The following is a 288,358-nucleotide window of genomic DNA, read 5'->3' on the forward strand; positions in this document are numbered from 1 at the left end:
TTCCTTGTTCTCTCCCAGATGGAATTCATTTTTCTCATTTAAAGTCTGATATGGTTTGTCTTTGCATCCCCACCCAAATTCCATCTTGAATTGTAATCCTCAGGTGTTGAGGGAGAGACCTGGTGGGAGGTGATTGATTCATGGGGGCAGATTTCTCCCATGCTGTTCTCATGATAGTGAGTGAGTTCTCACGAGATCTGATGGCTTTATAAGGGGCTCTTTTCCCTTCGCTCTCCCTCACTTCCCTCCTGCCATCTTGTGAAGAAGGTGCCTGGTTCCTCTTTGCCTTCTGCCATGACTGTAAGTTTCCTAAGGCCTCCCAAAGCCATGCAGAACTCTGAGTTAATTAAACCTCTTTCCCTTAGAAATTACCCAGTCTCGGGTATTTCTTTATTGCAGTATGATAACAGACTAATACATAGTCCCAGGGTCTTAGTATATATATTTTTATATACACTATATATATATTTATTATATTTATATTATATACACTATATATAGCGTAAGTATATATAGTGTATATAGTATAAATATATACGCTATATATACACACTACATATATATACACACTATATATATATTTTTTTCTTTTTTTTAAGATGGAGTTTCGCCCTTGTTGCCCAGTCTGAAGTGCAATTGCTTGATCTCGGCTCACCACAACCTCTGCCTCCTGGGTTCAAGCAATTCTCCTGCCTCAGCCTCCCGAGTAGCTGGGATTACAGGCATGGGCCACCGTGCCCTGCTAAGTTTTTTGTATTTTTAGTAGAGACGGGGTTTCTCCGTGTTGGTCAGGCTGGTCTCAAACTCCTGACCTCAGGTGATCCGTCCACCTCGGCCTCCCAAAGTGCTGGGATTACAGGCGTGAGCCACCGTGCCCAGCCGGGTCTTAGTATTTATTATAATAAATTGTATTATATTCATTTCTGAGGCCAGGGACTCTGTTTTCTTTATCTTAGCGCTTATGGCAGAAAGACTGGCAAATATTAATAATAGGTGCTCAGAAAGTGTGTTTTAAATGGAATTTTGAGAAAGGGGCCTGAATAACAACAATAAAGAGAATCATGGGCTTTTTCATGAGCTTCCCCAGATTTGCCAGACTGGATTCTGAGCTGCTTGCAGAATGGACAGCTCTGATGGTGCACACCTTCTCCTGTGGAGTGACTACCTCAGGCATGGCCTCCATTGCGCCCACACAGTGAGAGCTGTAGGAGAACTGGTTCTCAAGTCAGTCCAAGCAGACTGTGGAGTCTTTGGCACCTCCCCTGACTTCCAGATGCAGAGATAGCACTGTGCCTCGGGATGTGGCTTCCCCATTGGCTGCCTGGAGAGGTCTTTGGTTACACAGCCTGAGAGTGCTAGAGAGTTATCACTCTGTGAGGTCTACTTGGACCAAAGAGAGACAGGAGGTGCAAAGGAGCCCACACATGAAGTCATCCCCCTCACTCCTTGGTGGACCACTCTGTGCACCATAATTCCATACAGCCCAACCAAGCAACCCACTGTGTGATCCCATGAAGCTGTAGCCCGCTTCCTGATGCCCCACTTTGCACTTGCTTTTTCTCCATCCCCGACTGACTTCCTTTTTACTAACTCTTGCTGCCCTGGAATTGTACTCCCTTCCTTCTAATACAATATTAGGCCAGGTGTGGTGGTTCACCACAGCATTTTGGGAGGCCAAAGTAGGACGATTGCTTGAGGTGAGGAGTTCAAAATCAGCCTGATCAACATAGCGAGACCCTGTCTCTACAAAAGAAAAACAAACAAAAAATTAGTTGGGCATAATGGTATGTGCCTGTAGACCCAAATACTTGGGAAGCTGAGGCAGGAGGATTGCTTGAGCCCAGGAGTTTGAGGCTACAGTAAGCCATGATTGCACCACTGAACTCTGGCCTGAGCGACAGAGTGAGACCCTATCTCAAATAATAATAATAATAATAAACTATTTGTATATGCCCTTGCCTCCATCTTTGTTTTCTAGGCTAAGACAAAGAGTTACAGCTATGACTCAGAATCCATTTTCTTGTTGTATATTTGTGGATATGACTTCAGTTTAAATTCTCTTTTTTTTTGAGACAGAGTCTCGCTCTGTCGCCCAGGCTGGAGTACAGTGGCGCCATCTCGGCTCACTGCAACCTCTGCCTCCCAGGTTCAAGCGATTCTCCTGCCTCAGCCTCCCGAGTAGCTGGGATTACAGGTGCCTGCTACTACGCCCGGCTAATTTTTGTATTTTTTGTAGAGACGGGGTTTCACCATATTAGTCAAGCTGATCTTGAACTCCTGACCTCAGGTGATCCACTGGCCTTGGCCTCCCAAAGTGCTGGGATTACAGGCATGAGCCACCACACCCGGCCTAAATTCTCTTTTAAACATAGGTAACCAGGGATGCCAAAACAGCGCAGGATTTCTAAACATTCTATTTGTTTAAGGAAACCATTATCCATGGGGGCATTTTGTAAAAAATCAATCTGTTCATTTTAAAAATAATCTTAGAAGAGGTGAAGTGAGGTCTCAAGGGCAGCAAATTAACTCCTAGATAAGCAAACATTTAATTGTCCTTGATTTTAAACATTATCAGTTTGAGCTTGATCATGATTCCTTTAAAGTGGCTTTATTTCTCAACACATCAAGCCTGTGTTGACAAGTTTCTTGAAAGAGAGTTGGAAGAATAATTGAAAGATACGTAATTATTCTTTGCTTGATGTCTGGCTATCTTAATGCCATCTAATGTAAATAAAAGTTACAGCAAATGATAAGAGTATCTGAGTTATTTTCTTTTGACAGATGTGAAACACTACATTACTTTTAAGCATTATTATTATGTTTGTCACAGATATCTTTCGATACAGTTAAATTTGTTTTATATTAAATACATGTAGGAGTTAAATATAATTAATAGAAATATCCTTAGGGGAAAAAATGAGGTTTGAATCTCAGTGGCAGCATAATCAGCTTGGATGTGTGGATGCCTCTGCCTGTAGGGGTCTGGAATCATTAACCCAAATAAATGAAAAGCATAAATTACTGTAGAGATATTAACCTACTTAATCTTATCTGACATAAGAAACAAAGTTAAAAAAAAAATGTTAGTGTATTGCTAAACCACCCAGAACAGAAACACATATACAAACTGAAAAAGAAAAAAGAATAACTATTGGGTCTGGAAAGGACCCACAGGGGAATTGTACAAGTTGAGAACCTACCAAGATAAAAATGGAGTACAACAAACCTGGCAAAGATGACAATCTTGATAATTTGAATCTCAAATGATTTGATCATACTTTCCTGAGAAATACCCCATATGAGATTGGGAAATAATAGCATTCATTCTGAAATATGTACGTATTAAATGCAGCCAGCTCTCAACCATCCCGCTAATTGATGAGAGTACAGTGGGGCCGGGCAAGGCGGCTCACACCTGTAATCCCAGCACTTTGGGAGGTCAGAGCAGGAGGGTCGCTTGAAGCCAGGAGTTTGAGACCAGCCTAGGCAGCATAGCGAGACCCCATCTCTACACAAAAACTAAAACATTAGCTGGGTCTGGTGGCATGAGCCTGTACTCCTAGCTACTTGGGAGGCTGAGGTGGGAGGATCACTTGAGCCCAGGAGTTTGAGGCTGCAGTGAGCTGTTATTATGCTACTGCATTCTCACCTGGGCAACAGAGTGAGAGTTATGTCTAAAACAAAACTAAATAAATAAATAAATAAGAAATTAGAGTATAGTGGGCCCAAAATCAACAGCAAATTTGTTAAATGCTAACTATGAGGATTAAAAAGGAGACTTTTGCCAAAAAAAAAAAAAAAAATCACTGCCTGGGTTCCTCCAGCTGTGCTCCCTGATCAAACTGGAAATTGCCAACGCCATTTACAACCTGCTTTATGATTGAGCTTGCCTACTCACCAGGCCCTCTGAAAAAGGAAAGATAATAAGAAGTAGGGAGGGAATGGTAAGGGGGTAGGATGGTTCAGGGAGCAGAATTTCAAGAAGGCAATGGCCAGTGACCCAAGTGTTGTTCTAAAACAAGAGGAATAAAGAAATCCTTTGGTTACTTAGAAACAGTCAATGATGTTCTTCAAAAGGGTAGTTTCAGATACTCCAACTTCTGGCCATGATGAAGTAGCTGGAACTGGAATTCACCATGAATAACTAGAAAAACAGACAAAATATGTGAAACAGCTGTTTCCAGACTTTGGACAATAGGTAATATGGGACTGTGATCCCTGAGAATAAGGTGGCCTTAAGATCCCCTGGGCTTTCTGCCTGAAGACACATGTCTGGCGATGGAGTGGGGAAGGGCACCCGTGTAAGACACAATGGTCTTATTGAGTTGAGGAGACCAAGAACAGAATTCAGGAGGGTTGAAGTAGCTGGAAATTATAGGGCAGAATTGCAGAGTTTCTCTCTCAGAAAGAGAGTTCCAGAAATCTGCATGATATCATTTTGCACCTTTGCTGAATATGGTGAAACTCCATTGAGCGAAGAGAGATTGCGAACTGAACAGCAGTTCCTGAGCTTACAAAGGGCTGGGAATTGCTCAAGCGCTGACCAGCCAGAGGGAAGTGTCCTCACTGATCACTAGGAGCATTCAGTGAAAGCACTAGAAGGGCCATGCCTTGGAAATGTTACTAAACTGTTCCTAGGATAAAAGCTACTTTAGGTCTGCCCTAACAAAGCTTGAAAACAAACCCCAAAAGGGCCAAACTAAACCAAAAGTACCTTTCTGCCTGCCACTACAAAACACAACGGTCTTTGAAGGAAGATGTAAGATCTAGACACTCAATAATATAAAACTGACAATGTTCAGCATCCAGTAAAAAATGACTAAACAAGTCAAGAAGCAGAAATATGTGACCCATAACCAGAAAAAACAGTCACTCAAAGGAAACAGACACAGAAATGACAGAGATAGAATAAGCAGAGAAGAATGTTAAAACACCTATTGTAACTATTTTTAACTATTTAAATGAAAACATGAACAAAGTGAGGAAAGAAATTGATGACATTAAAAAAAGAGAGAGAGAAGTTTCAGAATGACACCATACTGAAAAAAGAAAGGAGTGAAGAAGCCAAAATTAAGGTAGAGAACAGAGACCATTTATTCAAGAAGTATAGCTGGAAAGACAGAAAGGGGTAGCAAGGCAAAGGCTAGGCTGCTGTTGGTTGGTTTTCTTAGAAAAAAAAGAGAGAGAAGCAAACAAGAAAAGCAAAAGAGGAGGAAGTTGGGAAAGAAAGCTTTAATTGTTAGTGGAAATTGTGTGAGGTTAATGGTTCTAGGAAGCTTTAGGAGAGAAAACTTATCTCTAAAGAGAAGAGGAATGATTTTATCCTGAGATAATTGAAAGAGATAAACATAAAATAGAGACAGAAAGTTCAAGGGAATTAAACAAGGCCAGGGTAACTAAGGGAGTTTCAGTAAACAGGAAGCAAAATCCTTCACTAAGAGGTGACAGGATTGGGAAGAGCAATGTGTGAAAAAAAAAAAAAAAAAAAAAAAAATGAGAAGAGAGAGCCTGAACCAGAGACTGTGGGAAACAAGCCTCAGAGAAAATGTAAGAGATGAATAATGAAATCCCAGCACTTTGGGAGGCCAAGGTAGGCCGATCGCTTGAGCCCTGGAATTCAAGACCAGCCTAGGCAACATAGTGAGACCCCCATCTCCACTAAAAATAAAAATGAGCTGGGCATGGTGGCGCATGCCTGTAGTCCCAACTACTGAGGTGGGAGGATCATTTGACCCTGGGAGATTGAGGCTGCAGTGTGCTGTGATCGTGCCACTGCCCTTCAGCCTGGGGGCAGAGAAAGACCCTGTCTCAAAAATGAAAATGAAAATGAAAATATAAAAAGAGATGAATAAAAGGATTGCAAAGGTATAACACCATTTTCCCAACACTGTCAATTAATTAGATGCCAGAATTAATAGAAGGAAATCATTAAATGCAAAGGAAGAGTGATTTGAGTTTAAGTGTTAAAAAGAAAACCATTGTCCTTTTTATTTTTGTGTGCTAAATCCTAGTGAACTTTCTGGAGGAATAATAATGCTGAAGGAGGAGAATTGTGAAGAAAGAATGGCCTAGGAAAGAAGGAAAATAAGCGGGAAAAATGTTGGATCCATCAGACAAGAATAGAATGACTTGGTGCTGGGAAAATTGGCTAGCCATAAGTAGAAAGCTGAAACTGGATCCTTTCCTTACTCCTTATACGAAAATTAATTCAAGATGGATTAGAGACTTAAATGTTAGACCTAATACCATAAAAATCCTAGAGGAAAACCTAGGTAGTACCATTCAGGACATAGACATGGGCAAAGACTTCATGTCTAAAACACCAAAAGCAATGGCAGCAAAAGCCAAAATTGACAAATGGGATCTAATTAAACTAAAGAGCTTCTGCACAGCAAAAGAAACTACCATCAGAGTGAACAGGCAACCTACAGAGTGGGAGAAAATTTTTGCAATCTACTCATCTGACAAAGGGCTAATATCCAGAACCTACAAAGAACTCAAACAAATTTACAAGAAAAAAACAAACAACCCCATCAAAAAGTGGGCAAAGGATATGGACAGACATTTCTCAAAAGAAGACATTCATACAGCCAACAGACACATGAAAAAATGCTCATCATCACTGGCCATCAGAGAAATGCAAATCAAAACCACAATGAGATACCATCTCACACCAGTTAGAATGGCGATCATTAAAAAGTCAGGAAACAACAGGTGCTGGAGAGGATGTGGAGAAATAGGAACACTTTTACACTGTTGGTGGGATCATAAACTAGTTCAACCATTATGGAAAACAGTATGGCGATTCCTCAAGGATCTAGAACTAGATGTACCATATGACCCAGCCATCCCATTACTGGGTATATACCCAAAGGATTATAAATTATGCTGCTATAAAGACACATGCACACGTATGTTTATTGCAGCACTATTCAAAATAGCAAAGACTTGGAATCAACCCAAATGTCCATCAGTGACAGATTGGATTAAGAAAATGTGGCACATATACACCATGTAATACTATGCAGCCATAAAAAAGGATGAGTTTGTGTCCTTTGTAGGGACATGGATGCAGCTGGAAACCATCATTCTTAGCAAACTATCACAAGAAGAGAAAACCAAACACCGCATGTTCTCACTTATAGGTGGGAACTGAACAATGAGATCACTTGGACTCGGGAAGGGGAACATCACACACTGGGGCCTATCATAGGGAGGGGAGAGAGGGGAGGGGGGAGGGATTGCATTGGGAGTTATACTTGATGTAAATGACGAGTTGATGGGTGCTGACGAGTTGATGGGTGCAGCACAGCAATATGGCACAAGCATACATATGTAACAAACCTGCATGTTATGCACATGTACCCTAAAACTTAAAGTATAATAATAATAATAATATATATATATTTAAAAAAAAAGAATAGAATGACTAATCTTCAGACTACTAAAATTTTATTTTTATAAAATTATGTTTGTGAACTTGGATAATAAATCTGTGTATAACTGACAATTGGTTGTAATAAAAATGACAAAGTCAGTTACATTTCTGTGTTGTATAGTAAGGTGAATCGGGTCAGGACCCAGACGACCTAATGTTGTGTGTGACTTCTGACCCTGGCCATCTTTATGGGCTAATCATTCAATCTCTCTGAGTTTGTATCTACATGTGCAAAATGGGCAAAATGCTAGTTATGCCTACTCCATATGAATTTGCACAAATCAAATGAGAGTATAAATGAAAACACTTTGCATGCTGCTAAATGCTATAAAACAAGATATGTCTAGACCTTTTTGGGCTATCTATCCAGCTTGCAGTGACTCTTCTTTCTCTGAGTGTTGGCTTTCCAGCCAGTGGGACGCCTCTGCCTCTAGATAGACAGAGGATTTACTCTATCACTCCATCCCCCTACCCACAATTAACTACACCAGGATTAAACATCTGATCCTAGATGAGTCCATCAGATTCTCCCTCCTGAGAACTTAGAATTGAGGCCAAGACTATTCAATTTGGACTGATTGCTTGAACAGAAATGTAAACTTTGGAGCAATGAGTTGGTCATCTGCTGCTGGCCAAGGGCATGGCGCCACAGAGAAAGCCAGCTGCAGAAAGAATGAAGCCGACAGGCACAGGGAGGCTCTGATAAGAGGAAGAGAGGGAACAGAGCCATCTGACGGCCGTGCACTTTCCGGGTCTTCCTCCTGAGGCCTGATAGCTTTACTGACCTGAGAGTCTGTAAACCACTCCTGTGTCCTATGAATAAAATCTCTTATTTTAATAATCTGGCTCACATGTTTTTCTGTAATTTTCAACAGAAGATTTCCACTAAGGCAGTGTAGTGGGTTGAATAGCGCCCCTCCAGACTTATGTCTCCCAGAACCTCAGAGTGTGACTTTATTTGGAAATAGAGTCTGCAGATATAATTAGTTACGTTAAAATGAGGTAAGACTGGATTAGAGTGGGCTTGAATCCAATGACTGGTGTCCTTATAAGAAAAAAAGAAGACAGAAATACACACAGAGAAGAAGCCCATATGAAGACACAGGATGCAGAAACTGGCTTTCTGCTGCCACAGGCCAGAGAATGCCTGGGGCCACCAGAAGTTTGAAGAAGCAGAGAAGGATTCTCCCCTACAGATTTCAGAGGGAGCAGAGCCTGCTGATAACTGTAGACCTCCAGCCTCCAGAACTGTGAGAGGATACATTTCTGTTATTTTAAGCCACCCAGTTTGTGGTCCTTAGTTACGGCAGCCCTAGGGAAGTAATAATAGAAGCACTAGAATAGGAGGGTTGACCTCAAAACTGCTCTTTTCAAACTAGACTCTACAATGAGAAGAACGCTTTGCTGTTCTTAGGTGCCTGCTAGGCCCACAGCCTGCTTCTTAGAAACAGGCTGCTAGTGGTTTATTCTCTGCTGTCATATTTCTTACCGTATAAAACCAACCCTACTACCTTAGCCACATTTGTTTGGAGCCAAAGTCCCCTGGGACTGAGCTAGTCAGAAGGAGGCCAGAAAGGACTTCGGGTGTCAAACTGCTCAATAGGGACACTCAACCAGGAAATAGAAATACTAGATAAACAAAGTGTAGTTATCCCAATCCATGCTGAGCTTTTATTCCTTTTCTCCATGAGCCCGTACACATCGCTGGGAAGCTCGGAGACCAAGAATGGCTGCCCAACTAAGGAGGCAGAGGACATCCCATGCTGCCTCATGAACCCTGGCAATAAACACCCATTATTGGGATTATCTGGGTATGCTTCCTGTTTCAACCTGCTTTAGTCAACATGGGCTACCATAACAAAATACCATAGACTGGGTGGCTTAAACAACAGAAATGTCTCACATTTCTGGGGGCTGGGAAGTCCAAGATCAGGTGCCAGTCAATTCCTGTTGAGCAGTCTCTTCCCAGTTTGCAGAGGGCCACCTTCTCATTGTGTCCTCACGTGGCCTTTCCTCAGCGCGGGGCGAGAGAGAGAGAAATTGCTCTCTTCCCCTTCTTATAAGGTTGCCAATTTTCTTAGATTAGGATCTTACCCTTATGACTCTGTTTAACCTTATTTACCTCCCAAAAGCCTTATCTCCAAATACAATTATATTGGGGGTTAGGACTTCAACATATGAATTTGGGGTGGGGGGTACAATTCCGTTTATAGCAACTTGTAAAGGATCTAACTAACGTAGGCTAGGCCAAAGGTACTCGTGTATGTGTATAACTGCCACATAGGCTTAATATGTGTTTTTGAGGAGTGGGGAGGAAGCCCAGAAAACATTCCCTAAACTTTGCTCCTGCTTCCTCCTCCTCTATACCCTGGTGGTATCAGAGGAAACCCCAAGTCCTCTGAGAATGTTTGCCAGGGAGCTTGTTTCATGGGATTGGCCCAGCCCTGAAGAAGGCAAAATGTATTCCGGGTGTATGTGCACAGGGTCAAATTAATTTTTTTCCTTTAATATCTTGTTAGAATCTTTTCACCAAACACCTGGCTCATTCATAATTCTAAAGCAGGAGTCACACTGAAAGACAATCTCAGATAATTTTTGTTACCTCACAAAGACACAAAGCGCTTCTAATTATGTAAACAAGGACGTGTGTATGTGTGTGTGTGTGTGTGTGTGTTCATACTTCTTATATGCCAGGTGTTGTGCTAAGTGATTTTTATTTTTACAATATACATAAATTTGTGTACATATATATATAAATTCACTTTATCCTTACAACAGCCTCATGAAGCAGTAGTGTTATTCTCCTTTAACAGGCCAGACAATTGAGGCACAGACAGTGAAGTTAAGTAATTTGTCCAAGATCACACAGTACTAATGCTAGGAATTGACACAATATGGCTTCTGAGTCTGTGCCTTTGCTTACTCCTGTATTGCTAAGTTAATAAACCATTAGTCCCAGCTATGAGAAACTGCTAGTGTAGTGGTTGGGGCAAAGGATGAGTAAGGGGTATATAGATGGGAAGATCAAAATGTAAACAACTACAGTGCAAAATGTAAAAAGTTCTCTAATAGAGAATGTGCAAAAAGATATGGAATCAGAAAATTACCATGAGAAAGACGTCCTTTTGCATGAACCATTTCTTAGCCCATTAGTCTCTACAGACTTTGATGGTCATAGAGTAACTGACAGTCCCAAAAGCAAACATAAATTACCTTGGAATAAATCAATATAAATTCATGGCACCATGTGTTAACTTTAACTGACTCCGGACAGTGGGCAAGCTATTTGGTGTATGTGGAAAGAGATGCAAAGTCTTACTTGTCACATACCGCCTGTCCTGGGCAAAGAGCTTGTTGCTCTGAAGTTGTGTCCCCAGGGCAGAAAGGGAAGAGGATTGTGTTTCTTCCCATTGCTCTTGCTAATCAAGTGGCCCTGTGTGCTCCAACAAGAGGTTCTTCTTAGTTGGATGAATGGATGTGTAGAGAGGCAAGAGGCCAGGACTTATGGGCTTAAGAATGTGTAAGATTTATTGGAGCTGCTGGTTAGAACACTGCTGTTTTCGTGAACTGGACCAAAATGCTCTCACACCAACCTTTCACCAGTAAAATAAATAGCCTCAGGTGTCCATCGACCTAAGGGGACCTGCTAGTAGTTGATATAATTGCCAAACCACTCACTGGGAACTTGACAGATGAGTCCTTTAGCTTTCAAACCAGGGTGAGACTTTGCACCGAAAAAGGAGACTAATGCTCTTTACAGAGAAATAGAAATTCCCATTTTCTTAATCTTTCAGATATTCGACAAATATTTATTGAGTGCCTACTATGTAACAGACACTGTTCCTGGAGATTGCAATATATCAATGAGCAAAAGAAAGATGTATACCCTCATCGACCTTATACTCTAGTGTAAGGAGATCGGTGATTAATGATAGACCTACTAACTAGGTAAATAATGTATATGCTAGGAGGCTATAAAGTGTTATGGAAAAAGAAAAAAGTAGAGCAGAATAAGGGGAATTGAAAGCATGAAGAACTCGTTGCAGAATTATCGGGGTAGGACTTATTGAGAAGATGATTTTTGAGCAAAACCTTGAAGGTGTTGAGAGGATTACCCGGGTGTTCATATGGGGTAAGAGTATACCAGACAAAAGAAACAGCAAGACAGGACTATGCCTTGTATGTTAAGGCTACTAAGGTGGCTAGAGCAGAGGGAGGTAGGGGAGACCAGGAAGATGGAAGAAATAAGAAGGACCTGATCCTTTGTGGGCTTGCAGGCCATTGTAGGGACTTCTACTTTTTACATTGTAGGACCTTTACTCTTAATGAGATGGGACTGTATTAACGAGTTTTGAGCAGAGGAGTGACATGTTTTGTCTTATATTATAAGCAGATCGCTATGACTCCTGTGTTGTGAGTTGACTTTACTCTTGCTAACACAAGAGTGGAAATAGGAAAACCAGATAGGATGCAATTGCAGTGATCAAGACGAGAGATGATGCTGGCTTGGACCAGGTTACAAATAGCAGAAGTGGTGAGAAGTAGTTAGATTTTGAGAGTAGAAGTAGGTGGAGTTGCTATGGATTGGATGTAGTGTGTGAGAAAAACAATTTAAAAGGATGATTCAGATGACTATGTATACCACGATGGAGAAGGCTACAGGTGAGGCAGGTTGTTGGATCTACAAGTCTGGAAGTCAGGGAGAAAGTCTGGATGGAAATATAAACATGAGAGTTGTTGGTATACAGATGGTATTTAAAGCTAAAGGCTGGATGAGATTGCCAGGAAAGTGAGTGTGGATAGAGAAGGACTCAGACCAAGGACTGAGCCTCTGAGTTTTCCAACATTAAGGAGTTGGGAAAAGAGGAATCAGCAGAGGAGACTAAGATGGAGTGGTCAGTGAGGTAGGAAGAACACTTAAATGCTAAATTCTGGAAACCAAGTGAAGAAAGTATACCACGGAGGAGGTAGAAATCGATAGTGTCAAATGCCGCTGAGAAGTAAAAACAGTTGAGGACTGAGGATTGACCATTGGATTTAGCAACATGGAGATCATTGGTGATTTTGCCAACAAAAGTTTTGTTGGAGTGGTGGGGGAATATCCAGATTGAAATAGATTTACAAGTGAATGGGCGCATTTTATTATACATATATATCATACCTCAACTAAGTTGATTTAAAAACACAAAAGATGGGAGGGTTGACATAGGATAACCCAAACCTGGAAATAACACAAATGTCCATCAGCATTGGAATGGACTTTAGAAGTCATGGCATATTCATTCCATGGAGTATTACAGACTAAGCAGGAGTCAGCAAACTAGAGTCTGAGAGTCCAATCCAACACTGGAACAGTTTTCATAAAGCTTTACTGGCACTCAGCCATGACCATTTGTTGAAGTATTGTCTTTGGGTGCTTTCATGGGCTACAGCAGCAGAATTGAGTAGTTGTGATAGACTTTATGGCCTACAAAGCCTAAAGTATTTGTTTTCTGGTCTTTACAGAAAAAGTTTGCCAATCCTGATCCAGAGCAATCAGAATGAGTGAACCATTGCTATTTATAGCAACATAGATTAATTTCCCAAATATAATGTTGAGGGGACAAAGCAAGATACAAGAGTACACAGTGTATGATTTTATGCGTATGAAGTTCAAAAACAGGAAAACTCAACTATAACAGGAAAAGTATTCTAGCATTCTAGGTGCTAGAAGTTAAAATAGTGGTTACTTTGGGATGAGTGACTGGGAGGGTTTAGGAGGTGAGCTTTTGGGGTGCTGATAAGATTCTATTTCTTGATATGGGTGCTGGTTGGCAGGAGTGTTCAGTTTGTGAAGATTAACTGAGTGCTTAGGATTATGTGCACATGTCTAAAATAAAGTTTACTAAAAATTAAAAATAGTAAGAGAAGAACTGGGTTATAGAAATTCTTTCAGGAAGTTTTGCTGTAAAGCGGAGGAAAAAATGAAGCGTAGTTCACAGGGGAGGCAGGGTTTTTTTAAAGCTATAAAAGGTTTTTTTTTTTTCTTTTTTGAGGTGGAGTCTCGCTTTGTCGCCCAGGCTGGAGTGCAGTGGCGCCATCTTGGCTCACTGCAAGCTCTGCCTCCCGGGGTTCACGCCATTCTCCTGTCTCAGCCTCCTGAGTAGCTGGGACTACAGGCGCCCGCCACAATGCCCGGGTAATTTTTTGTATTTTTAGTAGAGACGGGGTTTCACCATGTTAGCCAGGAGGGTCTCAATCTCATGACCTCGTGATTCTCCCGCCTCGGCCTCCCGAAGTGCTAGGATTACAGGTGTGAGCCACCACGCCCGGTCAAAAGGTTTTTTTAAGCTGGGAAAAATAATAGCATGTTTATATGTCGATGGGAGGAGGAAATTGAAGGTTTAGAAAAGGAAGGGGAGAGTGCTGGAGTGATGTCCTTGAGCAGGTGAGAGGGGATGCATTCTGGTGCACAGGGGGAGGGACTGACTTTGGACAGGAGTGCAGGAAGTTCATCTATGCTACCAGCACATTTTGGTTAAGTGAAGGCACCTACAATCTGGTGCCTACCTTTATGCCTTGTAAAAAATAATTCTGGGTTACCAAGTAACCCCTTTATGATCTCCCCAAAGCATTTCCCTATTTGCCACTTCATGAATAATAATTTCACTAATAGTGAACACTTTACAGGTGCGTTCACAGAGATCTCACTCAATACTTGTCTTCTAATGAATGCAACACATTTTCTGTCTCTTTAGTGAGATGGCACAGAGCAGCTCAGAGTACGTAAAGCGATAGTCTACAGTCTCTGTAACCAATCCAGGGCTGTGACCAAGCTCTCTGTATTAGTTTGCCAGGACTGACATAATAAAGTGGCGTAAACAACAGAAATGTGTTGTCTTACAGTTCTGGAAGGTAGAGTCTTGAGATCAAGGTGCTGGCAGAATTGGTGCTTCCTGAGGGCTGTGAGGGAGAATCTCTTCTGTGCTCCTCTCCTGATATCTGCTGGTTTGCTGGCAATATTTGGTGCTCCTTGCTTCGTAGGTGCATCACTCCGATCTCTCTTTTCATATTCACGTGGTGTTCTCCCTGTGCCCAGGACTGTTTGTGTCCAAATTTCCCCTCTTTATAAAGACACTTGCCTTATTGAAATAACGGCCCGTCCTATTCTAGTATGACCTCATCTTAACTAATCACATCTGCAAACTCATCACGTCTATTTTCAAATACAGTCACACTCTGAGGGACTTGGAGTTAAGATTTCAACATGTTAATTGGGGTGGGGTAGGGAAGGACACAATTCAACCCACAAAAGTATCCTAATGCCACATTTAGTGTCAGGCTTAATGACAGTAGATTAGGCAACTGCAGACCAGGTAGAGTTTGAGGATCAATGGCATCGAAAAGGTCTTTCTTATGCATCACTCTGCTTGGCAGTCCTATCATTTGAACATGTTTTCTTTGATGTAACTCTGATGTGACTCTTTTGATCTGGTTAAAGAAGCAGAATCTTGAAAGCCAGGCGCAGTTGCATGTGCCTGTAGTCCCTGTTACACACAGGTACAGGAGGCTGAGGCAGGAGGATTGTTTAAACTCAAGGGTTCAAGGCCAGCCTGGGCAACACAGCAAGCCCTTGTCTCTAAAAATTTTTTTTAAATAAATAATAAATACATTTCCAAAAAGAAAGCAGAACTTGAAGAATAGGAGTGAAGACAGGAAAGGCGAAGACTAAAGAGATTTGCAGGGCAAAGTGTTCCTCTCAGGAAGCCTTTCACCTTGTTTGGCCCATAATCACATGCATTGAATTCATGTTTGTCTTTTATAACATAAAAACAGCTTCCCTAGGCTTCACCCCTGAGATTCTGATTCTGCAGCCCTGGGGCCCAGGAACCTGCATTTTAGCATGCTTTCAGGTGATTCGGGTGTCACACTAACAAAGATTTCTCTAGGGAGCCAGTGGTTCATGGTGTGGGGAAATTGAAGCAATAAGACTCGGGTTAAGGCAAGACTAGGCCTTGCCATCCAGACAGAAGGGACAGAACCTATAAGGTCAGAGCTGCAAGGGCCCGCAGTGACTGTCAAGGTCACCTCCTTACTTTCCAGATGAGAAAACAGAGTCCAGAGATGGTGAAGCCAGGGCGTTGTGAACGCTGAAGAGCAGAGGAGAAAAACAGGATTTAAATATAACAAGAAGATTACAATGGATCAAATGAAAAGAGAGAAGAGATATGTGAAAAGCTATCTCTTAAGCCAGTGTCTAGACCAGATAATGTCTCTGTTCTCCTTATCAGGTCACAGACATTGCCATGCTTCAAGGGTGGACCACTTCCATGCTTATGAGGCAAGCCCAAGTTCCTGAAGCAAGTACTTGCTCACAAAGAAGCTGGTTATTTGTTGGGTTTAACTGCTTCTCAGGGTACTGCACTATCCTTAGCATGCCAAGATTAAATAAGAATCTCAAGAAAACATTTTTGGCATGCAAAGATAAAATAAGAAACCAAGAGAAACACTTTGCATGATGATCTTCAATTAACTATGATTCTTCCATAGACTTCCTGACAACATTCTTAGTATAAGCATCTGTATCTGCGCCGCTCTTTGCTTTGCTGTCACCTTTCTCACCCCATTTAGTGTGCACAGTAACCCTGTAACAGGTATTACCCTCAATGGGCGGATATTTTAAAGGTGAAAATCTGATCATGCCCTTTCCCAGCTTACAATCATTCAGTGATTCCTTACTGTTTATCCATTGGCTTGGGAAATATGTTCCAAGTTAACAAACTAAAAAGGAAAAAAAGGCAATTCGTACAACGATGTACATAGTACCTTTATTCACCGTATTATAAATTTGGGGCCGGGCACACTGGCTCACGCCTGTAATCCCAGCAGTTTGGGAGGCTAAGGCAGGTGGATCACTTGAAGTCAGGAGTTGGAGATCGGCCTGGCCAACATGGTGAAACCCCATCTCTACTAAAAATACAAAAATTAACCGGGTGTGGTGGCACGTGCCTGTAGTCCCAGCTACATGGGAGGCTGAAGCAGGAGAATTGCTTGAATCCAGGAGGCACAGGTTGCAGTGAGCTGAGATCACACCACTGCACTCCAGCCTGGGCGACAGAGTGAGACTCTGTCTCAATAAAATAAAATTTTTTAAAATTGGAAACAACACAAAACCCAATAATAGAGGGCAGGACTAAGAAAATCCTGCTCTATGAATACACTGGAATACTCTGAACCTACTTTAAATAATAAGAATCTGGTCTACACTGTCGCATGAGTGTGTGTCTAAATGTATGTCTAATGGTGGTTTAATTGTGAAATCAACCTAACCAACTGGCTAATGAACAGCCTGATTTCAACTCTGTCAAAATGGACACGCTGACAAAGACTAGATGATACCAACAGGGGGCAAAGTATTTGATATTGTATGTGAATCAGATCTTCTGTCTACACGTGACAAAAGATTTAAATGGAGAAGATAATGCCTTTGGAGTTTTCTTCTGGGGGCACTCACATAGGATTTTATACTGAGATTAAAACCGTAAGACCTTGGTACAATAAGAATGGGCTGCGGACATGATGGCAGTTTTATGTGGAGATGTCAGTGTTTAGGTCAAGTCCGAATGGAGGCATGGCGGGCGGACTACAGCTGACTTCGTGGACCCATTGCTCACATGCACGCTTGGCCTGCAGGCACCTCAGCTACTGCTACCACAGCAGTTCAAGGCTAGTAAGAAGTCACAGAGCAGGAAAAGAACTGCCCTATTAACTGCAAGAGAAAAACTGGTCAGACTTGATCAAGCAGAACATGAGTGGTGATGTCAAGCTGACCTTATGTATGGTTTCAAAGAGGCTCCAGGAACAGTTCACCCTGTTCTCTCTTTGTTGGTGTTTTTTGTGGTTCAAGTCATAAAAGCATGGTGCTGAAGGCTCACTATTAATGCACACAAATGACTGAAGTACCTGACTGCATGCAGTATCTATTCAAGTGTGTTTATTAGGTCTCTTCCAGTTCCCTTTGTAGACTTTTTCCCCCACTACATACACCTAAATCTAAGAGTATTAGCCTCTTGTCCCTTTCTGTGAACAATGTTATCATGAATCCAGTCCTCTTTAGGTTTAGTGTTTCACTGTGTGCAGTGGAGGAATAAGTTGAATGGTTAGGAAAGATGTTGCCCTTCTAGATTCTGTGGGTTTTCTGCCTTTGTAATCTGGAATCTCAACTTGGCTTATGCTGGCTTGATTAAAAAAAAAACAAAACCTGGCTCATGTATCCCAAACTCATATGAGCCTGATCCGTATGAGAAAATCAGTTTAATCATTTATTATGAGAAATGTAACAGCCAAGAGCCAAGATATTTATGTTGGCCAGTTTGTGAGTTCCCTTCCCATGAAGAAAGCCCAAAGATGAGAAGGTCGTTGCTGTGTGAGCTTATGTTATTCGTATGAGGAAGGGGTCTAAGAGATGTTTATTTACAAATTGATCTGCCTAAAATTCTCTGATTCCCTTTCAATGTCTACTCCTCTAAAGGCCCGGCTCCCAGCCACCTGATCTGCAAAACTTCTCTTACCCCTGAGCTCTTGGGAAAGAGTAATCATTAATCCTGCCAGGCTACCATAACTTTTGTACCTCTATTATAGCACCTATCACATTGTGTTCCAGTAGTTATTGATGTACCTGTCACCTGTCTCCCCTCCTATATCAGTAATTAGGGCAGAGACTCTCATTCACTTTTGTTTCTCTAATATCTAGTACATAATAAGTGCTTGGGACAGAGTTGCTAAATGAATGACTGAATGACTGAATGAATAAATGAATGAATGAAATTATATCTCTATCTACCCTAAAGGCCTTTTTTTTTTTTTTTTTTTTTTGAGACAAGGTCTCATTCCCATCACTCAGGCTGGAGCGCAATGGCACAAACACAGCTCACTGCAGCCTCAACCTCCCAAGTCTCAGGTGACCCTCCCACCTCAGCCTCCTGAGTAGCTGAAACTACAGGCACATGACACCATGCCCAGCTGATTTTTGTATTTTTAGTAGAGACAGGGGTTTGCCTTGTTGCCCAGGCTATTCTCAAACTCGTGGGCTCAAGTGATCCATGCACCTTGGCCTCCCAAAGTGCTGGGATTACAGGCATGAGCCACCGTGCCTGGCCCCTAAAGGCCTTTTATAAATCAGGTTTTATTAAATGGATGTAGATAGGTATTAAGAGTAATTGGTAGGGGGTGGGAGGGGGCAGGAGGGAAAGAGAGAAAGAGAATCCTGTCCCCTAACCGTGACAGACCTGCCTTAACATTGTACTATGGGGAACCCATAAAAGCCAGTTGTAGGTAACACCAATGCTTCACATTTTCACCCAGAATTATCTGCCTGTCTGCTTCCTCTCTATTATTCCCTAGCCTTATCTTAGGCCCTGACTTACATATGCCTTGAACTGCCTCCTTATTTTAGTGAACAATTTGATCTCCTCTTCAAGCATATTGATTTGGGTTCTTCTAACTCACCTTTTCCCCATCCTCTCTACTGTCTTCTGCTAATCCTCAGGGTGCTTTAGAGCCCTAGTTTGTAAAGGACCAACAGCATGAGCCTCCTCTCTGAACTTTTTAGAAATGTACAATTGGCCAGGTACAGTGGCTCACGCCTGTAATCCCAGCACTTTGGGAGGCCAAGGCAGTGGATCACTTGAGGTCAGGAGTATGAGACCAGCCTGGCCAACATGGTGAAACCCCATCTCTACTAAAAAAAAATACAAAAATTAGTTGAGTGTGGTGGCACGTGCCTATAGTCCCAGATACTTGGGGGCTGAAGCAGGAGAATTGCTTGAATCCGGGAGGCAGAGTTTGCAGTAAGTTGAGATGACCAGTGCACTCCAGCCTGAGTGACAGAGCGAGACTCTGTCTTAAATAAATAATTAAATAAAAAGGCCGAGCGCGGTGGATCATGCCTGTAATTGCAGCACTTTGGGAGGCCGAGGTGGGTGGATCACTTGAAGTCAAGAGTTCAAGACCAACCTGGCTGACATAGTGAAACCCCATCTCTACTAACAATACAAAAAAAAAAATTAGCCAGGTATGGTAGCACACACCTGTAGTCCCAGCTACTTGGGAGGCTGAGGCAGGAGAATTACTTGAATCTGGGAGGTAGAGGTTGTGGTGAGCCAAGATCACACCACTGCACTCCAGCCTGGGCAACAGAGCAAGAGTCCATCTCAAAAAAATAAAAAGAAAACAAAGAAAGAAAAAAGACATGTACAACGAACTAAGGGTAGGTCCCAAAACTACTGAGTCAGAATCTGCTTTCTCACAAGAACCCTAAGTGTTCTGTCTGCAAGTAAAGTGGAAGAAGCTCTGCTTTATCTTTAATGATGACCACTGCTCCTGGTTCATGATTTTCTTCTCAACCTTGTCTCCTGTTGTTCTCAAGACGTCAACATCCATTGTATTAGTTATCTATGACTACATAGCAAATCACTCCACCTTAGCAGCTTAAAACAACAAACATATATTATCTCACAGTTTCTGTGAGTCAGGAATCTGGGCAACACTTATCTGGATCCTCTGGCTCAGAGTCTCTCACAATACTGCAGTTGAGTGTTGACTGAGGTAGCCGTCATCTAAGGCTCTGCTGGGGAGGATCTGCTTCCAAGCTCACTCATGTGGCTGTTAGCAGGCTCGGGTCCTCATGGGTTGTTGGACTGAGGGCTCAGTTCCACCCTGGATGTTGGCCAGAGGCCTCCCTCAGTTCCTTGCCTGATTGGTCTCTCCACTGGGCAGTTCACGACATGGCAGCTGGCGTCATTCAAGCAAACGAAAGCAAAAGCAAAAGAAAGCAAACAAGGCGAAAGCCAGAGTATTTTTGTAACCTAATCTCAGAAGCGAGAGCCCACCATTTTTGCCACATTTTATTTGCTAGAAGTGAGCTGGTTGGGCCAGGTGGCTCACCCCTGTAATCTCAGCACTTTGGGAGGCCCAGGCAGGCAAATCACGAGGTCAGGAGTTCAAGATCAGCCTAGGCAACATGGTGAAACCCCATCTCAACTAAAAATACAAAAAATTAGCCAGGCCTGGTGGTGGGCACCTGTAATGCCAGCTACTCAGGAGGCTGAGACAGGAGAATCATCTGAACTCAGAAGGCAGAGGTTGCAGTGAGCTGAGATCACGCCACTGCACTCAAACCTGGGTGACAGTGTGAGACTCCATCTCAAAAAAAAAAAAAAAAAGAAGTGTCACTAGACCTATACTCAATGGGGTAGGTGATTACACAAGGGTGGGACTAACAGGAGGTGGGGGTCGCTAGGGGCTCTCTTACACGTTGCCTACCAAATCCATGTTGAGGAACTTGGCTGACTAGTTTCTACTTCAGTTACACACTTGCATGGCCATACCTGGGACCTCAACACCACTGGAATTTTATATTCTCCAAACTGTCACCCTCTGTGCTTGTTATATTGACCACAACTTATCACTCTCTCTACTTGTCCCACCTCTTCACTCTTATTGGACCATCCTTCAGAGCAAACATGACTATGTGCCCTTTTCGGCCTTTCTTGTTATAGTTTGTTAATGCCATTCCTGTCTTATTCAAAGCTCCACACAGACAGCTTCCTGTGGTTGGCTAGTTACGTATGGGTGTACTAAAGAACTAGAGGCGTTCACACTCCACACTCACTTATTTGATTTGTGGGGTTGTCACTTTCCCTTCTTTCACGTTAGGGAAAATCCAGCATTCTCGGGCTTTTTTCCTACTCCCAGGTTGATGGGCATGCTTGAAGAAAATCACGCCATCATGCAGGTGCGGTTCACTATCCACGTGTGCCACCATCACCACGGCACCGCCTCTCTTCAGGAATGCATCCCTACAGAATGTATCCAGTGGCATTTCCAGAGCTTTCTCACTTGCCTCAAGTCCCCAAACGCACCTTTACTTTTCTGGGTCCAGTCTTAGGTTTCCTCTTGTGGAAGGCCATTCCTCGCTTTGCTAGCTCCACTTTAAGAATGTCCTCATCTCTCCACTCATTATGGTTTGTCCCTCTGGTCTCAGAGGAAGAGGTGCTGATCGTCCTCTCTGGATCTGAATGCTCCACGTGTCCTTATGTCGTATCTTATCCCACTTCCTCTTTGACTTTGTTCCATCAGTTCCTCTCCTTCTCTCCCTGCTGCCTCTTTCTTTCAACTTGCAAATAAGCCCACAGTAAAAACAATCTCCACTAGTAACCTTTTTTTTTTTTTTTTTTTCAGAGACGGAGTCTCCCTCTGTCATCTAGACTGGAGTGCAGTGGCGCGATCTTGGCTCGCTGCAAGCTCCGCCTCCTGGGTTCCCGCCATTCTCCTGCCTCAGGCTGCTGAGTAGCTGGGACTACAGGTGCACACCACCACACCCGGCTAATTTTTTGTATTTTTAGTAGAGACGGGGTTTCACCACGTTAACCAGGATGGTCTCGATCTCCTGACCTCGTGATCCACCCACCTCGGCCTCACAAAGTGCTGGGATTACAGGTGTGAGCCACTGCAACCTATGTAAGTAACTATTTCATCACTTTCTTTCTGCCACTAAGTTTATTTGTAACTTTATTATAATCTCCAAACATATAGAAAAGTAGAATACCATAATAGATTCCAATATATATGTGCCTAGTTTTAACAATTGGTCATATTTGCTTCATCTTTCTTTTTCTGAAGCATTTTTAAATTAAATTCTAGACATCATGGTATAATGTCATGATTTATTTAGTACCCCTAAATAGAATGCATCTCTAAGAAAATCATTATCACACTAATAAAATTAATAACAATGAGGTCTTATATTTTATAACAGATCATATTAAAATTTTCCCAATGGTCTCAAAAAATGTCTTTTGCAGCTTATTTTTTTGAAGCAAGATTCAATGAAAGACCACGCATTGCACAGGTTGCCGTCTTGCTTAATTCTCCATTAATTTCAACAGTGCCCTCCCCTCTTTTTTTATGTCATTGAATTGTTGAACAGATTGTCCCATTGGCCCTATTCAGTGTGCCTTCTGGATTTGTCTGATTGTTTGTGTTTTTTGGTGTCATTTTACATGTTTGCCTAATCGCTGTATTTCCTGTACGCTGAAGGTGAGATAGAAAGGCTGATTTCAATTCAAGTTAAACATTTGGTCAGGAATATTAATAGCTGGTGCCTTCAACTTTATATTGCATACATTTTAGGCACATTACTCATGAGAAGCTAGGACCACAGGTGTATGCCACCACTCTGGGCTAATTTTTTTTATTTTTTGTAGAAATGGGGTCTCGCCATGCCTCCCAGGCTGGTCTCAAACTCCCAGGCTCAAAGAGATCCTCCCACCTTGGCATCCCGAAATGTTGGGATTACATGTGTGAGCCACCATGCCCAGCCACATTTCCCTTTTGTAAAATTAATTATGATAGTAATTACCTTGTCTTTCTGTTTGTTTTGTTTTCTGTGTACTTGTCTCAGTTGATCATTTCCTCTCCCAGAGCTGTAAAATTTCTCTGTATATTCTGTGGTTAATACATCAGGTAATCTGTCAGTTTCACAGTTTGGGTTTTTTTTCCATCTTTAAAAAACAGCCTTTTTGAGGCCTCTATTGTCCTATTCCTATCTGTGACTGGCTGCTCTTTAGGCCTGCCGCACTGCAGGCTACCTGGGACTTCTGGCCATTCCCTATTCCTCTCTCCTGCATAAGATTCTTTTGCTTGGATTCCGTGTATGCCCCATTTCTTGGTTTCTTCCATTGTTTTGATGGAACACTTTGTCCAATAGCAACCTTAGAAGGGGTGCCCCAGACCAGACGCCATGGCTCATACCTGTAATCCCAGCACTTTGGGTGGCCGAGGCGGGCAGATCATTTGAGGTCAAGAGTTTGAGACTAGCCTGGCCAACATGATGAAACCCTGTCTCTACTAAAAATACAAAAAATTAGCCAGGCATGGTGGCGGGAGCCTGTAATCCCAACTACTTAGAGGCTGAGATGGGAGAATTCCTTGAACCCAGGAGGTGGAGGTTGCAGTGAGCAGAGACCGTGCCACTGCACTGCGGCCTGTGTGACAGGGTAAGACTCTGTGTCAAAAAAAAAAAAAAAAAAAAAAAATGAGGGCACCTGGAAGTAAATGTTTTGAGACCTTGAGAGACTGCGTATCTGAAATGTCTTTAGTCTACCCTTACACATGATTGTGATTTGTGTAGAATTTGACACTAGAAATCCACTTTGATGACAATTTTAAAGTCATTGTTTTATTGTTGTCCAGGATCTAGTATTGCCATGAGAAGTTTAATGCCATTCTGTTTCTCCTTCCTGCATGGTCTTTTTTGTTTCTCTATATTACCTTAGGATTTCTGGCAATTAATTCTTGTAAATTTTCTTTAATTATTTGACTGTTGCTCTCAATTTTTCTCTATTCTCATTTTGAAATTTTGATCAGTTGGATGCTAAATTTCCTGTGTTGAGTTTCTAATCTTATTATCCTTTTCTTCCTCTTTTCCACTGTCTTAGTAGACATTTTCCAATCCTATTAAATTTTCTATCTGCTATTACATTCTTAATATTTACAATTTTTTCTAATTCTCTGAATGTTCCTTTCTGGGAGTATCTTATTAACGTTTAAGGAGTACTTACTAAAGTAAAGATGCGATACTTTTCTTATCTTTCTAAGAATGTTAGTTATAATTGTAATTTATAAGCTTTCTTCTTCTATTCCATCTACTGTTTCTATTCCTTATAAGTTCTTTTTTTTTTTTTTTTTTTTTGACGTAGTCTCACTCTGTCATCAGTCTGGAGTGCAGTGGCGCGGTCTCGGCTCACTGCAACCTCCGCCTCCCAGGTTCAAACGATTCTCCTGCCTCAGCCTCCTGAGTAGCTGGGACTACAGGTGCGTGCCACCATACCCAGCTAATATTTATTTATTTATTTATTTATTTATTTATTTATTTATTTTTAGTGGAGATGGGGTTTCACTATGTTAGCCAGGCTTGTCTCGAACTCCTGACCTCATGATCTGCCCACCTGAGCCTCCCAAAGTCCTGGGATTATAGGCCTGAGCCACCGCACCTGGCCATAAGTTCATTTTTTAAAGGTTTGCGTTTTTTTCCTATATTTTGTATTGGAATCGTTCTTCTATATGTCTTCTAATATCTGGTGACCCTTGGTGGTCTCTTGATTTAAGAATGAGGCAATAAAAAAGTCCATTGGAACCTCTGTGCATGGCAGGTTGATTAGGCAGGGCTCTTTCCCTCTTTCCCAAAATGCTTTTCTCTTGGGAAGCCAGCAGTTCCAATAACAAATATTCTCATCTCCTCGCTGAAGATGGTGTACTGTAAGACTGTCAGCCAATGTCTAGAGCCAATGGTATAAAAAGGCTGGAGACCTCATTGTTCAATATGTAGACTTTCACTGAAGGCCCATAGTTGCAGGGTCCAGAGTTGTTCTGGTTCAGTCTCTCCAGTTAGAAGCATTTTTTTTTTCTGCAAGAAAGGGTCTATCAGTCAGGTTCATGAAAGAAAACAGAAACCAATGTAGTTTTTTGTTTGTTTGTTTTTGGTTTTTTTAAGCAGAGAAAGATTTAATTCAAGTAATTAGGAATTTCCAAATTTATTGGAAGGGCTTGAGAAGAAGGCTACACCAGTTCACAGTATGCAACAGTGAACAAAACAGACCAAAACTACTCTTAGTTCACGGAGTTTACATTCTAGTGTAGAAAGAGAAGCAATAAACACAATAAAAAAGCAAAATTTGTTATACGTTACATTTTACATACTTTGCGATAAGTGCTAGAGAGGGAAATAAAGCAGAGAAGCGGGATAGGGAGTTCTGGGACAATTTAAAATAGAGCGGTAAAGGAAGGCCTCACTGAGAAGGTGACATTTGAGTAAAATCCTAAAGAAAGCAAGGAAGCAGGCCATAGAGATATTTGGTGGAAAAGCATCTTAGGTAAAGGGCTCTGAAGTGGGAGCATAAATTATGTATTTAAGAAACAGCAAGGAGGCTACTGTGGCTAAAGCTGAATGAGAAAAGTGAGGGTCATAAGAGATGAGATCTGAGCAGTAAGATGGGGAGTGTGTGTGTGTGTGTGTGCATGTGTGCAAAATGTAAGGGTGTTGTGGACCATTATAATGATTTTTTTCTCTTGGCGAGGTGATATTTTTCTATTTGAGGAAAGGAAAATTTGGACAAAGGAGTAACACAATCTGACTTTCTGTTTTAAAAGGCCCACTCTTGGGGACAAGAGCTGGAGTAAACTGAGTGTCTTTCAGAATAACTTGGACAAGAGATGATAGTGGCTTGGACTGTGATCGTGATGGAGGTGGTAAAAAGTGATTACAGATAATTAAAAGATGGCCCATGAGTAATTATGACCCAACTGAGCTTGAGTAACATTCATTGGGTAGTTATTGATTAACTTTTGTTTTCCTACGCTAGAGGAACTTTCTCAGTAATGCTTAGGAGCTGAGGCTCTGATGGAGAATGCAAAGGTGACCACCCCATTGGTGGGGATTGGTATGGCTGTAACAGTAAATGGGCAAAGATGATCATGGCTTGGGCCAAGGTGGTACTAGTAAAGGTGGTGAGAAGTTTTCAGACTCTGGATTTATTTTGAAAATAGAACCAACAAGATTTGTTGATAAATTGGGCATGGAATGCAAGCAAAAGTGAGAAATCAGGGTGACTGTAGTTTTTTGTCCCCCTTTTTTTGTTGTTGTTGGAATTTACACTAGTGATAATGACAAGACTTCAAGAAGACCGGATTTTGTGGGAAATATCAGGAGCTCATTTTGAACCTGCTGAGTTTGAGATGCCTTTGATACATCTAAATGTAGATGCCAAGTTGGCAACTGGATATATAAGCATGGAGCTCAGGAGAGTTTATAGAAAATTTTATTAGTTAACATTGCTGAGGTAACTAGCAAGCACCAAATCTCAGTGGATTACAGCAGCAAACATTCATTTCTTGCTCTTGCTACATATAGGCTACAGATTGATTACAGCTCTGCTCTAGCTTGTGGGCCAGCAATAGGTCTGATTCAAGCGCCTTCTAATCTTGAGCCTAGGCTAAAAGAACAGCCCCTGTCTGTGCTATACTCATGGCAAAGGGCAGAAGCAAGAGAGGCCAAACTAATCAATTCAATCCAATTTAAGGATTCTCCTTGCGTATGGCGTACACCACTTTATTCCATCCCACCAGCCAAAAAAAGTCACATAGCTCCGCCCTGCAATGTGGCAAAAAATGTATACTCTGCTCAGCAGAGGCATTTTAAGACAAATCCAAAGGGTGCAGATGTGTAATACTCATAGAAGGGAGAAAGCAAGTAGTTGTAAACCATAATTTAACCTACCACAAAGTGAGTGTAGATAGTGAAGAGAAGAAATCCAAAGACTGAGATATTTCGATATTGAGAGGTCAGGGAGATAAGGAGAAACCAACAAAGGAGACTGAGAAGGAAGAGATAGTAAGGTGGGGAGAAACATTGGAAGTCAAGGAAAGAAAGTGTCTCAAGAAGAAAGGAAGGAACAGCTGTGTCCCATGCTGCTAACAGGTCAAGCAAGATGTGGGCTGACGTTGACCATTACATTTAGCAATGTGGAAATATTGGGTGATAGTGACAACAGAGTTAATGGCATGGTGGGGGATGCTGTGGTTTGAACGTTTGTCCCCTCCCACACAAGTTGAAAGTTAATTGCTACTGTGACAGTATTGAAAGGTAGGATATTTAAGAGGTGATTAGGTCATGAGCACTCTACCTCATGAATGGATTAATGCCATTATCTCAGAAATAGAGTTGTTATTGTTGGAGTAGAATCTTTATAAAAGGATGAGTTCAGCTCTGTTTTGTCTCTCTCACCCTCGCTTTGCCCTTCCGCTATGGGATGCTGTCCACCATGGGATGATGCAGCAAGAAGGTCCTGGCAAGATGGACTTTTCAATCTTGGACTTCCCAACCTCCAGAAGTGTGAGCCAATAAATCTCTGTTCATTATAAAATACCCAGGTATTCTGTTATACTAACACAAAATGGACTAAGACGGGGAAAAAAAGCTGATCTATGTGGATTCAAGAGAGAATGGGAGTAGAGAAGTTAGAAATAGTAGGTATAGGCAGGCTACTCTTTAAAGGAATTTTGCTAAAAGGATAAGGTAGAAAATGGAGTAACTGAAGGGAAAAGTAAGGTGAATAGTAAGGTTTATTTTTATTTTTTCTTAAGACAGTAGAAATAAAACCATGGCTTTGTGCTGATGGGAAAGATCCAACAGAGAGAAAAAACTTGTTGATGCCAGAGATAAAGGAGAAAATTGCTTTAATGGGGTCCCTAAATCGACTAGAGAGAGGAAGATCTAGTGCGTAATAGAGAACTGGCCTTCATTAGGAGCATAGACAGTCCATTCACATTAACATGTGAGAAGGCAGAGCGTGTGAACACAAGTGCAGGTAGGTGAGGAGATGTGGCAGTGAGAACACATGAAAATTCCTTTCTGATTGCTATTATTTTTCAATAGAAATAAGATACAACTCATCAGTTGAGACTGAGGATGGGGAGAAGTTTTCAGAGGCTTGAAAGTTCGGAGAAAGTCTGAATAGTCTAGAAGAATGCGAGTCTGGACCAAGGAACAATAATGATTGGTAGGTAGCATTAAGCACTCAAGTGAGGTTAGTGATGGTTATGTGTTTTTCCCTCCAACCACATTTAGCTGTAGAGGTGCAGTGCAGATTTAAATGGAAAACTGGATCCTGGTAACAAGCAGGCAGAAAGTTAGATTTAACCAGGATTTGCAAAGTTAAAAAAAATCAATAAAAAGTAAGAGCGACAAGACAAGGGAGTTTAGGAAGCTTGCAAGGTTATAATGATTGATCACAGAATTTAGGCGGAGTAATACTGAAAATTGGCACATGACACAGGTTAAGGACAATAAATTATAGGTATAGATATATTTGAAAAATGGTTGGAGTCAAAGAATAAGCTTTAAAAACAGAAGATCTTGCCTATAATTCCAGCCACTTGGGAGGCTGAAGTGGGAGGATCACTTGAGGCCAGAAGTTCAAGACCAGGCTGGGAAAAATATCAAGACCCCATCTCTAAAAAATAAAAAATAAGGCCAGGCATGGTAGTCCATGCCTGCAACCCCAGCACTTTGGGAGGCTGATGCGGGCGGATCACTTGAGGTCAGGAGTTCAAGACCAGCCTGACCGACATCATGAAACCCCGTTTCTACTAAAAATGCAAAAAATTAGTCCAACATGGTGGTGGGCGCATGTAATCGCAGCTACTCGGGAGGCTGAGAATCGCCTGAACCTGGGAGGTGGAGGTTGCAGTGAGCCAAGATCGCACCACTGCACTGTAGCCTGAGCTACGGAGTGAGACTCTGTCTTAAAAAAAAAATAAAAATAAAAAAACAAAAAAGTTAGTGGAGTGTGGTGGCATGCACCTGTCATCCCAGCTGCTTAGGAAGCTGAGGCCAGGAGTTTAAATGGCCCTGAGATCTGTCTTCTTATTCTTTATAGTCCCATCGTTACCACCCCAGTTGAGGTCACTGTTATTCTGCCAGCTTTCACCCTGGTTGCTGCCAGGGCCTCCTAACTCTTGGTCTTCGATCCCTTATATACAGTACAGCCAGAATGACCTTGTGTAACACAAAACTGGTCATGCTACTCCCTGCATACAGCGTTCCAATGACCTTCCCATTTCCTCAAGATGTTTGGTGAGGTTTACCATTGTATCAGCTTATTTATATCTTTATCTCTTGCCATTCATCTTCCTCATCCTCAGCTCTACTCTGGCAGCCCTAAGGCTTAGCCTGTTGATCATGTCATGCCCTCCTTCCTTTCCAGATACATGTTGTTCTTCACTTCTGTCCTCACCCACTGTATCTTGGATGACTAACTGATCCATCCTGTAGGTTTCGCTAAGGTGTTACAGCCTTCAAAAAAAAAGCCTTTTGTGATCTTCCTTGAGCCCCAGAGCAGGGGCTTCTCCTAGATGATGCTGTACTCTCCTTTACTTCCCCAACCATAGCACTAATTATGCAGAACAGCCATTTCTTACTACTTTCCTACTTACTTCTCTCCTAGGTTATAAGCCATGTGAGAGAAAGTTTTGTTTCATTTCTGAGTCCTTAGCACCTCACACATAGTAGATTTCTGTAAATTTTTATTATTTTTAATTTTTATTGATACGTCATAGGCATACATATTTTGGGAGTACCTGCGATAATGTATTACATTCATATAATTTGTAAAGTTCAAACCAGTATAACTGGGATAGCCATCACCTTATATATTTGTCTTTTCTTTATGTTTGAAACATTCAAATTATTATCTTCTAGCTATTTTGAAATACACAATAGATTGTTGTTAACTATAGTCACCCTTCTGATCTATCAAACTCTAGGTCTTATTTATTCTGTTAAACTGTATATTTGTACCCATTAATCAACCTCTCTTCACCCTTGCCTTCCCCTCTACCCTACCTGGTCTCTGAAAACTACCAATCTACTCTCTATCTTCATAAAATCTACTTTTTAAGTTCTCACATATGAGTGAGAACATGTGATATTTGTCTTTCTGTGCTTGGCTTATTTCACTTCAGATAATGACCTCCAGTTCCATCTATGTTGCTTCAAATGACAGGGTTTAATTTTTATTGCCAAATAATATTCCATCTTGTATATGTACCACATTTTCTTTATCCATTCATCCATTTATGGGCACTTAGGTTGATTTTATATTTTGGCTATTGTGAATAGTGTTGCAATAAACAGGGGAGTGCAGACATATCTTTGATACATTGATTTCCTTTCTTTTGGATATATATCTAGTGGTGAAATTGGTGAATCATATGGCAGTTCTATTTTTAGTTTTTTAAGGAACTTCCTTACAGTTTTCCATAATAGCTGTACTAAGTGACATTCCCACCAACTATGTATGAGGGTTCCCCTTTCTCTGCATCCCTGCCAGCATCCATTATTCCCTGTCTTTCTGATAAAAGCCATTTTAACTGGGGTGAGATGAAATCTCATTGCGGTTTTGATTTGCGTCTCTCTGATGATTAGTGATGTTGAACTTTTTTTTTTCATATGCCTGTTGGCCATTTGTATACCTTCTTTTAAGAAATGTCATGCAGCAAGCCAACATGGCACATGTATACCTATGTAACAAACCTGCACGTTGTGCACATGTACCCTAGAACTTAAAGTATAATAATAATAATAAGAAGAAGAAATGTCTATTCAGATCTTTTGCCTATTTAAAAATTGGATTATTTGGGGTTTTTCTCCTGAATTGTTTGAGCTCCTTATATATTCTGGTTATTAATCCCTTGTCAGATGGATATGTGACTTCAATAAAAATTTATCAACTATACAGTATACACCAGACACCATGCTAAACAATGGGAATACATAAGAAAATAAGGAAGACAAGATCACCTCCCTTGCACAACTTATACTCTAGTGAAAGACACATACAACCAAACAAGTAAAACAATTACAGCTTGTATTGGGAAGAATATAAACAGTTGGCTGTGAAAGGGAATAATAGAGGGTCCTACTTAGATAAGATGACCAGGAAATTCTGCCTTGAGAAATTGACATTTTTGTTTTTGTTTTTTGAGATGAAGTTTCACTCTTATTGCCCAGGCTGGAGTGCAGTGGCGCGATCTCGGCTCACTGCAACCTCCGCCTCCTGGGTTTAAGCGATTCTCCTACCTCAGCCTCCCGAGTAGCTGGAATTATAGGCATACCCCACCACACCCAGCTAATTTTGTATTTTTAGTAGAGATGGGATTTCGCCATGTTGGTCAGGCTGGTCTCAAACTCCTGACCTCAGGTGGCCCACCCTCCTCGGCCTCCCAAAGTCCTGGGATTACAGGCATGAGCCACAGCACCCGGTGAGAAATTGACATTGAAGTTAAAAACTAAAGAATGAGAAGGGGCCAACTATTTGAAAAGCTGAAAGAAGAGCATTACAAACAGAAACAAGAACAAGTGCAAAAATCCTGAAAGAGGAAAGAGGTTAGTGTGTTCTAGGAGCATCAATTGCAGAGGACACTTTTTTTTTTTTTTTGACATTTTTTTTTGAGACAGAATCTTGCTCTGTTGCCCAGGCTGGAGTGAAGTGGTGTGATCTCGGCTCACTGCAACCTCCTGTTCCAGGGTTTAAGTGATTCTCCTGCCTCCTGAGTAGCTGGGACCAGGTGTGCACCACCACACCTGAGAAATTATTTGTATTTTTAGTAGAGATGGGGTTTCACCACATTGGCCAGGCTAATTTCAAACTCCTGGCCTTAAGTGATCCACCAATCCACCTCGGCCTCCCAAAGTGCTGGAATTACAAGCATGAGCCACCACACGCAGCCTGCAGAGGACACTTTGACTGCAGAGTTGTGACTGATGAGATAAGATACATGGTGCAAAGTTGGAGACTTCAGGCAGGTGTTCCAATCATGCGGGGGTCTTTCCCGCCATAGCCAGGCACTTGGATTTGTTCTAAAAGGCTGGAAACACATGGAAGTGTTTTAAAGAGGAGAATGGCACGCTCCAGTAACATTTCGGGAGTTTACTCTGGTTATGTTGATAATGGAATGTAAGGACGTTTCCATAGAAGTGGAGGGACCAGTCGAAAGCCATCACAGTAAACCAGGAGAGGAAGAGCAATAATTTAAACTGGCACAGTCCCAAGTGAAGATGGGGACAAGTGAATGAATTCAAGATACATTTGGGAGGTGGAACCCCATTTGGACTGGCTGGTGAACTGACAATGAAGGATAAGGGGAAGGGAAAGGATTTTAACTCCCAGACTTCTGACTTCGGTAACTGAGTGAATAACTTTGCCATTTATAAGATACAAATAATGGGGGAAATAGCTTGGAAGGGCACAGGGAAATCAAAGATTCTATTTTGACTATGCTACATTTGAAATGTGTGTGACACAACAAAGTAGAGATGTCAGATAAACAGTTTGAATACAGTAATCTGGGGCTTAGATGAAAGGTCTAGTCTCGACATATACATGTAGATGTTATCGGCATTAAAAAGTGGATAAGATCCCTAAAGAACAGAGTAAATGTGGAGAAGATAGAACAATATGCAGAAAAGATAGAGACTCTGGGAGTGCTCATCGTTACTATGGCATTGCTTTTCCGAGGCTGCCTCACTAACTGAACTAGGGAAATACATGTATGCATATACATATGTACATATATAGGTATTTTCACATATACATTTATATGCATATATGCATACATGCATCTACATCTATGTTAATTAATTTAATTAATTTTGGGGATGGAGTCTTGCTTCTTTGCCCAGGGTGGAGTACAATGGTGCAATCTCAGCTCACTGCAACCTCCACCTCCCAGATTCAAGTGATTCTCCTGCCTCAGCCTCCCGAGTAGCTGGGATTACAGGAGCGTGCCACCGTGTCCTGCTAATTTTTGTATTTTTAGTAGAGATGGGGTTTCACCATGTTGGCCAGGCTGGTCTTGAACTCCTGACCTCAAGTGTTCCGCCCACCTGGGCCTCCCAAATTGCTGAGATTACAGGTGTGAGCCACCGCGCCTGGCCCTATGTTTATTCTTTATATCTGTCTTTATATATTGAAAACCATGAGTTCACACTGATAGGTTCAATTCTAATCCATTGCCACAGGGCTTATTCTAGCTTTCCTCTTCCATGTTTGCACCTCTTTTCTCTGACAGTGAGCAACTTGACTGTCATTATCCTTAATATTCCACTAATTTGCTTAATCTCCCTGCATATTGCCAATTTCCTGACACCTTTAGGCTGCTACCTTGCTAGAACACTCTTCTGAGGCAGGCCTGGCCCCCATGAGGCTGCCTTCTGGTGAGAAAGGGAGAAAGCTCACTTTCCTTATTTAGGTTCTGCACATTAAGTATACTCTTCGGCATTTTATTTGTTTTGTTGCTATTTTGAATAAGCATTTCTTTTTCACTGTATGTTCTGTTCATTGCTTGTATTTGAAAAGACTACAATGTATAGTTTCATTTTTTCATATTTGCATATTTGAAGTGAAAAAAGTTTGTATGTCATTACTCATTGGTCATTAGTAATATTGAACATTTTCAAGTGTTGATTAGCCATTTTAATTTATGTTTCCATGAATTTTCTGAATCCTTTGTCTGTTTTTTCTCTGGAAATCTTTCATTACTTTTTTAAACAAATCAACTTTCTTGAGTTCTTTATTTTTATTATTATTATTATTTTTTGAGAAAGGGTCTTACTCTATCGCCTGGGCTGGAGTGCAGTGGTGTGATCTCGGCTCACTGCAGCCTCCACCTCCTGAGCTCAAGTGATCCTCCCAACTTAGCCTCACAAGTAGCTGAGCCTACAGGCATGCACCACCATGTCCGGCTAATTTTTAAATTTTTGTTTACAGATGGGTTTTCACCATGTTGTCCAGGCTAGTCTCAAACTCCTGAGCTCAAGCAATCTGCCTGCCTCAGCCTCCCAAAGTGCTGGGATTACAGGCATGAGCCACCAAGCCCAGCCTTGAATTCCTTATAAATTCAGGATAATTGTTTGTTGCAAATATTTTCCAAGTTGACTGTTTTAATTTTTATTTATTTTTTTAATTTGCAGAATTTTAATTTTTCATATGGTCAAATGTTTTGATACTTTTCTTTGTGATTTCTTTGTTTTGTTTTTTTTTTTCTTTTGTGACAGAGTTTCTCTCTTTTTGCCCAGGCTGGAATGCAATGGCATGATCTCGGCTCACTGCAACCTCTGCCTCCCGGGTTCAAGCGATTCTCTTGCCTCAGCCTCCCAAGTAGCTGGGATTACAGGTGCCTGCCACTACGCCCAGCTAATTTTTGTCTTGTTAGTAGATACGGGGTTTCACCATGTTGGCCAGGATGGTCTCGATCTCTTGACCTTGTGATCTGCACACCTCAGCCTCCCAAAGTGCTGGGATTACAGATGTGAGCCTCCGTGCCTGGCCACTGTGATTTCTTATACTACATTTAAGTTTCGAACTCCCTTTCCTATCCAGAGGTCATATATTCACATATGCATTACTTTAGCTAAACATTTTTAGAAAATTTAAATTTTAACATTTTATCCATCTAGAATTTATTTTATTACATTTTTAGCCAATTTGTGGATAATTCGAATACAGTAGGAATTATTAATCTTTTACCTGTCACAGTTGACACAGCTTTTCATTTGCCATTTTAACCTATATCATTTTGATTTATCCCCCTCCTTGCTTTTAAGCTTAGAATGACTTCCCCTATCCAGAGACTTAGTAAACATACACTTATGCTTTCTTTTTTCTCTTTATTTTTCCTCTCCTCTTTTTCTCCTCCTCCTTCTTTTTCTTTAGCGTGTGCCTCAAGGCCAGCTATAAGTAAAACAGAACCACTAACCTAGCCCCAAATCACTTTGATCTCTTGGGGGTCTTAGAGACCAAGAAATACATGGGATTGAGGTGGGTTTTTCTAACACACACTCCCCTCCCTTTCCCTCCTACATAAAAAGCAGTCCAGTGTTGAACTTCCCAATAAGTGTATGTATATCTGACAATTCATAAACTGCTGAAGTGAAAGGTGGCCTTTAGATATTCCGTATATAAATTTAGCCATTTATAGAGAGGGAATGAAAAAAAAAAGTGGCCTGATTCTGATCAGATGCTGCTTGTTTCTCCTTACACCACGGGGTTCTGTTCTATGTCATTTCCTTTGAAGTCAGTGGGAGCTCTGTGCAGGACGGCAACACGAACACCGGCCTCCATACATGAAGGTGAGAACTGCCATTACGATAAACTATTCAGCAGTGTGGTGGAGGGAGCATTGGTTTAACACACTTGGTGGCTACCCTGCAGATCCCACTGTCTGTGAGAGCTTTGTTCGACTGGAGCAAACAAGCACTTTTTGAATCTTGACTTACAAGGGCTCATTCAGCAGAGCATCCCCTGTTATGAGAGGAGGCACAGTGCTGGACAGACATTGCAGTTTTTAGCCAGCACACTGAGGACATTTCTCTCATTCTCTCCATCTGTAAAGAGTCTGTTTTCAAGACCCCCAAAATGGTTTTCTATAGATTAGAGAGGAGTATAAATATTTTTACATGTTTGTACCCAATTACACAAAAAGGAAGGCAAAGTGCAATTGTATAAAAGTAGGTAGGCCTTTCAAGATGGAAAGAAAGAATTCTTTGAAAATTTTAGTTGAAGGGGTTATTTGATGAAAAGCAGAGCTCATAAAAGAAACAATGAAAAAAACTTTGACATGGAGAAGGTATTGAAAATGAAGAATCATGTATATTTGCTTTCTATCTCAGGATCATTATTTTGTTCACTGGTCAACAGAGTCTTTCTCTGTCCACCCTTCGTCACAATGGCTTACATGCCATTTATCAGAAACCTAAATCAAACGATGCTTTCAAGTTATTAGTTGACAAACATCTGAATGAGTAGAAGTTAAAGAGCAAATTGCCAAAGGTGATTTTTTTCCCTACCCATCCCATCGCCGGACTTTGTAGTAGCGGTGCACCCCTCCCGATTCCTTCATCACATCATTCTGCTCCTGTCTCTAGGCCTTGACTTGAGCTGTAGCATATACTCAGCTTCAAGGCCCCTCACTTACAAGCACCCCTCCGAGGACAGTACACTAGTGTTTTGTATTTGTAATTTGTCCTATTGGATAGCAACTTACAGTTTTGAATGCTTTTTCAGGAAATGTGTATCCATCTCTGTATATAGAATACTTTTTCTTTCCACAGGCCATCAAGTGGTTAGCATATAGACGGTATTTAAATCCTTGGGACTGGATGAGATTACCAAGGGAGGAAATGTAGATGAAGGAGAAGAGAAAGGACTGAGTTCTGGAGCACTACAAATTTAAGAGATTGGGGAGAAGAGGAGAAACCCAGAAAATTGACCTTGGAGATCACTTCATAATACTACACTGGGAGCAGTATCATTCTTTGAAACAATAATTATAATGTAATATCATAGTTATAAACTATTCCAGTGTGTGAGCATGCCCTTTATTCAAACATTTCTCTACCAGTAGCTTCTTAACTGCTCTTCCTGCTCTTAGTTTATCCTTACTCCAATCCATTGTAAATACTGCTTATGTTAACCTTGGATTAATCTTAGTTATTTATGCCTGGAGGAAAAATGGAAAAATTGGACATATATTGCATTTATATAATGAAATACAATGCAGTTCGTTAAAAATCATGTTGAAAAAAGTACTCACAACGTAATGTTGAATAAATAAAACATAATCCCAGTCTACACACACACGTGCACATACACAAATATATGGCCAGAAATAAATTGCTATACATTTATCCATCAAAGTTTAACATATTTATGGATGATGGATTTCCAGGTAATTTTTATTTTTATTTTTTATTTTACTAATATTTATGTACATATGTATGTATGTATGTATGCATTTATTTATTGAGACAAATTCTCGCTCTATCACCCAGGCTGGAGTGCAGTGTGCAATCTCGGCTCACTGCAACCTCTGTGTCCCAGGTTCAAGGGATTCTCCTGCCTCAGCCTCTGAGTAGCTGGGATTATAGGTGCATGTCAATTTTTATTATATTTATGGTGGTTTTCTGTGTTTTGCAAATTTTCTTCATAAAAAAATAAAGATTTTTAGAACGCATACTTTAATCATGCTTCACAGGAAACCAAGTTTGATTCTTTATGGCCTAAAAAGATAATGTCCAAATATCTTAATTTAGTAGTCAAAGCCCTTCAGAGTAGAGGCCCAACCTACTTACTCAAAGTTTTCTCCTACTTGGCACAAACCCTTTGTTGCAGTTAAAAGGATCTGCTCAAGGTCTGCTCGATGTGCTTGGTACTTGGCTGCATCTGTACTTTTTTAGATGCTGGGATCCTTTTCATGTCCCTTCTTTTCCTATAATTTCCAAAATCCTTTAAGACATGATTTAAGTTCTATCTCTTACCTGGTCTTAAGACCATGAGTGAGGGAAGAAGTCTCCAAAAATGAATGACTCTGTTATTCATTTAGTATTTACCACAAGATCCTTAGCATTATTACGGTTCTTTTTCTATAAGCCCATAACTTGTCTCCCTAACTGGCACTTTTAAGCACTTAGAGGACTTGTTCTGTAACTTGGAGTTCTTGGTATTCCCCTGACCTCCTATGCATATTGAGTATGCAATAAACATTTGTAGAAGTTTAGATCCAGGGTTATTTCAAATAAATATAATTTTTGAAATTTGAAATAATTCTGGATCTCTCTTTATGCGTTCTATGTGCATTGAACTTGCTATAGGAATAACAGATTTTCAGCGGTTAATTTCCTATAAGGGAAAAATTTAAATAAACTTAATTATAAACTATTGCTTAAATATTTTTCCTGCACCAAAGGTCATTGGTTATTTTTACTTCAGGGAACGTTTCTTTTTACTCTCTTCTGAAATACAACTGCAATACAACGTAGCTTTACTTTTCTTCTTTGTTCCCTGGTCCCAAATATAATCTCCACATGTGCTCTATCTTTGTAGGTGAAATACTTCCTGCCTCAGTGAAATCCAGCTCCCAGTGAATTTCTGTTGGTTTAGAGAGCAACTTGAGGATTTTGCATTTGGCACCATTCAATTTCCTTGGCATCTCTCCATAGTCACCATTTAGAAAGCTCCTGGTCGGTAGGATTTCTCTCCATCATACACTCTGTAGAGATTAAAAAAGGATTGTATTACATGGGCTTGGAAATGTGATGGAAAATGAAATTTGCTTTAGCAAAAATGGAAGCTTTTGAAACTCAAGTTGTTCTAACAGGACCCTTAGACAGAAATAGTTTTTAGGGGAGCAAAATGGCAGATACGGTTTAAGTTCCTTATTTAGATTGCCACTAAGTAAATATCATGATGTGTAAAATCGCTCACTCAAATAAAGCCATTTGCAAAACAATATGATTACATTTATGTATTTAAAAATATTGGTGCAGGCCGGGCGCGGTGGCTCAAGCCTGTAATCCCAGCACTTTGGGAGGCCGAGACGGGCGGAACACAAGGTCAGGAGATCAAGACCATCCTGGCTAACACGGTGAAACCCCGTCTCTACTAAAAATGCAAAAAAATTAGCCGGGCGTGGTGGCGGGCGCCTGTGGTCCCAGCTACTCAGGAGGCTGAGGCAGGAGAGTGGCGTGAACCCAGGAGGCGGAGCTTGTAGTGAGCCGAGATCGCGCCACTGCACTCCAGCCTGGGTGACAGAGCAAGACTCCGTCTCAAAAAAAAAAAAAAAAAAATTGGTGCATACATACATATAAAGCAAGCTTGAATTAAGATCTGAAGAAAGATTGTGGCTGGGTGCAATGGCTCACGCCTGTAATCCCAGCACTTTGGGAGGTTAAGGCAGGTGGATCACCTGAGGTCAGGAGTTTGAGAACAGACTAGCCAATGTGGCGAAACCCCGTCTCTACTAAAAATACAAAACAAAACAAAACAAAACAAAACAAAACAAAAAAAAAACCCGTCTCTACTAAAAATACAAAAAAAACAAAAAAACAAAAAACAAAAAACCCCATCTCTACTAAAAATGCAAAAAAAAAAAAAAAATTAGCTGGGTGTGGTGGCAGGCACCTGTAATTCCAGCTACTCGGGAGGCTGAGGTAGGAGAATTGCTTGAACCTGGGAGGCGGAGGTTGCAGTGAACCAAGATCATGCCATTGCACTCCAGCCTGGGAGACAAGAGTGAGACTTCATCTCAAAAAAAAAAAAAAAAAAGAAAGAAAGAAAAAAGAAAAATCGTAAGCACTAAAGAGCTTATGATCCATAGTAAATAGTATTTCACTGTTTAAGAATTAAAACTATGTTAACATTAAATAGTATAAGGAAGTCCCAACAAGCTCTGATTTTTTTTTATATCTATGCATATGTAAAAACACAAATTTCTTTTTTTTTCCTTTTTTTGACATGTGTATAAGATCTTTATTATCAAAAGTTTCTCTAAGAATTTCACTTTGGTAATTTTTTTTTCATATCACATTGAAATTTTAACCACATTTTCCTCCTTCTATTTTGTGAATTACTTAATAATGATTGAAAAACACAAAATTCTTTAATTGTTGTTTTTGGTGGGGCCAGGCACAGTGGCACATGCCTGTAAGTCCAGCTACCTAGGGAGGCTGAGGCAGGAGGATTGCTTGAGCCCAGCAGTTTGAGATCAGCCCAGGCAACATTGTGAAACTCCATCTTTGGGGTACTTTAAGCACATACTTTCATGTTTCCACTGGGTTTTCTTTATATGAATATAAATGCACAAATAAATGCCTGGAAAGCAACACACCAAATCATTTATAGTGGTTACATCTGCAGAGAAGAATGGGCTGGGGAATGGGGAGCATTAGTGATGAAGAGGTACTTTTAAATTTTACTCATTTTTTTCCTAATCATCTATAATAAAAATGTAGTCATTTATTACATGCATAATGATTATAAGGAATAAAAATAGCTGGGCATGGTGGCTCATGCCTGTAGTCCCAACACTTTGGGAGGCTAACCAGGGAAGATCACTTGAGCCTAGGACCAGCCTGGGCAACATGGCAAAACTGTATCTCTACAAAAAATATAAAAATTAGCTGGGCATGGTGGGGCACGCCTGTAGTGCCAGCTACTCAGGAGGCTGAGGTGGGAGGATCGCTTGAGCTCAGATGATCAAGGCTGCAGTGATTGCGCCACTGCACATCAGCCTGGGTGACAGAGCAAGAATATGTCTCCAAAAAAAAAAGAAAAAGAAAGGATAAACAGACTGGGAAAATGAAAATGAAAATGTCTCACTTTTCCTTTTGATATCAAAGTTCAATATTAAAGAGCTTATATTTGATGAATATAAAGAGCTTATATTTGATGAATACATGGGAACCCAGAGGGCAGTGCCAATTATGCTCCAAGTTGAACGGATTGACTTACTATCCAATAACATGGCTAGACTGCTGCCCATTATTATTATTTTTTTCAGCTATTGCTGCAAGTCATCACTGCTAATGTTCACTGAGCCCTTATAGTCTGCCAGCCACCAGTTCAGAGTTCTACATGTATTAATTTGTTGAACTCTCACAAAAATCCTGTGAGGTGGGTATTATTATTATTGTAATTTTTATAGTGAAGAGATAGAGGTCGGAGATTAGCTGTCTTGTATGAGGTGGGTCACACAGCCAGCAAGGGATGAAACTGAGATGCGTCACTGGCAGTCTGACTTCAGATTCTGCATAGGAAAGAGGAGGGGAGTAGAGCTAATCTGTGGTTTAAGATTTTTACTTGATTTAATAGTTGGTATATATACTTTTGTCTAATTGGGAGGTGACTAAAGGCATCTGGGTCTGGTTGATGTGTTGGTTGAAAATTACTATTATTATGAGGATGGTTATTATAGTATTTAGTAATTATGCAGTGCTTTATACTTCAAAGAGCTATGCTGTATAATCATTTATTAGCTATGTCTCACAACATCTCTAAGATATAAAGATGCATTTATCATGCATTTTTTGCAGAAAGAGAAGCTGAGGAAAGGTAAGATGGCCAGTGTTTTGATAAAAAAAGGAGTAAGAGTGGATGGCAATGTCTTAAATTCCTGATACTACATAATTCAATGTGGACAACAGAAATTTAATTAATTTGAGCCTTTTAAAGGAAAGTGTCAGTTCCAATACTTTTTCGTGATATTTAGTTAAAAATTAAAAATTAAAAATATACCAAAGGTTGATGATCATTCCCTTTTAAGTTCTCTATTTTTGAGCTTTCTCTGCATTTGTGTCAATGTGACATTTTCGCTCAAATTCAACCTTGACATCTCCCATTTCTCCACGCAAGCACAATTTGACTAGAGATATTGGTTTTCAATGTCAATATTATATGGCTTCAAATTTCTTCCATTGTTTGTGAAACCACGTGCATAGGATTCGTTATGATAACTTTCAATAGAAACAAACTTCTTGCAAGAACTATATGGAAATTAAAAGAAGTTTTAGACATCTGGCAGTTTGTCCATTTCAAAAATGAAGATTATAAACATGTCAATATGACTTGGGGAGGGAGGGGGAAAAGGATCTATGTGGGTTTATTATAGTGACCTATAAAAGGCCTGGAAGAGATTTATGCATTCTTCTATAAATCTGGTTGTCTCTTTCAGTTGGGAGGCAGTCATGGCCATGACACATGCAAAAGGATCAATAAATATTAGTTTAGTGGTTATGAGTGTGTCTCTGGGGACAGACTGCCTGGATTCTAATCCTGACCTCATCATTTGCTAGCTACCTGAACTAGCTTTGCTTGCGTCTCCATCCAGGAAAAAATAAATTAAAAAAAAAAAAAAAAAAAGAATTATACCCTATAGGGCTGTTTGTCATCAAATCTATTTAAATAATTGCTATTTTTCGTCTTTTGTCTTTCCAAGGCTGTTGACAAATAACATTAGCTACAACTCCATTAAAACGTGGTGGAAATGATATTTATAATTTGATGTCTGCACTTGCCTTGCCTGTTTAGAAATGGTACAACGTGGCCAGGCATGGTGGCTCATACCTGTAATCCCAGCACTTTGGGAGGCTGAGGCGGGCATATCACCTGAAGTCAGGAGTTAGAAACCAGCCTGGTCCAACATGGTGAAACCTGGTCTCTACTAAAAATACAAAAATTAGCTGGGCACCTGTAATCCCAGCTACTCGGGAGACTGAGGCAAGAGAATCACTTGAACCTGGGAGGCAGAGGTTGTAGTGAGCTGAGATCATGTTGCTGCACTCCAGGTTAGGTGACAGAATGAGACTCTGTCTCAAAAAAAAAAAAAAAAAAAAAAAGGTACAATATGGTACCCCACAATTGCTATCCCAGTAAAACAATTTAAAATTACCTCAAGGCCGGGCGTGGTGGCTCACGCCTGTAATCCCAGCACTTTGGGAAGCTGAGGCGGGTGGATCACGAGGTCAGGAGATCGAGACCATCCTGGCTAACATGGTGAAACTCCGTCTCTACTAAAAATACAAAAAATTAGGCGGGCGTGGTGGCAGGCGCCTGTAGTCCCAGCTACTCAGGAGGCTGAGGCAGGAGAATGGGGTGAACTTGGGAGATGGAGCTTCCAGTGAGCCGAGATTGCACCACTGCACTCCAGCCTGGGCAACAGAGTGAGACTCCATCTCAAAAAACAAAAAACAAAAATAAAATAAAATTACCTCAAAATACATTGAATAGTTATGAGCACATGTAAAATCTATAAGGCAAAATTCCATACTTGTTTCTTTAAAACATCCATATGATCCCATATATCAGTGGTCTATCATAAAGATATCATACGTGGGTAAGGCCAACTCATTGCACTATTTGAAGAGAGATGCTACCTCTGAGCTAAAGTCACTGATGCCTTGTGGATGCATGTCAGATGTCTGCCAGAGTGTTTAAATTTTCAAGGGATGCCAGAAATTGGCATTTTTTTTTACATGACATTTCTCAATTTTAAAATTTTGACTCAATTTATTTCTTGGTACAAAACTCTCTGGACCAAACAATACATTTGTCAAATCTTTGTCATAAATATTTACACTAATACATATATACCAGTTACACTGTGCTTTTATTCAAAGCAAATGTTTTTAAGGCATGAATAAAAGATGAGGAAGACAAAATATAAAAAGGTCTTCAGAAACTCACAAGTCTAGTGGGGAGATAGGCAACAAAGTCACAGAAGAGAGTGAAAAGTGTCACAGTAGAGTATGGAACTTAGAACATAAGCTGGGTGGTTAGGATCAGGTCTGCATTAAACCAACAAAAACAAAGAACCCCATTATTTCAAAGCTTGGCAAAGGGTGGACACCCAAGTAGATGGCTCTTTTGTTTAACAAAACACCTTAATGGATTTTGGGGGTAGGAGCTATGCATAGTCAGGGCCACAGCCTTGCACAGTTCCAGGGGGCATCATTTGTGTTTGTCAGCTCTTGAGCATCATTCATGTTGTATTCTTTGTGAATAGTACCCCCTGGAATTGCACAACATGGTATTTGCGTCAGTAAAGGTGGCCTGGAGTCTGGCCTGAGATGAGGATTGAGAGTTAAATCCTTCTACATAATAAAGTAACAGGAATTTTAAGTCTTTCCTAGTGGGTAGAGGCAGGTGGGTAGAGGGATGCCTGGAATGGGCAGAAGAAAAGGGTTAGGAGAAAAGACATCTCTAAGATGAGGATGTCAAGCCTGTAATCTCAGCACTTTGGGAGGCCGAGACGGGCAGATCACGAGGTCAGGAGATGGAGACCATCCTGGCTAACACGGTGAAACCCCGTCTCTACTAAAAAATACAAAAAAACTAGCCGGGGGTGAGGTGGCGGGCGCCTGTAGTCCCAGCTACTCGGGAGGCTGAGGCAGGAGAATGGCGTAAACCCAGGAGGCGGAGCTTGCAGTGAGCTGAGATCTGGCCACTGCACTCCAGCCTGGGCGACAGAGCGAGACTCTGTCTCAAAAAAAAAAAAAAAAAAAAAAAAAAAAGATGAGGATGGGCTAGCAATTTGGCAACAACCTGGAGCCAAAAGAGCCTGGTGATTTTTACAAGAGATGCATACAATCCTCTGTCATCTTCTTTTACCTCCAGGAGACACTGGTATATGAAGTCAAACAACTTTTTCTTTGGCACTCTTCTTTATGAATCAGGAGATAATTGGGAAAGACTTCACCGTCCAGGATCACACAGCAACACTTGCCTATACATACAATGCCTTAATAACTTGCCTTTTTACTGTTTTTCTTTAAAAAGCGAGAAGTGCTTACACTTTCATTTCCTCATTTGTTCTGACATTCCAGTGTGGGTGGGGCAGATTTATGATAACATTATTTATAGATGAAGAAATCGAAATAGAGATTAAATCTCTTACTCAGTGTTGCATAGCTAGGGCAGTGGAGCCCACACTGGAATTTGGTTCTCCAGGCTCCAGCCATGAAGTGGAAAGAACATGAGTTTTGGAATTAGAGGGATCTTTGCACAATCCTGATTCTGCCCCTTAACAAGAATGTGGCCTTAAGTCAATTACTTCACTTAAGTCTCAGTTATCCTCATCTCTAAAATTAAGACCATAAAACCTCATAGCAATGTAGTGAAGATTAATTTAGAAAACGCGTGTAAAGCCTTGGCATAGAGTAATTCTCAAATAAGATTAGTTCTACCCCCAAACCAGTATTATCTGGTTAAATTTCAGCACAAATTTAAAGTAATCAAAATGAATCCTCCATTATAGTAATTTTTTTTCTAGCCTCATCTTTCACTGAGAGCAAAACATGAATAAAAATGCTTCAGTAGGTCATTTAATTCAACGGGAAGAAATTTTGCTCCAGTAAGAGTTATCCCTGTTGGAAAAAATTAGAAAAAAAGAGGAATATGTGGAAGACAAGATATTAGTTCTTAATATCTTATGCAGTGGTTCTTAAACTTGTCAGTATACCAGAATCCCCTGGAAGGCCTGTTAAAACACAGATTGCTGGGTCCCACCCCAGAGCTTCTGATTCATAAGATCTGGGGCAGGCCCAGTAATGTGCATCTGTAACAAGTTCACAGATGATGTTGAGAGGCTTAGTCCAGGGACTTCTAGGGGTGGGGCCCAGCAATCTGTTTTAACAAGCCCTTCAGGTGGTTCCGATGCACTCTCAAATTTGAGAACCACTGGGATAATGGTGAAAGGCATCTGAGAATATGGTCTGCAAATTCAAATCCAGGCAGCTCCATTTACCAGTTAGATGACCAGATTAAATGACTAACCTCTAGCACCTCTGCATGCCACACAGAGCCTGGTAATGTCTGTGATTCAGGATTCCTCTCACTATCCCTTTAGGCCTTGAGTAAAAAGAGATGTCGGTGAGTCCTGCCAACCTACGCTGTTTTTTACTTCTTCACACCCTGAGGCACAAAAGGTTGCTTGAATTTGAGTGTTACAGAAATATTTGCAAACACTTCTGCGATCACTAAAATAAAATAAATAAGACAGCCCTGTAAATAAAGCCAAGAGCAATGGCATTGTTTGCATCTTAAATTTGTAGTAATGGGTTTTCACATTTTTTCATTTCCCCTGCCTTTCATAGTAGAAAAATTTAAAAATCTCGTCCCCCCCGCCGTATCAAGAGATGTTAGTACATTTGTTTTGCAGATAGTATGCATGTTAAGAGGCTTTTTTTTTTTTCTTTCCCTGCATCCCAGATACAGAATCTGCCTCAGTTATCTGGTGCCTTTCTCATTTTGTGGCTGAGGAATCCTCCCCTCCTCCTTTCCGTCCCCTTTCCCTGTCTGATATGTAACTCTGTGGGACCTCATGCTATCTCTGCACGGCGTTTCCCAAGCACCTGCATTTTTCCCGTTGTAAAAACCTCTACTCTTTCTTATTTCCTTAACTAATCTTTTCTATTGCCTATTGCTAATGAGGTATAAGAATCGTTGACTTTTATCCAGTGCCAGACACTGAAATGTTTATCATGCATTATCATTTTGGATTCCTACAATACAGAGATGATTTTGTAACTTGCCAGGGTGAAAAAATAAAAGCAAATAAAAGGAGACAAGCGAAAAGACTCCAGGTCCCCACCCCAACCCCTCCACCCTAGCTCTAGCCTCTGTTGAACTCGCCAGTGATGACAGAATATAGGAATATAGTTTGAGTCCTGTCTTAAATAATTTAAAAATCTTGTTATAGGTAGGTGAGATTTATACACACATGAATTAAAATCAAGCAGCCAACGTTTGTGATGTTGGGTTTGGTATCTTTGACCGTTTTTCTCCCCTGCAAGATGTAGATAACAGCACCAACCCCAAGGAGTTTGGGGATGATTAAATAAGTTAATGCACCTGAAGGGACTTAATAGTGCCTACCACGTAGTAAGCGTTCAATAAGTGTTAACTATTATCATTATTTTTTAAAGGAGGCAGATTGGAGCGTAGAATACACTGAAGGGAGTCGGGAGGCCGGGTGTATGCGCTGGATTCTTGCACGTAAATTCTCAGAGCCTCGGTTTCCTTATTTGTAAAATTAGGTGGCCGGAGTAAAACAACTCGAACAGCAGTTAAAGCAAAGGGTGCAGCAGCAGCCGGGGAACCGAGGAGGCACGGGGCGGAAAGGGTTAGCTAGAGCCCAAAGGCTGATTTCTGGGCGCCGGGCGAGAGAGTCCCCGCCCCGCCTGGAGGCCCTGGCAGCTCCGGGCTGAGAGCAGTTCCGGTGCCAAAACCCTTCCCTCCCCCGCTCCCCCGGAAGTGCTTTTCCAGGATTCAGGCCGGAGAGAGGCCTTGTAGGCACAGCGGCTGAGACTCGATCTGCTCCAAGTAGGGGCTCCAGCCCGGTCGGAGTCTGGGGGTTCGCGCCCGCCGACCCGCGCTCTGCTCCCTCTCAGCACCTGGGCCGACGGTGAGTGGCTAGGGAAACGGACTGGGACGGCCGCGGGCCCGCGTCAGGCTGGCGTTTTCGTGCCCCTGCTGCCCGCTTCGGGATCCGGGCTGAGGGCTCGGCTGCCGGCGTCCGGGGAAGGGGATTGTCGACCGCCGCGGAGTTCTCCGAGCCAGCGGGACGGGAAGAAGAGGGCTGTGGGTCCATGGGGTGGGCGGGGCGGAGCCAGTAAGGGGGTTCCCAGAGCTGTTGTTGCTGTTGGGACTCGGGAGTGGGGATGGGCTGGGCCTCCGTCCGTCCGACCCCCTCATGTGTGCTCCCCCAAACCTCGCCGCTCCCCAGTTTGGTATTCTGTGTCTGGCCTGGGGTAGTAGCTGGACCTGAGGCTCAATCTTGGGCTCAAGTTCCCGACGTTTCGTCTCCTCTGGGTCTGTCCCGGGCTCAGTAATTAACCCGGGTCCCCGGGGTGTCGTCTTTTCACTCCAGGGTGGGGCGCTGCCTCTAAATGCCAGGGATCTTTTGCAGGGCTTTTCGTACAGATTTGCTTCTGGGTTGTCCGGGATCGATTTGGACTGGGCTTGGAAGCGGTTCTGGATACGTAGGTCGCTGTGGCACCAGCATGCTCTGTATCATCTTTACTCACTTGAAAGCTCACTGAAGCTGTTATTGAAGTAAACTTTAAAAAAAAAAAAAAACTTGCTTAAGGAAAATCCGTAGTTTAGACACCCCCCCCCCCGCCTTTTTTTGCAGACATATTAAAAAAAATAAAGATGCTGTTCTCTTCTCTGCACTGTTAATTCTTTTGGCTATCTGATGTCACAGTTGTATGATGAGTTCATTCAGAGGCTATACGAATTGATTGCAAAGAGTTGGACAATTATTATATCCTTTCTCCCAAAGTTTGTTTACCTTCATATTTGGAACTGTCATATTTCTTAAAGAAAAATTGTTCTTGGATTTTCTTGAGAGATTCCTTACACTGTTAAAATTGTTGCTGCAATGCAGAATTTCACACAGGTGGGCAGAGATGTTTTGTTTGTTTAAACTTATTCCGTGAAGTGTTTACTTCGGATAAACTGAGGATTTCCTAGGGGAGAAAGTGATGTAGGTACGTTTAGTGAACAGAATTTAGGTAATAAACTTTACTGCTGAAAGGTTTGTAGGAAATAACGGGTTTTCCACAATAAATGGTGATTTAAGAACTTTTTATAAGGGAATGCAGTTACTGCAGATTATTGCTATTAGCAGATGGCCACTGTTTTTGCAGCGTAAAGTATACACAAATCACCTTCTTGAAACCAGTGACACTATCTGCACCTCTTATCTTGTGTGTAGATTAGGATTTATACTGTAATTTTTTGGGTACTTATGTCATTCTCTTTCCTCCCACCCCTGAAAGGGGAGGTGGTGTCATGAATCAGGAAAAATAGACTGAAGTGACAAGTTCAGTGAGCTTTCCTATGCAAAGGAAAATTTATTTCAAGGTTGTTGATTTTGAAGAGGCAAAGGGTAGATGATTTTTAAAGTCCTTGGAAAAAATTGTGGAGAGATTAGCTGCACAACTTTTCTTTTTCCTTTTCTTTTCTTTACCTTCCTTTTCTTTTTTCTTTTTCGAGACAGCCTCATTCTGCTGCCCAGGCTGCAGCGCAATGGCACCATCATAGCTCACTGCAGCCTCCAACTCCTGGACTCAAGCAATCCTTCTGTCTCAGACTCCTGAGTGGCTAGGGGCACCAACCACCACACCTGGCTAATTTTTTTTTTTTCAGTAGAGCCGAGGTTTCACTATGTTGCCAGGCTGGTCTTGAACTCCTGGGCTCAAGTGACCCTCCCATCTCGGCCTTCCAAAGTGCTGGGGTTACTATTGTGAGCCACCATGCCCAGCCTATTTGCACAACTTTTAAATTTAGATAGAAACTGTAGATTCAACATGTGAAGTACTTAATTATTTAGAGCATAATATTGGAATTGAGAGAATCTGGAAAAATAGTTAAGTTAGGTGTAGTTACAGATTTGCAGGTACGACAGTGTGTTTTGAAGGGAAATATTTCAAGAGATTTAAGAGCAGAGAAAGGTGGGGAAAATCAGATACTGATTGTATTTTTATATTATACAAGTCAATTCAACAGATACTGAGCATTTGCTGTGCATCAAGCTAGTTAGGCAATAAAGGAGCAAATAAAGGTACAGGCATAACAGGTGAGCTTCATGTTTTGGTAATAATTTCTGAAATCATGAAGAGTTGAGTTGTATTCTTTAGGCATACTAAAAATTTTTTTTAAATTGGGACTTAACTTTGGCGATGGGTGTTGAGTGCTTAATGAAAAGTGCTATACTAGGCATTTTAGGATATAAAGATTAAATTTTTGGTTTTTAGAAATTTGAAATCTAGAAGGAGATATGAGATTTGTGTAAACATTTACAACGTAAACATTTGTAAATACTTACGTGGGTGGTTTAAGGTAAAGTTTGGAGTAAATTACACAAAAGAAGAAAGGGTTCATTTTTAGCTTGAGTAATGGAAATTTGTGGAGATAGCTCAGAAGCTACTATTTATTCAGCATTTACTGAACAGACTCAATGCTAGTTGCTGTTTACAACATTTTCTTAGCTTCACAGCAATATGTAAGTAGCTTAATGATGAGGACAGTGAGGCTGAAATATGTTAAGTTACTTGCCTGGGCTATGTGGCTAGCAGTAACAGCCCCAATTTGAATCCAAATCTGTCTGGTGCCAAAACCTGTGTGTTTCTCCTGCATCATGTTGCTTCCCAATAAACTGGTAACCTGAGTTTAATGTTACAGAGAATAAGATTTTTCTAAGACAAAGATTTATGGATTGGGAGTAGGTGGGTGAAGAAGGCCTTTCAAATAAAGAGAATGATGTGAGCAGAAGTGTGGAGGTGGGAAAGTTCGTTGTGTACTTGGAGAAAAGTTAGTGGACCAGATTACCTGGAATATACTGTTCATTTGGGGAATTAGAGATGAGGTTTGAATTTTAAGTTGGGGTGGGATTGTGGAACATGTTTAAGTGCTGCTTTTAGAAGTTTGACATTTGGGGAAAAAAGTTGGACATTTGGGAGGTAATGAGGAGTTACTAAGGTCTAATAGAGTAGTGTGCAGAATGATTTGATGTGGAAAACTGACTCTCAATATAGTATTAATACTGGGCAAGGGCAGTGGTAACAGAATTAGAGCACAGGCTCTGCCGGACTTCAATGTAGTAGGTGGGTGGCGGGGAGGAGGGGATTTTGGGAGCAGGTTTGGAGGAGATGGAAGGTGAAGATTACACTTTCGTTTTTGAGACAGAGTCTCGCTCTATTGCCAGGCTGGAGTGCAGTGGTGTGATCTCGGCTCACTGCAACCTCCGCCTCCTGGGTTCAAGTGATTCTCCTGCCTCAGCTTCCCGAATAGCTAGGACTACAGGTGCTTGCTACCACGCCCAGCTAATTTTTTGTATTTTTAGTAGAGATGGGGTTTCACCATGTTGGCCAGGATGGTCTCGATCTCTTGACCTTGTGATCCGCCCACCTCAGCCTCCCAAAGTGCTGGGATTACAGGTGTGAGCCACTGTGCGTGGCCGAAGATTGCACTTTTTAAGTGTCAGCAATGTTGATGGTGGTACTCTTACTAGAAATATGGGCAAGGAGGTACATAATGAGATCAGTTTTGGATTTGTTGACTTTTTATATACTTGCCAAATGCTGGAAATGTCCAGAGGCTTTTAGAAATGTGGATTTGTGGTTCAGGAGAGAGGTCAGCACTAAGGCATATATTAAACATGGGTTTAGTGAATAATACTAATAGGTGTATTAGTTGAATCTGTGTAAGAAGATGGAAGTGCCAAGGGAGAATGTAGAGTGGACAGAAAAAAAAACCACTTCTGTTTTAAATGGCATGTGTTTTAAACAGAAGGAAATACGCTAAATGATTTATTTTATGCAGTGGGTAAAGAATTTGGTAGTCTGTGTACTGCTTCTTCACACTTTAGGTTCATGTGGAGTAGAAAGAATCTGATCATTAAAAGTCCAATTGAGAAATACAGTTTTCTTGCCCTTGGTAGCAAGAATACTATGCTATCATTACCCTATTTCAGGGAAGACAAACTACTTCAGACTCATTTCATCCAGAGTGTCAGATTTGGTTACTTAAAAGCTATATTAGGTTGTATCTTTTGGACATTTGTTTGGCAAGTGGTATGTGAGGAGTTGGAAGCAAATCTCTGATACAGTATTTCACTTATTTATGTGTATGCCATTGATTTTAGTTTCAATATCAAGAACCTCTGAATATTCAAAGATAATATTTATATCTCATTAAGGTTGTTAATATTGTTTTTTATAGAAAATGGCATTTAATTACATATTTTTCTTCGAACTCTATTTTAGTTGAGTAGTTTTGGATTATAATGTTTGGATTATATTGGAGGGATAGAATAAGATACTTTTATCCATTATATAATAACACATATGAAAGTTACATATTTTATTTTGGAAACTGTTTAAGAAGTGTAAATTTATAGAATTTCATGTGGTTTTCTGTTTAGGTATTTAAACAGGGGGAACTTGAGTATTAATGTGTGAAAGATTGTAATAGTTTGCGGAATGAGGCTTAGAGTTGTAACTTTTTGAGGGCAAGTTTATTATTTTTAGACTGAGTTACCATGGAAGTGTTTATTTCCTTCTTGAGAATTAATACATTCCTTTTGTTTTTCAGGAATATGTTTTCCACTGTATCACAGGCACTTGGGAATGTCGAAAGAGTCCTGTCTCAGTGTTGTTGGAGGCAGGGGGTTTTGTGTGTGCTTTGTCTGGGCTGTTTGGCTTAGTTTCAGTAAGCCTGGTATTAATGAGGCAAAGGTCAGGAGTTCCATTTAGCTTCGGCCTAAATGATGGCCAGGGAGTACACCCCTCACTCCCTCCAGCTGTCTTGGAAATTCCTTGGTTGTCATTGGTCACAAAGGTGACTAGATGAGGGTGGATCATTATACCATTGGTATCATTGGAGGAATATTAGAGGAAACTTAGAATAATGGCGGGGACCTCTGACTCTAGAATTAGATAGACCCGTGTCAAAATCCTTGGTGTTCGACCTTGGGAGAGTCCCTAAACTTCTCCAAGCTTACATTTCCTCATTATTGAATAGGTTAATATTTGGTTTGGGCATTACGTATCATCACTTTCCTTTTCTAAGTGGGAGCTAGCCACTTAAGCTTGTGGCTCCCAAAATGCTGGACTGTGAAGTAGTGTCAGTTCATGACGGAGTTTTCCTTTGAGTGAAAGGAGAATGTAGTTAGCTTTCTTTAAAGCTAAATCTATTGATATTTTTTTTTTCTAAAATTGTCTTTTACCATTTTTGATGGACACTTAGTTCTTTTATGAAGTAGTGGTGATTGGTAATTGGTTTTTTAAATGTCGTTGGCAGAATAAAAGTTGGCAATCCTATGCTGGTCACCCTCTCCTTCCTTGTGCCCCTTTTTAAAGATTATGGTTCTGTGAAATCCTAAAATCTTGGCTTAAACAGAATCTGAGGGATTGGAGGAGACTTTTCATCCACATATTTATGCATATTAAAGAAGGTTTGGGGTACATTCTGCCCTTGTGTTAGCCTACAGAGGCTGTATTGTGATTCTCGCCACCATTGAATTTAATTTTGTCAAGATTCACAGTCAATACTTACAACACATTTCAAGGAGCAGTTCAGACTGTTTTCAGTTGAGTTCACACAAGTGGCTCCAAATTACTTGTTTGAGACTGTGTTTCTCAACCAGAGCCTCAGGAGAAAACTGATGAACTGTGGGCGCTGCCTGGGGGTGCTGCTTTAAGTTATTACTCTGTTGATTAGCCAACAAGATAAATAACTCGCCTTTGACATAGTGAAGCTGCAGAAATTGGCTTTCCATTTCACTTCTTCTGCAGGAAAGATAGAGCAAGAAAAGCCTTTTTATTAATATAGCAAGTAAACCTTGTACAAATATCAGTATTCAGAATGCTTTCTAGAGAAAGAATAGTGCAGCACTGTGCATAATGGGTTATGTAAGTGGAGCCACAGAAGTCTTCCTGGGGACACAAACCAATTATTAACATAAGTGCTTATTGAAATTGCATCAGTTTTCTAGATGAGAAGCTTATTGACTCCCTGGTTCACTTGGGTGGGCAGGTGGGTGGGGCATGGGGGTGGGGAACTTAAGATGCAAACCTAGCCTAGGCGACTGTTAAATTAAGGCTTAACATTTGTTTCTTTTGAGTGTTTTTGGTTGGGTAATTTTAAAAGTTGGGAATGCTATAGAAATATTTAAATTCTATTAGAATGCCTAAAGCAAAATGTTCGGATTAAGTTGAAATAGCTTGGACCCTCTGTTAATTTTAAAGAAAACTGAGTTTGCTGCTTTAGATATTAAAATGATATGGGTTTATAGAGTTATGTTGTGTATCATTGTTTCTGGTAAATAAAAAATGTTTAATTCATTTATTTTAACAGTGTTTAAATTTTTCTCTTAAAGTACTTCCAATGGCAGAAATGTGGATGAATAGTACCCTCAGAAGTCTAGGAATGCAGCCCAAAGTGTGCCTGCTGTAAATCGAAGTTTTTGAGGCCTGTAGGGTTTTATATTTTAAAATTTATATAAATGTTGCATTTTGCTATCTTACATGTGTGTAGACAGTATTTTAAAATACTCTCAACTAAAATTGATGCTTCTAAGAGAGAGTGCAGTGTTCATCCTGTGGCTTTTTATATCCCTATGACATGGCTTGTATCACTGGTTAGTAGTACTGTGATTAACTATTTAATAGTAGCCATTTATTCATTTATTTTTAAACCCTGTGTCTGATGGTTTTTGTTGGAACATAGGAGATGGTAAGCAATTTCTGATACTTTCTATGTATTTTTTACAAATAGCAAGCTGTTTTAAATACTACTAAGCAGCTGTAGTTTCATAGAAATAAAATGACTTTTAAGGGGGATTTAATCCATTAAAATTTTTTTTTCTGTGTAAGATTTTAAAATTATCAATGTATTTCTGTCATAATAAAATATGGTAGTACTGTCTAATAGAGCTTTCTGAAATGATGGAAATGTTCTATGTCTATGCTGTTCAATATGGTGGCCCATATATAGCTTCTGAGCACTTAAAATATATCTAGTGTTACAGGAGAACTGAATTTTTAATTGAATTTAATTTTAATTAATTTAAATGTGAATAGCCACATGTGGCTAGTGACTACTGTATTAGTGCAGCTCTGTAAGGTTAGGAAGACAAGAGAGAAGAGAGATCAGACATCTTCATGCCACCTCTCACCTCACATGTAGGCAGATTAGGCACTCAGTAAGTATTTGTTGAATGAAATAATTCATCTTTTTATTGTTTGAATTTTGAAGACCAGTGTTTGTGAAGTATTCTAGATTTTTGGGGAGGAGCAATAGATTTTTGAATTTTTTTCTTCTGTATTGATTTTCAGAATTTACTTTTATTCTTACAAAGACATACATCATTGTGTGTGTGTGTGTGTGTATGTAAAGAATTATATAATGAACTACCATGTATGACCAACCACTTTAAAAAACAGAACACTGCCAGCACCTTTGATGGCCCTTCATGTTTCTCACTACTTGTGATCTCTGACATACTCTTTAAGTAACCACCATCTGAATTTTATATTAATCGTTACCTTGTTTTTCTTTTTAATTTTATATGAATGTCTTTTTTTTTTAACATGTCCCTGTGTTGAAGTTTAGAAGTTAAACTCTATGTAGCTTTATTTTAGTTCTCCCTGACCTTCAACAAATGAGATATTTTTGTTTTAAACACTGTTAACTTTGATTTGCCTATACACTGTATTTACAGATGTCTGCTTATTCTCATTTGCATCTGAGACCTCTGATCTAGGACCATTTTTCTTTGTGTGAAGTACATCTTTTAGAATTTTCCCTAGGGACGGTGTGTTGGAAAACTTTTTATTTGTTGGAAAATGGCTTTTTCTTAGTCTCATTCCTGAAACTGGTTTTCCTGGATATAGATTCTAGATTAGCAGTTGTTTTTTTCTTTGCTCATTATAGATTTTATTTCATTCTCTTCTGGCTTTTATTGCTGTTGAAAAATATGCAGTGTAATTGACAGTCCTTTATAGTTAATCTGTTGTTTCTTTTTTTCTTTGTTTTGAGACTGAGTCTTGCTCTGTTGCCAGGCTGGAGTGCAGTGGCACGATCTCAGCTCCCTGCAGCCTCTGCCTTCTGGGTTCAAGCGATTCTCCTGTCTCAAGGCCTCCTGAGTAGCTGGGATGACGGGCATGTGCCATCATGCCCAGCTAATTTTTGTATTTTTAGTAGAGACGGGGTTTCACCATGTTGGCCAGGTGGTTTCCATCTCCTGACCTCATCCTCCTCCTGCCTCAGCCTCCCAGAGTGCTGGGATTACAGGTGTGAGCCACCGTGCCCAGCCTAATCTGTTGTTTCTTTATAGCTAGTTTTAGAACCACTTCTTTGTCCTTGGTGATCTGCATTTTCATTTTTATGTTTGGAAGTTGATTTCTTTGTATTTGTCATGCTTGGTATTAACTAGGTTTTGGAATCTGAAGATTAATGTCTTTCAACAATTTTGGAGAAATTTTGGCCTTTTTCTCAAATTTTGTCTTCCACATTTTCTGTCTGGAACTTGTATTTGAAGTATGTTAGATCTTCTTACTCTACTTCTGTGTCTCTTAACATGTCTTTATATTGTCCATTTCTTTATCTTTGTGTATTGTATTGTGTTCTGGATACTTTCCTTGAAGTTAGCTACTTCTCTCTTCAACTGTGTTCAACCAGTTTATTGAATTTAAAAATTTTTTGTTTTAACTATTATACCCATTTTTTTCATTAGAGTAAAATACACATAACATAGAATTTACCATTTAACCATTTTTAAGTGTACAGTTCGGTGGCATTAAGTACATTCACATCATTGTGCATCTGTCACCACTACTGATCTCCAGAACTTTTTCGTCATCATGAACCAAAATTTGTACCCATTAGACAGTAATTCCTTATTTCCTCTTTTCTCTAGCTCCTGGCAACCACTATTTGAGTTTCTGCCTCTACAGATGTGACTATTCTAAGTACTTCATATAAGTGGAATCATAAAATATTTGTCTTTTTGTGTCTGCTTTATTTTACTTAGCATGTTTTCTAGGTTAGTCTATGTTATAGCATGTTCATTGAGTTTTATAAATTTATTTATGTTAGAGATGGGGGCTTGCTATATTTCCCAGGCTGGAGTGCAGTGACTCTTCATAGGGGCGATCATAGCACACTACAACCTCAAATTTCTGAACTCAAGTCATCTTCCTGTCTCAGCTTCCCCAGTATCTGGGAGCACAGGCACGTGCCACTGCACCTGGCTGTTGAGTTTCTTAAAATTTCATTTATTATATATTTTTGTTTCTGGATATTTTATTCAGTTCCTTAAGACTATCTAATCATTTTTTTGGGTATTCTTTTTCCTTTTCTTGGTTATATTCTCAGTTTCTTTTATTTCCTAAAAATCTATTAAATATACTTACTTTACATTTTGTGCCTGATAATCCAGTATCTGAAGTCTTTGCAGACGTGATTCTGCTGTTTGTTTCTGCCGGCTGTTGCTTATGGTGCCGTGCCTTCTTGTCTTGTAATTTTTGACTGTGAAGTTCTTAAAATTTTATATTAGTTTTGCAGAGTGATTTTTAGTAGTGCTTAAAAATTTTGTTGTTTAGAGCTTATAAGTAAATGCCTGGAGAATAGTGTGCTATTTTCTTAAACTTTTTATTTTGAAATGATTTCAAACTTACAGGAAAGTTGCAAGAATAGTACAATAGACCTCTGTTATACGCTTTATCCATATTCACTAATTTTTAACATTTTGCCATATTTTTCTTTTTGCATACACACATTTATTTTTTTGTGAACCGTTGAAGAGTAGGTTGTATGCCTTTTACCTCAGGATGTATTTCCTAAGAATAAGGGTATTCTCTTAAGATAATCACAGTACCATCATGAAAGTCCAAATTCCAGAATTTTTTTTTTTTTTTTGAGATAAGGTCTCTTCCTGTTGTCCAGGCTGGAGTGCAGTGGCATAGTAACAACTCACTGCAACCTCGAACTCCTAGGCTCAAGAGATACTCATGCCTCAGCCTCCTGAGTAGCTGGAACTACAGGCACGCTCAACCATGCCCAGCTAAGTTTTTTAAAGATTTTGTAGAGATGGTGTCTCACTATGTTGACCAGGCTGGTCTCAAACTCTTGGGCTCAAGCTATCCTGTCTCGGCCTCCCAAAGTGCTGGAATTACAGGCATAAGCCACCAAACCTGGCCCAAGAATTTTAACATTGATACAGTACTTTACACTTTACATTCCCATTTTGGTAATTTGATCACGTATTGTATTTTAGTCTCCTTTAATTTGGGAAGAGTTCCTTAGCAGTTCTTTGTCTTTCATGCAATTGAAGAGTATAGGTCATTTATTTTATGGAAGATTTTTCAACTTGGGCTTGTCTGATTTGATCTGATTAGCTTTTTGATTGTAGTCAGGTTATCTTTAGTCAGAATGTTACAAAAGTGATGTTTTCCTCTCAGATTATCACATTTGGAGATACATAATGCCCACTTGCCCTGCCCCTCATTAGTGATTTTAATTTTGGTCAAGATGTTGTCTGGTTCATCTATCTATTCTATAGTTACTATTTTCCCCTTGTAACTAATAAGCAGTCTGCCTAGAGGTATCTTAGTGTTTTATGGTTTTTTTTCCCTTAATGAAAACTTAGTAATAACATACCTTATATTTGTGTAGTGCTGTCTATATATACATGTATAATGTATATGTAATTGTGTATATATAATTGTTGAGAGTTTAAGGCTTGTGTAGAAGAGGTTTTTGATACTTTGCATAACTCTAGCTAAGATTTGTCGGATCAAAAAGTCGATAGAGTTGCACATAGCAAAGAAAATTCTGAAGCATTAGGTGACAAAAATTAGGCAGATTTTTTGATACCAGATCATTTCTTTTTATTAAACAATCCTTTAAGATTTGAGTGATTAGAGGAGGTGACTTAAGGTTTTCCTAAGGTAAACTTTTACGTTGATATTATGGGAGTGTTTGTTAATATAATCCTTTGATCTGGTAAATTGGTAGAAGCTGGGCCCGTTTTCCCCTGTAACCCTCTACCTCTCATTCCCAGTTATAGCTGGAGAGACTTGGGCATTGAACCTTGGTTAAAACATGAATTCATCCATTGACTGACTGAGTCAGTAGATAGTTATTGGGAGCCTACTATATATTAGGCATTGTGTTAAAATGTTTAATTAAGACAGATGTGATTGCTGTCATGGAGCACAGTCCAGAGGTAATAAGCTTTTATATCCTTTGTGTGTATAGTCATTTATATATTTAAAGTGAATGTGTGTAAGAAAATATCGTTTATATCTGTTGAAACTGTTTTCTGGCAAGGAAGAAAGTTCCAAGGGCTCTTACTTAATAAATTACATTGTAAGTATAGGCTTTGAGGTTCAAAACTATTCAGTTAAGCATGTTCTGAAAATTGACTGATATTTTCATTTAAATTGAAGCCTTTTATTAAAACCTGACTTAAGTAAATTACATTCAATCTAAAGATGGCCATTTGCTTTCTGTGGGGTTTTGTGAATAGTTAATAGGTTAGTGCCTTGAAAGCTACATGTTACAGGGCTCATTTTACATTCCCACATCTCCCACTCTCAGGAAAGTTTAATGTTATACATGCTAGTGCATGTATTATTTTAATATTTTATTTTGAAATAGACTCACAGGAAGTTGGAAAGTAATAGTCCTGCATACCTTCACTTGGTTTTCCCAATGAAAACATCTTATATAGATGTCATTTATGAACAAAAAAATTGACATCAATACATTACTGTTAATGAGACAACATATGGTATACAGATTTCACCACTTTTCAAACCTGAAGTTCCTTGTGTGTGCATGTGTATATATAGTTCTGTATAATTTTATCCTATGTGTAATTTTATAGAAACAATACCACAATCAAGATACAAAATTGTTGCATCACCATGAAAGAACTCCTTAGCACTACCTCTTTGTAGTTACAATGCCCCGTGCCCCCCAACCACTAGTTTTGTCATTTTGAGAATGTTGCATGAAGTCATGTAGTATGTAATCTTTGGAGATTCATGTTTTAAAAAATGTAATTTGTTTTAATTCAAAAAGTGAAATCTCAGAAAGTTTACAAAAATAGAAAAAAATTCTTAATTCTATCACTAATACAGTCAATTTTGGAGTTTTTATCGCCTTTTTCATATCCATTTTATATCACAGTATATGCTCAATTTTGTTTGCTGCTTTTTACAAACTTTATATTAAGTATTTTCCATGTCACCATCATATTTGGTTTTTGCTATCATAAGAAATGTTGCAAAATATATAAAAAGAAGAAATTAAGCTTAAAAAGAGAAATATTGCAGAAAACACCTTTGAGTATATGGATTTCTTCATATTTCTAGTTATTTCCTTAAGGTAGATTGCCAGGTATGATTTTTGAGTCAAAGGATATGAGAGTTTTTTAGTCTTGAAATGTGGTTAAATTGCTTCTCAAAAGGATAGTATTACTAGTACTGTTTCACTGTATTCTTTTAGATTGGGTATTAGTGCTGCTTTCCCCTTCCCCCAACTTAGTAGGTGAGAAAGGTACTTCACTGTTGTGGTTTTAGAGTGCATTTCTTTAGGTAACAGGTTTTTCATGAAGAGTAAAATTGATTATAATGTCATAATGACATGAACTTTAAAAAATGTGATATTGCTTTTAATTAATTGGAAAAGCTTTTTTTTTTTTTTTTTTTTTTTTTTTTTGGAGACAGAGTCTCGTTCTGTCGCCCGGGCTAGAGTGCAGTGGCGCGATCTCAGCTCACTGCCAGCCCCGCCTCCCTGGTTCACACCATTCTCTTGCCTCAGCGTCCTAAGTAGCTGGGACTACAGGCGCCTGCCACCACGCCCGGCTGAGTTTTTGTATTTTTAGTAGAGATGGGGTTTCACCATGTTAACCAGGATGGTCTTGATCTCCTGACCTCATGATCCTCCCACCTTGGCCTCCCAGAGTGCTGGGATTACAGGCGTGAGCCACTGCACCCGGCCCGGAAAAGCTTTTTAATATCTGTGCCAGTATTGCACAGTTTTGAGCTAGAGGTTGAATCACCACATCCTTCTCTTTAGCTTACAGGTTTACCTACAAAACGATTGCCAGTTTCTACATTGCTTCTCCATTGCTTTTTATCATTATCTCCTAGTTACTCTCCTCAATTTGGATTCTCGACCTTTCTTCCTGTCTGCTCCCTGTTCAAAGGGCTGCTGCTTCCTCCACTGGTACCACGCCAGCGCCTCATTCATTTTTCCTATGTTGTCAGTTTCAAGTGCCTAGTCATGCTGACATGTTAATACATTACTGTAGCCTTATCTTTATAGTTAAGTATACCCCTGGGAGACTACAGTCTCCTGGAGCTCTCAAGAGTATTGGCCTTGACTTTTTTTGATGGCTGTTTAGGAATTTATATGGCTAATAATGTCTAAAGTCTGTATGTGTAACATACATGAATACAAAAATAACAAAACAATAAGAAAATTGTGCATCTTTTACTTTTCTGTATGTCTTGGGAGACAGCAGTACTGTATTGTTAGAGCAGCAGATCATTATGGTAACAACAGAAGACATTAAAACCTGCCAGGCATGGTGACTTGCACCTGTGGTCCCAGCTACTTGAGAGGCTGAGGTGGAAGGATCACTTGAACCCAGGAGTTCAACACTAGCCTGGGCAACATAGTAAGACCTCATCTTAAACACACACACACACACACACACACACACACACATACACGCAAACAACTCTTAAAGTAAAACAGAAGGTTATTTATTTATTTATTTATTTAGAGATGGAGTCTTGCTCTTGTCACCCAGGCTGGAGTGCAGTGGTGCGATCTCGGCTAACTGCAACCTCCACCTCCCAAGTTCAGGCGATTCTCCTGGCTCAGCCTCCTGAGTAGCTGGTATTACAGGTGCCCACCTTCATGCCCGGCTATTTTTTGTATTTTTAGTAGAGATGAGGTTTCACCGTGTTGGCCGGGGTGGTCTGGAGCTCCTGACCTTAGGTAATCCACCCCCCTCGGCCTCCCAAAGTGCTGGGGTTACAGGCATGAGCCACCATGCCTGACCTAAACAGGTTTTAATTGAATACTTACTAAGATTCAGACACTGTACTTAAGTGCATGTTTTCCAGTCTTCACAATAATTCTATAAATTTTGAGGTAACCACATATAAAGATCCTCTATGTGATATATTGAGTAGATACTTGAAAATGTTGGTTACAAGGAATCATAAAAAATAATATTTTTTATTTTAACTAGAATATACATTCCTTCACTTTTTCCCTATAGTGTCAAGGTTTTTGTTTGTGGATGGGTCCTTTGATTAGAGTTCTGGATTGCCTTTTTTGGCATAATCCACTGCCACGCAGCATTATCCATTAAGTATCCTAATAGATTCTCTTTTTTATGGAGAAGAGAGAACATAAGGCACTTTCAGTGTAATACAGGCGTACCTCATTTTTTTTGTGTTTTGCAGATAATTCCTTTTTTTTTTTTTAACAGATTGAAGATTTGTGGCAACCCTGTATTCAGAATTCTGTATCAGTGCCATTTTTCCAGCCAGCATGTACTTACTTCGTGTCTCTGGGTCACATTTTGGTAATTCTCACAGTATTTGAAACTTTTTATCATTATTCTATCTGTTTTGGTGATCTTTGATGTCACTATTGTAATTGTTTTGGAGCACCTCAAACCGTGCCCATATAGGATGGTGAACTTGATCAATAAACGTGTGTGTTCTCACTGCTCCACCGAATGGTTGTTTCCGCATCTCTTTCCCTCTCCTCAGGGTTCCCTATTTCCTGTCCTGAGACCCCAAATATTGAAATTAGGCCAGTTAGTCGTATGATGGCCTCTAAGTGTTCAAGTGAAAGGAGGAGTCACACATCTCTCACTTTAAATCAAAAGCTAGAAATGATTAAGGTTAGGGAGGAAGGCATGTTGAAAGAGAAGCATCTTGTGCCAGTTAGGTTGTAAATGCAAAGGCACAAGTTCTTGAAGGAAATGAAAAGTGCTACTCCAGTGAACATCCAGATGATAAGAAGGTGAAAGTCTTATTGCTGGTATGGAGAAAGTTTTAGTGGCCTGAATAGAAGATCAAACCTGCCATAACATTCCCTTAAGCCAAAGCCTCATCCAGAGCAAGGCCCTAATTCTGTTCAATTGTATGCTGAGAGAGGTGAGGAAGCTGCAGAAAAAAGGTCTGAAGCTAGAAGAGGTTGGTTCATGAGGTTTAAGGGAAGAAGCCATCTATATAACATAAAAATGCAAGGGGGAGCAGCAAATGCTGATGTAGAAGCTGCAGCAAGTTACCTAGAATAACTTATTTATTTATCATTTTTCTTAGAATTATGTTTTATTATTATATAGATGAGGGCTTGCTGTATTGCCCAGACTGGTCTCGAACTCCTGGGCTCGCCTCCTTATGCACCAGAACCACAGGCCTGAGCCAACATGCCTCCCCAGAAGAACTAATTTAGATAATTGATGAAGGTGACTACCCTGAACAACAAATTTTTAATGTAGGTGAAACAGATGCCATCTGGCTATTGCAAGATGCCATCTAGGACTTTCATAGCTGGAGAGAAATCTGTGCTTGGTTTGAAAGCTTCAAAGGACAGGCTGACTCTCTACTTAGGGGATAATGCAGCTGGGGACTTGAAGTTAACATTCACCATTCCAGAAGTCCTAGGGCCCCTTAAGAATGATGGTAAATCCAATCTGTGCTTTATAAATAGAACAACAAAGTCTAGATAACAGCACATCTCTTTACAACATGGTTTATTGAATATTTTAAGCCCACTGTTGAGACCTACTGCCCGTAAGAAAAGATTTCTTTGAAAATATTACTACTGACTGACAATGTACATGGTCACTCAAGAGCCGTGATGGGGATGTACAAGATTAATGTTTTCATGCCTACTAACACATCTGTTCTTGTAGTCCATAGATTGAGGAGTAATTTTGACTTTCAAGTCTTACTGTTTAAGAAATACTATTTTGTAACACTATAGGTGCCATAGGTAGTGATTCTTCTGATGGATCTCTGCAAAGTAAATTGAAAACCTTCTGGAAAGGATTCACTATTCCAGATGTCATTAAGAACATCTTAATGTCGACTTTGTGTTTGCCCTTGTGATTTATGGGCGGAGGTAAAAATATCAACAGTAGCAGGCGTTTGGAAGAAATTGATTCCAGCTCTCATAGATGTCTTTGAGAGATTGAAGACTTCGGTGGAGGAAGTAACAGCATATATGGTGAACATTGCAAAAGGATTTAGAATTAGAACTAGAGCTTGAGGATGTGACTGAATTGCTGCAATCTCATGGTCAAACTTTAACGGATAAGGAATTGGTTTTTAGGAATGAGCAAATAATAGTTTCTGAGATGGAATCTACTCCTGATGAAGATTTTAGGAACATTGTTAAAGTGGTAACAAAAGATTTAGAATATTATGTAAATTGAGTTGATAAAGCAGTGGCAGGGTTTGAGAGGATTGACGACTCTAATTTTGAAAGAAGTTCTATTGTGGGTAAAACGCAGTAAATTAGCACCACATGCTACAGAGAAACCTTTTGTGAAAGGAAAAGTCATTTGATGCGGCAAGTGATTGTTGCCTTAAGAAATTGCCGCAGCCACCCCAGCCTTTAGCAACCACCACTCTGATCAGTCAGCAGCTGTAACCTTGAGACAAAACCCTACACTAGCAAAAAGATGACCACTTGCTGAAGGCTCAGATGATCATTAGCATTTTTTAGTAATAAAGTATTTTAAAATTTAGGTATGTGTGTTTTTTTTAGCCATAATGCCATTGCACACTTAATGGACTATGGTACAGTGTAAACATAACTTTTGTATGCCCTGGGAAACCAAAAAATTTGTGACTTGCTTTACTGCAAAATTTGCTTTATTGCTGTGGTCTGGAACAGAACCCGCAATATCTTTGAGGTATACTTGTATATAAAATCCTTCTACGTTTGCATGCTTTTCCTCCTACTTAAAGCTGTTTTGACGTACACCTAATTCCATAATAACTTTAAAAAATACTAGCCGCTGAATCTTTTTGAACTTTTCAACATAATTTTCACAGAAACAACCTCTTTTTCCTCATAATTCAGTTCATATGATCTTACATTACATAATTACAATAACAAGTACAGTTGGTATAAACTGGTTTGGGAACGGACAGCTGGCTCTTATTAAACATTAAGTGCAGAAGGGTAGGGACATGTTAAGAAAGTGGTCTGCTTAGAAGACTACTAGGTATAGGTGATGAGCCTGTGTTGGGCATTAGGGATTGATTTATGGAGGGATTGGAGAGCTTTATTTTTGTAAGTTTGATACAGTAGAAGTCTGTTAAAGAGTTTCTACTGAATTATTATTCCTCTTTCCATTTTATAGATGAAAAAACTGAGGCTTCAGAGAGTTAAGTAACCTTCCCAAGGTCAGGCAGGTGATAATAATGGAGCCCCAGGATTTTTACCTAGATCTGTATAGGTTCAAATATAGCATGTACTCTTAACCTTCTGTGCAGGTGTTTGGTGCCTTTTAGGGAATCTGATTTACTCAGTCAATAGGTAATCTTGAGTGGTCTTCAGGTAGTGTTTGGGATAGAGTTCTGTAAGTTGTCCCACATCTTAGATACTGGCTTCATTTTGCTCCTTGGTTCTTTTTTTGCACCAACTCTGTGTAAGAAAAATGAGGGTACATTCCAGGATAAAAATTAAGCTTATAAGGCTTGGTTAGGTGGCTTCTGCCTATAATCCCAGCCCTTTTGGAGGCTGAGGTGGGAAGATTGCTTGAGCTCACGAGTTCAAGACCAGCCTGGGCAACATGGTGAAATCCCATCTCTACAGAAATACAAAAAATTACCTGGGTGTGGTGGTGTACACCTGTAATTCCAGCTACTCAGGAGGCTAAGGTGGGAGGATTGCTTGAGCCCTGGAGGTCAAGGCTGCAGTGAACCATGATCGCACCACTGGATTCCAGCCTGAGTAACCCTGTCTCAGAAAAAAAATTAAGCTTACAATTATTTGTTTTGTATTGACTATGTCTTCGTGAGAGTTATGGCTAAGACCTTTAGTTATAAACTGCTAAGGTCATTCTGAAATGAAAGAATGTAAAGGGCAAAAATGGAGTGTGGAGAGCACAGTCATAAACTTTACTCTTCATCCTGTTAGATTTCCTTAAGTTTGGGATCTGATCAGTCATCTTGATGTCATTACTTATTTCATGAGGTATCAATTGAGCCATTAGGGTTTAAAGAAAAGAAATATATATACACACACATATATAAACATGCATACACACACACACACACACACATATATTTGTAGTTCTTTGGTATCTTTCTGTCCTTCTCATCTAGCACACACAAATGTTTTTCCTGATTAAACTTAACTGTTTTGTCCGTACTTAGAGCCTGGTGTTTTTAGTTGGCGTTTTGCTTTCCTAGAACATTTGGGAAAAAAATGAAATTACTCTATTTTTCATTAATTTTCAGATGCTGGCATCCAAAAATTTTCTACAAAATAAAATACATTTATTATTATTATTATTATTATTATTGAGATGGAGTCTCGCTCTGCCAGCAGGCTGGAGTGCAGTGGCACAATCTCGACTCACTGCAACCTCTGCCTCCTGAGTTCAAGCGATTCTCCTGCCTCAGCCTCCCGAGAAGCTGGGACTACAGGTGCGTGCCACCATGCCCAGCTAATTTTTGTAGTTTTGGTAGAGACAGAGTTTCACCATGTTGGCCAGAAGAGTCTCGATCTCTTGACTTTGTGATCCACCCGCCTCGGCCTCCCAAAGTGCTGGGATTACAGGCGTGAACCACTGCGCCTGGCCAAAATATATTTATTATTTATTGGGTTTTCTGTTTTTATTAATGATGGCTGTAACCCCAACCAGAGCTGCTAATCATCATGTGATAACTGGCATTAGCACATTGAGGTTTTTTTCCCCCCCTATGGCATATCAGACTTTTATATTGTCAAGTAAAACATATTGAGTTTTATTTCCTGTCCAAAAAAGGAATTTGGTTATTTTGGTTGTGTATGAAACTATATTTCAGACAGTATATAAGGGCTGTCAGGCTATTTTTAAATCTCCAAAATAGCTTAAGGAACTACTAGTTCTAACTTAGGTGGTCCTGGACTCACTGTCTTTAAATGAGTTTAAATTTTGTTGTTGTTGTTGTTTATAGTTGTGAATCCTTGACTTTGATATGATTATAATTATCATTAGCAGTACTCATTAATCAAATGTATGAAATACCTAAGTCGCCCTTGAGCTGTAGTAGTTTACCAATAAATATAAAATTACAGTTAAAAATGAAAATTAGCCGGATGTGCTGGCTCACGCCTGTAATCCAGCACTTTGGGAGGCCGAGGCAGGCGGATCATGAGGTCAGGAGTTCGAGACCATCCTGGCCAACATGGTGAAACCCTGTCTCTATTAAAAATACAAAAATTGGCTGGGTGTGTTGGCATGTGCCTGTAGTCCCAGCTACTCAGCAGACTAAGGCAGGAGAATCACTTGAACCTGGGAGGTGGAAATTGCGGTGAGCCGAGACCACGCCATTGCACTCCAGCCTGGGTGACAGAGCAAGACTCCATCTCAAAAAAAAGAAAAGAAAAAGTTGGTGACATTCTTGTCCTTTTTCTTTGTAATTGTCAAGATATGTAAATAACCACATATTCTGAGGTGTTTTTTACATCCTGTTTTCTTAACTATACCTTTTGTGAAGTTTTTGGGTTTTTTTTTTTTTTTTTGGCTTTTTTGGGGGTCATTGGCCTAAATGTTTGAATCTGGCAAATGAATATACTGATTGTTTGATATGCTAGCTAACATCTTTTTTTTGCTGAGGTATGTTCTACACCTCAAGAGATTGTAATTGATTTTGACAACAAACCTTTGGGCTATATAGTTTGATTTTTAAAAAAATAGGTCATCAAGTCTAAAACATACTGATGTAGCAGTATGTTCAGATGGCCAAGTCATAACGTTGTTAACAAGAGACACAGTAAAAGGATTTTAACAAAAAATACACTACTCTTTATAATGTTACCGTTATGTATTTTCCCCATTTCGAGCCGAGATCGCGCCACTGCACTCCAGCCTGGGCGACAGAGCGAGACTCCGTCTCAAAAAAAAAAAAAAAAAAAAAAGAATTTGGTTTGTAGTTTTGTAATCAAACAGATTGTTTGAATCTGAGAAAGAAGAGGGGACCTGAGTAGTATTGGCTGCTATCAGATTAATAGTTCTTTATCTAATAGCAAAAATAAAAATCATATTAAATAGCAACATTTAAAAATTAGCTTGAAAAAGAGATGAAGTGTTTCTTTAAATTTCTTGAGTTTTAATGACTAATTGAGGGATTGTAGCATTCAGCTTATTTGGAATTTAAGAGCTAAAAAGAAAAATTCCAATAGAAAAGTACCTTAAAAATGTGTGGGTTTTTTTTTTTTTTTCATTTGAAACTTTTGCCCAAGTTTTTGTCCTCCTTCTCTTGTTTTTAACTGCCTTTTGGATTCAAATGATTTTAGCACTTCTTAGGTTCTTTACAAAATATTTCTGGTGTATGTAGCCATTTGAGATCTAGACCATAACCAGAAATTTCAGCCAGATAGTTTTCTCTTTTGGTGAAGCAGTTTGTAGAGTGCTAACAAAATTGTATTGTATTCAGTGTTATTTCTGTAAACAGATTGCTTAGAGTAAGATACATTCTTCGTTTATTTCTTGACTTCTTATGTTTTGTTTTGGTTGATGCGAAGTTGCCATAGTTATACTTTTCACTAAAGAAGAAATAAGTCCTTTACCTGTGGTTATTGGTAACCTCTAGTAGTCTAGATTTTCAGTCCAAATTAAAAGTGCCTAGAGATAGAAGAGTAGAACTATTTATGGATTAGAAGATCTGAGAGAATGTCCTAAATTCTTTTGCTGTTTTAAAAATTACTCATTTTAACAAAAGTTTAGTATGTGTACATGATCTGAAATTTAAAGATACAAAAGGGCTTATTGTGAAAAGCAAGTCTTTTTTCCTACCTTTCTATCTACTAGGTCCCATACCCCGAGGCAGTTGCTGTTTATAGCACTTTGTCTTCTACATTTATAACCACATTCTTTTTCTTTTTTTTTTATTTTGAGACAGGATCTCTCTTGCTCTGTCACCCTGGCTGGAGTGCAGTGGTGTAATCTTGGCTCATTGCAGCCTTGACCTCCTGGACTCAAGCGATCCTCCCACCTCAGCCCTTGAAGTAGCTGGGACCACAGGCACAAGCCACCTGCTTGGCTGATTATTTTGTATTTTTTATGAAGACGAAGTTTTGCCATGTTGCCCAGGCTGCTCTCAAATACCTGAGCTCCAGCAATCTGCCCACCTCGGCCTTTCAAAGTGCTAAGATTAATAGTCGTGAGCCACGACGCCTGGCCCATACATCGCTTTTTAATGGCTATATAGTATCCATCGAACGGAGTGTACTATAAATTCCCTTTTTGGTGGACATTAAGTTTGTTTCTTATTTTTGGTGTGTTTTGGAGATAGGTACCAGGCTAAAGTGCAGTGTCACAATCATAGCTCACCACGGTCTTGAACTCTTGGGCTCAAGCGATCATTCTGACTCAGCCTTCCAAGTACGTAGGACTACAGGTGTACAGGTACATACCTCCATTTAAAATTTTGTTGTAGAGACAGGCACTCACTGTGTTGTCCACGCTGGTCTCAAGCACCTGACCTCAAGGACTCTTATCTTCACTTTCCCAACTGCTGGGTTTACAGGTGTGAGCCACAGTGCTGGGCCTATGTTTGGCTTTTAAAATAATGATTTAATGAATATTGTATACATATTTTGCCCGTGCAAATATATATCAGTACTTTAAAATTAGAAGTAGAATTTCTGTGCCAGTGGATATACATTAGCATTTTTGATAAATATTTCTGAATTGTTCTTCGTGTATTCATTTCTAAAGATAGAATGTTAGTTTTATAAGGTACTCTGCAAAAAATATTACTAGTTTGGTTATATGCTGTTTATAATTAGATTTATTTTCTCTATTTTTATTATGTAGTTGCAAGCACTGATCACTCTTGTACAAACAACTGGCTTTCACTTGTTTACTTCATCAAAAATGTATTATTTTCATTACTAGCAGTCACTGTAATTTTACTTTATGTAGATAACCTGTATCTTGTGAATGAATTGTGTTTAAAAAAGAATTTGGCCAGAGGCTAGGGGTAGAGGAAATGGAGAGTTTAAAACAAGACAGAGAAACAAAAAAAAGTAATTTGGAATTATGAATCTGTATTTCCATTGAGTCATATAAAATGGAGTAACAGGGAAATGGGAAAATAGTTACTAGTTCCACCCAGGGGATCTTGATACCTGTGATTCAGGTGAGTTGAGATGAATCAGGTCTTGAAGGAGATGATGGAAAGGGAAGAAAAGTAGAAATGGCTGTAATTGTCAGGAAGATTTATGGAATCTGAGAAAAGGGAAATGGAATGGAAAAGAAGATTTCTAGGGATAAGACAAAGAACCATCTGTATGTTAAGCATAGTTTATTCCTTTTAAAAAAAATCTCATATTTTTTAGGGGGCAAGTGAGTGGTTACTGTTGAAGTCACTTTAAGGATTGTTTTGGGAGACAGGATAACTTGACTCCATATGGGTTTTTTTTAGGGATATTCTATTCTTCCCTGAAGTGAAAACATACACGAAAACTCTTACCTTGAAGATAACGTTCTGTTATAGCCCACTTAGTTTAGAGGTATCTAGTGCTGGTCTCACTTGGTAGCAATAATTCTCTATTTGGTTCCATGGTGGAGCAAAACAGACTTGACTGTACAGCCATTGTCCTTCAGATGTGTCTAAATTTCTCAGCCTATTTATGAGCATCAACAAACACTTTGTGCATACTTCTGCCATGGGTTGAATGAGTCTATTTTCCTTTAATTTAGTTTAAAACTAGTAATGGAATTCCTGAGGTTTTGAGAGGAATAGTGTTGGCAAATTAAGTTTTGAAACTAAAGGCATATTAAGATACCAGGCAAAACAGAGAGACTATTGCTTTAGAAAGAGATCTTAAAACTCCGCTGACATTTGCAAAGCCAGTGTCTTATATTTATAAAAGCTTTAGATAGGAACTGCTGTTTTCCTAAAATTGTTGGTTTAAAAATAATTGTTACATTTGTGCATTTTAAAAGTTGCTTCTAACACACTTTGGGTATGTTTGAGCTCAGCCTTTTCAGCAAAGTATTCAGACATTTGGGCATCAGCCCTTTTGGTCTTATTCTGTCTCAGACGATTTATGGATTGTGGATGTCAGGGATTTGATAAGCTCCCATTAAAATTTAATGTGGTTTTAAAAATTGCTTAAAATGCCCTTTGAACCTGTTAAAATGTGCTGCCATCATCTGAATTAAGAGATTTAGCGGCCGGGCACGATGGCTCACGCCTGTAATCCCAGCACTTTGGGAGGCCAACGCGGGTGGATCACCTGAGGTCAGGAGTTTGAGACCAGCCTGACCAACATAGAGAGACCATGTCTCTACTAAAAATACAAAAATTAGCTGGACATGGTGGCACATGCCTGTAATCCCAGCCACTCGGGAGGCTGAGGCAGGAGAATCACTTGAACCCAGCAGGCGGGTGTTGTGATAAGTTGAGATCACACCATTGCATTCCAGACTGGGCAACAAGAGCGAAACTCCGCCTCAAAAAAACAAAACAGAAAAGAAATTTAGCTGCATATTGCTAAAATGACAAATGATAGTACTTGTCATTTTGATGTTTGTTTGTTAAGTGTACTTTCATTCCCTTTAGAAAATACTAGCTGCATATACGTAGGATTATGTTGATTTAAAATATGCCTTTTCCCGGATTAAATATCTTTTTTTTTTTTTTTTTTTTTTTTTTTGAGATAGAGTCTCGCTTAGTCGCCCAGGCTGGAGTGCAATGGCGCGATCTCGGCTCACTGCAAGCTCCGCCTCCCGGGTTCACGCCATTCTCCTGCCTCAGCCTCCCGAGTAGCTGGGACTACAGGCGCCCGCCGCCTCGCCCGGCTAATTTTTTGCATTTTTAGTAGAGACGGGGTTTCACCGTGTTAGCCAGGATGGTCTCGATCTCCTGACCTCGTGATCCACCCGCCTCGGCCTCCCAAAGTGCTGGGATTACAGGCGTGAGCCACCGCGCCCGGCCGGATTAAATATCTTTAATACTATTTCGTCTGCATTCCATTAGTATTCAGTTGTGGCTTCAACTATTTACGTGAATTTTACTCATCAATCCATGAGTTTCTTTGTGTGCCTTCTGTGTGTTAAAACTTTCTGTATGTTTTGTTTTCTTGTTAGGCTTCTTTTCAGAATTTTTCCAGGGCAAGAATTATGTTTTCTTATGTTTGGCAATGTTGCACAATGCAATATATACCTTATTGTAATGGGTAGGTGCTTAGAATTTATTTGTCCATTTGTGGTAGAGGCTGAGGCTACAAAGTCCAATAAGGTAAGGACTCTACAAGTTCCTTAAATTTTGATAGGAGATAAAGAAAATAATTATAGTACCATAATAACTTAAAAATACATCTTTGAGAGGGCCAGAGCTCTGTCTGTGATGGAGATTTTACTCTGAAGAATGGTAACTAACTTTTGTAGAGTGTCTACTCTGTGCCTAGGGTTTCTGTCTCAGTTTTTCCTCCTAGCAGTCTTTCAGTATAAGCACGTATCCATTTTATACATGAAGAAACTGTCTCAGAGAGGTTATATAATTTGCTGTAGTTCATTTAGCTAATGAGTTGTGGAGCTGGAATTCTAACTCACTTCTTTCTTTTAAACTGGGGCTTCTAAATGTTAGCATTATTGACATTTTGAGCCAGATACTTCTTTGTTGTGGGAGACTGTCCTGTGCATTCCTGGCTCTACCTAAGGCCAGAGTGAGTCAAGGAGGCAGGTAGGACTTAAAATTTAAGGAGGCATTCACTCTCAGGATCTTGTAAGTGCTGACCATGTGTTTTATCTCACAGCACCTGAGTAAGTTCTCCTGCACTAGCCTGTTGCTTCTAGGTTTTTGTTTTGTTTTGTTTTTGAGATGGAGTTTTGCTCTTGTTGCCCAGGCTGGAGTGCAATGGTGTGCTGTCGGCTTACTGCAACCTCCACCTCCCGGGTTCAAGTGATTCCCCTGTCTCAACCTCCCAAGTAGCTGGGATTACAGACGCCCACCACCACACCCGGCTACTTTTTAAATTTTTAGTAGAGACGGAGTTTCACCATGTTGGCCGGGCTGATCTTGAACTCCTGACCTCAGAGCCACCTGCCTTGGCCTCCCAAAGTGCTCGGATTACAGGCGTGAGCCACCTCGCCTGGCTACTTCTAGGTTTTAATTCAGTATTCTCTGGTATTGATATGAGGAGTAAATCTCCTACACACTGAAATGTTTCTTGGGAGCTGAAGAACAGTGATGAACAGGAGATTTTCGGCATTTATTGTTTTCCTCATCCCAGAACACATACTTTTGGTCAAAAGTGGCTAATCAGAAATAGCATTTATAAATGCTAAATAAATACTTGCTAAGTATTATAGTGCTTAGAAACTGTAAGTGATGTGTTATGAAACAAACCTATTGCTTCAAATTATTGGAAACTTAAGAGAACAAAACTAAACTTGGAATATACTCAGCTTACTCATGCCTGGTGGGCCTTGCATTTAGCTGCTAGTTTTGGCTTATTTACCATTAGAAATTCCATTGATTGTTTTCTCATGTCTGTGCTTCAATATAATAAATATTTCCTTGTTGTAGGGATATATCCACTAATACCTTTTGATTAACTATGCTGTAGCTTGCATGATAAACACAGTCTAGATTGTTTGGGTAGTTCTCTAGAATGGAGTATTTAAAAAATGGAGACTATAATAAAAATCTAAATTTTAGGGGTATTACAGAATAATGCTTAACAGTTTGGGAGGCTGAGGCAGGAGGATAATCCAAGGCCAGGAGTTTAAGACTGGCTTGGGCAACATAGCGAGACACTGTCTCTACAAAATAGCAACAACAACCAAAACAAAAATTAGCTGACTGCGGTGGTGCACACCTGTAGTTGTAGCTACTTGGGAGGCTCATGAGGGAGGATTGCTTGAGCCTAGGAGATAGAGGCTTTGTGAACTCTGATAGTGCCATTGCACTCCAGCCTGAATGACAGCGAGACTCTCAAAAAAAGAAAAAGGAAAAAAACATAGTGCTTAATTGGAACAACGATTTTTGTAGGCAAATGATAAAGACAACTAATATCTTCTCTAACCAAAAGTTACCTTAGGCAAAAAGCTACAAAGTATAGAGTGTTTCCTACAATAGAGTCAGTGAATTCATAGTATACCAGATTTGGAGGCCAAGTAGTTTAACTTACATTTAGCTTTCTGATAAAACATTAATATTTGACTTATGATAATACTATTTTTTTTCTTTTAAGTTTTAGTGTGTTTTTTTGATAAATGGTCAAAACTCTGTTGTAAAACATATTGTCATGAATTTACACTTAAAGCTTGTAGTCTGGCCGGGCATGGGGGCTCAGGCCTGTAATCCCAGCACTGTGGGAGACTGAGGCGGGCAGATCACGAGGTCAGGAGATGGAGACCATCCTGGCTAACATGGTGAAACCCCATCTCTACTAAAAATACAAAAAATTAGCCGGGCGTGGTGGTGGGCGCCTGTAATCCCAGTTGGGAGGCTGAGGCAAGAGAATCGCTTGAACTGGTGAGGCGGAGGTTGCAGTGAGCTGAGATTGCGCCACTGCACTCCAGTCTGGCAACAGAGCGAGACTCCGTCTCAAAAAAAAAAAAAACAAAAAAACCCAAAAAACCAAAAAGCTTGTAGTCTGGTGAACAAATCCATTGCAATAGAAAGGAGCCTGTGAATGATAAAATATGTGTATCTACATATTTTTGAAGTTTCCAGCTAAAGTCAAAACAGCAACCTAGTTTGGGTTTGGTAGAGCTCTTACAGGCTTCAGATCAGATGTATAAACCAAACGTTTTCACTTACAATAATAGCGTATAACAATTCTAACTTTCGGTTATATGAGTAGTTTTACCATTATTAGGAAACACTCTATACTTTGTAGCTTTTTGCCTATGGTAACTTTTGGTTAGAGAAGATATTAGTTGTCTTTACCACTTGCCTACAAAAATCATTGTTTAGGGCATAACAAATAGGAATCATACATTTATATCTAAGAATATAATTGGATCTAAGTGGCTGAAATTAACAACAATAGGTAACAGAGGACAATTCTGTGTGCTAGATGCTACTCTAAGTTACACACACACTCTTACTCCTTACATCTCCTGCAAGGTTTAGGTGTTATTCCAAATGTATGAATGAGGAAATGAGGAAACAAAGATATAAAGATAGAATGTTCTAGAGTCAGTTAATTCAACCTAGATTCATTTCTTTATATAACAAATCTTTATTGACTATTGGGCCCTGTTGTCTGTACTGGGGACTGGGGCCATAGCAGTGAACAAAGCAAAGTTCCTGCACTCATGTAGCTTACAGACTGGTGTTTAGAAAGAGACAATAAACAGATAGTAGTAATAAGCACTATGAAGAAAGAGCTGGTGAAAGGGTTGGAATGTGGGGTGAGCTTAGTGCTCTTACCGTCTTAGTTCATTCGGGCTAATACAACAAAATACCTTAGACTGGATAGCTTATACATAACAGAGATTTATTTCTCATAGTTCTAGAGGCTGGGAAGTTCAAGATCAAGTGACCAGTAGATTCAGTGCCTGGTAAAGGCATACTCTCTGCTTCATAGATGACACCTCTTGCTGTATCCTCACATGGTAGAGGGGGCAAGACAGCTCCCTTCAACCTCTTTTATAAGGGCACCAATCCCATTCATGAGAGCAGAGCCATCTTGACTTCCTCACTTCCCCAAAGGCCCTACTGCTTAATACCGTTGTGTTGGGTATTAGGTTTTAACATTAAATTTTAGGGGGATGCCAACATTCAGACCATAGCAGATGATAAGGAAAGGGGTTTCTCCTGAGGTTGCCTGAAGAGCATGGGAGAGTGAGCCCTGTAGATATTTGGGAGAGAACATTTCACGAGAGGGAAAAGCAAGTGTAAAAGCTCTAGCTGAGCTAATTTGTTTCTTACTGTATTCAAGGAACTGCAGAGAGAACAAGGGGCCCGGCCATTGTAAATACTTTTACTTGGGTGAGATAGAAAGTCCTTGGAGAGTTTTGAGCAGAGTAGTAGTCTGATCTGGTAAGTCTGCTGTGTTCCGCTAGTAGATGTATCAAATGGTAAGGTGATTATGAGAGTTTAACTGTTATTCCAGGAAAAAGATAATTCCACCAATATCTATATCACACCTTGTTTGTTTTTTCAGATTTTTTTGATGTGTACATTAACTTTTATAGTAGATACTTGCTATCTTCTCTCATGTATTTTTATGTGAGATTTGTCAACTAAAGTGCTATTTTTCTGAATGTAGAGTAGGCCAGTAGCATTATACTATGTGTTTTTAGGATTACAGAGAAGATATAAGTTAGCCCTGATGGGAAGATTGCAGTCTAGTTGGAAAGGAAAGACTAAAATATGCAAAACAATAATTTTATGTTGTGGATCTATTCTATACAAGGAATTAATGTATCAAGGGATAAACGTCTAAGGCACAATGACTGTCCTCAGACTGCTAATAGTCTGGTAGAGGCTGAGACAGAGAATTTCGAACTCTACAAGTTTTGAGATGAGTTGAGTATTAATTCACCTGCCACAAGAGCCATGAGGTGTAGAGCAAGCTTGTCCAACCTGCAGTTCATGCAGCCCACGATGGCTTTGAATACGGCCCAACACAAATTTGTAAACTTTCTTAAACCATTATGAGGGTTTTTGGGTTTTTTTTGGTTGTTTTTAATTTTATTTTATTTTTATTTTTATTTATTTTTTTTTAGCTCATCAGCTCTTGTTAGTGTAGTTTATGTGTGGTCAGGACAGTTCTTCTTCCAGTGTGGCCCAGGGAAGCCAAAAGATTGGACACCCCTGGAAAGAATATGAGAAGCAGGGGAAGTCTGGCCTGTGCACGTTTCAGAGAGCTGGTGGAGCTTGAAGAAGTGGAGGATTGGCAGAGGTTATTCAGGGCATGGGAAGCACTGTGAGCCAAGCACATAAAGTCAGGTGTATTTGTGATAGTGGGTAAACCAGCCTTGAGCTGAGATTGTGTGTAGGATTATAAAGGAATAATAACACTATTGTTTATTGAGCTTCTATTATGTACCAGTCCCTTTATTACACACTTGATGCTTATAACAACTTTATGAGGTATTATTAGCCCCCTTTTTACAAATGCTTAGCCAAGGTATCTGGAGGTTAAATTACTTTTCTAGGATGACACAGCTGGTAAATGATGGAAATATTACTTGAGCAGTTTGATTCTAGATACTATGAAAATGCTATTATGATGGTAAAATTGGGGCTAGATAAGTGCCTAAAAGCTGGCAGAGTAGGCAACTCTTATGATTATAGGCAATAGGAAACTATTAAAGATTGTTGACTAGAAGTGCAACCTAGTGAAGACTTTTCAGGAGTATTATTCAGGCAATTGTGTGTATAATGTATTGGACAGTGACCTTTGCAAAGGTCAATTTAGAGGACAGGCGGGAGGATTTAAAGAGAGTTGAACTAGGATGCTTGAATAGGAATTGAGACATAAGTCCAGATGGGACCACTTTTTGGAATGTATTTTTTTCTTGATGATAAAAATATAGAAAACATACAAAGTTACAGGAAAATATGGAGCAGATGGAACTTACTTGTTTCTACCATGTACCATGTAGAAATGACCCCTGTTAATATTTTAGGGCATTCCTTTTCAAATCCGTCCCATCTCATACCTTCCCCTCTGCCCTCCACCCTCCAATTTTGGAGAAAGCGTCCACAAGGCTACATATCTCCTCTCATAGAGTGTGAAAGTTTTTAAGAAACAACATTCTAAAATAATGTGATTTTATTTGCATGCATGATTTTATTTGTGGAACGAATGAGCTGGTAAATTCTGGAATTCAGTGAATGGAGAGGGATATGAATCACAGGTAGCTTCTAGATGTTTAGATTGTGTGAATGGTTATATAGGAGAATTTAGCTAGGTTTTGATGGTGAGGTTGGAGTAGGGTGGGGGTGAGGGGTGACCCCAAAGAAAATGGTGTTGAATTTGATGTGCTGGTACAGTGTCCCGAGTTGGAATCTGGAGCTTAGTTGAGAATTTGGGGTCATCAAATAAGCCGGAAAATGTGGAGAAAAAATTGAGTTTAAAATGGCCACAATTCTGGTCAGAGTAGTGTTTCTGACACTTCAGTTTTTTTGGGGGGCCATTCCAAGATTCAGTTATTTCCTTAATATCTTTAAATGACTCTTTTCCTTAAATACATTTATTTAAAGAGAAATTTTATATCGGTACTGTAAATGGAAAACTAGTATCACTGGCTTTGAATAGTTGGCAATGGCAACATTAAAATAACAACAAAATAATGCTATTAACTTTTAGATAGATGCTGTTACCTGTTAAATTCTCTGAGCCTAAATCTGCCCAGAAAAAAAACCCAAAAAAACAAAACAGTAAATGACATGAAGAGACTAAGATCTTGTAATTAGAAGGCTTGAGGGATTGAAAAGCTATTAGCTTTCTTATGACATGATTGGTTATTATATACATTCTACCTAAAGTGGGTATATATCCCACGCATACTAAAGTGGGGAACACCGAGGTATGGCAGAGGAAGAGGAATTGGCAGTGGGAATAGAGAGGAATTGTTAAAATACTTTCTCAGTGTGTTAGGAAGTTTTATCTAGAATTTTTTTTTTTGGAGGTGGAGTCTCGCTGTGTTGCCCTTGCTGGAGTGCAGTGTCCGGATCTCAGCTCACTGCAAGCTCTGCCTCCCGGGTTTACGCCATTCTCCTGCCTCAGCCTCCTGAGTAGCTGGGACTACAGGTGCCCGCCACCTCGCCCGGCTAGTTTTTTGTATTTTTTTTTTTTTAGTAGAGACGGAGTTTCACTGTGTTAGCCAGGATGGTCTCGATCTCCTGACCTCGTGATCCGCCCGTCTCGGCCTCCCAAAGTGCTGAGATTACAGGCTTGAGCCACCACGCCCGGCCTTTATCTAGAATTTAAATTAGTAAATGAAAATGTGGTCAGGGCGCCTAACAATGATAAGGAAAATACATTTAGCTTTCAAATATACTGTCTATTAGAACATTCTTTTGATTATGAGTCTGGTCTTATGATTGAGTCTTAGCAGGCTTATTTAATTCAACGATAATATTTCAGTAGATAAAATTTGTAGATACAGGCTTAAACGTGAATTAGACTGTCATCTTTTTATATATGAACTGTCTATGAAAAGGAAGAATTCCACCCCTTTTTAGATCCTACTTTGAGGAAATGTGATTATATGTAATAGGTATAGGGAATAATTTTGAGGAATAGTTTTGTGAGTCATATACAAAGGTATGAACCAACACTGGTCACAAATGTGAAGTTGTTTTTACTTTTGGTGGATGGGGGAGGAATGAATATATTAATGGTTTACTTGTGTTTTTTGTTATCCTTAAAACGAATTTTGTCCCTTAATTCTGAACACATTTTTTGGAAGTTTTTTGAATTTGTGGTGATTAAATCATTCTACTTTTCTGTGGATTATGCATAATAGTACTTTGTTGTTCTCTACATTATAAAATTAATTTTAAAGAATAAGGGGAATATATGTGTTTTTCCCTGCCTTCTTTTCAATCTGAATTGAGATGGTCCCAATTTAAGATGAACTTTTTCTGTTGAAAAAAGACTTGTTTAGGAATTGCAATCCTTAAAAAAAAAAATCATTAAATTGCTACATATGATGATTACAACCTTCCCCCTCCTCCCTTGAAAGAGTGAGACAAGATATAAATAAGTACACAATGTAATTGCCAGGACACAAAGCTCTGTAATGTACCTGAAGTACAGACTGCTCATGGCACCTAACTGCCATTTGTAACAGTGATTCTGTTGGGGTAGAAAGACAGTCGGGACTCCCAACCAACCAGTGAATCATTTCGGAGTGTACCATGTTGAAGTTTGGAATAGAAGTAATTGTTTCTAGCAGAAGAGATGTGTCAAAAGAGAATTAGATATCTCGTGCTGTTACCTGCTCTTGAAAGTGCCAGAAATTGTATTTAGTAGAAGGTATAATTGTTGAAATATTTCTTTTGCATTATATTAGGACTTTTACACTTAATTTTGAGCAACATTCAGTTTAGCATAACAAACAAATTAGATGTACGTGTGATTCACTGTAGAAATATGCTCCACTGCTCATCTGGAGATTTTTCTGGTTCTCAGTTTCTTGAAGCATATCAGGATTCTTGAACTCTGGACGGTGTGGATGGTTATGTGAAAAGAGGTGATGAATTGGCTGTATCACCTGAAAGTAAATTCCCCATCTTAATCGGTTGATGTTGGGATTTCATTATCATATTGTTTATTAAAACATCATTCTATTGTTGTTGATACATTTTCCAGGTTACAAGCATTCTTTACTAGACAGCATTAGTGTAGACATCTGTGGAAGCACCTGTGAAACAACTGTGTGGAGAAACAACCTTTTTTTTTTTTTTTTTTTTGGGATGGAGCCTCCCTCTGTCACCCAGGCTGGAGTACAGTGGCACGATCTCGGCTCACGGAAACCTCCACCTCCTGGATTTAAGCAAGTCTCCTGCCTCAGCCTCCTGAGTAACTGGGTTTCATGGGCACCCGCCACCACACCTGGCTAATTTCTGTATTTTTAGTGGAGGCAGGGTTTTACCATGTTGGCCAGTCTGGTCTTGAACTCCTGACCTCAAGTGATCTGCCCACCTCGGCCTCCCAAAGTGCTGGTATTACAGGTGTGAACCACTGCACCCGGCCAACACCTATCTTTTGTATTAAAGGGACATCATTTATTAGAATGGACTTTGTTGAATGCAGCTTTTCCAGTTGATAATGAAGTTATTCTAAGAAATCTTATATATAGCACAGTTTACTGTGAATTTTTTTTTTTTTTTTAAATTATTACAGCGATGGGGTCTCACTGGTTGCCCAGGCTGGTGTCAAACTCCTAGGCTCAAGCAGTCTTCCCACCTCAACCTCCCACAGTGCTGGGATTATAGTCATGAGCCACCATACCCAGCCACTGTGATTTCTGGTTGATGGCAGCTTATCCAGCAAATATTTATTGCATGCCTATGTGCCAGACCTTTTTTAAGGTGCTAAGTATTCCACAGAGGAGACATAATCTCTGTTCTGATGGAGCTTTCACTATGATGAGCGAGACGAGCAGCAAGCAAATTAATACATACAGTCTGGTAATTATAAATATGAGGGAAATGAATGCAGTGTGTGGTTTCAAAGCTATGTACCCCATTATGGAGATCTTTATTTAGTTTCCAGGCAAATTTATAGTCTGCCTCTGGTCTTCCTGTTGGAGGTGTTGCTGAAGCTAGAAGGAAATCTACCTATTATCTCAGCAGCAGCAGCAGCAGCAGCAGCTGCCACCACCGCCGCCTACAGCCTTTCCCTCCAAGGAGTCCCTTATTAATTTTGCTACAGAACAAATTACCATAAATTCAGTGGCACCCACAGTTCTATACATCAAAAATCTGGATACAGTGTGGCTAGATTCTCTGCTCAGGATATCACAAGGCTGAAATCAAGGTGTCAGCTGGGATGATTTCTTGTCTATAGGCTCTGGCGAAGAATCCACTTCTAAGCTCATTCAGATTATTGACAGAACTCAGTTCCTTGCAGCTGTAGGACTGACGTCTTGTTTCTTTGATGGCTGTCAGCTGGGAGCCACTCTCAGCTTATAGATGTTGCCTTTATTCTTTGCCATATGCCCCCCCCTCCATTTTGAAAGCCAGCTGTGGAGAATATCCTTTTTGTCTAATCTCTCACACACCAATCTCTCTGACTTCTGTCTTCTAGACCCACCTTTGAAGGATTTTTGAGGTTAGTTCAGGATTATCCAGCTGGATAATCCCACTTTCTTAAAGTTAGCCTGATCATGAAAGTAAAATCCCATCATATTCATAGTCCTAGAGATTTTACAGGGTGTATAAATCATGGAGCAGGGATTTTGGATCTTAAAATTCTGCCTACTACTGACAGTCCCCATTGCATGGCTGCCAGTAAGTGATGCAGTCGCCTCTTGTGTGTGGTGTGTGAAGAGGAGCGTTAGCAGCTCTCTTTTATACATCTGTCTATCACCAGAGACCACAAGCTTCTACGTGATGGTAATGGAGATTCTTTTGGGCTGTTGAGAGGAGTTTGGGCAGTAGTTGGTAGGAACCGCCGAAGTTGTGGAACAGTGTTTTTGCACTTACCTCTTCAGTGCTAGGAGTAAGATGGAGAATGATGGCTTGGAGAAGAAAGCAGAGTGGAAGGGTTGGTTCTCATGCCCTACATCACCCCTGGGGTGCAGAGTTTAGTCATTTGATAGAAATGAGAACACCAGTGGTTTTATTTTTTAAATCCCAAATGAAAATTAGTATTAAATTGCTTTTACAGATTTTTAAAATTTGGCTGGGCGCAGGGGCTTATGCTTGTAATCCCAGCACTTTGGGAGGCTGAGGTGGGTGTATCAGTTGAGGTCTGTCACCTAGGGTGAAGTACAGTGGTGTGATCACAGCTTAGTGCAGCCTCAAACCCCTAGACTCAAGTGATCTTCCCACCTCAGCCTCCCTTAGTAGCAGGAACTGAGTACAGGTGCGTGCCACCATGCTAGGCTAATTTGTTTTGTATTGTATTGTATTGTATTGTATTGTATTGTATTGTATTGTATTGTATTGTATTGTATTGTATTGTATTGTATTTATTTGTATTTGTAGAGATTGAGTCTCAGTATATTGCTTTGGCTGATCTCAAACTTCTGGCCTCCAGCGATCCTCCCAACTTGGCCTCTCAAAAGGCTGGGATAACAGGTGCGAGGCAATGTATTTGGCCTCTTCTGATTTCCTGATTTCCAGTTTTTGTTTCTAAAAACTGAATATCACATGATACCTCATATTAGCAAATGAGGAAGTGGAAGCAAAGGAAGTGTGAACTTTCTTTCGTAGTAGTCAACTTTTGGCTTAATGTTTTGGAAATATAGTTCTGTGGAACATTTCTCTGCTTTTACAGTGGTGGAATAGTAGGATTCGCTGTGTAACCTTGAAATACCAATTCCATAAAATAAAGGATATACATAATAAGAATCTGTTTAGCAATAGGGTAAGTAAGCACTAAGGTGGTATTCTCATACTAGGGAAAATTTTTGCTTTAATACATCAGCAAATAATGTGTTCCACAAGTTTCGATTTATTGTTTTAGCTATATGGGTGGTCTTACATCTAAAAAAGAATACCACTTAAAAGATTTGTGGTACAGCATATAAGTTCTATTAGACACGGAACTATGTTTCTGCCAATAACTCGACATTTTGAGGACAGATAGCATCTCATTTCCAATTTGAGATTGGGTACAAAAATATCCTAGGGCTGAGAATAGGCATAGTAAATTGCACCAACACAAACCTTTTGTGCATTTGTAGTGGAGGAAAAGTCTACATTGAGTTTGCGTGGAAAAATGTCATAAAAGCTCTCTATGCTTTTAACCAGTAGATTGGACCTCATTTTGTGATGATTACTTTGTATGATTAGTTTCCAACGCAGATTCCAAGAACGTTTCTGCACATGAGTTCCTTGTCTTTTTTCTGTTATTTTCACCTTTGGTTGATTGGAATCCATCCCTGAACACCATTTCTTGTTCCAGAAGTGTTTCATTAGTTTTTCTTCTCTTATTTTTATTTTCATGTTTTCTTTAATGTTTTTATACTAACCTAAAAATTTCTCATAGTGCTTTAAAAAATTAGGAGACAGTAAAGTTGTCTTCAGATGTTTTTTATTTTTACCCAAACACTATTTGAGTTGGCTTGCAAGACATGCTTGTATTGCATAAATTTCTCTTCATGGGGAGGAGTCACTTTGAGCATTAACACTTCTGGGAATTGTTTCAAAATTTAGTTTATTGTCTTAATGTTAATAAGAGTTCCAGAAGTCTGGTTGGGTTTTTTTTTTCCCTATATCCCCAAAGACTATATTTGATTTTGTTTTAATTGGGTTCTATAACACTTAATTGGTTTGATCCTGGATCCTTCATAAACTATAATTACTTTTAGTAGTCTCTTGAATTTATCGAGTGTTTTAGAATAGTACTACAAATACAGTTACGCTGATAAATGTGGGAAGTACTGGTATGTATTCTCTTTTTTTCCTTTCCTTTTCTCATCTGACCTGATACATATTATTTAAATATATAGCAAAATCTAGAGAGAGAGAGTGCTCATTCTCCCTAATATCCCTTATCTTTTCAAATGCTTCTATAGCATTTGAAAGATTCTTTTAGACCCAGTTCGGTGTCTACTTCTTCTTTCAAGACCTCTGTTATCTTCCCCTCCTCTCAATTTATAATTTCATAGTTTAGTTCTTAGTTATTTCTCTGTTTTGTATTGTTCATGAATTGTTTTAATGTCTTAATATTGGCAGCCTGCTATGGTTTGAATGTTTGTCCCCTCCAAAACTCATGTTGAAACCTAATCCCCAATGTGGCAATATTGAGAGGAAAAGCCTTTAAGAAGTGGTTAGGTCATGAGGACTCTGCCCTCATGAATAGATTAATACATTCATGGATTAATGGATTAATGGGTTATCACGGGAGTAGGACTGGTAGCTTTATAAGAAGAGGAAGAGAGACCAGAGCTAGCACGCTCAGCGCCACCATGTGATGCCCTCTGCTGCCTCAGGACTCTGCAGAGAGACCCCACCAGCCAAGAAGGCTGTCACCAGCTGCGGCCCCTCAACCTTGGGCTTCTCTGCTTCCATAACTGTAAGAAATAAATCTCATATCTTATAAATTGCTCAGTTTTAGATATTCTGTAATAAGCAACAAAAAACACTAAGACACAGCCCTACTACAACATACTTCTTACTCCCTCTCCTCCACTAGTAAATTTCAAACTCTTTGAGTGCAGGAGTCTTGTCTTGTATGCATTTCTTTCTGTCATGTTCCCACACATAATGGGCACTCAGTGATAAATACTTGGCATTTTTTTGGGTTGCTGTATCTCTGACTCTATTTCTGTCCCGTTATATGGGTGTGCAATGTAAATAATAAGACAAATATTATTTTAATGTTTTTAAGCTTTTGTAATAGTTGTTTATTTGCAAGTTTGTTTTATAGTTCACACATGAAATCGAGCAACTCTGTGTTATAGATCAACACAGTCTATTAGTACTGCTGTGAAAGGAAACCAAGGCCTCATAGCTTTTATCTTTGTATGAAAAGAACTTCATTAATTTTTTAAAAATTTAATAGACTGTGATGTAGTTTTAATCTCATGATTTAAATCTTGTGTTTTTAAGCATTTTCCTTTTCTGGATGAGGTTCTTGGTTTTGACTGTGTAGAAGTATGTTAATTAGATTATATTTAGTTGATGAATTTGTGCCCACAAGAATGGGACTTAAAAAGTTGCGGCCGGGCGCGGTGGCTCGGGCCTGTAATCCCAGCACTTTGGGAGGCCCAGGCGGGTGGACCTCACCTGAGGTCGCAAGTTCAAGACCAGCCTGACGAACATGGAGAAACCCTGTCTCTACTAAAAGTACAAAATTAGCCAGGTGTGGTGGGGTACACCTGTAATCCCAGCTACTCAGGTGACTGAGGCAGGAGAATTGCTTGAACTCGGGAGGCGGAGGTTGTGGTGAGCCGAGATTGCGCCATTGCACTTCAGCCTGGGCAACAAGAGTGAAACCCTGTCTCAAAAAAAAAAGTTGCTGCAGTTCTTGCAGATAAGATAATAAGATTGTTTACTGTTTTCTTTTGCATATTTATTACTGTGTGTATTTTTCCGTGAGGTAGCCTTTCAGTTTGTCCATTTGTATCATTTGACATTCAGACTTAAATCAACTCTCCTATCACTGGTGTTCACAAATACTAGTCATTCAAAATGTCAAAATTTGGATTTGACCCAAGAGTTCAAATAATGTAAGCTTTTATAAAATATATCCAAATATCTATTCTTAGGGAGAAAGAAAGAAAATACGGCATTTAAGGAGTGGTTTTAAACAGGCTTTAGAATTGCTATATTCCCAAAGTATTCCTCTAGTGAATGACATATCAGTTAATGAATTGTACTACAAGAAAGGCATTTATTATGATTGGCCTCACTATTACTGGAAGTCCTAAGAGTTAACAGAAATTAATAATGATAGTTGAAAAAAATGTATACTCTGTAGACAATTTTAGATCTTTTAAACAAAATCTTCTGGTTACCTTTCTAAATTAAATTTGTATTTATTTTAAAATTAAAGTGATATTTGTACATGTGTGGTTTAAAAAGTCAAATTATATTACAAGGCTTATGAAAACAGCAGTTCCCCATCTCTCTTCACCTCCAATTACCAATCTTTACAAGGCAGTCCGTTTCAGTTCTTTTAGTTATTTGTTCTGATATTTGTCTTCATTTTTCTAAGTCAGTTATTCTGCTTTTTGTTGGGTTTTCATTTTAGGTGGTAGCTACTGACTTCCATCTAAGAAGGATGACGATTAGTTATCTTAATCTCTCTAGTGCCCACAAGCGTTTGTACATACTTCCCTTTTTCTCATCTTCTCTTTATAGGATATCAGATATTGGGGGTAGTTTAGTGTTTATTAAGACTATGCAAATATTTTTCACAACTGAGTCACAAAATTCACTGTAATTATATTTCGGTTTTCCCGATAATTATCCCAGTTTAAAAATTTTTTTCTTGTTACTATTAATTCTTTTACAATTATTTAACAAATCTGAAACAGCTCTTAAGATGGTTGGACACATTAATCTGTCATCTCCATTTTCTGCTGGGAGATAGTCTTCTGCATTCTGAGCAGAATTTCACATAATTCTCCTCTTTTTCAGTAAGGCATTTTGTCTTGCTTCAGTTGTGACTTGTGTTCCTAAGATTGGGGTCTCTCATTCACCCTCTCCAGAGGTGCATCTCCAGACTCTTACCAGGGATAGGGAGAAGATCGGTTTTCAGGAGGAGGCCACTTAACAAGAATTTTCAGCCAGTCATATGGTTTCCAGCCCCATCCTGTGTTTTGTCTTCCCTGTCCCTATGATACCTAAATCTTTCCAGCATGAGTCAACTTGCTGCTGCTTTTTTTGTTAAATTATGGTAAAATATAATAACAATATTTACTGTTACAACCATTTTAAAGTGTACAGTTCCATGGTATTAAGTACATTAGTGTGCAATAATCACCACTATTCATCTCCAGAACTTTTTCATCATCTCCAACTGAGACTCAGCACCCATTAAGCAGTAACTCCCCATTTCCCCCTCCCTAGCTCTTGGCAACCATTATTCTACTTTCTGTCTTTATCAGCTTGCTTCCTGATGGCTTCGCCCTGTCAGGTTTAGGTTTCAACTTTCTTGGTCTTTATAGGTTATTGTTTTCCTTTTCTAGCTTCCAAAATGTTGATGACTCTCATTTGCTGTTGTGTCTTTCCCAATTCTCTTCATCCTTATGGGCTTTATACTTCTAAAAACTCCTATAACTTTTTAAAGCAAGGTCTCAGGAAGAGTCAGTCAGTCATGCTTTACTAAAGATTCACCCTTCCCATCCCGGCCCTCATTCCTTTGTTATTGTTTTCAAATTTAGGTTTCTTTTATTAAGAATTTATTAGGAATTTACAGGTATGCCAAACAAAGGCAGTTTTAATAGCCATGTTAGCTATAAAATTAAGCGTGATAAATGGACTTCTTTGTCACTGGCTTCTATTGTGTTAGTAGGGGTTTGATTGTGCAGATCTGTGGCAATCTCTAGCCCCTTCTCTCCCTCCCTAGCATACCTTATGTGGTGCCAGCTGTCCTAAGCCATATTCTGTGCTTCTACTGTTGTAGCACTTTTCATGGTGATAACCTGACCCATCTGTGGAGAATAATTTTGAGAGAGAAACTTATAGCTAGAGACTTTAAAAGTCTGTTACTCAAGTTGCAATTGAACTGTTTCCTTTCTGTGCAACTTCTCTGAGTGCCCTAGGTAGAGTTAATTACTCCTTCTGTGTCTTGACACTTGTGAATAATTCTATTTTATTCTATCTCCATTACATCTGTCTCTGTACGCTAGAGATCTACTTTACAAGATCTGCTTCTTTCTTCCCTAAACTGTTTTCAAGGTTTGAAAAACACTCATATTCTGATATGGTTCTTGGCCCATGATAGATAATAAATAATTATTTACTAAATAGATAAGTAGTCCATCCAAAGTGATGGAACACCCTATTTTCTGGCAAGCATATTCTCATTGTACCCTTTATCACTAATGTCCACTGAAAGCTGTGCCAGAAACTGTATTTGCTTTTGCTTGTTACTTGGAGTCAATACTGTGTAGTGATTAGGGGTGTGGCCAGAATGTCTTGGTTCAAAGAAACAAGCAAGTTTCTTTATCTTCTGTTTCTTTGCCTGTGAAATAGAGATAATAATACCTAGCATGGAATGTGGTGAACATTAAATTAATACATCTAAAGTGCTAGCTCAATACCCTGCACGTTGTCTTATAGTGAATATGTTTTTCATCTTTATGGGATACCTGCTATAGTAACATTAGTACCCGTGAATAAAAATCAATGAAAAATGAAAAATCTAGCTAGTATGTATAATATTTAGCCCTTTGAAGCTCTTTGAAAATGTTCTGAAATTATCTCCGTGGATAGTGTGCCATTTAGATGATAAACTGGGAGAAGTAATATCTTTCATTGTTACATACCTACTAAAATACTGTATTCTTTAAATATAAGGTATCCAACTCTTTTAAACATTTGGAGATACTTTGAATGGCAGTGCCAATACTTGTGCTTTTTTCTCCCTAAGGAGGGCTTTATGCAGCCCATCGATAAATTTGATATTTGGCATCATTTGTCTTCTCATTTGGGAACCTGCTGTATTTAATTCTCCCCTCAGAGACTGTGTGCTAAGGGAAGGGAAACCTCCATCATTCATTAAGCAGTCAATGAATATTTGCTCATGTACTAGATGTTTTGGATACAAGAGAGAATAAGACAGTTGTTTTCCTAAAGGGACCATCATCTCTTCATCATTTCAGTAATAATAAAATCAAATGTTCCGGCTAAATGTAAGCGCACTCTTTGACCCAGAATTCCATTAATAATGTTTTATAAATGGAATAAACATGTATAGAAGTCTAGGTAGAAAGTGTTCATCAAAGTTAATTATAAAAGCAATAAAAATATATCAGTTTTAGTATATTCATTTTATTTCCCACAGTTTCAATTAGAAACGTGATATTACTTAAAGTTTTTTTTTTTTTTTTTTTTTTTTTTTTTTTTTGAGATGGAGTCTCGCTCTGTCGCCCAGGCTGGAGTGCAGTGGCCGGATCTCAGCTCACTGCAAGCTCCGCCTCCCGGGTTCACGCCATTCTTCTGCCTCAGCCTCCCGAGTAGCTGGGACTACAGGCGTCCGCCACATCGCCCGGCTAGTTTTTTGTATTTTTTTTTTTAGTAGAGACGGGGTTTCACCGTGTTAGCCAGGATGGTCTCGATCTCCTGACCTCGTGATCCACCCGTCTCGGCCTCCCAAAGTGCTGGGATTACAGGCTTGAGCCACCGCGCCCGGCCTAAAGTTTTGTTTTAAAAAAAACAGAACTGGTGGATTTACATGGGGATGAATAGAGGATTGGGTCAGTCGTTGAATTCTATGATCCATTACAAGAGTGGTAAACTGCTCATATCCTTGTTAGGGCCCCCATTTCTTACTATATGTATGACTGGCTAGTTGTTGAAAATTCTGTAAATCTTATTTCTTTCCTTCCATCTATAAAATGGGCACAGTGTTACTAGTTATATTTGTTTTGAGGATTAAATGAACAATGTATGTAACCTAAAAATAAAAAATATCTCAGTAAGTATTTGCTGCTGTTATTGTTACTGTTTTTCTCTATACTCCTTATCTCCTTAATGAGTTTTCTCTGCAGCTTTTGTTCAGTCAGTCTCAGCCAGGGATGACAGTGTTCTATTTGATCTGACAGCTTCCATTGCTTTGTAACAGGTTTCTGAAGCCTTTGCCAGACTCCACCTAGCTGTCACCTGTTACCTGTGTCTGCCAACTTTGAAGGAAGAGAAATAGCAGTACATGTGTCTTAGGTTTGCTTTCCTTGCTGTAAACCTTTTATCTCCTTATACACACCCTCCCTCCCTGTTCTCTTTTGGGTTTCATGTACTTTGTGTTCTTGCACCTTATTTTAATAGGAATCTGTTAGCTTACCTCTTTTTGGCGGGGGAGGGGAATATTTTGGCTGTTACTGTTATTTCATAGTATAAATTACTCTTTATAACAGGGTGGTTATTCAGAGCTAGCCTTAGGACCTTTTTAGCTCTGCTTCTTCTAGGCTTCTCATAAAACACAAATATAGCTAGTTTGTAAGACTTACTTGCATAAGCCTCATTTAAGAAAGAAGACCTAGATTTTGTGTGAACTTTTTCCTTTTTTTCCCTTGAGTAGAAAGCTCACACTACATTTAGTATAAGAACCAAATACAGAAGAACTTTTTCCTAAGGGATTATGGTATCTTTATAAGGTGGGTGGATTGTGACCAGAAAAAAATTTTTTTTGTGAAGTGGCATACACTTAAATTCATGGTGTTTAGGTATATGTCCTGAGGGCATGCAGTAAATAACAACTTATATATTATAATTGATGGTTAAGAAATAGCCCTTGATATATATGCAAAAATGATTTTACTTTATAACACATCCCGGACATTACCTAGAAATGAACTTATAGACACTGTAGAAAGTTTTTACTTTCCTTGATGACCTTTTCTGCACTTTTAGGTCTGGAGTATGTATGAATTATCATAAATCAGAACTTTATGTTAAAAAGAATACAAACAGTTGAAATCACTTGTTTTGGATTTAGTGTTTTTTTGTTATTTTAAGTTCAGGAATCAAGCCATATGGTATTCAGTTAACTTTATTTCAGTTACTTTTACTTTGAAGGGCAAAATGCAGATGTCTTAATGACATCATTCAGCTAGGAATCAGAAGATAAGTTCCTTGGGTAAGTTGCTCAACTCTCAAGGCCTCAGCTACTTACTTGTAAGTTGTAATGTAGCTCTGATGCATGAGCATAAACCTTGAAATTCTGTGACTTCTACCCCCTGCCCCCCAAAATCTCTGGCAAAGTTTGGGTTTGTTTTTTTTTTTTAACTTTTTTATACATTGGATGTATATTAACAACAATATACATTTCCAAATTCTTCTTTTTTTTTTCCTGAATTTTAATCTGAAAAGATTTGCTTTTTTAAACTTTTTTTTTTTTTTAGGTTGGCAGTCAACAATCACTTTTTTTTTTTAAAAAAAAGCTATGCTTGATTTTATTCATATATATATATGTCCATCCATATATATATATATGTCCATCCATATATATATATATATATATTTTTTTTTTATTCATTAAAACATAGTTTCAACCCCATATGGTAACTGGCTACTGAGACTAGGGAAACTAGTCCACAAGCTTTAGCCTCGCTACAAACCTTGTATCAACACTTATACTGATGAGTAATAAAATTAACAGATTTGAGCTGTAACATTCTGAACATTGGAAAAAGCATTACTGAACTGTAAATCTGGCAGAGGAAGAGGAGAGTGCATTAGCCTATGACAATGAGGCACTGACTTACTGTGCACTATTTTAACAGAGAAGTGAATAGTTTTGCTATTTAGACATTTTACTGAGTTATTTTTTAAAACAAGAGAGGAATATATATGGTTTTCTGATAATAATAAAAAAATTTTTGACCTAAAAATGACCCTTGGGGGTGAGGCTCCTCAAATGTAAAGCTCCTGCTGGGAAGAAAGCTGGTGGGAATACATAGGTTGGTTTTAGGCATGGTGGAATCATTTGTTACCTCAATGAAAGCTACTCCTTGGATAGAGTTGTTTTCTTGTGATACCATTTCTCCTTGACAGTGTTCCTTTGAAATAAATCTAAAACTGCCTAGATATTTCTTACTTTTTAAATTAAGAAAATAATTATCCATAATTTATAAAAATAAAATTCCAGGACTTCCCAGGATAAATCCATTGGTTAAAAGCAAGCAATACTTTTTGAGTTCCTTTGAAGAGATGGAAAATTTCTTTTTTTCTGTGTGGGTGAGGCAGGTGAGAATAGATTTCGCCCCTGCGTGATGTCAATCAGAATTTTTGGTTAGTAAAAACCAACTCAAATATGTTTTAAAAGGAAATTGAGTAGAGCTCATTGGCTTATCAAATTGTTGTGAGGGTTGGAGAACAAGATTCGGGGCTAAGCAACCAGAAACAATGCCCCAAATCACATTGCACAATTCCCATGAGGATGCCAGTACCATGTAGAGACAGACGGATGGACACCACAGCTTGTCCCAGCAGCACCTGGCTCTGGATGACTCTCAGTGCTGCCACCGCTGCCCTAGACTTGACCTTGCTGAAACTGCTCCACCATTAGTGTGAGAACAAGCTCCTTCTCTCTGCTTCTGCCTACTAGTTTGCTACTCTGGGATGCACATGTGTGTTTGACAAAATACATATCCTAGATGTATGGGAGATGTGGGAAAGTGTTTAACCTTCTGCAATCATAAGATGGGTGGATGGCTAGGTGCAGTGGCTCATGCCTTTAATCCCAGCACTTTGGGAGGCTGAGGTGGGTGGATCACCAGAGGTCAGGGGTTCTAGACCAGCCTGGCCAACATGGCGAAACCCCATCTCTACTAAAAATACAAAAATTAGCCAAGCGTGTTGGCGTGTGGCTGTAATCCCAGCTGCCTAGGAGGCTGAGGCAGGAGAATCGCTTGAACCCAGGAGGCAGAGGTTGCAGTGAGCTAAATCGTACCACTGCACTCCAGCCTGGGCAACAGAGTGGGACTCCATCTCAAAACAAAAACAAAAACAAAGATGGGTGGAGTTCTCAAGAACTCCAAAATGTGGAACTAGTGTTTTACCTTCTGAAATCATATGGCAGGAGAAGTTCAAGCAGACAAAAAGAGTAATAGTTGTTCACTGCACCTGATGTTTCAGGTAGAATGTGAAGCCCTCAATATGTGCCACCATGCTAAATGTTTAACAAGAATTATCTGTGTCATCCTCACAACAAACTTACTACTTTCATTTTAGAAATTAAGAGATAGACCAAGAGCAAGTAACCTGCCCAAGATTGTACAGTTAGTTATAGCAGTGTTGGGATATAAATTCAGAGCTATGACTCCAAAGCCAGTGCTAACTACTTAATTAAACTAACTTTTAATGTTTTTTCTGTCCTGATGTATTTAGCTCAACATTCTGTAAATAAATCTATTAGATTGAACCTACTATGTTTATTAAGATTTTGTGTATGACGTTTATGTGTTTAGGTAGTTTAAGGAAAGCTGAAAGTTTGTGGCTTTGATTTTTTCTATTTTCAACTGATGATTAAATAATTTCTGATTCTTTTTCTCACTTTGTGACTATTTTTGTAATTCACTTTGCCTCAGACTACAATCTGATAAAATGCTTTGTTTCTGAATATCAGTGCTTAGAAATGAGTTACTGAGTGTGAGAGACAGGCTGATACGAAAGGAGAGGGAATATAGAGTGACTGAGACTGAGGGAGGAAGGGAGAAACATCCCTTGCTCTCTCTGTCTGTCTCTCACACACATACACACACCCACACACACCCCATGGAGAGGGAGAAACAAAGACAAATACATATGGAAGAGAGGGGATGCACACACATTACCCTGAAAGCAACATTTTTAATCTTTTGTTCACTCTAATGGTAGGTTGAAAAACAGCTTTTTCCCTTTCTATATCAGGAAAGTCATTGAGGTCTGTCTTTTTTTAAAAAAAAAGTTTGAATCTGTGCTTTCCCTAGAGTAAACAGTAAATCTTAAGCCTCTCTACCAGTTTACATTTTATATTGGTTTATGTATTTCTAGTTTGACCCCCCCCCCCCCACACACACACACAAAAGGTGTGATAATCTAGGAGAAATAAACAAGAACTGTTATTTAACCCGGGAAATATCCAACTTGGTTTGGGCAAGAGGAAATCATAAAGACAAACTCCCATAGTTTCTATGATGTCAATTAAACTGGAGTATTTATTCGTAAACCACATCTCTTGTTAATTATTACTGTAGCACAAGTCTGTCCTACAGATTTTTCTATACTTCCAAAGCAGTACTTCATAATAATGTTATTTTATTCACTTGTGCCTTTAGGACTAAATGGGCAGCTGTATTTTTGTAAAAGTGGGTAGATTAAATGCCCTTCCACACACATGCTTTTGTAGACAGTCTGAATGTGGGCTGGAGATGTGCTTGATGTAAGGTTAAAATCCATGAAATTAAAAGTGATTTGTGTTCTATTTAAATATTAAATTGTCAACATTGATTATACTATACTTTTTGTCCTTATCTCCATCTGATCTTTCCTAGCATATAACTTTTAATGTGAGAACTGTTATTTCTTTATAATTTGTTTTGTTTTAATCCAGTACTAGCTGTATAAAATGGATTTTTTCATAAAAGAAATTGATGTTATATATTCTTCTATTCTGCCACTTTAAGATTTATGCTTCTTATAGAAACTTTTTAGTGAATCAGTTTTCAAATGAGTGGTAGTCCATTTTTGAAAACAGAGTGTTGGCATATATAGGCTTAGCATCCCTAATCCAAAAATTTAAAATTTGAAATGCTCCAAAATTCAAAGCTTTTTGTGCACCAACATGATGCTACAGTAAAATTTCACATCTGACCTCATGTCATGGGCTCCAGTGAAAACACAGGCACACAACACACAGCTTATGCATCCTCCACAAAGGAAAAAAGACTCTCCCATCCCTCACAGCTGTAGTTACCTTTTCTGTGTGCAGAATGATGATAGTGCTAAACAACCACAGATTGTCCACATGGGTGGCTGCGATAGCAACACCTTTGCTTTCTGATGGTTCAGTGTATACAAACTTTGTTTCATGCGCAAAGTTATTTAAAATGTTGCATAAAATTACCTTCAGGTTATATGTATAAGGTATATATGAAATGTAAATGAATTTCGTGTTTAAACTTGGATCTCATTCCCGAGATATCTCATTATGTATATGCAGATATTCCAAAATCTGAAAAAAATCTGAAATTCAAAACACTTCTGGTTTCAAGCATTTTGGATAAGGGATACTCAACCTGTACTTTTTTTTTTTTTTTTTTAATCTTTAGGGGCATTTGCCAGTGGTGAATCTAATAATCTAGATAAGAAATGGTGTGTGAGGCCAGAGTAGTGATCCACTGAGCCTAGACTGTCCTAAAGAGCCACACCAAGGAAACAGATTTCTTATTGGAATTCTGCCATTCCTAAAGGGCACATAGGCCATTTGTAATTTCCTTTAACTCAGAATTCATGCTTTTATTTAAACTCTTCAGCATTGCTGTCGGTTCTGATTAATATATAATACATGTATGTTAGACATGTATTAAGCTAAAATGTCCTGTAGATTTGTTGGAATGTGTAATTCTGGGGGAAAAAACATTTATGTTACGAACTTGACTTCTTTCCTTGCTTATAAGGTGCTTCATTTTCTTTACCTGTAAAATATAAAATGATTTCACAGGTATTTCCCCCCACTCTAAAAATATGCTGTAATATGGCAAATTTATAGGGCTTGTCTTTTTTGCCCTTCTTCTTAGCATTTTCTTCCTATATTGCATTTATATACAAAATATTAAGCACTTTTTTATGTATAAGGAAGGAGGCACAAGTTAGGGAGGATCACTGAATTCATTTGGCTTATCTTAACTAAAAGTTTTGTGGATTTCATGAGAAACACTATTTCATAGCAGTAGTTGAAAGAAAACAGGTATGGCTTGTCTTGAGTGCTTTGAGGTATGGATTTATTGAAGACCTCTTCATGAGACATGAATTCTACTTCTCAGTTTGTTGGAAACTGGTTGAAGACATTAGTCATTCCTTCTTTCATTGTCCTTTGTACAATTCCCACTTATGAGAAAATACCTTAGAGTTTAGTTGTGGGAAAAATTATCTCTATATCCTGTACACAGCTGAAAAATATTTAGAACCTACCAAAACTACTGACAAATGAAGATAGTGTTTTTCTTCTGGCAGATAAATGCAGATTTTTTTTTTTAATTGTAACTATTTTTGGCCAGGGGGCTCACGCCTATAATCCTAGCACTTTGGGAGGCTGAGATGGGCAGATTGCTTGAGCTCAGGAGTTTGACACCAGCCTGGGCAACATGGTGAAACCCTATCTCTATGAAAACATAGAAAAAATATAATTAGCTAGGTGTGGTTGCGCATGCCTGTAGTCCCAGCAACTTTGAGGGCTGAGGCAAGAGGATCGCTTGAACCCAGGAAGTCGAGGCTGTAGTGAGCAGAGATGGTGTCACTGCACTCCAGCCTAGTTGACAAAGTAAAACCCTGTCTTTAAAAAAAAAAAAAAAAATTGTAGGCCAAGCGTGGTGTCTCATGCCTGTAATCCCAGCACTTTTGGAGGCTGAGGCGGGCAGATCACCTGAGGTCTGGAGCTCGAGACCAGCCTGACCAACATGGAGAAACCATGTCTCTACTAAAAATACCAAAGTAGCCAGGTGTGGTGGTGCTTGCCTGTAATCCCAGCTACTTGGGAGGCTGAGGTAGGAGAATCTCTTGAACCCAGGAGGCAGATCGTGCCATTGCACTCTAGCCTTGGCAACAAGAACAAAACTCCGTCTCAAAAAAAAAAAAAAAACAGTTGTAACTGTTTTTTATTGACTTCTGTTTTTGAAGTTATGGACTATTGCCTAGAAAATAAAGGGGCCAAGGTGTGTTTTGTACAAATTGCATCCACTTCTGAGGAAGTTAATGGACGGGGTGACAGGCTCTGGGACCCACAGATATGAAGATACCATCTTCAAGAAGAGGCTGTCAAATACTGAGGTCTTTTGGGGTTCACGTAAGTCAGTTCCCTGGGATCGTATAAAAGGCAAACCTGCTTTAATACCAAGCTGCTCTTCATAGTAAATATTTTGTGTATTACATTAAAATTCATGAAAAATAATAAAGTCACAGACTCTGATGACGTTTACATTTGTATGCATCTCTTATGCGTAATGTTGAAGACATAGAAGAAAACTCACTCTGAAAGTTTTATTTTTTTTAACTTTTTTTTTTTTTTTTTGAGACAGGGTCTCGCTCTGCTGCCCAGGCTGGAGTGCAGTGGCCGATCTCAGCTCACTGCAAGCTCCACCTCCCAGGTTTACGCCATTCTCCTGCCTCAGCCTCTCGAGTAGCTAGGACTACAGGCGCCCGCCACCTCGCCCGGCTAAGTTTTTGTATTTTTTAGTAGAGACGGGGTTTCACTGTGTTAGCCAGGATGGTCTCAATCTCCTGACCTCATGATCCGCCCGTCTCGGCCTCCCAAAGTGCTGGGATTACAGACTTGAGCCACTGCGCCCGGCCATTTTTTTTTTAACTTAGTTCAGGGATACATGTGCAAGTTTGTTATATTGGTAAACTTGTGTCACGGGGTTTGTTGTACAGATGATTTCATCATGCAAGTACTAAACCTAGTACCCAATAGTTATTTTTTTCTGCTCCTCTCCCTCCTCCCACCCTCCACCCTCTGGGAGGCCACAGTGTCTGTTGTTTCCCTCTTTGTGTCCATGTGTACTCACCATTTAGCTCTCACTTATAAGCGAGAACATGGGTATTTGCTTTTCTGTTCCTGTGTTAGTTTGCTTAGGATAATGACCTCCAGCTCCACCTTTTGTTGCTGCAAAGGACGTGATCTTGATCTTTGTTATGACAGCTTAGTATTCCATGTTGTATATGTACCACATTTTCATTATCCAGTCTACTATTAAAGGGCATTTGGGTTGATTCTATGTCTTTGCTATTGTGAATAGTGTTGCAGTGATCATATATGTGCATATGTCTTTATGACAGAACGATTTATGTTCCTTTGGGTGTATACCCGGTAATGGGATTGCTGGAGTGAATGGTAGTTCTGTTTTTAGCTCTTTGAGGAATCACCACACTGCTTTCCACAATGGTTGAACTAATTTACACTCCCACCAACTGTATAGAAGCATTCCCTTTTTTCTGTAACCTTGCCAGCACGTTATTTCTTGACTTCTTAATAATAGTCATTCTGACTGGTGTGAGATGGTATCTATCTCATTGTGGTTTTGATTTGCATTTTTCTAGTGATGAGTGATACTGAGCTTTTTTTCATATGCTTGTTGGCCACATTTATTTCTTCTTTTGAAACGTGTTCGTGTGCTTTGCCCACTTTTTAATGGGGTTGTTTTTCTCTTGAAAATTTGTTTAAGTTCCTTATAGATGCTGGATATCACAGCTTTGTCAGACGCATAGTTTGCAAATATTTTCTCTCATTCTGTAGGTTGTCTCTTTTCCTCTATTGTTAGGTGTTTTGTTTTTGTTTGTTTGTTTGTTTGCTGGGCAGAAGCCCTTTAATGTAATTAGATCCCGTATGTCAATTTTTACTTTTGTTGCAATTGCTTTTGGCATCTTCATCATGAAATCTTTGCCAGTTCCTATGTCCACAATGGTATTACCTAGGTTGCCTTCTGGGGTTTTTATAGTTTGGGGTTTTACATTTAAGTCTGTAATCCCTCTTGAGTTGGTTTTTGTAGATGGTGTTGGAAAGGGATCCAGTTTCAGTCTTCTGCGTATGGCTATCCAGTTATCCCAGCACCATTTGTTGATTAGGGAGTCCTTTTCCTATTGTTTGTTTTTGTCAAGTTTGTTGAAGAGCAGATGGTTGCAGTTGTGCGACCATATTTTTTTGCTTTCTCTTCTGTTCCATTGGTCATACATGTATGCCTGTTTTTGTACCAGTACCATGCTGTTTGGGTTACTGTAGCCCTATGGTGTAATTTAAAGTCAGGTAGCATGATGGCTCCTGTTTTGTTCTTTTTTCTTAGGACACATTGGATATTTGGGCTTTTTTTGTGGTGGTGGTTCCGTATGAATTAAAAAATATTTTTTCTAGTTCCGTAAAGAATATCATTGGTAGTTTATAAATTGCTTTGGGCAGTGTGGCCATTTTAACGATATTGATTCCTCCTATCCATGAGCATGGAATGTTTTCCCATTTGTTTGTGTCATCTCTGATTTCTTTGAGCAGTATTTTGTAATTCTTGTTGTAGAGCTCTTTTACCCTCCTGGTTAGCTGTATTCCTAGGTTTTTTTTTTCTTTTTTCTTTTTTTTTTGGTGGCAATTGTGAATAGGATTGTGTTCCTGATTTGGCTCTTAGCATGGCTGTTGTTGGTGTATAGGAATGCTAGTAATTTTAGTACAGCTATTTTGTATCCTGAAACTGCTGAAGTTGTTTATCAGATCTAGGAGCTTTTGGGCTGAGACTGTAGACTTTTCTAGATATAGAGTCATGTTGTCTACAAACAAGGATAGTTTGACTTCCTCACCTCCTATTTGAATGCTCTTTATTTCTTTCTCTTGCCCAATTGCTCTGGCCAGGACTTCCAATACTGTGTTGAATAGAAGTGGTGACAGAGGGCATCTTTGTTTTGTGCTGGTTTTTAAGGGGAATGCTTCCAGCTTTTGCCCATTCAGTATGATGTTGGCTGTGGGTTTGTCATAGATTGCTCTTACTATTTTGAGGTATGTTCCTTCAGTACCTAGTTTGTTGAGAGTTTTTAACGTGAAGGGTGTTGAATTTTATTGAGAGCCTTTTCTGCATCTGTTTAATTGATCATGTGGTTTTTGTCTTTAGTTCTGTTTACGTGATGAATCACATTTATTAATTTATGTGTGTTGAACCAAACTTGCATCCCAGGGATAAAGCCTACTTGACTGTAGTGGATTCACTTTTTGGTGTGCTGCTGGATTTGGCTTGCTAGTATTTTGTTGAGGATTTTTGCATCTATGTTTATCAAGGATATTGGCCTGAAGTTTTCTTTTGTGTGTGTGTGTGTCTGCCAGGTTTTAGTAGCAGGATGATGCTCACCTCATAGAATGAGTTAAGGAGGAGTCCCTCCTCCTCAGTTTTTTTGGAATAGTTTCAGTACAGATGGTACCAGCTCTTCTCTTACTCATTTCTTCTAGATTTTCTAGTTTGTGTGCATGGAGGTGTTCATAGTAGTCTCTGATGGTTACTTGTATATCCGTGGGGTCAGTGATAACATTGTCTTTGTCATTTCTCATTGTGTTTATTTGTATCTTCTCTCTTCTTTTATTAGTCTAGCTAGCAGTCTATTAATTTTTTTCAAAAAGCCAACTCCTGGGTTTGTTGATCTTTTTTTTGAATGGTTTCTTGTGTCTCAGTCTATTTTGGTTCAGCTCTGATTTTGGTTATTTCTTCTGCTAGCTTTGGAGTTGGTTTGCTCTTGCTTCTCTAGTTCTTTTTGTTGTAATTTTAGGTTGTGTAAGGTCTTTCTGACTTTTTTATGTGAGCCTTTTGTGCTATAAATTTCCCTCTTCATGCCGCCTTAGCTATGTCTGAAATTCTGGCTGTATCTTTGTCCTCATTAGTTTCAAATAATTTCTTGACTCCTGCTTTAATTTTCATTGTATACCCCAAAGTTATTAAGGAGTGGGTTAATTTCCATGTAATGAAGGTTTTGAGCAATTTTCTTCATCTTGAGTTCTATTTTTATTATGCTGTGGTGCAAAAAGGGGGTTGGTATGATTTTGGTTCTTCCACATTTGCTGAGGATTGTTTATGTTCAATTGTGTAGTTGATTTTAGAGTATGTGCCGTGTGGCGATAAGAAGAATGTATATTCTGTTGTTTTGGGGTGGAGAGTTCTGTAGATGCGTATCAGGTTCATTTGTTCCGGTGTTGAGTTCAGGTCCTGAATATCTTTGTTAATATTCCTCCTCAAAGATCTGTCTGATACTGTCAGTGGAGTGTTAAAGCCTCACACTTATTATTGCATGGGAGTCCAAGTCTTTTTGAAGATCTCTTAAGAACTTGCTTTATGAATCTGGGTGCTCCTGTTTTGGGTGTATATGTATTTAGGATAGTTACGTATTCTTGTTGAATTGAACCTTTTACCATTATGTAATGCCCTTGTCTTTTTTGATCTTTGTTGGTTTAAGGTTTGTTTTGTCTGAAATTAGGATTGCAACCCCTGCTTTTTCTGTCCATTTCCCTGGTAGATTTTTCTCCACTCCTTTATTTTGAGTCCATGGGTGTCACTGCATGTGAGATGGGTCTCTTGAGGACAGCATACCACTGAGTCTTGCTGCTTTATCCAGTTTGTCACTCTGAGCCTTTTAATTGGGGTGGTTAGCCTATTAACATTGCAGGTTAGTATTGATAGTGTGAGTTTGATCCTGTCATCATGATGTTAACTTGTTATGCTGACTTGTTTGTGTGGTTGCTCTGTAGTGTCACTGGTCTATGTACTTCAGCTTGTTTTTGTAGTGACTGGTAAGGGTCTTGCCTTTCCATATTTAGTACTTCTTTCAGCAGCTCTTGTAAAGCAGGTCTGGTGGTAACAAATTCCTTCAGCATTTGTTTGTCTGAAAAGGATCTTATTTCTCCTTCATTTATGAAGCTTGGTTTGGCCGGATATTAAATTCCAGTGCTCCAGTAACACTGGTCACCACACTCCAATGGGCAGGTGCCAGCCAAAGCACTTCATAGGGTGGTGGCAGCAGGCTTGGTCCTTGTACTCGTTTGCACGTGCCAACAGCAATGGCAGTGTGGACACGTGGGCTGTGGCAGGGTACTAGCCAGTGCCAGGGTGCCAGCCTCCATGCAGGCATTTGCAGCAGCCGGGCGGCATCATGGCTAGAGGAGGGCTGTAGTCAGCCATCTTGGAGAGTCCTCCACGCTGGAAGTTTTTACCTTGATGCTCTAAATCGAATCACAATGTTAAGATGTCATATTGTTTTTTACTTAAAAAAAATGCATTTTGTGTCATGGCCTAGAATGTGTGTAGCATGTTTTTATACAAGCCACAAGTATTTAAATATGCATTATTCATACTGTGTGTGAGTATTCAAGAGGAAGGAAGGAAAGGAGATAAAGATGAGACAAACACTGACTATAGAGAGACTGTGTGTATATGATAAAGTTTCAAGAAACAATACATATTTGTATGCTCTGTGATCTGCATTTCCTTAAAATACAAAACAAAACAAGCAAATGCCACAGGTGATAACCCCCAACATTGATTTCAAAACCATACAGACCATCCCATTATCTTTATATGTTCCTAATTCTAGGTCTGCACACAAAGTCTTTGTTACTGAGAAAGGAACACTAAAATCCTAAGGCTTAAAAAAATAAAGTTGTATTGTTTATAAGTGGTATCTTGAGAACGCATGTCATCTCTTTCCTCTCCTTCATCTTTATTAACCATCAGTGCAGTGGAGACTGTGAGGGAGATTTTTTTTTTAACACCATAAACTCAACTAAGTGGTATGTGTTTTTTTAAAAGAATGTTGTTTTTTGCTGATAATCCCCAGATCACAAAGATTTAGAAGACTAGCATATGTATTTAGTCCTTTGGGAAACTTTATTTATTTTGATTTTAATTTTATTTTTTGAGATGGAGTTTTGCTCTTGTTGCTCAGGCTGGAGTGCAGTGGTGTAATCCCGACTCACTGCAACTTCCACCCCCTGGGTTCAAGCGATTCTCCTGCCTCAGCCTCCCAAGTAGCTAGGATTACAGGCATGCACCACCACACCTGGCTAATTTTGTAGTTTTAGTAGAGATGGGGTTTCACCATGTTTGTCAGCTGGTCTCCAACTCCTGACCTCAGGTGATCTGCTGACCTTAGCCTCCCAAAGTGCTGGGATTACTGGTGTGAGCCCTGGCGCCTGGCCCATCCTTTGGGAAACTTTAAATTGATCAATCTGTTTCTCTGTGTAAATCAGTAAGTTGCATTGATGTTTAAATGGCGTGTTTTTTAATCATGGAGATAGTTCTAAGTAATTTTCACTTTTTCCAAATAACTTAGGACATTAGTATAATAAGGCTACATTTCCTGGGTAATGTGTCCTGATAAGAAATTACCTTGATTTTCATTTTTAAATACAGTGGATATATTGCTTCTGCTGTGTGATAGGCAGTAGTTCAATCTAATAACAACCAATTACGCTTACGATTCAGAAAGAAAATATTCCTATGCAATATTTTCTCATTAATGACACTTATAAAATCAGATTCTATTGAGTATGAAGAACTAAAGCCAATTAGTGTTATCTGATAATGTCAAGAATGTGTTCCACATGAGAGGATTTTTCAGAAAAAGAAAATTAGGAAAATTAATAAAACTAATAATTTTATTATAAATTCTAAAAATTACTTTAAAGATAATTTAACAGATACGTGTGTGTATGTAGATAGATGAGAGAGAAAAATATTTCAGATACTCAGAAAAGTGTAGAAACTTTTTTTTTTTGAGACGGAGTCTCCGTCGCCCAGGCTGGAGTGCAGTGGCGTCTCGGCTCACTGCAACCTCTGCCTCCCAGGTTCAAGCCACTCTCCTGCCTCAGCCTTCTGAGTAGTTGGGGCTACAGGCGCGTGCCACCATGCCCGGCTAATTTTTGGTATTTTTAGTAGAGATAGGGTTTCACCATGTTATCCAGGATGGTCTCGATCTCCTGACCTCGTGATCCGCCTGCCTCGGCCTCCCAAAGTGTTGGGATTACAGGCGTGAGCCACCGCGTCCGGCCAGTGCAGAAACTTTTGATGAACACCTGTGTGGCCACCCTGTCGAACCCTGACATTTTTTTCCCTGACTTTTCTAAGTGTATGGAATAACAATCAGTCATTTAAAAGTGATTTGAAAACCAATTATTGTGCTGTGCTCTGGCCAGCTTATTTTTACTCAATTCTTTTGACCTAAGCGTGGCACATTCTTTGGATTCACCCCTTAATGCCCTGAAGAATTCCCTAATGCCACAGGTTTACTCTTAATGTATAGCAGTGAATCTTTCTTCATTTGTCCTCCTGTCTGAAGCAAGAATGGAGCAAAGTTTTTTTTTTAAATGATTTTTTTTTTCTGTTTTTGAAGAGACAAGGTCTAGGTACATCGTCCAAGCTGGACTCTAACTCTTGGGCTCAAAGAATCCTCCTGCCTCAGCCTCCCAAGTAACTGAGATTCTTGTTGCAAGTCACCATGCCTGGCTTTGAGCAAATTTTTTATATAAATAGCCTGGATTTACCTGTTTTTCCTATGGCACAAATAAGGGATGTGTCATTAATAACTGTATTCCAGGTTACTACAGATTATAATAGTGAACAAGACAAACTGGGATTTGGAATCCTGAGGCTATCTCTGATTTAGACAAGTTAGGTAACCACCGTGTGCTTTTAACTTTTTTGATTGGGAAATTCTGAGAATTCACTAATGTATATATGGCATATAGAAGTTGCTCAGTAAAAGTTTTTAATATTACTAGCCTTCTTTCAAGTGGTTGAACTTGCTAAAAGTCTGATTTCTAAATGAGTGGGAGCATTTCGGTACAAAAATATTCAAGGGTTCTCTCCAGCTTTCCAAACAAAGCAGATTTGAACATTAAATTTCATCATCCAACTGTTGGAACCCCTGCTAATTGTTTTCATTGTACTCTTGGTTTATTTTTGTTTTGTTTTGTTTTGTTTTTCTGAGACAGAGTCTCGCTCTGTTGCCCAGGCTGGAGTGCAGTGGCGCGATCTCGGCTCACTGCAAGCTCCACCTCCCGGGTTCACGCCATTCTCCTGCCTCAGCCTCCCAAGTAGCTGGGACTACAGGCGCCCGCCATCACGCCCGGCTAATTTTTTGTATTTTTAGTAGAGACGGGGTTTCACTGTGTTAGCCAGGATGGTCTCGATCTCCTGACCTTGTGATCCGCTCGCCTCGGCCTCCCAAAGTGTCTTGGTTTATTTTTATACCTAAGGTCTGATAGGCACATAACAAATGCTTTATGTACCTTAAAGTAAGTGAAAATAGATTGTTCAGATGAAAGGTATGTGGATAAGTCAGTTTTGCAGCAATTCTAGAGAACTCTTGCCAGAACTGTATCTTTGTTTTGGTTTTCAGGGACTGTTAAATGTGATCACTGAGTCAGACTTGCTGTTTTCTCTGTCCCCTGGCTATCTCTCTTAAGACCCTGAAATTTGCCAGCCATAGAATATTTAAAAGGCAGAGGAGGGCTTAGTCTAGGGGGAGTTTGTTTATTTAAAGAAAAAATAATTAAGTTTAAACATCCTACCATGTCATAGCTAGTTTAGTCATGTTAAGAGTTAGTGAGTTCTTTTGATTCCTTCCTGGTGGTCTTGATACCTAAAGGTAACAGACAAATTTGAAGCAGTTAAACTTCCTGAGATTACTTGGAACCTTACAATGTAATCCCAAACAGAAATCCCTAACGAAGTGGAAGAAAAGGAAATGCCATTTATTTTGCTGGTTTCTGTTTTTTAATGGGACTCTTAATTCAGATCTTCTACCACTCTATTCTAGAGTTATGGTACAGATGATTTAAAAACAAAACAACCGTTTAAAAAAAACACGCTGTGATAGATACATCTTCATTATTTCTTTGAAGTCAGGAACGTAAGAATCTTTTAAAAGGAACAGTGTAGCTCTACAGATGTTTAGACACAAAGAAAGATCTAAAAATTGATTATGTTATGTTTGAAGATTACCATCTCCCAAATTTATAATTTACCATTCCTTGCAAATTCTTTGCCAGATAAGGAAAACTAAGACAGCTATTTTGGGCTTGCCCGGGACACTGGGGTAGATTTCTTTGATGAGATGACTTATAAAAACAAAGTCCTAAAGGAAGAGGAGAAATAAGTGAGACAGAGAGAGAGAGAGAGAGAGAGAGAGAGAGAGAGAGAGAGAGAGAGAGAGATTGATTTGTTGTTACTGGCAGAGGGAAAAAAAGTCCTGAGACCCTGAAGTGAGAAGATGCTTGATAAGTTTAAGGAAAGGAAAGAGGCTGGTATGGCTTGAATGGGGTGAATAAGGGAGAGAGTGGTAGATGAGGTCAGAGAGATGGGGTGGGGGATAGCAGATCATGGTCTTTATGGGCCTTTGTAAGGACTTTGACTTTCAGACTACTGAGCTGGACTCAATTGGAGGATTTGATTAGAAGAATGACATGATCTGACTTTCTTTTGAAAATGGCTAATCTCACTGACTTGTTGAGGTGAGCAAGAGAGAGGCTGGGAGATCAGACAGGGAACTATTATACTAATGTTTATGCAAAATACTGTGACTTGGACCATGGTACTAAGAGTGGAAGTGGTAATAATATGAATATCTTTTGAAACTGGAGCTCCTAGGATGAACACTACATGGGTAGTGACATTTTAAAATACTAGAAGGTAAGCTGGGCATGGTGGCTCATGCCTGTAATCCCAGCACTTAGGGAAGCAGAGGCAGGTAGATCACTTGAAGCCAGAAGTTCGAGACCAGCCTGGTCAACAAGGTGAAACCTCGTCTCTACTAAAAATACAAAAGTTAGCCAGACATGGTGGCATGTGCCTGTAATCCCATCTACTCGGGAGGCTAAGACAGGAGAATTGCTTGAACCCAGGAGGCAGAGGTTGCAGTGAGCCAAGATTGCGTCATCACACTCCAGCCTAGGCAACAGAGCGAGACCCTGTCTCAAACATAAATAAATAAATAAATAAATAAATAAATAAATAAATAAATAAATAGTACTGGAAGGTTAAATATTTCATCAATTTAAGTTTAAAAATTCATCAGTTTATTAATCATTTCAGTAAATCCTTATGAATGCTTAAAGCATGGAATTCATTGTTTTAGGTGCTTGAAAAATACCAGTAGGCTGGGTGTGGCAGCTCACGCCTGTAATTCCAGCACTTTGGGAGGCAGAGGCAGGCGGATCACCTGAGGTCAGGAGTTCAAGACCAGCCTGGCCAACGTGGTGAATCCCTGTCTCTACTAAAAATACAAAAATTAGCCAGACGTGGTGGAGCGTGCCTGTAGTCCCAACTGCTAGGCAGGCGGTTGGATTGCTTGAACCTGGGAGGCGGAGGTTGCAGTGAGCTGCGATCTCGTCACTGCACTCCAGCTTGAGCAACAGAGTGAGACTGTCTCAAAAGAAAAAAAAAAACAGTAAATAAAACCAAGAAAAACCCCTTCTGTGGTTTACATTCTAGTTATAGGGGAAAGTTGACAATAAAAATAATAATTGCTTATAACAATTAATGATAATAATTGTTTATAATAAATAAGCAATTTGTTGTGTTCAGAATGTACTATATTAGGGCTCCCATATATTTTCTATCACCCCCCGCTCCCCAGTCTCAGCCCTGTTGTTAATGTTTTTTTATGAGAAGGTTGCTCAATAAGTGCTTTGAGGCTGGGCATGGTGGCTCACACCTGTAATCCCAGCATTTTGGGAGGCTGAGGCAGGAGGATTGCTTGAGTGCAGGAGTTCAAGACTAGCCTGGGCAGTGTAGTAAGACCCTGTCTCTGCAAATAATAATTTAAAAAATTGGCTGGGCATGTGGCATGCACCTGTGGTCCCAGCTACTCAGAAGGTTGAGGTGGGAGGATTGCCTGAGCCCAGGAGATTGAGGCTGCAGTGAGGTGTGATGGTGCCTCTGCGCTTCAGCCTGAGCAACAGAATGAGACCCTATCTCAAAGGGGAAAAAATGCTTTGAAAGTTCTTTCTGGTCACTACAATTTAGATAATTGTCCTTAAAGAGTTTTGTTATAATATATTCAAGAGTAGCATTCTTAATAACTTAACCTGTATTTCAGAAATGACCATTAAGAAGTAGATGCCCAGATGCAAAAGTGATGAAACAGTCCATTTGTCATAAAGTAAGATGCAGCTGTGGCGTGTCAACCAGCTTGGTAAGTGTGGCCAAATCTTTTTTTTTTTTTTTAAACTTTATAGTTATCTACTTTGAAAATCATTTAATTAAAAAATATGGTAGACAGGCTGGGCATGCTTGCTCATACCTGTAATCCCAACACTTTTGGAGGCTGAGGCAGGTGGATCGCCTGAGGTCAGGAATTCAAGACCAGCCTGGCCTACCTGGTGAAACCCTGTCTCTACTAAAAATATAAAAATTAGCCAGGGGTATTGGCACGTGCCTGTAATTTTAGCTACTTGGGAGGCTGAGGCGTGAGAATGGAGGTGGAGGCTGCAGTGAGCTGAGACTGTGCCACTGCACCCAGCCTGGGCAACAGAGTGAGACTCTGTCTCAAAAAAAAGAAAAAAAAAAAAAGTAGACATTAAAGTTACCTTGTATTTTTGGTTTTACTTTGTAGTACAGATTCTACCATACAGCTCTAAGAAGTGTACTTCTGTGGTGTATCTTACAACATAATTTTGATTGGTACGCTTCTTGCATATTTTTAAAAATTAAATTTATTTCGTATGTTTCTTCCTGGGATTAAAAGTATACCTTTCAGTATGGGGTTTCTTATTGGAGTGGTGAAAATATTCTGGAATAAGATGATGTGGTCATGGTTACAAAACTTTGTGTATATATTTAAAAAAAACACTGTTCAAAGAAATGCTTTTTACCTTATGTGAATTACACCTAAAAAAAAAAAAGTACCCTTCAGAACATCAAGTCTTAGAGGAAAACCTATTTGACTTAACAACTGTTTTAGAATATAAAAATTGCCACATATCATCAGGTACCTAGCAAAATGACTTGATATTTAGCAAGTAGAATAAATGTTTTTGTAATAAAAGTAATAAATTTTATATATTTTTTAATAACACGTACTTTTGTTATTAGAGACCAACTGTCTCTCAGGCTTTCATAATATCAAATGTCATAGCATAATATTCTGAATGTACTATGTTAGCATTTTGTAAGTTTTCATTTTTAATAGACTGTCTTGAAACTAACATTTCAACTTTCTACCTGAAATTTTTTTAGGAACAAAATTGTATCTATTTTTCTCAGAAGAGAATTCCACAAGGTAAGAAATTGTAAATATAGTAATAAAATCAATATAGTTGAGTAAGGCTTAATTGCTCTTGATTTTTAAAAATTTGCTTCCATGTATTTATTTAATACCTTTTCTTTATCATAGGATTCTCACTAATTTATTAGCTACTGTTTTACTATGTCAGAATTTTAGTCCCTTTCTCCAATTTCTTTAATTTTGAGTCTTTTGTATGGCATAGTAATTTTATTATTCTTATTTTGATATATTACCACACTGCATAAATAGAATAGATAGTATTCTCATTTTACAAATGAGGAAACCAGTATTAGGATTGGCTTTGGGTTCTTTTACTAATCTTATACTGCCACCCAGCTGATACTTTCCTATATATAAAAGGTGTAATTACTAGGATAGTCTTAACTTGAAAGAAGTGCTTTCTAACTAGGAAGAACCTCATAGCCTGAGAAGTTTAAAAAACACACATATACAGACAAAAATATAAGCCATGAATACTGTAGGCCATAGTCAAAGGAACATTTATTAATATGAATTTCGTCCACCTCTGTTATATAGAAAAGTATTTCATAAGTATTTCCAATTTAGAATGAATGCCATAAATTTAAGTTACCTAGGTTTTTTTTTGTTTTGTTTTTTGTTTTTTTTGAGATGGCATTTTGCTCTTGTTGCCCAGGCTGGAGTGCAATGGCACGATCTCAGCTCACCACAGCCTCTGCCTCCTGGTTTCAAATGATTTTTCTGCCTTAGCCTCCTGAGTAGCTGGGATTACAGGCATGCACCACCATGCCTGGCTAGTTTTGTATTTTTAGTAGAGACGGGGTTTCTCCAGTTTGGTCAGGCTGTTCTCGAACTCCCAACCTCAGGTGTTCTGCCTGGCTTGGCCTCCCAAAGTGCTGGGATTACAGGTGTGAGCCACCGCGCCTGGCTGTATTTCTAGTTTTGAGCATGCCTGTCTACTTAAAGGTTATGTGTCTAGTTTTGATGGGTGGGAAATTAGAATTTCATCAAGGGGATGAAATGAACAATTTGATCTTGTGTTTTTCAGAATATAGTAATCCCCTCCCCACCAAATTATTTGTTTGTAGTGTGAAAATCAGGTATACTGGATTATAAACCAGTATCTTCTGTCCCAAAAGGCTTAATTTGGTTCAGACCATGCTTTACTGTTAGAGGCAGAGATTTAGATTGTTTTTGAGTAATCCAGTCCTATTCTAGGTCACTTTAGGTCTGAAGGGTCTTCAGATAATAGTAGTAACCACTTGGCTTACACCTAGCTCACATTTAAGCCTGTGGAAAGACTAAGAGTTTTCACATGTAGGTGGTGGAATACGGAAATGCAGATTGATAGTCTACTTGAAGTTATGGGACTTTGAAGTTTAGCAGTGTTTTTGTTGTTCAAAAATAGACTATGATATTAAAAAGATGTGGGTCGTCTGACCCTGATTTCTTATTGTGTATTAGGACTTGAGGTGTTACAGTTCATTTTAACTGAGGTTGAACGTAATACACAAAAATGTGGATCGTTTTATAGTTTTATAAAAGAACAGTTATTTTAGATACCTTTTTGTTTCACGTTCCACTCTTAGAATTCCTTATTAGCTGGCTTGATTTTATTTTTTCAGCTACGTGCTTTTAGATTGAAAAACAAAAAAACAAAATTCAGAATAGGTTGAAACTCAACACAAATTGCTGCCACGTAACAAAAGTGCTGATCAAGTTAAATCAACCCCTGTAATGTGTATTGAAAGGAAAACCTCTCCTCTCTCCCCCAATTTGAAGAACAAGCATTTTCCCTGCCAAGAAGTACTGACTTTAAATGGACCAGCTGTCCATATTAGGAGTACAGGGTTGCTAAGGTGACCATGGCTGTTTGGAGAAGAATGCAGCTGAGAGGGCAAGTTCTCGATGTGTGAGCTGAGGGAAGGAATGTGGTGTGATTGTACATCATTCCTCCTAATCACATGCTCACAAAGTGCTGTGTGGGCAGCATGTAGAAACTACAAGTCTGAGTGCCGGAGCTTGTGTGTGGTTAAAATCATTTTGTTTTCATGTAAGCCACAGGCTTACAGTTTAGATGAAAAAGGTCTGTCTTATATGTATGTGTGTGTTTGGGGTTGAAGTTGGGGACGGTGCTTTGATGGCAGATGAGATGGGAATGTGTCTATTTTGCTGGATGGATACATATTTTTTAATATTTTTAAAATAATTATTTATCTTGGAATAAATGTCATCTTTCCAGTTCATCCTTTTCAGTCATATATACAGTATTAATAGTCCCCAAGTAAATGATGTGTTCCTTGTAGTTGTGTATTTCTTTGGCACTGTAATTTCAGAATTATTTGGAGATTCCTAAAAATGTGTTGTCTACTCGTTCCATTTCTTCTTTTTTAAAAACTGAGTGTTTTTTCCTCAAGGCATCCAAAGTTAGGTTCTGGGCCTATCTGACAAATAAGTAGCCAATTTGGTAAAAATAATGATTCAAGGACAGTGAGAAGGGTCAAACTAACATCCCATTTACCAGAGATGCTGTTAAGATTTTACTATGGGCAACATTACTAATACTTGAAATGAGATCTAGATATAGGCGTTGATGTAGATACTTAAATGAAATGTGTTATTTTTGTTTTTTATCCTTTTTTCTTAATTCCTACAATGATGTGTTGATCTTAAATGAGGGCATAAATGTGATGTATTTAAGATATGAAGTAGTTGGAACAGTGGCAGCCCTGTATTACATGAGCATCATATTGTTTTTCACAACCAGATAGTCTCTTTGCTTTGAAATGATTGCTGTTTAAGTGATTAATTTATAAAATATGGAGGGAAAGGAAAGGATTAAAATAATTTGACCTGCTGGGCTCAAGCAATCCTCCCACCTAGAATGTGGCTAATTTTTATAAATGTTCCATGTGTATTTAGAAAGAATGCAAATTTTTCATTTATTAAGTACAGTGTTATATTTATGTCTAAGAACTTGTTAATTGTTCTATTCATATCTTCTCGGTTTTGTTTTGGATTCAGGTTTAGTTTTATTTGGGGACTGATTTGTCAGTTTCTCTAGTAAGAAAGACATGGTAATTAATGTCTCTCACCATGACTGTAGGTTTGTCAGTTTCTCCTTATAGATGTGTTAATTTTTGCTTTATTTATTTTGAATGTATGCTATTTTTTTTTTTTTTTTTTTTTTGAGAGGGAGTCTCACGCTGTCGCCCAGGCTGGAGTGCAGTGGCCGGATCTCAGCTCACTGCAAGCTCCGCCTCCCGGGTTTGTGCCATTCTCCTGCCTCAGCCTCCCGAGTAGCTGGGACTACAGGCGCCCGCCACCTTGCCCGGCTATTTTTTTGTATTTTTTTAGTAGAGACGGGGTTTCACTGTGTTAGCCAGGATGGTCTCGATCTCTTGACCTCGTGATCCGCCCGTCTCGGCCTCCCAAAGTGCTGGGATTACAGGCTTGAGCCACTGCGCCCGGCCGACTGTATGCTATTAAGTACATTAATAAGCCAAAATAATGAAACAATTTAGGATTAGAATTGTTTTATCTTTTTGTTAAATCAAATTTTTTATCATTATGAAAGGGCCCTCTATCTAAACACACTTTTAGCCTTACATTTTTTTAAAAATTGTTATTATTGCTGTTTTCTTGGATTAATATAGCTAGTGTAGTTTTCTTTTGGTTAGTGTAGTATTTTCATTCTTTTTTTTTTGAAACGATGTCTCACTCTGTCACCCAGGCTGGAGTGCAGTGGCGCAATCTCAGCTCACTGCAACCTCCATCTCCTAGGTTCAAGGAATTCTTGTGCCTCAACATCCTGAGTCGCTGGGATTACATACACGCACCACCATGCCTGGCTAATTTCTCTTTTTTTAGTAGAGATGGGGTTTCCCATGTTGGCCAGGTCAGTCTCGAATTCCTGACCTCAGGTGATCACCCACCTCAGCCTCCCAAAGTGCTGGGATTACAGGAGGCATGAGCCACCGCACCTGGCCAGTATTTTCATTCTTTAGTTTTTCATGTATTTTCGTTGGAGTTTTGTAAATAGAATAAGATTCAGTTTTATTTTTTGTTCTGAATGACAGTCTTTATTTTTTAACTGGAGAATTTCAGTCAATTGTGTTGCTGATAGATTTAGATTTTTTTTTTTTAACTTTTTTTTTCTTTTTTTGAGACAAGATCTCGCTCTGTTGCGCAGGCTGGAGTGCAGTGGCACGATCATGGCTTACTCTAGCCTCTATGTGCTGCTGTCAACGATCCTCCCACCTCAGCCCCTCAGGTAGCTGGGATCACAGGCATGCGCCACTATGCTGGGCTGATTTTTTAATTTTTTAGAGATGGTATCCTACTATGTTGCCTAAGTTGGTCTTGAATTCCTGGACTCAAGCGTTCCTCCTGCCTCAGCCTCCCAGAGTGTTGGAATTACAGATGTAAGCCACCATGCCCAGCTCTGATTTACATATATTTCTGTCCCCTTCTGTGGTTTTTCTGTTTATCCAATTCTTCCTCTCATTCTTGCCAGTCTTTTGTATTGAGTTAGACATATATGTTTGTCTCATTCCATCTCCTCTCCATACCTTGCATGCATGTATATTTGTTTATAATTAATATATTATTTATTCTTTTAGTGCTTGCTCTGGCTATTTTAACATGCTTTTCTTAGAAAAGTCCAAATTAGTATCTTTAATCTATTCCTGAATAATGTAGTAACTTAGTACTCTCTGGTTGTCTTCCTCTCAACCTGTAACATTGTTGTCTGTTATCTTAGTTTTGGCATATTCTTCTTATGCATACATACAGAATTTTAGACAAATTACTGTTTTAGGTAGTAAACCTTTGTTTAAATTTGTTTACCTAATTACTGTTTTCTTGGCTCATTGTTCCTTTTTGGATCTGAGACCTTTCGTCTATGATAATTTTTTTTCTACCTGAAGTATGTTGTTTAGAATTTCTTTCAGTGAAGATCCTTTGGTGAAAAAGACACTTTTTTCTTTGTCTAAAGATGTCTTATTTCAACTTCATTCTTGAAAGGTAGTTTCTCTGTGTGTAGAATTCTGTTTTCTCATCATATTGAAGACATTATTCCAGTCCTTTGACTGCCAGTATTGCTGTTGAGAAGTCTTAATTGCCCTTCCTTTGTAAGTAATCACCCTTTTATTTGGCTGTCTTAAGCCTTTTTTTCCTTCCCATTTAGTGTTTTGCAGTTTTGTATAATGTATTGAGGCATTATTTTTTTCATTTCCTCATTTTATTTTTTGTAATCCCACTTGGGATTCTTTGGGAGTTCCTGGATCTGAGGATAATAATCTCTTTGAATAATTGTGGAAAATTCTTAACCATTATCTCTTTGAATAATGCCTCTTATTTTCTCCTTCTATAACTCTAATTAGACATATAGTCTATTTTTCATGTTATGCCTTTTTGTCCTTTTTCGTCTCCACAAACTCATTTAAGAGCGGCTTATAGTTATAAATTCTTGCAGGAGATTTTCTTCTTTTTACCAGCGTCAAGGTCAAGCAGGCAAGTTTACTTGCTGTCACCTTCTACAAGGTAGGTTTGCTGCTCATTCATTTGTACTTTGTGGATTTGGGGATTTGCAACTGTATGCAAGGCAGTCTTGGACTATATAGTCTGTCTCCCGCAGTCTGCAGTTTTCTAAGCAGCATGATGAAATTACCTTAAAGTCAAGAGCCGCCTTTTGTAGCTTTTTACATTTGTGCCAGATTAGGAAAACATTTAATAATAAAATTTTAAAAATATGTATATAAAGCATTGTAGATTCCAGCAGTAGAGTCAGTCTGGACATCTAACCTACCATGTTGCTAGAAATAGAGTCCCTTGATCCATTTCAAATAACATACAACTTAGGTAAGGTTTGTATGAGAAACATAATACAGAATTCTAATCAGCCATCTCCCATTAACAAAAAAAGGCCCTGGCCTTAAGTTTGGTAAATTCATGCCTTTTTATATGTTTAAGCTAAAATAAAATGTTTAAGGTAAGGGGTGTGTGTGAGGGTGGTATGTGTGTTTTAATTTCCTGCATTATCCAACTAACTTCATGTCCATTTGAATTAAGATGGATTCTACTGAACTTCCTCTTTTATTCCTGACATTATACATTTGTCACCTTTTTCTCTTTGCAACAAAAATGACATGTGTTAAGTTTATATTTTTAAAAATTTAGGTTCCCTTATATTATTCAGATGCATTATTTTCAAAACACATTCATAAAAAGTGATAATACCCTATCTATAATTGTATAATCTTTCAACTTCATGGTCTTAGTCTATTCTCCATGAGTTTATTTCTATATTTTGTTATGCAGATTCCTCACAAAATAACATAAAATTTAGTTACACAGAGGCCCTCCTAGATGCAATGACACCCGATAGCAAGAGCACACCAAGAACCCAAATCTTGGTTTCTAATACTAGTTGATTATCCTTATCCTTATTCTAAATGCTTGGGATCAGATGTGTTTTGGATTTCAGGGTGTTTTGTTTTGTTTTGAGACAGAGTCTCACTCTATTGCCCAGGCTGGAGTGCAGTGGCATGATCTCAGCTCACTGCAACTTCTGCCTCAGCCTCCCAAGTAGCTGGGATCACAGGAACACACCACCATGCCTGGCTAATTTTTTGTATTTTTAGTAGTGATGGGGTTTCATCATGCTGGCCAGGCTGTTCTTGAACTCCTGGCTGTTCTTGAACTCCAGGCTGTTCTTGGCCTCCCAAAGTGCTGGGATTACAAGCATGGGCACCGTGCCTGCTTGAATTTCAGGGTTTTTTTTGGATTTCTAAGTATTTGCATATACATAATGAGATATCTTGGGGATGGGACTCAAGTCTAAACACGAAATTCATTTATGTTTCATATATGCCTTATACACATAGCCTGAAGGTGATTTATACAATATTTTAAATAATTTTGTGCACGCATCATGTGAAGTCGGGTGTGAAATTTTCCACCTGTGGTGTCATGTTGGTGCTCAAAAATTCTCAGATTTTCCAATTAGGGATGCTGAATCTGTACTCTTCTCCTTAAGGACCAGGGTTCCTTGGAAAAATGGCTCGATCTAGGACTAGGGCAAGAAACAGACGTCTAAGATCCACTTTGGGAGGCTGAGGCGGGCAAATTACAAGGTCAGGAGTTCAAGACCAGCCTGACCAACATGGTGGAACCCCATCTCTACTAAAAATACAAAAAATTACCTGGGCAGGGTGGCGGGCACCTGTAATCCCAGCTACTCAGGAGGCTGAGGCAGGAGAGTCACTTGAACTCAGGAGGTGGAGGTTGCAGGGAGCCAAGATCGTGCCACTACACTCCAGCCTGGGTGACAGTGTGAGACTCTGTCTCAAAAAATAATAAAAAGATAGACAAGATCAGCTTAGAACATCTTGTAGTGCCAAAAAAAAAGTAAAGAAGGGCTTTAACAAAAAACCCACAAAATGGGACTATGTCAAAGGGGCATAGGAGTCTTAAAAGAGCTCACAATGATCAAAGTTGGAATAATTTGAAGAAGAAAATAAGTAAAGTATAAAGTAGTATTGGATTATAACCCAGAGTATAAAATGAATATCCACGGGCTGATACTGATATGAATAAGTGATTGAATGAATAAATAAATAAATAAATAAATAAATAAATAAATGGAGAAGAGACAAATCTCCTGTACAGAAGATCTCCAAATAATTTGTCAATACTCCACCTTCATCATGGTGAGACACAATTCCCTAATCCTTAAGTGTGGGCTGTGCATGCCTTCCTTCCAAGAAGTTCAGTACTTCTTCCAAGAAGTACAGAAGAGTTCAGGGAGAAGTAACTTCACAGTGGAGAAATCTGACAGCCAGGTAGGTTGTCAGGGGTAACATCAACAGTGATAAGTCATGTTGATAATATGTTTTAAGGGCTTTGTTGTGATAAAAATGGCACTTTCTCTCTGTGATCCTCCTCCCCAAATCCCATACTCCCAGTCTAATTATGAGAAAAGTGTCAAATTCCAAGAGAGGAGAAGGCGTTTTCCAAAATATTTTACCAGTGCTCCTGAAAATGGTCAGGATAATCAAAAACAAGAAAAATCTGAAAAACTGTTACTGCCAAGAGGATCCTTAAGAGACATGATGACTAAATGTAATGAAGTTTGTTTTTTAAAAAAACCACAAAACTGAGTCCCTCAAGTATTTTTTTAAACCTAGAAGTCACCTACTTTGCAACTTTCATTTGATTTTAGATCACATCCCACTCTTGAATGCGTGTTTCCCCTGGAGCAACCCTCGTTTTAAAAAATTTAGTAAAAGAGGATATCAGATAACCAGTTCTTACAAACAGGCCCAACGTTTATTATGTTGCATTTGCTGCCATCTGAAGGCCTACTCACACAAACGGTAGAAAGTTGTGTTTATTAAAATCTTAACTTCTTTAATATTTCAAATTTTTAAACTTCACAGTAACCAAAATTCTTATGAAAATTATACAAAATACCTTAGAATGTATAATTTAGCTGTTTTTGTTTTAAAGGAAGTGTGTGTATATGTGTGTATTTGGCCTACTCTGTAAAAATAAAGAATATAGCATTAATGTTATTAGGCCCAGTTAGTCTGTATTCTAGTATAGTTACTGGTACAAAAGTAACACTGGGCCAGGTGCAGTGGCTCACACCTGTAATCCTAGTACTTTAGGAAGCTGAGGGAGGTGGATCTCTTGAGTCCGGGAGTTTGAGACCAACCTGGGCAACATGACAAAACTCCTTCACTATTAAAAATACAAAAAGTAGTCCGGGCGTGGTGGCTCACACCTGTAATCCCAGCACTTTGGGAGGCCGAGGTGGGCGGATCACCTGAGGTCAGGAGTACGAGACCAGCCTGACCAACATGGAGAAACCCCGTCTCTACTAAAAATACAAAATTAGCTGGGCATGGTGGCACATGCCAGTAATCCCAGCTACTCAGGAGGCTGAGGCAAGAGAATTGCTTGAACCTGGGAGGAGGAGGATGGGGTGAGCCGAGATCATGCCATTGCACTCCAACCTGGGCAACAAGAGCGAAACTCCATCTCAAAAAAAATAAAAAAATAAAAAAAAAAACATACAAAAATACAAAAATTAGCCAGGTGCGGTGGCATGTGTTTGTAGTCCCAGCTACTCAGGAGACTGAGGCAGGATGATCATTGAACCCTCGTGGTGGAGGTTGCAGTGAGCCAAGATTGTACCACTGCACTCCAGCCTGGGTGACAAGGTGAGACCCTGTCTCAAAAAAAAAAAAGTAACACTGTATTATTGTTAATTCAGGGGAAGTGGTTTTGATATAAATTTAGTAACTTTATGTAAAAAGTCTTATGCTTTGATGTAATTCTAACACATTTTTTTATAATTTAAAGAGATTGGTTTCAAATAAGTTATTTCTCCATTTTCAGAATTTTTCCTCACACACTCGAAAGATGATTTGATTATCTTTTTATTATTAAAGCAGGTGTTATCAGGGCCATATATTAGAAGCATTTATTGCCTCTAAAACCAGATGTAGATGGCGGGGGAGTATGTTCTGAATATTTTTCTTTACTGACGGACATAGTATAACAAACATATTAATTTGCAGCATTCTAATTAAAAAGTGAAAATGTGCATGCTGTCAGACCCAATCGTAAACAGGTTCAGCCTTATCAACTAGAGGAATTTAAAACCTTACTTTATGATACCTTTACCTTTGATTTATAGTTGGTTGTTCGTATCCATAGGTTGCACACCTGCAAATTCAATCAGCCACGGATTGAAATTATTTGAAATAGAAAGCAGTTTAAAAAATTACAAAATACAGCATAACAACTGTTTAGATAGCATTTGTATTGTAAGTAATCTAGAGGTTATTAAAGTATATAGGAAAAAAGTATACAGAAAAAAGACTAGCTCTGAAATTCTTTATTTTTTCAAACAGATTTTTGAATGAATCAGGGTATGTAAAGAAAAAATATTTAAACTAATATTGTTTGTAGCTAAACCATTATTTCATTGGTCTGTGATGTTCCAAACTTGTACTTTCAACCATATGTAACCATATTTCTGTTTTCACTGAAATAACTCAGATCAAAGATGTTGGTGTTGGAATTGCATATGGCAGGTAGTTCAAATATATTCAAAGTAAATTCTAGTTAATATTAAGTACCTTTTAATGTTAGAAAATGAAAGAGCTTAGGAAAAGTTGTAGGATGAGAAATCCAACATAAACAATTGCTTTACTCTTAGAGTATCTTCACCTTCACCTAGGCTCATCCCAAGACTGCAAAATGTCAAAGAGTGACCTAGCTTGGAGGAGATAGTGTGGCTTGGATAATGACTCTTAGGCGGTTGACTTACCCAGGTAGAGTCTTCAGGAGTTACATCTGCTATAATAACTATAATCCAAATGACAGTTTTTGAATCTATAGTACAAAAAGGAAAACATCTGGTGCTACCTCAGTCTTACGAGTATACTTGCTCACTTTGATAACAACATGGTAACATTGCTTCTAAAAGAAATTTTGTGATACTGTTTCTTAAATTTCAAATTATTTTTCTTGAGATAGCTGTCAGTGTACAGACAAATCTAAGTGATAATTTTGAGCCCCATTTTTGCAAGTCATCTCAATAAGTAACTATTAAGTAACATATGTTAATAAGTAAAAATGTAAAAGCATTTGGTTGTAGTTTTATTGATATGTTTGTACATTGCAGAAATTCAGGAACAAATTTTATGAATAAGAATGTTGCTATTTTTAAACAATATCTGATATTATTCATTCAACTAAAACTTATTAAGCATTTAATATCTGTCTGGCACTCTTCAGACACTGAGGATATTTCAGTGAACAAAACAAAATCTTTGCCACTGTGGAGTTTACGTTTTGTGGCGGCAGTGGAGTGAAGATAGAGAATAAAAAACAAGTCAATATGTAGTATGCCACTTGGTGGTAAGGTATTTTGAGAACAATGTAGTAGGGAAAGAGGAAAAGGTGTATCATCATAGGCTAGTGGGTAAGGGCTTATCTATTTCATATGTAGAGTGCTCAGGAAAATTCTTTAATAAATTGATTTGTGAACAAAAACCTGAAGCAAGTGAAGGAGGAAACTATGCTGATATCTGGTAGAAGAGCATTCCAGGTACAAGGAACAGTAGTTGCAAAGGACCTGAGATAGGGACATACTTAGTGTATTCTAGAAACAGCAAGGAGGCCGTTGTGGCTGGAGCAGAGTATGGAGAGTGAAGAATTTTAAAGTACATGATCAGTAGTGGAACGGGAGAGGCAGAAAATGTTAGGATCTCATAGAGACCATTGAAAAGTCCTTAATTTTTATTTTCAGAGGAATAGGGGAAGCCATTGCAGGATTTTGTCAGGAAAAGTTGTGAACCACATTGAAGTGGACAAAAAAAATGGCAAATGGGTGTCCTGTCTAGCTCAGCCATTGAGTTTATCTCTGGCTCATTTTGTGGGCAGGGCAGGGGCGGAGTAGGAAGGCTTTTTTTTTTTTAGAGTACTGGAACTTAACAGAAAACTTCTTAAAAATGCGATTGAATCATAAATATTGATGTTAAAATCCTCAACAAAATACTAGTGAAACCAAATTCAGCAGCATATCAGTGAGATTATATACCATGATCAAGTGGGACTTATTCCTGGAATGCATAGATGGTTCAACATATGAAAATTGTTCAATGTAATGTATGCATTAAAAGTATGAATGGGAGAAAACCACATGATTGTGTCAATTGATGCAGAAAAAACATTTGACAAAATTCAGCATCCTTTCATAATTAAAAAAGAAAAACACTAAAATTAGAAATAAAAGGAACCAGGTGTGGTGGCTCATGCCTGTAATTTTAGCACTTTGGGAGACTAAGGTGGGTGAGTCACTTGAGATTAGGAGTTTGATACCAGCCTGGCCAACATGGTGAAATCCCATCTCTACTAAAAATGTAAAAATTAGCTGGGCCTGGTGGCGTGCACCTGTGATCCCAGTTACTCAGGAGGCTGAGGCAGGAGAATCACTTGAACCTAGGAGGAGGGGGTTGCAGTGAGCCAAGATCATGCCACTGCACTCCAGCCTGACTCCATCTTGAAAAAAAAAAAATAAATAAAAAATAAAAGGAAACTACTTCAACATAGTAAAAGCTGTATATGAAAAATACAGTGAATGTCATATTCAGTGGTGAAAGACTGAAAAGAGATTTTCCTCTGAGATCAGGAACAAGGCAAGGATTCCCACTTTCACCAATTCTATTAAATATTGTAATGGGTATTCTAGCCAGAGCAATTAGGCAAGAAAAAGAAAAGCCATCCAAATTGGAAAGAAGTAAAGTAATCTCTGTTTACAGATGATACGATCTTATATGTAGAAAACCCTAAAGCGTTAGCAGTTTCATCTAACAATGAACAATACTAAAAGGAAATTAAGAAAACAATTTTGTTTACAATAGCATCAAAAAGAATAAAATACGAATTAACCAAAGAAGTGAAAGATTTTTACAGCAAAAACTATAAAACATTGCTCAAAGAAATTAAATAAATGAAAAACTTCTGCTTTTCATGGATTGGAAACCTTCATATTGTTAAGATATGAATACTAAAAATAATCTACAGAATCAGTGCAATTCCTATCTAAACCGCAATGATGATTTTTGCAAAATTAGAAAAGCCCATCCTACAATTCATGTGGAATATCAAGGGACTGTCAATAGCTAAAACAATCTTGAAAAAGAAGAACAAAGCTGTTGATTCACACTTCCTGATTTCAAAACTTACTACAAAGCTACAGTAATCAAACAGCATGGTATTGGCATAAATTTAGGCAGACATATAGCCCAATGGAATAGAATAGAGAACCCAGAAATAGACTGGCGTGGTGGCTCACACCTGTAATCCCAGCAGTTTGGGAGGCCAAGGCGGGTGAATCTCGAGGTCAGGAGTTCGAGACCAGACTGGCCAAGATGGTGAAACCCTATCTCTACTAAAAATACAAAAAATTAGCTGGGCGTCGTGGTGGAGGCCTGTAATCCCAGCTATTTGGGAGGCTGAGCAGGAGAATTGCTTGAACCTAGGAGACGGAGGTTGTAGTGAGCCGAGATCGTGCCACTGCACTCCAGCCTGGGTGACAGTGCGAAACCGCGTCTCAAAAAAAAAAAAAAAAACAAAACAAAAAACCCAGAAGTAAACACTTGCATATATGGGCAAATAATTTTTGACAAGGGTACCAAGACTATTCAGTGGGAAACGGACAGTCTCTTCAACAAGTGATGCTGGAAAAACTGGGTATCTACATACAAAATAATGGAGTTGGACCTTCATCTAGCACTATATACAAAAATTAACTTAAAATGAATCAAAAGTGTACAACTGTTGTAAGGAAATGTAGGGCAAATGCTTCATGACATTGAATTTGGCAGTGGTGTCTTGGATGTAACACCAAAGGCACAAACAATACAAGAAAAAACTTTTGAAACTCAAAACCAAAAACTAATTTAAAAATGGGCCAAGGACTTGAATAGACATTACACCAAAGAAGATATACAAAGGCCAGTAAGCATATGAAAAGGTGTTTAACGTCACCAATTATTAGAGAAATGCAAATAAGAAATACAGTGAGATACTACCCTCATACTCATATTACCCTCACACTACTCTTTTCTTTTTTTGAGACAGAGTTTCGCTGTATTGCTCAGGCTGGAGCGCAGTGGTATGATCTCAGCTCACTGCAACTTCCGCCTCCCAGATTCAAGTGATTCTTACATCTCAGCCTCCCAAGTAGCTGGGACTATAGGTGTGCACCACCACACCTGGCTAATTTTTGTATTTTTAGTAGAGACAGGGTTTCGCTGTGTTACCCAGGCTGGTCTCGAACTCCTGGCCTCAAGTGATCCACTCACCTTGGCCTCCCAAAGTGCTGGGATTACAGGTATGTGCCACCATGCCTGGTTAATTTTTGTATTTTTAGTATTTTTAGTAGAGATAGGGTTTTACCCTGTTGTCCAGGCTTGTCTCAAACTCCTGGCCTCAAGATTCGCCTACTTCAGCCTCCCAAAGTGCTGGGATTACAGGTGTGAGCCACTGCACCTGGCCACAGATGGCTATTATTTTTTTAAAAAATAGTAACAAATGTTGGTGAGGACGTGGAAAAATTGGAAACCTTATGCACTGTTGGTGAGAATATAAAATGGTACAGTTTTGTGGTCCTCAAAAAATTAAAAACAGAATTACCATATGATGCAGCAATTCAACTTCTGAGTATATCCAAAAGAACCAAAGGCAGGGTCTTAAGGTATTTGTACACCCATATCTATTTGTACACAGTAGCCAAAAGGTGGAAGCAACCCAAGTGTTCATTGACAGATGAATGGGTAAGTAAAATGTGGTATGTAGATGCAGTGGAATATCATTCAGCCTTAAAAAGGAAGGAAATTCTGTAATATGCTACGTCATGGATGAACCTTGAAGACATTACGCTAAGTGAAATAAGCCAGTCACACAAAGACAAATGCTATGTGATTCTACTTATGTGAAGGAGGTAGTATAGTCAAAATTAGAGAGAAAGTAGAATGGTTGTTGTCAGGGGATGGGAGGAGGAGGGAGTTACTGTTTAACAGCTGTGGAGTTTCAGTTTTACAAGATGAAAAGAAGCCTAGGCAACATAGTGAGACCTTGCCTCTACAAAACATTAAAAAGTTAACCGCACATGGTGGGATGTGCCAGTGGTCCTAGCTAATTGAGAGGCTGAGAAGGGAGAATCCCTTGTGCAGTCAAGGCTGCAGTGAGCTATGGTCACATCACTGCCCTCCCGCCTAGTTGATAGAGTGAGACCCTGTCTCAAAAAGAAAAAAAGAGTTACAGAGATGGATGATGGATAGTTAAGATGGTAAATTTTATGTGTATTTTACCACAATAAAAAAGTAGAAAATGCAAGTAAATCTTATTCATGAAAATAAATATAAATTATCCCCAGTAGAATGCAGTTGATATTACCTGTGAATATACCTGTTTTGCATCTATTTGTAAATTTCTTTCAGAACTCCTTATTCCCTATGTATGTGTAGTTGTTGGAATGTTCCTCTGAACCAGTTGTAACGTCTTACTAATTCTATTATTAATGAGTTAAATTATATCTTTGACATATGTTTGTTTTACTGTTTTTTGAGAGTTATGATTTTTGCCATTTTCAGAAAAATATCCATTAATACTTTTTTTTTTTTTTTTTGAGTCAGGATCTTGTTTTCTCACCCAGGCTAGAGTACAATGGTGCAGTCATGGCTTACTGCAGCCTCCGACTTCTGGGCTCAAGGGATCCTTCCATCTCAGCCTCCTAATAAGTAGCTAGGACTACAGGTGCATACCACCACATCTGGCTAAGTTGTTTTTTTATTTTTTAGAGATAGGTTCTTGTGCTGTTGCCCAGGCTGGTTTTAAACTCCTGGTCTCAAGTGATCCACCCACCACAGCCTCCCAAGTTGCTGGAATTACAGGTGTAAGCCACTGCACCAAGCTCCTGTATTAATACTTTTTAACAATTAATCTGGTTGCTCTGGTGAGAAAAGACTAGAGCAGGACAATCAGAGGCAAAGACCAATTAGAAGGTAGTTGGGAAAAATTCATAAAGAAATGTTGGTAACTTGGACCAGAGAAGAAATAGTGGAAATGTTAAGCAATGGTTGAACTTGGACGTATTTTGAAGACAGATCTGAAAGGATTGATGGATTGGATATGGGATGTGAGAGAGTAAGGTGTGAAGGGTGACTGCAAGATTTTTGGATATTAATAAAATAAGTAATTCCTTCTCTCAAACATTTTTAGGTTGGTAATTTTTATTTTCAATTCTTAGTTGGTTTGACTAAGAAATGTAAAAGCTGGTGATCATGGCTCTTTTCTCATAAGGTATCTTTTCCACTGATTATAGTGTAATATATAATTACTGTATTGAAAACATCAATAACAACTGCTTTAAGTCAGGGTTCTGGCAGGAACCCTGTAATGGAAAAGAATTTAATAAAGGGATTATTTACACATTATGGGCAGGTTAAAGGAAATCAGCACGTGATGTTAGCCAGGTTTGCTAGGAACACCGGGCTGCTAGGAACAGCTCTTAACACTCCTAGGTGTCTAAAAAGGGAAAGAGAGAGGAAGTGATTACCTGAGTCAGCAAGAGCTGTAAGTATGTGAGAGAGCTGCCTAACAGGGGCCATTACTAGAAGAACCTCCGTAAGGAAGGGAACCACAGCCAATCTGGTCTGCTGCTGCCTCCATGCAAGTGAGGCTCCTAGGGCGCAGAGTAGAGTAGAGAAGGTTAGAGAGCGGCTTTGAAGGGTCAAATGGAAAATATACAGCATTGCAGATAACTTTTAAGCCCTACCTTAAAACAAACAAATACACGTATGTGCTTCAAGTTTAAAAATATAGCAAAGAGAGAAATGAAGAACATAATTATTTAGTGGTAGAAAATTATGAAAACTCAGTTGGGTAGATTTTAATGATATTAAATAGAATTAGTACAGCTAAAAATCAACCATAAAATTTGGTGAAGACTTTAGAGGTTTTATATCATATTAAATGTTTTACTTTGGACTTACAAAGTTAAAAATGCTTTTTATCTTTTTTATGTGTTTTACTTAAAGTTAATTGAATATAATATTTTATAACTTCAGAAATAATAACTTAAGAAATATGCTTTATATTTCTTAAGTATTTTAAAGCTGTTTTGTTGTGTCTTTTTGTTCCCTTTAATGTAAAGTAGTTCAGATTTAGTTTAGTCCTTGAAATTTATTTCAGTTGAAAGAAAACTCAAATCACGTCTTTGTTGTTGTTAATTTTGTGTATTTAATTCATTTTGTTTTTAGAGACAACATCACACTTGAGTTTTTAGAGAAAAATCATCACAACTTTGTTGTTGTTAATTTTGTGTATTTAATTCATTTGTTTTTAGAGACAACATCATACTTCTTAACCAGTAATGGACTCGACTGAAACACTGTCTGCGATTGGTAACTCAGCATTTAAAGGGAGCTCAGTTATTTGTTGGGTAGATAGAACTTTGTTCCATTTGCATAGACTTCTGTTGTTTGGTCCGTCTCCTATTTCAGGAGCAAATCAAGCCTATTATTCCATAAGATGGAAATTTGAAGACAGTTGTCTGTCTCTGTTCTGCTCTTCCATATTGCTAAATATTTTCTTCTCCACACTGGTGTCTACAGTCTTACCTTATTGATTTGACAATGTTCTTTCAGTCCCAACTCACCTTGCCTCAGTCTTCCCCTAGGCTTCTGCGATACCACACTCTTGGGGGTTTTCCTCTTGTTTCTTGGAGAGTGAATGTCCAGTCTCCTTGTGGGCTTTTTTTCACTCTTTTTTTTTTTTTTTTTCACAATTCCTTTAAATGTTGGTGTTTCTGAGCTGCTGCAGGTCTTACTTTTCTTCGCACTGGGCAGTCTTATCTGTCCCTATGCTTGGATCTGTAAGCTGACGACTCCCAAATCTCTCTCCCATCTCCACTTAATTCAGTCCTCATGGTTATTGGCATGCAACAACCACTTCCGAACCTGTAAAAACCATATAAAGTGTAGGGAATGTTGGTAGGAAGTATTTTTAACTTAACCTGTGAGGAAATATAGATTCAGAGAGGTTAAGTAAGAACTCAGATCTCTCTAGTGTTCAAGTACATATTTTCACTAAGTCTAAAACGACAGGCTTTGTTTTTAGCATTCTAAATTTCTCTAGAAGACATTATCTCCAATATTGCCAACCTGGGCGATGGAGCAAGACCTGTCCCAAAACAAGCAAAACCACCAAAGCCTTTCATTTTAAATTCTAATGTAGTGTTTAAAGTACATTGAGATAGCAGAGATATTGTATGCCATTTGTCAATTATATGAGAATTAAAACCTCACCTGAGCCATACTGTACTTTCTGTTTAGAAGGATGAATCATTTCTGGGAATTCAATTTTGTAATTTACGTGTGGAAAATTTAAAACTATAAGCCTTCAACATGAGTATTTTATGTACATAATTATAGGAAACCAATATTATTTGTAGCTAACTGTTGAATTAAGTTCGAAGACTTTTTAATTATTCAAAGTCTTTTTAAAAAGATTAAAGTACGCAGCTTTTCAGCCAGTATTAGTGAAGAAACATTTTGAGAGTATGACGGAATAAGACATCTTCTTAGAAATTTCAGCTGTTTTTTTTTTTGAGATTTGTTTTCTTCACATTTGTCTTTTAAAAAAAAAAAGAAGAAGAAGAAGAAGAAAGAAATATTCTCAAAGTTGCTTTCAAATCCCAGCACTTTGGGAGGCCAAGGCGGGAGTATTGCGTGGGGCTAGGAGTTCTAGACCCCTTGGGCAACATTGCTAGACCGTGTCTCTACAAAACATTTAAAAAATTAGCTGCGTGTGGTGGTGCACGCCTGTAATCCAGACTACTTTGGGAGGCTGACGCGGGAGGATCACTTGAGTCCAAGAGGTTAAGGCTGCAGTGAGCTTTGATCGCCCCACTACACTCCAGCCTGGGCAATGGAGCAAGACCCTGTCTTAAAACAAACAAACAAACAAAACTACCAAATTATATGTTATTGTAGTTGTTTTCAGAGGGATGAGCTCAAGTGTAATTATGAATGTGGCTCTTCAGAATTACCTTCACCATGGATGATTGGTACGTGTTTAAGTTAAGACCCAGGTAAATCTGAAGGAAAGCAAACCATGAAACCTTTAGAGGAAGGGTGCATATTGTCTTTGTTAATGTGGTAGAGCAGAAAACTGAACATTCTAAATTTGACTTCTAGTAAAATTTTGATTAATTTATTCACCTTCATTTCCCCATTGAAAAATGGAGAAAATAGTTCCCAGCAGGCTGCATTATGAGATTGTTTTTTAGATCAATATTTAGCAAGGGCTCAAAAGAACATCACATCAGTCTTGGATGCTCTGAAATCCTACCACTTGATTGTAACTATCTTCACCATCTGGGAAGGAGCAAAGAAAAGACAATCCAAACAACTTTGCATTTCTGTTATTTGTAGTGTGTTGATAGTTCTTTCATTGACTGTATGACATATTTTATTGATCCTAAGAGACATTTTCCAGTTTTGTTCACTAAAATTTGGGTGTGTCTTACAATTAGTGGCATATTATAGTTAAATTGACTTTTTTTCTTTCTCAGTGGTATATAAAATATCAGTCTTAAAATCAATCATGTCTCAGCTTTGATGAAAAACAGGATATATGTCTATTAATTTTCAAAGTAACAACAATAACAGTATAGTGGCCACCATACCTGAGGATCACTTTTTTGGTAGGTAACGTCTACTGTCTTAAACACAACCAGGAACTGGAAAGTAAGAAACAAAGGCTTCTGATGCTTAAAATCACTGTTACAGAACTCATGAAGTAAAGGCCAGGTACTTTAACTTACAAGACCCCTTTGCCTCTGAGTGTAGTGTCTTACTTTGTACGTCATTGAGTTAATCCTAGATACCTTATTACAGAGTCCACAAGGATTCAAAAGAGTAAACTGTGGGAGGCTGAGGTGGGCAGATCACCCGAGGTCAGGAGTTCGAGATCAGCCTGGACAACATGGTGAAATCCTGTCTCTACTAAAAATACAAAACTTAGCCGGGCATGGTGGCGCACACCTGTAATTCCAGCTACTCGGGAGGCTGAGGCGGGAGAATTGCTTGAACCCTGGAGGTGGAGGTTGCGGTGAGCCAAGATCGTGCCATTGCACTACAGCCTGGGTGGCAGAGCAAGACTCCATCTCAAAAAAAAAAAAAAGTAAAAAGGAATGCATATAAATGTTTATTAAGTGGTGGTTCTAGGACTTACTATACTTTCTGCTGAGAATGAGTGTCCCATAAACAAACAATTACAAATTATTTTTAAAAAGCAACACAAAACTCAGAACAGGCCACTTAGAGCGATTTTTTTTTTGAGACGGAATCTCAGTCTCACTCTGTTGCCCAGGCTGGAGTGCAGTGGCACAATCTCAGCTCACTGCAACCTCGGCCTCCCAGGTACACAAGACTCTCCTGCCTCAGCCTCTCGAGTAGCTGGGACTACAGGCGCCCACCGCCACGCCCTGCTAATTTTTTGTATTTTCATTAGAGACAGGGTTTCACTGTGTTAGCCAGGATGGTCTTGAACTGCTTACCTCGTGATCCACCTGCCTCGGCCTCCCAAAGTTCTGGGATTATAGGCGTGAGCCACCGCGCCTGACCCACTTAGAGTTATTTTAGGAGCTTGCAACCTAACATATGTAAGTTATGCTGATTACAGCTTAGAAGAAATTTCTTATCAAAATGTAATCTGATTCCACTAGCACTTTCTTTAAGGGACAATATGATTGTACCTTTAAATTTTGATTGGAGAATATTTATCGTTGATTAAATTTTCCCTTATGGCTTAATGGAGTTACTAGAACATAGTTTTCCTTAAAAGTATCAGGAAAAAAAAAAAAAAAAGCTTGTGGGAGGCATCTGTTACACATCTGAAATAGGATTTGATTCTGTAATTTCAGTGGTCTCTAGACCTGGATAATTCTACCCATGTTGCTAGATGGCACCAGGGTGCCATATTTAGGCCTTAGGGCTAAGGAATGGGCGTAGGTGGTAGGAAAATGTTAGAGAGGAAAGAAGTAGGGAAGAAAAACTTTGGGACCATATTGTGGTACTGAAAACTGTCTCTAGGAGTTCTCAGTGGGCAGTTGTGTACCAGGTGTCCAGCTGCATTATTTGTGTTTGAAGTAAACCCAGGCTGTGTATCTCCGTGAATTCTTAGTATTGGGTGCTTTTCAAGACATTCATTCCCCTAAGATGTGAATTTTGAGCATAGCTTGTTGGCCTCAGGCACTTTAACCTGAGAGTAGATGTTAAGTTCTGCTCATTGGCAGGTTTCCAGCATTTACTAATTAGAGTTTCCCTACTTAAATGCTCCTGGCAGTTTCCCTTGGCCACTGTGTTCTTCAGAGTCTGCCCAAACGTGTTTTGTATGTAGTCTGCCTTTGGGCTCTGCTTAGACACTTACAGCTTTTGTTTCTAAAGAACTCTTCAGTAAGTATTGATTTGTATTTTCTTTAGTTAATAATTCATTGATTATAAAAGCAATTCACACACTAGAAAACATAAAAAGAAAAAATCCTTTTCATTCTACCACCAAATGAATCAGTGTTAACATTTTAGGGTGTGTTCATCTAGTTTTTTTTGTGTGTGGGGGTTGTATTTTATGTGGAGGTAGGGGAGAGAAAAATTGGTGTAAAATGTTATTTTTTAATAATGCAAATCCTTTCAAGTTTGCTACTGGATGTGAAGAGCAACTTTTAAAATAAAAATTTTTTAGAATAATTTTAGAATGTTAAGTTGTAAAGATAGTTCCCATATGCCCTTCACCTCGCTTCTCCTAGTGTTAACATCTTATGTAACCGTGGCATATGTGTCAAAACTAAGAAATTAATACTAGTACAATACTATTAATTACAGACTATTTACATTTCTTCTGTTTTTCTACTGATGTTCTTTTTCTGTTCCAAGATCCAACCTAGGGATACATATTGCATCTAGTGGTTTGTTACTGTTTTGAGACAGTGTCTCACTCTGTCGCCCAGGCTAGAGTACAGTGGCGTGATCACAGCTCACTGCACTGTTGGCCTCCTGGGCTCAAGCGATCCTCCCACCTCAGCCTCCCGAGTAGCTGGGATTACAGGCATTTGCCACCATGCCCTGCTATTTTTTTTTTATTTTTTGTAGAGGCAGGGTCTCACTAAATTGCCCAGGCTGATCTTGAATTCCCAGGCTCAGGCAGTCCTCCCTACTCGGCCTCCTAAAGTGCTGGGATTATAGGTGTGAACCACATGCTCGGTCCAGCTTTATTTTTTTTAATAATAGTTTTTTACCTTTTTTCTTCTCTTTTTTTTTTTTTTTTTTTTTTTTTTTTGAGACAGAGTCTTGTTCTTGTTCTGTTGCCCAGACTGGAGTGCAGTGGTGTGAACTCAGCTCACTGCAACCTCTGCCTCCCAGGCTCAAACAATTCTCCTACCTCAGCCTCCCGAGTAGCTGGGATTACAGGCATGTGCCACCACCCCTGGCTAATTTTTATGTTTTTAGTATAGATGGGGTTTCATCATGTTGACCAGGCTGGTCTCAAACTCCTAACCTAAGGTGATCTGCCTGCCTCGGCCTCCCAAAGTGCTGGATTACAGGCATGAGCCACTGCGCCCAGCCCTTTTTTCTTATACTTAATTTTATATCATGAACATTTTGTCTTTGTCATTAAATAGTTTTTGAACAATACTTATTTTAAGAGCTCTATAAAAGTTAATCACAGGGATAGATGTGCTCTGATGCAAACTTTTCTGGTAAACTTTTTGTTGTTGGCATTTCGTGAGGGGGCATGTTACAAAACGTATATACAATTGACCCTTTAACAACACAGGGTTTGAACCGTATGGCTCCACTTATAGGTGGATTTTGTCAACCAGAAAGTGTTTGTGGGATGCAAAATTTCCATATACAAAGGGCTGACTTTTCATATACACAGATTCCACAGGGACGACTGTGGCACTTGAGTGTGCACGTGTTTTGGTCCATACAGAGGCCCTGGAACCAATACCCAGATACACAAAGGGATGACTATACACAACAAACATTTTTATTAGTGGGATACTTGAATCAGGTGTGTTAGATTATAACAATTACTTTGAATGCACTGCTCTAGAAGTAGAGAATAAATAGGCAAATTTAGTTTTCTTTGAGAGTATATTTATCAATATTTTAGGTTGATTTAAATGCAGAAACATTTAAATGAGCTATTTGTGAAACAGTTTGTTTTGGGGGGTTAGAGTTGCTTGGCATTTGGCATAGCTTCTTTTGATCAGTGTGTATGTGGCGGGGGGTGATGTACACATGGTATACACATTTCATGTACACATAGTCAATATTAGACTTTAAAACAAAATTAGAGACGATGTCTTGCTATGTTGCACAGGCTGGTCTCAAAGTCCTGGCATCAAGCAGTCCTCTTGCCTCAGTCTTCCAAAGTGCTGGGATTGCAGGTGTAAGCCACCACACCTGGCCCATATTTAGGCTTTTAATATGAGTCTAGTAACATCATATCCACCTGAGTTTGGAAGTACAGATTTATAGTAAATTGTACTTATACATTTCTATATTCAGTTTTGAAAAATACCTTTTAATTTACCTTTCTTTCTTTCTTTCTTTCTTTCTTTCTTTCTTTCTTTCTTTCTTTCTTTCTTTCTTTCTTTCTTTCTCTCTTCTCTCTTCTCTCTTCTCTCTTCTCTCTTCTCTCTTCTCTTCTCTTCTCTTCTCTTCTCTTCTCTTCTCTTCTCTTCTCTTTTCTCTTCTCTTCTCTTTCCTTCCTTCCTTCCTTCCTTCCTTCCTTCCTTCCTTCCTTCCTTCCTTCCTCCCTCCCTCCCTCCCTCCCTCCCTCCCTCCCTCCCTCCCTCCCACTCTTTCTCTTGTCTTGTCTTGTCTTGTCTTCTCTTGTCTTCTCTTGTCTTGTCTTGTCTTGTCTTCTCTTTCTTTTTTTTTTTTTTTGTCTCGCTCTGTTACCAAGCCTGGAGTGCAGTGGCATGATCTCAGCTCACTGCAGCCTCCACCTCCCAGGGTCAAGCGATTCACACGTCTCAGCCCTCTGAGTAGCTGGGACTACAGGCATGTACCATCGCACCTGGCTCATTTTTGTATGGAGACGGTGTTTAATTGTGTTGGTCAGACTGGTCTTGAACTTCTGACCTCAAGTGATCTGCCTGCCTTGACCAAAGTGCTGGGATTACAGGCATGAGCCTCCGTGACTAGCTTTTATTTACTTTTCTGTTATCCATCATTAGTGTTTGTTTAGTTATAGGTTAAAGCTATTATATATAAAAAGTGAAGATGCCTAGGGATTTTCTTACATGTCTTTTAGTGTTTTATTGATGTTTATGGTTTGAATAATATTAGTTTGTGTATTTAACATGAAGCTTGAAATTAGAGTGACTTGCCTTTAAATTTTGTTGTTTTAAAAAATAAAGCCATAAAGCCAAATGCTTTTTAAGAACCGTTAGGTATACCATATTAAGGAAAATATTGTAAAATTCATACTTGTGGGTTTACCTCCTACGGTTGCTCAGTTTAGTAAAAACGTCATTGCCTATAATCATGAGTGTAATAGAAAAAACTGAATTGATTTTAAGTTACTCAGTGATTACATTAATAACAACTTGGCATTTATTTGGGAAATAACAATTCCTTTGAATTTCACAGTATTTTTTAGTAAATGGATATTGGGTTAAAGATTTTGTATGATATGTGTTTTTCATAAGTTAAGTATTATGCTAGAGTTCTGTCCCTGCTAAGGGATTACTGTTTATTAGTAAATTTCTAAACTAGAGATTTATTATGAAGGTTAAGTGACCCTTTATTAATTTGACACAGTTGTAAGATTAATACGTAGAAGTTATCACTGAGCTAAAGAATAAAAACATGGAATTTTGATCTACAATGTTTACAGAAAACTGAATGCTCTAACTCTATGAGATCAAATCTATTCATTCAGATTTTCAGAGTTAATGATAATCGTTTTCTAGAGAGTGCCTCTACTTTCTTACTGCTGCCTTAAAAGCACACACCTTTGCTTTCTATGGTGCGATCTGTGACTTTTTAGTGGAGAGAGCTATGGGATTGCTCATATAGAATGTTCATCCTTTTGATGTTGCTAGAGGATGGCATTTGATTTCCCTGTATATGTTTTTATACTGCAGTATAAGGCACTAAACTAAGAGTTTCTTTTTTTTTTTTTTTTTTTGAGACGGAGTCTCGCTCTGTCTAGGCTGGAGTGCAGTGGCCGTATCTCAGCTCACTGCAAGCTCCGCCTCCTGAGTTTACGCCATTCTCCTGCCTCAGCCTCTCGAGTAGCTGGGACTACAGGCGCCCGCCACCACTCCCAGCTAGTTTTTTGTATTTTTTAGTAGAGACGGGGTTTCACCGTGTTAGCCAGGATGGTCTCAATCTCCTGACCTCGTGATCCGCCCGTCTCGGCCTCCCAAAGTGCTGGGATTACAGGCTTGAGCCAATGCGCCCGGCCTAAACTAAGAGTTTCTTTGAGAGTTCTGAAGGTTGGTGTGTGTGTGTGTGTGTGTGTGTGTGTGGTGTGTGTGTGTGTGTGTGTGTGTGTGTGTGTGTGTGTGTGTGTGTGTTGTTGCCCTTAGTACTGATTACCTTGTTAATTAGCTGAGACTGAGTGACTCATCTGCTGGGTTTGCACATATCTTAGAGCAGACATTATGGGCGCTCCAATTTAATTGTCTAAATTTCCTCACCAGTGTCTCTTGCTATAGATATGTACCAAGATTAAGGATGACTCCAGGATTGAGTTATGACCAACACTACTAAAGGTGGAGATACAGTATTTTGTATCATCTTCCATTTTAGCTTTTTCTTTTTTAAAAAAAGCTAGTTTTTTTAGCAAACTATTTTAGTAATACTTTCTTAGTATTTGCCAAATACCCACACAAAATTGTTTTATATATGTGTGTGTGTTGTTTTATATGTATACATACACACACAAACACGCATACGCATAAACAAATGAATCTCTCTCTATATATATTCTTGGATTTCTGTTCCTAAAAAACAAAATACATGATTAAAAGGGACTTTGAGATTCCTGTGAGATTTGGGGTTAAAGTGTGTGAGTTTTCGGGGTCTAGAAGGGAAGAGAGAATCTGAGGTTCAGGTCATTGTTCGGTGACACTGCAAGTCCAGTTGCTATCAGGGGAAATGTTTATAGATGGATGTTGTGCCTTGAAGGTTAGAATTTGGACATGACACACAGTAAAACACTATTAATTTTATTCTTACTAATTTTAAGTTAAATTATTCTTGAAAGTAATGTCAGTTTTCTGTCCCCATGGGAAAGTATTCTGGTAGGACATTAGTGGTTTATGTAAGATTTTAAGGGGAAATGTGAATTACCCTCAGTAGTACAAACTGACCCTCGGTGAAATGGCCATGTGCCTTCTTTCCTACCTATCTCCTAATATTTTCCCATGCACACCCTACATTCCAACTCTAAGGAACTACCGGGTGCTCCTGGAGGAGGCCCTGTTCTTTTAGGTTTGGGGAGGTTTTACATGTTTTCTTCTTGATCTGGATTGCCCCTGCCCTAGCTAACTCCCATCCATCTTTCAGGACTCAGTGTAGGGACCAGCTTTCCCTGGGAGCCTTTTTTGATGCTTCTTTCTGTCTTTCCTTCTGCTATGTATTGAATGTTCTGATAGCACCAGCACATGGGTCTGCAATTCTGCCACATATTCATTTTCTTGTCTGTCTCTCTCACTAGACAGTAAGCTCCTTGGAGTCAGGAAATGTGTCCCTTATCTTTATTTCTAACACTTAACTCAGTGCCTGACACACAGAATAGGTGCTCAGAAAATACTTGGTAAAATGCCTCAGTGTGTGGATAGGGAAATGAATTCATTGTTTAATTTTCTCTTTAATATTGATAGTTGCTTAAAAATCATTTTTATCTACTACATAACCTTTTGTTAGCTTAATTCAAGCAACTATGTCTGAAATAAATGCTGCTTTAGGCTGGGCACAGTGGCTCACACCTGTAATCCTAGCACTTTGGGAGGCTGAAGTGGGAGGATTGCTTGAGCCCAGAAGTTCGAGACCAGCCTGGGCAACATAGTGAGACCCATCTTAAAAGAAATGCCACTTTATTAATATTTGAAATTTATCCACAGAAAAGTGAATTGATGACAGTTTAAATATACATAAGCATATGCTTAATCTTTCTTGATCATACTGGTTTTACTTGTCTTTGATAGAGAAATGAGAGGAATCTGGTTTAAACTACAGTTCAGGGAATTTTGATTAGATATAATTGCGAGAAATTAAAGTACCAGATATTGAAGTGATTTGTAAGTAATGTAATTGATTTTTTTCAAGAGTTAAAAAGGGGGTGAGTGGAGGGTTACATATTATGAAGCAGTTCATCAACTTTGTCCTCAGATTTAAAAAAAGGAAGAAAGATCTATTTAAGAATGTGCAAATACAACCATATTCATGGATGGATGCTTAAAAATAGTCATGTACCTTTGTAGTTTTGTGTATAGGTGTGTACTTTAAATTTTCACCTAGCAAGGGAACTGTTGCAGATGTCCTTGCTTTTGACATAATGGTTCTGATTTAAGGCAACTAGTAGAATGTACTGAGAATCTCCCCTCGTTAGCTTTTTTTTTTTAACTGCTCTTTTTCAGAATAATATAAATAATCCAGAAATCTTTGTCAGTGTTAAGAATTAACAGAAAATTAATGTGTATGTTAAAAGACCTACCCAATGGTTAAAAAAAGAAAAAACAACAGCCAGACCATGGACACAACATGGTTTTTGAATGCTATCCTCTTGATTGTTTTAATGTAATGAAACATGGCAGTTTACTGTGCCCAAAATTTAGTTGGCTATGCTTCTAACTATAGACATTCTTTCCTGGTTGCATTTGAACAAAATTACTGTAGTATTACTGTAGTATAAGCCAAATTCCCCCTCATTGCTAGTGAACCAAAAGAGCACATATAGCTTCCTAAGCACCAAATTTATAATCATACTTGTGAATAGAGTTCAGTGTTCTCTTTATATGTCATTCTGCAAGAATCATATTTGGAATAATTTAGGACAGCTTTACTAAATTTATTAATGTAATACTTGTTATAAGGATGTGCTTAAGTTCTAGATTTTCTGTGCTTACAGTGCAAAAGGCTTCTTTGTGAAATAAGAGACAGAATTTTACTTGTAATGATGATATAATAATGCCTTGTCTTTTAAAATGCTATTAATTTTCTAAATGTCTTTATATCCAGAGATTTTTTGGTTTTTCATAGTAGCTCTATGAAGTGGGTGTCCTAATCTTATAAATGAGGGAATGTTGACACAGAAAGGTTGACTGATGGTCAAAGGCATGCAGCATTGTATAATAACAAAGTACTGTTATTTCCACAGCTGACATTTACTAGTGCATACTACATGCTAAACATTGTTTTTAAGATTTTTGCGTGTATTAATTAATAACTGCTTGGGCTTTGGTATCAGATCAAAATTTAAGTCTAGCTCTTCTGATCAGTTCTTGACCTTGGGAAAGCTACCTAACCTTTTTAAGGCTTGGTTTCCTTATTTGGAACGCAGAAATAATGGTAATATGTACCTTATTGGTTGTTTGGATTAAATGAGGTAATCCAAATGACCCTATGTGTGGCATACAGTAAGGTAAATTAGTTCGCTGTAGAAAAATGGGGTGGTGATAGACAGCATTTAGTATAATTTTTAGCCTCTTGGTAAAATTGCATTTTTTTTTTTTACTAAGTGTCATAGTCAGTGCAGTTATATATACCTATTTCATAGAAAAATACTGATGTTACAAGAATAAGATTATAGTTCCATGTAGTGCCTATAACCACCTTTTCCCTTACTGCCTCCTAATTATCTTTTAGTTCTTAGTCTTCCAACAATGGGGAGAAACCAAAGAGGGGTAAGAAGTCATAGAGTGTCTGAGGCATCCAGTGGACACCCATGGTCCATTGGGTTATGTTCATTCCAGGAGTACTTTGGTATGTCAGTTGCTTGGAACTCAGAATGTGTTTTCTTGTAAAAAGTATTCTTCTAAATGAGGCACAAAAAATCTTGACTCCCCAATACAACTGACATGCTGGATATTTGCACTGAAAAACAGTAAAAGCAAGCAAAAACTCTATAATACATTGGCAGCATTAATCAAAATAATTAAAGAATAAAATTGAATAAATATTGATTCTCAAGAGATTAAAATAATTTCTGGAGATTCATGTGGGGACTCTTTAATATTTTTAAGAGCTTAATGAGTTGGTACACTGATTCTTTAATATGTTTAACTTCATTTCAAAGCTTGTGACTTTTCATTGGTAGTTAATAGGTAGATCACTATCATTTCTCTTAATTTTATGTGCAGTCATTAAATTCATTGCAGGATAAGGGTTGGAGAATGCTTATAAGTGGAATGAAGAATGAGAGGAATAGAGATGTTTCTGACTTAATTGGCCAAAATCCCTTAGAATACATTTTAGAAGAGACGGGCAAAGAGAGTATATATTCACCTAAAAGAATTGGTTTATGGTAGAATTAGTTCAGCCCTGGGCAGTTTTCCAAGCCAGAGACAAAGCGTGGTGTATATTTGAGCTCCTGGAGAAAAGAAAGGGATAGTAAAGAAGAGGGACTGGATTGCTGCCCACCTTAAAGTGAGGTGTAGCAGCATCTCCAAGGGGTGTGAGCCAACACCTGGCATGCTGATTTTATATATGAAATTGAAGTTCAGAGTTGAAATTGTTGCATTTGAAGTTCAGAGTTGAAATTGTTGACTGTCTGTGAGTACGTGGTTTTAGAAATGTTCATTTTGGCTATCAATTATATTTGTTCTCTAGTTAGTATGTAGATTAAAATGACACTATTCCCATAACCCCTAATAAAATGCTGATACAGAGTAGGTATTCAGTAAATATTAGTGTCCCTGTTTGAGTAAGTTTGATTTTTTTGTGCTGTGAAGGGTAAATTGACCAGACATTTTTCAAAAATATATTGAAATCTCTTGTAAATCTAGACTGTAATTTATCACTGTAATTTCACTGTTCTGTGATTCTGTGGCATGCTTGTTCATACCGTCCATTTTCTGATTTGCTGACTTGTCTGAACGGTTTTGGAGGGGTCTTGTGGAATAGGAAGATATGGAGGGTGGATTTTGAAGACAGCTCTTCAAGAGGAATTATGGTGAGTGAGGTTTAGGAAAAGTCACTGGGGACGGAGAATTAGTCTGCTACTGGCTAAAATGGGTTTTTAGAGCTGGAATGGAACCTAAGAGGTGGTTTAACCTAACCCCTCATTTTACAGCTGTGGAGATAAGTATAGAGAAGTGAGTTGTGCAAGTATTATAGCTGTAGTAGAGAAGCCAGAAACATCATAGAACTTAGACTATCACATTTTTATCATCTTTTTCTTCTGAAAAAGAGTGGTAGCATGTGAATATTATATTACTTTTTAAAATTGATGTTATATATTAAATACTTTTTATTCAATCTTTTAGACTTTTGAGTTTGTTTAAATAGATTAACTGAACTAACCGTGCTGCCAGAAAGCTCATAAGGAATATTATTCTTTAGAAATGAGAAATGCTCAATGTTTTTCTTCTGTTTTTAGGTTAAGTCAGCAAACAAAGAAAACATGGTATTTTGAAGTATGATTAAACTCCTGATGCTGCAGCAGAGGCTAAGAATATTAATGGCCAGATCTAGGTAAGTTTAAGTTTATTTATTTTTTACATCACTAAGCCTGCATTTACAATTATTTTTAGTTTTTATTTTAAATACAGATGAGGTCCCGCTATGTTGCCCAGGCAGTTTCTAACTCTTGAGCTCACACGATTCGCCACCTCAGCTTCCCAAAGTGTTAGGATTACAGGCGTGAGCCACCACACCTGGCCTATAATTTTTTAATGAGAGAATTTAATAATGTTTTCTTGAACTGCAATCATTTTGCTTCCTGATTGCTGACACCACCCCCTGACTCCCAAAGAACGAAGATAAATGGCTTTTATTAACTAAGACGTGTTTACTAATTTAAAGTATTCAGCAAACTTGTTACAGCATTGCTCTTCCCAAACAAAAGCTATCTTTTACTTTATTTGATTTTAGTTTAGTTTAGTTTAGTTTAGTTTAGTTTAGTTTCTGAGACAGAGTCTTGCTCCGTCGCCCAGGCTTGGAGTGCAGTGGCATGATCATAGCTCACTGCAGCCTCCACCACCTGGGCTTAAATGATCCTTCCACCTCAACCTCCCAAGTAGCTGGGACTACAGGTGTGTGCCACTATGCCCAGCTAATTTTCTATTTTTTATAGAGACAGAGTCTCACTGTGTTTCCCAGGCTGGTCTTGAACTCATGGACTTAATTAAGCAGTCCTCCCACCTCAGCCTCCCAAAGTGTTGGGATTACAGGTGTGAGCCACCACCCCCGCCTACCTTTTGTTTTTAAATGTACCCTACTTGCTTTTGTATGTTGCTGTCTTGAGGGAGCATAATAAAATCATTTGTGTTTTTGCTGAGTTACGAACTTGGAGGAGTGTATACAAATGAGATCACATGGTTGTTCCTCAAGTGTTTACAATATTAGTGCATATTATTAGGTGTCACATAGCTCAGATGTAGTCTTCAAATATTAATCTGGTGGTCATAAATGCAGAATATCTAGTATCTAGCCTTTTCCCTTGCCTAAGAGTTTGTGGTTTAGGGGAAAGAATCAGAGATGTGGATGAAAACTTCACATTAAAGAAGTCTCCTTTCAGGAATTGGAAGATTGGCCACAACTGCCTGTGTTCCAGCTGTGTCTATCCCTCACTCACGCTAAGCCTATTCTTTAGCCTTACTGAGGCCACCTGTTTTTTTGTTTTGTTTTGAGTCTTTGCCCCATTTTCTATTTTGTTGGCTCTCTTCTTTCTTTACTTCTTTCCTGACTGGATGTGATGATCTGTCACTTCAAACCCCTGTAGTATTGCCAACATCCTTTAGTAACCTCGCGCTCTTACCCTCTGACCCTGGGTCAGTTGAACTGTCTATCCTGTGGACTGCTGAGCACAGCTAGCAAAACAGCATAATCTTGCCTCTGCAGCCTCTGCTGAGCTCTCATCTCAGCCTACTTAATAATCCTGCTCTCTTTTCTTGGGTAGCTCCTCGGTGACTAATCCTGCCATTCTCAAGTCCCTCATTCTGCAAGCCTTGCCTTCTCTTTTATAGAAGAAATGTAGGGTGATAAATGTTATCTACTTCAGTCTCTTTTTTATATTCCACCCACCCTTATGTCTTTCCTCTCTCCTCAGAGAATGAAGTATTCCTCCTTCTCTGGGTAAACCTCTCAATCTGGGCCCTGGAACTCATCTGTAGTATCCCCCTCTGTTTTGATCCATCAATTAGCCCTTCTCTTTTCTTTGTTTTTACTATGTTTTTAAACTTTCTTGACCTACTGATTATAAGCCTGCATAAATCTGTGTCATCTTAAAATACGTAACTCAAGTAATATATCCTCTTTTGAATATATTCACACCCTAGCCTTCTCTATTCTTTATTTTCTCAACCAGTTCTTGAAAGACCAATTTCTATCCTCTAGGAGCTACCTCTTTATCTTCCACTTGCTCATTGCAGTTTGGCATCTGTCTCTGCCATGGATGGTGCTCTCCTGCTTGATGCTTACTTAGTTTGTACTATTCTGATCTTTTTTTTTTTTCCCCTTCACTGGCTTCTCTCTACTCCTGTATTTAAACACATTTGTATTTCCCCAGAATTTCAACCATAGACTAGTCTTCATACTATCCTTGCGCTAGTGTTCAAGAGTTAAAATACTACATTTGTTCTAATGTTTTACCTTCTCCCTCAAACACATACTCATGTACTTAACTATTGCACTTGGCCGTTCCCTGGGCTCTCAGTTGAACATATCTGAACAAATCGTTATCACTTCCTCTTAAAGACTGTAGTTTTTTGTATCTCAGGTAATAGAACCTCAGCACCCTTCGTCTGCCATGCTGGAAGCTGCTGCTTTTTTCCATTATATCAAGTCAGTTATTGGTGCTACTGACTTTTCCTCTTAAATGTTCCTTAAATTTATTATTTTCTTCTTCATTCCTACCATTGCTGCTCTTGTTTTAGGTTTTTATCATATTTCATTTTTTAATAATTCCAAACTGATTTCCTTTCCTCTGATCTAAACACCTACTTAAATTTATCGTACATATGGTTATATTTAAAATGCACTTCTGACCATCTCACTTTTCTACTTAAAATACATCAGTGGTTTTCCATCATGTGTAGGATAAATTCCTTTCTCTTTGGCATGACCTACAAGGCTTTCGTATCACATATTAGAGATTTCATTAATTGTTGTATTGAACTCAAGCATTCAGTGTGGATACAGTCCCCAGGTAGGTTGCACTACCACTCATATAAATCATGTATCACATACTGGTGGAGGTACATTCTGAGAAATGTGTCATTAGACACTTTTGTCACTGCACAAATGTCATAGAGTGTACTTACACAAACCTAGATAGTATAGCCTACTATGCACCTAGGATATATGGTATAGTCTGTAGCTCCTACTCTACAAATCTGAGCAACATTACTGTACTGAATACTATAGGCAGTTGTAGCACAATGGTAAGTATCTGCATTTCTAAACATAGAGAAGGTACAGTAAGAAAACTATGAAAGAGAAAAAATGGTACACCTGTACAAGGCACTTGCCATGAATGGAGGTTACAGGACTGGAAGTTGCTCTTGGGTGAGTTGGTTAGTGGGTGGTAAGTGAATGTGAAGGCCTAGAATGTTATTATACACTACTGTAGACTTTATAAAACTGTACACTTAGGCTACACTGTTTAAATTTTTTTTCTTCAATAATAAATTAGCTTACTATAACTTTTACTTTATAAACTTTTTAATTTTTTGAAACTTTTTGACTCTCTTGTAATAATACTTAGCTTAAAACACATACGTTCTACAGCTGTACAAAAGTATTTTTTCTTTTTATCCTTTTTTCTGTTTTAAAATTTTTAATTTTTTTAACCTTTAAAAAAACTAAGGCAAAGACACAAATACACACATTAGCATGAGCCTATACAGGGTCAGAATCATCCATATCACTGTCTTCTGCTTCTACATCTTGTCCCACTGGAAAGTCTTCAGGGGCAATAACGTGGAGCTGTCATCTCCTAGGCAAACTGCACCTTCTTCTGGAATACCTCCTGAAGGACTTGCCTGAGGCTGTTTTACAGTTAATTTTTTTTTAATAAGTAGAAGGAGTATACTCTGAAATAATAGATATATAGTATAGTAAATAAATAAACCAATTACATAGTCATTTATCATTATCAAGTGTTACGTACTGTACATAACTGAATGTGCTATACTTTTAACACTGGTAGTGCAGTAGGTTTTTTTTAATACCAGCATTATCTCAAACACATGAATAATGTGTTGCACTGTGATGCTGTGATAGCTATAGTGTCAGTAGGTGAGAGGAATTTTTCAGCTCCCTTGTAATCTTAGGGAACCACTGTCATACATGTAGTCTGTTGCTGACCAAAAATTGTTATGTGGCTCATGACTGTATATCCCTGCCAGCATGAGAGGTTCTACCTTAACAGGTAGCTTATGAAGATGCCAAATGGAAGGATGATTTTCCCGCTCCTTGTGAGAAAAAAAAAGTTGAAAAACATTCCTTTGGAGGATCATCTTTTGAGGCAAAAGCCGTACTGTAGTAATCTTTTAGCTCTTTATATTTCACAAGGAGGTTGGGGAGAATGAATATGTAATTTCAAGAAGACTTTTAAAAAATGTCTGTATCAATTATCCCTTAAAAATTTTTATATTACTCATCCTATAATTTATTAATATTAAACATTTACTTTTTAAAAAAAATTAAATGTTTATAGAATATGTGCCATGTCTGAGGCAGGAGAATCTCTTGAACCCCGGGGGGCGGAGATTGCAGTGAGCCAAGATCACACCATAGCACTCCAGCCGGGGCAACAAGAGCAAAACTCCATCTCAAAAAAAAATATGTGCCATGTCAGTTGGTATGCTTAGTGCCCTGGAAAATGAGCAAGGCAAGATTTCCTATCTTTAAAGAGATCCCAGCAAAGTGGATGGTGCAGAAAGATAAACATTGCAACAGAGTGTGATAAAGGCAATGATAGAGTTTATGCCATTCTATTGTGGGAACGCTAGAGGCAGGCTAGCTTCAAGTTCATTGAAAGATCAAGTCTCAAATCTAGGGAACATGTCCCTAACTTATTCAGGCTGCTTCATGGTTGGGTCCCATTTGTCTTCCAGTCTACCCTGTAGTCCAGTCTTACTGAACACCTCACTTTCTCCTGAATGTGGTATGACATTTCATGACTCTTGTCTGTCTCAGGTGCTTATTTCTCTTTACTTTGCTTAGCACATTGTTTCTACTCTCCTTTTAAATCCCAGCTCAAATAGTGCTTCCTTCCCTGCCTAACCCAGAAAGTTAGTTGCTCCCTTTCCTGTGCCCACAGTACTCTGCTCATATCCTAATACAAGGTTTATCGCAGTGCATTCTCTATTTACCTGTCTCTCCCTCCCCCACCCCACCACCCCCATGACACTCACAGCTCTTCGAAGACAAAGATGGTGACTTACGTGTCCTTGTACTGTGATACCTAGCTGGCATATTAGTTAAAGCAAAAATACCAAATATCATGAGTCTTAATTAACTTTACTATTATATGTTATCATATACATTTTTGGTTTATACACTAGTACACTTTTTCATCTTTTTAATACTTAAACCTGCTAGGGATCCTTCACATTTGTTTAATACAGTCCATTTAAATCACAAAGGTCCTATAGCACCTACTATATGCTAGGTATTGTGTTAGGTACTAGGAATGTAAAAATGAGTAAGGTTCATCCCTGCTGGCAAGAGGCTCACAATGGAGGAAAGAAGACAGATAAACAGACACTAGCCACAATTTCTACTCAGTACAACGTGGGATAGATGCTATGATACTAGGAAGCCCAGGGTGCTTTGGGGTAGCATATGCATGATGGTCATACATAGTAAGTATAACTTACCTAGTTGCTTGGAGTCAGGGAAAGCATCCTAGAGGAACTGCACTTTGAGTTGAATCTTGAGAAAGGAAAGAAGCAGAAAGGGAGCAGCTTGGAAGGATGTGAGAGACCAAGATGCTCTGGGGAAACCACACCTTGTTTATTCTGACGGGACTAAGAATAGGGCTTGAAACAGAGCAGGGAGAGTCTAGACTGGATCTGTAGACAGGGATCACATTGCATCTGATCGGATCTGTCATACTGAAGAGTTTATACTGTTAAACTGAAGATAGTAGAGAGCCACTGAATAATTTTCAACAAGCTTCAATCAAATTTATGTTTGTAATGTTTTGTAGCTTCTGTGCTTCCTTCCCTCCTCCTTTTTTCATATATTGTCATATTCTATCTGATTATTTCCCTTACTTGTAAGTGATGCTTTGGCATTTTCTTTATCTGCTTAGTTGGAGTGTTCTTAAACACTCAATGTCAGGTGTATAACCACTTCTCTCTCCTTCTATGGGAAAGGAGTATTAAATAGACATGCTGTATCAGTTTTGCCAGTATTCTGTGTGTTACTTTACTGCTTAATTTTAAGTTGTCTTTCCCCCTTACCAATGAACTATTCGAAATTTGATTTTGTTTTAATTACCAATGAACTCTTGTCTTGTGGAGACATAAAAGATACTACAATGAGTAACAACAGTCAAAATACCTGCCAAGCCAGAAGTTTACCATCCTTTCGGTGATTTTTTATTTAAAGAAGAACAAGCCAGGCCTGGCACTCCTGTAGTCCCAGCTACTCAGGAGGCTGAGGTGGGAGGATCACTTGAGCCCAGGAGTTTGAGCCCAGCCTTGGGCAACATAATGTCTGCCTGCCTGCCTGTCTGTCTCTGTCTCTGTCTCTCTGTTTCTCTCTCTCTCTTTAAAGAAGGATGTGAAATTCCTGATAAGCCACAAAGGGTTAATTTCATTAACTCTTGAACACAAGTTAATTATTTAAATAATATATATGAGACCTTAAGTTGGTTTGTTTTTTAGATGATTTTAGAATAGGTGACCTTTGCAAATTTAACTAGAAATTTGAGATTTGTGTGACAGTATTAATGCCTCACAAAATTTATTCTCATTATTACTGAGTAAAATCAACTAGCTAGCTGTATAAAATCTAGCTGCAGCCATATACCTTGTTGGACTTAATTTTCTGCATCAGAATGTTTGTGTTAGATTATTTCTAAAGTCTTTTTCTGTTTACAGTTGTTGTATCCTTCATCTAATACATTTTCCAAATCATTTTTCATGTAGTGCACACATGGTCTTCTGAAGAAGCCATGGGTAGCTGTTGTAGCTGTCCAGATAAAGACACTGTCCCAGATAACCATCGGAACAAGTTTAAGGTCAGTAAAACTGGTTGAGTTATATATCTTACTGCCTAGTTGGGTGTTCTTTATTTCACTTAACATATCTTAGGCTGGGTGCGGTGACTCACGCCTATAATCCCAGCACTTTGGGAGGCCGAGACAGGCGGATCACGAGGTCAGGAGATTGAGACCGTCCTGGTCAACATGGTGAAAACCCGTCTCTACTAAAAATACAAAAAAAATTAGCCGGGCCTAGTGGCGGGCGCCTGTAGTCCCAGCTACTCGGGAGGCTGAGGGACGAGAAAGGGGTGAACCCGGGAGGCAGAGCTTGCAGTGAGCCGAGATCATGCCACTGCACTGCAGCCCGGGCAACAGAGCGAGACTCTGTCTCAAGAAAAAAAAAAAAAAAAATCTTATTCCTGGCATTCATCGCCAAACCCTTCTATTTCCCTTTCTTTCCACCCTGTCTTTCTTGATTTAATAAACAATGACAACATTTTCTTACAGTATGGAATTTTTTTTTTAGTTTTCCTTTGGTCCTCTGTATCTAATTAGCCACACTGTTGTGGTAACACTGTTTTTAAAATGCCATTTTACAGGGTGCCTTTTCAATCTCATCACTATCTTTCAGTTATTATTTTAATGCATGCCTGTGGGACTTCTTAACTGGACTCTACCTCAAGTCACCCTCTGATTCATCCTGTAGTCACCATCAAATTAATCTTCTTTCATCATTTGCTAACCTGTTTGCTAAAACTTCTGTGGTGTTATTTTATCTATAGGCTAAATGCTCCTATAGCTGTTTTGTGTCTGATAGTCTGACCTCGATCTGTTATAAAGAGTAGCCTTGATCACACAAACCTAGGTATAAGTCTGTTACTTTATAAGCTTTGTGACCTTGGGCAGGTTACATTATTACTGAGTCTTAGTTCCATTTTTGTACAATGTAGTCTAGGATTGTTATGAGGGTTAAATGAGAAAAATACATATAAAGCTCTTCTCCCACTCCCGGGGAATAGTAACTTCTCCCTAAATGTTATCTACTGCTCTAGTCTTTGGACGTTTTCTGAAGCTCAGCAGTACTAAACCTTTCCTTATATGAACTCTGTGCCAATCTATTTTGGTCTCTTTGAAAGGTACTTTTCTGTTCTGCTTTAACATTGTGTTTTTATGATGTCCCCTTTATCTCCTGACCCACTAGATTTCCCCCCTGATTTTATTTTCTGTGTCAATTTATTTATACTAGTGGTCCAGCTAAAGGCCCTCCTCCTCTTACATGAAGGTGTCTCAACAACCTTAGGCCACATTTCCTGCCTTCTGCAGCTGCTGTTGCATTCATTTGTCAATTAATAATACACTGTTTTGTGTTTGTATGTTTTGTTTCCCCAGTGGAAATGTAAATTTCTTACAGATCTGAACTGGGTGTTACACAGCTACATAGTCCATGCCTGACACACACATTGGTTGATGAATGAACTAACAAATTACAAATAACTAATTAGCAACAATGCGTTTTCCTGACGAATTGGTGAAATATTTGCACGACTGTCACCTTTTTTTTTTTTTTTTTTAGGTCATTAATGTGGATGATGATGGGAATGAGTTAGGTTCTGGCATAATGGAACTTACAGACACAGAACTGATTTTATACACCCGCAAACGTGACTCAGTAAAATGGCACTACCTCTGCCTGCGACGCTATGGCTATGACTCGAATCTCTTTTCTTTTGAAAGTGGTCGAAGGTGTCAAACTGGACAAGGTAGAATCTTTGTTTTTTTTTTTCCAATTATTATATTTGAAATATTATTCTTTCAGCTATTCTGTATATAAAGATTAATATTTTTCTTATGAAAATCCCAAAATAAGCAGATTGTTAAGAAAAGATATAGTATACTATGTATTCATTTATCAAGTGTTTATTAAGCACATTGTCTATGTGAGAAGTTTTGGCTCGTGTTACCTTTAAGATTTTTCAGTAAATGATTGGGCCTGCTAAATTGACTAAATGTCTTTATCATTGATTTTTTTACTACCTATTACTTGAATGGCCTTGACAAGTTACAGGACTTCTGTTGAATGTTAAATTTCTTCTCTATAACAGGGAAATGGTAATACCTATCTTATAATTATTGTAATAATTAAACAAGATAGCAATTGGAAAACACCTAGGGACTTTCCAAGGGGCCTGTTACATGGCAGATGATCACCTTGGAGTAGTGAGTTGGGCTCCCCCTGCTGTTTAGAAACAGACGAGCCTTAAGTGTGCAGGTCTTGATTTCATCAGCTTTGTTTTGGGCCATCTCCCTTAGATGAATGAAAATTATTCTGTGAACTTTTGGCGGGGGCTTGTTTTGAAACAGGGAATAATCATTAATTTATCAGATATTTATTTTAAAGGGATTTCTTACTCTTGGCGCATAGAATGCTTACTTTACAATTCTGCTCTTTGTCAAGTGTTCCCATAGTTTTTCCAAAGGTATGTTAACTATTTTTCCCTTTTGGTTTATATTTGTAGGAATCTTTGCCTTTAAGTGTGCCCGTGCAGAAGAATTATTTAACATGTTGCAAGAGATTATGCAAAATAATAGTATAAATGTGGTGGAAGAGCCAGTTGTAGAAAGGAATAATCATCAGACAGAATTGGAAGTCCCTAGAACACCTCGAACACCTACAAGTAGGTACCCATTTTCCCTCTCACATTTTGAATAACAGACATTTAGTTGTAAGATACAGATTACGGATATTTAGTCAATAACACACTATAAATCACCGTTGGATAACAGAAGTATAATAGTTGTCAGTTTTTAAAAACAGCTGTAGGCCGGGCACGGTTGTTCATGCCTGTAATCCCAGCACTTTGGGAGGCTGAGGTGGGCAGATCATGAGGTCAGGAGATCGAGAGCATCCTGGCGAACACGGTGAAACCCCGTCTCTACTAAAAAAATACAAAAAAATTAGCCGGGCGTGGTGACGGATGCCTGTAGTCCCAGCTACTCGGGAGGCTAAGGCAGGAGAATGGCATGAACCCGGGAGGTGGAGCCTGCAGTGAGCAGAGATCGCGCCACTACACTCCAGCCTGGGCGACAGAGCAAGACTCCATCTCAAAAAAAAAAAACTGTAGTTCTATGTACTTCAAATATTTTAAAAATGAAAACATTTAGTATTTCATATTATCTAAAATATGGAGTGGGAGTAATACTATTTGTGCTCTGATTTCTGCTGTCTTGGCAGAAAGACCTCTTATAATCCTCTCAGTACAGATTCGATTCTTAATCATTTTTATTCTCTCTGCCCCCACCCCCCTTTTCCTTAAACCAATAAAAAAAAAAACTCAGCTCCAGGATTTGCTGCTCAGAACTTACCTAATGGATATCCCCGATATCCCTCATTTGGAGATGCTTCATCCCATCCTTCAAGCAGACATCCTTCTGTGGGAAGTGCTCGCCTGCCTTCAGTAGGGGAAGAATCTACACATCCTTTGCTTGTGGCTGAGGAACAAGTAAGCATATGCTCCGGTGTAACAGCAATAATGATTGTTCAGAGTCAGGGTACCACTGTGCTAAAACTAGACGATTTTATTCAGCTTGAAGTTTATCTGTTTGTAAATTACTTTTGTAGTGAACAATCAGAGGAAATAGCATATATTTGCTGGCTTATGCTCAAATATATGCAGGCATTCAGGGGAACTTAGCATTATAGTAGCTTGTGGGTTCACAGAAGAGGTACATCTATAGATTAAGAAAGGCATAACTAATGGTCAGTTCCCATTATAAGAACGTCCAATGGATTAAGAGTTTATGCTGCTTTTCATATTTTAGCCATTACAGTCAGTGAACTACTAGTAGGAAGGTAGATTTTGCTGTTAATGTTACGGAGTTATTTAGTGTTCCCGACTATTCTAGTTTTCATGTGTGGAATGAAGTATCTGGTTGGAACCTCTGTATTAATTAGTTATACTTATGTTTTGTAAACCATATGTCATATTAAAAAGTTTTTAGTGTTTTTAAAATCAGTTTCTTTGTGTTCTGTACATAATGAGTTCTTATTTACCGTAATTACGTGAGTCTTTCTGTGTCGCGCAAGCTGGAGTACAGTGGCGTGATCTCAGCTCACTGCAACCTCCACCTCCCGGGTTCAAGCGGTTCTTCTGCCTCAGCCTCCCAGGTAGCTGGGATTACAGGCGCAGGCCACCACACCCGGCTAATTGTTTCGTATTTTTAGTAGAGACAGGGTTTCACTGTGTTGGCCAGGCTAGTTTTGAACTCTTGACCTCAAGTGATCCACCTGCTCCAGCCTCCCAAAGTGTTGAGATTACAGGCGTGAGCCACTGCGCCCGGCCCTTCTAAATATTTTTATATTATCTCCCCAAAATACCATTAAGCTTTTCTAAATAGTGATAATTTCTTACTAGGTGGCATTTATTTTATATCTATGCATTTTACAGAACTCTTATTAAATCTAGTAGAGTTTATCTTATATAGTCAGATCATCAGTAAATAAGGATAAATTTATCTCTTTTCAAAGTTGTTATTTATTTCTGGATCATATTTTAATGCTTTGAGAACCTCTACAACAGCAGCAAAATGATAATCCCTATTTTGTTCCTGATTTTTATTTTTTGCATAATTATCATGTTTAACAATCAAATATAATGTTGCATGTTACTTTATCTTTTGAGATGGAGCCTCACTCTGTTGCCCAGACTGATATGTAGTGGTGCAATCTCGGCTCACTGCAACCTCTGCCTCCCGGGTTCAAGTGATTTGCGTGCCTCGGCCTCCAGAGTAGCTGGGATTACAGGCGCTCACCACCATGCCCAGCTAATTTTTGTATTTTTAGTAGGGATGGGGTTTCACCACGTTGGCCAGGCTGGTCTCGAACTCCTAACCTCAAGTGATCCACCCGCTTCAGTGTCCCAGAGTGCTGGGATTACAGGCGTGGGCCATTGCACCCAGCCTGCATGTTATTTTAAAGTCGTTACTCTTTTATCAAATTAGGAAGACATTTCTACATTTATTCTCTCTTTCCACCTTTTTATTAATAAAAAAATAGTTGCAAAAGTTTTGAAGTAAGAGTACATTTGGAGAGAAAGTTAATAAAATCAACTTGTTAATAAAATTAACTGATGTGGTCAGGCTTTTTTTCAGTTTTGTTTTTTTAAGTAAATTAATTCACTTTCTGTTTTGTTTTAGGTACATACCTATGTCAACACTACAGGTGTGCAAGAAGAGCGGAAAAACCGCACAAGTGTGCATGTTCCATTGGAGGCGAGGGTTTCTAACGCTGAAAGCAACACACCAAAAGAAGAACCAAGTAGTATTGAGGACAGGGATCCTCAGATTCTTCTTGAACCTGAAGGAGTCAAATTTGTTTTAGGGCCAACGCCTGTTCAAAAGCAATTAATGGAAAAAGAGAAATTGGAGCAACTTGGAAGAGATCAAGTTAGTGGAAGTGGAGCAAATAACACAGAATGGGACACTGGCTATGACAGTGATGAACGAAGAGATGCACCCTCTGTTAACAAACTGGTGTATGAAAATATAAATGGGCTATCTATCCCTAGTGCCTCAGGGGTCAGGAGAGGTCGTCTGACATCCACCAGTACCTCAGATACCCAGAATATCAACAACTCAGCTCAGAGAAGAACTGCATTATTAAACTATGAAAATCTACCATCTTTGCCTCCTGTTTGGGAAGCCCGCAAGCTAAGTAGGGATGAAGATGACAATTTAGGACCAAAGACCCCATCTCTAAATGGCTACCATAATAATCTAGATCCAATGCATAACTATGTAAATACAGAGAATGTAACAGTGCCGGCAAGTGCTCACAAAATAGAATATTCAAGGCGTCGGGACTGTACACCTACAGTCTTTAACTTTGATATCAGACGCCCAAGTTTAGAACACAGGCAGCTTAATTACATACAGGTTGACTTGGAAGGTGGCAGTGACTCTGACAACCCTCAGACTCCAAAAACGCCTACGACTCCCCTTCCACAAACCCCTACCAGGCGCACAGAGCTGTATGCCGTGATAGACATCGAGAGAACTGCTGCTATGTCAAATTTGCAGAAAGCACTGCCACGAGATGATGGTACATCTAGGAAAACTAGACACAATAGTACTGATCTGCCCATGTGAGCCTGGAAAGCATTATGTTGTTTGCACCTTTGTGAAGTTTTTAAAAATGAAGATGCAAGTACTTCATTTTCATTTCTAAATACTAACTCCTTTTATAGACTGATAAAATTTTTTTCTGAGTATTTCATGTGCATCTTTAACTAAAGGGAATTAATGTAGAGCAGGTACTCCTTAAAGAACACTAATTTCATTATATACTACTCGTTGTACAGCAGCATTCCTGTTTTCACAGTGCCTATTTAAAATGAGAGTTGAAGTGAATGACATGCTGGTTGATTTTTATCAATATTCTGGACTTAACGCATATCTTTCATGTCTAAGTCATAGTTGGCTTTTAAAACTTTTTATAAAGCCTCTTGACAATGTGCATTGCTAACAGATAACTATAGGCTTTGAAAGTAATGCTCGTAGATTCAGTGTTCACAGTATGTGGCCTCCAGCATGTAACATGAGGAATCCTTTATTTCATTAATTAAAGGCTTTTTTACTTGAGCCAAAACATATGTAAAGGAAACAAGTACCACACCTCCTCTTACACCAGTCAGCTCCTTTGTCTTCAGTGTTACTAGAAAGCAGCCTGTGTCCATGAGTATAGTTTGCTGTTGGTGCACTGAAAGGCAAGAAGGAGACAAGATTTTCTATTTACTCATCTCATGATGTCATTTGAAGGGCATGTCCACATATCTTACTCAGAATTATAATAGGCTCAAGAATCAGTCTCAGGTCACTTTACCCAAAAACATTTGAAAATCTGAACCACAATCTCTTGAAAGTTTTTCTCCTATAGATTATTGACAAAACATTGTTTTCTGGAGGCATTTGTGCCATTAGGTTTCCATTTATCTTCAGTTTTTTCTTTGGTGTTTGGGATGTGTTATTTTGTTGCTTTATGTCCTTTTCAATTTAAAATGTTTGAGTTTGTATATAGTTTTGAAATTGGATTATGTGTTCATTGTTGTTTAGTTTGCATTTTTGTCAAATTATGGTTTTGAAGGTTCATTTGGAACTTACTGTTATTCTATAACAGGGTTGCCCTTGTCCAGTATTTATTTATATGCTGTTTACTTTTCAAGTTGATAAAAAATTCTCTCAATTCTAAATTTACTTGTGTCCATAGGTGATCTCTTTAGCAACTGAGAAAAAAAGGAAGATACTTTTAACATGCAAAGTTCCCTCAAGGTGTACCGTGTTTTCTCTGTGGGCACTCTTCCCCAGCACTTTAGCAGTAATTCCCCCAGCTACACGCTGCAGTTGTACTCTGCCCACTCTAGTGTTCCTCAGCTCTGCTGTCCTTTTACTTGTAGCGGGATCTTTGATTATCCTTTGATTTCCATGAAATATTAATATTGTTGCCAGCATAGCAGGTACAGTGGAAGTCTTGTAGCAATGAGATTGTATCATAATTTAGCATTAAAATGAATTAAAATTTTATAAACTGAAGAGTCTCCATATGTCAAACTCTTGGAAAATCAAAGATGTTCCAATTTCCTAAACACTAGAGAATATGAGAGAAGGTAGAGTGGAAAAAGGTTAGGTAACCTTGCAAAATATTTTACTATTTCCTCTAAATATGAGGATGTTTGAGATTATGATCTGGATCTACCAGATATAACTAAGGTTAATTTAGCATGAAAAAGTTTTAGTCATATTAGCATCCAACCTATTCAGTAAATAACCGAATCATAGGACAGTGATGGATTAGGAGAACAATAGAGTGGGATCATTATAAAGAAAATAAATTATTAAAGGTATCTTTATCGTTTTCAGTGCCATTTTAGTGTCTTTATTATAAATCAATATCAGTGTATTTTATCATTCTATGTGCATAGCAGAATTTTCTTTTCCCCCTTTTGTTCCCTTGTGAACTTGGTGCTTATTAAAGTGTTCACTGTTCCCTTAAAAGAGAGCAGTGGTATAGGTGTGCAGTTTCCGTGATGCAGGTTCCATTTTTAATACATTGTTCCACTATCCTTTCTTCTGAGTAAATTGCTAATTGTGCCAAATTTATGTAATAGTTTTTGTAATGTGGAATAAGAATTATGATGGAACCAATGCACATAGTTTTTTCTGAAACAACCAGTCAAGGCAGAACATTAATCTCCAAATGAAAGGGCTGATCTATTTATTCATTTTGGAGGTTGGATACTTTATTCTTTCCGTCATCCTTTTCATTGTTTCCTCCGGATTCTAATTAGTTTTTATTTTTTTAGATAACTCCAATATAATCATTACAGTTTATGCTTTAAATACTGTGTGCTTTAAAAATGAAAATGGGACCAATTTGCTAAGAATTTGATTTTAGGTACTATAAGAGTATTAGGAAGATATATACAACTGGTGTTAATTTCTAGATGTCTTCTAGAAATCACTTGTGTTCCTATTTAATAAAAGGTAATTTAGAATACTACTTGTCCTTTGCAGTAGTTTAGTAATGGGCATTAAGCTGTGTCCTGGAAGGATGTACCTATTACTAGGTGCATTTTAGAATGAAATATTAATATTTTATTAGCATATAATTATGGCCATATATCTCAGATTTTCTGAGGCAGATCTAATTTTAGATAATTCTGTTGGTAGACCATGTGATCCTTCTTTTTGGTTTTGGAAATATAATCATTGTTAATGTTTTCCCTCCAAATAGAATACTGTTTTATCCATATAAATCATAACAGCATCTATCCCATGCCAGGGTTGGAAACTGATATTGGTATTACTTGTGTTTTTTTCTTAATGTGTTTTATTTCCCAGTTTCATCTTATTTTAAAAATGAAAATATGGTGCCTTCCCTCCCTCCAGGAAGACTGGCAAATAGTTCCTTTTATTTACTGCTGCTGTGGAGTGATGAGATATGCACTTTACTCTTGAAGATTCAGCAAAAAGCTTTTCACTTCCCAGTATATCCAGAATACATCACATCTGGGACTTAGGAAAATTTGCCAAGCAATCTTTGTTTTTATAGATACTAATGTTGACCCTCTCCACCGTTCAATGTTATAAATAGAACAAGTCAAGCTAGTGTTTGTTAATCTCCTTCCCCTCCCCAAAACTGTGGCACAGCATATAAAAATGTACCTCAATAATGTTCTATTAAAAATGGGACAGGGGCCTTATGTTTTCATAATTTCCCAACAATGTGCCACCATATTTTTGCCTCAAGGTAAAGGTTTTAACAGATGAAAAAGTACTTCCCAATTCCCCCTGTGCTATTCCTAACCTATAATGCCCAAATGTTTTGTGCAATGTGTAGTGTGTGTGTATAAATACATATATTCTTGAAGTAGACATACCATCAGAGACATCATTCACAAGTAACTGATGTATTGGCATCTCATTCATATTTCTGATGTGTGAGGTATATGGTACTAATTACCTTTTCCTTGATGTTTGCCAAATTTGAATAAAGGCATTGGTACGAAATTACAGAATGTAAAGAAAACGTTTTTGGCTTGAAAAATTAACAAATATTTTATGACATACCACAGTATACTCTGCCCAAACCAGCCCCCTATCTATCTTTCCTGTTCTTTACATCCCTGTTCCCCATCCCTACTTCCTCATTTTTTTGGGGTATAACACAGTTCTTTTGTAGCATCATTATAATTGCAGTTCTATGGCAATTGGACAATTATAGCATGGAAACAGACTGGTATTAATAGTACAGTAGTCACCAGTGTGCCACATTTGCATTAGTAATGCAAAATATACATTTTATAAAGGACAAACTTTGTGTTATGTTTTATTTTCATTACATTGTATAATATTGTAAGATTATTGTATGTCCTCATTTGCATTATAAATGTTTTTTTCCTACGTAAAGGCATAAATATAGCAACTTTGTATAAAGGTAGCTTATTAGATTTTTAATTTTTTCTTTTATAAAAAATTGTCTAACAGTGGGACTACCATTGCCAAATTGTATATGAAATATGAATTTTACCCCCATGGTTAATTTCTTTTATAAACATTCCATATTTCTCTAATAAAGGACATAAGTGATACTGTACTATGCATAAATTGTATCTTAATGCTGTTTCAGATCAGCATTTTAAATTTTGATTTGCATTTTTAATATTGGCAAAACGTAACCACTGTTAATTAAAATAAAACCTTGTATATGTAACAACATAATTTGCCCTCTATCCCTTCCCACCCTTTGTTCTCTATTTCTCCCTATCAGTGCCAACTTCATACATTTTGTAGCATGGCAATAAAATATAACTTTTACACTGAGGCCGAGTGTGGCTTTTTGGAGGAAGTGGGGATGGGACGATTGCCCTCTAGTTGTCTTTTGCATATGACTGTTTTTGCATATAAGCCATGTCATCAGGCATGAAAAGTTCTCTCATATATGACGTAAACATGCTTTTAAGGACAAGTGTGTGAATGTGCTTTTTAAGCTTAATTTTTGTCAAGACAAATAACTAATTTTTTTATCTTTGGAGAAGTCAGAGTTCTTTAAGTACAATCAAACGTTTATTAACTGGAGTACTTAGAATAAGCTAGTAATTGAATTCAGTTCAACAAGGGCTAAGCAACACATTTTTTAAAATCCTTATTTATTGTAGAGTATTATACTGTCCTACAAATTATGTAAAATATGGTTTAATATTAGATGACTTTGGAATTTGCAATGCCTTACTGTTGTCATTCTAGCATAAATATCCATGATGAGGTACTCAAGTTGATACTGGAAGCTGAGCTGATCATACACGGACCTGAAGCATTCATGAAAAGCTGCTTTGTTGAATAAAGTCTGATTGGAGTTCTTTTCATGCTCACTTTCCCCTTACTGCCCAAAGTAGATTGCAATAAAACCCCAATAAAACGTGTGGTTGGATATCTACTTAAAGTTTTATTGTATTTATATTTCACATACTACTTGAAACTTCATGACATTTTCTTTCCTAGTCTCATATCAGTGCCTCTGTTTTCAAAATGAACATATCATCAAAATGAAATTGTAACTATTTGACAGGCTCTCTCACAGTTTTATCTGTGTGATCATTCCAAATAGTAGTTCTCAGCTCTGGGACTTCAAACCTGTTTTTAGCCACTGAGTGACATTGCAAAGCCTTAGTTGAGTACAGGTCAAGATGGAAATTATTTAAATAATGAAGGAGATGGACATGTCCACAAATGATTGATGTAACTGGCATGATAAAGACACAAAGGAAGGGCATCCAACTCAGCCTAGGGGTGCAGGTTTTCAAGCAAAGCTGCTTGGAGGGGGTGATCCCTGGGGTGTTTTGTTTAAAGTCTTTGTAGCTTAAGAGAGGATGTCTTAGGGAGAAGGGATAGCATGTGCAAAGGCACAGAGGTATAGAAAGATCATGACATTCAGTGGTTGCAAGAGGTTGCAAATGACTAAGAGCATGGAGAGCAAAGGCAGGCTTGGGGGATACAGAAGAAAGGACAAATGAGAAACAGATCACAGAATCCTAAGGAGCTTTTGTTTAGGTGACAGAACTTGAAGGATTTTAAACACCAGAAAAATAATAGTTTAGACAGATTACTCTGACAACATGGATATCTGAAGGGCACAGTATTTTATTTTTATTTTTATTTTTATTTTTTATTTTTTGAGACAGTTGCTCTGTCGCCCAGGTTGGACGGAGTGCAGTGGCGCAGTCTCGGCTCACTGCAAACTCTGCCTCCCAGGTTCATGCCATTCTCCTAGCTCTGCCTCCCAAGTAGCTGGAACTATGGTATTTTAATAAAGCAGGGACTGGTTAAGAGGCTTTTTCAGAAATGGAGCCAGATCTGATAAATGTGTATTCAAAGGCATTGCTAAAGGACTGTTGTTTACTGCTGTGCAACAAACCACCCTAAAATTTAATGGCTTAAAGCAGCAATCATTTTATATCTCAAGTTGCTATAGATCAGGATGGGCAGGGCACAGCAGAGATGACTCATCTCATATGATGTCTGGAGGCCTGGCTTCCTCACATGTTTTGTGCCTCAGCTAGTATGGTTCAAGCAGCTGAGGGCTGGCTGGACCAGTTCCACTAGGTCATGTCTGGAACTTCTAGCTATCAGCTGTGTTCCTTAGTTTTCCTCCATGTAGTCTTGGGTTTTTCTTCATGTGGTCTTCTTACATGGCAGCTTAGGGTTCCCAAGAGCACAAAAGTAGAAGCTGCTAGGCTTTCTTGAGGCCTAAGCCCAGAACTGGCACAATGTCAATTCTGTTCTATTTTGTTGAATTATAGTGGCTCATATAAAAGCATGAACATCAAAAGTGCAGTTTATGCAGGGCCACCAATGTAATAGAGGGCCTAAAGGAGGAAGAATTAACACCTCTGATTGATAAGGGGAAATGATAGAAATGGAGGGGTCAAAGATGACCCCCAGTTGTCTGGTTTGGGTGACTGAGATGGTTGATGGTGTCAGTTCACTGAGATTTAAAATATATTTGGGGGCTGGGCATGGTGGCTCACTCCTGTAACCCCAACACTTTGGGAGGCTGAGGAGGGTGGATCACTTCAGCCCAGAAGTTTGAGACCAGCCTGGGCAACATGGTGAAAACCTGTTACTATGAAAAAATACAAAAATCAACTGGCATGGTGGTGTGTGCTTGTAGTCCCAGCTACTCAAGAGACTGAGGCAGGAGGATAGATTAAGCCTGGGAGGTTGAGGCTGCAATGAACTGTGATCATGCCACTGTGGTCCAGCCTGGGCAACATAATGAGACCCTGTTTTGTTTTTGTTTTTTTAAGTGCTACTCTAAGTGTGCTCCACAGACTGGTTCCTGTGTACAAACTATCATGGTCTGCAACATGAGAATTATCAAATCTTCTAACCTCCCTACTACCCAAACACTAGGTGTCTGGATCGACCCTACTCAGTGCAACTCTGGATTCCTGGTCCTTTATTTGGTTTCCTTCCCCAGGTATTCTTAGTGTTCCTGAGGAATGTTGACAAGTCCCATAACTGTTCTGGTGGTTGTTTGCCTCTTTGGCTAGTTATTTCACTCCAGATAATGCATCTACCCTTGCTCCCAAATCACCTCTAGCCATCAAATCATGGTATGCTACAGTGCTTTCCTACTTCCATATCATGCCAAGCATACCCACCCTCGGCTACTATACTTAACAAAGCCTATTAGAAGACTTGGGACATAATGATAACAATAGCTAAGCTAAACAGGCACTGTTCTAAGCTATTTAATCTTTGTGATAATTATCTCCATTTTACACAAAAGGAAACTGAGGCACAGAGAGATTATATAACCGGAAGCTGACGAGTTAACAAAAGGTCAACTCACTGAAAGCCATATTATACCAAGGGGAAGAGAGAGGAGGACACAGAGTCATAGAGAGGAGAGGGTCACAAAGACTTTGAGGGAGGAGGAAGGGTTAACTAAGATAAGCCAAGATCAAGGGACTTGAGAGTAGAGGACAGAAGAAGAGCCAGGAGAAAGTCGCACAACGTGTTTAATCACAGAAACATGGATTCCCAAGGTCTCACTACCTCCATAGGCCCTGTAACCTATCTAATACAAATTACTATAAAATGTATAAATAGACTGGGCGCAGTGGCTTCCACCTGTAATTCCAGCACTTTGGGAGGCCAAGGTGGGCAGACTGCATGAACTCAGGAGTTCAAGACCAGCCTGAGAAACATGGCAAAACCCCATCTCCACCAAAAATACAAAAAATTAGCCGGTGTGGTGGCGCATGCCTGTATTCCCAGCTACTCGTGAGACAGGTGGGAGGATCGCTTGAAGCCAGGAGGCAGAGGCTGCGGTAAGTGGAGATCGCGCCACTGCACTCCAGCCTGGGTGACAGAGTAAGACCCTGTCTCAATTTAAAAAAAAAAAAAAAAAAAGTCAGGCGTGGTGGCTCATGCCTGTAATCTCAGCCAGCACTTTGGGAGGCTGAGGTGGGCAGATTGCTTGAGGTCAGAAGTTTGAGACCAGCCTGGCCAACATGGTTAAACCCTGTCTATACTAAAAATACAAAAATTAGCCAGCCGTGGTGGTGCATGCCCGTAGCCCCAGCTATTTGGGAGGCTGAGGCAGGAGAATTGCTTGAACCTGGGAGGCGAAGGTTGCAGTGAGCTGAGATCATGCCACTGCACTCCAGCCTGAGCGACAGAGTGAAACTCCGTCTCAAAAAAAAAAAAAAGTATAAACAGCTAAAAGAGACAGTTTTTGGTAAGCTAGCACATTGATCATGCTCTGAATGGCCTTCAATGAACTGATTTAAAGAGCCTGTGAAACCCACCCAAGGCTACAAAGCCAGCATGTAAAATGGCTGAAATTCAAACTCATATAGTCTGGGTCTAGAAGCTGAGTGTTTAGCCTCTGGGTGTAGAGGTGTCATCAAAGGAGGGGGAAGTAGGAAAGGAGGAAGGATCAAAAGATGCCATGGAGAAGGGACACATTTCCAAGGGTCCCATCATAGGGTCTCTTCCTGGCTGCCTCTAGCCTCAGTTCCACAAGGTAGCAGGGCCTGCCTCCTTCTCCCCATCCAAATGCCTCTGGCTACATTCAAAGCCCAGCAGGGAGCAGTCATTGGTTTCCCCATCACATACAGTCTCAGGCTTGCCTACCAGAGGACATAGTAAATATCTCCAGGTATGTAATTTTGCCCACAATAAAAACAACCTTTTTCAATATTGTGCAGGCATCTTAGTTTTTCATTGTGAATCTTCTCATTCCAGAATGCGATTTGGGATCGGCCTAGGAAAGTACATTTCCTGAAAGAAGACCAAGTTTTCCTACAAAGAACAGAAAATTCTTGGGAGATTTAAAAAAACAATTTGTTCGGCCTGAACTCCCCCTTTTCATGTCGGACCTGAGGAATACTGTAAACCAGGGTCAGCAAACTTTTTCTGTAAAGAATTAGATAATAAATGTTTTAGCATTCGTGTGCCCACACAACCTGTCGTGACTACTCAACTCTGCCACATAACTCTGCTCTTGTATTGTGACAGAGTAAACATGCATGGGTATGCCCATGGAGTCCAACGAAGCTTTACGGACACTGAAATATTAATTTCACAGAATTTTCATGTGTCAGGAAATTTTTTATTTCTTTCAACCACTTAAAAATGTAAAAACTATTCTTAGCTCTCAGGCCATACAAAAACAGTTGCCAGGCTGGGTTTGACCCCTCCCAGCTTGCCAACCCCTGGTGGAAATCAACCCACTTAGAGGAAATCCAAAGGGTAGAAACAACTAAAAATTGAAAATTCCTGTTAATGTTAGCAATGTCAAAAATCCAGGAGACCCCAGCTATTCAGGAGACTGAGGCAGGAAGATTGCTTGAGCCCAGGAGTTCCAGGCCAGCCTGGGCAACATGTGAGACCCCGTCTCTAAAACAAAACAAAACAGAAAAAGAAAAATCCAAGAGCTTGGTTTTTGTTTGTTTGTTTTTGAGACAGAGTCTCACTCTGTTGCCCAGGCTGGAGTGCAGTGGCGTAATCTCGGCTCACCGCAACCTCTGCCTCCCGGGTTCAAGCAATTCTCCTGCCTCAGCCTCCTGAGTAGTTGGGATTATGGGCATGCGCACACCACGCCCGGCTAATTTTTGTATTTTCAGTAGAGACGGGGTTTCACCTTGTTGGCCAGGCTGGTCTCCAACTCCTGACCTCAGGTGATCTGCCCGCCTCAGCCTCCCGAAGTGCTGGGATTACAGGCGTGAGCCACCACGCCCTGCCAAGGAGCTTGTTAAGTGATCAAAGGGAGAAAACAGGGTATCAGTAGATGACAGAAAAATTTTTTAGAGAACAAATTTTGCTTTAGACATCCGTCAACTTAAAGAAAGTAGAAAACTGTCTGTAATAAACTGAAATATTTGGGACTGATCTTGATGTCTGCCAAAACATGTAAGAGTGTCAAGATCAGTCCCAAATATTTCAGTTTATTATAAACAAAGACTAGTAAGTCGTCTCTACTATTGGAGAAAAAAAAAGACTGAAATGCAAAAATTCCTGAAAATGAGTAAATAGGGCAAAGATAAAATACTATATAAATGTCTCTGTCAGTTCACAAGACCTTAGCCTGGACAGTCAACGTCCAGTTAGAAATAACGTTTGAAAATTCAGTAAGAGAAAAGGAAGTCCTCTTCTGTAATACTCAGTAAATAATGTTTAAAATTAACATAGCAATAATGTTATCTGGGAATATGATAGTAAATAGCTCCCCCAAAAAACTGAAAAAGTTGAAAGCAGTTTTCCTGGAGACAGGAAGTGGTGAGGTAGGTAAATTATGGTTTCATTATTGGCACATAACACTTTGAACTGTGTACATGTGTGATTTTAACACAAAAGTTTAAAGATTAAATTTAAGAAAATAAAGTGTGAGCAAGAACTCCATTGCTATGGCAACTCGTGCGGCAGCCGCCTCTTTGTTCTTGGGTTGTTCCTCTCTCAACCGCCCAATTCCTCCGTCCTCGAGCGGCGGCCACGCCCCCTCCAGTGTGAAAGGCTGCGTTTCCGGCCCGTGGGGCTCCAATCAAAATGGGACGCTTGCTGGCGGTAACGGCCAGCCGGAGGGACGCGAAGGCCGGGGCCCCGCCCCCGACAGTAGGGTGTGTGACGTCACTTCCGGCTTCCTTCTGTCTGCTGTCCCTGAGCACGAGCTGTGAGGGGGTTCACTTGTGTGCGGAATTCCTCGGAACTATGGTGAGCCTGACCTCCCTGTCTCTTGCCCTGCCCCTGCTTCCCCGTGCTCTTGGCACCCCACTGCTTCCTCTGTCCTGCTGGGGTTGTAGGCTCCGTTTCTGGCTTTCCGGCCCGCCGCACATGGTGCGAGCCGTGGGGCGTGCGGCCTGTGCCAGGCCAGCCGGTGGAGCCCACCACGAAGGGGAGGAGTGGACCGCAAAGCCAGCGTCTCCTGCCCAGGCCTTTGCATAGTCCCGGGAGCCTAGGCCCGCGCCTCACCCCAAGCGAAGAAATTTCTAGTGTGGGACCCGCCCCGCCCTCCCTCTAGGGGCGGAGCCTGGAGCGGCGGGGCCGGAGCCACCCGAGGGTGGAAGATGGAGGCCGCGTTCCCTCGCCCGCATGGCAGGCGTCCCCTCGATGGCAAAAAACCCCTCCCTGCCTCATTCTTAGTTCCACATCGTCTTTTGTCCAGCCGTAGGTAACTGTCAGTCTCGCTGGTGTATAGTTTATACTCCTGGGGCCTTGTAAATCCGAAAAGCCATGTCGCTCTCCTACAAGTCCCTCTCTCCCACTTAAATGCCTTCTCCGATGATGGAAGCTTCATTTGTTTGAAAACATTATTGTAAATGGGTTTTCTCTTAGATATCCACTTGTAAGACAAGTGGAAGGCACCTCAGTGTATGTGTTAGAGTATTGGTACTTAAACGAAATGCCTCTTGGTTTTCTTTTTTAGGCGTCCCTTTCCCTTGCACCTGTTAACATCTTCAAGGCAGGAGCTGATGAAGAGAGAGCAGAGACAGCTCGCCTGGTAAGCCTTGTTCTAACTTTTGTTTTAAAGATAAAACTGGAGGCCAGGTGCGGTGGCTCACTCCTGTAATCCCAGTACTTTGGGAGGCCGAGTTAGGCGGATGAACTGAGGTCAGGAGTTCAAGACCAGCCTGGCCAACATGGCGAAACCCCGTTTCTACTAAAAATACAAAAATTAGTCGGGCGTGGTGACGGGCGCCTGTAATCCCAGCTACTTGGGAGCCTCAGGTAGGAAGAGCGCTTGAACCCAGGAGGCGGAGGTTGCGGTGGGCTGAGATCGCACCATTGCACTCCAGCCTGGGGGACAGAGCGAGACTCTGCCTCAAAAAAAAAAAAAAAGTAAATAAAGATAAAACTGTACTTGAAGACGGTAAAGTTGATTCTGATAATCTCCTTGGTTTTTACTCCAGACTTCTTTTATTGGTGCCATCGCCATTGGAGACTTGGTAAAGAGCACCTTGGGACCCAAAGGCATGGTAAGAAAAATAGAAAAGTTTTATGTTTTAATATTGTTTTAGAGCCCTTAGTGGAAATATAATTAATAACAAACATTTTAAAATGCTTTTTAATCTTTAGAACGTTTAATTATAAAAGACAAGTATGTTCTTAGTAAAAATCAGAGTCCCCAGAATCACCATCCCCAATCCTATGCCCCTCCTCAGTGACAAGTAGTGTTATAATTTGCATGTACTACTTCTAATTTTCTGTTTATGTAGAATTATGTGTACTTTATTATGTATTTTATACTCATGTAATAGATACTGTTTTATAAAACATAGATACTATTTATCAATACTGTTTTGTAGCTTGGTCTTTTAAATTCCTTTCAGTGTAAGTAGATAATACTGCCTCCTCTTTAACTGTCAAATATTATCCTGTACCTTAATTATTTTATAATTTAATTATGGCTGTACTGATAGTTTCTTTCCATTGTTTTTGCAGTTAACAGTGTTGAAACAAAAACTAGTGTCTCCCTGTGCTTCTGATGTTTCTAGGGGTAGATACCACGGTTTGGTTAACATGGTGTATGTATTGAAAACATTTGATGAATGGATACCACAAAATAGCCATCCAGGGTGTTGATAACACTAGCACTGTATGAGAATACTGATTGAACCATGCATTCTTCAAGATGTACTTATATCTTAACTTGAACCAATTATGTTCCCTTTAGGACAAAATTCTTCTAAGCAGCGGACGAGATGCCTCTCTTATGGTAACCAATGATGGTGCCACTATTCTGAAAAACATTGGTGTTGACAATCCAGCAGCTAAAGTTTTAGTTGGTAAGTCTGAATATACTTTTTCACCAACCTAATAATACTATTGGTTAACATTTTTGAAATAACTTTATAAATAGGCTGTGTTGACCAATTGTACTGTCAATTGATATCCACTGGGTTTTAATTATCATTGTTAAAATACAAGCTTCAGGAGTGCCATATATTGGTGGTAAACTGTTGCATTTCAGACCTCAAAGTTCCAAAGAATTTTTTGTATGAGGAACCTTGATAAGTTTAGATTGGTAGTGAATATTTTTGGAGAATTTAGTAAGCAAAGAAGCAATTTTGAGTTAACTAATTTCTTTTTCTAGATATGTCAAGGGTTCAAGATGATGAAGTTGGTGATGGCACTACCTCTGTTACCGTTTTAGCAGCAGAATTATTAAGGGTAAGAGCAACTGAGCAACTCTGTTTTTCCTACTGTTTTTGAGTATCAGAGGTAATCAAGTCCTTACTTCCTCCATCTTTACTGTTGAGTGCTTAATAATTTTCTATTTATAACTTTTATTTTATAACTATTAATAGGAAGCAGAATCTTTAATTGCAAAAAAGATTCATCCACAGACCATCATAGCAGGTTGGAGAGAAGCCACAAAGGCTGCAAGAGAGGCACTGTTGAGTTCTGCAGTCGATCATGGGTTGGTACACCAAAGTACTACTGTTCTAAACATTTAGTGTTCTTTCATAACATGCTTAATGCAGGTAGAAAAATTGTTTTCCTTGAAACCAGTCCCTGGTGCCAAAAAGGTTGGGGACCACTGTTTTAAGGCATTTTTACTAATTTTCCCATTTGCAACTGTATAATATTACTTGTTTTTCACATTCTTTTTATTTATTTATTTATTTTGAGACGGAGTCTCGCTCTTAGAGTTTCCCAGGATGGAGTGCAGTGGTGTGATCTCGGCTGACTGCGACCTCTGCCTCCTGGATTCAAGCGATTCTCTTGCCTCAGCTTCCCAAGTAGTTGGGACTGCAGGCATGTGCCACCATACCCAGCTAATTTTGTATTTTTAGTGTAGATGGAGTTTCACCATGTTGGTCAGGCTGGTCTTGAGCTGACCTCAAGTGATCCACCCTCCTCAGTCTCCCAAAGTGCTAGGATTACAGGCCACCCTCCTCAGTCTCCCAAAGTGCTAGGATTAGAGGCGTGAGCCACTGTGCCCAGCCATTTCTCATATTCTTGCCAATATTAGATTTTTGCTTGCTTGTGTGCTGTACCCCACCCCCCACTTTTTTTTTTGGCATTTTGCCAGTTTGGTGGGGAAAATAATTTGTGTTTCTTGATTACTGCTGAGGTTTAATTCTTTTCTTATAGCTTACAAACTTGACCAGTTAGGGTAAAATTATCTATTGACATGAATATCTAGATAAATTTTGAAAAGTAAGGTTAATATGTGTATTTGGTTGGTTTTATTTAGTTCCGATGAAGTAAAATTCCGTCAAGATTTAATGAATATTGCGGGCACAACATTATCCTCAAAACTTCTTACTCATCACAAAGACCACTTTACAAAGTTAGCTGTAGAAGCAGTTCTCAGACTGAAAGGCTCTGGCAACCTCGAGGCAATTCATATTATCAAGAAGCTAGGAGGAAGTTTGGCAGATTCTTATTTAGATGAAGGTATGTATGAATGTCAGATACAAGAAGCTTTGATTAGATGCTGAGGGCTGAATACTGAGTGAATTCTGTTTTGGGACCAGTGACACTTTACAAAGCCAGTGAACTTGAATTTAAGGACATACCATATGTGCAACCATTTTTGTCATTTCATTGAGTGTACTCCTCTTCCCACACTATTCCAGCATTGTTGATGATCTCTAGAGTTTACTTAACTACCATGAAGTTATTTGCAGTCTCTGATAAAGAGGAAATGTAGTTTTCTTTTGCTAGAAATCATTTATTCTCAAATGGTACTTTTACCAGGATTATATGTGTATTCTCCAGGAAGGGTCTGGGTCAGTCATATCATTGTGTTAGCTGGTTGTCGAGGATGTACAGTTGACCATTGAACAACATGGGTTTGAACTATGTAGATTCACTTAACGCAGGTTTTTTCAATAAATATAGTCAGCCCTTTGTGTCCGTGGTTTGTGCATGTGCAACCGAATGTGGATGGAAAATGCAGTATTTGCAGGATTTGAAACCCGTTTATATAGCAGGCCAACTTTTCAAATCTACTGGTTCCAGTCAGCCTGGAACTTAAGTATGTGTGGATTTTGGTGTGTGTGGGCATCTTGGAACCAGTATCCCTTGTATACTGGGGCATGACTAGTTTTTTTAGAAAAGAATTTTAAAAAAATTAACTAGTAATTATGTATGTTTATAGGGCAAGAGGATCTAGTTCTTAAAGAGTGATAAATGAGACATAACAAGTACTGTTTTCTTAGTAGTACCTTTTTGTTTATAGAGTGAAGTTTTCCAGATCATCTTCACATTGAATTTACTTCACAAAATGACCTGTCAAAAAGTATAGGCATTCTCGTACAGAGAAGGAAAAAAAAGAATTAGATGGTGTTTTATAACTTCTGCTTTTACCAGTGGTTTGGAGTCCTGGTTTTGGTGTATGTTATAGGTCTTGATTTGTTTTCAGAGAATGTCATGATTCTGAAAATACTCTTAGTTAAGTTTATATACAAGAGCTGTGTAGCATTTCTTTTTTTTTTTTTTTTTTTTTTGAGACGGAGTCTGGCTGTGTCACCCAGGCTGGAGTGCAGCAGCATGATGTCGCCTCACTGCAACCTCTGCCTCCTCAGTTCAAGCGATTCTCCTGCCTCAGCCTCCCAAGTAGCTGGGATTAGAGGCGTGTGCCACCATGCCTGGCTAATTTTTTTTGTATTTTTAGTAGAGACTGATTATTGCCGTGTTGGCCAGGCTGGTCTGGAACTCCTGACCTAAGGTGATCCACCTGCCTCAGCCTCCCAAAGAGTTGGGATTACAGGCGTGAGCCACCATGCCTGGCTGCTGTGTAGCATTTCTAATAGGAGCATTACAACAAGAATAGTAGCACAAGCAGCACCATTCTTGAATGTCTGCTGTGTACTAGGAATTGTAATAGGAACTTTAGTCATTTAGTCATCATGACCTGGTGAGTGAGGATTAAGTTCACTTGAATAGAGTAGAAAATCCAAGATAAAGGTGGCTTCGTAAGAGAAAAGTTTCTAACATAACCAAAAAAGGCCTGGAGAGGTAGGTGGTACTGGGTTTGTATGATGATTCCAAAGCAACAGGACTAGGCTGGTAACTAGCACCTCTGCCACTGGTTACATTCCTGTTTTACAAATTAGCATCTCTGGTTGGATAATTTGTCCAAGGTTATATAGCCAGCAGCAGGGGCATGATTGGGGTCAGGTTTATCTGACTCCATTGTCCATGGTTTTTCATTTTTACCACCAGCCTCAATACCTGAATCTTCAGTTTTTCTCTTGTGGTGGTGATTTCAAGCTAATAAAAGTGGACTTAACCTGTTGTCTTTATTTTGCAACCCATACAAATGTGGGTGTAGTATATATCTGAAACAAAAGTTTCAAAATACTGTTTAATTTTACTGTCTGTACTGTGTTCTCATATTTCCTGTTTCATATTTTTTAAGTAACCCATTAAATGAATTTTGTAATAACTCTTCTAGTGGGATGCTTTATACCAGGAGTGTCCAAGGAAGAGAATACAGTCATGGGTTCCTAGTTTCTGTTTCTGGTTGGGCCAGTAAAGCCCCTTCCTCATCCCTCTTTTCTTATCACTAGAGACAGAAGCTAAAATCCATGGCTTTCAGGCGCTAAAAGCCTAAAACAAAGCAAAACAACAACAAAATAAGGTGGGTTGGACAAGCTTGCTTTTATACCTTCTAAGAGCTTGGTAAATTGGACTTAAATAGCTTCTTTGAAATAGTGATATGATAAAGCAGACAGCTTTATAAGATTTACTAAGGCTGCTTTGAAGTATTAAATATGATACTGTTCTTATATTTATTGTAGGCTTTCTGTTGGATAAAAAAATTGGAGTAAATCAACCAAAACGAATTGAAAATGCTAAAATTCTTATTGCAAATACTGGTATGGATACAGACAAAATAAAGGTATGTAACTGTACTTTTTAAAAATTCAAATTGCTGGCCAGGCGGAGTGGCTCACTCCTGTAATCCTAGCAGTTTGGGAGGCCGAGGCGGTGGATCATCTGAGGTCGGAAGTTTGAGACCAGCCTGACCAACATGGAGAAACCCTGTCTCTACTTAAAAAAAAATACAAAATACAAAATTAGCTGGGCGTGGTGGCGCATGTCTGTAATCCCAGCTACTTGGGAGGCTGAGGCGGGAGAATCGCTTGAACCCAGGAGATTGTGCCACCGCACTCGAGCCTGGGCAACAAGAGTGAAACTCTGTCTCTAAAGTCTCAAAAAAAAAAAAAAAAGAAAAAAAAAATTGCTGGCTTCTATAAACTCAGGAATCAATTGCACTAAAAAGCTTGGGATAGGTGTCTATTGTATATATACACATGTATATACTTTTTGATATATACATTGGTAAAAATGTTGAGATATGCTATGGGACTCTTTAAAAAGAGTAATGAGGACTGGCATGGTGATTCACGCCTGTAATCCCAGCACTTTGGGAGGCCCGGCAGGCGGATCACAAGGTCAGGAGTTCGAGGCCAACCTGTCCAGTATGAGATGGTGAAACCCCATGCTACTAAAAATACAAAAATTAGCTGGGCGTGGTGGCGTGCACCTGTAATCCCAACCACTTGGAAGGCTGAGGCAGGAGAATCACTTGAACCCGGGGGGTGGAGGTTGCAGTGAGCCGAGATTGCCCCACTGCACTCCAGCCTGAGCAACAGAGCGAGACTCAATCTCAAAAAATAAAGTAATGAAACTGATGCTCTCTTTATGCTTTTCTTTGTCTTAGATATTTGGTTCCCGGGTAAGAGTTGATTCTACAGCAAAGGTTGCAGAAATAGAACATGCGGAAAAGGAAAAAATGAAGGAGAAAGTTGAACGTATTCTTAAGCATGGAATAAATTGCTTTATTAACAGGTCTGTGCTTGTAAGAAAGGATTTTTTTCTATGAAAGTTTAAGGAATACTTTATATTTACTTATGTTGAATTAATGATTTGTTAGGAACTGCCTTACATAACTTCACCTAAATTATGGATTTTCATAATTTGTAAACTGTGATTTATGCACACTTACAGTGGCCAGAATTATGGGATTGATTTATACAGTTACTATAATAAAGAACACCTGTTTTCAATGCTAGTAGTGGATGCATTAGTACTGTAATTGATAAATTCTAATTATACAGGTAAGAAATGCAATCTTGTTCTAATTTGCATTTCTTTTACTTGTGTGGTAAAAATGTTTACTTGTTTTTTAGTCTAATGTAGTTTATCTTGTAATAGTTTTGAGCATAATGTTTTCATATATTTTATTTACAGGCAATTAATTTATAATTATCCTGAACAGCTCTTTGGTGCTGCTGGTGTCATGGCTATTGAGCATGCAGATTTTGCAGGTGTGGAACGCCTAGCTCTTGTCACAGGTATGGAAAAAAGGTATTGTTTTTTTAACAAACACAATAGTCACTCTTGGATTTATTATTTGTTACTATATGCAATTCATTGTTAAGAAATCAAAGGAAGGAGTCCCTTTAAGGAGTTTAGAATTTCAACAGTTATTCTGAAATCTATACTCTTGGATATCTTTAATTTAGATATGCAGATACATTACATTTACTATACCAAATTATATACCACGTTTGCTGTAGGTATAGATTTCTTTCATTGTGTCACTGTTTTAAGGGTAGATTTTTGGCTGGGTGCAGTGGCTCGTGCCTGTAATCCCAGCACTTTTGGGAGGCCGAGGCAGCCAGATCGCTTGCGTTCAGGAATTTCAGACCAACCTGGGCAACATGGCGAAACCCCATCCCTACAAAAAAAAAAAAAAAAAAAAAATTGGCCAGGTGTGGTGGCGAGCGCCTGTGATCCTAACCACTTGGTAGGCTGAGGGATGAGACTGTCTTGAGCCTGGGAGGCAGAGGCTGCAATCATGGCGATCGTGCCACTGCACTCCAGCCTTGGCGACAGAGTGAGACCCTGTCTCAACAACAGCAAAAAAAAGATAGATGTATTTTTTCTCACAAACCTGTAAGACCATTGTTAAAATCTGAACAAACTAGAGCTTTAAAAAGTCTTAAGTCTATTTATATTTATCTAGTTTGTTCATTTGTTTTTATTGCCAAGTAAGTAGCTGAATGCTTTGTGTCCTTTGTAGTAGTACAGTTATAATAGGTAACCTTTATTGAACACTTACTGTATGCTGAAGAGTGAGTCAAGTACTGAAACATTACTTTTATTAATTTTTTTAAGTTTCTGAAAGTAATAAAGGTTAGCATAAGTGAAACAGTCAACATTGTATAATGGAAATTAGTATACCTCAATACCCTTTAAAAGAAGTATGAGTGATATAATTCCAGTTGAGTCAAATAGAAACTGTGTTTGTAAATCAGACATGTCTGTCTATATCAAAATGACATAAGAGTTCAGGCTGGTTGCAGTGGCTCATTCTTGTAATCCCAGTGCTTTGAGAGGCCAAGGCAGGAAGATTGCTTGAAGCCAGGAGTTCAAGACCAGCCTGGGCAATATAGTAAGACTGTCTCTACAAAAAATTAGCCAGGCGTGGTGGCACATGCCTGTAGTCGTCTACTTGGGAGGTTGAGGCAGGAGATCTCTTCAGCCCAGGAGTTCATGGCTGCAGTGAGCTATGATCACATCACTGCACTCCATCCTAAGTGACAGAGCAAGACCCTGTCTTTAAATTAAAAAAAAAAAAAAAAAATGTAGCTTGTCTGCTCTTTATTGTGGTAACTAATGGTTTAAAAAATTTTGTTTATTAAATGTTTATAGATTTAGGGGTATAAGTATAGTTTTGTTAATGGTTTTCATAGTAAACTCTAAGCCCTAGAAAACTAAGTTTAACAGATTTTTCTAGATTTTAGGTCCTTGAAAATGAATGAATAGGTTGGAAAGTGGGTTTGGAAATGGGAATTAAGGAGAACTGGAGACATGGGTTATGAGTTGTGAAGTCAGTAGGGCTGCCACATGGTTTGGAACTGCCATGATTATTAGAAGAAATTATAGTGTACTAACCTTTGGAGAGTGGACTTGGTCTCATCCCAGAATGATCTCTTAAGACATTTTTAAAAATCATTTGAGAAGCATAGTCTTCCTCTAACCAAGAGACATTTTCTTCTAATTACTTGAAGTGGGTTTACCTGCTTTAAAGTTCTTTAGGAGCCGCTGCATACTTGATGCTTTAAGGCGACAAATAAACAAAATTTAAGATGCTCATGTTTGTGTAATTCATTCTTTAGTTCCACAAAATAAAGATGTAAGAGGCCGGGTGCGATGGCTCACGCCTGTAATCCCAGCACTTTGGGAGGCCTAAGTGGGCGGATCACAAGGTCTGGAGTTTGAGACCAGCCTGGCCAATATGGTGAAACCCTGTCTCTACTAAAAATACAAAAATTAGCCAGGCGTGGTGGTGGGCGCCTGTAGTCCCAGCTACTTGGGAGGCTGAGGCAGGAAAATCACTTGGACCCAGGAAATGGAGGTTGCAGTGAGCTGAGATTGGCGCCACTGCACTCCAGCCTGGGTGACAGAGCGAGACTCCATCTCAAAAAAAAAAGATGTGAGAAGTAAATGGTAATAATATATTGATGGGATAAACGTATCGTAAGGTCTTGACATGAAATTGCTGTATATACCCAGAAGAATGTTTATTTAAAGTACACCAACTATACGTCTATGAAGTTGACCACATGGTGGCTCCCATCCTTAAAAGCTCAGTAGTTGTCAAAGGTGTTTGATAACATTGGTTCTTGCAGGTGTCATTAAATGTCTTGAGCTGGGCATGGTGGCATGTGCCAGTAGTTTCATCCATTCAAGAGACTGAGGCAGAAAGATTGCTTATGCCCAGGAGGTTGGGGCTGTAGTGTGCTATGATGGTGCCTGGTGAACAGTCATTGCACTCCAGTCTAGGCAACATAGCAAGACACTGTCTTTTTAAAAAGAAAGAAACAAAGCCTTACATGTAGAAGGATGAAGTGAAAAGTTTCATAAGCCAAGTTAGTGTTATTTTTGGATATGACATCTGAAATATCTGTTGTGTCTCACATCTAGAACACAAAGCAGTCTCAGAATTTTCTCAGCCAGAAGTAAAAAGAACTTTATACAAATTATGAGTATAAATTAGTAGTTTAGAAGACCAGAGTCTTTATGAATTTATTGTAAAATAAATAATAGGGCATTGACAGATTTATCAGTAAGGAATAGGAAGAGAAGGGTTGATTGATAATATATGCAGTTCACATTATGAAAAGAGTAGTCAGCTAGAGAAAAGAATTTTGAAATGGAAACTTGACTTGCTTAGTTAGGAAATAGGGAATGAAGTGACTGACCTGTTCAGTTTACAGCATGGAAGATGGAGGGAAAATAGGAATAGAAATGAGACATAAGGACTAAAATTAATTTGTTCTTATTAAATTTGGTCTGGGAAATTCGTAGTATGCATTTCTTTTTTTTAGGCCTTAGGACATTTCATTTGTGATAGAGATACCAGGTGATTATTAAGCGGTTCATGAAGTGTATAGTGGTTGACATACAGGACAAATATTTTCATGTCTTGTGCTGGGAATTACAGATTGGATTCAGAAGAGAATCTGAATTTCAGTTCAAAAGTAACTGCTTTAAGACTCACTTTAACCTTTGGGAGGTAGTATTGTATAGTGTGTGCTTATAGATCTGAAGCCAGACTGCTTGGGTTTGAACCCCAGCTTTTTATGTTCATCCTAGTTGGGTAACTTTGGATAGGAAAGTAAACCTCTTGGCCTCATTTTTATCATGTGTAAAATGGATAATAATGGAGCCTATCCAAGAGGATTGTTTTAAAGATTAGTCAATATGAAGTATTTAAAGAGTGCCTGGTATATAATAAGCAATCAATCTTTAAAATGTTAAACACATCACCTATCATTATCCATTACTGCTTATTAGAAAACAGGAATTTTAAGCCTGCCGTGCATTTAGCTAATAAATGTTTATGCTTATAGGTGGTGAAATTGCCTCTACCTTTGATCACCCAGAACTGGTGAAGCTTGGAAGTTGCAAACTTATCGAGGAAGTCATGATTGGAGAAGACAAACTCATTCACTTTTCTGGGGTTGCCCTTGGTGAGTGATTATGTAGATCCTGGTTAAGGTGTCTAAATTCTTGCTAGGCTCTGTTGAAGTAAAGGCTATTGTAATTACTAGAATAGTGTATCTTACAAGTCTTAACTCTTCAGAAGCATGATACATATTTTGTTTCAGTCTCTTGAGGTCAATCTTGTATTACTGTGTCTTTGTGAAAAGTGCATGTTCAACATAGTTTTTTTCCTTGATAACTTAGAACCATTATGAACCTTGATTGTTGGAGAATGTATAATACAGGAAGACAGATCAGCTTTCAGAACCCAGTAATATAACCAACACCTGTATAAATAATAGAAGGCAAACTTTTTGTCCCTAAGTGGTCACTGTGACTTTTAATTTTAGGTGAGGCTTGTACCATTGTTTTGCGTGGTGCCACTCAACAAATTTTAGATGAAGCAGAAAGATCTTTGCATGACGCTCTTTGTGTTCTTGCGCAAACTGTAAAGGACTCTAGAACAGTTTATGGAGGAGGTAAGCATTTAGAAAATGTTGAATATTTTTATTTCTTGAAGTACAATATAAGTCATAAGTGGTTTTAATGGTTCTTATAGAAACTTTATATTGCCTTTGCACTAAATTTTAAAATGCTTGGCATATCTTAAAGTCAGTAATTCAGTATCTTGGAGACAACTAAGTTTTACAATATTTTGTTGGAAATTTAATCTATAGGCTGTTCTGAGATGTTGATGGCTCATGCTGTGACACAGCTTGCCAATAGAACACCAGGCAAAGAAGCTGTTGCAATGGAGTCTTACGCTAAAGCACTGAGAATGGTAAGTTAATCAGAATGAGAGATCTGAACTTAAGTTTTGTGGTTATTGATAGTTTTAAAATGAGTAGAAAATAAACTGGTTAATACTGCTTTTAAATTTAATTCTGGAGTTTCTCTTCTTCGTGAGCAGTAATTGAAGCAGATATTACATTGTTTCTAAATGCATAATTTTAAAAAGCTATCCTAGTTAGGAGTAAATCAGTGGTTCTTAGAGTGAGTAGTTACTTGTTTTCTTCATTTCATAGTTGCCAACCATCATAGCTGACAATGCAGGCTATGACAGTGCAGACCTGGTGGCCCAGCTCAGGGCTGCTCACAGTGAAGGCAATACCACTGCTGGACTGGGTAAGCAATCAAGGGGAACTTTGTGGCCGTTGTTAAAAGTAACTCTTTTCACCGGCCCTTTTTTTCTTTTGGAGCATAAAGAGTTAACGATAACCAACCATATAAAAGACTCTTCTGCTTTGTCCTCGTAACCATTATATGTGCTGGGAAAATGTGTGTGACTTTATATGCTCAGCATTTCCCAAACTTTGTTATTCCATAAGACATATAAAACTGATTAGAAGATTTGTAACTATTTGGTATATAATGACTATAGGATTTAAATATAAACAATACTTACACTCTGGAAAATAACATAAACTATTATGTTGCTTATACAATCAGTATTAACTCCTAATTTCATAGTAAACTTACTGCGAGATAATCTTGAGTACAGATCACAGATCTCCAGTCCATAGGTAAGAGTGGCCAATGAGGCAGATTTAATTCGTATTGAAAAACTTTCTGACAAGCTGTGCTGGACATTATAGAGTAGTCTTAAGAAGATAGATAATCCTGTCATTGAACAAGAGGGAGCACCGGTTAATCTGTGAGAAAGTGAAGCAGGATTCTCACAAGAAGAGAAGTTGTGTAGATGACTTCTGAATTTTCTTCCATTTGTTTTTCTTTTTTTTTTTTTTTTGAGACAGAGTCTCACTCTGTCTCCCAGGCCGGAGTGCAGTGGCCGGATCTCGGCTCACTGCAGGCTCCGCCTCCCAGGTTTACACCATTCTCCTGCCTCAGCCTCCCAAGTAGCTGGGACTACAGGTGCCCGCCACCTCGCCCGGCTAGTTTTTTTGTATTTTTTAGTAGAGACGGGGTTTCACCGTGTTAGCCAGGATGGTCTCAATCTCCTGACCCCGTGATCCGCCCGTCTCGGCCTCACAAAGTGCTGGGATTACAGGCTTGAGCCACCGTGCCTGGCCCCCATTTGTTTTTCATTATTTGACATTGTTGTCTTCTAATTAATAGGGTGACCAGTAGTTGACATCATTATTATTATTATTATTATTACTGAGACAGTGGTCTTGCTGTTCCCCAGGCTGGAGTGCAGTGGCACCATTATAATTCACTGTGGCCTTGAACCCCTGGCTCAAGCAGTTCTCCTTCCTCAGCCTTCCAAGTAGTTAGGGCACATGCCACAATGCCTGACTAAATTATTTTTATTTTCTTAAGAGATGGGGGCGATCTCACTATGTTGTTCAGGCTGGCCTCAAGCAATCCTCCTGCCTCAGCCTCCCAAAGTGTTAGGATTATAGGTGTGAGCCACTGAGCCTGGCCCCTTTTATTTTATTTGTTTATTTTTTGAGATAGAGTTTTGCTGATGTTGCCCAGGCTAGAGTGCAATGGCATGATCTCAGCTCACTGCCACCTCCACCTCCCAGGTTCAAGTGATTCTCCTGCCTCAGCCTCCTGAGTAGCTGGGATTACAGGTGCCCACCACCATGCTCGGCTAATTTTTATATTTTTAGTAGAGATGGGATTTTACCATGTTTGCCAGGCCAGTCTCCAGCTTCTGATCACAGGTGATCTAAAGCCTTTCTTTGAGCTCATTTGTAGGCATATCCACCTACTGAGTAAAGTAGTTGGTGTCCTAATTTTATTAATAACAGGATTAATTTTTATTATAAATCATTAGAGATGTTTTGATAGTTAAAACTACTTTTTAGTAAACATTTTTTCTTTTTAGATATGAGGGAAGGCACCATTGGCGATATGGCTATCCTGGGTATAACAGAAAGTTTTCAAGTGAAGCGACAGGTTCTTCTGAGTGCAGCTGAAGCAGCAGAGGTGATTCTGCGTGTGGACAACATCATCAAAGCAGCACCCAGGTACCCTAACACTCTTCTCAGAAAAAATTATTAACAGCAAAACAAAAAAATTAGGGAGCTGTGTTCATTTTATAATTAGAGTTAATGAAAAGCAGAGACAGTTTTGCCTGGGTAAAAGTATTATGTAAGTTATTTAAAATATCACAACTCTTAACACTTAAGCCAGAAAAACTTAAGAGGATGGGCAGCTGAGGTAGCTCTTAGGATTGAAAAGGCACAGAAAGAGCCATGCTTGGAGAGGTCAAGTACTGAGGACAATAGATGCTGTGATGCTTTCTATTGTCTTTAAACAGAATTATAGCAAAAGGAAACTTGAGTTCTGTAACTAAAGTGTTCTGATTAGGGGCAATGTCATATAGCCACACCTACTCCCAGAAATCTTCACAATAAGTCAATGCCCTCAGCCACAATTGAAATACACTTAAAAAATGTGTGATACCTTGTTTGGTCTGATACTGTTTTAGAGATTAGGTATCTTTTATTAGCAAATTCTGAGTAATTTGCAGTAAAGAAACTTAATTTTGTTTAACCCAGCCTTCCAAACTTACCAGACCATGGGCTTCTTTTTCATGTTCCTTATTAATCTCCAGAGGACTTGTTTTTCAGATCAGTGCCCTGTGACAGCTGCTTCATAACTCTTTTGACAGTGGTTAGCATCCTAGTCCCTCCATAAGCTACTAAGGTTGAAAAGTTTATCTCTTTATATGACCCCTGTATAATGCTGTACTCTTTGATCTATTCTTAAGCTTCTTCAGCTTCTCTTAACTGTTGTGTTTGCCTCTAAAAGCAGTGTTTCTCAAGCTTTAGATCCTTGAACAAGCATTAAGTAAAAATTTACTAGTACCCTTATCCCATCTTTCCAAAAGATTGTTCTGTGCCCCCTTATTGTATGGTCACCAAAGAATAAAAGATGAGAATAAAAGGTGCTGCTTCTTGGTGGGGGTGTCTGCAGAGTCCCAAAGCAGAACAGTCTTGATGTGCTAGGGCATCACACGGAGAGGGGCTGAGTGGCTAGCTCAGTCTCGCCTAAAGCCAGCAGTCCCATTGCTGTATAACCCATTAGTCCATGACATAACCTGGTCACCTCTTAAAAGCCCAACTTCCAATACTGCCACATTGGGAATTCAGTTTCAATGTGAGTTGTATAGGGGACACACGTGCAAACCATTGCAGAGCTATAACAGTTTTAGTACAGGATTCTAGTTGTGTTTGTATTTAGTATAGTACTTCGGATAAAATCATGCTCTTCATTTTTCACTGTTGACTTTTTTCTTACTTTCATAGGAAACGTGTCCCTGATCACCACCCCTGTTAAGCATTCCCACGTGCCATTGATCTTTGGACCAGTTTCTAGCAAAGTTGTGTTTGAAAGGTAGTCTCTTAAAGAAGACTGTGGAATCTGTTTATTGGTGCCCATTTTGTATCCTTAAGTTTGGCTATTTAGCTGACCTTCTCTTTAACATAGGTCTAATTTATTTGCCGTGTCATTTTCCATACAAATCAGTTGATTTAAAAGTTCATTTCTCATACTGTGCATTAAAATAAACATTTGAACAATTACTTGGTTCTTATGTCTTATATGTGTGTATTCTGTTTGAACTCTACTTAATGAAAATTAATGATTATTTTAAATATGGCATTTTCCACCTTAATGATTGGCCATCTGCATTTTTGAAATAATTATCTTGATTAATATAAGCCCAAGTTAAGTGTGATAAACACACCATATATTAATCTTTTGGTTTTGTTGCTGGACCATAAGAACCCTCAATTATGGCCAGGCGTGGTGGCTCATGCCTGTAATCCTAATATTGGGAGGCCGCGACAGGTGGATCACTTGAGGTCAGGAGTTCAAGACCAGCCTGGGCAACATGGTGAAACCCCATCTCTACTAAAAATACAAAAATTAGCTGGGCATGGTGGTGGGCGCCTGTAATGCCAGTTGCTTGGGAGGCTGAGGCAGGAGAATCACTTGAGCCTGGGGGACAGAGGTGCAGTGAGCCAAGATCGCACCACTGCACTCCAGCCTGCGTGATAGACTCCCATCTCAAAAAAAAAAAAGTGTAAATTTTACTACCCGTTTAATTTTGTTTAGTGAAAATGCCATAAACTAGTACTCATTTAATTTTGTGTAGTCTAAATGCTGTCTCTTGCATTGGAAAAAATTACAATGCTTTCTGTGATGTGATTTTTTTGTTTTTTTCTGTTTTTTGAGACGGAGTGTCCCTCTGTCCCCCAGACTGGAATGCAGTGTGGCGCGATCTCGGCTCACTGCAACCTCCACCTCTTAGTTTCAAATGATTCTCCTGCCTCAGCCTTTCGAGTAGGTGGGATTACATAGTAGTCTGCCACCATGCCTGGCTAATTTTTGTATTTTTAGTAGAGACGGGGTTTTGCTATGTTGGCCAGGCTGGTCTCTATGTTACATGATATTTTTATGCTTGAAAAAGTCATATTAAATGTTGCAAGATGATGTGCTCTAAGTACTTTTTGTTTTTTTGCTTTTTTTTTTTTTTTTTTTTTTTTTTGAGACAGGATCTCATTCTGTCCCCCAGGCTAGAGTGCAGTTGTGTGATCAAGGCTCATACGGCCCCTGTCTCCTGGGCTCAAGCGATTCTTTCACCCAAGTAGCTGGGACTATCATGCCTGGCTGATGTGTGTTTTTTTGTTTTTTTTTTTTTTTTACTTGTAGAGACAGACTTTGCTGTGCTGCCCAGGCTGGTTTTACAGCACCTCTTTCCAATGCTTTGTAAGGTAATTTCTCTAAAAAGAGTATGGTTAGACTTAAGTATTGGTACTGATTGGGTTTTTTTTTTTTTAGATATATATATAAAGGGTTTTTGTTTTGGGTAAGTGGATAAGAGAATGAGAATGGGGGTAAGTATGGACTGAGTTCGCTGGTTTAAAAGGCAGCTCTAGATTTGGAGGCTGTTACTGCATCAGTATGTAGCAGAATAGACAAGAAGTAAGAGCCCAACAGGTTGAGTTTTTATTGGACAGCTGTGCTAACATGGAGGGACCTTCCCATAAAGGAGCAAAGGATTTCTAAAGAAACACTGATAGACCAAACATGTTTTTGTTTCAGGGTCAGGGGAAAAGTTGAGACATCTGAGAATTTGTCTCAATATTTTAATATTTGTAGATGAGATTAAAACTAGAAAAATGTGACATTATCAGAATTACACTGATTGAATAGCAATACCATCTGCTGTGTGATTTTTTTTAAGTGCTTTATCACACATTAGTTGTGATCCTCACAACTGACATAGGTGGAGCAGGAGAGCATATGAGAGAACCCACAAAGGATGTGGTGGGACAGGTGAGTTTATCCTGAGGGACCAGATGGCATGGAGTTACACATATTTTCTTAGGTACTTAGGCATATTTTCTCCAAAGACCTTAAAACAGATTGGCCAATGAAGAAGTTTAGAAAAGTAAGAATATGGAAACTACTATATTCAAAAATATAGCCATACCTTGCCTTCATATATTCTGAAGCCCTTACTGATTGTTGTCTTTAGAAAAATCTCAAGTTCACAAATAATCTTTTCAGTTTCAGAGGTAAGTATGACCTAGACCTAACTCCTGTTAACGGTTTTTTTTTTTTTCTTGAAACGGAGTCATGTTCTGTCGCCTAGGCTGGAGTGCAGTGGTGTGATCTTGGCTCACTGCAAGCTCCGCCTCCTGGGTTCACACCATTATCCTGCCTCAGCCTCCCGAGTAGCTGGGACTACAGGCACCCGCCACCACACCCGCCTATTTTTTTTGTATTTTCAGTAGAAACGGGGTTTCACCGTGTTAGCCAGGATGGTCTCGATCTCCTGACCTTGTGATCTATCCGCCTCGGCCTCCCAAAGTACTGGGATTACAGGCCTGGGCCACCACGCCTGGCCTGTTAACAGTTTTAGGATGGAGGTTTTACCATTTTAGATTTGGGGTACATGTGCTGCTTGGTCACAAGGGTATTATGTGTGATGATGGGGGTTGGGCTTCTAGCATATCCATCACCCATATATTGGACACTGGACCCAATAGGTAACTTCAGCCCTCATGCCTATCTTACCCTCCATGCTTTGGAGTCCCCAGAGTCCATTTCCTCCATATTTAAGTCCACGTGTTGCTTTTGTTTAGTTCCCACTTAAAAATGAGAACATGTGATATTTTATTTTCTGTTTCTGTGTTCACTTAGGATAATGGCCTCCAGCTCCATCTGTGTTGCTGCAGAGGACATGTGTTTTTCTTTTTTATGGCTGTGTTGTATTCCATTGGTGTATATGTACTACATTCTTAAAAGTCCAGTCACCTTTTGGTGGCTTGTGGTTGGCTTTGTGATTTTGCTACTGTAAATAGTGCTGCAACTGCAGGTGTCTTTGATAAAATGATTTCTTTTCCTTTGGATAGATACACAGAAGTGGAATTGCTCCGTCAAATGGTAGTTGTAACTTTATTTCTTTGAGATACCTCCATACTGTTTTCCATAAAGGTGGAGCTAATTTACATTCCCACCAACAGTGTATGAGTGACGGAAGGAGTTTCTTTTAACTCAGAAATAGCAAGCATGGAAGTAGTGAGTTTTTGTTTTCACAAGACTTGTGACCTGAAAGTAGAAATTTGGAATGGGTCTAAGTGCTTAGGAGCTTAAAATCTATCCTAGTTAACCTTCAGTTTTTCTCTGAGGAAGGATAATTTGGGTTTGATGTTTTACACTCGTCAACCCCAAATCCAGTCTTCCCCTGCTAGCTGCCTTGCTCACAGCTCCCTGTGGATTGGTTTTCTATTGCTTTAACTGAGGATGCACTGGCAGGAGATAGGGAGACAGAATCTATTCTCTTCCTGCCTTTGCTCTTTGTCTCTGGAGGTAACTGCATCCCTGCAAGACCTGCTACTATATCTTTGTTAGGCAGCACCTCTACCATGGCTCTTAGCTCTTAATGGATTTGGGAAACGGTGTTTTGTTTTGTTTTGTTTTGAGAAGGAGTCTTGCTCTGTCGCCCAGGCTGGAGTGCAGTGGCAGGATCTTGGCTCACTGCAAGCTCCGCCTCCTGAGTTCACGCCATTCTCCTGCCTCAGCTTCCTGAGTAGCTGGGAGGGACTACAGGCGCCCGCCACCTCGCCTGGCTAGTTTTTTGTATTTTTTAGTACAGACGGGGTTTCACCATGTTAGCCAGGATGGTCTGGATCTGACCTCGTGGCCCACCTCCCCTCGGCCTCCCAAAGTTCTGGAGTTACAGGTGTGAGCCACTGGGCCCGGCTGAAACGTTTTTTTACCCTGTTCGGTCTTACAGGTGATGACAGCTGCTGCTATTGTGTCTGGGTTGCTATTGTTTTTTTCCCCCACTTCACCCTGTCTTCACTAAAGTCTCTCCATGTAATCACATGGGGTGAATGCAGTTTCTTGCCAGGGCTCCGAATAATAGAAGTCAACAAAATACTCTGTACAAAACCCTTTATAAAAGTCTGCCATGTGCCGTATTAGCATATTAGGTCAATAGAAGATATAAAGAGAACCTTTTTAAAAATCAAAATTACTATAGAACTTTTCAGATTCTCAATATGAAGACTAAAGATAACCCTGATTTCATTTATGATTTTAAAATTGTGAGCAGTATATAATAGCACTTTTCAAAGGAGTATTGAAAAGATGACATGAATTAACTTAACCTGAGGAAAGTACCTGGCCCGGCCTCTAGCAGCGCTCCACGTGTCAGCCTTTCCTCCTGTCCCGTGGGCTGGGTACTGACAAAATCTCCCATCTTCAAGAAGTGTGGTGGAACTGTACAAGGCACTGATGATTCAATGATAAGACCTGCTTAGTGTTTGCCAGAAGTGGACAGTCCATAAGGAAAGAAAGGCATGCATATCTTGTTGTTTTCAAATAGTAGTAGTATCCTTTCTATGGTACTGAGATGACAAATAGTGTGCTTAAAAACAAACAAACAAAAAACGAGCAAAAGGCAGAGTAAAAGTATCTAACAGGACCCATGTCTTCAGTCACATGCTTCCTGCCCCTTAAACAGATTTAATGCCAAGAAATAGTCCCGTGTTTTCAAGTACTTTGGTGATTAAGTTAATTCTAGAATAATAGATAAGGATCAAAGTATATTCATTTAGAAATTTGCAAATGCATCTTTGGTAATCATGTCTGTGTGTTTTCCTATTTTGGTAAGCCAGGAACATTTGACCAAATTGTGGTTATATCTCTTATATTCAGGACTTTAGATATTATGGTTGAAAATTTTCTGAAGGGAAAATAGCTTTGCTGTTCTATTGCCACTTTTTTTTTCTCCTGCAAATCATGGGATGCCACTTTTTTTTTTTTTTTAAAGCAAGGAATTACACTTGCTTTTAGGGTAAACATAGGTGTTGTGCTGCCTGGTATAATACTTAGTAAAATAACATTTTATGTAAACCTTCACTGTCACATGCCAGGCACTGTTCTATGCATGTTATACACAGTAATTGGTTTAATCCTTACAGTGCCCTGCCGAAACTGTTACCATTTTACAGATGAGGAAACTGAGGCACACAGATGATAACTGACTAGTTCTTGGCAAGCCTGGGATTTGAACCCAGGTAGTCTGAAGGGCCATGTTCTTAGCCAGTATGCTACGTTGCTTCTGGTTCACTGTGTTGGATATGTGCCTTTAGTTTGAGTTCAGTTGCTTATTAGGGCACAAACCCACTTTTAAGTGTAAAATTACAAACTCTAGAGATGTTACATTTTAGGACAAAATAAAGAAGCAAATTTGGTTGCTGATTCATTTCCATTGATTCCATGTTAAAGATTTCAGTTGGCATCACTCTTATTTATGGACTCTAAAATCCTATGTAAACTTCTGGAAGACCTTTTCCCTTTGATGCATTAACACTTTGAGTTTCAAGACTTAAAATGAGGAGCAAAAATGTTACATTTGGTGCTTCAACATTTTCTTATTTTACTTTCTAATTATGTCAACATTTCCAGAAAACATTAGAAGGGTTATAGAAATGTAAGTATGCATTTATATACTTTATAAAATTGATTGAAATCCTACAGTGAAAACTTTTTGGAAAGCAAATTCAACAGCAAACACTTGACCGTACCATTTGAGAAATGTCTGTTGTGTATTGATTGTTTTAGAATAAAACAGCTTGATTATGGGCCAAAATGTTTATAATTTGACTACTGATTCAGACCATTTAGCTCTGTAGATGAGAGTTCTGTATGGATCAATTGGCTTCACTCTGTTTTATGGTTATAGTCTGCAACTACAGAATGGCCGATTAATCTTGGGAAGGGGAAGACAGGGTCAAAAGAAAGTCAGCAATCGATAAACCTTGCTATAGATTAAGCTTAGAATGCAAGTTCTGTTGACAAAAGTTTCTATCATCAGCTGAATATAATTTGGCTTCCGTCATTAGGAATGAGATAAATCCTAACTGTCCAACAGAAATCTGGGCTTGTTTCTAAAGGAGTTAAATATGTTTGACCTGAAAGTTTAAACCTATTACATTAAATGATTAAAGGGGCCTTTTTTCATAGTCTGATCAATGGGTTGCAAATGCTCTGCAGATGGGAGGTGGCAGTAGGAAGGAATTATGCAATATCATGGAAATTTCTCTTCCTTTAGTTTAGCAGGAAATATTTCTGGTAGGAAGACATACATGAAAATAGGTCTGTTGTGTAATGTCATTTTAGAACCAAACTTTGTTGGGTTAAGATGCTTTTATGGAAAAGGTCCTTTTAAAAACTTGGTACTGTATGTTTTAGTTAAGATGACACTTTTTGTGTCCTTGTTTGCTGAAAAGGTTCAAGTACATAAAGAATTGTGTTATTAAATCACCCACTAACAACAATTTCCTTAAAGTTTATATATTTGTGAGAAGGTCACAATATACATACTTTCAAAAAACAAAATACCTTGGTTTATACACTGTCAAAACAGTCTATAGAAATCAAAACACATTGAAACAAAGGCACAGATACTAGGCGAAAGAGGCAGAGACTTCCTATATACACTACAACTTGCTATTCACATTTCAAAGTACTTGTTTCAAGTGATCACATTTCTCACCTACTACCTTTAAACTAATATGCTTCTGGAAATGTGGTTTTCCTCCAAGGACAGGGATTCAATTTAGCTCAGCTCTGGCTCATTAGTGTGAATAAACAGAAGGGCTTTGCTTCAGGGAGGTAGACAGGAATCACAACAACGCTTGACTTTAATGAGACTGCATTGCCACAGAGGTTATCTTTTCCAGATGACTTCCAACATTGTCAGTGACAGTGAACTGTTGGGAGCAGATCTTGGCTCAAACCTTTAGGGAAAATGAACTAAATCAGCATGAGCCATTGTCAAGTTTAAGGTGACAGCTGAAGGCTGCGTGTGGTGGCTCATGCCTGTAATCCCAGCACTTTGGGAGGCTGAAGCAGGAGCATTGCTTGAGCCCAGGAGTTTGAAACTAGCTCGAGCGACATAGCAAGACCTCATCTCTACGAAAAAATTAGAGACTTAGCCAGGTGTGCACATCTGTAGTACCAGTTACTGGGCAGGCTGAGGCGGGAGGAAGGCTTGAGCCCAGTAGTTAGAGGCTGCAGTGAGCCATGATTGTGCCACTGCACTCCAGCCTAGTAACAGAGCGAGATCTTGTCTCTAATAATAATAAAAGGGGCAGCTGGAGTCCACCAGAGGTATTGTCCATCAGGGATCTTTTCAGCAGGCACTAAACTGCTGGGGAGAGTTTCATCTTTTTTTTTTTTTTTTTTTTTTTTTTGAGACGGAGTCTGGCTCTGTGGCCCGGGCTGGAGTGCAGTGGCCGGATCTCAGCTCACTGCAAGCTCCGCCCCCCAGGTTTACGCCATTCTCCTGCCTCAGCCTCCCGAGTAGCTGGGACTACAGGCGCCCGCCGCCTCGCCCGGCTAGTTTTTTGTATTTTTTAGTAGAGACGGGGTTTCACCGTGTTCGCCAGGATGGTCTCGATCTCCTGACCTAGTGATCCGCCCGTCTCGGCCTCTCAAAGTGCTGGGATTACAGGCTTGAGCCACCGCGCCCGGCCGAGAGTTTCATCTTGAGCCTTTACAACAACAAACAACTTTTTTCTGTGAATCTGATTGCCTAGGTAGAAATGTCCTTTTCAGTGGCCTCAGTGATACATTGATACTGTTTATGGTCATTTACAGTAAAGAAAATATGTCCTGCAAAGGGACAGACCACCAGAATATTTAATTCTATGACAAATACCTTATTTGAGGAGCTCATGAGCCTCATGACCAGTCACTTCTGGAGAGTGCAGGAGTTCAAAGTGTCCCAGCCCTTTTTGCTCTTCAGTGTTTCAAAATATCTGCATGGAGAAGCTGTTTTCTTGCAAACAAGAATTCTCTGGATTCTCATGCCATCATTGGCACACAACTCCCCTCTGAAAGAAGAGCTGTTGGCCAGAAATATTTTCTCAGTGTGATTTATGGCATTCCACCTGGCTGTCTCCATCAGTCTCTACTAGCAGAGCCACCCCCAAATGACCCAGAGCCATCCTTTCCACTCCAGTGGAGAGGCTTCCAAAACATGCTGCAGTTGGGTCCCTGGCACTGACTTGCAACTGAAGCTCCTCAGGAGTTGGTAGGAGGAAGTGGAGGAGGGGGGACTGGTGCCTGTAGCTCCTGGCTTTCCTCTCTGACCAACGCATAGCGCCTGGCTTTTCTAGGGTCAGGCTCTGGCGTCTCCTCTGCCCATCTCCCCACACGGCGCACACCTTTGGCCACCTTGGGTGCATTCCTGCAAGGATTGTGGTCATAGATGACCAGCTTCAGACTTGACAGATGGGCCAGGCTGGGGAAGTAACGGATGCTGTTCTGGTCCACATCAATCACCTCCAGGAAGGGCATGTGAAGCAGCACAGCGGGGAAGTCAGTTAGCCGGTTGCCCGAGAGCCAGATGGTCCTCAGCTCCTGGAGGTGCCGGAGCTGGCCTGGCAGCAAACGCAGGGCATTAGAGCCGGCATGCAGAGTCTTAAGGAGACTCAGCTCACAGACAACCTCTGGCAGCTGGGTGAGGCAGTTGGCCTCGATCCATAGGGTCCTGAGGTTCTGGAGCAGGCTCAGCTCACTGGGGAGGTCGCAGAGTTTGTTGTTGCCCAGGTAGAGGATGCAGAGTTGTTTCAAGGTGCACACCACTTGGGGCAGAGCCTTGAAGTTGTTGAAATCCAAGGCCAGAATCTGCAGGTTCTGTAGCTGCCCCAGCTCCGGAGGCAGGCTGTTGAGGTGGTTGTCGCTCAGGTAGAGCTTGACCAGCTCCTTGAAGGAGCACACGTGCAGGGGGAAGCGGCGTAACTGGCTCCCACTCAGATCCACCATCTTGTCCAGCGGCATCTCATGGAGGTCCCTGACCACATAGTTCTGGCAGCGGTCAGCAGGGATGAAGGCCACGAGGGCCCTGATGGTGTTCCCCATGCAGAGGCTGGGGGTATGGTGAGCCCCAGAGGACCGACTCACGGAGTGGGGCTGGCTCAGCTGACTGCTCTGGGGCCTATCCTACCCTCCCATTATAACTTGGGGATTGCATGACAAAAGCCAGTCACTTTGACAGAGAAAAGTGCTCCTGATAGCAACTTGAGTGTCTGGTGACAGTGCAGCAGTCCGGCAGGGGCTGGGAGGCCATGTCTGACTCACATGCTTGCCTTTAATCACCTAAGCTCCAATCCCCTTTATCAACTTTTTTTTCATTTCAAGCTGAAAATAGCTTTGCTGTTTTTTCCCTAATGATAAAATATTAACACATCACATAAAGGTGTAAAAGAAGAAAATGAAAAACACCCATAGTTCTATTATGCAGAGATAAATACTGTATACATTTGCATGTGTCCTCTAGCCTTTTTGCTATAAGTAATCATTTGTTTTTTAAAATTGCACTTTAGGAGCTTTTTTTTTTTTTTTTTTTTTGAGACAGGGTCTCATTCTGTCACACAGGCTGGAGTACAGTGGTGCAATCTTGGCTCACTGCGGCCTTGACTTCCTCGACTCCAGCAATCCTCACACCTCAGCCTCCTGAGTAGCTAGGACTACAGGTGCACACCACCATGCCCGGCTAATTTTTGTATTTTTTGTAGAGATGAGGTTTCGCCATGTTGCCCAGGCTGGTCTTGAACTCCTGGGCTCAAGCGATCTGCCCATCCCGGCCTCCCCCTGGGATTACAGGCGTGAGCCATGGCACTTGGCTAGGAACCTTATTTTTTAATCATGACATATCATGAACATATTTTTATGTTTGCAGGTATCTATGCAATTATTTTTAACACCTGCATAGTATTCCATTATATGGATGTACAGTAATTTAAACAGTTCTCTGTGGTTAGGCATCTAGGTTGTTTACAATGCACGACTATTATAAACATCCATGTGCATACAGATGTGAGCAACAGTCCACTCATTTCTTTGGAAACCATCCTTAGAAGTGTTGCTGGAGCAGGCCAGGTGCAGTGGCTCACGCCTGTAATCCCAGCACTTTGGGAGGCCGAGGTGGGCGGATCACTTAAGCCCAGGAGTTTGAGGTCAGCTTAGGCTACATGGTAAAACCCCGTCTCTAATAAAAACCGCAAAAATTAGCTGGGTGTGGTGGCGTGCACCTGTAATCCCAGGTACCTGGGAGGCTGAGGCAGGAGAATTGCTTGAACCTGGGAGGCAGAGGTTTGCAGTAAGCTGAGATGGCACCATTGGACTCCAGCCTGAGTAACAGAGTGAGACTCCGTCTCAAAAAAAAAAAAAAAAATGTATTGTTGGATCATAGATATGCATCATTTACAGGTTTTTCATTGATGGCTCCTCTGTACCCCACCAAATCTGAACCAGTACACACACCCACCAGCAGTGGTTACAGGTGTCTACTTTCTCATGTCTTCGTTCTTATCAGATGATATCTTTCCACAGTTTAAAAACTTGCCTTTGACAAAAGATAAGCAGAAAAGCAGAAGAAAGAGAAGAAAGCTAGCCTTCTGGGTGTTAAATAAATTCGGATGTATTCCTACAGTGCATCTGTGTCAGGTATGTTTGACCGCCCATGAAAGGTTTGTGCTTCCCTACCATAGTGTCCAGTAGTTCCAGACAAGCAGCTGTCCAGCTGGGACAGTTTCCTGGTGCTGGTCTACAGGTGAAAGTCTTCAAGTTCTGGCCAAAGTAATGTGTGCAAAAGTGTTAGATGTCACCTCTAGACTTGGCTTACTGTAAAACAAACCTTTCACCCTTCTCCACACTCTCCTTCCCCATCTACTGGCTGGATATTGTCACCCAGAGTGACTTTAGGAGCCACCAAGTATGTGGAAGTCATATGTTGAAGGTGGAATCCCCAGTTGGATTGAGGTAAATGAGAAATAAATATTAATTATGTGATGTCATTGAGATTGGGGGCTTATCTGTTATATTACTTTATACATACAGCAGTTGTTAAAAATAAGGAGGTAAATCCACATATACTGATATGGGAAGTGATTCCAGATAAATAAAGTAGGAAGGGATAAAAGCAAATTTCAGAATAGTTTTTTAATGATTCCCATCTGTGAAAAAATAAACGTATGTCTTTGTGTGTGCATAAAAATATCTGTAAGAAATAATGGTGATTAACTCTGGAAAATCTACCTGAGGGTTTGTGGGTGATAGGGATGCTGACTTTTCCATTTAGATCCTTTTGTACTCTTGATTTTTTTTTTAACTAGAGGCATTTATCATTTTACATTTAAAAACTCCAGTCCAAAAGCAACCAATCCATCAGCTTACCTGTTCTCTGAATAGAGTTTCAGGATGGGTGAGGGGGCCTGGCACACCCTTGCTCCGCATCCCATGAATTTGCTGCTGAATTGCTTGTAACGGACCACACCGTTGAGAAGCGCCTTGTGAATGGCGATTCTACAGAGCTGTTTGGTGATGCAGCAGAGCTACCCACTTTCTGCTCACAGGTCACGACTGAAGCCAGTGTTCTTCTGGGACTTTCTACACATTGAATGTCAAGGGCTATTATCTTGAGCCCTCTTCTTGCTTTGCTTATTTGTATTAAAATAACTGGCCTTTTAACTCTGCTTTGCTGCTATATTTAGCATGGTCAGTGGTGACCATGAATGGTTATGAAGCAGCTGCCCTAATGTCATCCCTAGAAATGATAATGATAATAATGTTGCTACCAGGTGCCTTTTATATATTATCTATTCTTACAACACCAGCCAGATAAATATGTTTTACCTTACTTTTCAGATGAGAAAACTGTGTGTGGGTCAGAGAGGTTTAATTATATTATCAAATATTGACTGAACACCTACTATGCTGTAGATGCAGGTAATCAAGCAACTAACAAGATAGATAAAACCCTGATCTCACACAGTGTACGATTATATCAGGGTGGGTTTCTTTTTTTTTTTTTTTTTTGAGACGGAGTCTCGCTCTGTCACCCAGGCTGGAGTGCAGTGGCCGGATCTCAGCTCACTGCAAGCTCCGCCTCCCAGGTTCACACCATTCTCCTGCCTCAACCTTCCAAGTAGCTGGGCTACAGGCGCCCGCCACCTCGCCCAGCTAGTTTTTTGTATTTTTTTTAGTAGAGACGGGGTTTCACCGTGTTAGCCAGGATGGTCTCGATCTCCTGACCTCGTGATCCACCCATCTCGGCCTCCCAAAGTGCTGGAATTACAGGCTTGAGCCACCGCGCCTGGCCAGGGTGGGTTTCTGTTGAACCACACAAGGTGACAAACTTTGCCCCGCCAAACGGAATTTCTATGCAGCACTTTAGATAACAAAACACTTGAAGAAGATCTCTTACATGAAAATCAGAGATTGAAATAAGAATGTTTAAAATCAAGACAAAAAATCAAGAGACTAGAAGAAAATAATAAACTATAACATAATATTTTCAGAGAGTTAACTATAGCACTTGCGTGTTGGGTGTGGTATTACTAGGTCATTTAATCCTTACAGCAATCCTAAAATTTATGTACTGTTATTGTTTCCACTTGATAAAGAAAGAAATGGGGGAACAAGGAGTTTATGCAACCTGAACAAGCTAGTGTGTAGCCGAGCAGGGATCTGAACCCAGATCATCTTGCTCTATAGTCTGTGTTCCAAATACTGTGCCTTTCTTGGATGACGTAACATCCATGAAAAGAGTAGGATGCGATTAGAAAGAAAGAAAGATTCTAAGAATAAGAAAGGGCTCTTAGAAATAAAGATATGAAAAAAGCACAATTAAAAATAAAATAGAAGAAAAACAGTAGGTGTTTCCTCAAAAAATTAAAAATAGAATTATCAAATGATCCAACAATTCCACTTCTGGGTATATACCCAAACAAAATAAAAATAAAAACAGGATCCTTTTTTTGAGATGGAGTTTCACTCTTGTTGCCCAGGCTGGAGTGCAATGGCATGATCTCGGCTCACTGCAACCTCTGCCTCCCATGTTCAAATGATTCTCCTGCTCAGCCTCTCGAATAACTTGGACTACAGGGGTGCGCCACTATGCCCAGCTAATTTTTTTTTGTATTTTTAGTAGAGACGGGGTTTCACCATTTTGGCCAGGCTGGTCTTGAACTCCTGACCTCAGGTGATTCACCTGCCTCTGCCTCCCAAAGTGCTGGGATTACAGGTGTGAGCCACTGCGCCCAGTTAAGATGGGACATTTTTGCATATTTTACCACAATTCAAAAAATAAAATTAAAAACTGTAATAGAAGGCTTGAGAACATCTTGTCAAAAGTTAAAGAAAAGGTTGGGTGCGGTGGCTCATGCCTATAATCCCAGCAATTTGGGATGCCAAGGTGAGAGAAGTTTAAGACCAGCCTGGGCAACATAGGGAAACCCTGGCTCTACAAAAAATTGAAAAATGAACTGAGTGTGGTGGCATGCTCACCTGTAGTCCCAGTTACTTGGGAGGCTGAGGTGGGAGGATTGCTTGAGCCTAGGAGGTCGAGGCTGCAGTGAGCCATGATTGTGACACTGTGCTCCAGACTTAGTGACAGAGTGAGACCCTGTCTCAAAAATAAAATAAAATTTAAAAAGAGAGAGGCTGGGCATGGGGGCTCACGCCTGTAATCACAACTCTTTGGGAGACTGAGGCAGGGGATCACCTGAGGTCAGGAGTTTGAGACCAGCCTGACAAACATGGTGAAACCCCCCTCTCTACTAAAAATACAAAAATTAGCCGGGCCTGGTGGTGGGCACCTGTAGTCCCAGCTACTCGGGAGGCTGAGGCAGGAGAATCACTCGAACCCAGGAGACAGAGGTTGCAGTGAGCCAAGATCGTACCACTGCACTCCAGCCTGGGTGACAAGAGCAACACTTCATCACACACACACACACACACACACACACACACACACACACACACACACACAAAATTAAAAAAAAAAAAAAAAGAGGCCGGGCGCAGTGGCTCACGCCTGTAATCCCAGCACTTTGGGAGGCGGAGGCGGGCGGATCACGAGGTCAGGAAATCGAGACCATCCTGGCTAACAGGGTGAAACCCCGTCTCTACTGAAAATACAAAAAACTAGCCGGGCGAGATGGCGGACGCCTGTAGTCCCAGCTACTCGGGAGGCTGAGGCAGAACGGCGTAAACCCGGAAGGCGGAGCTTGCAGGGAGCCAAGATCGCGCCACTGCACTCCAGCCTGGGCGACAGAGCAAGACTCCGTCTCAAAAAAAAAAAAAAAAAAAAAAAAGAGAGAATTATGAAAGAAGCAAATAAAAGAGTTTTCTAGGGCTGACATATATGAGTTCTCTGATGAACCTGTCAACTTCGTAGCACAATAAATGAAAAAGACCAACACCACTGAAAATTTCAGGACACTGGAAAGAAGAGCCCAAAGGTTTCTAGATAGAAGACAACAGAGTACACATACACAGAACTAGAAACGAGAACATCATTGGGCATTTCAGTACCACTATTGGAAACTAGAAGATAACAGAGCAATGCCTTCAAAATTGTAAGGTTAAAATAATGTCCAGTATAGAATCTCACATCTAGTAAAAGTAGGATTTAGAATGATTTTTTTTCAAGTAGAAAAGATGTCAAAAAGTTTCCCTTTTATGCACAAATTCTAAGAAAGCAGTCAAGGAAGTGCTTTATCAAAATGGAAGACACAGAATCCAGGAACCAACAGCCCCAGCAAAGGAAACAGGAAGATTTCAGGGAGCAGGGAGAGCCACAGGAGGCTGGCCAAGAGTGCATCACTGGCCCGAGGAGTGCAGTGCGCCCCGGTTGGAGGGTGTCTCCGAAGGACCCAGCAGAGCACCTCCAGGAAAGGGTCAGTATTTGTGCATCTGCTGCAACAGAAGGCATGTATCTGCCTGAGGGGAACTGAAAACAGAACCAGTGAGCGAAACAGTCTCACCCTTCTGTGTCCAAGCCTGGAGGATCTAGGAGCGGGGATCAGGGGAGAGGATGTGGAGTAAAGAAGGAAAACAGTAAGCTCTGTATCCCCCTCCCCCCCACCCCTCCCCCGCCCCAACTCAGCCCCGAGACCCTCTCTCAACCCCAGCTCTTTCTCATTGTTGATCCCTAAGCCACAGGCCAGGCCTCACCTGGGAGAAGGAGAGAAGTTTTAAATTGAATGAGATGTTAAAAGTTTGGATGAGACATTAAAGTTTGGACAAACATTTGACTGAAAATTTTAATACCTGAAAGTGTCGAGAAAGCTGTGCAATCTACCCTAGATATGATCCAGGGGCTGGGGTGTGGGTAGGGATTTCATAGAGCGTGTGTGAGGAAGGAGGAGGAGGGACAAGGCTGATGGTGGACTATTCCCCACTGGGTTCAGCCTCCATATGAAACCCGCATTTTGGGGAATAAAATGATCAAGGTGACCCCCAGAAGAACTGAAAACAGCCTATACCAAAAGGAAGCGCACACACCTACATCCCAAAGAAAAAACAATACGTATTAGTGATATTGTAACTATATATATAGGTTTTTGCCCATGGTTCCTGGCTCATAACTCCCATAGCCCCGTCACAATCCCTTGTTGTAATGTTGGGGGCACTTTAGGTGCCAAGAGCAGGTCTAAGGAAACAGAATCTCAGGACTCGAATCTGCTGGTGGGTCAGGAGACCCTCATTCCAGAGAGGGTTTTGCCTCATTCCCTGGAGGAAAGAAGGCTGCACAGAGGCCAAGAAGAATCTGAACAGATGGGCCTTGCTGGGTTTAGATCATATCCTTTTTGTCAAATCTCGTTTCTACAGGCTTGTCAATCATGAAGACTGTCAATCAGTGAAGTCTCCATAAAAGGCCCAAGAGGAGAGGGTCTGGGGAGCTTCCAGCTAACTAAGCGCGTGGAGGTTCCTGAAGAGCTGTGCCCAGGGAGGGCGTGGAAGCTCCACACCCCTTCCTCCATGCCGTGTCTGTGCATCTGTTCATCTGTACCCTTTGTAACGTCCTTTATCATAAACCGGTAACTGAAAGTAAGTGTTTCCCCGAGTTCGGTGAGCTGCTCCAGCAAATTAATTGAACCTAGAGGGGGCTTGTTGGGACCTTAACTTTAAGCTGATCAATCAGAAGTCCTGGAGGCCGGAACTGGTGTCTGAAGGCCGGGGTGGCGCTTTTGGGGACTGAGCCCTCAGCCTGTGGGATCTGATACTCTCACCAGGAAGGCAGAGTCGGAATTGAATTGGAGGGCACCCGGCTGATTTCCACGGCAACGTTGCTCCCTTGCTGGCTGGCAGGGAGAAATCCCCACACATACTTTGGGGTCACAGAAGTCTTCTTTGTTGATGATTGTTGTGGCGGTGGTGTGAGAACAGAGGAAAAAGAGGGCTTGCGTTTTTACAAACCTTATTGCAAAAGGTAGAAGAAAAAGTGTTGAAACTAAAAACCATAAAGTGACTGTTCTGTTTTCCAATTAGTTAGCTTTGAGGTGCAGCTGGCTTCTCCTTGGTTTGAAATCATGGTGACGCTGGTGGTGGACACAGAGAAGAGCCCCACAGGCGGAATCCTGGGCCTTCCAGAAGAGCAGTCCAGAAGCAACCTTGTCCCACCAAGCTTGGGTCTGACCATTCGCACCTGTTGGTTTTGAATTCAACTGCTCCATGGAGGCGTTTGCCCAAACCTTGGCTTCAAGCTAATTAATGTTGCGTCTTCAAACACTTCAAGGTGCAGTTCTAGTGTTGCGGTTCTTAATTTCAGTACAATATAAACTGTCTTTGAATGATTTGGATGACAAGGAATTTATTATGTTAGGAAGCTCACAGACCTCCTTGCCTGTGCTGCAGAACTGCACTTGGATGCTATGGCTAGGACCAATGTCCTGAATTACAGTGCAGCGCTGGTCTTGTGAAGGTATCATTGTCACCACCCCTGGGCCCAGCCCCCCACTGCTTGTACTTCCAAGCCCACTGGGGCTGGCTGCTGCCTCCAAACCTGGTGTAGCCCCCACCATGGCTACCTCCCTCTTCAGAAGGGATTTTGCCTAAGTCCTGCTTTTTTGTGTCACTAGCAGTTGAATCAGGGCCAACGGGGAAGACTCGTTGATTACGTGCCACAGCCGAGCCACAAGGGAGGCTGGGGTTCAGCTTTCGGCTTCTATAATGGGGAGTGATCATTTTCCACCACCAAGATTTATAAGGTGAGAAATTCCCCAAACGTGGAAAGCTGTCAGTCAAAAAAAAAATCAGATACTCACCACAACTAGCCTGTAGTTCACGCCCATCCTCCCATGGCTGTCAAGGAGGGTTTTCCTGACCACGCTGTTTAAGCTAGGCTGACTCTACTCCCAGTTTCTCTCCATGTTAGCACTTATCACAATTTGTGATGGTTTTATTTCTTAGGTCTCTTGCTTGCCTGCTGGACTGTAAACTCCCTGAGGCCAGGGATTGTGCCAATCCTGTTCACTGTTGTATTTTCAGCACTAACAACAGCATTTCAAACAATATGGGCATTCATCTATTCAATAAATAAGTGGTGCACAATGGACACAATTTCCTGCCCTCCCAGAGCATCTGAATGAATGAACAAATGAACAAAGGATGCATTACTCTTAGCTTGCTAATGTAAACTCAGATCGCTGGCAGCCAGTGACTTGATAATATATATTTATGAATAAATAACATTTTCCACCCTTGATTATCATTGAGGTAAAGGAGAGTGGTTCTGAGAAGAACTTATAAAATTTATCAGAAGAGTTAAAAAGATATATACAGGGTTGAAAGAACCCAGAAATGAATTCACATTTGGTTGGTAACTGTAAGATAAGCTCCAATCTTTGACTTTCCAGAAAACAATGCAAGGGGGGAAGCTGAAGAATTCCCCTGAGACTTTAGCCTACCACTATGAAAATGTGCTGAGCCTGCTCTATGGACGCGGCCAGAGCAGGATTCCAGAGAAGTCTCCCAAGATATTCTGTAAGTTAATTAGATTCTCTTTCAATGTTGAACTGCTGGAAACTGTTCAATAGCAACTGCTGTGCTAAGACAATTATTCTGAGAAAAATGAGCTTCAAAAATCGCCATGAAATGAAACTTGAATCCTGAAGAAATTCCATCATCAACTCACAGGGTGAGGAGCCGGGGCAAAGTTGAGGGAAGGGTGGCCTTTTTTTTTTTTTTTTTTTGAGACAAAGTCTCACTCTATCCGTAGGCTGGAGTGTAATGGCACAATCTTGGCTCACTGCAACTTCCGCTTCCTGGGTTCAAGCCATTCTTGTGCCTCAGCCTCCTGAGTAGCTTGGATTACAGGCCTGCCCGGCCATGCCCGGCTAATTTTTTTGTGTTTTTAAGTGGAGATGGGGTTTTGCCATGGTGGTCAGGCTGGTCTCAAACTCCTGACCTCAAGTAATCCACCCGCCTCGGCCTCCCAAAGTGCTGGAATTACAAGCATGAGCCACTGAGCTCAGCCAGGGGTGGCATTTTATAGCCTATATGTGCGCGAAAGGAACCAAGGTCAGGAGAATGGGCCTTGGTAAAATTCTGCTTTATAGTCCCCAGGAACCGGCAATGAGGGGATGTGCTCTCTGAAGCTGGGCTTCTGGATGGCCTGGAGAGAGGCCTGGCCCAGGATTACAGCCAGAGGATGCTTTGGTCCATTTTGATGACCATCTGCTCCCTACTTCACAAAGGTAGAATTTGCCATCAGAATGCACTTCAGTCTCAGAGTGGCCTTTGGACAAAAACAACAAAAACAACAAAACCCCACAGATCAGCACTTCTTCATCAGAGAGTTTCAATGGTTCCGTCGGGCTTAATGCAGTCTTCTAAGTACGTCCTCCAAATGTATCAGCCTCTGCCAGGGGACAGTTGGCAATGTCTGAAGACATTTTTGGTTGTCACACTGAGAGGGTGCTTCCGGCATGTAGTGAGTAGGGCCTAGGATGCTGGTAAACATCCTGCATTGCACAGGACAGCTGCCGGCAACAAAACTTATCTGGACCAAAATGTCAGTGGTGCTGAGGTTGAGAGCCCCTGGGCCCTAATGCCAGCCAGCTGTCTTCCAGGGAAGTGCATCCCCGTCATCATAAAATAGATACAACAAGTAGTATTTTATCTTCCTGACTGGAATACAATTTGTCTTCAGTCTCAAGGAAGGTTTTCTTTCAATTTAATAAAGTGGAGTGGGATCAAATACAGCTATACTTTCAAGAATTTCCTTTGGCAGCTTTGATATTTCCAGATCTTCTTGACAAGTAGAGGGCTGATAATGTGCAGGCAACTTTGGGTTGGGACTCATGAAATTTGAATCAACGATAAGCCTTATAAAAGATGCATGAAGTCACCTATAAGGCTTTTTGTTTTGTTTTTGTTTGTTTTTTGACGGAGTAGGAGGTGGGGGACTGGTGGATCTTGCAATGCATTTTCCAGTAGAAATAATGCTATAAATTATGGTATTTTATATCAGTCTATAATTGGCTTAATTCATAGAGCAACAGTATGGTGATGGTACAGTGATTGCAGTCTTACTGACTGCTGTGTGTAAGATGGTTTCTGTGTGGAAACAGATTCTGAGCTGCAGCTCAAGCAACAGGGCCAGTAGCTAGAGGTGGTTTAGAGGATGGTAGATGCCATCTGGGGACACCAGGGGCTGTGCATATTGCTGCTTCAGTACAACCAGGGTTCTTCCAGCAAGCAAGAAAAGGGAGGTGAGGAAGGAAGCCCACAGTGCCTGGCACTGGAATGTATGATGTGTGTGGGTTGGCATTCAGTTGGATTTGGGATAGAATTTCATTTCTACCATTTCCCGACTGTATGGCCTTGGAGACATTGCTTAACCTCTTTGAAAGTCTTTCTACATTTGTCAAATGGAGATAGTAATGATAACTAAATTAAACAGAGAGAAGTACATGGAGATGATAATAATAATCATCGTGGTAAGGGGCCAGGTGCAGTGGCTCACGCCTGTAATCCTAGCACTTTAGGAGACTGAGGCGGGCAGATCACTTGAGGTCAGGAGTTCAAAACCAGCCTGGCCAACATGGTGAAACCCCGTCTTTACTAAAAATACAAAAAATTAGTTGGGCATGGTGGTGCACGCCTGTAATCCCCAGCTACTTGGGAAGCTGAGGCAGGAAAATCGCTTGAACCCAGGAGGTGGAGGTTGCAGTGAGCCAAGATCACGCCATTGCACAGCAGCTTGGGTGACAGAGCAAGACTCTGTCTTAAAAAATAAAATAAAATCATGGTAAGGATTAAATGACAGTACCTGGAATACAGCTGAAGCTGAATACATGTCAGTTTCCTCCCGCCAGCCCTCCCAACTTTCTCTGTTGCCAACATAGTACTCGCCTGGTATCACCTCACAAAGAATGTCAATATTTGCCCAAATCTGTGGTCAGCTCCAGCCATATCCATAAAACTCCTGCCAACTTAGAATCTCCTGGAATTGAGCAACCTCACAACTTTGGGAACCAATGAACCAATGAGCTACCAAGAAGCCTGAGGAGTAGAGAGAGGCTGCTGAACGAGAGCAATGAAGCCGATCTTGGTGGCTCTGCTGTGCTTTCCGATTGTCACGGGCATAGGGAGGTAAGTGGACCTTGGCGTAGCGTGAGGCCTTGACGTCGTCTCTCCTTGGTTGTCACCTCTCATCCCCTCCACGCAGCGGGGCTGACATTGGAATGGGATAATTTGAAACTGGGCAGGGGACTGACACTGTGAGCTCACTCATCTTTTTCTCTCCTTTTAGGATTTCTTTGATCCAACCCATGTCCAGCAGGCGTCATGTTTGAGAAGCAGGGACCCTGGAGGAGTTCAGGACAGACCGCCAGCTGGACGTGTCTCTGTGAGCTAGCTATCTGAGGCTCTTTCCTCCGGAAGTGTATTTATGTGCCAGGATGATCTAAGAGCATTTACATAATTATATGAGTGGACTATGTGAGTTGACTGGGGATCTGTGGACATCTGACTCTAAAACGCCACAAACCAACTGGCCTCCCCAAGGTGCTCAGGGCAAGCTGTGCTTTCCTTTCGTTGGAGAGTTTTTCCTATTTGTGTGTGGAGGGAGAAGGGTCATTGGTTCAATATGGCCTGTCCCACGTGTCTTTCAGACGGTAGGGTTCAGTGTGGAGCTTTGCTGAATCCTGCCCCGTTGGAGTCCTACTGAGGGGAGTGGGACTGGTACTGTGGGGAGGGTCCTGGACTTGCGCTCTGAAGATCTGCGTTTGAATTTTTTAAATTGCTGTGGAACCTTGAGCAAGTCGTTTAACTTCTCATGATCTCCTCCCATCATCTGGAAACAAGAGAGTCAGACCAGATCACCCCAAAGGATCACATCAGGCTTGGCAGCCTGGACTTCCCACTGGGTGACTCTGACGTCACTGAACGTGCTGTATTGCTCAGCTGCAAACGTAGGTTAACGGTGGGGCAAGTGGGGTGGGATCATGCTTGAGAAAAACATTGCTTTAGTTTTAGTTAAATGCTGGGCCACAAAATTAAAATTGGCAAAGAACCTTTTTTTTTTTTTTTTAAAAAGACAGGGTTTCACTCTGTTGCCCAGGCTGGAGTGCAGTGGTGTGATCTCAGCATACTGTAGCCTCAGCTTTCCAGGCTTAAGCAACCCTCCTGCCTCAGCCTCCTGAGTAGCTGGGACTACAGGTGTGCACCACCATGTCCAGGCAATTTTTGTATTCTTTGTAGAGACAGAGTTTTGCCAAGTTGCCCATGGCTGGTTTTGAACTCCTGGGCTCAAGTGATCCACCTGCCTCAGCCTTCCAAAGTGCTGGGATTATAGGCTTGAGCCACAGCGTCTGGCCTGGCAAAGACCTTGGCCTAGCCACCCTTTTGTGTAATGGCCAAGATGCTCAGAGGGGCCAGCATGGCAAATGGAAAGAGGAAGCATGGGCTTTGTAGTCAGAAAAATGTGAGTGTTACTATCAGCTCTGCCACTGACGAGGAAACATTGTTTACCTTCTCAGAGCCTCAGTTCACTTACCTGCAAAATTGGAATAAGAACACCCACTGCATGAGGTTTTCCTGAGGTTAAAAAAATGATAATGTGTTTAAATAGTTTGCACATGGAAGGTGCTTGAAAACTGAAAACTGTTTTGTATGATTATCCTTTTCTTACTTGTGTTGTAATTAGGTATTGGGCTGTGACTATTCCAGTGTGTGCTGATAAATGCTCAAGTGAGCTAAACCTGAGCAAGCTCTGGTGCCAACTCCTCACTTCCTGGGTCCTATCTGGCCTCCTGGTTTGGTGTTAGGAAGACCTAAAGATGGCTGGGCCGACTCTATACCTTCCTGATTCACTGTCCCCTCCTTCAACTCTTCCTCCTACCATAACGTATAACACATAACACATAAAGTAGTCCTATGGTCTCTGATGTAGATATTTACCTCCTTACAAAGCAAAGACAGCTTTTTATTGACCTTGAATGGCGTTCTTTGAAATGTTGGCAAGATGCTGTTGTTTGAGCAGTACCTCACCATGTCTCATGTCCCCCTTTCCAGGGCGTAAACTGTTATTCCACTGGGTTCCCACCAGGCAGGGAATCAACTATCACTCAATAAACCTAGTTAAATGCCTTGAAAGGTGGTTCATAAACCTGCAGAAGACCCTAAGTCAGGCAGACGAGTGGAAGTGGCTTGGTCATCACTGACTATGGATGTCTTAAGACCAAGTCGGCTTTCTCCTTCATCAGAAGCACAGCCCTGGAAAGAATGCGTTTCACTAAAAATAGGGCAGTTGGAGGCATGACTGCACCAGCAGATAGTCTTCCCAGCAGCTTTTGGGGCAGGCTGACTGATAAAGCTTTCTGCTCCGGGTGCTCCAGATTACTCACAGCTGTTTCCAGACCAAAGCGCCCTGGGGAGGCTGGCATCACGCCATACGTCAGGTGCTTGTTATCAAACACTGCGTGCGAGGCCAGAGTCGGCCTAATTGGCCTCCAAGCCTTGCCTGGATGGAATGGATCAGGGAGGGCTGGCAACCTGTTCTGTCACTGTATTCTTTTTTTTTCTTTTTCTTTCTTTCTTTTTTTTTTTGAGACAGAGTTTCGCTCTTGTTGCCCAAGCTGGAGTGCAGTGGCTCGATCTTGGATCACTGCAACCTCCACCACCCTCCTGCCTCAGCCCCCCGAGTAGCTGGGATTACAGGTATGCGCCACCATGCCCAGCTAATTTTTGTATTTTTAGTAGAGACAGGGTTTCACCATGTTGGCCAGGATGGTCTTGATCTCTTGACCTCGTGGTTCGCCCACCTTAGCCTCCCAAAGTGCTGGGATTATAGGCATGAGCCACCACAACTGGCTAATTTTTAGTATTTTTAGAAGAGACGAGGTTTCACCATGTTGGCCAGGCTGCTCTCGAGCTCCTGACCTCAAATGACCTGCCCGCCTTGGCCTCCCAAAGTGCTGGGATTACAGGCCTGAGCCACCGCGCTCAGCCTCTGTCACTGTATTCTAAAACCCAGCAGTTTCCTTTACGTGTGTGTGTGTGTGTGGGGGTGTGTGTGTGTGTGTTTAACTTCTAAAAAAAGTTGGACTTTTTCCTTCCATTGTAGTTGAGGGTAGTATAACATAGTGGTTAATGGGTATGCTTCAGAGCCAAACTTCCTGGATTTGAAGCCTGTTCTCTTTTGTTTTGTTTTAAATTAACAAAACATATTTCTATTTTTTTTCTTTTATAGAGACGAGGGTCTCACTACATTGTCCAGCCTAGGCCTTGAACTCCTGGCCTCAAGGATCGTCTTACCTCGGCCTCCTAAACGTGCTGAGATTACAGGTATGAGCCACCACACATAGCCTCAAACTTAATTCTTTTAGAGTAGTTTTAGGTTCACAGCAAAATTGAGCAGAAAGTGCAGAGAGTTCCTATATACACCTTGTCTCCTCCCCTGCTATTAACATTCCCCTCCACAGTATATTTATTACAGCTGATGAAGCCATATTGACATGCCATTATCACTCAAAGTCCATCGTTTACATTAGGGTTCACTCTTGGTGTTATAGATTCTATGGTTTTTGATAAACGTATATGTTTCCCTCATTGTGGTATCATACAGAGTATTTCCACTGCCCTAAAAATCCTCTGTGCCCTTCCTAGTCATGCCTCCCTCCCCCCGGAAACCACTGATCTTTTTACTGTCTCCATAGTTTTGCCTTTTCCACAATATCATACAATTGGGATCATACAGTATGTAGTCTTTTCAGATCAGCTTCTTTCACTTAGTAAAATGCATTTAAGTTATCTTTAAGTATTTTCATGGCTTGATAACTCATTTCTTTCTAGAACTAAACGAGATTCCATTGTCTGGATATACCACAGTGATTTGTTCATTCACCCACTGAAGGCTATCTTGGTTGCTTCTAAGTTTTGGCAATTATGAATAAAGCTGCTATGAACATCTGTGTAGGTTTCTGTGCAGACATAAATTTGCAATTCATCTGGATGAATAACAAGAAGCGTGATTGCTGGATCATAGGGTAGGAGTAGGTTTAGTTTTGTAAGAAACTGCCAAGCTGTCTTCCAAAGTAGCTGTACGGTTTTGCTTTACCACCAGCAGTAAATAAAAGCCCCTCTTGCTCCATGTCCTCCAGCGCACTTGGTGTTGTCAGTGTTTTGGGTTTTTGGAGCCTGTTTTTGCTACTTCTTAGCTTTCGATGACTTGAGGCAAGTCATTAAATCTCTCTGCCTTAGCTTCTGAGTTTGTGAAACACAAAACAGTAGGACCTCCAAGACTGGGTTGATGTGAGGGTTAAATAAAGAGATTCATAGAAGGCATGAGGAATAGGGCTGGCGCCTGCATGTAGATTCAATAAACATTAGCTATGATGTTTGGATTAGGCTGGATTTCTGTCTTAAGAAACAGCTGAGATTCTGAGTGCAAAATAGTGTTTAGGCTGGGGGATGGATTCCATGAAGCTCTTTCTTTCTTTTTTTTCGAGATGGAGTCTTGCTTTGTTGCCCAGGCTGGAGTGCAGTGGCGTGATCTTGGCTCACTGCAACCTCTACCTCCCAGGTTCCAGCGATTCTCCTGCCTCAGCCTCTGGAGTAACTGGAACTACAGGCATGCACCATCAGGCCTGGCTAATTTTTGTATTTTTAGTACAAAAAATGGGGTTTCGCCATATTGGTCAGACTGGGCTCAAACTCCTGACCTCAGGTGATCCACCCACCTCGGCCTCCCAAAGTTCTGGGATTACTGGCATAAGCCACCACACCTGGCCTATGAAGTTATTTCTAATAATAAGAATTGACCCCATGCCATCACCATGCTGAGGGATATAATCTCATTTGAACACCACCACTAGGTGACAAGGTAGACACACGAATAGTCTCCACTATTAGGTGAAGAAATAGGGAGGTGACATCTGGAGGAGGAGGCTCCCAGGACCCCTTGTCAGCACCATGGCTGGCCTCCTATTGCTCTGGTCTGAGTGTTTACATAATTTGGTCTTACCGCTGGTAGAGTTCTTCCTGTGTCCTCAGGAAATAGCACAGGGAAGAGGGGAGAGTGGCAGGTGGAACAGGAGGGCCTTCAGGCAGTCTCCCTCTCCGCCTGGCGCCTGAATAGTGCTGAGAGGTTGCAGGGGTCTGGACATTCCAGATGAAGGATGTGCTGTTTCCAAGCCCAGCCACCCAATGCACAGACAGTGCTCTGTGGCTTCCTTCATGAACTGTCTATATGGAGAAAGTTTCTAGAAAAATGGCCACCATTTGTTGAATCCCCACTACATGCTCAGTACCCAGGAAAATGCCCATAGTAACTCTGTGGGATATGAACGATTATTAGCCTAATTTTCAGATAAGGAAGCAGGTCAGAGAGGTTAAGTAGTACCCAGGCCCAGAGTGAGTAAGTGGCAGACTTAGGAGCCTGACCTCGAAGCCACAGCCTTACAGGGACTATGCCCAGTGGGGAATGTCTCGGTACTACAAGAGGCAGACTCAGAGGCTTCTGACGAACGATGAAGGGGAGCACTTTTTAGGAAACTGCAGAAAAAGGAAAACAAAATTTGTGGAGAGGTCTGCTACATAGCCATGTTCCTCTGACGTCCAGAACAAAAGGATCCCAAGCCCCGTGGTTGGCTGCCCTGGCCCTCACCAGGCTTGGAGCCTGGGTCACTCTCTGTGCTAGCCTCTGTTGGAAGTGAGGCAGCCACAAGACCCCACTTGTTCCCTCTGGGACACCTGCTCTGAGTATAGTACATTCAGATGGACCCTGTGACCTGTCCTGAGGTGTCACGTCCACACTCGGTCTCCTGGCTCTGTGGGAGGAGCGCTTGGCCAGGCTGTGATGAGACAGAGCTCCTGCCATGGAAGTCTGGCACAGACTGTCCTGGATGTCCAGGCAAATACCTATTGCCTTGTGATACGGTTTGGATCTGTGTCCCTGCCCACATCTCACATGGAATTGTAATTGCCGATGCTGGGGGTGGGGTCTGGTGGAGGTGATTGGATCATGGGGGCAGATTGCCCCCTTGGTGCTGTTCTCATGATAGTGAGTGAGTTCTATCTAGATCTGTTTGCTTTAAAGTGTGTGGTGCCTCCCCGCCCTGACTCCTGCCCGTGCCACGTAAAGATGTGCCTGCTCCCCCTTTGCCTTCCGCCATGATTGTAAGTTTCTTGAGGCCTCCCCAGAAGGAGAAGCCACTATGCTTCCTGTACAGCTTGCAGAATCGTGAGCCAATTAAATCTCTTTTCTTACAAAGTACCCAGTCTCAGGTATTTCTTTATTTTTATTTTTTATTTTTGACAGAGTCTCACTCTGTTGCCCAGGCTGGAGTGCAGTGGCACGATCTCGGCTCACTGCAAGCTCCGTCTCCCGGGTTCAAGCGATTCTCCTGCCTTAGACTCCCGAGTAGCTGGGACTACAGGCGTGTGTGCCACCACGCCCAGCTAATTTTTTTTGTACTTTTAGTAGAGATGGATTTTAACCGTGTTAGCTAGGATAGTCTCGGTGTCCTGACCTCATGATCCACCTGTAATCCCAAAGTGCTGGGATTACAGGTGTGAGCCAATGCTCCCCGCCTATGTCTCATGTATTTCTTTATAGGAGTGAGAAAATGGACTAATATACCTTGACTCAAAACTGTGGAAATCACATTTAAGAATAGAAAGTGCTTGAAAAAAAATCTTTAAAAATATTATTCAGTGACAGCCTGGGCAACATGGCAAAACCCCATCTCTACCAAAAAAATACAAAAATTAGCTGCGCATGGTGGTGCACACCTGTGGTCCCAGCTACTCCAGAGGCTGGGGTGGGAGGATCACTTAAGCCCAGGAGGCAGGGTTTGCAGTAAGCTGTGATCCTGCCACTGCACTCCAGCCTGGGTGACAGAGTGAGACCCTGTCTCAAAAATAAATAAATAAATAAAAATTCAATGGAGAATTTATATTATACCTTATATATATTAATTTAGGTTATACCTTGATTACAGTTATGAAACAAAGATGAAAGGAGAAAGAAAAAGATCGGAAGGAAGCATGTTAAAATGATAATGGGTGATTTCTTTCCATTTTTTCCAAAACATGTGACACATTTACTTTTATAGTGCAAAACACATAGTTAAGACTTTTCCCTTTTCCTCTTGGACAGCTTATGTCTGTCTCAAGGAGTTAGAAGGAGATTAGATAACCAGGAAGAGACCAATCTTTTCTATAAATGTCCTCCTTTGTAAAATGGAGGAAACAGTAGAAGAACAGTAGAACTTCATAAGATTAGTCTGAGCATTCAATGGGACAATCTGGGTAAAATTTTTATTATAAGTCTAGCACATGGTAAACGGTCAGTGTTAGTGATTAGCACCATCACCATCACTTTCATCATTATTGTTAGATCATCAGGACACTGGTGGACCTGGGAGTTCACCATTCCACTAGACACCACAATTCCAATATTGTGTGCCTATGGCAGGCTGAGAGATGTGAAAAGGAAGCAGAAATGCCACTTCCTAGTTTGCTGATCTGTGAGTTTCCAGCCATAAGCTGAGAAAGAAATCAGCCTTAGAGTTGAAAGTGGTGAACTTTCTCTAGCGATAGTAGAAGCTGACCTTGTCGCTCCCAGGAATGCATGTGTCACTCAAATCAAACCTCCCTGTCAGCAAGGAGGGCAGGCGTTCTTCCTTCAGAACAGCACCAGGAATCTCCTGGGGACAGGGGGAGGACAGATGGGGCAGGTGAGAAGGCCTGTCATCTCTGCTGCTTGGGTGGCGTGTGAGGTTGGAAGAGAGGCAGATGCTCACTGCTCTACTAGTCACTGGCTCTGGGAGGCCACATGGAAAGAGGGTGGAATTCTGGACCTAGCCAAGGTTGAGTTCCTAGCCAAGTTCATCCAGTAACATGACTTCCTTCTTTGGGTTGATAGCTCCACTATCTCTATCCAGCCCTCACCTTTCCTCTAAGACTTGTTTTATATACAGTTGTCTATTTGACATCTCTATTTGAATGGAGTTTAATACACCCAAATAAAACTCTATTCTTTTCTCAGCACGCCCTCAACTTACAAGCCTTCCCCTCCTTTCCATCTTACAAAGTAGCACCACAAACTACCTACTTGCTTGAGGGAAAATTTAGGAGTCACCTTCAATTCCTCCTTTCTTCAACCATATCCAGTTCATCAAATGGCTCTGATATATATATCCTGAATACTCTCCTCACCCCCGCTCGCCCACTCCCTACCTCCAGAGCTATAGTCCAGTTCAAGCCACTAACACCTTTCCAAACCGGTCTTCACGCAGCAGATGCTGCATTAACAAGGTAAGTCAGGCCATAGAAACTGGCATAAGAACTCCAATGGCATCATACTGCACCTGGAATAAAACCCAAACTCCCTACTCTGAACGGCAAGGCCTGTGTGATCTCACTTCCATCCACCTCCTCAAGGCTTTGATTCAAACACACTCACGTCTATTTGTCAGATGCACAGAGCACTTGCCCACAGCAGGGCCTCACTGCTCCTTCTATCTGGAGTACCCTTCCGATGGCTAGCTCTTTTCATACTCAACTATCAGGTCAAATGGCAGCTCCTCAGAAGGCCTTCCCTGACCTTCCCCAACCCCCATCACATCTAAGTAAGACACCCCTCTGTCCCTCATGGTGACTACCACATTGCTCTGTTGATTTTCTTTATACTCCTCATTACACTGTGAAATTATCTTCTTCACTCCTTTACCAGGTTTTGGCTGTTTCCCCCAAATGGGGGTAAATGCCACAAAAGAAGGGTGTTGCCAGTCATGTTCATCATTGCATATCTTGCTCCTGGAACAGCATGTGGGACATACTGGTTGCCAAATGTGAAAGGGAGGCAGGAGCAGATGATTTGTGTACAGGTATGTGGGGCCCGGTTGGGGGATCAAGGTGGAGTGCAGTATCATGCCTGATAGGATGGTCATGCCCAGTTGTTGTAGATTAGACGCCAAAACCTCCACCCAAGGTGAACTCTGAAACTTCCCCGATAGCCCTACTGCAGTGCGCGGGCTTCTTCCTTCCTGGGCTTTTTTCTCACCTTTGTTACAAACGGCTTGGCAATACTAGCATTTTGGAATAAGGATTGAGAGAGTCATCTTTGAGCCGGGATGACCTTTGTCCTGGCACAACTGGACGGTGTTTGATCTGATGTACCCAGCACTGTCAGCGGGGGGATCCACTTCCTATCCCATCTTCACAAGGTGAGGGATCAGGAATTGGTGAAGAAACCAAGTTTCCTTTCTCCTGAACGGGAGAAACGTAGGCTTTTAATATCAAATGAATGTGTGAACCCGGATTATCTGAGACAGGTCTCAGTCCTAAACTAGGACTTCCTAAACTAGGAAGTTTATTTTGCTAAAGTTAAAGACGCATGCTCGTGGCACAGCCTCAGGAGGTCCTGATGACATGTGCCCAAGGTGGTCCGAGCACAGCTTGGTTTTGTACATTTTAGGGAGACATGAGACATCAATCAATACATGTAAGATGAACGTTGATTCAGTCTGGAAAGGCCGGACGACTGGAAGCAGAGGAGGGGGCAACTCAGTGGGGAGGGGGCTTCCGGGTCATAGATAGGTAAGGGACAAAAAGTTGCATTCTTTTGAGGTTTTTTTGTTTGTTTGTTTTAATTGAGACAGGGTCTTACTCTGTCGCCCAGGCTGGGGTGCAATGGCGCCATCTCAGCACTGCAAGCTCTGCCTCCCAGGTCCAAGTGATTGTCCTGCCTCAGCCTCCCTAGCAGCTGGGACTACAGGCTCATGGCACCGCGCCCAGCTAATTTTGTATTTTCACTAGAGACAGGGTTTCACCATGTTGGCCAGGCTGGTCTTGAACTCCTGACCTCAAGTGATCTGCCTGCCTAGGTCTCCCAAAGTGTTAGGATTACAGGTGTGAGCCATGGAGCTCGGCCTCTTTTGAGTTTTTGATTAGCCTCTCCAATCAGACATGCATTTATCTCAGTGAGCAGAGGGTGACTTTGAATAGAATGGGAGGCAGGTTTGCCCTCAGCAGTTCCCAGCTCCACTTTTCCCTTTGGCTTAGTGATTTTGGGGCCCTAAGACTTATTTTCCTTTCGCAGATGGATCTGACGACTGGAAAATGGTTCCTCTGACTCAGAGCCTCTGCTCTGACCTAGAGCTCTGTCTCCTTTATCTAGAACACTCTTCCTCATATAGCGTGTGACTTCCTATCCCATCTTTTATATGATTGCTCAAACATCCTGTTCTTCATCCTCAGCTACTTTTGCAAAAATTCTTTGCTCGCTCTCACCCAGCCTGCTTAGTTTTTCTCCAGAGCACTATCACCATCTCCCAAGCTATAGACTTTATTGAGTGATGTGTTTATTGTCCCCCACCCTCCAGTGTAAGCTCCATCAGTGACGAGACTTTGTTTCTTTGGTTCCCTGTGTATCTCCAGCATCCAGACCAACGCTCACCACATCACCGTGCTCACTACGTATCTGCCGGGTGAAGTAAAATCTAGGCATCAGAATCACAGGTTCATGGGGTGGGAGGATTTCTGGGCTAAGGCATCCTAATAAGAAATGGCATCAAGCCTGAGATGTCACTGAAAATGAAAGTTTAAAACAAAAAAACCAAAGCACTGAAGCTGAGTACATGTCCCAGGGCTACAAAATTATACATCTCTTACATTTAATGGAGCCACAAACCAAGGTACTTAGAATGAAAAAGATTCTTTCTCTCTCTCTCTTTTTCTGAGACAGAATCTTGCTCTTGTTACCTAGGCTGGAGTGCAATGGTGCGATCTCAGCTCACTGCAACCTCTGCCTCCTGGGTTCAAACAATTCTCCTGCCTCAGCCTACTGAGTAGGTGGGATTACAGATGCGCACCACCACACCTGGCTAATATTTGTATTTTTAATAGAGACAGGGTTTCACCACGTTGGCCAGGCTGGTCTTGAACTCCTGACCTTGTGATCCGCCTGCCTTGGCCTCCCAAAGTGCTGGGATTAAAGGCATGAACCACCGCATCCGGTCAAGATTTGTATTTTAGAAAGAATTTTACTTATTTTGTAATTGATAGTTGGTATGGATTGAGTGTTTGTGCTCCCTTGAAAGCCCTGTGTTAAAGCCCTGATCCCTAGTGTGATGGTATTTGGAGGTGAGATCTTTGGAGATAATTAGGGTTAGATTAAGTCATGAGGGTGGGGCCTTCCTGATGCCCTCACTAAAAGACTACGAGACAGGAGACCATGTGAGGATACAGCTAGATGTCTACAAACCAGGAAGAAGGCCCTCACCAGATGCCACATTTTTCAGTACTTTGATTTTGGGCTTTCCGGCCTCCAGAACTGTGAGAAATAAATTTCTGTTGTGTATAAACCACTCAGTCTATGGTACTTTGTTATGGCAGCCCAACTGATAAGATACTGGTGTGGTATTATAGAACAGTATAATGACCTCCTTGAATTGCAGTGCTAGTTGTAGGACTAAACTCTAGGAGGCAGTGTTGCATATTCTAAAGAAATCATTCTTTCTAACTGTCCTAAGAACACACAGTGTGACCTTAGACCAGCCACTTTCCAGCCTTGAGCCTTTGAGTCCTCATCTGTGATGGGAAGGAAATAGATTGGAGATACTTTACATTTCTCGGTCAATGCTAACATGTGTAATCAATTCAGTGTGCAAGATGATGTTAATTTGCCTAGATCTTTTTTCATCTAATATTCACCTTTATGTTTATTTACCAAATGTCCTCACTCTTGGTGCAAAGTAAATTCGATCTGGAACCACTGCTTAGGATTGCTGTCTCAGTGGAAAATAATTTATTTCTTTCTCCAGTGTCATTATTTTCCTCTTTTTAATCCTTACCTTTCCCACAATCCAGAATTGTAAGAAAATAAGTATCAGAATAATATTTGACCAAATATCTGGGCATTATGGCCCAGCCAAGTCGACACACAAAATTAGCCATCACATAGTACCGAATACTTATGCTTTGCTTTTCTAAAAGTGTTCTATATGCTTTATCTCAATAAATACAACTCTCTAATATAAGAAATGCTGAGGCCTGGAGGGATTGAAATGGCTTGTCCAAGGTCACACAGTAAGTGGCACCATGGGACAAAACCCCAGGTCCTGTCATTCTGCGTCCCATGCTCTTTCTCCCTTATCCTGCTGCTTCTCTGGAGTTGGCAGTGCTCCCAGGAACGCGCCATTCATGGTGATTTTACCTGGCTGTGAAAGGCCCTCTGGATCAGAGGCACAATCATTGTCAGTCTGATTTGGAATCCTTGGTCTTGTGACACAAAACATGATCAGCCCTAGCTCAGATGGATGGTTTTGAGAAGGTGTGAATTTTTCCTTTTGCTTTTTTTTCATTGTTGCAAGCAAATTGGCTTCCTGATGTCTATTTTTACATTTCTCAGCCATGGCAAAGGCCATGGTGATGAGCTGCTTCTGTGAGATATTGACCATCCCTTGTACTTGGGATCAATTCACTGGGTCAAGCTCAGGGAAAGATGTTACAGACAGATTACTGGCAGTAAATGGGAACAAAGCCACAATGATGGAAATGCATCTAAGTTTCTGCTGGGCTCGTTTGCTTTATTTACCTATTGACTTTTCAGCACCATGTCTTTCAGATGTGTCTAGGAAATGCCTCATATATTTCCTTACTAACATTAGTCACAAGTCACAGCCGACAATGAATTTAGTCCTAGGTTGTTGGGAGTTGCCAAGATTCTTAAGGACTCTATGGAATCAAAGAGGGAAAGTATCTTTGGAAGTTTAATTGGGTTGACCTGGAAGGACCTCTTAGGAGTAATACAAGATCCACATTAGCACATGATAAAATGGCCCTATTGTTTTGTGGAGCGTTGTTTTCTTTTTTTTCTTCTTTCTTTCTTTATTTTTTTTTTTTTGAGATGGAGTCTTACTCTGTTGCCCAGGCTGGGGTGCAGTGGTGTGATCTTGGCTCACTGCAACCTCCGCCTCCCAGGTTCAAGCGATTCTCCTGCTTCAGCCTGCTGAGTAGCTGGGACTACAAGCAAGAGTCACTATGCCTGGTTAATTTTTGTATTTTTAGTAGAGATGCGGGTTTCACCATGCTGGCCAGGCTGGTCTTGAACTCCTGACCTCAAGTGATCCTCCTGCCTTGGCCTCCCAAAGTGCTGGAATTATAGGTGTAAGCCACTGTGCCTGGCCTGGAGCAGTTTTTCCCTTGGGAAGTCAAACAGTGGTAGAGTTAGTTTCAACTAAACCATGCCTTTGGTTCAGTGGGAGCCAATAACATTGAAACATGTGATGACTGGGCCTTGGCAACCATCAAGACAAAATTCAATTTGCCCTAGAATTTTCACACTCAGGGAAACATGCACGTGCACATACACACATGTCAAAAGAAAGTTTGCCAAAGATTCGAGGTAGCAGGAGGGATGGGGGAAAAGCATTAGTCAGTGAATGGTTAGCATATGAAAGGTATCACACCAGGTCCTGGGACTGTAGCCTCTGCAGCCTCACAGAGCTCATGGTCTCCCAAAGGCAAATTCAACAAATATTTATTAAGGTCCTACTGTGTGTTAGACACGGAATGAAATGTCCCATGCTATTTGGTGCCATCACAGAACTGCAGTCCAATAGGGAATAGGTGCTGTGACAGGGGAGACAGAGGATATGGAATTCTGTAGCCTGCCCTGGCCTGAAAGGCATGAGAAAGCTTTCTAGATAAAGTGACATCAGAGCCACCCTCTTAAGGATGTGTAGAAGTCAACCAAATGGAGGCCATTTTTGGGTATGGTGGTTTCACTCAGGAGAAAAACAAACGTTTTGGTTGGAAGAGATACAAGGCCATTGGTAAAACTGCAATACAGGCAGATAGGCTGGAAAAGGCAAGTGCAAAGTGAGGCTGGGGAATGGCTGGGGCAGGAGGAGGGGAGTGGTGAGAGGTGAGGCTGAGGAGGGGACCAGGGGCCAGAGCTGGGGAGCCTTGTATGCCATATTGAGGAATTTGGGCTTTGCTTTTAGTCTTTTGAAAGATTTTTAAAAATTATGAATGAAACAATGAGGCCTGAGGCTTTGAAAGTTCACTCTGTCTGCAATTTGCTGTGATACGTCCTTTAATATAGATTGCCCGGAGAGTGCTTCTACAGCGTACTGGAGGATGCAGAAGCAAGGTAAAGGCATGTGGGGACAGGCGGGGCTGTGTCTGTTGCTGTCAGCAGCTCTGGGCTCCCTCTCGGGAACTCTGTGGCACTCCAGGTACCTTCTCTGATGTCTCTGTCATCCATGATAGTCCTATGCTCCTGGCCTTCAGGGTGGAGGCTGTCACCACCCTCTCTATGATTTTGATCGCAGTTTACGTCTGGCCTGCCACCCCGAATCTTTGGCAAACTTTCTTTTGATGTGTGTATATGTGCACGTGCATGTTTCCCTGAGTGTGAAAATTCGAGGGCAAATTGAATTTTGTCTTGATGGTTGTCAAGTCACTGCAGATTCAGACACTTCCCTCACTGCTGGCTTCTCTACAAATCCAGCAGCTTCTGTCTTGGTGCCTGCCAACACCCAGTGAAGAGGCAAGTCCAGAGCCTCAGTGAGGAGGCTCAGCTCAAAGTTGAAAAGCACACTCCTGTTCTATTTGTTACTAGCAAAGTCTTACTTACTGGGGTGGTAACAGAAAGTTGCTGCCTGGAGACTGACGGGCTTGAATGCTGGTTCTGCTGCCTGATAGCTGTGTGGCTTTGAGAAAGCAATGTGAACCTTCCTGACCCTCAGATCTCCCTCCTACTTTTTTTTTTTTTTTTTTTTTTTTTTGGAGACGGAGTCTCTCTGTCTCCTAGGCTGGAGTGCAGTGGCGTGATCTTGGCTCACTGCAAGCTCCACCTCCTAGGTTCACGCCATTCTCCTGCCTCATCCTCCCGAGTACCTGGGACTACAGGCGCCCGCCACCACGCCCAGCTAATTTTTTGTATTTTTAGTAGAGATGGGGTTTCACCGTGTTAGCCAGGATGGTCTCGATCTCCTGACCTCATGATCCACCTGCCTTGGCCTCCCAAAGTGCTGGGATTACAGGTGTGAGCCGCCGTGCCTGGCGCCCTCAGACTCTTCATCTGTAAATAATAATGACCGGCACTGCATGGTTGCTGTGAGACTAGTAGTTGTGCCATAAATAGGTCAAAGAAAATAACAGGATCAAAGGCAAAGCTGTTGCTGGTAGTGACCTTGAGGAGAAAATAAGTTGGAATCTCTGTCTTTATTTGATGATTTCTTCTTATAATAATGTTTTCAGTATTTTAATTAAATTTCATTTTTGTATTTTTCAACTATTGTCCAGATATTTTTGCCTTGGAGTTTTTAAAGTGTAGATTTTTTTTTTTTTTTTCCCTGAGATGGAGTAGCACTCTGTCATCCTGGCTGGGGTACAGTGTTATGATCTCACCTCACTGCAACCTACACCTCCCAGGTTCAAGAGATTCTTGTGCCTCAGCCTCCTGAATAGCTGGGATTACAGGCATGCACCACCACACCCACCTAACTTTTGTATTTTCAGTAGAGATGGGGTTTCACCATGTTTGCCAGTTGACCTCAAATGATCTGCCCTCCAAAACCACCTTGGCCTCCCAAAAGTGCTGGGATTACAGGTGTGAGCCATCACACCTGGCCAATGGTGTCAAATGTTGATTGACAACAGTAAGCCTAAGGTTAGTCCTTGGAATTGTCATTGTTGCTCAGAGACCTTGTGATTATGGTACTGGGAGTAATGGGCTCTGGAATATTACTAAAGGGTAATATGGGAGAGAGGACCGATGCTATGAAGAGTTCCTGAGATGAAATTCCAGGATATGTTGTTGTATTAGTTAGGGCACCAGCTGAAATGCTGTAACAAAGAGACCCCCGAATCCAGTGTCATGCAAGTCATGAAACAGGTCCAGCATCGGGGGGTGGCTCTGTCATCCTCAACACATGGCTTCCAAGGTCGCTGCAGTCAGCCATCTCCCAGACAGCAGGAATGCAGAAAGGGAGCGATGCAGCTTCTCCTTCCAGGAGATGGTCTGCAAATTGCACCTGTCACGTTTTGCTCACATTCTATTGCCCAAATGTAGTCACTTGTGATCCCGAGAATGGATCCTGGGAGACAATTAGTAGACTTTGCTACACGTAGCCAATAGCCCAGCCTGCAGAATCATATCTGATATGAAATCCCAAAGTTCCTCCTGACTATTGGCAACAACAATCACTAACTGCTACTATAAAAAGGTAAAACAAAAATGAACTTATACTTTCAATATATCATTCATGTCTATTAAACAAATACTTCTTGAGCGTCTACCCAGTGCCAGACAGTGGTCTAGCCTCTGGGAGGTACAGCAGCCCACAGAACAGGCATGACCCCAGCATCGCGGGCCACATGGATAGAAGCTGAGTGTTCCTAACAAGGAGGCTGATTTTGCTGTTCTACTTTGCACTGGTTAAAAAAAAATTCCACCTCCCACCCACCAAACATGAGGAGTATTGTGCTTGCTTCCGGGTGCACATTTGAGTAGAACCATTTTTGACACCGCCAGTAGAGACAGATCAGGACAGTGGAAGGACTCAGGATCATCAGATGTAAAGAACAATTTGATTCTTGGTTTGGCAAGGTTTGGTCTCAAGGAACGAAGTGTGTGTGTGTGTGTGTGTGTGTGTGTGTGTGTCTGTGTGTGTGTGTGTGTGCATGTGTGTGTGTGTTGAGAGCATGTATAGAAGTATCATACTCTTCAGATGTTTGAGGCAGGTCCTAAGTGGGCAGGAGGATGGACTTCTTAGGTGTGGACCCAGAGGCAGAATGAGAACCAGTGGGATCTGGCTGTCAGGGGACAGCTTTTCACTCAACATGGAGAAGGCCTCTAAAGAGTGTAATGTCCCAGCACGCAGTGTGTTGTCTCAGGAAGGGTGAATTGTCTTTCACTAAAGGGATTCCAGCTGGATGAATCTTGGCAGGATGATTGTAGAGAGAATTCTATCACACAAAAAGGCACTGAACCAGGTGACACAAAAATTTCCTTCTCACCCCAAGGTTATAAGAACTGACAGGTCAGTGACATGGAGACCTACTGTGAATGCATTTACTCCAACCAGCTGGGAGCCAGCGGGTATCAGCAGCCTCTGAGGTCTGTTCCTTGATGTCCTGCAGATGAAGAGGCTCTCCATTCCACATTCCCCACTGATTTGAAGACATTCTCCATGTTGGCCAGGCTGGTCTCAAACTCCTGACCTCAGGTGATCCACGCGCCTCAGCCTCCCAAAGTGCTGGGATTACAGGCGTGAGCCACCGCGCCCGGCCCATTTCCCCCTCCTGATAAGACCCTCAGCTGCCAATTTCTTGGATTCTGTCTTTGGTAAGCAATCCATTTAGAACGGATTTTAGTGCTCGCTTCGGCAGCACATATACTAGAACGGATTTTAAACATTAACAAGAGCTTAAAGAAATAATTAAAGTGTGTGTACTTGTGTATTATCTTGGACCAAGGGATGCAGAACCCCTGCCCCTAAGAAAGGCTGTTTCTACCCAAAAGCCCCTCTGTGCTTTGAAGCATCTTTCTCTAAAGTTTCTCATATTCAAGTCCCTCCCTGGTGCCTGAGACTGGCAGGGCTGGCAATGCCATGTGGACAAGGCGCTCTAAGTCGTATGGGGTTATCCTGCAGGCCCTGCTTCCAGGAGGAACCTGACTGATGCATGAGTCACTCCTGGGTCTGGTGCAGCGTTTTGTTTTTTCAGCATACTTATTTGGAATGACTCAAATTATTTACATACACAGGGGCTCTACATATGTTAGGGGCAGCCCTGATCACCCCAGCCCTGTCCATCCATGTCCCAAGCCTCCTTCCCCAGAGGCAATGTCAAGTGCATCTGAGAACCTCCAGTCGCCCTCAGGGATGAACAAAGCTTCCACCCTTGGTTTCAGATGGATTGAAGCGGAGGCTCTCATCTGGGCTTTTTGAGGCTCACCATGCTAACTGCTGCCACCTGGAGGCAGCGTGGAGAAACTCTCGCTGGTGTTCCTCCCTTGGCCTTTGCTTCCGCCACGTGGAGTTTGTTACGTGCTGTTTTTATCAAATCGGTCCAAGGCAGGAGATTTAAGAAATAATGTCCATAGATATTTGACTTCGCAAAATAGTCATTTATATACTTTAGGGAAGAAACATTAAAAATTATGAAATCTGAGGAGGGGGAAGGGGAGGAAAAATTAATCCCAAATCTTTTGCTCCAAAGTGTGGCCCATTTTTTTAACTAATTATTAAAAATAGTTAATAATTACTGAGTCATAACTTTGCATCAGACCCTGTATTAATCGCTTTATCTTCACAATTTCATTTAATTTTTCAAACAACCTGATGAGGAAGGTTCTGGCATTAACACAATTTTGTAGTTGATGAAATTGAGGCTAAGGGATGTTGGGTAGCTCACCCAAGGTCTCACAGCTGGAAAGTGTTTCAGCCCGACTAGAGCAGTGCCTCAGCTCTTAATCACCATACTACTTAATAATATGATGATACAAATGTAATAGCAAGCATTTATTGTATATGCTCTACGGCAGGCAGTGTAATATGAATTTATTAACACCCACAAAAATAGATATTACTGTTACCTCCATTTTATTCGTGAGAAAACCAAGTCACAGAAAGGTTAAGTAACTTGTCACCAAAAGTGGTCTATCCAAGATTTGAACCCATGAAATCTGAGTCCAAAGCTCATATTCTTTTTTTTTTTTAGACAGAGTCTTGCTCTGTCACCCAGGCTGGAGTGCCATGGTGCAATCTCGGCTTACTGCAACCTCTACCTCCTGGGTTCAAGTGATTCTCCTGCCTCAACTTCCTGAGTAGCTGGAATTACAGGCTCCTGCCACCAAGCCCTGCTAATTTTTTTGGTATTTTCAGTAGAGATGGGGTTTTGCCATGTTGGCCAGGATGCTCTCGAACTCCTGACCTCAGGTGATCCGCCCGCCTCGGCCTCTCAAAGTGTTGGGATTACAGGCATGAGCCACCACACCTGGCCCAAAGCTCATATTCTTACTTTTATGTTCAAAGACCTCGCTTCTTCACAAAGGTTGGCCAGGCCATGTTTGAAATTTGGTTTTATATGTGGAATGTAAAGTAAAACCATAAACCAGGCACGGTGGCATATCCCAGTAGTCCCAGCTACTCCAGAAGCTGAGGTGGGAGGATCACTTGAGTCCAGGAGTTCAAGGCCAGCCTGGGCTACATAGCAAGATCCATCTCTAGGAAAAACAAACAAATAAACAAAAAACAAGAAGAACTTACTCCCCTGGTATATTGTGGACCACAGACCATGGGAAGTACACACTGTCTGCTGAAAAATACATAGGAAAGGTACCTGGCCGGCACCCAGCCAGCAGGTGTTGTGGATGCAGGGGGCAGTGACACCCATGCCATGCTGTATCTGCTCTTTTAGGTTCTAGGAGGCCCTGAGGGAGGGGATTTGTGTGTATCACACAAGTTTTAGATGTCCACACCAACTCTGGACAGCCCTGGATCCTAGGAGACATACTTATATCTGATTTTTACTGCATGTTTTTGTTTTGTTTTGGTTTTTGGAGACAGTCTTTGTCACCCACGCTGGAGCACAGTGGCGTGATCATAGCTCACTGCCACCTTGACCTCCTAGGCTCAAGCCATCCTCCTGCCTTAGCCTTCTGAGTAGCTGGGACTATAGGCACGTGCCAGCATGCCTGGCTAGTTTTTAAGTTTATATTTATGTATTTATTTGTTCTTTTTTAGTGGAGATGGGCACTTACTATGTTGCCCAGGTGGGTCTCAAACTCCTGGTCTCAAACAATCCTCTTGCCTTGGCCTCTTATTGCTGGGATTACAGATGTGAGCCACTGTGCCCCACCCTATGCTGCATGTTTCAGTGGGGTAACAACAGAGTGGGATTTGCAAAAACTGTGTGGGAGAAATATTGACTCCCTTAGCCTTGGGTACTGGAGGTGAGGCAGCTGCAGAGAACTGCACTGGTGGCTGTGGGGCCAGACCCCATTGACCTCGGTGGGACAGCTGAAGGACAGGGTCATTTCTACTCTGATGCTGGCTTTCTGCTCTTTGCTCTCAAATGCCTCAGTGCTCCTTCCACAGGCTCTCTGAGTGTCCCTGGAAATAGTCGGAGGAAAGTGGCTCTGAACCTGTGTTGGCTAGACACAAAGCCAGCGCCCATCATGGAGAGAACTCAAGAACACGGGCATATTCTTGCCTCTTACATTTGACTGACGTTTTGCCTGACATCAGTCTTTTATCAACTTTTGGTCACTTACAACTTTTAGAAGTTTTATTTCCCCTGCAGTGAGGGGGTTTGATCTTGTCCTCAGCCATCTCTCCCACCAGCAGGATTTACTAACTCTGGCTTAGCTGTTTCTTCTTCCTCTACTTACTGGCTTGCCTTTTTCCTTGGGAGAGTAAAGCTGGCTTTAACACATTCCATATCCTAGGCTGCGCACAGTGGTGCACACCTGTAATTCCAGCACTTTGGGAGGCCAAGGTGGGCAGATCACTTGAGGGCAGGAGTGGCCTGGCCAGCATGGTGAAACTCCGTCTCTACTAAAAATACAAACATTAGCCGGGCGTGGTGGGGCATGCTTATAATCCCAGCTACTTGGAAGGCCGAGGCACGAGAATCGCTTGAGCCCAGGAGGCAGAGGTTGCAGTGAGACGAGACTGTGCCACTGAACACCAGCCTAGGTGAGAGAGTGAAACTCCATCTCAAACCCCTGTGCCCCCATCCCCCCCCCCCCGCAAAAAAAACCCATCCCAAATCCTTTCATCTCCTGTCTGTGTGGAGTGCTCTCTGTTGCTCAGCGCTCCATGCCCATTGCTGTGGAGCTGACCTGGGAGTGACTGATGGCTCCTGAGGCTAAAGGATGGAAATAGCAGGAGGGCTCCTGGCTGCCCCGCCTATGGTAAGAGCCAACCAGCCTGCCAGGTTCCGTGAACAGCGGCTGTGGCTATACAAACCTGAATGAAGAGGCTCGAGTTTCCCGAGTGGGAATGGCATGGCAATGACATGCTGTTCCTGAGTTGTCTGGGATCTGACATCTCTGCCAGGCCTGCTGCCAATGGGGCCTGGTCAAGCAGGGTTGGTTGGTGCTGGGAGTCCCTGCATCTTGGATGATTTACACTGTCATCCAGCCAGGGCGAATACCATGACTGTGTATTTCACCCAGAGAGGCAGGTCAACAAGAGAAAAGCATGCAGGTTTAACATGTCTGAGTGATAGCATGGGGCTGCTGGGAGTTTATAGAAGTGAGCAGAAAGATGATCTGAGAACTTTAACTTCTGCATTTTCTTATTCTTTCCCTCAGTGCATTTATGGAACTCACAGTGGCTGAGGTCTTCATGGAGCCAGTGATGCTTTAGTAAAAGAAGTACAAACTCAAGATAACTATGAGGGCTAGGCAGGCAACAAATGAGTGAAGCAGGCCTAGTGTAGGACAATAGGGAGTGGTGGAGACTGCGGTAAATTGGAGCATGCTGGCCAAAAATAAAAGAGCTATCTGAAAATCAGATTCAGACTACCAGACACCTTCCCACTGCAGACCAAAATTGTATATATCTAATTGTGTTTCAGACTACTAAATTAAGAAACTTATTAGTAAACATTATTTTGCTTAATGCAAAAAAAAAAAAAAAAACTAGATTCAGTAAAATTGCTTTAAGTGCTTCTACTGTTCCACTTTTCATCATGGAAACTGGTACTTCTGGAATGCCCCAGTTTAAAGCCTTGAGTGAGTAATACTGACCATCTGTGAGGGTTGGGCCCTGAAGTCAGCACACATGAGAACACTGGTAGAGTGAAAATTACCATTAAAATCTCCTAGGAAGGTACCATGTTGGGCATTAATAAAGTGCATTTCTCAGGAACGCCACATGCCTGGATGCTAAAAAGTGGAGAATGTTTTTCAGTTGAGCAGCAGATGAGATTGTTGGCTTGTGTTTAGGAGCCAAGTTGTTTGAAAGATTCGAGTGTTGTACCTTTAACCACCAGGATCACTCTGGAATTGAGGCTGAGGGGGTGGGATTTTTCTATCTTCCATCTTCCACTCATTCTTAGACATCTGTTTCCCGGGGAGAAGGGAGAATGGTCTTTTCTTTCTACACGTATACAGGTGCTTCTCTTTTCTCCGCCAAGCTCACAGAGTTGAATTCACACAGGCCGCCACACATTTAATGTAATTTCAGTGTTCTGAAGCATGGTCTCAGAACCTCAAAACCTCACATGTGTACAAAGAAGGAGGAATTGCTGGTCTTGCATTGGATCTTCAGATGTGCTTCAGGCACCCAAACCAGTTTGGACTCATGACAAAGTACAATCCCATATTAAACCCAAGAGTTTAAGTTGTTGCCAGTGAAGCAAGGGATCAGGAGGGGAGCAGGTACAACTGTAGAGAATGTGTTTATAGAGAAATAAGCTCTAGGGTTGGGCTATCCTTCAGTGAAGTCACGTATCTGCCTCATGGCTTATGCGCAGGCCTGATTTTGAAACCCAGCTCTGCTCATTATCAGCTCTGTGGCATGGCTGCAGTAGTATATGTCCCCAAACCCCAGTTTCCTCACCTATAAAATGGGCATAGAGATACTTCACAGCTCATTAAGAGAATTAAATGTGATAAGGAATTGTTATAACTTAAAAAAAATTTGTTTTAGCATAATTTGGCTCTGTTGTTTTACTTGGTCTTTTAGAAGGAAAAGTTTATGTGAATTAGGGGGAGGAGGATTGCAAGAGGTTTTAGTGAGAGTTGTTTTAATAAGGTTTTGTATTAATTTTGGGGCACAGGGTATGATGCAGTATTTTATGAGAATAAGTAACTCTATTTTAATGGCTAGAGAGATGAGGATTGAGGACGTAAGTTTTTTTTAAATTTACTCCAATTTTTTATTAAATTTTTGAAGGGATTGTTTAGTTCAGAATTTTTGGCTAGCTTATTTGATACAGCAGTAAGATTCTGTAATGCTTTAATTATGGTTCCGCTGGGCATAGTGTTATTAGGGATATAAGTACTGCATTGGGTTTTGATTATGACACAAACTCCACTTTCTTTTGCTAGTATTATGTTTAATGCTATTTTATTTTTCCAGACCATTTGACTGGCGAGTCCTAATTGTTTAGCTATTTTTTAAATAGTATTTTTAGTATAATTGATAAATCATTGCTGATTGTAATAAATGTAATTTATTCAATTTGCATCTTTATTTACAGTTAACTATTAGAAGAAAGTAGATTCAAATCCAGTAGCTATTTGGTTTTGGGCTTTAAATTTATTTGACACTTTTCTTGGGACTTCAATGGTATTTATATACATATGAGAATTGAAGAACCTATGGGGGGCCTCTTTTGTTTGATGATGTTTGGTTTTTATTTTTTCTGGTTGATGAAATGCCAGGGTGAAAGGGATGGCCAATTGAATTAGAGCACAAATTGTGTTCTACTTATTTGGCAGAGTGTTCAGTATTGGTTTATTATAATATTACCAGACATCCGCTAGAGGATGGCTAAGGGCAGACTGATAGGTAAGCTTTTGGAAGGGCTAAAGCTCACTGCATTTTTGTTAAGGCTCCCAGGAACGCTAAGTTTTTTCTCCAAACCCCAGTTTCCTTACCTATAAAATGAGCTCAGAGATACTTCACAGCTTGTTAAGAGAATTAAATGTGATAAGGCATGGACAGCACTTACTGCAGTAACTGCCACCTAATAGGTTCAATAAATGTTGGTCTCCCAAGGTTCCTCCATGGACCTCAAAGGGTAAGTCGGCAGAGGTGGTTGAGTGGTTACAGTGATTGGTGATTGACTACTTATCAGTTGTGTGCTGCAAACATAACTTTCTATCCTAACCTGGTTAACTATTATGGATGTGGTGTGGAATAGTAGAATCAACAATGAGCCTAGGGGACCTGTGTTCAAATCCCAGACTGAAATTTTAATTGTTGTGTAACCTGTAGCAAGTTATTTAGCTTTTCTATATTCCTCCTATTTACTTTGTAGCTGTCATGAGGACCGATTGAAGTGATATATGTAAAACACCAGGCACAACCTAAGTACCCAAAAGGTGTTAACCCTTCCTTTCCTGATCTCACGCTCCTTTTCCTTTCACTATTTAGGTCAATTTTCTAATTTTCATCACAACTGTGTCTTTCTTCCTCCCCAGGTATAGAATCTCCAGAGATGTTACTGGAACCAGCATTTGAGAGGAATTTATTTATTTATTTATTTATTTGAGATGGAGTCTTGCTCTGTCACCCAGGCTGGAGTGCAGTGGTGCGATCTCGGCTCACTGCAACTTCCGCCCCCCTACCCCCAGATGCAAGTGATTCTCCTGCCTCAGCCTCCCAAGTAGCTGGGATTACAGGTGCCTGTCACCATGCTCGGCTAATTTTTTGTATTTTAGTAGAGAAGGGGTTTCGCCATGGTCTCAAACTCCTGACCTCAAGTGACCCACCAGTCCCAAAGTGCTGGGATTATAGGCGTGAGCCACTGTGCCTGGCCTTGAGAGGGATTTTAAATAACTTAGTGTAACCATTCATTTAGAGATGAGCAAAATGAAGTCCAGAGTGTTCAAGTAACTTGACTGAGATCACACAGCTAAGTTTGTGGTTACACTTGATTGAGGTTTTCAGGTCTCCTAACTTTGGATCTAGATCTGACTTGGTTTTATTTATTCATTTTTTTCTTTCCTTCAAGCATCCATGCACCTATTTTTTTTTTTTTCATATGGTCAGACAGTTTTCTAATCACTGGAGATGCACTGGTTGAAAAAGCCAGTGAATGGAGCTTACATCCCAGTGGAAAGGGCCTGGCTGCCTTCTAAGGCAAGTTGGCGCATGTCTCATTTCCACTGTACCCACGACAAGGGCATTGTCCCATCCAGCCCCTTCCAGCTAAACCTTTTTCCCTGCAGAGTATCAGGGGCACATAGCCTCTGCATCAGGGCCGGGGGAGCAAAACCATGTTGAAGAGAGGTGAGCCTCTGCATCAGGGCCGGGGGAGCAAAACCATGTTGAAGAGAGGTGAATGAATGTGACAGAAATCTGCCTGTCTTCCTTCATTCTTTAGTTATGAAAGTAATCGGATTCCATTTTTATTTGGAAAAAAATGACTGATTGAAAGTGTTTTCTAATCTTGGTTGTGCTTTTCCTTTGGAGTCAGTAGGGTCCAGTAACCATGTGGATTAATACCAAGCTTATCATTAGAATTGAAGATGCTGCCACTTCCAGAAAGTTTTGTTCCTTGGGAATAAAAACAAGATGAGATTCATTCACTTCTGAACCCATCTGCAACCATCCAAGCATGGCAGCTGATTTATAAGGACAGGGCCAAGGGGGGCAGTAAACACTCAATATTCACCCATCTTTGAGGCATAAAGGTGAGTAAAGACTTAGACTGTAGACCCAGAGCAGACCTCAGCAGAACAAGTGATGCTGGTCATTTGGTGCAAGCCTCCACCTTTGCTGATCCCAGACCCTAAATAGAATTTGATTGTGGACTCCACCTCTCTGGATTTGCTCCTGCCTTCTTCTGAGTGTTGAAGGGTCCTGAACTGTCATCTCTGTTTCTCCTTAAGCAACAGCTCCTTAAGTAGCAGGCTTTACTCCTGCAGTTTAGTCTGATACAAGAGTTGGCCTATTTTTAGTCGGCTTTTGTGCAAATGAGTGCTATGCCCCAAGCACTGAAAGGGGAAATGTCACCACTCACAGGTAGCAGGAGGGCAGGCATTTGGAAGGAAGTTAGTATTTAGTGGGGAGGAGCTGGAGTTTTATTTCTTTTCTTCCACTCATATCACCCTCTCTCTCCCCTCTTTCAGATGCTATTTGTTTCATACCAGTGTATCTAATTTGCAAAAAATATGTAGAACTTATGAAAGGTCGTTTAGTAGATGGGGAGATAATTGGCTCACTCTATGGAGAAAAAAAAAACAACAAAACTTATCCCTACTTAACACTGTAAAGGAAATAGGACAAAAAATGTAGGAGAATATCATGAGAGAGGGATGGGAAATTTGTATTTCTTATACAAATAACTTCAAAAGCATAAAACAAAAACATTGATGAATTTGATTATATTAAATTAAGGATTTCTATTAAACAAATACCATGGATACTTTTAATAGACACACAAAAGATCAGAAAAGACCACTACAATGTGTGAAACCAACAAGGGTCTATTACCAGTCTAGAAACAGAAGGAACTCCCGAAAATCAATAAGAAAAGTATAGAAAGTCCATTAGATAAAAAAGCAAAGAAGTTGAAAAGGCAATTTTCAGAAGAAGAGTCCTGAAAGGATGCACAGGCACATGAAGAGATGCTTAATGGCATTAGAAATCAGATAAATGTCAATTAAACAACAGTTAGGCATCCGTTTACATTTGTCAGGCTGGAAAAAACAGATAGTGAGGCAATGCCAAGCTTGGGATTGGGGAAAGGGATGCAAGGACACTTCTGGAGGAGATCAATCTGTTCATGGGTCTACACCCCAAAGAAACTCTTCTATGGGTCCCTAGGGTGTCTGGAGGGAGGTCCCTAGGGTCTCTGGAGGGAGGTAGAGGCAATTGGGACAGTACGTAAGTGAGATATAAGACATTCTGCAGTACGCAGCAAGAAGCAATTTGGGGAGTAGATAAGATTTACAAGAGAGAATTTGGGAGTGCTAAGTGAAAAACATAGTACTAAGTGAAAAACAAACAGATGAGACCTATACTCCAAAAACAGTTGCACACAAAACAATATGCATTCTATAAGAATGTATACAAGCAAAGGGCTTCACGTTAAACTAAAATAGTTAGGATGGGGAACAGCATTGGGGATGAAGAAAACAAACTCAGGGGCAAACATGAATGAGCTTCAGAAGGCATATTCTTATTTCCCAGGACCTGCAGAGAGAGTGGCAGATCTGTTAGGGAGGGTGGGAGGGACAGAACTTCCCAGACACCCAGCTTTAGTGGAATGCCTGACACTCAATAGTTGCTTAATGTTTCATGAATGACTATGAATATGAGTCCAACTGGTGACATCATCCAGGATTTCACAAATTCCTTGATGTTATTCTCCTGGAAGTCTGAGGCAGAGGAATCCATGAGTTTGGCCCATGGGAAGGTGGTAAACTGACCCCGTCCATTGTAACTTTTCTACTAAAAAGTCCTTTCTAATAAAGTGCCAAATTACATGTCTAGAAGATACAGTTTGTTCAGTCCTAAGAAAGACATATATAAAAGCTGAAGCTAGATCAGTTGTCTATCCACAGTCTAGCAGTTTATTGGCACAAGTTCTTCAATAATATTGGGAAGAATTTATTATTATTATTTGAGACAGACTTGCTCTGTTGCCCAGGCTGAAGTGCAGTAGCATGATCTCAGTTCACTGCAACCTCCGCCTCCTGGGTTCAAGTGATTCTTGTGCCTCAGCCTCCCAAGAGCTGGGATTACAGGTGTGTGCCACCATGCCCGGCTAATTTTTGTAATTTTTTTAGTAGAGATGGGATTTTGCCATGTTAGCCAGGCTAGTCTCAAACTCCTGACCTCAAGCAACCCGCCTGCCTTGGCCTCCCAAAGTGCTGGGATTATTGGCATGAGCCACTGTGCCGGATCGATGGTCAATCTTTATGTAAACTATAATCTAAGGAAATTACAGTCATGCCAGCAATGGCATTTAGCTACTCTTACTGGTAGGAGCCATTCAAGGAATCTAAGCATAAACCTCCGGGTTCAAATCCGATTTTTCTGAATTTGAGATATCGGATCCTCTATCATCAAGGGAGAAATGGTAATTATTTCACAGCTTGTACACAGAATAGGAATTTAGTCTGTTGCTGGGCCAATCTCTTCTCTTCTATTTCTTTCTCTAGCTCATCTCTCATCACTAATCTCCTTGGTGGTTTTCTCATTTTTACCTTCTTATTGGCCTAAATCAGGTTTCTCAAACTTGGGATATTGGGCCAAATAGTTGTGGACGTCTGTCCTGTGCATTGTAGGATATTTAGCAGCATTTCTGGCCTCTACCCACTAGATGCCAGAAATACTCCCCAGCATGACAACTAAAATTATCTCCAGACATTGTCAAATATCTTCTGGGTGCAAAGCCATCTCTGGCTGAGAGCCACTGGCCTAGACAAAGAACCTGGAACACATCAGCACTTCTGTGCAAAACCCTTTTTAGAAACATTCTTATTTGTTTTCAGGATACAAGATACAACATTCCCTTTGCTGCTTTTGGCAAATGTCTAAAATTAGAAGGTCAGAGAAGATGATTCTAGGTAACCACCTGGACAAATCTACCTGTGGCAAAAGGGAGGTTTGAGTCCACTTTCTGAATTAACCTAGAAACAAAACAAAATAAAACACAAAAATGTAACCTCCAAAGTGAATTAATTACTTGGGCAAATGTGGTTTTTGGGTCTTGATTTTACAGGGAAATTGGTGCGTTTTCCATTTGCCATGGACTGGCACGAGCTGGCTGCACAGGTGGAGGTGATGAAGAGAGAGAGTTTGGAGAGAGGTGAATGTTTGTTAGGATTCTGTCTCTCGAGCTTTGCCAGTGAATAGGAATCTTTTTTTCTGGGTTTTGTAAGATTTGCAAAAAGAGAACGATCTTGGTGTTCTTGAATTGGTTCTTTTGACTCAGTGGCCCTATGACCGGAAAAGCCTGTCCCAAAAGGTCCATAGAAACTAAAAAAACAAAAAAGCATGCAAAAGTCTTGAGGACCTATCTGACATAGTTCAACAAGACGAAATGAGGAAATCTTTGGTTGTTGCTGTTAATAGGCCCAGCACATCAGAAAATGTTTGTTGTTGACCATGTAGATGATTGTGATGAGAGAGGGGCAGGGGAAATAGGTTTCAACTGGCTCTTGCTTAGGCGTTTTTACAGCTGTAGTTGTTCTTTCTAATTAACTGGTCTAGGACCAGATTTAGGGAGATTAGATACCTCAAGAGGGTCTTCTAACTTTGAACCAGGGGTTCTAAAGCCTCTCGATTTATAGTGGAGAAAACAGAAGCAACTACTTTTCTCCAGTTCCATGTTTTGGTTGAGGGGATGGAGACACATAATGGGTCAGAGGAGGAATTCATTGCCATAACAATGAGGCCTGGGATATGGTGGACAGTGAAGAACTATGACAAAAAACACTGCAGAAAAAGAAGACGTGGGAGGAGTTGGGAAGCATATGAAAGGAAAAAAAGCCAAAGAGAAATGACAAGATCAATTATTTGGAAGCTTAATGGTGTGCGTCTTAGAAGAAAAGCTTTCTGAGCCAGGCACAGTGGCGCATGTCTGTAAGTCCCGGCTTCTTTGGAGGCTGAGACAGGCAGATCTCTTGAGCTAGGAAGTTCACGGCCAGCCTGGGCAACACAGCAGGACCTGTCTCTAAAAAAGAAATAAGAAAAGCTTCCTGAATGAAAGAGGTTAGAATCCTGTAGAATAAGGGGATCCTGGCAAACAAGTAACTAAATGAGGAAGAGAAGAAGGGCTTTTTCTGAAGTTCATAGTGAATCCATGGGAACATTAATCCCCAGTCATGCTTGCCATCCATACGGTGCTGCTGCATTCCCAGCCTTCTCTCACGACATCTCATGAAGGCCCAGTGAAATGAGCCAGAAAAGAGCTCATTTTACAGATGAGAATAAGAAGTTCAGAAGAACAGAGACTTTTTCAAGTTTATAAAGGAAAACACTGGTTTTCTTTATCCCATTATAACGCATAGCCACTTGGGCTCAGTAGATTCTCAGAGAGTAGATTTTATAACAATAAGATCTCAGAAAACTGATTTAAAATGGAATCAAGCAGGGGATGGTGGCTCATGCCTGTAATCCCAGTAATCCCAACACTTTGGGAGGCCAAGATGGGTGGATCGCTTGAGGTCAGGAGTTCAAGACCAGCCTGGCCAGCCTGGCCAACATGGTGAAACCCCATCTCTACTAAAAATACAAAAAAATTAGCCAGGTGTGATGGCATGTACCTATAATCCAAGCTACTCGGGAGGCTGAGGCAGGAGAATCGCTTACACCCAGGAGGTGGAGGTTGCAATGAGCAGAGATTGTGCCACTGCACTCCAGCTGTGGGTGACAAAGTGAGACTCTGTCTCAACAAAAAAAAAAAAAAAAAAGAAAAGAAAAAATTGAATCAATTTATCTAATTTATCTGGAGAAGGAATCTAGAGGGGAAAACACTAAAAGAAGAGGTATATTTTTAAGATTTAAACAAATCTTTACTTTCATGGCAAATTTTACATTTTTCCATTCCATTTAAAATATTTTCCATAGCTTAGCTGAACCAGGCTGAAAGTGGATGCCTGGAGTGATGGAGGCGATACACCATGAAGTAGACATGACAGTAAAGGAATGGGAGATAACAGTCTTCTTTGTTTTGCTGGGGGCCAGTCATCTCTAAATTCTTGGAAAATTGAGAAAAAGTTAGTGGGCCATTTCCTTACTGAACTGCAGACCTCAGTGTCAGGGCAGAGTTATCTCTACAAAGCAGGGAGAGAACACAACAAATAGAGCTTGGCCTCACCGCACTCTCTGGCTTTCGGGTCACATTTAACGTGACAGAGTTGAGCCTGTTCTTGGAATGCAAACCCAAAAGATTAAGGCACCAGGCCATGTGACCATTCATCCAGGTGGGTGAAGGTTCCAGTACTCGGGGAAAAGGAGCTAGGCAGGCAACGAAATCAGGTACATGAGAAGAAATCATTTTGTTTTTTTCAACCATGGTCTGCGTTGAGTAAAAACTCATTTTAGAATTAATAGAGAATTTCTTCATCTGCTCTGAGCAATTGCTGGCTTGATTTTATAGCTGAATTCAACCACATGGGCTCATCGAGCATGCCATAATTTAGTTTTCACTGCAAGGAGAAAATGAGAGTCTATTTCAAATTTTGAAGAAATATTGAGGAAATTAAATAATTATCTGGATAAAAGTGCATAAGGGGTGCGTGGAAGCAGAGATAAATGAACACTGCCAGCCCTTCATAAATGTATTATTATATTTGTGTATAATTTATCACCTTGGATTTAGGAATGAAAGCTGATTATATTTCAAAAGCAGCTAAGTAGAAACTTACTTGAATTTGAGCAACAGATAGAACCAAAGAGAAGAGAATAGACAGACTGAAATTGAAACATCCAATAAAATAGCATTAAGAGCCCGGTGACTGGGAGAAGGTTAGGGGTCCTGCCTTCTTGAAGTGTTACATTGGCTCTTGATCCCATAGTCTATGCGTAGTGCTTTGGGAATAATGGTGCTTTCCCAGGTGCTAACACTACCAACCAACATAGAGAACCATCAAGGTGTGTAGCATTTCCTCTAATATTATTTCTTTTCAATCCTTTGAGAAAAGTTAAAGTCAGTGTCATTGCTGTCATGCAGCTTGGAGGCCTGGGAGATATGAGGTCATGTGAAAATGTGCCATTTTTAACATTGTATATCAGGAGGAGTTGGCGAAGGGAAGGAGGGTCCTGCCAACTTTCTTCTGTCATGAAAAATAAAGAGGACTATGGCTGGTACTCCAAGCTGGAGCAATGCCCTTCTCTATGAGTGCATAAAAGACCCAGGTAGACTTGAGCGGGGAGGACCCAGAGAGGCCCTTGAGGCTGGAGAAATTTAGCCTGAACCTAAATCTCTTTGGGCATGCCTCCCTTGGAGCATCCTCCAGAATGCTGGGCAAATTGCTGGCAGATTCAGGGCCTTACACATAGCATAGGACAGTGAGAAAGCATACAGGTTAACAATGTGGGCTCTTGAGTCAGATAAACCTGGGTTTGAATGTGAACACTGTCACTTCTTGGCTATGTGATTTTAGGCAAATACCTTACTTCTCTAAAGCCTGTTTCTCTTGCCTTTAAAATGGAAATAACAGTGTATCAGTCTCATGAGATTCGCTGCTGCCTGGAACACTGTGAGCACTCAATAAATGGTAGTTATGAGAGTGATTTTATTTCTAAAGCCATATGAAGTCAAGTGTCATCATATGACAAATGGTAAGTGCAGCAGTCGTAAGGCATGGCCTAGGCACCTGGGAGCTCACGACAAACAGCCGTCCTGAGAGCTCCCTGGGAGGAGTACCAACATCCGGTCCCCGTTATGCAGCCCTGGACCCCATTAGCCACCCAGCCCAGTATCCTACCTCATTCCCAAATGACCTGATAGACACAGTAACTGGTCCCATGTTGCAACACGATTGGGATTTTTGCATAAGAGTTCAAGTTAAACAGACGTGAGTGAGTCATCTTATTCTTTGGTTCCATAGCATTTGGCTATGCAAATTTCATATTCTCTTGGCTTCATTTTTCTCCAGTGCCCAAGACCAAAGAGTGGAAGCAGAAAGAAATGGCAATGGCTGCAAGGGCATGGGGGGAACCATCACTCCTATAGGCCTTCCACTGGAAGTGAGGCTAGAAGGGTATCAGGCTGGATTCGTTGACACCTTTGATGATTCTGTAGGAGGCTTTGCCAATGTCTTATATTTTGAAATTCATGGCAAGATGTAAGCAACAGATTTGGCAAGAGGAAATATTATAACCTGAAAAATGGGACAGATTAGAGTCACTAGAAAAGCAGCACAACCAGAGAGAAGGGAAGGGGAAAAAAGGATGACAGAATAAAGGGGAAAGAGACAAAAGTAGAAAAGGAAATTGAAGAGAATGAAGTGTTCTGGTGCTGATGAAGCTTAAGAATCAGGAAGTGATAATAACAATACTAGTTATCGGAAAGTAGGAATGAGATGGTTAGAAAGCCTCGAACGAAAAGTTAGGAAGGAGGGGGTCTTTCAGGCATTGTGTGATCCATCTCCTTTCTTTATGGCTAAAGAGAATAAGAAAGAGAAAAAAGAAGAGAAATAGAGAACCCTATGTGTCTGGGCCTTTAGGTCTAGGGGATTGGACTATGATTTATGAGACTCTTTCCACAGCTAATAATCTATGAATTTGTAAGTCGTGTATATTTTTCAGATTCCTTATTTGGTTAAGACTTATTTATCACTGTGGTCTGTGTAACTTCCAGTGACAGCCATGTTGTGATGGATGACGTGAATGCATTTGATTTTTCGCAGTTCTCAAAAAGTCAGGATCATAATGCCCTTCAAAGTTCTAAGTAGCTTATATCGTGTGATCATGTTTTTAAAAAGTTAACCAGCCTTCAGGTATATCCTGGGACTAATGCTGCTTTTGGGGAGATAAGAACCTAGGCCAGAACCAGGTCCTAGAACTTTGTGGCACTCATTTGGGTGATTCCTCAGTTTCCCTGTTGTTCAGCTCTATGATATCTGTTTCCTTAGTGTCCAGGTTTTCCATTAAATACAGCATATCAGGAGAGACTCGAGAGCCAGCCACAATGTTGATCCCACTGACCTCTGAGGATGTTTCTGTGTCAATTAAAAGAGCTGGCTGAGAACTCATGGGGTCTGGACTTAGGTTTACTAGGGAAGTGTGGCTGGACTCCAGGAATCCTGGAAAGCTCCACCTTTTTAGAAAGGTATCACCAGGGTCTTCTTCACAGTTGAATATATTTTCCTCGGCACTGGCTGAAACAGTCTGGAGACCGGGGCCTCTGGGAGGTGTTTCCTTCTCTGAAGGAGACAGGATGGATCCCATGGGGCCCTGCTGCTGCTCAGTCTTGCTTGGCTGAACCCCTGTAAACTCAGAGCTCAAGATGGAGGTAGCGGAGTCATGGTGGTAGCTGTCTGAAGTGGGCACCGGAGCTTCAGCCGCTGTGATCAGTACTTCGGGCACCAGTGGCATTTTGATGGGCGAGGTTCTCACACTGGACTGTGGGGTCAGGCTCTGTAAAGTGCTTGTCTGGCTGGTCTCCCTGATGGTGGACAGCTCTCCGATGCTGGAGCGCAGTGTGGGGCTTCCTTCTGGGAAGGAGGATTTCTTCCAGGTGGGTGAGGACCTGTGGGGGTTTCTTAAGGGCACATCCAGTAGATCCCTGGCTGGGCTGAGGTCATCTCGGGGTAAGAACATGGAGCTGTCACTTGTCTGCCTTCTATAGCTTCTTCTTCTGGGACTGGAGGGGTGTTCGTGGGCACTCAGGAACCGCTTGACTCTTCTTATCATGGAATGCCGGTGGCCATGCTTCTCATAATTCCACAGCCACTCCTCGTCAGGAAAGTCGGACCCAGACAGCCTGAAACACACAATGACAAGACCCAGGCAGAGTAGCTTCGGGGGCCTAGTTTTGGGGGCAGAGTCTCAAAGTTAAGAGATGAGTTTGGTATGTTTGCCTTATATATTTTTAAATGGGGGTTTGAGGACTTGAGATAGTCTAGCAGAGGCTCTCACACTTTTTGATCTCAGATTCCTTTTAAACTCTTAAAAATTATTGAATATCCCAAAGAGATTTGCTTATGTGGGTTATATCTACTACTCTTTACTGTATTTAAAATTATAACTGGGGAATGTCTGAAATGCAAGCTTGTACAAGCACACATTCCATTTACTGCTAAGTGATGACATCATCACATATCTTGTGGCCTCTGGAAAATTCCTCTGGACACTCTTGACAGAATGAGAATGAAAAAGGCAAATAACATGTTGTGCTATTATGAAAACATTTTTGACCTTCAGGACTCTCTGGAGGGGTCTTAGGGATCCCCAGATATCCCCAGACCACACTTTGAGAATCACTGATCTAGAGACTTAGACATTAAGAAATATCTATATATCTATATCTATGAATCTATCTATCTATCTATCTATCTATCTATCTATCTATCTATCTATCACCTAGTACATATTCTTTCTCCCTTAGTACAGTTGAATTAAAGTCATGTTTCCCAAGGACCCATAAAACCCCCCCTTAACAATGGATGAGAGTAAATTCATGAGAGTGCAATGACCAGTTCACATTTATTGACTATATACTAAGGCCCTGCTAAGCACCTCCTATGTATTGATTCATTCAGTTATCACAATAATTAGATGAGTTGGTATTAGTATTATTATTTACACTTTACAAATGAGGAAACTGGGGCCTGGAGAGATTCACTAAATGTACGCAGCTAGTGAGAGCAAATTCGGAAGTCTAGCTCCAAGTCCCTGCTCCTAATCACTGTGATGGAAAGCCTGCTAGAGCCCAGGGTGGAAGAGTGAGTAAAGCACAGTCGTTGCTCAGAGGTAATTTGTGAACATTCCTGATGAGGCTTTGCATTTACATCTGTACAATTAGGGTTAAAACAAGAGAAATTGGAACCTTGTGGAAAGGATATATTCATCCAGGTAGGGTGAACTTGCATCACGATTGGGCTCCCTTTGTGATTAAATTTGATGGATTGGCTACCAAGAATTTCCTGCTGGCTTTTTACCATTTAAAAAATAAAACAAATAATTCTATCATTTAGTTAAGTATTTATTTGAGACAGAGTATTATTCTGTCGCCCAGGCTGGAGTGTAGTGGTATGATCTCAGCTCACTGCAACCTCCGTCTCCCAGGTTCAAGTGATTCTCAGGCCTCAGCCTCCTCAATAGCTGGGATTACAGGCAGGTGCTACCACGCCCAGATAATTTTTGTATTTTTAGTAGAGACAGGTTTTACCATGTTGGCCAGGATGTCTTAAACTCCTGACCTCAAATGATCCGCCCACCTTACCCTCCCAAAGTGCTGGCATTACAGGCATGAGCCACCACGCTTGGCCAATCCTAACATTTTAAATCTCCTTCAGGACTGACATAAAATGAATAATTGAGGTGAGATAAGCCTGTTTGGTAATTTGGTCTACTCTGGCCTCGGATTACATAGTTATTTGCTACACATCTCCATGGACTTACAGCCTTAATGGGGTTTGAAGAACAACTTAAAACCTTGCCCTTGAATTACAAATGCTCATCGTGCTAGCTCTGGGAGCAACAGTAACCAGCCGGTCTCAGTCCAATATTGGTAGAGACATCTCTGGTGACAAGATGCCACGTGCGTTTTATGTGACATGAAGGAAAACATTGGGACGGCATAATATTGGTGTAACTTGAAAGGGCAAAGCAAGCAGCCAAAGAAACATCGTTCCTCATGTTTATGAATAAAACATGGATGACTGAGATGATTAACTGGCTGAATGTGCTGGACGGCGTTCGATTACAGCCTTGTGCTGTTTTTCTAAAGCCCCAGCAGCGCCCTTGGCTACCAGATAGCCTTCTGATCCACCCTCCACTATGTGAGGCTAAGATTCTATTACATCGACTTGAAAAATGCAGACTCATGCTTCAGTGGCCTTGGTGACCCTGCTGGGTGGATTGCATTTGGTCAACTCTCCAGTCACACTCCACAGGCACCGATTTAGTTAGGGAGGAGGACACCAGCGGAGCCACAAGTGAACTTATTCACTACCATCGCCACTCTGGATGTGTTCTGGGAATCAAGGACAAGCTGGCAATCTCTCTATATAGGACAAGCATCTGTCTTCCATTTGGGATCTCAACTATTTATTTAAGATTTGTTTTTTTAAACTACCTCTAAAGGATGCAGTATTGTAAGAAAGACAGCCTTCTAGGGAAAAAAGTTTTTATTTTTAATACCTCAAAACTTTGTGACTCAAAGACAAAAACTTTATGCCCTGTTGTAGGACGTATGTATAAGACCTTCAACTGCAACAAGAGGTATAAACCCCTGGGTCATAGATGGGGGAAAAAGACAAGTTGCAACAAGCAAGCTGCAGAACATCTAGTGTTCTTGCTAACATTCTACTGATTCATGACTGACATTGGGTAGGTCTGCCAAGAAGACCTTATTGTACCTTCCTGGCTCATAAGACTATGGAGTGGATGCATGAAATTTATCTGTTTATTCACCCGACTAAATTTATTGAGCACTTATCATGAACAATTTGCTGCATTAGGTACCTTTTAAATGATCACTGAAAAGGAGAGAGAAGACATATAAATAAATATCTACATTTGGGGCAAAGCAAATTTTTGAGCTGGGCTTTGACACTGAGTGGGAATTGGATAGATAGGAAAAGGACAGAGCATTCCACATGAAAGAAGTGACTTGAACAGATAAGGCAGCAGGAAAGTTGAGGGTGTTTGTGAGAAATAGGAGGTACTTGAATCTGTGTGAAACACAGGAAAGTGTCAGGCCTAGGCTGGAAAGAGGTCCTTAGACTGTGCCATGAAGAGTCGTATACCAGGTTGCGGGATGTGGCCTTTATCCCGGAGACAGAGGGAAGCTGTGGATTGTCTTTGAGAATGGAGGGCATTGCTAGGGTTGTGTGGTGTTGGTAGGGGTGTCCATGGTGGAAGGCTACACAAAAAGCAATGTTGATGATTGCTTTGGATAAGAAACATGACTTGAAAACTTTTCACTCCTTTAGTCTGAAACACGGTCTTTGGAAGAACACTTCGTGTTCTGTGCTCTTGGGGGCAGTGTTACATATCTTACGCTGAGTGATGAATGATGCCCTCCAGGTCTTAATGCTGTAACAGAGCAGTAGGGAAACTCCCCAGTATGACAAACCTAATGACATTTCTTCTGAATGCTTCCATGGAAGATCTAAACACACAATGTTCATCTCCTCCTTTCTCTGGTAGCCACTATTCCCAATATGATAGCAGAAGCTGTGCTTTAAGAACAAAATAGTTTAAAATAGAATACTTATTTATTTATTTATTTAGAGACAAGGCCTCACTCTGTGACCCAGGCTGGAGTGCAGTGGCACAATCATGGCTCACTGTAGCCTTGACCTCTTGGGCTAAAGCGATCCTTCCACCTTAGCCTCTCAAGTAGCTAGGACCGTGGGTGTGCACCACCATGCCTGGCTAATTTTTTATTTTTGGTAGAGATGGGGTCTCCCTATGTTGCCCATGCTGGTCTTGAACTCCTGGCCTGAAGTGGTCCTCTTGTCTTGACTTCCCAAAGTGTTGGGATTATAGGTGAGAGCTACCACACTAGGCCTTAGAATAGTTTGAAAGAGTATTTCCCAAATGGGAGGCTGGGGTATAAATTTTAGTTTATTTTATGTTTTTTTTTTTTTTCTGCTCCTTATTTGATATTTAAAGTATCCTCTTAGTCTAGGGTTAGTACAATCCTGAGGCTCAATATAATACCACTTAACCAACTAATAGCAGAAATATTATATGATAGAACAAAAGTACCCTCATTATATTCCTATTAGAGAGAGTCAGCTGAAAGAGCTTGGTTTTATGTTCTGGAACTTATTTGGACTGAGAGAGGCAGGTAATTATAGATAGGAGGACATTCATGGAAAGTGTCATGCAGCCATCAGTTTCCAGGGATGAAATTTGAGAACTGTCTCTGTGGTGGGAAAAATAATTTATTTTGAGAACTTGCAGAGCCAGGATTGCTGCTGTCCATGCTGACACCAACCAGCTGCGTGATCTTTGGGGACTCATTTAATCTTTTGTGACTTAGTATCATTCTTGGTAAGCTGGTGATAATTATCCTTTACCTGCCTTTTAGGTTGTTTGAAAGTTCAAAAGGGGTGACATTTGTAGAAAAGCTTTGAAAGTAGAAGATGTAAAAAGGACTCTGTCAATGACTGGCAAACTTTCAGAAGTGGTTTCTAAGTCATCATTGACTTCTCATACAGGGTTGGAGGAGATGATAATGTGTTTCTGAAGGTCACTCTCTTTTCTTCTTCAAGATTGTCCTTTTAAAATTGTTACTACACCAGGAGATATCACTTAACAATTAACACCTTCAAAAGGGATGACTTAGCCATTTAATGATAAGCCATTTAATGATAGGGCACTGGGCGCGTGAAGAGGAAATATAAGAACTGGAAGAAGCTGGGTTATTTGAGGGAAGGAAGAGAGGGCTGCTCAAATGGTGAAAACTGTGGAGACAGACTGCCCTGACCTTGCCTCTCAATATTGTTTTTTTTGTGCCATTTGCCAAACATCATCAAACTCTGCAATATACACTTATTGTGCAATAGAAAGCATCAATACAAAAGCATAGAAAACATGAGAATGAGAACGATTGTGTCATATATTGGGCTATTTTTGAAAGGGAGAAGAGTAGAAGAAGGAGAGAGAGAAAAGGTTCTGTTAAGCCAGTCAGGCTGGTTAGTTATAGATGAGTCCAGAAGAAGGAAGCGCATGTATTATTTCCACAGATTAGATAGATGTCTGGATTAAAATAATTTTAATCTCAAGTATTAATAAAAAACCCAAATTTCAAAATCTATATGGAATAGCTCCACAAACACCAGCCCCACGGTTTCCCCTGCAAATGACAAACATCTGAGGGCATAAGCAGCCATGATTTATTAGGAACTTGAAAAGATGCTTGGGCTGGTCAGGGGTGCAGAAGAACATGCTTCACCCTCTGCTGCCATAACAAAGAGGCAAGAGCCAGGCTGACGAAGATGTCAGCAGACTGCCATACTTCTTGGGGTGTGTCTAATATAGAAAGACAAAAATAGCCCTGATAGCTTGAAGGATTTAATGCATTTCTCCAAAGAAAGCTTTTTGCAAAGCAACCCCCTTCTCATGAGAGTGATTAGGTAAATATAGAGCTTCAAAAAGATTGAAAGATAAAACTGGATGATGCTTGTCTCTCTTTCTCTGCTCTACTTTTGAAGCGGTATTTTGACAATTTAAATTCAAATAAAAAGAGGCCTTTTTAACAGAACTGAAATGAGGAATTTAGGAAAACGATATTTAGTATGATGAATTCTACTTCTCACTGCAGATTTATTGTTTTCAAATTGCTAGTGTACTCACAGTCAGGCGACTGCCTTGGAGGGAGCCGATAATTTGCCTGAGAATCTATCAGGACAGAGACATGCGTGGAGAAGCATTTTTTCATGGGCAAAGCAAAATGTACTCTTCAAACCCATCTGAGGCACATGCGGCTATTTTTAACCATCTGCACTGCAGAATCATCATCAAAGCTGTAGCCAAGGATTTATACAATGGACAAGGCAACCCTCCCTCTGAACCGGGAGGTATGGGGCTAAGGGTTATGAGGAAAATCCAGTGGACCAAATATTGTATTCACCCAGCCTCTCTCTACTCTCTTTCAGGTGGACAGTTCTAAGCTCTAGAGCATCCTAGAAGGTAGCCCAGAAAGCTGCATTTAGAGCTGATGACCCCACTGCTACCCCAGTGTTGGCCTATCTGATCATTGAGCCAAAGGCTTTAGCAAATCTGGTTGAAGAAGTGGTCTCCTGTGCCTTTCACAAGGCTTATCTAGCTACATCCTACCACCCTGGTTATGTTCGGCTCTTGCTGGCTGACACAAAAAGAAATTATGGCCAAAAGTAGGGGTTCACTTAAAGTTCCCTCTTCAATAGTGTTCTATTCTGTAGGAATTTTGTTAAAAAAGGAAATCAAGCCATGTACACATCTGATACCGTTTAAAGATGAAAACTGATTGCCCATAGTGACCCCACATCAGGGTATGAAAGAATCCCTGAGTAGTTCTAAAATTATAAACTTAATGCACATTCATCTCCTTGGAAGTTTCCATTTCTCCTTCCTTTCTGGTACATTAAGTGAAAAGTCAATGTTCCCAGAATACACTTTTGTTGAAGTTAGTAATTCAGAATTTGAGATATTTTTGGTAGTTTGTAATATAAGCATGCAATAGTATGTATCAGACTATGTATTTTCTTGTAAAGCTAAAATATTTGAATATAGTTGACTAAAGAGGATTACTAAGTAATATCAACATAGAAGTATATTTAACCACACCTTAATAAAGTCTTTGCTCACTAAAATATGTATTTTGGTATATTTGAATTAATATCACTAAAAATACTTCTGACCTACTGTATAATTCTAAATATTTTGTGTACATTAAGTACATTTGCATGTCTGTATAATTACCAAATATCATATTATTGTTACATATTCCTAGAACTTTTAGAATAAAGATAGATAAGTAGAAATGACTATTTCTGACACAGTTCCATAGCACCAAATACATCTTAAATAAATCCCTCAACTCCTAGCCAGAAGGAGTTCTTTAAAATTTTGAATATTTTTCCTCTTTACTAAGTGGATCCTTAATTGACTTCATAGACCCCTTTTTAAAGATTATTATATATGTGAGAACATTTTGACATAATTATTTGAATTATGGCAGAAAAGCCCAATAAAACAAAGCTCTTTAAATGGGATTACAGTCAGCAGTTTAAAGTTTACAAGCTTGGAGCATGCTTTTAGATTAGCAAGACAGAGCAAGCGCTCTGGACACACTTGAGTGATCCATTTCATAAGCAGTTACAGCCTGTCTTCTCCAAAATTTCGAATCCTTTAGCTGTTATGAATGGATAGTTTGTTAGGGTTTTTCCAATGCCCTTAAGGGATTATCTTCTTTACTGTTGGCTGTTTTGATTTTCAAGTTAGGACTAAAGGGCATTATGAGACTTCAGTCTTTAATTTCTGTGTTTCATTCCTCAGAGTCTTAATTTGTGTTAATGGGTAATCCCAAGTAATTAAAAGATAGTAAGAATTTTGAAGTGACTCATGATGATATAATGTGAAGACAGGCATTCTACCTCTACCTCAAGCCAGTAGTGACAGGGTAGTTCTGGACCTTGATTTTTGTTCATTTGTTTTTAAAAATCTTGAGTTTAAGCATTTAAAGTTTCTTTTGGTAAAGTTATTTTTATCACGCATGTGTTTATTATTGTCCCAGGAAAACTCATTATTACGTTAGGGTTTGGGTATATTTTCTCACTGTGCCTCTTACAGACAATGTTCTTTTGGCTACTCGTGGGTGTTTTCTCAATCTTGGTTAATAGCATCTCCATAGTTAAGCTAATGAAAAGATGCCTTAATTAAAACAGCAGATCAAGGCTGGCATGGTGGCTCCCACCAGTAATCCCAACACTTTGGGAGGCCTAGGTGGTAAGATCTCTTGAGACCAGGAGTTCAAGACCAGAATGGGCATAGCCAGACCTTTGCCTCTTGAGACCATCCTGGCTAATACTGTGAAACCCTGTCTCTACTAAAATACAAAAAATTAGCCAGGTGAGGTGGCGGTCGCCTGTAGTCCCAGCTACTCGGGAGGCTGAGGCAGGAGAATGGCGTGAACCCGGGAGGCGGAGCTTGCAGTGAGCCTAGATTGTGCCATTGCACTCCAGCCTGGGCAACAGAGCGAGACTCTGTCTCAAAAAAAAAAAAAAAAAAAAGCCAGGCATGGTGGTGTGCACCTGTAGTCCCAGCTACAGGAGGCTGAGGCAGGAAGACAGCTTGAGCCTAGGAGTTCGAGGCTGCAGTGAGCTGTGATTGCACCACTGTACACTCCATCCTGGATGACAGAGGGAGTCTCTGTCTCAAAAATACAAAAGGCAAAAAGCAAACAAAAACAAAAACAAAAACAAAACTACAGCAGATTAGAAAGGATTCCGTAGTATTACAAAAGAAAAAACAAAACAGATTCAACTGAAGTGATCCCACATGAGATAATGGTAAAAGAATTCACACAAGAAATATTTTTTCCTTGCTTATTAACTCATAAAATGACTAAGTGTAGCTTACTGGCCATGCAATAATTATCATTATTTAGTAAATGCTCAAGACTGGCATATTTATGAAAGCATTTCTATTTTGGGGACTGCATTCAGATTTTTAACTGGCCTTTTTTCATTCGGAGTGTTGATTTTAAAGGTGATTTTTAATGTGCCCCATGCAAAGATCAGGAGATGGAACTTCAGCACTAGTTTGGTGTTAAAGCTTATAAAATGCAGTTTTAAAACAGTAGCTCTTTGGTCCAAGATTGGACAGAGAAAGATGAGCTCTGTTAAAGCTTCCTTTAGATTAAGACACGATGACTAGATGAGGCAAGAACATTGGTTCCCGCTTCCCTGGCTGCACAGGCACCAACTCCCCTTCTCCCCTTACTGTATCCAACTTCAACTGCTTCCCTCTAGCTCAGCCACTGGGACCTCCCCTACCCCCCGGGGTTGGCCCTATGTCTTCTTTAGGACCTTTCTCAGTCATCCCCCCTTGCTCCTGTGTCTTTCCTCTCTTCCAGTGGGCTCCTTTTCCTCAGCCTGTCTTTTTTCCTTCCTTTTTCAAAACAAGGAGAGTTGTTAATTTGTTTCTTTATCACATCTTGCTTCATCTTACCAAGGGTTTGATGTGGCCTTATGGAAATACATACGATGCAATAATAGTATGTAGTATATATGACATATAAAATATTATATTTATATATTACATTATATAAATATATATAATATATAAGATCAGGCCAATATAGTAGAGGTAGAATAAGAAACAATCATAAAAGACACAGAATCTAGAAATACCTTCCAAAATAATCCCATTCCACAGACTTAGTAAAGGTAGACTACAAATTTGATTGTCAGCTTCCCAGCAGCCAAAATGAAAAGGAAACCATCATTAATTATAAAATTATAAAGTTTATAAGATAAATAGTGTAAGATTTGCCCAGAAGAGGCAAAGCTTCCTTTTTTCCCCCCAATGTCTGAAATACGTTTCTTCCTGTGGGTCCTCTGCTAAAAGGGATTCTAAGTTACACAGTGGACAGCACTACAGTAAACACCAGAGGGAGTCTTAATGGCTCTGTCCAAACAAGGCCAGGTACAGCAGCTGAGTGAAATTCAGTATAGGTGGTGAAGGTAATTCTAAGGAGGCCAAGGTAGGCAGATCACCTGAGGTCAGGAGTTCAAGGCCAGCCTGGCCAACATGGTGAAACCCCGTCTCTACTAAAAATACAAAAATTAGCTGGGTGTGGTGGTGCATGCCTCTAATCCCAGCTACTTGGGAGGCTGAGGCAGGGGAATTGCTTGAACCCAGGAGGTGGAGGTTACAGTGAGCTGAGATCACGCCACTGCACTCCAGCCTGGGTGACAGAGACTCTGTCTCCAAAAAAACCAAAACACAAAACACAAACAAAAAAACCCCTGCAAAACGAAACAAAACAAAAAACAAAGCAAGTAAAAAATACGCCACTAGCCTTACCCAAGACAAAAGAAAAAAGCCATTCCTAGAAGTCTGAATTGAGGGAGGAAACAGACCAGCATCCCTGTCTCTTAGTGAATATGGTCTGATTTATTTACCCCGTCAATTCAGACTTCTCAAAAAAATAGTCCATGGATACTTAATGAATTGAGGAATTACATGCGTTTTGGGTTTGTTTTATTTTCGTTTTTTAGGTATGAAAATGGCATTATGATCTATTTGCTTTACCATGATCAAATGGCAGGGAAGATAAAGGTGGGTGGGGAATGAAACAAGACTGGCTGTAACTTGATAATTGAAGGGGTGATGGATACATGGAGCTTTATCATAGCTTGTTCTCTACCTTTGGAACTGCTTAAACTTCTTTTTTTTTTTTTTTTCTGAGACACGGTCTCGCTCTGTCACCCAAACTGTAGTGCAGTGACATGATCTTGGCTCACTGCAACCTTCCGCTCCTGGGTTCAAGCGATTCTCCTGCCTCAGCCTCCCAAATAGCTGGGACTACAGGTGTGTGCCACCACGCTGGCTAATTTTTGTAATTTTGGTGGAGATGGGGTTTCACCATGTTGGCCAGGCTGGTGTCGAACTTCTGGCCTCAAGTGATCTGCCTGCCGTGGCCTCCCAAAGTGCTGGGACTACAGGCGTGGGCCATCGTGTCTGGCCCGGTTTGAACTTTTCTACAATAAAATTATTTTTTGAAAACAGCTTACACTGGCAATTTGATCTTCTTACCTATACATCACTTCTAACCTACTACAGTTTAATTTCTACCCCACACTCTCACCTAAGTCTCTGATGACCCTAACATACAAAACCTATGGCATGCTCTTCAGGCTTTATTTGGAAACTTTGTACCTTTGGCCTCCTGGCAGGGCATTTTCTGGGTTACTCTGCATCTATATTGACCGTTTCTACTCTGACTACCCTCTTCCTCTGACCACCGTTTCAGTGATAGTGTTCTACCCTTCGGATTCTGCTCTGCTTCCTTGACACTGTTCTGAGCTTTCCCACCCACTCTTTGGTTCTACGTACTGATACCAGTAAAATGCATCCTTTGCCCCTGGACTCCCTGCCTGCTGGCCATCTCCATGTGAATTACCCATAGAGATCTCAAATTCAACACAAGCAAAAGGGACAGCTCATAATCTTTTCCTTAGAGCAGCTTTCGCCCTTACACTCTCTCTCATCTTTGGTTTATTACCATTCTTCACTCCTTCTCCTTTCGTGAATCTGTCCCTTCCGTCACCTCTACTGTCTACATCCCTTGTGATACACCTTTTTCAGGCCCTTATCCTCTCCTGTTTAAATGACAACAGCCTGCTCACTCTGGCTCTGGTCTTATCCTCAGCTATCCGTCTTTCAGCCAGTTGCCAGGCTAATCTCTCTAAAGCAAAAATGGGACCCTGTCATTTAATAGCTTTGAATAATGGCTGAAACCCTTACCTGGCCTATAAAACCCTCCATCTTCTGCCCTTGCCTCCTCTCCAGATTCATTTATTGGCTCTTCTGGTTTGCCTATCAAATTGTTACTCTGAGTACACTATTTATCATTCCTTTCTGTCTTTGTCCATATTGGCCTGAAATGTGCCCTCTGCTGAATCCCCTCAATCCTATCTGTTCACTGGCTCCTAATTCATTCTTTTTTTTTTTTTTGAAATGGAGTTTTACTCTTCGCTCTTGTTGCCCAGGCTGGAGTGTAATGGTGCAATCTCGGCTCACTGCAACCTCCTCTGCCTCCTGGGTTCAAGCGATTCTCCTGCCTCAGCCTCCTGAGTAGCTAGGATTACAGGTTGTGCCACCATGCTCAGCTAATTTTGTATTTGTAGTAGAGACTGGGTTTCACCATGTTGATCAGGCTGGTCTTGAACTCCTGACCTCAGGTGATCTACCTGTCTCGGCCTCCCAAAGTGCTGAGATTACAGTTGTGAGCCACCATGACCGCCTCCTAACTCACTCTTAAAGATGCATATTAGAGTCCCTGACTCCAAGCGGCTTTCTCTGCTTCACTAGGCTGAGTGAAGTGTGTCTTCATTGTGTGTGTTCCCATAAGGCTTAGCATTTCTCCACTGTAGCATTTACCACATTGTAGTGTCACTTTTCTTGGCCTTACATCTGTGAACTTAGGAGGTGTTTTTTTTTTCTTTTCTTTTTTTGACTACCTCTAGCATCTGGCATAGAACCTACCTCATAGTAGGCCCTGAAAAAAATGTACCTGAATAAATAAATGAGCACATTCTGTATGTGAGGGTCCAAGGGAAAATACATTTTAAATTTGTACTTAAGATAGAAAGAAGGAAAATTGATTTATTTGAGTTATATCTATTTAGTAAATATGCAGAAAATAGGGCCATGTTTTGAACATGTTCCTTAATTTAGAGAATGAAGACATTGTCTCCGAGGAGTTTCCTTCTGAAGTGGAAATGAACAGTGTGCTGAACGTGAACAGCGCTGTTGAGTGTGCTGGCTGGGAGGCGGGTGATCCTGCAGGTGGCCCTTGGAGAGGAGTACTTTTGCTCTGTTCTTGAAGGGCATTGCTTTGATTTTAGAATATCCGGGTTATTATGGGAATTGTGGCTACAAACCAAAAACATTGATATGAAAAGGTAAGGACAATTTGATTTCTGAATTCAATATGCTGGGAACCTACACCTCAAAGAGAATAAGAAAATTTTAAAAAATCTCATCCAGGAAAGGATTTGATATGGTCATCAAGCAGCAGGCACTTTTATAAAATGGAATGCTTGTGTCTACAGCATCTTGATATGTGGTCTTCACTCTCATGCAAAGAGCTCATTGGCTCAGTCAGCACCAACAAAACCACCGGTGCTAGAGCAATTCTTAACTTTTACCTTCCCCTTGCCCTGAGCCTCAGTCAGGTGGCTCATTTGACATTGACCTTGTATTTGGTGAAGGAACCATTCATTGCTTAGGGAATTATCTTCGATGATTTTAGAGAACATCTACTGTTTTTGCCAGCTCAGCAAAACCATTCACTCTTCTCCTGATAATAGCATCTTGCTTTTTCTGGAGATATCACATACTCCATATGGTTGGATGGGGCTGACTGTAACCCTTGGTTCAAAGATGGACCTATAAACCAGCCATGAATAGTCAAAATATTGTCTCCCTGTTGATAGTAATTAGCCCAGGAATGGATATGTGAACCAAGCCCAGTCAGTCATAGCAAATCCAGCACTTCAGTTTCAAGAGTTGGAAAAGAGATGTGCCCTTTCCACAGGTTAGCTGAGACGGTAAGCTGTAAGCCTGGAGCTTGCCATTTTGCCATTTTGCCCTCAGGATGAGAGAGACTGCCTGAAATCTGAGCCAGTGGAGAGAAAAGCAGACCTGAGAATCATGGGGCAATGGTGAGTCCTGGTGACATTCTCTGAGCCTCTGGATCTAGTGACACCCAAAGCTAGGCTCGTCTCTGGGTGTGACACTATAAACCTCCTTTTGCTTAAGAAAGCTTGAATTTGGTTTTCGTCATAGGCAACAGAAACATTTTTTCTAATACGACAATCATAGGAAAAATAGACATTAATAAATCCAAAGGGCGCCATTTCTATCAACTCAGGGCTTCTGATCGCCTGTTTTCCTGCAGTAAATTTTCCTGGATTGTGGTCCACTTTAATGGTCCTCATTTCTACAGAAAATCAAGATCAAGTGAGCTTTTGCCTAATAGTTTCTTTGATCAATTGGTTCTAGCAGATCCAGTTAAACCTCTCACAAAACCCTCTCCCCATAGATTCTGGCCTTTGTCTGTTCTTCTCTCCATCCTGCTGGCAAATAGGCCATTTTAGTTGGAGGACTTCTGTCTGACAACTGATAATTTTTTGCTGCAGTTTTAAATATTGTACCTCCTGGTTTTCTCTCAGTTGTTTTATTTTCTGTCCTAAATTTCCAGGGTGAGTTTAATATGAAAAATAGCTTAAAGTGATTTAATCTTTCTCTGCTTCAGTTTGACATCCACAAATAAGACTTGACTAGGTGATAATAATCATCATGCTCTATAGTTTTACCTAAAGCATTTTAATGTTTACAATCTCATGGAATCTTCCCAATAATCTTCTGGGGAAGAAATTTTCTCTGAGATCTTGTCAATCCCTAATTCTGTTTCTGTATTTAGAAACAGGAGAAACATTGTGTTTTAATATTTTCTAAAGAACATGAACATGTATATGGTAATCTGCAGAATTATGATGATTAGGATGAGTAAGTAGATCAGGATAAAAATTTTGAGACCTTCAAATAATCATCTTAACCACGGGGTAAGAACAACTCAATGGACATTAGAAATAGAGCCTGCGGAGCATTTGCAGTCTAAATAGAGTCATCACAATGATGCCCTGATTCTATAAGCATTGCTGGTCTCTTTTCTTTTCAAGTTAAATCTTCAAGTACTTTGCATTAATCAATGGTGGGAGTGAGGAGAAGGATAAAGCATATTTAATTATCTAAAATCAAACTCACGGAAAAACAGCTCTTATTAATTCTGAAAATTGAGAAGATTGCTGGATATCCATGAAGCTCTGCCCCGGCAGAAGGTATCATGAAGGCTGAGACATGCATACAACAAGAGATTCCTATCCATGGAAACTGGGAATACACTGAGGGCTGGGATGAGCTCTCTGGCCTGGAAGGAGCCCTGGGTGGGTGGGTCTGGTCTTAGAAGGCTAGCTAGAAGCAGAAGCAAATCTAGCCTGGAGTAGGCAACCTTCTCTAAGATGTGCTTTGTGGGCAACAAGGCAAATCTCCTGGCTCCTAAATCTTTCTCATTACTTTCCAGAACTACTGAAATTCCACTTTCAGTCTTCCTTTTCTTTGGGTCTTGAAAGGTTTTCAGCCTCAGGGGCCCCTTTGGAAGAGAAGTGCCACAAACCATCACTGATGGGGATTAGGAGACATTCAGCAAAGGGAACAGGGTTGAAGTGAGATCTCCTGCAAGTGGAAGGAGGAGGGCAGGCCACTTCGGGGAGGAGGGAAAGAAGGGTCACAGGCAGCAACCACGGGACACGAACCCACTGCATAAATCCGCTTAGAGCATGCCTCAGGGAACTATGAGCCACAGTCTTGCCAAGAGTTATAAGAAAAATTCCACAGAAGTTTCCCCTTTTGCTACAGTTTTTTGTTTGTTTTGTTTTTGAGTGGAGAGTTTCTTACTTTCTGAATTAGTCTGTGCTTTTCTCTTTAACTTACGTGGAAACTGTGGCATCTGCCTTCAGCAAATAAAATTCTCCCACATTCACACACTTCTGCAATATCAAATACATGCTCAGACTTAATGAAATATAGAACTGTGCCTGATTTACTTCAGGCCTCAACTTTAAAGCTCATTATACATAGGGGTGATTGCTGTGTTAAAACCACTGAACAGAGACTGACGTACATACTAAGCCCAGGTAGAAAAAAATGCCAAAAAAAGGTAAAAAGATTAGAACAGTGATCTATCTGCTCACTTCCTAAATATTGGAGATATTTATTTTAATTTTCATTAATTAATTATTTTTCTTGAGACAGGGTTTCACTTCGTCACCCAGGCTAGAATGCAATGGCACAATCACAGCTCACTAAAGCCTTGAACCCCTGGGCTCGAGCAATCCTCCGACTGCAGCCTCTCCAAGTAGCTAGGACTACAGGTGCCATCACAGTTGGCTACTTTAAATTATTTTATTTCTTTTCTTTTCTTCTTCTTCTTTTTTTTTTTTTTTGTAGAGATAAGGTCTCACTATATTGCTCAGGCTGGAAAATATTGGAGATTTAAAAAAAATGTACTTACCCCATCTGGACTGTTGACCCCAGAAATGAGGGTATGCAGTAGTCAGCAGCTGCCAGTGTGTATGGTGGACGAGCAGCAGAATCATCCCAATAAATGTCCTTCTTCATCTTGGGTAAGCTCATGTGCATTTCGTCCACAGCTAAAAGAGAGACCTAAAATCATTGTTATATTGTTAGAATAACTCAGATGTAAATTAAATAAAAAAGAGAAGTTTTTGTGGGCAGATGAGAGTTAGAGTGGGCTAGGACACAGTCTAAGTGAGTGAATATACCAATGTCTATAGTTCGTATTTGCCATGACCACAGCTGCCACAGAGAGTTGTATCTGTCGTTTACTGCTCAAGAGTACTTTGCAATGAGGATAAGTGGGGCTTCAAGCCTCCCACACTCCGGGATCAAACCACACACCCCAGAGAGGAGCTGCCTCTTAGCTGGAGGGAGGGGAGCCATCTTTTTATTCTGTGCTCACAATTATGCTGTTGTTTTACCTGACAGCACCCACTTAACCCCAAATATTACAGGAAGGTGAAGATTCCAGTTTTCATTCTGTTAACCCCGTAAACACATTTTTACTTGGCATCACTTCTTATATGCCCTGGTTTCTTGTTCATTTCTTTGTTTGGAAAAACATATCAAGAAGTCTATACTGCTTGGTGCTATGGTGCTCTCTCCTCTTGGCTTTGACAAAGGGATACATGAATACATTATTAATCCTCTGGGATTCCGATTTTGACAAAGTGAGTGACCTCGGCATTATGTGTCCTCCCTAAGAGACTGACATTGGGATCTGCTGTGAGATGTTTGGACTTACTTAACTGCCAACTAAGGGCTTGAAACAAATGAACAAGATGAAGGCCTTCACTCATCTGTAGTTCACAGGGAAGAGAATGGTCTAGGGAGAGTCTTGCCTAAAAGGAAAATTCCTTCATGCTGGTTCTTCATGAAAAGCTCTCTGGAATAATGCTTCAGGGTAAGGGCCCTGGGGCCCATTTAGTGCATTTCATGCAGATTTGAGACACAGGCTGGCATGGCCCAGGCTCCCAGTGTCCAACCGGTGGCTCTCTGACTGCTGGGATTGATGTGATACGACTTTGGGAACTCCCACCAGATTGTGTCTGGATGCCATTTTAAGTCACTATTAACCTCTCTGGTTGGCAATAGAAAACAAACCAAAGAACAATTTAAAATACTGCTCTATGCTGAGATGAAAGAGGCTAGAAAAAGCTAATAGAGAGGCTTACAAAGAAAATTGGCTTGAAATTCTACTTAAAAGGAACTACATTTCACTGGAGCTGAAATCCCGGATGTATAAGCTTCCAAAAGGACCTGAGACAGCATAGTGCACAGCCAAGCCTCTTTCATTTGTGGCTAAAGCTCTGAAGCCAAGAGGCGTGCATTTAAAATCTGCTTAGATTTGAAATATCACAAGTGACTTATTATTAATATTTGAAAGAGAAAGAAAATTCCTCTAACCTGCAAATTTCTGTCAATGCACCAGTTAGTTTCGAAATCATCATCATCTTCTCCAAAAGGGTTGATAAGCTGCTCTGCTACCTGTAGTTGAACATAAAATAAATCCATCATGATACCCGTGAAAACTAAGAATAGAATCTGGAGATGATTCCTATTTTCCTCTCTGCTTCCTTTTGTGACTTTCATAATATGAAGAGTAGAGGGCAGTAGATTGTTCTACCCAGATATTTATTAGCAAGCAAGACATGATTCTCAAACCATGAATGATACACCTTTGTAGGTATGCTCTCCAAATGGATCTGTCCATCCAACTGGTGACAATGCAGGCCCTATCAGGGGAAGCCATTTCCGATTTAGGAGCCAAATCAAATGAGTGAACAGTGAAGGAGAACCAACTATTTGCAAGGCACCCTGAAGGGTACACAGGCTGTGCTTTCAGGGAATTTACAGGGCCCAGATAATAAGGCAAAATGTACACTGGGAGAAGGTTAAACAGCAAAGAAAGACTTAAATCACAATGAAAGAAAATAATATAAGAGGCTTTCACAATTTATTTTTATTTTTATTTTTTTAGACAGTGTCTCTCCCTGTTGCCCAGGCTGGAGCGCAGTGGCATAATCGCGGCTCACTGCAAACTCTGCCTCCCAGGTTCAAGCAATTCTCCTGCCTCAGTCCTCTGAGTAGCTGGGACTACAGGTGAGCACCATCACATCCAGCTAATTTGTTTTGGATTTTTTCAGTAGAGATGGGGTTTCACCATGTTGGCCAGGCTGGTCTTGAACCCCTGAGCTCAGGTGTTCTGCCCTCCTCGACCTCCCAAAGTGTTGAGATTACAGGCATGAGCCACTTGTGCCTGGCCCAGCTTTCACAGTTATTGAATGTAACTGCTAAGTAAATGAGTCAGAGAGCTAGTAAGTCCTAAAGCTGGAAATTGAGGCTTACTTAGTTTTACACTAAAGGATTTACCCTTATCCAGTAAGTTAGTTTTCCTGCCGGGAAAATGTTAGGTAACTATTGTCGCATATCTTTGAATATTTGATCAATATTAAATATTCTTATCATGTTCCTGAATTGAATAGCCTTCTTGATGAGAGGTTTATGTGTCAAATACAACTTATCTATCATCTTCCTTGTTGAAAATTTTCACTTGGTTTTTATTATCTGGACATATGCGCATGCCTGTGTGTGTGTGTGAGAGAGAGAGAGAGGGAGAGAGGGAGAGAGTTGGGGGAGAGGGAGATTTTACATTGAGTCTAGATGGAAAAACATTTTAAATGTGTAAAACAAAGGTACCAGGTGATTAGTTTTTAGAGTCTCAATATTCTAGATTCTGAAACTATTCAGTAGAAAATCTACCTACTTTTAGGATTTAAGTCAACGTATTAATACTTAGAGCAGTTTTTTTCAACCTTGGCTGCACATTAAACTCACCTGAGGAGCTCTTAAAAAAACCCAACTGATGCCTGGGTCCCTTCCGCAGAGATTCCAATTTAACCAGGCTGAGCCCAGGCATCAGTGTTGGGTAAAGCTCCCAGGGGATTTTAATATGTGGCTCTTATTTTAAGTGCCTTTCCTTAGGCAGGTCTGTGTCCTGAATCAGTAAGCCTCACAGTGATATCTATGTTGTTCTTGTCACCAGTTTCGTAGGGCTATCTGCCCTTTCTTGCCTGGAGATTTACTTAGATTAATTAAGGGTTGAGTCCTGAAACCTTTTTTTATTCTATCCAGATTTTCATTTTTATGCAATCAGTCCTGCATATATTATCATAGTCTACATTAAACTGACAAAATGGCATGTATGTTTCTGAATTGACAATCTCAAAATATATCTTTTATTCCACTTAGGGCTGCATTTCCAGCAAGTAACTGAATGATATACTATTCATAAGGTTAAGATGGCTTTTCTGTACTTTGAAAAGATTTATAAATATCCTAATCATTGAGATAGAACAGCTGTTTAGAAATGGAGGCACAACCCTTTGGTGTTTAGGTTTGCCTATCTTTCTTTCTGAGATGGAGTTTCGCTCTTGTTGCCCAGGCTGGAGTGCAATGGTGTGATTTCGGCTCGCAACCTCTGCCTCCCATGGTCAAGCGATTTTCCTGCCTCAGCCTCCCAAAGTGCTGGGATTATAGGCATATGCCACCACACCCAGCAGGTTTGCCTATCCTTTAATGGAGCTAAGATTGTGCCTTTTAATATTTTTTCTTTTAAGATTTATTTCATTTTATTTTATTTTATTTTAGACAGGGTTTTGCTCTGTTACCCAGGCTGGAGTGCAATGGTGTGAACATGGCTCACTGCACCCTCGGCCTCCTAGGCTCAAGCGACCCTTTCACCTCAGCCTTCTCGGTAGCTGGGACTGCAGGCATGCGCCACCATGCCTGCTAATTTTTTGTTTTTTGTTTTTTGTTTTTTGGAGAGATGGGGTTTCACCATGTTGCCCAGGCTGGTCTTGAACTCCTGAGCAATCCTCCTACCTCCGTCTCTCAAAGTGCTGGGGTTACAGGCATGAGCCACCGCGCTGGACTTTAAAACAGTTTATAAAGGAAAAGGATGTAAATATTTTAGAAAGCATGTCAGAAGGAAGGAACCATTATTTGCTCTTTACAGGTGGTCAAGCACCTTACATGGACACAAAACAAAGAATAAAAAGCTTGGCGCAACTCGGGAAAGGAAGAAAATTACTTTTTGAGAATGATTGAGTATTTGGGCCACTGCGGTGATTTTGTCTTTATAAAGCTAAACTCTATTTTTTCCTCTAATGGAAAATGAAAGTCATTAGTCTCTTCTGCATTCTTGCTCCTATGCAGGTAGAAATAATTAAGAATCATGGTAATCTGATTAAAAATGCTTTTGCCATTTGTAAGGGACATGCCTTTACTCTTTGGAGTATAATTGGAAATATCAACATATTATTTTTTTTGGTTAAGATTCAAACCAATGAAATGAAAGACTTCTGCAGGGAAAATTTCACTGCAACCTGAAGGCCTCAACAGGTCACGACAACGTATGGCTCTTTGGAAGGCCAAACATTTGAAAATTCTACTTTATGAATATCATCTTCATACCATCATTGCCTTTCAATGAGTTTAATGAAGCCATTGTCATTGATTTTTTTCTATCACATACTTCCCATTTGGAAGTTTACAGAGGTGATGGAAGAATCGGGTCTCTGATATTTACACACATACATTTGAGGAGGTGGTGATGAAGGGAGGGGAAACAAGGAAAATTCTACACAGATAGTTAGGCAAGCCGTTCTCACCTCCTGAACCTGTTTAATTCCCTGGCAAACCAGATGTTGTCATTATTTCTGGTGTTTCTGGTTCTGATTCTGAGGAATTCTGAGTCTCGGTTCTGGTTTTGAAAATGGGGTACATTTAGACTGGGCACGGTGGCTCACACCTGTAATCCCAGCTACTTGGGAGGCTGAGGTAGGAGAATTGCTTCAACCCGGGAGGCGGAGGTTGTAGTGAGCCTAGATTGCATCACTGCACTCCAGCCTGGGCAACAGAGCAAGACTCTGTCTTAGGAAAAAAAAAAAAAAAAAGAAAATGGGGTACATTTAATGTTGTGGGACAGCTAGCAGAATTTCAGGGAACTGCAATAACTATTTATAGAGTTGAGCAGAACCAAGATTCTACTGCAATATTAATGGCTAAGTCTGATTTATAAGGCTTCTTGTTGACTCTTTTACTCTGCCTAGTTGCTTATTGTGGTACACAATATCAATGCAGGTACACTTATTACTTTAGTTACATTATTGTAATCCTAATGGGAATACACAGAGACGTAAAAGAGAATCAATAACCATAAAAGAGTGTTATTCTAATCTCTTTGCACAAATGAACTGCTTCAGACAGTACTGAGTATATCCCTGTCACTTGAATCCCTGGCAGAAAAGTAATAATATTGCTGAGCTATTACATGTTAGATCTACCTTTGACTCACTCGTGAATGATTTGCTAAAGACTCAGTAAAGGATCAGTGTGGAGAGTCTGGAACATAACAGATTACAAAGTGGGGCCCTGAGACCATTGGCTACCTTGAGCCATCCTGCATAGAAGAAGAATTGTAGGAGGGTGAAGATTGGAATGTAAAGATCCAAGTCATGCCCTGCGTAGCCTTTGGTGGGATCCAAAAACTGGCGTCCAATCAGGCACGCAAAGAAGAAGGTATAGACAGCAAGAGTAACAACCTGGAACAGAGAGAGACCGGAGTGAGGGGACGGTGCTGGCCTCCCACAGCACAGCTACAGTGCCAAGGTGGACAAGTAGAAATAAAGAATTCCATGCAAAGTATTTCTTACCTGGGTGTAAACCAGCGGAATCCCAACCCAGTCATAACCGAATAAGAGGCTGCACCAAGAGCGGTATCGATTCATTTCCTAAGCCAGAAACAGATCAAGCATGATTTACTAAGATGACAGGTGTGGTAATAAGCACTTACTGGGATTCAGAATGTGAGCATGTCTTTTACAGGACTGACTACAAGACTAGTAAACTGGTTCCCAAGGATACTCCAAAAGGAAAGTTCTAAAAATGACAATCAATCAATGAACATCATTGGAACAATGAGTTCATTGATGAGTACATTTGGACATTTAAAAAATATTAAAATAAGTCATGGCCAGGTATGGTGGCTCATGCCTATAATCCCAGCACTTTGGGAGGCCGAGACAGGAGGATTGCTTGAGCCCAGGAGTTTGAGATAAGCCTGGGCAACACAGAAACACGTTGTTTCTAGAAAAAGTAGATAAATTAGCTAGGCTTGGTGTCACGTGCCTGTTGTCCCAGTTACTCCAGAGGCTGGGGTGGGAGAATCACTTGCGTATAAGAGGTCAAGGCTGCAGTGAGCCATGATTGCACCACTGTGCTGCATATAGCCTGGACAACAGACTGAGACTATTTCCAAAAAAAAAAGGCCTTCATAGAAATATCCCCCTGCCACATTCTATTGAACCCATAATTTCCAACGTGTATATTGGCCCAAAGCCATGGTGAGAAGGAAATTGCTAATATTTTAAATAAGTAATTTTTATCGATTTTGGTAGGTAATCTGGAAGCAATTTTTTTTTGTTTCTCTCATTTTAAAACATGCTTACTGTAGATCTTAGAAAAGAGATATAATTACTCCCACAAATGGAGACTATAACACTCATATCGATAGAAAATCTATCTCTGAAGCAGGAAGGACAGGATTCTTTGATTTTCTCATCTATTGTACACAAGTTATTATGTAAGACTAGGCAAAAGAGTTCACATTAATTTGGGTGCTATTTTTAAACAATTCACTCCCGTTAGCCTAATCCAGGGAGGGGATTGTCATGGCACCAATATATCCAGCCCTTACATAAAATTTTTTTCTGGGGGGGTTATTTTGTTTAGTGAAAATACTATTTTACTTACTAGAGTATCTGAAAGGTTGGCTTAAGTCGCGATATTCCAATTTTGGGGAAATATTTGGCTGGGGAGGTTTATTTCTCCTCCAGATTTTTTTCTAGAATCCTGGAGCCAGGGATGGCAAATATACTATAGGGGCACCATAGCTTTCCGAGCCGTTGGCGACCCTTGGCTAATCAATCAAGGAATACTTTCTTACAGAGCCTATTACAAAGCATGATTCTGTTTAAAATGCAGCTTCCAAGGAACCATTTCCAAGCAACTCGAGTTTAACTGTGTACCACCTCTGTCCTACATGTTGAGGGGTCTGACACTGCTCCAATCTTTCCAGTTCCTCCGGAACCAGGACTGAACAAAGCTGACTCTTCCTGGTCTAATGTGCTATATCCAGATCCCCCTTGGTCTCTAATTAGCACCTTTTCCTTGTGATTTATGATATACTTACAGTCATCAATGATTGCAGATCAACACTGTCTCTGATTCTACCTTCATTCCGGGCTTTAGTTGCAAGGTTTCCAAACCAGATGAATGGAACCCAGTATTTCAGATGAGGAGACTTGAGGTGGTTGAATAATTTCCTTTCATCTGCTGTCATAAAACCTTTACAAAAAAATAAAAATGGGTTGGTATACAGACTGTTTGACACTAACATGTTACCACATTTCAGCATCTATATGTAAGCATATAATGAGGGGATATTAAAGAAATATGAAATAAAATTTCCTGTCTCAAGTAGTTTATACTTATATTAGAGTTAAGGAATGTGTGTGTGTGAGCACACACACACATACATATACATGCACACCCACAAGTTATATAAAATCCCTGATAGAGGAGGCCATCAGGAGGTAAGGAGACATTATATGTGAACTAGAACATTTGGGGAAATTTCTTCTCTAGGTTTTGGTTTAGGCATCTAAAGTTGGGAACCATAATACTTAGAATTGTTATGATTAAAATAATACGATATGAGAATGTATACAAAGCACTTGGCATAGTGCCGAACACGTGATTCACATGACTTTTCTCCTGATCTCTCCTTTCCAAGTCCTGCTTAATCACGTTCTCCTCTCTGAAGCCTTCCTTGAGTCCTTCTTTCTCTTTCCTGGGGGATCTCTTCCCTTTGAAGTTCCCACATGGTACTCGCTCTTGGCTTGCATCACAGTAATATTACACATAAATGTTTCCCTTACTATGACCCTTTTGAAGGGCAAAGAGTATATTCATCTTCATTGTCCCCATAGCATTTTGCACATACTTTAAAATTGTTTATTTGTGGCTGGGTGCAGTGGCTCACGCCTGTAATCCCAGCAGTTTGGGAGGCCGAGGTGGGTGGATCGCTTGAGGTCAGGAGTTCAACACCAGCCTGGCCAACATGGTGAAACCTTGTCTCTACTAAAAATACAAAAATTAGCGGGGCATGGTGATGCACACCTGTAATCTCAGCTACTGGGGAGGCTCAGGCATGAAAATCGCGTGAACCCGGGAAGCGGAGGTTGCAGTGAGCTGAGGTCCTGCCACTGCACTCCAGCCTGGGTGATAGAGTGAGACTGTCTCCCCGCCCCCCAAAAAAGGGTTTCTTTGTGTGTGTGTGTGTGTGCATGTGTGTATGCGTGCATGTGTGTGTGTGTGTGTATAAAATGCAATTTGCTTGGGCTTGTAGTGACCTCTCTGAGCCTCAACTTTCTCATCTGTAAAAGAGAGATAATATTTGCTTCACAAGGATGTTGTAGAATTACCTGAGATGATGAACATGTGTCAAGATGTTATTTAACGTAATGCTTAGCACACACTTAGCACCCACAAAGCACTAAGGCATATTATGTGAAACTTTAGTTATCCTCTGCCTCCTCCTCCCTCCCCCAAACACCAAGGGAAGAGGAGATTGAATGACTGAATAATAGAAGAGGAATAAGGTAACAGATTTATTTAATAAACATTTATTGAATGCCTACTATATACCAGGGTTTGTTTGCAACAAGATGCACTTTAAAACTTGCAGTTTACACTTGATCTTTTTTTTTGTTTTTTTTTTTTGAGACGGAGTCTCGCTCTGTCACCCAGGCTGGGGTGCAGTGGCGATCTTGGCTCACTGCAAGCTCTGCCTCCCGCGTTCACGCCATTCTCCTGCCTCAGCCTCTCGAGTAGCTGGGACTACAGGCGCCCGCCACCACGCCTGGCTAATTTTTTGTATTTTTAGTAGAGACGGGGTTTCATTGTGTTAGCCAGGATGGTCTTAATCTCCTGACCTGGTGATCCACCCACCTCGGCCTCCCAAAGTGCTGGGATTACAGGCGTGAGCTGCCACCTGACCGATCTTTTCTTTTTAGAAATTTAGATTGAATAATTCAAATGGCACAAAAATCCCAAAGGGCCAAAGGACTGCTAGTGGGGAAAGTCTCCTTTTCCCAGTCACAAAGTTTCCCTCCCTGGAGGAAATCACGATGATCCGTTTATTGTGTATCTTTCCAGAGAAATCTCATGGATTTTCATACAGGCCTATTTTTAAAAACACAAAAGATTTTATACTTCATATGTGTCTGCCATTTGCTTCTATTTTTCAGGTATATCTTGAAGATTTAAAAAATTAATATATAGAGAGCAGCAGCATTCCTTTTAATGGCTGCTCTCTATATATTAACACTGTTAATCGTATATAATATTTAGCTAGTTCCTTTTTGAATAGACATTTAAGACATTTAAGTTGTTTTTGATTTTTTTTGTTACTAAATATAATGCTGTAATGACTCTCCTGTTATCTACCCCCTTGGATCTTTAAGTAGCTTTTAAATGTTAATTATGATTTAATATAAATATTGTTTTCTGAATTAAAACTTATTTATAAAACTGGTTTTTATTAGATATTAATTTTTGGGTTTTTTCCCTCAGAAATGCAATCATTTGCTTATGGAATTCTGATACTACATTCAGACGAAAATCAACTTTTGCCCTAATATAACACATTTTTCTATCTTTAACCATCTGTAATCAGTTAACAAATCTGGTTGTCCTATTTAAGGTAACCTGTCCTTTTGCCAGGTGCAGTGGCTCATGCCTATAATCCCAGCACTTTGGGAGGCCCAGGCAGGAGGATTACTTAGGCCAGGAGTTTGTGACCAGCCTGGGCAACATAGCAAGACTTTATCTCAAATAAATAAATAAATAAATAAATAAATAAATAAATAATCCTCCCTCCTTATGATGCAGGCCAAATTTTATTTAAAAGATAGTGTTACAGTAAAAAAAAAAAAAAAAAAAAAAAAAAAAAAAGTCAAAGGAGGAATGAGGTATGCCCATTTTGAGAGTCATCAATTTATAGAGCTTTGGCGTTATCTAGATCTTTGACGTGACCTAAGCCATTGTTTTTAAGAATAAGATCCAAAGGCCATAGACCTGAATCACTTGTGATATCTATTAAATATGGAGAAGGCTGGACCCTGACCCTGACTACTAAATCAGGCTCAGTAGGGCAGGAGTTCTCAACCCAGGTCTGCACCTTAGAATCTCATAGGGGTACTTTTAGAAAATATCAATGGCAGCCGGGCATGGTGGCTCACGCCTATATTCCCAGCACTTTGGGAGGCTGAGGCGGGTGGATCACCTGAGGTCAGGAGTTCGAGACCAGCCTGACCAACATGGTGAAACCCACTCTCTACTAAAAATACAAAAATAAGCCAGGCATAGTGGCAGGGACCTGTAATCCTAGCTGCTTGGGAGGCTGAGGCAGGAGAATTGCTTGAATCCTGGAGGTGGAGGTTGCAGTGAGCCAAGATTGTGCCATTGCACTGCAGCCTGGCGACAGAGTTTTTATGAGACGGAGTCTCAAAAAAAAACAAAAACAAAACAAAACAAAAAAAAAAACCAATGGCTAGGTCTTATATTGTTAGAGATTCTGATTCAATTAATCTAGGATGAGGCCAGGCATCAGCATTCTTTTAAATCTTCCTGGGTGATTTAATAGAATTGGGTCTAGGCAGTTGCATGTTTTCCAAGCTGTGCAGAAAATTCTGACATATAGTGGTGTTTGAAAATCACTGTCCCACTAACTGAAGGTTCTGTTTATTCAGGATTTGAAATAAACAAAGTAACAACTACAAAGCCAATATTTGCCAATAGGAGACTAGTTTTAGATAACACTCGGGTTGTTTATACTAGCTTAGAAGGGTTCTCTGCATGCCTGGAGAATGGTACTCTCCCTGGAAGTATAAAATAAAAATGAGCTTGGTAATTCTCTTCTTGTTTCTCAGTGCATCTCAGAGTTGTTGCACGATCTAAAAAATCTGTTTTTGCTTTTTAAAGAATTGAAGAGCATGATTAAATCTTTTTTTTTTTTCAATTTTTTTCAATTTTTTATGGGACAGAGTCTCGCTCTGTGATCCAGACTGGAGTGCAGTGGTGTGATATTTGGCTCACTGCAGCCTCAGCCTCCTGAGCTCAAGCAGTTCTTCCACCTCTGCCTCCTGAGTAGCTGGGTCTACAGGCACACGCCACTATGCCTGGCTAAGTTTGTATTTTTGTAGAGACTGGGTTTCACCATGTTGCCCAGGCAGGTCTTGAACTTCCTGGGCTCAAGTGATCTGCCTGCCTTGGCCTCCCAAAGTGCTGGGATTACAGCCATGTGCCACTATGCCTGGCCAGTTAAATCTCATTGGATGAAGTTAATAAACTTGATCTGTCTTGGCTTTATGCTTAAAGACTTGCTGTGTAGCCTGTTCTCACATATCCCATATCAATTGTCTAACAGTGATATTCTTGAGACCTAGAGTGCAATTTTCAAAAATGATCCCGTTTATATACTGGCTTCATTCTATCATTTGACCAAAGAATAACTTTATCTCTGGTTATTTTTTATTCAGAAGTATGGATCAAATTGTGCTAGCAAGTCCTTTCTTAGCTTCTATGCAGAAGGCAAATATGCAGAGTGAGGGTTTATTTGGTGCAAACACTAAAGCAAGAGATTGAAAGAGGACAAGTAGAGCAAGAAGAGCTGGTGATTTTGTTTTTAGCACAACTTTTTTGAGTATTTTGCTAGGTGCTGTGAAAGATGAATGACAATCACTGAGACATTAATGTATCCTCTAAGAATATATAAGCAGAATAATTTTCATTATTCCTTGCAGGGTCACATATCATATTTATCCAAAGTGTGAAAGGAAAATATCTTGGGTCCCCAGAATCACTAAGCTAAAGGGAAAAGTCAAGTTGGGAACTGCTTACGACCTGCCTCCCATTCTATTAAAGTCATTGCTCTGCTCACTGAGATAAATGCATATCTGATTGCCTCCTTTTGAGAGGCTAATCAGAAACCCAGAAGAATGCAACCATTTGTCTTTTATCTACCTATGACCTGGAAGCCCCCTCCCCACTTTGAGTTGTCCCCTGCTTTTCCAGACTGAACCAATGTTTATCTCACATATGTTGATCGATGTCTTATGTCTTCCTATGATGTATGAAACCAAACTGTTCTGACTACTTTGGGCACATGTCATTAGGACCACCTGAGGCTGTGTCATGGGTACACATCCTCAACCTTGGCAAAATAAACTTTCTAAACTCACTGAGACCTGTCTCAGATTTTGGGGTTCACAAAAGTAACACCTTTGGAAATCAAAGTTGGTCAACTGAAAGAAAATCTCTAGATTGTTGGTCAAGTCCATTCCAAAAGTATTTGTTATGAAACAGAATGTCACCCTTATCAGGACTTCAAGCCATTTTAAGCAGAGACCAATTTTTTTTTCAGAATATGATCATTATTGCCATTGCTGAGGCTATGCTAATGATAGTTACTGATCTGCTACAGTTCAGCAACACTCTCAGTGGGCTTGTCCTCCCACCACTTGGTTCCCTGCGCGTGTCTGTCTCCATGCCATGCTCTCCTCAGGCCCCATCACACCCCTGGCATAGCTATTTTATCCTGCCGTTGCATCTGCCTACAGTTTCTCTTGCTATCGCTTTTCCTTCTGGCTGGCTCAGCTCTGCTCAGCAATTTCTTATTGTTTATCCCCAAAACCCTCCTTCGTCTTTCTAATCAGAGTAAAATCTATCTCTCAATATAGATACATGTTTGCATTTACTCTCTGTTGAGTTGTGGTTTGATGGAGCAGGATCTGCTACTTTAAGACAAAATTTTATTGCCCTCAAGCCAAAGGATTAATTACATCCATTGATAGACAAAATTCCAGTCATCATAAATTCTGCCTGCTGTACAGTTGGTCTATTTTTCCTTGATTGAAGTTGAGGCAGATGTCTTTTGCCTTTCAAGCAGAGTATTCATATGAGGCTCTATTAGCAGAGGAACTAAAAGCTCTGCATCTCAAAACTTGAAGGCAGAATGGGTTTGATGCCAGTTCTTTCTGAAAGAGAAAGTTGTGCATTCAGCATCTGAGCCCTTCTCCAAGGGATGACACTTTTTCAGGAAGAGTGCAACGTGCCTGGCTTGTTTTTATCTCTGTGTTTTCCAAATGAATGGAATGAAGCCACCAACTTCAGTTACAGCTGTCCTTTCCATTCAATGGAAGAGGTTTAGAAATCCCTGTCAATTGGGAAAATCAAGGGGGGAGCAAAATGAGATTGAGAGAGGAATGAAATCACATCGCAACAACATCATGCAGGGCAGGATGCCAACCAGGTTTTTTGTTTGTTTGTTTGTTTACCATGAACCACAGTAAGATATATGTTGTTCAGGAAACAGTTATTAGCCCTGCCGTATGCGCATGATGTGCTTTCTGCTATTCTATTCTATTCTATTCTATTCTATTCTATTCTATTCTATTCTTCTCCATTCCATTCCACTAAAAATGCTGGTTACAAGCCATTAACCTGATTTAAGAATCCCATAATGAGTTACAAACCATAGCTGGAAAAGTCTGAAATAGGATACAGTGGAGTAAAATCAGTTTCTGGGAGTAGCAGTAAGGAACAGAGACACTCCTCTATTATATTGATATGAGCAAATCTCTAGTTACCCATATCCTTGTCCCTAAATTAGTATCCCATCTGGTAATTCACTGCCTTCTCCATAATCACACACAAGAAATAACATACAAAGAAATCAGTGCTTTTAAATCCTCATCTGCATAGTGGCCCAGAATTTTATTTGCCCTGGGTAGAATAGATCTGAGGCAATTTGCAGATGAAATTGGAGGAATTAATTGATGTGTTCTAGTGCAGCTGTTCCTAAACTCTGCTATACATTACAATGGTCTGGGGAGTTTTGAAAAATCCTGATGCCCAGGTTGCTCTACATACCTAATGAATACTAATATCTGAGAATGGGAGTCAGGCATCTGAATTTTTAAAAGATCACCAGAGATTCCAACATGCTGCAAAGTTTAGGTTGAACAACTGCCCTCATGTTGATCATTTCGGCCTTCTCAGTCTGGGTCAAACATCTGCAGTGCTTCTAGGGAGCCTGTTTAAAATGTCAATTTCTAGGTCCTAAGCCCTAGATCTGATTCCCTAGGTTGCCTAGGAACCTGCGGTTTAAAGAAGCGCCCTTGCTAATGTGGTCTGCAACCATACTTTGAGAAACACTGAGTGGATAACCTTTACTTAACTCCTAAAACAGAAATGTGGGGGAACCTTCAAACACTGACCCACCGAGACTATCCATGCTATTAATCCAAGAAGGGCTAGTTCTGCATGCACTTTCTCTCATGTGCAGAGCAAGTACACATAGGTGATTCAAGTTTCACTCACAAGATGACATTCTGTCTGTTCCGACCTCATCATGTGAGACTACAGAGGGGTGACTTACTCAGCCTCTAAAAGTTCAGCCAACAGAGGAAAAACTGGCACAGCTGTGAATACCACCATTCCCTTGGCTCTCACTCTTATAACACAAGGCAGTGGAGAGTCAGAGACCAAGGAGCCCCAGAGCTGTGTAATGCATCAGGGAAAAAACAAAAAACAAAAAACAGCCACCCGGGGCAGAAATGTTATACCAGATTCAATTAATTTTGTGAATGTTACATAATATGTTATACAAAAGTCATTTTAGTTTACTTAGTGAGAGAAGATAAGATCACAGATTAAATGATCTATCTGTGCCAGAAACGCAAATGTGGTTCTAACAGTATTAATTCCATGTTAGAGAAAAGCTTGCTTGTTTGAATAATATTATTGTTTTCCTTGAGTTTGTAGATTAGTCCCAAAAAACAGCCTCAAGAAAACAGAACCTTCAACAGAGATAAAATAAAATATGCTGGCTGGGCTCGGTGGCTCACACCTATAATCCCAGCACTTTGAGAGGCCGAGGTGGGGGATCACTTGAGGCCAGGAGTTCGAGACCAGCCTGGCCAACATGGTGAAACCCTGTCTCTACTAAAAATACAAAAATTAGCTGGGTGTAGTGGCATGTGCCTGTAATCCCAGCTACTTGGGCAGCTGAGGCAGGAGAAGCACTTGAACTGGGGAGGCAGAGGTTGCAGTGAGCCAGGACTGCAACACTACACTCCAATCTGGGCAACACAGCAAGATTCTATGGAGAGAGAGAGAGAGAGAGAGAGAGAAAGAGAGAGAGAGAGAAAGAGAAAGAGAAAGAGAAAAAGAAAGAGAAAGAGAAAGAAAGAAAGAAAGAAAGGAAGAAAGAAAGAAAGAAAGAGAGAGAGAGAGAAAGAAAGAAAGAAGGGACGAAGGGAGGGAGGAAAGGAGGGAGGGAGGGAGGGAGGAAGGAAGAGAGAGAAAGAGAGAGAAAGGAAAGAAAGAAAAAGAAAATACATTGACCAACAGCTCTGGGAATGGGCTGACTAGCCTGTAAGAATAGGCTGATGGCACCTGCAGAATGTCACAAAACTTTCACCAAGAAAGCAATGATTAACTGCCCAGCTGATTGAAACTGCTTACATTTCACAAGACGGTTTTGATCTTCATTTCTCTTAATTTCCCTTAAAAACTCTTTACCTAGAGGCACAATTCTGAAAGGTGGCCTTTCAACCCTAGTTCACTGCCTTCCCCTGGTTACTGACTTCTCGAATAAAGCTAACATTCCTTTTACCAAAGTTCTTGAGTTGTTTGGCTTTTAAGCAGTAAGTGACCCAGACCTGAGTTCCAGTTATAGGGCCAGCCTTATAGCCAGAGCATCTGAAGTTAGAACTTTTATCTCAACATCCATTGACAACTGGTGGCTTGCTTGGTTATATTAATGTCTGTTAACCATAAGTGTCACTAACAATTCCAGTGGCGTCTCATTAGGCTCCCTGTAGTCAGAGAAGACAGTCAATAAACTTTACATTAAGATTCCAGGGCAGGCCAGGTGTGGTGGCTCACGCCAGAAATCCCAGCCCTTTGGGAGGCCTTGGTGGGAAGATTGCTTGAGGCCAGGAGTTCAAGACCAGCATAGGCAATATAGTGAGACTCCATAAAAAAAAAAAAAAGAATTAAAATAAATAAACAAATAAATTGGTCAGGCACAGTGGTGCACATCTGTAGTCCTAGTTGCTCAAAAGGCTGAGGCAGGAGGATGGCTTGAGCCCAGAAGTTTGAGGTTACTGTAAGCTATGACCGTGCTACTGCACTCCAGCTTGGGCAACTGAATGAGAACCTGTCTCCAAAAAAAAAAAAAGACTCCAAGGCTTTAAGAAAATTAAAGGGTGTTTTTTCCTCAGAGGCTACTGTCTTATAACTACTCTTATGAACTACTAAATACAGACAGAAACTATTTGTTTTAGAGAGAGAGAACTGCAATGCAGAGATGTAAAGTTTAACTGTAAATACATTTGTGCTTGTTTATGACAATGATTAATTTAAGATAAGATTTGTAGTAAACTTTACTAATCCATGAGGATGGGGACCATATTTGTTCTGCTTATAAGGGTATTCCCAGTGCCCAGCACAGTGCTTGGCATATATTGTACACACAATAAACCTTTGTTGCATGAGCAAAGGCGTAATAGATCTAGCATCAGCTTGGTAATGTTTCTTTAAGAGGAACGTATATAATTTCCTATTACGTATCATTGTGCTTCTGGTAAGTAATTCTGAAGTTGACTACTTTCCTCTCCTGATGCTTGTAAATACTAGATAAGATGTTTTGATTCAGTATGAGACCATACTATATGCACACAACTAAGGTCATCACTTGACTCAGCCAAGATCTGGAATTGTGCGTCTGACTTGACTTGGAATGAGTGACATCTCCCAGGGCAGGTGATTGGAATGACTGGAATTTTCCAGAGCAGATTTGTAGCCAATAGGCAAAAGTAACAGAGGCTGTTGCAGTATCTCTGATAAATAATTGATCACAGACCAGTTCAGGGACTTTTCAGCATAATAGACATTATTCTGAATTCTACTGTTGTATTTTTATTTTCATATAAGCAGAAATAAAAACTTTATTTTTAATTTGAGAAATTTAACCTGTAGCATCAAATTATATATATTTCCCCAGCAGCATGCATTTTGGTCTTTTTATTTTTCAGAATAATGTAACTTGACTGTCCAACTTAAAAGCAAGGAAAGTTCAAGGATGAGCAGGTATGTGACCTAGCTTGTCCAGCTCCAGTCAAGGAATTGCCAGATGCTTCAGAAGGAGGTGCTGGTCCTCACTCTTGGCCCTCTCGATTATTTCCTTCTGTCCAGCACTGACTCTATGTAGGCAAAAACCCTCGCAGAAGAAAGAGAAGCTGGAGGGAAACCGATTGCCTCAAAGCCCATTGCTTCCCAGAGTGCAAGCCAGGGACCACCAGCCTCAGAGTCTCCAGGAGTTTGTTCAACACACGGATTCCTGGAGCCCATTCCAGACCTACTGAGTCAGAATCTCTGGGAGTGGTATCGTGGGATCCAAATTTTTAGCAATATTGATTTTAACAATATCTAATGCACCCTGAAGTGTGAGAACATGTACTTTCTCTTACAGGTGATTTTATGTAGAGAATTCAACTGACAAGAAGGTCCTTCATGCCCTTAACCTTGTCTCCACCCCTTTGGGGACCTCAGTGCTTTTCTTACCAGTCCTCTCTGCCCTCAGGCAGGAGCAGGTGCCCTGGCTTTGGACTCAGGGGATCTGCCAAACATTTTCCGCCATCCCTGAACTTCCTGTTCTTCCCAGAAACCTTGGCACAGGCAAAGGACAGTCAGAGAGTGGCGGAGGCATATGCCCAGTTGGAAGAACTTGGAAGTGGACCCCATGTGCAGACTCTGAGTCAGCCCTCTCTGCTGGGGAAAGCAGCAGGAAGTTCAGTGAGTCAGCACTGCCGGTGACAGGGGGTGCCGGCCTGGGGCAGCCAGTAAGACAGGCCTCTGAAGCGTCTCTCCTGGCTTAGAGGATAGTGGCTTGGAACCTTTGCCCTGCCGCGTAACACACAATGCATGCGTATAGTATGGTCTCATACTAAATCAAAACATCTTATCCAGTATTTACAAGCATCAGGAGAGGAAAGTAGTTATCTTCAAAATTACTTGCCAGAAGCACAATATATTCTTGTGGGGACTAGCTGTACCCACTACCCCTTTTCTGTCTTTTGAGAACGTACTTAGGAGTGAATGAGAGCAACTGGGACCTTCTCACTGAGATAATCGGTGATTGTGTCACAGGACCCTTGGAAAGGCTTTCACCTCATCAGAGCTCCTCTGTCAGTTCTCTTCTCCCTTCATCCACTTCAGACAGACCAACCAAAAAGTTTAAGTCAGAACAATGCTTGTTACATCCAAGCAGGTGGAATTCAAATCCCTTATACAGTAGCCTCCCTCCCACCAGCCTGCTTCCTCAAAGCTCTTCTTTGTAATTCAGGAACCTCAAGCTGAAACCTCCAATCCATCCTTTCTTAATTGCTGCTGCTTTATTATCGTTGAGTTGGTGGTTGCCAAAGCCTTTTGCCCCAGGAGTAAGAAAAAGGGTTTAAAAAATAAGCATCCCAGAAAAGATGCAATACTTCTCAAGCTTTGGGGTACTAAAAAAACCAACACAGGAGCATGTTTCACTGCAGATTCCTAGGCCGTACATCCAAAGGTTCTATTAGGTTCTATAATAATTCAGAGGGCCTGATGTGGGTAGGACCCAGGAATATACATTTTAAATACATAAACTCAAGTTATTCAAGATGTAGAGGGCCTGTGGGTCTGTGGACCACTCCTAGAGACTAGTTTAAATGTACATCCAGAAGTGAAGGACTCATTCTGAGATTCCCTTGGAATGGCAGAAACATTGGTAGCTGAAGAGATAGAAGTATTTCAGTATCCCACATGCCTTGGAAAGGGAGAAGTCAGAGTGCATGTACGTGGCAGACATCTGTACAAGTTTGAGAGGGAGTGGGCCTTGGTATTCTGAAGAATACACTCAAAGGAAATGAAATCACATCATTTTCCTATTTGCCTCCCTATATCTACTTTCCCCTCAGACCTGAGCACAGCTCAGTCCTCTGAGCTCATGTCTGACCAGAGGCCCCAGAGACCTCTCCATTGCCAGCCAACCTGGCTTCTTCCCGATGTGCTTTTAATATGAAGGTGACACTAAGATGAGATTTGCTTTGAGGATTGGACCCGGCATCTGATTCCCGTCAGAATGCACTCTCTTCATTTCAAGGATGCGTCAGAACTGGAGAAATATCACCTCTGTTCATCCAAGTAAACTTTAGCTCAGCAACTTGGAATAGGTCATACATTTCTTGTTTGTTTTTAGGTCTTTCTTAGAGGTGGTAATTCTTAATCTATTTGTTCCTGGAGACATTAAGGTAAGATAAAATTGAGTTGTCTAGTAGTATTTTTAACTCGGTCATTCTGAAACAGTATTCTACTTTCATATTTGGAGGAAGGATGGCAATTAATTTTTTTAAAGTTCCTACTGATTTTATATTATCATATACCTGTGCATGTGCCAGGCCTTCAAACCCTCCCCCTGAATCCCCCTTAACCAGCTCCTGGCACCCATTACTTTCTCACATCTCACTCTGCATCTCTAACAATGTCACCTACACCCCTTCTGCCTTATTTCCACCTTGACATTCGCAACCTCTTCTAAAGCGGCTAGAGTGCTATGTTGTGCTGTTGTTTGAGATATAATTTCATTACAATGGCAAGAAATCATGCAGCACTTACTGTGTGCCAGCAATGCTCTAAACATTTTGCAAATATGAACTTTCTAAATCCTCATAACAAGCCTATGGGGTATATGAGGTAGGTGCTATTATAAGTTACTTTAAGTCCATTTTATGGATTAGGAAACTGAGGAACAGAATGGTTAACTACCTCAGACAAAGTCATGCAGCTAGTAAGCTGTGAGATAAGGTTTCAAACCCTTACTCTGTGTTCTTAATCATTGTGAAAGTTGATAATAGAATTGGGTCATTCTTGTCATACCCAATAAAACGAGTCAAGAAGCCATCAGGAAAAAGCAGTTGAGGCCGGGCATCACACCTGTAATCCCAGCACTTTAGGAGGCCGAGGTGGGTGGATCACCAGGTCAAGAGATTGAGACCATTCTGCCAACATGGTGAAACCCATCTCTACTAAAATACAAAAACTTAGCCCGGTGTGGTGGTGTGCACCTGTAGTCCCAGCTGCTTGGGAGGCTGAGGCAGGGGAATTGCTTGAACCCAGGAGGCAGAGATTGCAGTGAGCCAAGATCGTGCCACTTCACTCCAGCCTGGCCACGGAGCAAGACTCTGTCTCAAAAAAAAAAAAAAAAAAAAAAAGCAGCCAAGACACAAAGTAATTTTCTGCAGGCCTGGTTGCTGAAACTGCCTGCTATTACCTGAAACCAATTTTATAGTTGCTGAAATGATCTGCTGCAACTTGAAGACTAATTTTACCCACCTCCATCGCTCACCAGTCAAAACTTGCCAGCTCCCCAGAAACTTACTAGTGCCAATGAACTTTCTCAAAGAGCAATATGTAACATTTCTGTCTTTTTATAAAACCTCCAAACTTCTCTTTGTATTTTGGATGTACTGAATGCCATCTGGTCTGTGTGTATGCCTCAAACTGGAGTTCTTTCTTCTCGAATAAAATGTGAAATGTAGACATTCATCTCTACAGTTTTATTTTGACTTCAGAAGTCACTATCTATATTAGCCATTTAAAAAGGCAAAACAAAAACAAAAACAAAAAAGCCAACAAAAACTCCAAAACAAACAAAAACTATTATCCGAAAATATCTATTTTCCAGGACATTTCAGGAAAGGAGACTAAATACTGCAAACTAATGTGAGACTGGACTCAATGTAAAGGCAGAATCACCTCACGGTTCTTATCCATACGTGCCGAGAATTATCCATTTAATCCTCGCCCTATCGAAGGCGGACTTAACAGCTTCTTTGCTAAATATTTACACACCAAAGAGAATCATCCTTTAACTATTTACATCTCCTTCGAGGCACAAGAGACAAGAGGTCCACACTAAAACAGCTTTTGACTATCACCTCTCAGTGTCTGCCTAGATGAAATTGACATTGCCGGTTCCTACCAGAATCTATTAGAAAGTATCAACTTAGGAGTTTGGAGCGTAAATTTTAATTCTGGCCTTTCCACTGATCAGCTGTGTAATTCAGCGCAGGTTGTAACCTTTCTGAATCTATTTTCTACCTTTTTCATGTTTTCTTGAGGTCCAAACAAAATAGCTATAAAGGAGACAAAACCGTATAGTGCTAGAAAACTGTAAGTTAATATGACAGATTATTTTTATTTTTTTATTTTTTGGGGACTGATGGGGACCTTGTTGCCCAGGGTGGAATGCAATGGCACGATCTCGACTCATTGCAACCTCCACTTCCCAGGTTCAAGCGATTCTCCTGCCTCAGCCTACTGAGTAGCTGGAATTACAGGCGTGAGCCAGCACGCCCAGCTAATTATTGTATTTTTAGTAGAGACGGGGTTTCGCCATGTTGGCCAGGTTCATCTGGAACTCCTGACCTTAGGTGATCCACCCGCCTGGGCCTCCCAAAGAGCTCCCCCAGCCAGATTGTTTAAATAAATATGATAATTATTATGTTTACCTTAAGGCAATGTTACTATCTGCCACTTTCTCTCCCCTACCGCTGAAGTAAACTTGAGGGCAGGAATCACGTCTTATTCATCTTTGTCTCTTAGTTTGCTTCTGGCACATAGTAGGAAATCAATAAATGTTTCTTTATCTTTTTTCTTTTCTTTTCTTTCCTTTTCTTTCTTTCTCTCTCTCTCTTTTTTTTTTTTTTTTTTGAGACAGGGTCTGACTTTGTGGCCCAGGCTGAAGTGCAGTGCTGCAATCTCGGGTCACTGCAACCTCTGCCTCCGCCTCCTGGGTTCAAGTGATTCTCGTGCCTCAGCCTCCCCAGTAGCTGGGATTACAGGCACATGCCACCACGGCCGGCTAATTTTTTCTATTTTTAGTAGAGATGGGGTTTCGCCATGCTGGCCAGGTTGGTCTCAAACTCCTGACCTCAGGTGATCCACCCACCTTGACCTTCCAAAGTGCTGGATTACAGGCGTGAGCCACTGTGCCCGACCACTAAATGTTTCTTGAGTGAATAAACAAACATAAGGAATTTTCAAAGGAATTCTGGAGGTCCTGTCTCAGCTGAGAAAGCCTAGTGAAGGAAAAGCCATTCGTAGTACCTGCTTCAACCACGTGGTCCATTGTTGGAAACCTTTTGTACACAGCAGTGCTCACCGAGCGAAAGATGAGCAGGGAGGTGAGATTGACGTAACGCATCAGCGTCCTTCTAAGCAGGCGCCCGTGCTCGTCGCTTCCATGAACACTGCTGGAGATGAGGAACATTAGCCTGTCTGGCCAGGGCAAATTCACAAACTGGTTCCACCATCGGTTTACTACCAGAGTAACATAAAACCCTGTAGAATAACAGGAAATTATAAAGCAGTTTCTTACAGCAGACACGTTGGTGACACTGATGCTTTTAGCTGAATTTTAGCCTTTTTAGAGGTTGGAGGACAAAAATATGTTATTATCCATATCTTCTGATTTTGCCTTCCAGAAAAAAATGTCATTTGTGCCTGGCAATGCCTAAGCACCCTGTAAGTGGGTATTAGATCTCAAATATTGACTGCAAAAATGGAGAGTTAGTGAAGAGAAAGCTTAAATGTCCAATAGCAGATTATTTCCTCAAACTTGTTTGGTGTTAATTTAGCAAAAGCAGCCGTGAAAGCAAACCTTATGGATGATTCTGGTTCTACTGCAAGCGGTGGCTTTTCAGGCATGCCTCTCAGCTTGGAAACATTCCCATGCAGAGTCATCGGTGTCATCGTAATGGAGACAGCTGTGTGGCTGCAATCTGCGTGTGACCTATACTTACCAAGCACAAAGGTTACTGGAATTTGTTCAGCATATCTGTCACAGTAAATTGATAATTTTTCAAAGTAACGTTTTTGGGCTCCTGTAAGTAACAATCTGGAGCAAAAATAAAATGCACAGCCCTTTATGATATTATACTTCTGCACCTGCTTTGCAAGTGACATTAAGTGCAAACAATTAAGCACAAATAATGTTTTATTTTTGAAGGAGCAATAATTTTTTCCTTTTTTCTTAAGCTGATGTGTCTTGAAAACTTTTCAATTGCTTAATGTTTCAAGTGCTAACATTTTGTAAACATGATTGGCTATTAAATAGTGGGATTAATTAATCATTTTATTCTAAAAATTTTATATTTTAAAAGTTTTATATGATTGATTCATTGGATTTAGAGCAAGGTATGTTACAAAATAGTTCAGTTTTCAATTATTCATCAGGAATACCTTAAGAAGAGTGTATTATTGATTAAATATGAATTAGCATTATTAAGTAATTATTCAATAATAACACTGAATTTGACACCTTGATCTTTCCCCTGAATATGCTACTTAGCACATTCTTGATTATCATGTGTTATACTTCAAGGGATTTTATTATACCTGTTCATTTTAAAGCCCAGAATTGTTTGGAGTCTAAAACAAATTTAACAATGAAAAATGAAAACTTTCATTATTAAATTGAGTCACTCTCTCAAAATTTATATTATAGATCTAACCCATCCTGCCCAAACCCCATTTTCTGGTATCGTTAAATATAAGTGCACTTAATGAGACCATTATTGATATTTACATTATAGGGAAGAGATTCAGAGTCTGAAGAAATGTTTTAAGGTGAACTAATAATAATGATCAAAATACAGGAAGGAAAGCCAAACAGATGAATTTGAATAAATCGACAAGTGTAGCTGTTCCAAAGGAAGAAGGAACTCAAGGAAAGATCCATTATAACAAGCATCAAAGGCTCATTTGGGTCAGTAGAACTTTGATAAAGGAAGCAAAGGGATAATAAGATAATAGTAAGCAACTAATTAGATTGCAGATAGAAAGCTGTTGGGAACTGGTCCTGACAAAGAAGGTGTGGGGTACAAGGTGAGTTCGGAGTTCCTGCCCCAGCTTTGGAAGAGGTGTTAGAATTACTGAAGTCAGGGAAAGCTGACAGGAGAGGTACCAGATTGTTGCAGAGGTCTATCAGGGTTATGCTGATGACAAATTACAGCCAGAATGGTTTCTGATGTTCAAACAGACATGGTCAAAGAGGATTTAAATGTGGAAAGCATAGACCTTTCTTAAGGTCAGACAAAGCCAGATTTTAATCCCAAGTCTGACACTTATGAATTTGGACTTTGAGCATATTTTTACATCTCTCTGAGTCTCAGTTTTCTCATCTGTAAGTGGGGATAAAAATATCCATATATGGATTATTGTAAAGATTAAATAATATATATACACATATATATAACCATTTAACAAATTGCCTCATACTTAGTTAATAATGAAATGGTTGCTATTAGTAGTTGGCCAAGGAAAAAATATTTGGCTAATAGATGTAGAAATTTTAATAGCTAGAAAGTATTTCAGAAAATTTGTCAAATTCCTCCAAAAATAGAAAGAAATGTAATCAAATTAATGAATCTGGTTCCTCCTTATAACTTTTGTTAGGAATAATTATTTACTTATAATAGGGCTAATAAAGACTCAGAGAATGAAACTACATCTATTTTTTTCTACAGATATGTTTGACCTTCTTGACAAACTCATCCTACAGTCCTTGGTATACCTTTGATTAAGACAGAAGGATCTATTTTAATAAGGTATTACAATTAAACTTTAAAAATTTAAGGATGACTTGAACTGATAATTTTTGTTATAAATGTAAGCACTCAGCTTTAGAAGAAATATATGCATAACATTTTATGGGGTATAAGTATGATATTGGAACAAAAGTTGAGGCCCCAAGGAACATTTCTAGCTACACTGCAACTATCCTTAGGGCTATTCTGTTCTATTCTTAGCAGCAGTAGCAGCAATAAATTCATATTAGTAAAAATGAACTAATGAGATAATTATCACGAAACACCATTGTATCTTCTACCATTTCATATTCTGAAGGCTTAGGTGATACACACCTAAATTGCCAAAATAATATCATATTATATGACATGTCTGAAAAATTATTAGAGGTTGTTAACAAGACTTTCCCTCTAAAAATATTTTGTCAAAATATATACCAATGCATACACTTGCTTGGAAGGGTTGTTTTGACATATGGAAAAATAGCTCTACCTATTTTACTTTTAATAATTATCAGTCAACTAAATTAATATCCCTCTTTTCCAAAGGAGATTCTGTTGCTACAAGGAAGAATGTGAGAGCAATGAAACACAAATTTGTTTATCTGTATGCAGAAGAAAAATAACAAACTATGTACGTAGAAAAAATGGAAATACAGCCTCAAAAACCTTTAGCTTTCCTGTTTTAAGTTTTAGCTTCTTCCAGAGAAGAAATTTATGCATTCGATGTTAATTTAAAAAGCTTTAAAATCTCATAAGTTTTCCCTTTTATCATACTGATGAAATTTTATTAAGTCTATAATTTTTCATCATCAAAGTATTTCTTGGACTTGATATTGCTCAAATTTCCTGTCAATCTCACAGGCATATGTTGTAATGTGATAAAGAATAAGCACCTCCTTTTGTGAACATAACATGCCCTCAACTCAGAAAATGGAAAGAAAATAAATTAGTCTACAGGCCTTTGCTTTAGTTGAGGTACTGTTAAGTGTGGCAGGCATCATCCTGGATAAGATATTTTCATTCCAGGCAAAAAGAAGGAAAGCTTTTGCCTGACATACACCAATCATGAACATGTTGATTATATAGGTAGTTGCTACAAGCTGTCAAATCATCAACTATGAATGACAAGTAGACAGAAGCACAAATAATTGTTGTCTGTGGACTTTGCCCATTCAAAAATCTTCACATAGTAAGCATCTAAGGGTAATTCTTCCATTTTATGCCTATTGCAACAGTCTTGAGGCACAACTGGGGCTGGAATGAAGGCCACTTGAATCTTACAGTGAGGTTCTATTTTACATCCTAACAATGGTTAGTGGTGGATTAAAATCTGTCCTGAGGGGAAGAAGACAAAAGAGAGGCTCATGCAAAAAAGGAGTTACATAACGCAAAGTCAGTGGTGATCAAAAGGTTCAGATTTTTGAGACTGTATTCTTATACAATATCTGATGGCCATTTAAAGAGACATGCAAAGAAAAGTACCTGTACACCAAACTTATTGCTGTATAAAGAACAGCAAAAACAATAAATTCCCTGTACAGTAGTTTGTAGATGCTGCCTCTCCACTTGAAGAGTAACCTATGAAATCCAAAAAAAGTTGCATTTGCTACTTTACTGGAGTAAGTGACAGTCATCTTGGATAGTTTTTTCTAGAAGAGCAAGAAGACAAAACACAAGTAAAAAGCAATGTTTAAAATAGGGCATAAATCTGTATGTCTGTATATCAAGGAAATTCAAGCCAGCAACTAGTCAGCTATATCTCTTTTTTGTGTTTCTTAGTTTCTATAATTTGGAACTTTCAGATAACCATTATCTCAGTTTAGCAGAAAGCAGGAAGACAGGAGTCTCTGGGAAGAGTAATATTAGACATCCTAAACTTGCCTTAACTGTTAAATATTATTTTTAGATTATATAGCCATTGGTCAATATGTATTTGAATGAACAAATGAGACAAACAAGGCCCTCATGGGAATGTAATTGATGGGGCACTTTTGGTGGGTTTGGTTGCATGTAGATGTCTCTCTAGTGGAGGTCCAAGTACATCGTTAGCACTCATTGCATTTCAAAAGGTAGCCAAAAAGTTGGGCCATAATGATAAATAAGAACGGTGCACTTTCCTTATGAAAGGTTGTACATAAACGCTTAGGGATGGTTCACATTCTCTTTTGAACTGAACAAAATGAGGTTATTATTTACCACTCTTTCTACTTGAGTCCATTTCATGAATGTGGTTAGCATGAGCACTGGGCCCCAAAGCCTTGTTTTCAGTGAGTTCTTTGGAATTCCACCACTTTTCACCAATACATTAAATATTCAGGTTTTGAAACAGACAGCGCAGAGCTAAATCCTGCTCAATTTCTGGCTAAGATAGAATATATGCAAATAAAATTAGATTTATTTAAAATCTTTTCTCAAAAGGATCTATGAGGAGAGTCTTATAGAGCTACTTAGACTGAAATCATGAAGCTTTTAGGTAGAATTGTACTAGACACAAAAAATAAATTCTGTAGCAGATTTCTTTTGTAAAGTAACCTACACCACACATTTTATCATAAACAAGAAAATGTTCTATCTTTACTCATTGTTGGAAAAACAATTCAACTCTGATTTGCCTATTTTCCCTAAGGAAATGAAACTCTGGAGCTACGTTTACAGCATTTTCTAAAATCACAAACTTAGCTTTCAACATTACGGATTTTAATAAAGAAGGGAGGGCCTTTTGGCATAAGTAAGTGGCATTACAAAAGGATGGGACTTATGCCACAAAACCGGTTTTATTTTTCCATCTTTACCTTGTCTATTTGTCTAGTGCGAATACAGCCAAAATTGGGAGAGGAGCATAATACATTAAGCCCATTTCATAATGTGTTCTCATGGATTCCCAGTAATTTTAAGTAACAGTCCTTAAATAACTTTCCTTTCTTTCATTTAGTAGTTCACTCTTTTTAAGCTCTGCCAGGAAAATGAAAATCACAGCAAGTAGAGGTCAGAATTAAAATGCATAGGTTTACTCTGGGCACTAACCTATTTATTTGGTTTGGAGTCTCCGACAGGAAAGAGAATCTTCAAATTTGGGGCTCCCCCTGAAGAGGCGCCTTCAGGTCGGTGCTGCACGCCCGGTGTTACCCTTCGCTCGTGCACAGTCAGATTTTCTTTCTGTTCTCTGGCCACTGAGAGGACCCAGAGTGTGACAAGTACAGGGGTTAAATGTTTTTCCACTTGTGGAGGCCTGTTTATGCCAATTTACCCACTGATGACAGTTATAGCTGGGAACAAACAGAAGCGACAGCTGCTGATGCTGCTTTTTTCTAAGCTATAATTATAACTCCACCTGCCACCCCAAGTACCCCTTTGAATGAGAAGTCGGCAGTGACATGAAGGATGTTGGGCCATTTGTCTGTTAGATTCATTTTGACTCCACCCTGGGATCAAGGAAGAAAGGTTCATTTGGCCCTAAAGAGTTCAAAAAAGAGGCCCCAACACTCCCCCCCCACCAAAAAAAAGACAGTCTTTTTGTGCTTGAAATGAAGATTAAATTCTTAAAGCTGGGCTGGGACGCGGAGGCTCACACCTGTAATCCTAGCACTTTGGGAGGCCGAGGCAGGCAGATCACCTGAGATCAGGAGTTCGAGACCAGCCTGGCCAATATGGTGAAACCCCGTCGCTACTAAAAATACAAAAATTAGCTGGGCCTGGTGGTGGGCTCCTATAATCCCACCTACTCGGGAGGTTAAGGATGGAGAATCACTGGAACCCAGGAAGTGGAGGCTGCAGCGATCTGAGATCATACCACTGTACTCTAGCCTGGGCAGAGAGAGAGACTCTGCCTCAAAAAACAAACAAAAAAATTCTTATGAAGCCAAAACTGGAGCAAACAAGAATATAAACAGGATTTTTGCCCACTTGAGAGGTATTGAAAATGTTCTTCAATTAAAAGCAAAAATTATGTGTTAGTGTGTGTGGTGTGTGTTCGTGTGTTAGAAGAGCACATAGAGAATCATGATATATTGATGGCTTAGTGTAGTGGGAAATAATAACACATGGATTCATCACTTTTTTTTTTTTTTTTTTTGAGATAGAGTCTCGCTCTGTCTCCCAGGCTGGAGTGCAGTGGCATGATCTTGGCTCACTGCAACCTCGCCTCCCGGGTTCAAGAGATTTTCCTGCCTCAGCCTCCCGAGTAGCTGGGATTACAGGTGCACACCATCACACCTGGCTAAGTTTTTATATTTTTGTTGAGATGGGGCTTTACCATGTTGGACAGGCTGGTCTCGAACTCCTGACCTCAAGTGATCCGCCTGCCTCAGCATCCCAAAGTGCTGGGATTACAGGCGTGAGCCAACGCACCTGGCTAGATTCATCACATTTGTTATCCTTCCATGGTCAGCTAGGAAATTTTTTCTTTTTTTTTTTGAGACAGAGCTTTGCTCTTGTTGCCCAGGCTGGAGTACAATGGTGCCGATCACGGTGCACTGCAACTTCCGCCTCCCGGGTTCAAGCAATTCTCCTGCCTCAGCCTCCTGAATAGCTGGAATTACAGGCATGTGCCACCATGACCAGCTAATTTTGTTTTTTTAGTAGAGACAGGGTTTCTCCATGTTGGTCAGGCTGGTCTCGAACCCCCGGTCTCAGGTGACATGTGTGCCTCGGCCTCCCAAAGTGCTGGGATAACAGGCATGAGCCACCACACCCTGCCCATATTTATTTCCTTCCTTCCTTCCTTCCTTCCTTTCTTTTTTTTTTTTTTTTTGAGACAGAGTCTCACTCTGTCGCTTAGGCTGGAGTGCAGTGGCGCAATCTTGGTTCATTGCAACCTCTGCCTCCTGGGTTCATGCGATTCTCTTGCCTTAGCCTCCTGAGTAGCTGGGACTACAGGCATGTGCCACTACACCCAGCTAATTTTTGTATTTTCGGTACAGAGGGGGTTTCACTATATTGGTCAGGCTGGTCTTGAACTCCTGAGCTCGTGATCCGCCCTCCTCGACCTCCCAAAGTGCTGGGATTACAGGCGTGAGTCATTGCGCCCGGCCCCATATTTTCTTTCTTGAAAGAATTCACCAGCATTCTTTAAGTAATAAAATAAATAATTTCAGGGCCAATTCCTGGGACTTTTCCAACCTTCTAAAGTAACTTGTGCACCCTTGCATCTTAACTTAAAGAAAATGTATTTCTGTGGAGAAAGATATAGAAAAAAAAAATGCTTATTGTAAAATTAAGGTTACATATAATTAAATTTTTCTAAAACATTACATTTTATATGCATTTGGCTGGATTCTTTATCAAATTCTAGGTACCTTAGATTGAGAGCAAAGCCAGGGTTGTAGGTATCTTTTTAATTTCTTGCTCCCATCCCTGTTCATAGTTCCAGTATGGAGCCCTGTGAATAATGAATATTTAGTATGTATTTGCTGTTTGATTATCCCTTACCTTCACTATTATAATTCTGTTGGTGACTTGAGGGAATTTGTGAACATTTAAGAGCATATATACAATGTTGCACATCTTATGTTGTGTTGCCATAAAAAGTGGTCTGATAAATCTGATGTTATATTTATAAAGGTTTGCAAGACAAATCAATGTTACTGAATCTCAGCAAATCTAAACCCAAATGCTTATGAAATAGGAACATTGGAGGTATTTTTGTAAAATTCTAACTCTTGCATCTCCTATTGGATGTGTGGTGGCCCTGACAGCTGGCATATTCCCAGCAGCCATGACTGCATAGCTAGGGGATCTGCCTCTGTGGAGCACTGTACGCACTGTTGGTTGGTTTCATTTCTAAACAGCGATAATTATGTTCCTCTCTCCCATTGGGTTGTTTTGAGGAATGACTAATTAATGGTTGGAGATAGCATTCTAAATGCAAATTAGTCAATAATGATCAGATTGAAGGAACAAACTCCCATTGTTGAGCTCTGAATCTAGTGGTTATTTCTAACAGGTACTGAAAGAGGCCTTGTCGAAATAGCTCGACTTAGAGGAGAGAAGCCACTAAAGCTTATTTCAAAATATCCAACAAACACCGGATTGCAAAGTTTAAGGCTCATATCACTTTTTAAAGCGAATTTTAAAGTTTCTTCATAGAAATATTTTTTTTCCATATTCTAAAAGTAAACTATGATTATTAAAAAATAAAAAGGAAAACAACATATAAAGAAGAAAGTGGGGCTCTATCCTGCCACACTAGAGGGGTGGTATCATTTGGCATAAAGTTAATCTTGCTAGACTTTTGTGGAAAATATTTTAACCCTATAATCAATAGCAAACAATATGATAGACCCTTAGGCAATTTCAGGGCTCTGTGAAATAACTGTACCAACCATATTTTCCCTTGACAGTAAACATCAAGTTATGTGATTTTGAGCACTCTGATTTTCAGCAGTCCAGAGAAGCACATTTGTCTTTGATTCCAGTAAACCTCCAGTGACAGGACAATTCATAGAAAAAAACAAGGGATCATTTCCACTTGGAATCCTGATATTCACCCATAGATGTCAAAATAAATCTCTTTGTTCCTTAAGGAAACAGGAAATAGTAACAAGTTTACCCAGCCAATACCACCTTCTACTTGAGAATCAGCTATTTAAAAAGCCCCACATTCATTTTAAACTGATTTGACATGTCTCCACTGACATGAGAAATCTCTTGTCAAATTTCTTCTGAGTGGTTAGTTGAACATAAATCGTGTAGAGATAACACATGTATTCAAATATTAACCAAAGACCAGATGTTGTATTTTGGAGGATTTGATTCTGAACCTGAGACTTTCGGACGTTATTAAGCGGGCAATCAATCAATGTTTTTGATGGGAAAAGGGTTTGAAAAAATCCGTGCTGCAGAAAGGGGAGTCTCTGGGAAGAGTGTGTGAGGAGTTGGAGTGAGTAGGGACTATAGAAGGGGAATCAATTTGAAGGTTATTTTGGTTGTTCTGGGATAAACTGGAATGGTGGGTGGGTGGGTGGAAAGCAGAGGAAGGATAGTGGGAAAGAGCCCAGGAGATAGCTACCACTGCAGGGAGGGGAAGAAGAAGAGTAGGGGGAGGCAAGAGGAGGAGGAGGAGGAAAAGGAGGAAGAAGAGGAGGAGTCAAGAGGAGGAGGAGGAGGAAAGAGAAGTATCATATGACCCTTCCTTTGTCCTTTGAGCCTGTTTGCTCACGAAGAACAAACATTATGGAACACGGTTCTCAAATTTGTTCAGGTATGTGGTTCTTGATAACATGCCATGAACTTTTGATATGTTTTATTTTATCCTGCAAATAAAAACATTCTACCAGCAAAAGTGGATGCAAAGTCAAGTTGCAAGTGGGAGCCCGTGTGCCCATAAAAAATAAAGTTGCCGAATTAAGTATGATTAGTCTGGCCAGGCACAGTGGCTCACGCCTGTAATCCTAGTACTTTGGGAGGCTGAAGTGGGTAGATCACAAGGTCAGGAGATCGATACCAGCCTGGTCAATGTGGTGAAACCCCATCTCTACTGAAAATACAAAAAAACTAGCTGGGCGTGGTGGCACATGCTTGAAGTCCCAGCTACTAGGGAGGCTGAGGCAGGAGAATTGCTTGAACCCAGGAGGCAGAGGTTGCAGTGAGCTGAGATCGTGCCACTGCACTCCAGCCTGGGTGACACAGCAAGACTCCGTTAAAAAAAATATATATATATGATTAGCCTGTGGTCAGTGGTCCGTTTTCCTGTTAATACTTCTTTCTGGTACTTATGTTGCTATGTGCTGGATTTCTCTAGAAAAAAGATAGCAAACAGTGCTAAAAGTTCAAGAAAAATTCAGAGTAAAACATAGAGAACAGTCTTCATTTTTTTTCCACAGCAGAATACATTGGTTCGGTTAGTTTCAGAACCAATTATAGTGATCGTTTTTTCCTACAGGTAAATTTTTACTTGCCCAGTTGGATGGTGAGCTTCTTGAGAACTCATGTCCTACTTTTTTTTTTTTTTCTATTTACTGGCTGCAACAATGGATCCAACAGCTGCATAACAAACACTGTTTGGGGTAAATCATGTGGCACACCAGGTGTGCAGAGGTTTCTGTACATGTCATTGGACATAGAACTCTGCCAAAAATCAAACCAAAGAGGGTGGAAAACCTCTTCAATTAATTTATTATCTTTGATTTCAGGGGCGATATAGTGAACTCCTCAGACTAGAAAGACTATTTAGTTTTATTACAGCTGAAGCTGTAAGCTCGTAAGAGGCTGGATATTTGAGGAGTCATCATTACTTTCCTAGCACAGAGTAATTGCTAACTCAACAAAACAGAAATGCATTAGTTCAAATTTTGAAGGTTATCTTTTTCTAATGGAAGGTAAAGAAACTTTGTTCTATTTTAGAGATGAAAGCTTAGAGTCTAGAGTATTATTATTATGGTGCTGAATGTGTATCCTGTACTCTAGAATCGATGACTTTTTTAAAATGAATGCTATTACTCATCTCAAATACATTCCAGATTGCTAAAGAAAAAAATTTCAACATAGAATCAATTAAAAATCAGCTTAATTTTACAAGAAAAGGCACACAAATCCAAGAATATCGTTTATTCCAAACAGCTGTGAAATTCTGTTACTTTACCACTGTGATTGTAGAAGGTAGTGGAAATTATATTACTGTGTGGTTGTAAAGGGAAGATATAGGTAATAGCAATATTACCCATTGCTATATATATAAAATAGCATTTTCTATTTAGAAAAATGCTATGTATAAATATATAAGCAATTCTAAAATACCTTTTCTCATGTAGTAAAATGCATGTGGAAATGAAAAACCCATGTTGGTTCTGGTTTTTTTTTTTTTTTTTGAGACGGGGTCTCGCTCTGTTGCCCAGGCTGGAGTACAGTGGCACGATCTTGGCTCACTGCAAGCTCCGCCTCCCGGGTTCCAGTCATTCTCCTGCCTCAGCCCCCGAGTAGCTGGGGCTATAGGTGCACGCTGTCACGCCTGGCTAATTTTTTGTATTTTTAGTAGAGACGGGGTTTTACGGTGTCAACCAGGATGGGCTCGATCTCCTGACCTCGTGATCCGCCCACCTCAGCCTTCCAGAGTGCTGGGATTACAGGCGTGAGCCACCGTGCCCGGCTGGTTCTGGTTTTCTAATATGGTATATTGAGCATTCTTCAGATATCTTTTCAGTCCCTTAACATGTAACAACTCCTTAATAGTGGTTACTGCTGGGGAGAGTAGTAGGTTTGGAGTAAGGGGGGGAAGAAAAAAACTTTAGTTTTTGCTCCATATAATTTTATATTTTAAAAAATAACATCTATATTTTAATATGTGATCATATTAAATAAATGCAATAAAAATCAGATTTGATGCCACTTCCAAATTCATACCTCCAGCTCAGATCTTCCACCCAACTCCAGACTTACCTTAATATTTCCGTAAACATCTCAAACCCAACATGCCCAAAATGGAACTCCTGGCCTTTTCCCACAAACATGCTCCATCTGTAAGCTTTCCCGTCTCTGCTGATGAACATTCCTTCCTTCCAAAAGATCTACAGCCTTGAAGTCATCTTCAGCTCCTCTTTTTCTCTCACACTGCAATCCAATCTTTCAGCAACTCTTACTGGCTCCACCTTGAAAATATACTCAGAATCTGTCATCTCACTATCGCAGAGATAGGGAGCTACCTCTACTGCCCCTACCTCTTCAGAACCTGCATCGTGGTTCTCCTGGGTCACTCCAGCAGCTTCCTACAGGTCTCCCAGTGTCTGCGCTTGCTCCCTGCAGTCTGTTCTAACACAAAGGCAGAAAAATCTTATTATTATTATTATTATTATTTGAAACGGAGTCTCGCTCTGTCACCCAGGCTGGAGTGCAGTGGCCGGATCTCAGCTCACTGCAAGCTCCGCCTCCCGGGTTTACGCCATTCTCCTGCCTCAGCCTCCCGAGTAGCTGGGACTACAGGCGCCCACCACCACGCCCGGCTAGTTTTTTGTATTTTTTAGTAGAGACGGGGTTTCACTGTGTTAGCCAGGATGGTCTCGATCTCCTGACCTCGTGATCCGCCCGTCTTGGCCTCCCAAAGTGCTGGGATTACAGGCTTGAGCCACCGCGCCCGGCCCGAAAAATCTTATTAAAAGACAAGCCAAGTCATGCCACGTCTCCCTTCTTGTCACAGAGGAGTGACAAGCCATGTCACTCCTCTGCTCAAAAGCCCTCATTCACTCCTTGGTCTTCTCAGAGTAAAAGCCTAAGTCCTTCAATGGCAGCTAAGGTCTTCCATGATCTGCTCTCATTTCTTCCCTGGTCTCATTTCCTATTACTTCCACCTGTGGACTCATCTGTAGCTGCATTTGTCTCCTTTCTTTCCTCGAACACACAGGCATGTCCCCAGCCTCAGTAGTGGTGAATCTACCTGCTTGGAATGTTCTTTCTCCAGGTATCTGAGACACTGTCTCCCTTACCTCTTTCAAGCTTTTGCTCAGGTATCTTCTCAATAAGCTGATGACTCTACCTAAAACTTCGTACTGCCCTGCACACCTCCCTCCCCACAGCACTCCTGATGCCCTTACCCGGCTTCACTTGTGCTCTTTCTCCACACCTTTCTCCTTCGTATATATCATGTAATTGACACATTTGTTGTGTTTATTGTCTTTTTCTCCCTACTAGAATGGGAGTTCCACAAGGGCAGGGAGCTGGCTGTTTTGTTCACTGATGAAAACGAAGTGCCTTGAATAGTGCCTACTTCAAGAAATATTTACTGAATGAAAATTTAAAAACAGCCTAGAAGGGTTTCCACTATTTCTCATATAAGAATGCCAGTGTCGTGAGGACCAGTTTCATGAGTATTTTGTTAATTTATATTCAATGCCTGGCAAAGTATCTGCCATTAGTAGGCACTTAATGTTTGTGAAAGGAATAAATGAGGATGTATTTTTTTATTCAGATGTTTAGCCCATCTTTTTAGTATAAATTTTCTGTTTACTTATTTATTTTTTTTTAGATGGAGTTTCTCTCTTGTTGCCCAGGCTGGAGTGCAATGACTCGAACTCTGCTTGCTGCAACCTCGACCTCCCAGGTACAAGCGATTCTCCTACCTCAGCCTCCCAAGTAGCTGGGATTATAGGCACCCACAACCACACCTGGCTAATTTTTGTATTTTTAGTAGAGATGGGGGTTTCACCATGTTGGCCAGGCTGGTGTCAAACTCCTGATCTCAGATGATCTGCCTGCTTCGGCCTCCCAAAGTGCTGGAATTACAGGCGTGAGCCACTACACCTGGCAACATAAGTGATATTTATTGAATATATATTTTTTAATCCCAGCATTTTTCCTCTGGAGATTTGGGTTTTACAGCATTCCAGAAAGCTAAAGACAGGCATTATTCAGGGACTTCTGAGTACCAACTTCGCATTCTGTCTGCACTGTGGAATGCTTCATCTGCATTCTGTGTGGTTACCTCTCTTCCGAGTTTCTGTATCCTTAGCTACTTAAATCAGAAACTTAGAGTGAGGATGTGAGTGGCCTCTTGTAGTCAATCCATCTGAAACACGGCCTCTCATCTCTTTTCTTTTTTTTTTTTTTTTTTTTACTGACTTCAAGGAGATTTAGACTAGACTACTGCACATTAAATAGCAATATAATATTTGAATGGATAGAGGCAGAAATAAGTTGATTCCTTCCACCTCCTGTTGACTACTCCATAATATCATTATGTTACAGGCATTGGACTGGGCACTCACATGGTAAGTGATAAATGCATTGAACGCTCCTTAATATAGCAGTAAGCAATAATAATGAAAGGATGAATACAGTAAATGTTCTTTGATGATGGTCTAGGTGGTGGCAATGTCATTCTTGTGGCTCATAAGATGCCTCAGGGTTCTTGGCCTTGAATGCCCTTCTAGGAGAGTTTTGGTGAAGATTAAATTATAAAGGTCCTTTAGTGGAATTTGACTGACTACATTCCAACATAAGAGTAATAGTATATAAAAGATATGAATGTTCAGATCCACTGTTAAGGTGGTATCTCAGAGCACATTCTGATATGTTTTAATATTTCTGTGAGAGAAAAATGGAAGTAAATTGAAAATTGAGTATACCTCATCTTCCCATACCTATTAGTTTGGAGATGACTTGTGTTCTCGCTCATCCTGTTTTTTTCTCACAGGTACATAATTAGATTAAATTAAAAACACAAAAATGAGTTGTGTAAACGATACTCACAAGACTCAGCTTCTACTAGAGCTCATGGCATTCTATCAGAACATTTAACCCTGCCTTTAGGAACATAAATATCTGTTTGAGTGCTGACAGGGCTACTTTCTTTAGCATAGCATTATGTTGTTATAAGAAGACAAAAGAAAAAGGTAAGTTGTATACATGTTTCCATTTCCTTAAAGTGAAAAACCAGGTGGTTGTGTCTCTTGGGCTTCCCTTCTCCAAGCCCTTGTAGAAAGAGTTTGTTTTTACATTTGTCGTTAGAGTAAGACAGCCAGGATTGTTCCTTGCTAACTTCATTAATAACTAACAAAATTTCATATGACTTTACCTTTTGAACCAGCAATTAGGTTTCCAGGAATCCACCTAAAGCACACTTCCAATAATAAAAAAAATGCATTTGCACCAAGTTATTAACAGCAGCATTGTTTGTAACTGAAAAATGCTGGCAAAAATCTAAATGCCCCTACACAGGAGAGTGGTTGAATAAACTATAGTACATCCACAAAATGGAGTACTACGCAGCTGCAAAAGGGAAAAAGAAGGATCTTTATGAATTGGTATGGAGTGATTTCCAGGGTATATTGGTGGGTGAAAAAAGTATAAAATAAAACCTATGTCAATAAACATGGGAAAAGATGTTCAACATTATTAATCATTAGGTAAATGCAAATCAAAATGACAATGCAATACCACATCTACCCACTAGGATGGCTATAAACAAACAAACAAAACAGAAAATAACAAGTCTTAGTGAGAACGTAGAGAAAAAGGAATCCTGTACATTGCTGGTAAAACTGTAAAATGGTATAGCTACTGTGGAAAATGGTTTGGTGGCTCCTCAGAAAGTTAAATAGAATTATCATATGACCCTAGCAATTCTACTCCTAGGTATATACCCCAAAATATTGAAGACAGATATCCAAAGATGCATATATAATGTTCATAACAGCACTATTCACAATAGCCAAAAGGTGGAAACAGCCCAAATGGCCATCAACTGATAGAAAGATAAACAAAATGTAGTATATCCATTCAATGGAATATTATTCAGCCATAAAAAGGAATGAAGTACTGACACATGCTACAATGTGAATGAACCTTGGAAACATTATGTTAAATGAAATATAAAAAGGTCACATATTATTATGATTCCATCTATATGAAATTACCCAGATAGGTGAATCCATAGAGACAGAAAACAGATTAGTCATTGCCAGGGCTATAGGTGGGGAGAAATGGGGAGTAACTACTTGATGAATATGGGGGATTCTTTTGATATATTTTTGAGAAAATGTTGTAGAACTAGAGATGTGGTGGCTGGAGAACATTGTGAATGTTCTAAATGTTACCAAATTGTACACTTTATTATTTTATTTATTTTTTGAGGCAGGCTCCCTCTGTCACCCAGGCTGGAGTGCAGTAGCGCAATCTCAGTTCACTGCAACCTCTGCCTCCTAGGTTTAAGCGATTCTTGTGTCTCAGCCTTCCAAGTAGCTGGAACTATAGGTGCATGCCACTACGGCTGGCTAATTTTTTGTATTTTTAGTAGAGACAGGGTTTCACCATGTTGTCCAGGCTGATCTCAAACTCCTGGCCTCAAGTGATTCACTTGCCTTGGCTTCCCAAAGTGCTGGGATTATAGACATGAGCCACCGTGCCCAGCCTGAATTGTACACTTCAAAATAGTGAATTTTATGTTATGCAAACTGAACCTCAAAAGAGAGAGAGAATATCGGTAGTGTATCACCTTTCATGGAAGAATAAAATGTGAGATAAAATATGCATGTATCTGCTCACTTGTGGAAAATAACTTTTTACAAAAATAGATGTAGTGAGATTTGGATATTCAGGGTTTGAGAATGAGAAGGAAAGAACAAGTGGAATGGGGTAGTGGTTGCAGGGTGACATTGACTTGATAAACTTCTTGTATAACTCTGACTCTTAGAACCAGGAAATGAACCACATAGTGCCTCCTAACCTAATAATTAAAATCTACGGGATATGGGAGGACGCCAATTAGAATACAAAGAGTAACAAGTGGATCTAACTGCATTACAAATGAATATCATAACCATACTTAAAGAGTTGGGGAAGAACCAACTAAGTTTGGAAAACAGTATTTTGACTATACAATATCAAGCTAAAGACATAAAGAACTGTACAAAAATACATACTCTAGTTAGTAAATTTGTTTCCACAGACAGAGGTATGGGTTAGCAACTCTGAGACTACTTTATGTATACATTAGGATTGAGCAAATAAGTAAAGGGTTCTTTGGAGAAATAATTGATTCCAGGAAATATATAAGAGGAGCCTGAACGTTTTGTGGTGCCGGAAACTAAGGAAGTACTAAAAAATGATAGAGTATGTCAAAGTGACACAGGAACCATATTGAAGGAGGTCCCCGTGAAATTTGGGACAAGGTGTGCTAAAAAATGGATAATCATAGTAATGGATTATAACCCATAAAATAAAATAAATCCTCCTGAGTCCATACTGATATAAACAAGTAACTGAATAAGTAAATAAATTAATGAAGTGAAGGGCCAGCTCTTCTTTAATAAATATAGAAGGAATGAACCACCCTGGTTAACACGGTGAAACCCCGTCTCTACTAAAAAATACAAAAAATTAGCCAGGTGTGGTGGCAGGCACCTGTAGTCCCATCTACTCGAGAGGCTGAGGCAGGAGAAAGGCGTGAACCCTGGAGGTGGAGCTTGCAGTGAGTGGAGATCGCCCACTGCACTCCATCCTGGGTGACAGAGTGAGACTCTGTCTCAAAATATAAAAATAAATAAATAAATAAATAAAATAAAATAAAACAAATATAGAAGGCATGATGGAAATAGAAAGTCACTATTAGCAAAAACAAGAATCAATATACACTGACAGTAGTGAGAGAAGTTGTGTTAAGAAACAGGGCATTTGCATGACCTCAAAGTATCTCCCCGTAAGATACTTTTAATTACAAAGGGAAAAGCAGTAGCCTTATAGAGATGAAACCTGTCAGCTATCACAGACCAAAGTTAAGTCAAGTGACCAAAGTTAACTTCACCAGTAACACCATATTGACATCAGGGATTCTTAACATGATGTGCTGAGAAGGGCACAACATTACTTCTGTGATAGTCTTGCCCGAAATGCATAACCTCAATTTCATCATAAGGAAACATCAGACAAGCATACATTGAGAGACATTCTGCAAAATAATTGACTAGTACTCTTCAAAAGTGTCAAGGTAATAAAAGACAGACTGAGAAACTGTCACAGATTGGAGAAGACTAAGGAGCTGGGCCTTAGACCAGTTAGGGCATTAGGGTACAACTGTAACATTTGGATAAGGTCTGCAGATTAGTTAATAGAATTATCTCAATACTAACTTCCTGGTTTTGTTCATTGTATGGTGGTTAGGCAGGACGTTAATATTAGAGGAACTGGACAACAGGTATATGAGAACTCTGTATTGCTCTGCAACTTCTCTCTACGTCTAAAATTTTTCAAAATAAAAAATTAAGAACATAAAAAAGCCTTTTTCACTTAAACATTTTTTTGTTTGTTTTACTCACTTTGATTTTTGACTGGGCCCAGATTTTAAAAATATATTTAGAGTGACATCATTTACTTTTCCTTTCAGAATACTTTAATGAGATTAAGGAAGGAAATTGAGAATGTTTAGTTGCCTCTGGCCCTCTTCCTTCCTAGAGACAATATTCAATCCCAACAGGGAAATGGTGGGGCAGTAGGTGGGTGGAGGATTCAGGGTGGATCCAGTGGGATGGAATGTTGTCACTTCTATGCCTGAACAAGAGAGGGGAGGGAGAAGTTACCGGAACGCAGACAGGTTAGCTGAATGAAAAGAATACTGGACAGGATTGATGGCTTTCAGGGGCAGGACACAAGCAACCCACAGCAACCAAGCAGCTGGAGCAGGTAAATAAATGGT

At 40.3% G+C, this 288,358-nt stretch overlaps 4 protein-coding genes and 1 long non-coding RNA gene across 34 annotated transcripts; 3 read left to right on the forward strand and 2 right to left on the reverse strand.

Annotated features, from left to right (window-relative positions):
• Positions 1-46,630: 46,630 nt before the first annotated feature.
• On the forward strand, positions 46,631-155,859 carry FRS2 (fibroblast growth factor receptor substrate 2). Of its 9 annotated transcripts, none has more exons than XM_015431186.4 (10): positions 46,631-46,771; positions 61,391-61,486; positions 106,716-106,811; positions 107,855-107,897; positions 138,093-138,187; positions 144,817-144,908; positions 146,446-146,632; positions 147,389-147,547; positions 148,209-148,372; positions 150,066-155,859. In XM_015431186.4, exons 6-10 carry the CDS (start codon positions 144,843-144,845, stop codon positions 151,014-151,016), a joined length of 1,527 nt encoding a protein of 508 aa, XP_015286672.1. In that variant the 5' UTR covers positions 46,631-46,771; positions 61,391-61,486; positions 106,716-106,811; positions 107,855-107,897; positions 138,093-138,187; positions 144,817-144,842; the 3' UTR covers positions 151,017-155,859. The 9 variants fall into 9 exon arrangements, with proteins under 9 accessions (XP_015286672.1, XP_065380628.1, XP_045221533.1 ...); XM_065524556.2 differs by lacking the exon at positions 61,391-61,486 and adding an exon at positions 68,433-68,545; XM_045365598.3 differs by lacking the exon at positions 61,391-61,486 and adding an exon at positions 89,029-89,123.
• A 5,718-nt stretch (positions 155,860-161,577) lies between these two features.
• CCT2 (chaperonin containing TCP1 subunit 2) lies at positions 161,578-177,439 on the forward strand. Of its 2 annotated transcripts, none has more exons than XM_045365600.2 (16): positions 161,578-161,642; positions 162,355-162,429; positions 162,839-162,904; positions 163,603-163,714; positions 164,023-164,099; positions 164,237-164,349; positions 165,130-165,332; positions 167,684-167,784; positions 168,610-168,737; positions 169,140-169,243; positions 172,811-172,930; positions 173,294-173,422; positions 173,621-173,724; positions 173,969-174,068; positions 175,738-175,879; positions 177,164-177,439. In XM_045365600.2, the coding sequence occupies exons 1-16, from the start codon at positions 161,640-161,642 to the stop codon at positions 177,192-177,194; spliced, it is 1,608 nt and encodes a 535-aa protein (XP_045221535.1). In that variant the 5' UTR covers positions 161,578-161,639; the 3' UTR covers positions 177,195-177,439. The 2 variants fall into 2 exon arrangements, with proteins under 2 accessions (XP_045221535.1, XP_065380630.1); XM_065524558.2 differs by lacking the exon at positions 161,578-161,642 and adding an exon at positions 161,969-162,099.
• A 3,871-nt stretch (positions 177,440-181,310) lies between these two features.
• On the reverse strand, positions 181,311-188,809 carry LRRC10 (leucine rich repeat containing 10). Of its 3 annotated transcripts, none has more exons than XM_005571510.5 (2): positions 185,101-186,375; positions 181,311-181,664 (listed from the first exon to the last, which is right to left on the reverse strand). In XM_005571510.5, exon 1 carries the CDS (start codon positions 186,303-186,305, stop codon positions 185,466-185,468), a length of 840 nt encoding a protein of 279 aa, XP_005571567.1. In that variant the 5' UTR covers positions 186,306-186,375; the 3' UTR covers positions 181,311-181,664; positions 185,101-185,465. The 3 variants fall into 3 exon arrangements, 1 of the variants encoding a protein (XP_005571567.1); XR_012420448.1 differs by lacking the exon at positions 185,101-186,375 and adding an exon at positions 188,622-188,809 and having other exon boundaries at positions 181,499-181,664; XR_012420449.1 differs by lacking the exons at positions 181,311-181,664; positions 185,101-186,375 and adding exons at positions 186,596-188,015; positions 188,622-188,809.
• Positions 188,810-197,988: 9,179 nt separating this feature from the next.
• LOC135966270 (uncharacterized) lies at positions 197,989-203,950 on the forward strand. 2 transcript variants are annotated; one of them, XR_010579497.2, is made up of 3 exons: positions 197,989-198,649; positions 200,929-201,023; positions 201,531-203,950. It is a non-coding gene; the product is annotated as an uncharacterized lncRNA (long non-coding RNA). The 2 variants fall into 2 exon arrangements; XR_012420450.1 differs by lacking the exon at positions 197,989-198,649 and adding an exon at positions 200,294-200,396.
• Positions 203,951-229,609: 25,659 nt separating this feature from the next.
• Positions 229,610-275,433, reverse strand: BEST3 (bestrophin 3). Of its 18 annotated transcripts, none has more exons than XM_065524561.2 (10): positions 275,269-275,433; positions 273,727-273,822; positions 270,457-270,551; positions 269,762-269,995; positions 254,682-254,836; positions 253,144-253,221; positions 252,880-253,032; positions 248,834-248,914; positions 247,362-247,513; positions 229,610-231,821 (listed from the first exon to the last, which is right to left on the reverse strand). In XM_065524561.2, exons 4-10 carry the CDS (start codon positions 269,922-269,924, stop codon positions 230,912-230,914), a joined length of 1,692 nt encoding a protein of 563 aa, XP_065380633.1. In that variant the 5' UTR covers positions 269,925-269,995; positions 270,457-270,551; positions 273,727-273,822; positions 275,269-275,433; the 3' UTR covers positions 229,610-230,911. The 18 variants fall into 18 exon arrangements, 16 of the variants coding, with proteins under 16 accessions (XP_065380633.1, XP_005571574.2, XP_045221538.2 ...); XM_005571517.5 differs by having other exon boundaries at positions 273,727-273,893; XR_012420452.1 differs by having other exon boundaries at positions 230,611-231,821; positions 247,362-247,500; positions 273,727-273,893.
• Positions 275,434-288,358: the final 12,925 nt, after the last annotated feature.

This window comes from Macaca fascicularis, chromosome 11 (assembly GCF_037993035.2).
Source record: "Macaca fascicularis isolate 582-1 chromosome 11, T2T-MFA8v1.1".
NCBI classification, from domain to species: domain Eukaryota; kingdom Metazoa; phylum Chordata; class Mammalia; order Primates; family Cercopithecidae; genus Macaca; species Macaca fascicularis.

What these genes read in the sequence shown, in the direction of transcription:
- FRS2 (XM_015431186.4), top strand. Translation starts at nt 144,843, where the DNA reads ATGGGTAGCTGTTGTAGCTGTCCAGATAAAGACACTGTCCCAGATAAC. An exon ending in ACCATCGGAACAAGTTTAAG is followed by an intron (nt 144,909 to 146,445) that starts GTCAGTAAAACT and finishes TTTTTTTTTTAG; the next exon opens with GTCATTAATGTGGATGATGA. An exon ending in AAGGTGTCAAACTGGACAAG is followed by an intron (nt 146,633 to 147,388) that starts GTAGAATCTTTG and finishes TTATATTTGTAG; the next exon opens with GAATCTTTGCCTTTAAGTGT.
- CCT2 (XM_045365600.2), top strand. An exon ending in TAGCAGCAGAATTATTAAGG is followed by an intron (nt 164,100 to 164,236) that starts GTAAGAGCAACT and finishes AACTATTAATAG; the next exon opens with GAAGCAGAATCTTTAATTGC. An exon ending in ACGCCTAGCTCTTGTCACAG is followed by an intron (nt 169,244 to 172,810) that starts GTATGGAAAAAA and finishes TTATGCTTATAG; the next exon opens with GTGGTGAAATTGCCTCTACC.
- LRRC10 (XM_005571510.5), bottom strand. Translation starts at nt 186,305, where the DNA reads ATGGGGAACACCATCAGGGCCCTCGTGGCCTTCATCCCTGCTGACCGC.
- BEST3 (XM_005571517.5), bottom strand. Translation starts at nt 273,878, where the DNA reads ATGACTGTCACTTACTCCAGTAAAGTAGCAAATGCAACTTTTTTTGGA. An exon ending in GCAATAAGTTTGGTGTACAG is followed by an intron (nt 270,552 to 273,726) that starts GTACTTTTCTTT and finishes TTTTTGCTCCAG; the next exon opens with ATTGTTACTTACAGGAGCCC. An exon ending in GCATTGACAGAAATTTGCAG is followed by an intron (nt 247,514 to 248,833) that starts GTTAGAGGAATT and finishes CAATGATTTTAG; the next exon opens with GTCTCTCTTTTAGCTGTGGA.